General features: G+C 45.0%; 2 protein-coding genes and 1 long non-coding RNA gene across 6 annotated transcripts in view; 2 read left to right on the top strand and 1 right to left on the bottom strand.

Moving 5' to 3' along the window:
• LOC138250519 (mitochondrial ornithine transporter 1-like) overlaps positions 1 to 115,989 on the top strand; it is a 133,761-nt gene extending 17,772 nt beyond the window's left edge. Inside the window, exons 3-7 of the mRNA XM_069205476.1 lie at positions 31,927 to 32,185; positions 42,415 to 42,552; positions 60,269 to 60,441; positions 89,997 to 90,155; positions 111,330 to 115,989. Of these exons, the coding sequence (XP_069061577.1) occupies positions 31,927 to 32,185; positions 42,415 to 42,552; positions 60,269 to 60,441; positions 89,997 to 90,155; positions 111,330 to 111,457 (857 nt within the window). The 3' untranslated portion in view covers positions 111,458 to 115,989. The remainder of the gene's footprint in view (positions 1 to 31,926; positions 32,186 to 42,414; positions 42,553 to 60,268; positions 60,442 to 89,996; positions 90,156 to 111,329) is intronic.
• A 22,461-nt stretch (positions 115,990 to 138,450) lies between these two features.
• On the bottom strand, positions 138,451 to 214,687 carry LOC138250518 (uncharacterized). The gene is made up of 3 exons (XR_011194973.1): positions 214,101 to 214,687; positions 208,803 to 208,880; positions 138,451 to 139,222 (listed from the first exon to the last, which is right to left on the bottom strand). It is a non-coding gene; the product is annotated as an uncharacterized lncRNA (long non-coding RNA).
• A 217-nt stretch (positions 214,688 to 214,904) lies between these two features.
• Positions 214,905 to 287,150, top strand: LOC138250517 (mitochondrial ornithine transporter 1-like). 4 transcript variants are annotated; one of them, XM_069205474.1, is made up of 8 exons: positions 214,912 to 215,116; positions 220,893 to 220,984; positions 224,360 to 224,493; positions 239,737 to 239,995; positions 260,750 to 260,887; positions 275,898 to 276,070; positions 279,891 to 280,049; positions 286,451 to 287,150. In XM_069205474.1, the coding sequence occupies exons 3-8, from the start codon at positions 224,439 to 224,441 to the stop codon at positions 286,570 to 286,572; spliced, it is 906 nt and encodes a 301-aa protein (XP_069061575.1). In that variant the 5' UTR covers positions 214,912 to 215,116; positions 220,893 to 220,984; positions 224,360 to 224,438; the 3' UTR covers positions 286,573 to 287,150. The 4 variants fall into 4 exon arrangements, with proteins under 4 accessions (XP_069061573.1, XP_069061576.1, XP_069061575.1 ...); XM_069205472.1 differs by lacking the exon at positions 220,893 to 220,984 and having other exon boundaries at positions 214,905 to 215,116; positions 224,359 to 224,493; XM_069205473.1 differs by lacking the exon at positions 220,893 to 220,984 and having other exon boundaries at positions 224,362 to 224,493.
• The last annotated feature ends 1,208 nt before the right edge of the window (positions 287,151 to 288,358 follow it).

The following is a 288,358-nucleotide window of genomic DNA, read 5'->3' as shown; positions in this document are numbered from 1 at the left end:
TAATGTGGGCCAGACTAAGCCCCATCAGTTGACCTAATGTGAACTAAATAAGTGAGTTTCTGTCTTATCAGAATTGCATTTCAGCTGACACATGTGCATCCATTCGACTGCATATATAAACACAAGCTTAAAGGATCTCTCCACAGATGTTGGGTCATTCTTAAAAGAGAGAAGCAGCTGCGTATCATCAGCACAAGAGATGATTTTGCACTTGAATGATTAAACCATGATTCAACCAAATATAGCTTACTTTCAAAATTTTGTGAGTAAGCCATAACTTAGGCTGTAGTAAGTTATCCTTATAGAAAATCAAATGTGTGCAACAGGTCCCACAGCAGTAAAATACAAGATTTCGCATTAGTTAAACAAAAATACCAGTATTTATTGTGACTGGTTGAACATTTTAAAATCTGCAATTTTGTGATGAACTGATGCAGATTAATCGCATGTTTTTTCACCATCCACAACAGAGAAAAGAGAATTTGCTTAGATAAGTTGGTGGTCTCTTTTGCAGGTATTTTTTTCTTTTAAGGACAACCATTGTTGATTTTGCTATATCCCCTCCATGCATATTGTGCAGAATGTGTACACCTGGTAACAGTTCCTTAAAAGATTTAGCCCGTGCAACACGAACGATTGAATTCGCATTCTGCCTGCGCAGTGAGAAATAGCGAAGGTTAAGCACTGAAAGATGTCTGGGAGGTCGAATATCTCGGCAATCAGTTGGGTTGCAGGCACCAAGGAGCACTAAAACAATTAAAAACCGCCAATCGTGTTTGATTTCCTAAGGTTGCATCGTTCCAGAAAAGGAAGACAAAAGTTAATGTTTTCAGGATCACATGACGATGTTAGCTCAGGGATTGACTGGCTCGGGCTTTCTGTCACAAGGTGAGTTTTGCAACACAGGTAAACTTTGCTGGGCACAGTTTACCACCAATGTGCAATCAACTGGCGAGTAGGGTGGGTGAATGAAACTTTTAATCGGCAAAACGCCAAGCAAAACTCCATACACCAGAATTTAGGGAAATAACTTTAGTAAGCAGACCCTGAAGAACTATGACCCATTTGAGCACTTTATTGTATTTGTATTTTTATGAATATTTAATAATATTCAATAAATCACAATTTAAGAAATTATTAAACCTGCCGCAGACAGATTAGAAATTTTGTAAATCACATAAAACGATTTGAAACACAGAACCATTTCAGTTTTTGTTAAGTCTAAAGTTAGTCAAAGGCTTTTGGGGCTAGATGTATCAACAAACCATTTTGCGATTCTCTAATAGCGATTTTTAAGAAATCGCTATTTCTGAATCGCAAAATGGTATGTATCATATTTGCGATTCGGTAATAGCGATTTCTTAAAAATCGCCAATGCTATTACCGAATCGCAAATTGCAATACCGGCCCCATTCACACCTATGGGCCAGTAGGCCCATAGTTGCAATTTTTTGGCATTTCCCAAATTGCGAATTCCTAACTGGAATTCGCAAAATTGGGAAATGCAAAACCCAGTGTGCTGGGGGCCTATGGCCCCCTCTGCTGCACCCCAAGAATTTTTTTAAGGACATGGAAGGCGCACACATGCCAAAGGGGCATGTGCGTTACATGTCAATTTTAAAAATGCGTTTTTCATGCATTTTAAAAATTTGCACATGCTTACCACCAAGTTCAACTTGGTGGTAATAGCGATTCATTAATGCCCAATTCGCATTAAGGAAAAGCTTGATACATGTGGTTTAGAAATCGCAAATAAGGATTCCTTATTTGTGATTTCTTACTTAGAGAATCGCAATTTGCGATTCTCTAAACGGGCTCGCAATTTTAAGGAATCGCTATTTTAGCGATTCCTTAAAATTGCACAGAGAATGCCTTTCATACATACTGAAAGGCATTTTTGCATTTGCAAACGGCCGTTCGCACCGTTTGCGAATGCAAAAACGCTTGATATATCTAGCCCTTGATTACTAAAGTTAAATATGTAATATACTTAATTGAAGGATCTTTCAGCCAGTCATGTGATTCAGACATTGGCTTAATTCCCTATGAGTGGCAGCATTCTGTTCTTTCACAAGGAGGACATCCCCACACAAAGTATTTCCTTTCTGTTCCTGGGTCTGCTATGGCAATGTGTGCTTTCTGAGACCAAAAACATACTTTTGCCATTATCCAATGTTTCTGATTCTGATAATGGTGAAGGATTAGCAGCTAGCCCAAAAATCATGTTGTACTGTCATTAGGCAAAGCAAGCATTAACAAAGTCCATTGTCTGGCAGTCAGAGCTGGCCTGTTGCTTGCGCTTGTTTAGTAAAGCTGGTAGAAACTGTCCGCAGCAAAAGGCCATACCTAGCACTTGGTGATGTCTGCAAAAGAATTCCGAATGACAGGGCTTGTAATTTTTGCTTTAATTCATCAGATCAAAACCTGGCTCCACTGCTACAGTGATTAACTTTTGATGTAGAATGTGGATAGATTACCTTTTTAGATTATGAACACAGTCAGCCGTTAGACATGCTTCCTTAGGGGTTCCTTGTAAAACATACTTTGCAAGGACATAGGTCCTGATTTAGAGTTTTGCGGATGGGTTACTCCATCACAAATGTGACAGGTATCCTGTCCACTGTATTAGAAGTGTAGTTGGATTTAATGCGCTTGTAGTATGGTAGACAGGCTATCTGTCATGTTTGTGATGGAGTAATCCATTCCCAAACTCTAAATCAGGTTCTTAGACTGCAAAGTATAGACTGCCAACATTCTGGCTTTATGTAAATATTGCCCAATAAAATATTTCACCTAGATTTAATTTCTAAAATCAGCTACACTCACTTCCTACATATTTAAGGTCTGAGTTAATTTACTAGTCTAACTCTAGTGTTAACATTTTTAGAGGCAATCTCTTGACACTGAATTTAGGGAAATTTTAAAGAACGTTACATATATAAGGTAGAGATTCTGGCAATACATGTCTTGAAGTCAATGTTTTAGCAAAAATATATTTTTTCAATCTATGTTTTAACATGCTACCTCATCTGGTGGTATCTGGTTCTTAGTTCAACAAAAGCAGTGATGCTAAAGCAACAAAGAGAGAAAAGTAAGTGAGGCATTGGCAATGTCTGGGGCTTGGACAGTTACACATTGAAGTTGTGTTCCAAGGCTTACATACTTCACAAGTGTAGCCTAGAAAGGATATGTGTAAGCTTCAGACAGACAGGACAGGTGCAGTACACTGTGGAAAGCAGCAGAGGAAATTCCACTTTACAAAAAAGTATTACACTGGAGAATAGAATTTGGTGGTGCCGCAGGGAGAAGATGTCTCCAGTTTTATTCCTGTTGTTAATGTATTAGTGCAGGGTCATCTGAGAAAGATAGTGCAGGAGACCGTGGACAAGGATGTGTGGCTCAACATGGGTTAAAAAGGCATTGGGGCACGGAGGCAATGATAGATAGTGGCATTGCCATTTAGGTCAGGAAACACAGGTGTGAAGGTACAAGGGGAATAACAATTTATGGGGTGCTGGTGTGTGTGGTCTGAGTTCATAAGGATAGGGAGACAATAAACGAGGGGTGTATGAGATGGAGGCAAATTGATTTAAAGTGCCATGATTTTCCAGGAAAGTGTGGAACATAAAAATTGCAAGTCTATGTAGGGATGGGCTTGCTGCAGCAGTAGGGTGGTAGAAACACTTGAGATGCATATGCAGGATGTGGGGTGGTAGAATGTGGTGTGCGAAAGGAAACACGGGTCTGTATGGACTAGCAGCACCTGTGAGGCATAGGACCACAGGTGGAAGGACAGGCTGATAAAGCCACAGGAGGAGATGGATGAAGGTGGATGGGCTATCATAGGGGATGTTGGTTTGGGATTATGGGTGCAATGGCAGGGTATGGCAGACAGGAGGTACACTGGGTGAGGAGTGCTAGTTAATTAGAAGTTGGTTCACATAGTTTTAGATTCATGTGTGACCGCAAGACCATATACTTAAGTATTAATATGATACATTGTATTAGAGCTAACTGAAACTTTTCTGTAGTTGTACTCCACTACACTCTACTCTATGCCACTCCACAACACTCCACTCTATGAAACTGCACACCATGACAATTTATTTCACGCTATGCCCCTCCATTCCACGACACTCCACGGCACGCCAGTCCATGACACTCCAGTCTATGACACTCTACTCTACTCTTTGCCACTCTACTCCACTCTTTGCCACTCCACTCTACGACACTCCATTCTATGCCACTCTCCTCTACACTACTAAATTTTACCCATGCTGAACAGCAGCCATGTTGGTGTACAACATGGCTAAAATGCACTGGCAAAGCCAATAGCTCTTGCACAGGTGAGACCTATTGACTTGCCAATGCTTGTCTTCATTGTGTGCCCCGCCTCTGCTGAAGGCCAATGACTGTGAAGTGGACAATTCACAATGGCTAGCATTGTTTGATCAGGGGTCAATAAAGGAGATAAACTTTTTTTACCCAGAAACCTTTGTGTATAGTCAGAGGAGTGCCAAAGGTTCCCTATCCACAAAGAGATATATAAAGTAAGGTCTAAAACATGTATTTTAGTGCAGGTTTTATGCACACCAAGAAGATGCCTTTTTATTTGGAATTATGTAGAGCGCTTCTTCCCAAAGTGGGCCATCCTCATTTACAAATATAAGCATTTGCTTATGATATTATGTTGTTGGATCTTTCACCAAATGGTTATAGCAGTGGACTGACATAAGCATTAGATGTTTTTTATTTGAGCTGGATCGGCCTCATTCCTTCAGCTTGCGCATTATCTCATATGTTAAGAATTAGACAAGGAAGATGGACCAGTAGGTAATAATACACATTGGTTGACCAGCTCCTTCTTTGTAACTTAGATACTTCAGCGAGTGGGTAGGCTGGCTCCTCCTTTTTTTTAGGGGAAGGGGAATCAAGCTAGATAGAGGAAGTCATAATTCAATAGGATTTTCAAGAAGCGCGCTTGAATAGGCAAACAATTGTCACAAAATATTTATTCATACACTAAGGACTATGACGTAGTCGACCAGGACTAGGAGCAGTGACGATTAGAGTAAGTAGCAGCACCATGTTGTTTCCACTTTTAAAATGTAAACTGTAAAATTAAGTGTTAGACAAAACAACTTGCTATGTTTCTTATTAGTTTTCTTTCTGTTTTTTTTTTTTTACCGAGAGTTTTCCTGGGCTAAGCTTTTCTTTGTTACAGCAGAGTCCAAGAGATGTGTTTTATACCGCAATTCCTTCACTCTCCTGCAACTTTTTGTCTGCTGGTTAAAGCCGTTTATGTGACATGGATAAGTGACCAATATGACTCACTACGAGGTAGTAATCAGTAGAGATGTACCTCTTTCTTAGCTGCACAGGGCTCCCGGCTACCTTCTTGGATTGCAATGACTGCTCAGAAAGGACTAAAGCCAACCTGGATATTCCTTTTACAGCCAGGTAGAGGGGCATGACGACAGGAGCCAATCAAACTGGCTGCTCTCCCATCATTCATATCGGTACCTGTAATCAGACCAATCTGAAAGAAAGTGGTGGAGTAAGAACGGTTGAAGCAACCATGCACTCTTCTTGGCTGATCCTGCAGTCTTGAAGAGGGCAATGATGCTGTGGAGGGCTGCAAGCCCTGAGAGAAAGAAGTCCTGTGATGCTTCGCCCTGCGCAGTGGGAAGTTGCCCCCTGTTGCATAGATCTCCAAAATAGCTGTTCCCAGCTTTCACCAGTTTAGACCATCCCCAGTTAGCAGGGCACTAAGACTACTGCATAGTACCTGCATCAAACGACAAGATGTTCTGTATAAACCATTTACTCTTTTAGGCACATAACGTCATACTTTGCAGTTAAAAAAATACATCAATCTATTATTTTTTAAGGCTGCTGAATTTCATGAATCATTAGTTGATGAAACAGGAGGTTCAACATTCTTATTTGTTCAAACCGTGTTGCAGCACTGGTAGTTTCACCATGTCCTACAGTGATGACAAATTGCTTATGCAAATCAACTACGTTATTTGCATGTTTGAAGAATAACATGAAAGACGTTCACTAGCGGTTGATTTACTGAACTCTGTACTGAGAACACATGCCATAATATCTGTTTAAATAATTACAACAACACGATTTAAGTGTCCATTATCCAAACATGAATGCAAAAAAAGTGGAAACTTTGTTTTTTAATGGGTGGGCAATTAGTTCAGGGTTTCGAATATTTTTAATAAGGGCTAAACAGTTTTGATATGCAAAAAACGCCTACGTGCCTAGAGTCTCTGCTGATATTTTCAATTTATAAATCAAAATCATTTAATATAGACAGGTTCCTCCTTGAGGTTTAGGAATCAAAGTCTGCACTACGAGGTCACATATTTTGCCTCAGCAGAGACCAAAAAATCTGTATTGGTCAAAGTTAAACTTAAAAATCCTATCATCCTACATCATTACTCCAAGCTCCAGTCTTCCTCGTCCCATCCTTAGTTATAGACAGAATTAACTCAAGCTGAAGGCTGGAACGAAGGTACTGAATGATCAAATGAATCACAAGTTCTCATTTCCTTTCCACTATAGTAATCCCAACTCACTCCTTTAATCCAACCCCTCTTGAATACCAAGTCTACTAAAATTATTACTAGGGCCCATGTGCTTGAAGAAGAAGGAGGAGGTAGGGAAAAGGAGTGGGACGTGAAAGACTGGAACTTGGCGCAATGACATCCATTGTCCATCTTCCTTGCGCGATCCGTATTTATGGGAGACATAACGAAGCATCTCACAAACACAGGATACAGTGATGATGCTCAAAAGAATGCCTTACTTACTTATTCAAATCAAATCCCAAAATGTTATTGATTTTAATACTTTTGAACCAAAAGATTCATTACTATATTTTAACGCTTCGAAACTATAATGTAAAACAAAACTATTGGAATTTACTCTTGTTCGTGGCTCTTACAGATATCAGTCAAAGGACCACACCATGCTTCTGCCCATGACATCTCCATTCCCCTGGAGGATCTACCCTGACCCTGCCCAGGAACAGAAAGACCTTAACATTTAAATGCTTCAGAATTAGCGAGACAAACACACCTACTCAACGTGACAGTGGTTGTTTTCCCCCATCTCAGAACTGCCAAAAGATACACATAGGGTCTTTTTTGTTCTGTCTAAATAAATGCATAACGCTCAGCAATCATCAAAAATATAAAACAAACCTGAATCAACGTCGCCATCTGGATGAAAATCTGGCAGAGAGATATGGCACTAAGAATTGACTTCCTGTAATAAACCCTGGACGTGACTTAGGGCCAGATGTATCAAAATATTTTGCACTCGCAAATGGCGAAATCGGCCATTTGCGAGTGCAAAATCGTGGTCTGCAATTCAGCAAAGGCAGATCACAAAATGAAAATCGCAAAAATTGCGATTTTCTGCGTTGCGACCTGGATTTTGCGAATCGCAATTTGCGATTCGCAAAATCCAGGTCGCAAGGCAATTCTGCAAAAAATCTCAAACTGCGATTTTTCGCAGAATGGTATTTTGCACATGCAAAATACCATTGTCTGCAACCAGGTGGTAACCTGGTGCAAAATTTTAAAATGCAGTAAAACTGCATTTTAAATTTAATCTGTAAAGCACACGTGCCCTTTTGGCATGTGTGTACTTTACATGGTAAAAAACAAAAATTGGGGTGCAGGAGAGGGGGCCTTAGGCCCCCAGCACCCTGGCCTTTTGCATTTCCCAAATTGCGATTTCTGGTTCAGAAATCGCAATTTAGGAAATGCAAAAAATTTGCAGCTATGGCCCAACAGGCCCATAGCTGCGAATGGGGCCAGTATCGCAATTTGCGATTCGGTAATTGCATTTGCGATTTTTAAGAAATCGCAATTACCGAATCGCAAATGTGATACATGGCCCTTTGCGAGTCGGTAATTGCGATTTCTTAAAAATCGCAATTACCGAATCGCAATGGGCCAGAATCATACATCTGGCCCCTAGATTCTACCCTGTCAGGAAAAAAATCAAGATTGGGAAAACTAATCACAAAAGAATCAAACTCTTCTAGTATGCACACTGGTTTTATGGTGATTAAAACCCACCTTAGTTGAAAGCCAGAATAAAGGATCTGATTCTAGAGGTTCAAATCTGGCAATTTGTAAAGCCTTTAAAATTGTATGTAAATCCTATGGTGGAATAGAGCAATACATTACAGGAAATCTGTTATGAAAGTGTTAGAACTGGGGTTTCTGATTGTCAGAGTATGCACCCTTTACAAGCAGGAACCACTACTCTAGTCAGGGTAGGCTAGATACACAATTAGGAGCATATTTACAAGCCCCTTGCGCCGGCGTTGTGTCACTTTTTTGCCACACCTGCAGCACAATTTGCAGACCCATATCTACAAGGCCAACCAAAGCCACTTTGCATGGCTTTTCATGGCCTTGTAGATATGGTGTAAGGCAACGCTGCTCAAGTTGCTGTGTTGCCTTACACTGCATCAGGGGGCGTTCCTTGGGCGTTGTGGTGGGTTTTCCCACACCATACCCATGGATTTTGATGTATTCCCATATTTACAAGGAACTGTAAACCTGGGAATGCATCACAATCATTGTGCCGCCCCAGGGCAGACGCAATGAGAAGAAATATTTTTATTTCTCCTTGTTTTTCCTCTTTTTATGTGCACTGCATGCCTCAGCACACACAGAAAGAGGAGAACACCTCCCGGGATTATTTTTATGCAGGAAGGTGCCCCTTCCTGTACAAAAACAATCCTGCATGCGAAGCAGGCACCCGTGTACCATGGTGTAAGGGTGCCTGTGTTGGATCTAGGCAGAAAATTAGATGCCAGCGCAGAGGGAAAGGACAGAAATGCACAGTATCTTGTAAATACGGCGCATTTCTGCCCTTTCAAATTGGCGTAGGGTAGCGAAGCAAAAATACTTGTTGGATTGCACTATGCCATACCAATTCATTGTAAATATGCTCCTTATAGATAACCTGTGCTCACTCTCTGGTAGCTTGGCAGAGAGAAGTCAGGCATTGCCAAATAGCAATGTGTAAAGTATTTGTGCAATGCACACACACAATAACACAATGAAAACACCACAAAAATACTCCACACAGGGTTAGAAAAACAGAGTATACTTTTATGAGTAAAAGAAAAACAAAATTTCAAAATTCAAAACTTCTAAAATTCAGAGTCCTGTATTTTAGAAGAATAAATCAAAAGCAGTGCTTAGAAGTCAATGGTGCTTAGAAGTTACTTGAGGTCGCGCTAGACCGGGGTAAATCCAAAGTTCAGGCCAACCATGATGGAGGGCAGGTCGGTTACAGGACACACACAGGGAGTGCTGAGAAAATATCTTGGATGGAGGGTAGCATTGACGTTGAGGATCGGTGCGAAGGTGATGCATTGTTTCTGATCTGCGCTGCCAAGGGGTGTGTTGGCTTCGAGCTACGCAGTTGGCTATGCAATGTCCATGAGGTGCGCGTCGAACCCTATGTGATGAAGTTGTCGCGTTGAGCCTCGCAGCTGGCGATGTGAAGGTGACGTGCCGGGGATGGTGGTGATGTATCGATCTTGAGCCATATAGTCAGCTAAGGAATGTGCTCGTCCTCAGTGGGGATGCATTGGCATAGAGAAGGGATGCGGTGGTTCCATCTCATCCTCAATGGCAGCAGCAATGCATCGGCATCAAGACGGGATGCAGTAGTTACGATCAGCGCAACACAGGTGATGCGTCGGTTTCCAGGGTTTCCAGCACAGATACTCACTTCCAAGGGCCCGGGACTGGATTGGCACCACATGGCAGAGCAGGACGGCCAGCAGACCGAGTCCAAGTGATGGTTGCAGGCAGTCTTTGATGTCCCAGAGACTGCAAAAGAACAGGATGCATGCCTGCAAGCCCTTGAAGTCACTCTGGGTTCAGGTGAGAAGGGTCCAGTCTTTGTCCTCGGTAGGGCAGAGATCAGCAGGGCAGCTCATCAAAGCACAAAGCAGTCCATTCCAGGGCAACAGTCCAGCACAATGGCAATCCTTGTAGCACAGCAGTCCTTATTCCTAGCAGAATTCTTCACAGGTCCAATAGCATACTGATCAATTTCATTAAACCCAAATTACTGCCTGTGTCCCTTTTCGGATACCAACTTTCCAGATATTGGTATGCCTAGAATGATTCTTCACTTCTTCACATTTGGATTCTAGGTTGTCGGAAATGGATATGTTGTTGAGCATGCACGTCCAGAACTTGTGCTTCATTTCGCCATTTCAAGCTTCTTTCTGAGTGGAGAAGTTACTGATAGTGCAATTTTTTCTGATAAAGCATCAATTTTCTCATTGAATTGCTCAAGAGTCTCTATGTTGTTATCCTTGTGCTTGTCCTGCTGTTGGAGCTCAGCCAGGTGAAATGCCAGGAACTGGAATTGGGCCAAGCCCTGAAGTAGGAGCTCTCAGCAATTACAGTAGATACTTGAAGAAATAACTATTGTTCCACAGCTTAAGGGGGCTTGGCACCCACCTCTCCCACAACCGCAGCCCCCGGGGCGATAATGAGATTAAAGACAAGAGCACAAGCACAGAGCACTGCTACATCATTCACTTGGCAGCAGGTGGCAGGAAAGTAATGGAGTTCAAAGAGCGGCGTAAGTAGCGGGCTGACCCAGAACGTAAGCGGCAAGCCGCTCCTCAGCAGCTCTTGCAGTGGTCATCTACTTATAAACATATTTGCCCTCCAAAAGGCAGACTCCTAAGAGGCAACCATTTATCATTAGTTAATCACAGGCCTCAAAGACAGGGCTCCTTCAAATTAGAGATCTTTCTGATGCAGGGCTACAAGACGGTGGTGCCTTCCAACTTCTATAAATAAACAGAACCTGCTAAAGGAGGGCTTCTTTCAAAAAAGATTCTCTCAACTAAGCACAACCTCCTAAAGCAGGGCTCTGACACAGTGAATACTACACCTTAAAATATATACATAACCTTGCCAGCATAGGATTCTGCAGTAGAACTGCGTTAGTTTAAAGCAACCTAGGGCCAGATGTACGAAGCCGTTTGCATAGTGCAAACTGTGAAAATCGCAGTTTGCGCCATGCAAACGGCCCAACGCGATGCACATTCACAAATTGCGAGTCGGTACCGACTCGCAATTTGTGAATGCGACTCGCAAATAGGAAGGGGTGTTCCCTTCCTATTTGCGACTTGCATCGCAATTCAGAATTGCTTTGTGACCGCGAATGCGGTCGCAAAGCAACTCGCAGTTACCACCAGTGTCACACTGGTGGTAACTCATTCGCAAAAGGTAAGGGGTCCCCATGGGACCCCTTCCCCTTTGTGAATGTTGCCCAGAATGTTTTTTCAGAGCAGGCAGTGGTTCAATGGACCACTGCCTACACTGAAAAAACGAAACCAAATGGTTTCGGTATTTTTTTCATTTTGCAACTCGTTTTCCTTTAAGTAAAACGGGCTGCAAAATGAAAAAAAAAAACTGCTTTATTTAAAAAGCAGTCACAGACATGGAGGTCTGCTGACTTCAGCAGGCCACCATCCCTGTGAGTGCAGGGACTCGCTATGGGGTCGCAAAATGCGACCCACCTCATTAATATTGATGAGGTGGGTCTTTGCCAATCTCGGAGTTTGCTACATCTGGCCCTTAATGATATACATATAAGAAAATTAAAACAATGGTTTATATTCAAGAAGGGATGTCTCTGCAGGAGCCCGGAAACAAGTATGGTTGGAGGAGGCAATAGGGACAGGTAAGCAGGACTTGTCACTCATTAGCTGAATAAAGACTTTCTTTGCTGTCTTGTCCTTAAAGAATAACAGTCTGGGAGAGTCTGCACTCCTCTCATAAATAAAGAGTGGAGCGAAAAAGATAGACGTTCTGTATCCCCTTCATGTGAAAAATCACATGAAACTAACCACAACTGTTATAGGCAGTTATTCCAAAATTATCTCTTAAACACAAAACTCATGTCTGTTATGGTTCTCGCTCAAGGGAAAATGGCTTTTTAAATGTATATATTTAGTTGTCCATGTAAATAGTGCACCTGGACCTGTTAGTATGAGAATTCTTTGCATTACTACACAGGTAAATCGAAAGTAGAAGATTAAAACAAACTATGAGGAAGTATAAACCTAATCACACTTCATCTTTATAATCTGTGGTCATAAAATCAGTATGGATATAATCTGGGAATTGTCTGAAAAGGGGAGACGAGCTGCCTATGGAAGATTGCGAGTGGGGTCAGGCGCGGCTCGGGCGGGGGAGCGTCTACCCCTCACCAGCAGCAGCAGCTGCCAAACTTCTACAATAAATGGTTATTATCGTTTTTTTGTAGAAGAGGCAGGGTCACAGGATGTGACAAGCTCAGAGCACATGTATGTTTGGCTGGCGTGCCAAACATACATGCGCACTAAGCTCTGTCCAACCCAGCACTGTGTTGCTGGGTTGGAGTGATCAGGCAGATGCCCCCATTCTGCCTTGGAGTGCCCTTGCTGGGCGCTCCGACCAGTCCGAACGCTGCTGTCATGCTGCCAGCAGCATGACAGCAGTGGTCAGATTGGCCGCAGGGCAGGGTAGGAACCTGTGCCTGAGGCCTGCGGTGAAGGAAAGAGGAGCGGCACAGAGGTGGCAGCGGCAATTCAGGTATGTTTTTTTTAAATGTATTTTTCTTCCGCCCCTGCCCCGCCCCCGACACGTGCCGCGAGCCACTCCTGAGTGGGGTCAGTGATCGGGATTTGGAAGGCAGCGAGATCCAGGCTGTTATGGCTGCCCAGGAGAATAATTGTTTCTATGCTCAGGTTGCTCTGAATTTAGACAGCTCTAGGAAAAGGGTTTTCTGGTGCTTATGGCCCCTTGAACCACTGGAGATGCTGCAAATTTAGAACACATTGCATAACTCTGGATGTGCTTGGGAACCAGTGGAGGATTTGTGGTGAGGGGGTAATATGGTCTTGTCTGCCTCCAGAGTGCAGCCGAGATTAGAACAGATCTTTGTGGGGCAATAGATGTCTGTGGAGCTCTTGCTAGAGTGGCATTTCCCAAGTCAACCCTTGAGACAACTTTAGAATGGACTGTTTTTTTTAGATTATTTGTGGGATGAAGTGCGGAATGAGGTGCCGGATTTTTTCAAGGTATGCAAGTGCAACTTGTTGATGTGACAGATTAGCATGAGGTTTGAGTCCAGGATGATGTTTAGGGATTTGGCAGATGCTGTTATTGATGATGAAAAACCCTCCAATTGTAAAATGACAAGAGAATGGAGGGGGGTTGGAGAGCAGTAACTCCATGTCCCCTCCTGTTCTCTTAGCTTGTACCTCAGCCTTCATAAAATGCTGCAGCTTGACCACAACTTGAAAGCAGTCCTCCCCTCAAGGAGCAGATGCTTCAATGTAATGTCACTGCGTTTTCCAGGAATGCGGCACTTCCGGGCCATAAGCCTAGAAAGACTCATGGAGTCACAACCCTGAGCTCACCATAAATATGTTCCTGGTGGGGCAGCATCCATTCCTGAGACGAAGTGTGTTGTTCCATGCATTTGGTACAAATCAGTTTGTACCCTGATATGCTCTATTCATAGCAGAGGTTTTGTGCGTTGATATTTTATTGGCCCATTGAGAAAGTCCAACCAGCATCCCACTATATCTTTTCACTAAATAGAAAAGAATGTGTCTAACATCAGGCTCACAGAACACATCCAGCCATTTAATCCAACAGCGAATCAGGCAGACTATACAAGCCTTATATGCTATCTGTTACTTGACAGGTTCTGTTTGTACTCCTGTAACGCTCACTTCTACATGGCCTTCAGTGCCAAATCCCACAAGGTCAAACATTTATTTCGCTGAAAATCCCACATTCACCATCTGCATCGAAAGGCACGTACTGTCAGCCCACATCCCTGGAGCTCATTTCCGACCGAACTATCCTCGATCACCACAAGGGATCATACCATTACCTAATCCCACTGCCGCCAGAGAGTAAGGCCATCTGCTGCCAAAGATTAAAGCTGTGTGTCTGTTTCCATCGTAGATCTTGAGAGAAAAAGGACCCTGCTCACTCAATAGGGAACTATATTTTAGGTTAAGTTACGTTGTTTTGCTATATTTAATGTTATGTTGTTAGGCTATCCAGTTGTTTTATTTTTTCTTATACGTTATTCTGCATTATGGTGTTATGCAGTGTTTTGTTTTATTTTGTTATGCAGTACATTATGTTACAGTGCTTTATCTATGTTTTTATGTAGTACGTTATGTTAACATTCACCAGTAATGGCCTAGTATGTCTTTCTAACCAGTACATGTGATATTACCAGGGACTGCTCACCCTCTACTGGGGAAACAAATAGGTATTTACTTTTTTCCAGATAAATAGTGGAAGCACTGAAATGAGTTCAATAGTTTTGGGGTTAAAAAGGATGAGAAAGTCCTAACTTCAGGTGAATTTCTAATTTTCGAGTTGGTGAGCAAAAACGCTTGGGAAAATATGAAATGTCAGGAAAGTGAGAAAATGGTTTCAAATGCAGAAAATGCGGGCTTTTGCTACGAATGTGGTTATGAAATATGCAAAGAACTTTAAGTAATTTACTTTCCTAAATCAGCTAACGGTTGACTGAGGGCTGGGCCTAAGAAACACAAAGTGGAATATTCACAAAGTCAGTTTGGAATATGTAAAGTAATATCCCTGCAGGACCGTTTTACATGCCTTTTAGAGTTGGCGTTAAAATATATAATAAGGGAATAGTCCTAAAATATTAATTTACAATTACTACGAATAGAAAGGACTGTGCCCTCATTGCATTTTTACTAATAGGGAGTTAGACGTCTTGGCACTGATTCACAATCTCATGCAAGAGCATGTAAATGGGTACACCCGTAGCACGAATTCTCATACTCATAAATGCTTTTGTGAATCGGCTCTAATTGGTATGACAGAGGCCCTTTAGACTCTACTACAGAATGTAATCACCCTTTCCAAGCTCCAAATGAGAGGTTGACCTATTCTCAAGTAAGACGTTTGCATTATCAAAATGAGACAAAACCAGAGCTATTGGTTATGAGGAGGCCACTGCTAGCCCCCATTTAGAAAGGCTATCAGTGAACGCCACATTGGATACCACCATGACTTGTGTCTCTAAAGAGACCTCTTGCACAATCAGAGTTCCAAAAGTGGCTCTAAGTTATGGAACTTGACAAGCCATAGTGTATGTTTCCACTGTTGGGGATTCACACCCACTTTGGTCACCTCTGACTCAGTCGGGTTCATTTGTAACCCTTCCTTACTGCTGGCACTAGGAGTTTGATGACTGACTAGGGAGATGCACCACAAAGGTAGAGCAGCACCGGCATGGTCCTGTATCCTACAACCGAAACCCTCTGTCATGTCCATCACGGATATAAAGACGAAATTAAAAACCAAGGAGGAAAGCACTGACACAACTATGAAGTTCAGGTGACATGGCCACAGCTAAATGATGGGGAGCTGAGGTGGGGGGGAAATCATCTCACATTTGCACCACTATAGCACAAAGGCAAGACACCCAATTCATCCATCAACAGAAGGATTTTGGGTGGACCCTGTGGCACAAAGCAGCTGAAAGCGGTATGCAGGCTCTATACAGACCACACAGATAGTTAAATTGCACTGCATGTTTGCTCTTTGAGGCAAGCAACCTTTTTAAATATGATGTCAAGGGCCCTGAAGCATTTTTTGACAAGTGACCTGATTAGTCAAGCCGCCTGCAGCCTCAGGTGATGCAATAGGCCTAGCAATGTGACAATGTTGACATGACGTCTATCACTTTTTGTGGACCATCTCGGCCAGTAAGAAGCAGCGTGTGTGAAGGATGTTTTCCGACTGCTTCCAAAAGCGCTTTTTCAGCAAACGTAAGCAATAATCCTACGGCAAAGACACTAGCTGATACTTGAATACATTTCAAACAAGTATATAGTAAAAAGAACTCCACAGCCCCATAAAATGTGGGTTAATCATTAAACTGCAACATCAATAAAAATGTCCCAGAACACCATCTCCGTGGACTTTTGGAATTATCATGGCTGAGAAAAATGCTCAGTTGGCAAAGAAAGAAATTCTCTTGCAATGGTTGTTTACAACTTGATAAATGACATGGCCATCGAAACTACTACACGGATACGGAGTGTGTTTAGCCCCTCTTCAAAGCCTGGATTCAAAATAACACGTGCATATTATGAATTGTTGTTTTTTGGCACATTACCTCTTCATTTTTTCTCATTAGATTGTACAGCATATGCCTCATTTTGAACAGTAAACTTGGAGGTTCACTCAAATTAATTCCAGCATTCTGTGAATAAAGGCTAATGAGTTTTCTCCATGGGGGAAAATGCTTTCTCCATTGAGTTAAAAAAAAAGTTAGAAGGTATGTGTGAATATTTTGCATTACCAAATATAAGTCACACGTTTCCTAAAATTGTACACCTGGAAATTTGTCATTGTAGGAAGTTTTCAAGTTCTCCCTGCCGGGTAGGTCTTTTTATTTTAGGAGGCATCTGCTCATTCACCTCTAATCTACTCACGTAATTCATAACACTTTAATCATCATCATTCAATTTCTGTTTCAGTCTTATCACTGAACTTAATTTGCATAAAAACCTTGTTACTTCTCATTCACATCTAGCAAACAACAACTGTCTATTGTTACAACGCATATATCAGAGAGTTCAAATATGATGTGTCTGTCTTGATTCAATTAATATAATTAGGCCCGATTCACAAAGGCAAACTTAGATGTTTGGTCTAAACGTAGACCAAACGTCTAAGTTTGCGACTTTGGGAATTCACATTGGGCATTTATGAGTATTACCTTTACGTCTGCACTCAAGGCAATCCAGCCACCACATTATAACCTTGGCGGTCGGACTGCCTCAAGACTGCTGTTCCCGCCAGAAAGATGGGCTGACGGTGGTTGGATTCATGGTAAGCCATGACAGCGCGGAACTCAGCACCCTCATGCTGATCACGACTCCACTTTCTGCCAGCCTTTCCATGGCAGTCTCACTGCGATGGAAAGTCTGGTGGAAAGCCAGTGTCGGGGCCATAGGGGGTCCCCTGCACTGGCCACGACCATGTCGTGGGTAGTGCAGGGGCCCTCCTGCCCAGGGCCCTCCTGCCCAGCACCCTTGGAATGAGCACTCTCTGCTTTACAAACAATGAGCATTCTGAGGGTGCTGGTGTGCTACGGTATAGGCCGAGGCCAATACCATAGCACTGTTCCCACTGGTCAACCCCGAGGGAACGTCACAATACAATGTTCCTGCCGGTCACCCTGGCGGGAACATTGTAATACAACGTAGGGACGCCACTGGCAGGATGGCAGCATCCTCCTCGCGACATTGGCGGTCTCACGGTGGGCCTGCGAATGTCATAATGTGGCCCTAAGTCCCATTCTGAAATGGGAAAGGGAAAAGAATACACTCAGAATTGTTGCAGGCATAGGGAATGGAGTCTCGCTATGGGTAAAATTACTTTCCCCATGGAGTAAAAATCTTAGTAAGTCTGTATAAATATTTTTACATGAGAACATTTAATTCACAGATTTTGTAGGAATGTGATAATATGCTAGGCCAAAAACCCTGTGGTGCATATTTCAGATTTTTCTATAAGTCCAGCACTTGGGCAGTAATCAGGTTTTCCATTTAATTAAGCTATGTAAGACAGCATTGCAACATAGGAGCAGTAAGGCAATTAAAGACCTGCATGTGTGTGTCCAGAGGAGCAGAGGACACACCCAAAAAGTGTCCACGGTTGAAAGGCAAGAGGTATCCATGTTTCTGGTATATTTCAACAGTATTACTTCTATTGTGGAAAGACCCCAGATACTTTACATTTCCAGCATGTTTTGAATGTGCCAGATGATGATGGGAGTATATGGTTCCATGTGGACCAACTGAAGTTTTTCTATCTCAACCCTCAGGCTAACTTACAAGATGTCGTGGTGCAAACACCATGACAGAGGAAGACTGCTGTGACTCCGCTTGCAGGTGCCACAGCCCCTTACATCACAGTCCTTGGAAGATGTGACATTCAGAATGGAAAGAAACATCACCCACCAACATCAGAGGCAGTTGGAGGAGTCATGACCAAGGATCCCTTAGTTGATGTAAATGAATGACACACAAAGGCGGAAGCAGAAATAAGACACAACAAAAGAGGGAGACAGATTATCCTCATGTGCATTTTCACTAACCTAAAGCTGACTTGCCCTTGTGGATACCCAACAATGGCCATATATATTCTATCCTTGTCACTAGGGATGCACCCAATCTTGTACATGGAATAGTGCACAACATTGAGCACATTCAAAAATGGAACGTGATCTTGAATGTGCAGACCGAGGAAGCAGAACTTCACCTGAAAAGTCCACACCTCAATCTCATTAAGCTATATGCCATGTAGAAGGGTGAAAAAAGAGTAGAACCATCCGGGAAGACTAAAACCCAAAGAACCTGCATTAAAGTACAACAACAGACTGTCACCTCAAGGATTGGACCAAGAAAGACACTGAACCTCAGTGTCCAGGTGTGGAGTCATCTTAGTGATCGCTTATTTGCCTGGTCTCTGCCTTAGTCACACATGTGGAATCACACACTGGCCAGTCTGATGACACACCTGGTAATGGGACTGATGAGAAGCGTTCTGGTATGCACAAGAGAGGGCCTGGTTGTCCTCTTTTATAGAGGAGATTAGAAGAAAGCATAACTGGAGCTATGTTGGCACTCTCCAGCTCAGCCAGCTTGAGAATGGCTCTGTTGCGCATGAGCAGAGTAGGAAACTACAGCTGTATGGAGAGAAAGACTGGAGGATTTCATATGTATTGGACTCCCAATTGAGTCTTTGACAAGCAACTGAAATAGCAATTGCTAGCTGATGGTAGTGTAGCATTCCTGGGCATTTCAGATGAGATGAGGAACCTAGCAACAGGGCCCCAGATCAGTTGCAGTGCATTTAGAAAGGTCTCCTGGGATTTTTGAGAAGCACACTGATGTTTACCACTAGATGGCAGGATTGTACATAGGCAGAGTTACAATGATGCATGGGACCACCCATTTAATTCATTGGGGCCAGAGACCTATAAAGGGACATCTTTTGCCTTCCAGCTGACCCTTTTGTGGACCACCAATTCTGGACTCCAACGACCCTTGATTGTTTATGTCTGTTCTACTTCATTTGGAGGGCGGGTGCTTTACTTTTGATCCTTTCAGTAACACATTTTTGCAGTTTAATAATGGTCCACGTTAGACCCAGTTAATGAGAAAAAGATGATGGTTGGTATCCGCATGTAATAATAAAAACAGTAGAAAATAGATATGTGATGTCATAATATTGTTTCCCTTTTAGGAAATGCATAGTTTGGTATTTGTCCGCCAATATATGTCATATGAGTGGCATGCATATGAGTGTGACTTGAATGTCCATTATAGATGATTAAACAGTATTTTGCAAAGTGATGACTTGCAGATACTTGTGTGAGGCATGAGATGTGAGGTGCAAGGTTGATTGGTTCTGTGTGAATGATATGCATTTAACCAAGGCGGCTCTAGGGCGGTGCGACTGGTGTAGCTGCACCTGGCACTGACCTCAGAGAGCACCGTGTTTACAAACAACACAGGTTTAAAGTTTAAAAGGCACCTGCTGTAGAGTTTTTTGTGTGTCCAGCAGTTTTCAGGCAACAATAAAAAAGTCAAGATAACTTTGGTGATTAATGTTCCTAGAGGAGAGAGATGGAGTTTAGTCTAGTCGCAGTTTCCACTCATGATAAAATAGAGCACAGGGTTAATATGCCTGCTTCAAAGAATGTGTACCATGCAAATAACTGACCTGTACTTTATGTAGATAGTTCAGTGGGTTATTGCTTTTGTCATGGAGATCCTATCGTTACTTGAAGTTTATAAGTTACATTCCTAATATCGCACAGAGAGCTATAATCAAAAAGCTGCATGCAAACTGCTTGGCATTTGAGAACAATCTGTTTTCCCCCAGTCTTTCATTAGCCTAATGTTGCTAAAAAGGGTTCATTGAGTAGAAATACCTTCTTATTAGTAAAGTAACCGCTGTGTACGTTTGGTTTCTCCTGACCAAACACTCCTAAAATATACTTGCTGCTAGTAATAGAAATACACCTTGTATTCCTGGAATTCGCGGAGACGAAGGTTTTTAGAGGCACAAGGGTGCAAACAAAGATTGTCCACTGGGCGCCACCGGTGCCAAAGCTGGCCCTGCATTTCATCGAAGCTAAGCATACAATTGTTTTCAGCGTCGGCATGGGAGCCGATGCTACAGTTCACATCTAAATAGAGACGGAGTCAGGATTTATTGTGGCCACATCTCATGCACGAGGCAGATTGGGAAGACGGCCTTTGGGGCTGCTCTGGAACTCGTACAAATGATGGATGGGTGACTGACCCAGCAGATCCCATAGGTTTGCATGTTTGGTGCTGTAGTCATTGGTGTGTTTTACATATTTGAGCTGCCAAATGACTGGGCCTACAGAAGTTTAGTGGTTGAATGCAACACCTATGATGTATGTACGTTGCCAGACAGATGAGTTATTTAGATTCTGAGGTCTAATGATATTCGGGTATATAGTGATGTGTATATGGTATGGCAAATGGTGTGTGCATGAAGACGTGAACTTTTGAACACTTCCGGGGACTTTCCGGAGTTCCAGGGGAGAATGTGTAAAGCTATCTTCTCTACTGGACTTTCAGAGTATGCAGGTGTACTGTTTTTGCAGGCCCCTGACAGCCTCCATCAGGAAGCTCAGGGGGGAGCTCAAACAATTAAGCTCGATGGGTGGAAGAATGAAGTAATTAGGTGAGGCTAGGCTGAGGCCAAAGTAAGTGGCAGGTCTTGTATAGAGGTGATTAGTGGTACTCTTGCAGAGGAGTTGTTCCTATATCTTGAAACTTCCAGAATGGCAATCATGTTCAGGTTGCCTCAGATGGATACAGAGTGAGCAGTTCACATGAGTTGTCTCAGGGCAGGAAGGCAGGACCTTGGTATGTGGGGCTGGTGATAGAGCAGACCTTCCATTCATTGGGAGGATCAGGAGAGTGACCGCCTCCTGCGAAGACTGTCTGAAACCTTTGCTGACCTAGCACCTCGCCATTGTGGCACTACACTTCTAAGCCAGAATTCCTAGTACAATCCAGTTCTTAACATGCAAACGACCGGGGCCATGATACAGAAGAAAAGAAGAGTGAGAGGAAACCAGATTTAGTGACTTCTGGTCAAGACATAAGTGGGAGACGCACTGCTTGTCACTACTGATATGGCTACAAACCTTGTGGGATGAATTAGAGACCTCCCTACTCCCGCTTGCAAAAATTGTCCATTCTATCATCAGAGTAGGGGCTTTAGTGATCTCGTGGAGAATGGGCCTCACACAAGCGCTCTTGATCCTGTGCCCCCTCACTGCTGACTCTCTACCATCCAAAAGTAAGCCTAGGATTCTTCTGGCTTTTTTGAGTGTTTGAGCCAGGGAGGAAAAGGAGGTGAAGACCTGCAACTCAAGGGTAGGGTGGCAGTGGGGAGGAGACAAGGTGAACATAAAAAATAAAAAAGCACTTACCTTGCCTCTGTCTCTGCCGTCACGCTCGTGGCTCTAGGGTCTGTGCAGTTTCACCAGCCCGAATGTTAGACACAGCCGGGTTGGAGAAACCTAAGTGAGCACATGTGTTTGGCAGGCCTAAGGCGGCCAGCCAGACATGTGCACTTAGCTGTACTCTCCCCTCCTCCTCCTCCCACCTCCCAGCCCCGCCCCTCCCTGCACTGCTGGCTGTGCCTGAAGCAGAAAAATAAAACGATAGTAAACTATCATTTTATTTTTCTGCTTCTGGCTCAGCCAGCGGGGCGACGTTCCTTCACCATAGCGAAGAAGCCACCTGTGTATAAAACACCAGATTCTTGTGCAAATGCAGAGTCTTACTATGTCAGATTAAACCGTTTGAATGCGATAATATTTAGATTGCTGACATTAGGATACAGTTCACAACCACTAAGTAATTAAGCCAAGTGGCTTTGTTATATCACTAAATATTTATCAGATAACATGCTGCCCAAAAAGACACCTTGGCTAGAGTAAAATGTAGTGAAATAGCTGGAATTCCTTTAACTGATACAGAAAGAAGATAGGTATATAGATAGTTGCTGAAATGCCTCTAGGCTACAAGAATTTGGGACAGACCTTTCCATTCAACTCACTTAAATGAAACAAAAACATTCAGCTGCCACTAATATGCTACGGGGATGAATGTAGAACAACACAATATTAGGTTTACAAATGCACGCTATCAACTTTGCTTGCTTTGCTTTTACTTTAAATATTTAGGGCCTGATTTAGAACTCAGCAGACTGGTTACTCTGTCACACCAGTGACGGATGTCCCGTCCGCCGAAATTTAAATCCCATAGGATATAATTGGATTTAGATTTCGGCTGCTGGGATGTCCATCACCGCTGTGACAGAGTAACCTGTCCGCCACTTCTAAATCAGGCCCCTTAATGTGTGTTTGAGAAGTGTTCCTGTCTTTACATCAAAACAACTGTTTCTTGGAATGATGATTTTTTCTCATGTCCTTTAAAATAAAATCATCAGATTTGTCACATCTATGTAAAACAAAGACTATGAGCCTAATTTAGATCTTTGTCGGAGGGGAATACTCCGTCACAAACGTGATGGATATTCCATCCACCATAATACGATCCCGTTATATATCTAATGGAAATCGTAATTCAACGGATCGGATATCTGTCACTTTTATGACAGAGGACATGATTACGACCTTGGCAAATGGGATACTCCGTCACAAACGTGACGGATATCCCGTCTGCCGTTTTACAAGTTCCATAGGATATAATGGAACTTGTAATATGGTGGACAGGATATCCGTTACGTTTGTGACAGAGTATCCCATCCACCAAAGTCGTAATCAGGCCTAGAGCCTTCCATCAACTGAGATCTAAATCTGTACAAGCTCTCTAAAAATGCATCTTTCCATGCTTTTAGGAAATCAAGTGATTTACTTTTTCTGTGGGGTGCTGGTCTCTTTTCAGTATGTACTTATATGTACTCAGGTAAAATGCTGTCTCTGGCAATGCAGGACACTCCAATATCAACCAATGAACATCCTGTGGGCTGGCCAAAGATGTGATTTACACTGACCTTAAAGTCAAAGACTGAAGGGGCTGACCTAAAGCCTATTCTAGGTGGGCCAACTATGGATGAGCCAGAATGTGAATGAAACTTTGTGGAAATTGATAAAACATGGTGACCTTAAGCCCCTTTATGTATGTCTGTGTATTATTATGTATTAATTTCAAGAGATTTTGAGAGGAGAAAATGTGAGAAAGAAGAATTTAGATTTCTTAAAGATACAGAATATGTACATTTCCTAATAGAGAAGAAAAGGCCCAGTTGCAGACCACATATTGTACCAATTAGATATCTTAAAGTCTATGCCACAGGCTCTTCATACAGGTACTCCAAGAGGGAATCAAAAGAGTTTAAAGTAGGCGTATTATTTTGTGAAGGGTAAATATTTAAATAAGAGCCAATATCCTTACCATTCATCCTACAATCTTTGCCCACTGTGTAATCACTATTTCAGGCCTCCCTCTACACGAGACCACAGTGTAATAACTAATCCAGGCCTCTATCTACAAGAGACCGCAGGTCATTTTAATTAAGAAAACGTTCACCAGTTTGGATCTTGCTGTAGTCAAAACCGTTACTACACGGATGCCGTCCCCCTTGGACTCCGAAAATGGCCTGTATTTGGGACTGATCAGGTGCCTAGATAGCAGATTAAGGAGAGCCTGAATGGCAAGACTAGACTGCTACTCTCAGTAGGTCGGTATGAACCCATCAACTGAGCCATGTTCAGCAATGACTGAAAAAAAGCTGGTATTTATTTACAAATGAAATAAGATCCCATAATTCAAGAAGACAGTGGAGTAATAATACTACTCAAGCACAAAAATCTGCAAAAAGACACACTTTAGGGCATTTGTAAGGACTCTCACCCACATATTGTTTGTGGCTTGCTTCATCATCAGCTTTCTCACCTCCAATGATGGTACATCTGGATGGGCTCTACCTACCTGAGGGAGCTCTTAGTATTGCTAGGGATCAGTTGAGGACAAATAAAATCACCTAGGGTATAACCTAGTAGGTACTTAATTCAAGGGATCCCCTGGTAAGGTTAAAAATGGTACTCACTTTGGTTAGTGCTCCAGTGTCTCGGGTCTACTTGTAATGGCCTTGAATTGCCTTCAAGGTCATTCAGCCTTCATCAGGACCGAGAGGAACCTCATAATTGTTTCTGAAACCAGCTTGCAGTAAATAACAAAGGCACTGCACACACTCATGCACACCTACATACGTTCGTTCATTTCTTAAGATGCCAGGTTCACTGTCTGTGGAGCAGGGATGAATAGTATATGCTTAATTATACCATATATACGTGAAAACCACATCATGCCAGTGGAACACACTCAGGTGATAAAACTCTTGGTGTAGGCACTGAAAACATAAATATGTGATGTGGTAGAGCAGTGATATGCAAAACACACAGGATAACAAATAGTGAGGCAGTAATCATGAATATTTCATAATGATAAAGTCGAGGCCGAATAGGCTGTATATATTTTCACTCACAACTAACAGGGCTTATAATTGCCCCAGAGGGTGATGGAAGGACCGATTCTGTTGTCACATTCTGTAAGTAGAAATGAGAAAGATGTGTAGGTAATTATAAACAAGCATTTGCAATGCAGTGGGTCTCTCATTTGCTCACTTGGAGCTATTAGCGTTATAAACTCCTAACCGGACTTTTCTTGTCACATAACTTGAAAAACAAAAGTAAAACAGTTTCACATAAGTGAGTCGATTCACAGCGCCACAGCCGCCATGAGCATCAGCGATAAAGACAGACACAAAAGGAAAAAGAAGTTCGCTTGCAGTCAAACTTATCGCCAAAAGTACAATTAGCCATGTAACAGCGGTTATAGCCAAGGTGGTAACAAAACCTCCCCAAGAAGGGACAAACATAAACTATTACCAGTGTCATAAAAGTATGTTTGAACTGCAAGCCCACAAACGAGTGATAGTGATAGGCATGAGCTGGGCATTGTTAAAAGCCCAGATACATACCAACACTTCAGAAAAGTAGCGCATGCACGCTGCTATGCTCGACCAAAAAATGTTGATTGCATCCCGCCCCCAGTGCAGTAACCGGGGTTGGATGTCTTTAAAGAGAAAAAATAAGCCCCATGGGTTGACTTAGGCATCGGTCCTGGTATCACCACCCCAATTCATCAAGAATCAAGGTCTACTTCAGTGCCTACAGATGCTTCCGTGGCCACTTCATGTTGGAAAAATTTGTGCTTATGAAGACTGTGTAGCACTGGGCATCACAAAATGCGTAGCATATGACATCATTCGTGCACCGCTTGACACACATGTAGTAGCGACCAGCCCAAGCAGTTTATGTGGTGGGTCACCTCAATGTGCCTGTGATTTGAGTCATTTCTATGAAATACCTATATGTGTGGTTCCATAAAACATCTTGTAGCCTAATTTGTGCTGTTTCAAGGGAATAAAAAGGGTACAAGAGGACTGGGTCTGTAACACTGTGCGAAAGGAGTTCTATTTTTTGTAAAAATACTCTTAAACCTTGCTCTCAGCCGACTGAGCTCCAGAATATACACCTGGTATTATTAGATTTGTGAAAAAGTGGTCCTGGACTATCGAATTCCTTACTAATTGAAGTGCGAAAATGAGTTAAAGTGTAAGCAATGATGTCTCGAAATAGTAAACGCCAGACTACTCAAAGTTTATAGTTCGGTATGTCAAAACCCAAATACACGCCATTTCCAAAGTCCAAGGGAGGACGGCATTAGTTCAATTATGTTTTGACTAGATGAGCAAGATCTAGCATAGTGAAGATTGTCTTATCTAGAGTGACCTGTGGTTTCATGTAGAGGGTGACTGAATTAGGGGTTATCCTTTGTACACAGGTTGCAGGACGAATAATACATATTTTGACCACTTAGAAATATTTTCTTCAAAATGTTTTTGCAGTTATCCTTTTAGCTTCCCCGTACTTGTGACATAAATCCGGAACTTCAAAGGCCTTTTATTCTACTTAACGATCTATTGTATCTGCCATTCACCTGGATCAGAGCTGGGACAGCTGGGGACAAATCCATCACAGTTAAAGCTGAGAAGCCAGGAAGTAATGTTTGATTTCAACCTCTCATTAATAAAAACATTTGTAAATTGATCACATTTACACATATGACTGCTGCACAAGATCTTGCTTCTTCCCAGGCTGAAGACCCAGGACATGATTACAGCATACCCTCAAAATTGCAAATACAATAAGTGTTCCTCCCGTACGCAATTCCGAGTATCACATTTTAGCTTGTGGAATTACGAACAAATTTAGCATATATGTATTTATTACTTGGTTAATAAACCACTACTTTGGACTATGAATCTTCGGAATTTACTTCAGTATTTAGCAGTAAAAACACACGTGTTGTGAGCAGACCATGCCCAATGTTTAATCTTGTTTGGAGCGTGAATGGGAATTTGCACCCAAAATGGGATTTTCTCTGGTTTTTTTAATTAAAGGCATATTAGAGCTGTCCTGAGCACTCGTCAGTTATACTACTGCAATGGCACCTACATGTGGCTACAATAAAAGCTCATAAGTTAAAATGATCAACCAAAATTGCTAATTCTTAACTGAAACAAATGGTACTGCATCAACCCTGCTGTAAAGGTTCCACAATGCTTTAGGATCTTTGTTTGTACACCAAAGGCCAAATTTATCAAAGAGTTGCATGGCTCTTGCGCCTCGCAACGGGGCGCACGAGCGGTGCAACTCTTAAGTTAGACTTATCAATTCACAAAAGACCACCTTGCGTGGCTTGCATGGCTAGATAACTCTAGCGTAGCGCAAGGCACCTCAAATTGCTGCATTGTGTTACTCTGCTGTGGGAAGGTGTTCCACGGGTGGAATGTGGGCGTTCCCACACATCCACCCATGGATTTTGGCACATTTCCAGATTTATCATTACTGGTAGACCTAGGAATGCGTCAAAACCCTATGCCTCCCTTGGTGAGGCATAACAAGGAGATTTCTTTTTTTTCTGCAGCACACATAGAAGGTGGAAAATGCCTCAGAGGATTGTTTTTGTGCAGGAAGGTGTCCTTCCCACACAAAAATAATCCTGCTTACAACGCAGACACTCTTGCACCATGATGCAAGGATTATGCTTTGGTACGAGGCAGCACATTGTGTGCCAGGGTTGGAAAAGACAGGAATGCCCCATACTATGTTAAATAAGGCACATTGCTGCCCTTTCCCTATTACACAGAGCTGCGTGATTTTGTAATAAATATATCCCTAAATGTCCTGGAGCGAGGATCCAACATACATAGAGATGTGAGGCCTACATTCAAACAAAGTTCAAATCATCTGCTCAGCAATGTGTAAAAGAGTAAAACACGTTTGAGTCCCCTGGAAGAACTGGGCCTAAAGATATGCAATGGCTTCCTCCAGCTTTAAGAGCTTAACTAAGCCCCTTACTTTTCAAGAAGCTACTGAAAAAGAAACTTTTCATCTGAATAAATGAAGGAGAGCCATAGCAAGTGCAAGTATATATTCGAATCACTAGACTTTGGCTGTAGACAGCTGCACCATTATAGCCTATAAGCTGTTGAAATCTATCAATTTCGCCACAAATAATGACTCTCTTTCCAGATCACAAGCACTGAACAGGCAGTCAACCAATGGACGGAACAACACTAACCACAACATTGTGTGCTCACTTCCTACATAACCCTTCCACATACTCTTTCCTCCTCCATTTCCCTTTACTCATCCCAAGCCTTTGGGTTGAGTAAATTAAGGATATACTCCCAATTAACACTTCTGGATTTCTTTCCTCCTCCACCCCTCCATTACTCCAGTCAATCTAACTAACAAACTCTCATATCCGCGGCTCAAAATAACTCATAATAATACTAAAACTGTACTCATTATTTCCCGATACTAATCCATCACTAATTCTTGTTGGGTTCCAGAGTAGCGTGTTACTCACCGAAAAGCGCTTCGACGCCTCGTCAGGGGTAGTAAGCGCTATATAAATACGATTACAATACAATACAATACATGCATGCTGCTGAACAATACTAAAAAGTAGCATGTTGACTCTCTTTAAAACTCTGCAGTCTGCTAAAACAAGATTATGGCCAGGATGGCTAACTCTCCACAGTAGAAAAAACAAAAAAAACAGCATAGCTTGTGTAAAACGAGTGTGCTTTACCCATTCTGAATCTTATCATTCTTTTTCCCACTTGATGTGTGATGACTCTAGGCAGATTCAAAATGTCTATTATGGGGGTGATCTATCTATCTATCTATCTATCTATCTATCTATCTATCTATCTATCTATCTATCTATCTATCTATCTATCTTTATTTATTTTAATATTTATGTGTTTATTCATTCATAGTGTACAGCCACCTAACCCAAAAGGGAATTTAGGAGTGGCGTTGCTTGCCATTATAATAAACATAAATAAATATAACTTTAAAATAATGAAGCCGGGTGGCCATGAAATAGCTTTAAATTTGTTGAAGTAACAATACAATAGAAAAGAAAAAAAGAAAAACATGGAAAACGGAAACGGCAACCGTAAATAAGATGGCAATGCTTAAATGACGCCAGTGCACTGTAAAGCACTAAATATATCAGGAATGGCTTTTTGAAAAAACAGGATATTAAGGCCATTTGATAGTTCACTAAATAATGGGTTTGCTTAAATGTATTTGAATGGAATTCCACAAAACAGGATAAGAATGCAAAAGCAGAAAAAGTTTGTCAAGAAAGTTTACAGAGGTAGAATAAGGAATTGGAGGATGTCTCCACTTCTCTATGCTGTGGAACTTCCAGCGATGTGATGATTGCCGACCAAAATCACTTATTTTAAACAGGAAACTCAGAGGTGGCGGCTCCTCAGCAATGGCGAAGGAGCATCGCCCCACTGGTTAAGAGCCAGCAGCTGAAAAATAAAACAATATTTTACTATTGTTTTATTTTTCAGCTGCTGGCTAAGCCAGCGAGTGCAGGGAGGGGTGAAGCTGGGCCATGGATGGGGGAGGTGGAGTGGATGGCAGTTAAGTGCGCATGTCAGTTTGGCCGACGTCATAAGCTGGCCAAACTGACATGCTCACTTAGGTGTCTCCAACCCAGCTATGTTGCACAACCAGGTTGGAGAAACAGCACAGACACCAATGCACTGTCTGAGCGGCAGACCAAGCCGCTCAGACCAATCCTGGTGCTGCTCTCATGCCTAGGTATAGCATGAGAGCAGCACCATGATTGTGTGGGGGAGCTGGTGCTGGTGTCCCAGGGACTGCTGGGATACCATCAGGAGCAAGAAGAGGAGTGAGGCAGCAGGCAGGGGCAAGAGAGGTAAGGTTTTTTAAAAATTATTATTTCCCCTGTTCCACCCCTACCCCCCACCCCCCATTTGAGATTTGCAGCAGCTGCCAATGATCAGTGGTAAAACAAAAAAGAAGGCAGGAAACGTACACTCTTTGGATTAAATGTTCAGACGTAATAAATGTTATCTTGTAAAATAATGCAATATAGTTAACCAAGTACAGCTGTTAGCCACTATTCAGGAGGTGAGCTGGCTCAGAACATTAAACTGAATTAAAGTAAGTGTCATGTTGTTCTTTCCGAAGACCAGGTAGCCAGATATTGGCAGGATTCCTAAGGGGATCCCATTGTGAGGAGGCTGGCAACAATTTAGAAAGTTATTCCGTTTAAATACAACTTATGCAATGTAGCAAAACAAAATTGTTGAACCACAGTGGTCTGTTGACCAGGATTGGGTCGAATTTGCCCAGAAGGAATTTTGTTCTGGAAGCTTGGGAAAATCTACAGGTGATGCAGAGTCCTTCATAATCCACTCCAGTGCAGGGAGTACAAAGCAGTTAAGATGTGACCTCAGAGTAACGTAGGAGCAAGAGTTTGGCTGTGACTTTTTGCGTGGTGGCATCAAATGTAGGTGGGGAGACACAACAATAGCCAATTGGATTAGACTAGGAGTGTGAAGTGTTAGCACTTTTAAGGGAAAAGCTATGTAGCTCAAGATGCCCTTTAATATACACAGATTGAAGAAGTACAGAATTGAGTTGGTGTATCAGAGGGCGGCCTACATCTAGGTCGTCACCTATTTTTCTACAGTGTGGGATAGTATTGGTGTTGATTGAGGCCAGCTGGTTTGTTGGGAGTGCAAGAAAGTGGATGGGAAGAAGGCTTACATTAGATAGGTGGCTATAGATCTTGAGATTTTAGGTTTGTTCGAGTAGAGGTTCAGATATGTGCTAGTATATTCAATGAGTTACCTTACGCCACAGGCGTTCTATAAAAAATTTACAAATAGAGGCTGGGAAGTCTAGATTACGAAAGGCAACCTGATGCATTCACTTGGTCTCTTCATTGTTCCAGTGCAACGTCGGGTTATCAGAGAGTACAAGCTGTAATGAGCACTCTGGGCCAATGTAAAGTGAACGACTGATGAATGTCTTACATGGCAAAGTCCTGAAATTCCACAGAAAGTAACTTTGGCATTTGACACTGTTTGTTGTATTGGTTTTTTATTTGCAAAATGGAGAACATAAAGCAACATGGAAGCTATTTTAATCATTATTAAACTTCGTCACACCCTTAACTTCAGAACTAAAAATGCTCACACTATTGTTTGTGTTCATTTGATGGAAGTTGATTAAAACTGGATACAGAGATTCATCTGCCACAACTGGTCCACCATCGTGTGCCTACAGTTTGAAGGAGACACAGCTTACTCACAGAGAGATTTGTGTGTAATATCCTCAAGAAAGTACAAGCCTGATTCAGAGTTTGGCGGGTGGGTACTCAGTACAAAATGTGACGGAAATCCTGTGTGTCTTTTCACTAGTGCCACAGAATATAATGCACATGTAATAGGTTGGATGGGATGTCAATCACATTTGTGACTGGGCACTCGTCTGCCAAACTCTAAATCAGGCTCTCTGTGGCATATTTACTAGATTAGTGGCGCAGGGCAACACAGCGCAGCAAGTAACCTTGCTGTGCTGCCTCGCGCCACAGGGAAAGGGCAGGAATGCACTGTATTTATGGAATACGGTGCACTCCTGTCCACTCCCCCTGCGCTGGGGCTGTTTAAGCAGCCTAGCACAAATGCAGGCAGCCTTGCACCATGGTGCAAGGCTGCCTTCGTTGCATGTAGGATTGTTTTTGTGCAGAAAGGGGCACAAAAACACACAGACACAATCCATAGAGGCGTTTTCCCTCTTTCTATGTGTGCTGCACAATGCAGCATACACAGAAAAAGGGAAAAAAAGAAGAACAAATTATATTTCTTCTTGCTTCACCTCACCTGGGGAGGCATAAGATTTAATCGCACTCCCAGGTTTACAAGTCCTTGTAAATCTGGGAATGCATCAAAACCCATGGTTGTTGCGTGGGAAAATCCACCGAAATGCCCATGGATAGCCCCCTTGAGGCAGAGTAAGGCAACACAGCAACTTGTGCTGCTTTGACTTACTCCATATCTATGAGGCCATGAAAAGCCACTCAAAATGGCTTTCCGTAGCCTCATAAATATGGGTCTGCAATCTGTACTGCCGGAGTGTAAAAAAAGTGACACTATAGGGGCTCACAGGGCTTTCTAAATATGCCCCTAAATGTCTGGTGCCTAGAAGCCAAAGCGCTCTGCTTAAGTGTTTGTCTAAATGTCACAGTGTAAGACCCCTTTGATCTTCTGTTTGATTTACATGTATATTTTACCTCCACAGGTGGAACTGCATGCGTGTTGGTTGGGCAGCCTTTTGACACGGCCAAGGTGAAAATGCAGACTTTCCCCAACTTGTACAAAGGACTTACAGACTGCATGGTAAAGACATACACTCAGTTGGGGTTTCGAGGCTTTTACAAAGGAACAGCCCCAGCACTTTTGGCCAACATTGCTGAAAACTCTGTGCTTTTCATGAGTTACGGATTTTGCCAGAAGGTTGTAAGAGCAGCTCTTGGATTAAACCAAAATGCAATGTTAAGGTAAGTGTCTGAAGAATGTTGAAATGTGGCAATGGACACAGGGCATTCATTGGCTGATTGTTGTTTTAGACGTTGTGTATAGGGAGACATTTTGACTATGCTACTGTTGGTGTGATGGCTGAACATTATCAAAACATTAAGAGATTGTCCAGTGGAAAATTCTGTTTTAAGGGAAGTGGATTTTCAAAGGTCACCCTTGCTATGGTGGAGTTCATCATCTCTCCTGTATTGCAGAGCTCAACCTGCAGGGTGTTGTGTACTCTACATGACTGTTGTTGCCAGTGAACAAACAGAGGATATCCTTGCATCGACAAATGCTGCTGGTGGAACTGTGGCATGTATGTGCTGGCAATGGGCATGTAACTCAAATGTGGAGGCACATTGCTAGTACATGTGGGAAAGTCATTCTTTTACCCTGTTCACCCCCATTTTGTCTGACTCATACTGGTGGTAACTGACTCTGACTGTACCCTGGATTCTGCTAACCAGGCCCAGGGCCACTGCTCTGTTTAAAAAGGTAAATAGGCATAATTACAATTGGCAATGACAGACCACTGTAAGCCTCTAGTATATAATCCGGCAAGGGGGATTCAAACTACCTATAAGTTCCTAATATATAAAAGGACATGGAGGTTTAGAGGCTCAGTAGACTTTTTGCACTGGAATGTGCTCTGCTGTGTTGCTGTGCTGTCATGTGTAAAGGCAGCCCTGCTTTGCAAACATTCTTTAAAAAGTAAAAATGTATGCAAATTCAACTTTAGAATTAAAGGTACTTCCAAAGTAGCAATCCACCTTACTTTTACATTTAAATCACCTCTAGGGTCTCCCCTAGGTGCCCCAGGGGTGGAGTGCCATCTGACGTTAAGCAGGACATTAAAAAATATATTTTATATGCCCTGGTGAAGCAAAAACTGCCAATTTCCTTTTCCCCATTGTGGACACCTAAGGCATAAGGCACCGAGTGCAGCGCCACTTTCCTTGCACCCCTTAGCTCCTTCCTAAGACCACCATGTGTGTGCTGTATCTAAGATATGGTGCACCATGGTGGTAGTTAGGGAACAAGTGTCAAAATGTTTGACGCTAGTTCGGGGCTTTGCAGGATTAGCATAAAAAATGTTGATGCTAATACTGCAAAGCCCATTGAGGCCCATTGTAAACAATGGTGTGCCTCCTTTTAACGCCTGCTCGGAGCAGGCATTAAAGGTGCCAAAAAGAAATGACGCAAAGAAATCTCTAAGATTTCTTTGCATCATTTGTTTGCCCCCCCCCCTAACGGGAGAAAGCCCTGTTTGCATACATTATGCCTGGCACAGGCATAATGTAGTGCAAAGGGTTACAAAGTGGTGCAATGCATGCATTGCGCCACTTTGTAAATTTGGCATGGCGATTTTGGCCTTGTTGGGCCACATTAGCATAAAATATTATGCTAATGTGGTGCGAGGAGGTGCTAGGGACTCTTAAATCTGCCCCTTAGTTGAATAGGCTAACATTGGCATTTTTTATTTAAGTATCAATATTGCTAGGAAGGAGCTAGAAACATCAATCAATGACTCTAAAGCCTGGTAATGATAAATCCAACAACTTGTCACTGTTTAATTTATCATACCTAATACAGAAAATAAGTTATAAGACTTTCTTTTCAGTGAGCCAAAATCCAGCTTTCTAGCAGCTTCTCCTGATTGGTCAGCCTTAACAGGCTTAGCCAAACTGCTTTGATGAGGTTATGGGTGGCCTGCATAAAGCAGAGGTTATCTGATGTGGGGAGCTCTGCAGCTTCAGAGCACAGGCCAGAAAGGGGACAGGGTAAATCAAACTGGGCTTCAAAGAGGAGAGAATCCTCCATCTTGGATTTTTAAAGCGCACTGCTTTGTGGGACAAAAATATGCCACACTTTGGAGGAAGCTGTCATGCTTTTGGGTAGCACCCTGCATCTCATTGGATAGGGGTGCCCCCCTGCTTTTTCCCTCCAGACTATTTAATAAATATGTGAGAGCTGCATATCAACTCACATCTGCTGCCTGTAACTACAAGGAGAAGACAGTCTGTACTGCTTGAACCCTTGTCTGCACCCCAAAGACTGCTCTATGAAAGCCTGCTCCTGCTGCACACTCGGAACTACAGCCATTTTGCTTACAAAAGGATGAATGAGTGGACTCAATGAAACCAACAGGTAACAGAGCTTCCCTGCATCATCACCCACAAGAAGTACCCAGCATGGAGTGTGTCCAGTGGACTTTTAAGGATTTGGCCAGGTGCATTGTGGAAATTGTATTTCCACAATTCCAAGGACCATCTCAGAGCTTCTAGACCCTTGGATCTGTGTGTTGGACAATTTGAACCCTCAAAGGGAGCTTCAGCAAGAAGTTACAGATGTTTGGAGAAGATAGGAGCAACTTTTGGAAAACGTTCTATAAGTGGACTGACCCAACTCCGAGAGTCAAGCCGACTACTTTCAACTGTGACCTGGCCTGAATTTCAGGTTACTCCAGCAGAAAGCTCCAGCGCTCCAGACTTCCAGGATTTGACCAGGGCCTCCCATAAAAGGAATCCGACAATGGTGCATCAGAATCAGCTTGCTGGAGAGAACTGCACGACGTTGATAGAAAAATCCTACAGAAAGGTTTCTAAGTTTAAAGGTAAAGTTTTGACCGAGGCCACCAGATATCCCCGATATGTCTAGCAGCAGCTTTGACTCGCCATAAAGTAGCACAGAGGTTTAATATGCCTGCTGTAAAGAACAGAACTATATTTTATGTGGATAGCTGAGTGGATGACTAAAGCCAGCCTTTATAAGCTCTTTAAAACAAATTAATGTATGTGAAAGGGGGGCTATGGAGAGATGAGGGGCACCTTTGGCGGGTGGTAGTGAGGGAATCCGAGGAGGTGGTCATGGGGTGGGGAAGGAGCCAAAAAAGACTGTCGCACAGGGCACCACCAGTGCTCAAGCCGGCCCTGGAGAGGATAGTCCATCGATCCACTGATATCAGGGTGGATATTCTACTCTTTATATGAGGAACTCACTGCAAACCTTTCCTTGGATTTACCTCTGAAAGTTGCCATTAGCAAAAGTAGAATTTTTGGGGTTAGTAGAGCTGAATTTCCTATGTTTTCCTTAGCCTTGCCGTTGGTAGCAGAAGTATATCATATACAAAATTTTTATACAAATTTCACTTTCCTACCCTTCAGATGGTACGCAAGGAGAAACGTTTTAATTAAGTATTTGGGAAATTGAGACAATTTATAACACTCTCTCTCTCTAGATCACCAAACAATATAAAGTCTCAAGTACAACAGAGAAGTTATCAAGTGCCATCACCGCCATTTATGAAAGGCTGATTTTAGCTCAGCCAATCAAAATGCCTAGAATGATCAGGGAGATGTGCCCCCACTACCTGGGTTTTATCGGTAAACTATTGGAAGTGAGATCTAAACTTCAATAGTGAGGTCATAAGCATTTACTCTACTGCCCTGCCACCAGTCTGGACTGACTTGAAGTGCTAGATTTCCTAAGACTTGCACAGATATTTGTTACCTTACAAATGTAGGACATGAACTAATGCATAGTGGGCACCTGTCATCCGTCTGAATGGTGGAATAAATTATGTGTGCCACACTAATGGACTACTGCTCGCAGCTATTTTAATCCATATCTAATAAGCTCCTGCTTTCAAAAGATGAGGACTCTGGCAGTTGTGATATCCATGCAACCTATGTATCTGGCTTCACAATAGCTTTAACTGTGCCTTAAAGCATCTGTTACATCTTTCAGTTAACAGAAAACAAAGTTGAAGCTGCCATGCTAAAAACATTTGGCTCACACCTGCATTAAAACCCCTGAAACTAAATGTCCGTCAAGCAGAAAAAAATGGACATTACAGTATGGGCCAGATGCACTAAGTCCTTTTTTAGCGGTTCGAATTGGTATTTCAGGCTCTTAAGAAATGTAAAACAGCCTTTTCTGATGTATAAAGGCCTTTAGGAAATCACAAATTGCAATGTCTACCCTGTAGACATCGCAATTTGCGATCCCCAGAATAGGAAATTGCAAATAAGGATTACCTATTTGTGATTTCTATTCTAATGTACAAAGCGTTTACCAAATACGATTTAGACATTTAGAAAATGCAATTACCATCTACTTAAAGTCGATGGTAACCATGTGCAATTTAAAAAAGCACGCCAAATTGCAATAGAGCACGCTCATGCCTCGTGCTCTATGTGTGCTCTACACGTGCACACTATTTTTGGGATGCACCAAGGTGGACCGTTTGCCCATTGCCGTCCTCGGTTTTGCGTTTCCCAAATAGCGATTTCCTAATAAGAAATTGCTATTTGGGAAATGCAAAACAGGCTCATTGACACAAATGCAATGGTATTCCTTATTTGGGATTTCCTAATAGCGATTCCTACTTTGTAGGAATCGCTATTAGGAAATCGGTATCTCTGTATGTAGCATTTTGCATTTTGTAAATAGCGCTTTCTATGAAGTTGCTATTTAAGAAATGCAAAATTACATTTTAGTACATTTGGCCCTATGTGCCTAAAGGAAGCAAAATACAGTACACTAAATTAATGGCTAAGTACAAATATAAGATTCAGGAAGCAAAAGAACATGTTTTCCCAACAGATTAGCACTGTCCTAAACATGCATAAAGAGGTGTTCTGATTTGTGACTAAACTCCAGTGATGTTTTGTTTTTTAAAACATAGTTGGCACTCAAAATGCTGGGGCCTGAGTCCCTTAACATTGCAATAATGTCAGAATTGTTTCATGGCTGAATAAACATGGGGCCAGATATACAAAGTCAGTTTTCATTCCTTAAAGGTCCAAATTGCTAATTCAGGCCATTAAGAAATGCAAAATGGGCTTTTCTGATGTATTAAGCCATTTAGGGAATCTCAAATTACAAATTCTACTGAGTAGAAATCACAATTTGCGATCCTCAGACTAGAAAATCGCAAATATGGATTACCTATTTGTGATTCCTGTTTCTGTTCAGATGTACAAAGCATTTCCTAAATGTAAATTGAGCACTTAGGAAATGCAAATACCATCGACTTCAGGTCAATGGTAACCATGTGCAATTATAAAAAAGCACCCCAAAAAGCTTTTTAAATTGCAATAGAGCACACAAATGCCCTTTGGGCATATGTGCGCTCTACATGTGCACCACTATTATTATGATTATTATTATGATTATTATTATTACTGTTATTATTTTGGAGGGCTTTTTCCCATGGCCATCCTTGGTTTCGCATTTCCCAAAATTGATTTCCGATTAGGAAATCGATATTTGGGAAATGCAAACCTGCCCATTGTCACTTTCTTATCTGCGATTTCCTAATAGCGATTTCTACCTTGTAGGAATCGCTATTAGGAAATTGGTATCTTGGTACATTTCTATGAAGTTCTATTGAGGAAATTCAAAATTGCATTTCAGTACATCTGACACATGGTCAGGTTAATGTAAATCTAGTCTAAATTGCACAGGATCATTCTGTGATAAATTAAGTCTATGACTAACAGAAGAAAGTTCTCGCAAAGTACATTCCAATAATCTAAAAGCAAAATTACTTCAATGCCCAAACATAATGCTAAATGCCTATCATTAAGTATCAGGCAGCAAAAAAGTAATTTGCAAAGATGATAGAAGTGGATCTTCATCATTGCACTAGTCTGAAAAAACATTAATATCTGCATTCATTATTTTTAGCCTGAGCTGAGACAAATGGCAACTTCCCAGATAAAGGGTGTATATTGAAAAGTTATTTGGTTTCAACCAAAAAAGATAAACTCAGCTTTATAACTGGTAAACTGTTAGCATTCAATGCCATCCTGGTTTGTACTGCAGGCAGAAAACTATGCATCCCTGGGATAGCTAACCTGACAAGCGACACCTTAATAAAGTGCTGTGTACTGTTTGTTGAAAGCTGGTGCACAAAGCCCTGCCTAGGGCTAACCCAGACACTCTTGCACCATGGTGCAAGGGTGCTTGCATTGCAGGCAGGATTGTTTTTGTGCAAGAAGGCACACCCATGTAATGCCTCCATGGCAACTCGCACTGTCTTGTGTTACTCTACATTTACCAAGCTAGGTGGCCTTGTGTGGCTTTGTAAATATCATTCAAGGTTTTGTGTCGTCCTTGTGCCACTTTGCGTGACACAAGGGGGAAGCAAAGCCATGGTAAATATGGACCTTGGTGTCTCTCGTTTGCTGACTCCTTTGCCACTTTTCCCAATTACCTCTGAGTTTTCAAATCCTGCACACTGCTCTTACCCTGGCAAACATAAAGGGCTGCCCCAGGCGTATTGCAGAATTATTGAATTTTTCTTACTCTCTCCTTTTGAATTGCTCTCTACTTTTAGAGTTCCCTGCCTTGACCCACAGCCTTTCCAGGTCTCAGCCATTGATCTATGTAGTAATCTCAGGCTACCTAACTCCAGAGGTTGTGAAGTAGAAGCAGACAGCATATTTTCATATATTCTCTCTCTTTGTCTTGGAGACTCATGCCATTTCATCTTTATACTCAGGGTGGTGCAGGTATTTCCAGAGGAAAAAATGCAAGCTGGAACTAGATGTTCTTGAGGGAGTGTATAATGTGGTCAAATGTAAATTAACCAGTTATTAGGTAGTGGCACCATGGAATAAAGCCTTTAAAACGAGTAAGATTAGGGCTACTACCATAAATGTTTGAATGGACAGGAACCTATATAGTGGTATTGAAGGTGTGGATAGCGAATAGAATCTTGGTCTGGAATAGGATGCACAGTTGATACCAAGCCATTCAGCACATATTCTTTTAACACACTCTCTTAAAGAGGGGCAGGTCCTGCCTCTGGCTGTTTGCAGGCAAAGGAAAATGATTTGGGAGATGACCATTAGGCTGTACAGGAGTGCAGCTGAATAGAGGAGTGTATGTCTTTGTTAGTAATGAAACATTTCTGAGACTGAACCTGAGCGTTAGACTTCCTTTGGTTGTATTAGGTAAATCTTAGTGGGAAATCCATGCCATTAATAGAGAAATGTAAAAACTAGTGCTTGAAGTGATACACAAATATGCTTTAATGACTGCAAGTATATTAGGGTAATGTTTGGACTAAGGTTATCTGCTTCATCACAGTGCAGTTGCTTAGAAGTGCATTTTTAGAAGAGTCAAATGGCGCATCTTTTTAATCTCCATGTATTGCTTGGTGTGAACTACCATATTTCAGAGGACCATTATGCAGCTAGTAATTTTTATTATTAGATGATGCATAAACAGTTATTTTCCAGATCATGTTTTTCAGCAAAACCTGTCACATGGCCACTGTGCTTAGCCATATGACACTCCAACATTTCAACTTCCAGATTCATGTATTTGCAAGTTTATTTCTCATTTCTTTATTTTGAGACGTAGCAACATTCTCCACGATCCCGGTTCTTTAGTCAGTCTCATGATGCAAGGTTGATTCTAAGTTGACCAGGCAGATTCTCCTAGTCACAGCATGTGCTTTTATAAGTGTGTTGCCATGCTTGAGTGCTTCTTGCAAAATGGTTTGTTTAGAGGTCACTGCAAAATATAAACTATTAAACATCCCCTGGCACATTTCCCTCCCGAACTCCCCTCCGGAGCACAATGCAATGATAAAAAAAAGTTCCCGGCTTTAAGCATAGCATTTTACTTCCATTTTTAGGGTCGAGCCTGCGTTGGATGCGCTTGCGCATACGTTTCGCTAAGCGAGACGCTTTAGTAAGTAAAAAGGGCTCGGAGCCCTGTCCACGTCATGTCAGTGTTTGTCATCGGCTTGTGAGCTTGCCTGTTAGAATCTGCTTGATTTCATTAGTGGAAGGCATGCATACGTCATGCCTTTTCCGGTGGATAGCCCTCCTCGAGCGCATCGACCAAGTACAGAAAACATGCGAGGCTCACTGTTTTCTGTCGGCTCGTGGACTACTTTTTCTCTATTTTCCCAGCACGATCTCACTTGGCAGAAGTCGAGCACTTTACATAATATCGACCCTGTTTCACAGTTAATTGCACTTTTTCCAGTTAGTACATAAATGCACTTTTGCCAATAGGTTTCATTCCCAGTGAAAAGTCGGGTTAGGAGTTTACAACGCTATCAGCTCTAACACGAGCAAACGCGAGACCCGTTGCATTGCAAATGCTTGTTTAGCAATGATGTCAATTGACACCTCGTTAATGAAACTTCTGTGGAGTTGAGCTGCCTTTTAGCCGAGGCTTGTATTTTGCTGTTCACATCCTGTGCTTCTTATATCTGTCTGGAACGCTTCACAGGAGCTTGCGGGTGACTCTATCACTTCAGGACAGCAATCCAACCATCAGCACATGAGGACAAGGTCCTGCCTTTTTACCTTATTTTATCTTCTCTGTTCTGAGCTGATACTTTCCAATTCTGGTAGTCATCTACCCGTACGAGGGTACAGAAAGGTGGTCAAAGGAACAGGTGCTTAATTGTAGGATGGTACTGTAAAGAGACAAAAGAACAGGCATTGTGGGTAGGTGGACATGATGATGTTTTCTGAAAGGACAAAAACAATATACAAGGCTAACCAGGTAAAAACATTGACCTGGTTTCATCTACAATTGAGGAGGAACGGCTAAGCACATACGGAATAGAGCAACAGCGGAGCTGAGAAATGCATCTCTACAAAGCAGAAACCCAGCTAGGGAGGTGAAGTGCAGAAGAGGACAAGTGTGAACTTGTCCTTCGGGTCAGCAGCAAGGAAGGCACAAGCACAAGCAGCTAGGCAAAGGATTAGGAAGACAAATGTAAACCACCCTAGAAAGAGCCAGTCATCTTTCAATTTACAGAGAACAGCAAAATGAGCCAAACTTTTGGGAACCACCATCATTTAGAATGACCTTTCATAGACAATCTACCCAGTCTATGTGATATGATTCTTTATGCCTCCTATTGTATTCACAAGCAGATGCATCCTAAAACAGATCTTTTTGTTGCTTTCCATAACAGTTTGTCAGGCAGTGCATAGAAATCAGAATCTACCATCATCTGCAAAGGTGGTCCCCAAGTGCTTCCTTTAATGTGACCACCAGATTTGGTGACCGGGACGCACAGCACTCCCCTCTAACCCATTGCAATCAGGACAAACCCCTCAATTTGGGCTTTCTCAAAGGCAGGGATGTCAACCAAGTGCTCTCTGTGTAGAGCAGATCTTTTTGAAAAGAGACCAGATTATATCACATGCCACAGTGCTGCATAGTTATGATATCAAAAGATCATATTGTGTTCTAAATATCTTCTCAGAAAATCACCCCACTGGAGGTAATAATAGAAAAACTACATCTAATGGGAAGACAGTTTTGTAAACGATATTTAAGGCCTGATTTTACGTGCCGTTACTCAGATGCAGTAATTAACACATGCAATAAAATCTGACACAGAGGAGCCTGGGTTTTATTGGATGTGATAATTATCACCCATTCTGAATTTTAGGGGAAGTAAAATGCACATTTTGGTGTTTACCGCACCAACATTCTCATTGCCCAGTAAATACCAGGCCTTTTTCTCCTGTTAAATTCTGGCAGGTTTGACCTGATGAAATTTACCAGAGGGGATAAGTTTTATTCCACGCAATAATTACCAGATGTGACAAACTTTGCACCATTTATAGTTGAAATCTCTGTGCAATAGGTGCTTTCACAAAGTTTGCAATTTAACGAGCCATATGTAATCAGGTCCTATACTTATGTCAGACAATATTTCAATGTACGATAGTCAGACATACAAACGCTTTACAGGACTTCCCGGCTCTCAAAAATATTAGATTTATTGATGCCATCCATTGTAAGCTAGTGATTGCTGCCATGGAAGCCTTGCATCCAGCAAGAGCGGATCAGCAGGAGGGCAAAATATGTGTTAAACATTACAATCTATATGGCCTAGACCTGCATCAGTTATGGAGCTTAATCTCAGTAGGTAGCTTTGTATCCCATAATAATGTGAGTAAAGTGCTAACTGCCTGAAGAAAAAACAATTTTTATAGAGCATAGAAGATAGATCTTGGATTTTAGGTCATCCCAGGAGGCATTCTTGCATGAACACTGCCCAACGATACCTTTGATGCTTCATGTAATATTACTAGTATCTCAGTACTATACTACATTGATGTGTTTTATGATCTCTATTACAGCTGAAATTCACTTATCACTTTAAGCTCAATTTTACACAATGTTCAAATCCTCTTTAACATTCTTGTTGTTTCAGTGATCTGCAAAATGCTGCTGCAGGCTCTTTTGCTGCTGCCTTTGCCTCGCTTGCACTGTGTCCAACAGAATTGGTGAAGTGCCGTTTACAAGCTATGCATGAAATGCAAATATCTGGAAACATAGCAAAAGGACAAAAGTAAGTATAGTTAGCTCTATGCACGTACAATTGTCTGATAAAATTGTGGCACCATATTTTGGAAACTATGCAATTTATTGATATCTCTTTTCAATGTCAAGTGAGTATATATTATTGATCATTGAATTACCAAAACATCACAAATTGAGGAGGCATTTGAATACTTGATGGCATAGCTGAATGCAATGTCTGATAAAGGAGTCTCAATTTTCTTTTATGTTTGAAAACTTCAGTGATGTAACTTTAAAAAATCATATAACCATGACATAGTAAAATATAATCTTCTGAGCTATCAATGAAGCTGTTATTAAAGAAAAGAAATAGGAATAGAAATTGTTGTATTAGGATATGCAATAACACGATTAAGCTCAGTACAAAATCATCAATGCAGGCTTTAAAAGGGGTCATAGCTGGGAAAATATTAGAGAGGAAAATTAGGAGGCGGATGACAAGGGAAAAATAGCAGGCAAATTGAAGACATAGTAATATTCAATCAGGTTTGCAATATAAGGTCACTTCATAAATGTGCAAGCTTATCTTTTTATAGCTAATGACAAAGGTGTTACAAAAACTTTACCCAGTCTTAGATTATAATAGACACCGATCCACCATGCTTTAAAATTAACATTGGAAGCATTTTTCCAGTTCAGAGTTATTTGTTGAAATGCAATAGCAAGTAAGAGTCTAACTAAGTTTTGTTAAGGGAGGAAACTTCCCACAACTCAGCCAGGCTTTCAAAGACTATGTTAACAAGTGTAAAAGGAACATTGTTCTTTAATACTGCATATACATTTTTCCATACCAGTTATGAATAATCGTAAATATGTTGATATGGAAAGAGTACATGCAGGAAATAACTTTGAGCACAGTTAGTATTTCCATTACTAGAAACTTTGCTATAGATGTTGTGGTTAACAATGCTCTTTTATTAATACAAACAGCTACTGAGTGGTATTAGTAGCACAAGAAGATTTTCATAACTCAGTAGACCAACACACATAAAGATCTTTTTCCGGAAGAAGTAAAATTTGCGACTTAGACCTAGTAATAGCTTTGTAATTCATGTATCTATATAAAAAAAGCTTTAGGGTTGGAGAGTAGTATGCAGTTAATATTATTCTCTATTGTATCAGGAATAGTTTTCAAAGTGAGACTAAAATGAACTTCAGATATAGTTTCCACTAAACATTCATAATTCTTCTTAAAGTACCAGTGAAAATTCAATTTAGATTGAAAATCAGAGAAGGAAATAAAATATTGCTTTTCAAAAATATGATGAGCCCAAATTATTCTTTTGTTTTTCCAAAAAATGTTTTCTTATAATATGCAATGTATTTATTGTACCAAATTGAAGAATTAGTATGTTGTCTCAATGTTCAATTTCTGAGCAAAATTGTGGGGTAAGAGTTTTAATGTGTTTTTAAAAATTAGAAATAAAATACAAAGTGGTATTTTGAAAAAGAAAAAAACTCTTGAAAATAGAAAGGATCAATAACTAACCTTTCAATATAAACCTCCAATGGGAAATATTGGTTGTCTTCTTTTAATGGTCAATAAGATGATTGGTATAGACAAAAAAGTATTATGGTCTTGTTTACATGCTTTAATAAAGACAATTACAATCTTGATTTGTTCTTGTTATATACAAACAAGGAGAAAAGAAAATCAATCTTCTTGAGAAACGAGGTAGGAATTTTAACTGGTATCTTAGAGATAGTTAACCTAACTATAGGGGCTAGCATAATTTTAATTTATTTTAAGTGACCCACCCATTGCAAAAATAGAATATTCCATCTGGAGATCAAAGTCTTACATTTATGTACTATCTCAGTCTAGTTGTATCCCTAATTAAATTACTAAACCATACCCATAAATATTAAATTTTATCTGAGTTCCAAGAACAACCAGACAAAACAAACATTTGTTTTGTGCCGGACGTATTTGATGGGAGAATTTCAGATTTGTCCGGGTTGAATGTAGAACCTGATATAGCAAAGAAGAAAGTAACTTCTGAAAAGAAAGCTGGGAAATATGTCTCTAGGTGAAAAGGAAAATGCCATCCATATTAGTGTAGCATTTTAAATGTTTATCTCTGTAGCTAAAACCTGATATGCATGATTTGTTTTTTATTCTAGCAAGAAAGGGTTCTAATGATTAAAAAATAATTCAAAGATAATCCATTAACAAAAAACGGATGCTTCAGTGGAACCTTACAATAGAGATATCAAATTAATCATTTTGGGGCAGAATCCATGCCACTCCTGTGACTTAAATATAAATGTCCATTGCATTCTATCAAAAGCATGTTTGCCATCTAAAGTTATGGACACTAGTTTAGGATTATATGATTTATTAATCACATTAAAAAGGCTCTAGTATTATCTGGGGATAGTCTACCTTTTATGAAACCAGACTGCTCATGTTCTGTAATTTTAGATAGTAAAGGATTTACTCATAATGTCTGTATCTGAGCAAAAGTGTTATAGTCTATATTAACTAAGGACCAAGTGCTTTGCCTCCTTTTGATAATTTAATGCATTAGTTAATCATTAGTAATGGCCTTTTCTGTTGTCTTAAGATCCTCCTGAAATTAGAAGGGTTTAGAATATAATTGAAAGTATTTAAACATATTGTTTTCTGTGGGGTAAGTAGCAAAGCCCTATAATTGTTTATGAAACTGCAGATTCCTTTAAATATCTTGATCTTTATGAATTTGAGTGCCACCTTTATTTATTAGTGCCTCTATCTTAGCTTGTTCCTTTCTTATTTTATGATATTTCACTCATAATGCCCGTCTGTAACATCTAACGTAACACTTAGCAAATATGTTGACATAGTGTTTGTGGAATCCATATAAAACTACATTTTAGTTTTTAAAATGTCTGAAAAATCCTTAGATTTAGAGGAATACAATGGATGTTCTAGTTTCTTAGTGTTATCTAAAACAAGTTTAGAATCCTTTAGCAACTCTTTTTCTATTGGACACAAAATGTATTATGGAACCTCAAAATGCTGCTTTAAAACCATCCCTGCCATAATACTATAATATTTTTGGATATGCTCTGTATCTTTCAGAAAGTACAATATTTGTAATGTAATGTTCTGCATTATTTTCAATCTTATGATAGTAAGAACTGAATAATAAAAGTAATTCCAGACTTCCTGTCATGAATATGAATCAAACCATCCTCAGCAAATGTAGAGAAAACCTTTGTAATGTCCGGGTCAGTTAGAAGGGAGCTGTTAAACCACCATCCTCCAGCATTTTTATGAAAAGGAATACGATCTGACTCTGTAATGATTAAAGCATAATTTGAAATTAGAATAGATCCTTTCTGAAAATTGGCCAGATTTTGAGATAACTGTTTACTTACAAACATATGATCAATCCTAAACTGTGTGAAATTTGACACAGAGAAAAAAGTATACTCTTTCAGTCAGATCATGCAATGTCCAAGGGTCAACTACAGCAGACATAATTTCTAAAGATTTTCTGGCAATTGCACACCAAAGTTTGTGATCAGCTTGAGTAGAACCATAATCACAGCCAATGCTCTTCTGTTAGTTCACATAGCGGAGCTATAACACCATTCCTAACCCAATCTTTCAATCTGAGCACTGCAAGAACAACAATCATCTTACATTCTATGCCTTGGGCAGAATGTAAAGTCAAATTATATCTTTCTTAGGATTTGATAGATACCCACCTCAATCATGGGACAAATTAAATTCCTTGGTTGGATCAACGAATGACAATCATCTCTTTGTTATGCTGTGCAAGTTTCTCCAGCTCGTGCAGGGATTATTCTGATCTATATTCTGGTATATAATTTAATCCAAATTATAGCTTCATCATGTGCATATAAAGTACAAAGCTTTATTTTAGCAATGCAGCTCTTTATTTCTTTGTATGCTACACCCAGATGGCCAGGCCCTTGTTCGCCCTGTAGGAAAATGTTGTAGTTCTTCGGCCCACATCATACAGCGCCCTCTGCTTTATGTCAGAAGCCCTGACTGTTCAACTATCTTGGGGTGTTCTCATTCTTCAGTGTTTCATTTTGGCGAGCAACCTCCATAAATAAAAAATAGTCTTGCTGCGTCAGGATGTTTAAAAATATTTATGACAAACAGATATTAAATATGAAATTAATGGAAATCTATGCATGCACTGAACCGTCGGTTGCTACATTTATAAGATGCATATTACCTAAAGATTAAGGTCAAACACAGGTTTGGAGAGTTTTAAGGAAGGTACTTAAATATGTCATGTTTCAGTTATAAGCTTCATTGCTGTTTGAAGGAATAAGAATAGATTAATCTGTTAGCCATAAGCATCACTGCCAAAAAACGAAAAAATCACGAACATGCGAATAGTAGCAGAAGCAACATAGTTGACAAGAAGAATTCAAGAAGTAGATGGAAAATAGAACTGTAGAATCAACAACCTGTTTTACTAAATATAACCTATTGGGGGCAGTATTTACTCAAATGAGAAATCAGTTGCAGCTAGCAAACGTTGTTTTGGCAGTAACATACCAACTTTAGTCAGCACTTAATCACACGTTTTACTGATGATAATGCAGCTTCAACTGACTTGACGATACTCTGAAAGCATGAAAGTAGAGAGTGATACTACAAATTCTAGCAGCTGTACATTGCAACAAAGCAATTCAGCAACTGTAGAGAATATAGAGCGTGGCTGGTTTTTAGACGTGTAAAATACCCCAAAAGATGTGCAATGCTTTCACACAGTTATGCATCAAATCCACACAATAAATCTAAGGACCCGTCATCACATTGTATAATACAGGTACATCTGTGGCAGTGCAGATGTATGACTATATATTCCAAAGATGTACGACAGGGCACCTGATTCACTGAACCCTTAGGCTCAATGAGAGGTAGATTTATCATTTGCACACATTTTCCATCACACATGATTTGCAGTAACATGGGAAGACTCTGCATTGAAGAGACTACATATGAACACGTTTAGCAAAAATGGACAATTTGCAAGATGTTTTGTAACTTTTATATTTACATGGAAATATTGCTTAACCTTTCCCATAACGACGTGGGACGATGTGGGCATTTCCATATTGCCCTTCTCATGACACCCATGTCATTTAAGTGCACGTTTAGCAGAGCAGAACATGTGGAGAAGGCATTGAAAATGTTGTGAATACCCACAAACATACCACTAAATGGTGGTTTACCTCATTACCTCACGTCCCTCCCTCACCTTCCTTAATCCAATGAGGCTCCCTGCCTCCCGCTAGACCCCACCCTTCCCCTTAAATGCCCCCCCACCCCCACCACCTCCTGTTCTTATTTGTCTAGCCCCGCTAGACTTACCTTCTTCTTCCTCCACGGCGTGGCCTGGGGGACATCGGCTGCACTGTACTCGATGCACGGATTTCCTCGTGGTGAGTTCCCGGCGGTCGCGTCTTCTGGAGGCAGGCGTTGCTGCCTTGGAGACGCGTCCTGGGAGTCTGCTGACGAGGTCGGTCGGCTCTTTGCGGCTGGGGCTGAACTTCCGGATCTTCGGCTCGCAGGGACGAGCTGATGTGCCAGTTGTGTTTTTTTCTGTATTATTACGGTAGGATGGGCGTTCTGCCCGCGTTTTAGTACTTTTTGGCTAATTGTTGCCGCATTTTCATTTGCTGCTATTTTTTTTTAGGGGGGGGGGGCTTTCTCCATTATTTAAGGGGGACTGGGACCTCTGGCCTGCATTTCTTGTTGGCAGTATGTCTAAGGCTCCGGCAAAGCGACGACGGATTGTTTCCTCTTCCTCTTCTTCAGGGAAAGATAGGGAGGTTCCCCTCTCCACTCATGGGGGTCGCCAGGGAACAGGGGGGGCTCCTATGCCTCTCATGTCCAGAGAAGAGGTTCCGGACATGATTGAAGTGGCTGTGTCTCATGCTCTTCAAGCAGGTGCGGCCAGGCCTGGACGTTCTTCGACTGCCCGTCCTCCTGGGGCTGCAGAAGGGTCCTCTTCTTGTGATGATGATGACGCTCCTTCTACTTCTTCTGAGGGCAAATATGTCTCCAGGGAAGAGATGTGGGAGGTTATGTATCATGTTCGGGACAATTTAGGTTTTCCTGTTTTTCAACCTGTGGGGACGGATTCGCACTTGTTCCGTCAGTATTAGACGCCTTCGAGGTTTGCCATGCCTTTTCAGGGCCCTGTTAAGGATATGGTACTACAGGAGTGGAAGGATGTGGACAAGTCTCAGGTTCCAAGGTTCCTTCAGAAGCTATACTTGCTGGAAGGGGAAGATGTGTTGCCACCCTCAGTTCAACTGGATTCCATTTTGGCAACTCTGATTGGCAAGACGGTGTTCCTACTGATGCCACTGACCGTAAGGTGGATTCTGGTCTTACAAGGGCATTTGCGGCAGAGAATTTGGCCCTCAGAGCAGGTATTTTTTCTGCTTATTTGGCACAATCTTTGGTGCAGGATTTTGACAAGCTGGCGGTGGCTGTTCAGGAAGGTTCGGAGTGCTCGGAACTTCTGGCTGTTATGGAGCAGCAGGCCAGGTTGCTGGCGGACATGTCTTCTGATGTTGTCCGCACTTCGGCTCTGGCGTCGGGAGTTTGATTGGGGCTCGTAGGTCCCTCTGGTTGAGGATGTGGAAGGCGGATCCTGGGGAGAAATATGCTCTCCTGAGACTGCCTTGAGAAGGGCGCAGTTTATTTAGTGATCAGTTGCCTTCCATGCTTTCGAAGGCCTTGAAGGAGAGGAAACACACCTTGCCTTACAAAGGTGGTTCTTCTTCTGGCAAGGGTTGGCGGAAGCATTCGCGATCCTCTCTTAAAACGGATTCCAAATCTTTTTCTTTCAGGAAACGTCATTTTCAGCCCTGTTTTTCTCCTAAAAAGTCGGTTCCTACGGGTCGGAGAGGATTCAAGAAGGGGTCCTGACAATCATTGTGGGCCTGGCATAGGGCCGGTTGGGGGACGACTGAGGCACTTTCTTTCCGTTTGGCAGGAGAGTGTCAGCGATCGCTGGGTGCTGGACATTGTGGACAATGGCTACGCCATAGATTTCGAAGTTGTGCCTCCAGATTCCGGGGTGCGTCCCACTCCACTGCCTGCGGACAGGGCCCAGAGACAGACGTTGTTAGAGGGGGTCCGGGACTTGCTTCTCAAGGGGGCCATCTCCCAGGTTCCTGTGGGGTAGAGAGGTCTGGGCACTTATTCCGTCTAGTTTCTAGTTCCAAAGGTGTCAGGGGGTTTTCGTCCTGTCCTCAATGTAAAGGGGGTGAATTCCTGGATCAGGACTGTGCATTTCCGTATGCTTTCTATTCAGGCACTTTTTCCTCTGGTCAGTACAGAGGATTTCCTGGCATCTCTGGATCTGCAGGATGCTTACCTGCATGTTCCAGTGGATCTGTCTTCTCTGCGGTTCCTACGCTTTGCAGTGGGCCAGGACCATTTTCAGTTTTGTGTTCTACCATTTGGCCTCAAGTCCTCTTCCCGAATTTTCACCAAGGTGCTGGCCCCCCTGGTGGCTCTTCTACATTCCGAAGGGGTGTTTATACATCCTTATCTGGACGATATTCTAATCCAAGCGCCCTCTAAAGTGATGTTGCAGAGGCATGTGGCCCGGGTTCTGTCGGTCCTGCAAAACCACGTTTTTTTGGTCAACTGGGGGAAATCAGATTTGGTTCCTTCCCAGGATCTAGTTTTTCTCGGGCACAGTTTCTGACTCTTCAAGTCTTGGTGACTGTGTCGGAGAAGCGGTTAGTGGGCCTCCAGTCTCTGGTGGGGTCGATCTTGTCGCAGCCTGCTCCCAGAGCCCTTCAGTGTTTGCGCCTGCAGGGTCATTTGGCGTCGGTGATTTTTCTAGTGCCATGGGCACGGTTTCATCTTCTTTGCCTGGTAAACTGGTTCCTTGTTCATTGGTCTCCGGGGTCAAGTTCTCTTCGAGCGTGGATTCCGGTGTCGGGGTTTGTACGCAGGGAGTTGGGTTGGTGGCTGGTGCCAGCTCATCTTCATGTAGGGGTGTCTTTATCTCCTCCTCTCCCGGTGGTGGTGACGACTGATGCCAGCCTCTCAGGTTGGGGAGCCTGGATGGGGTCGGCTCAGGTCCAGGGGTTTTGGTCGCCTCTGGAAGCCAGACGTTCCTCGAATTGGCGGGAGTTGAAGGCGGTGCTTCTGGCTCTGCTTCATTTTCAGGACTCCCTGTAAGGTTTAGCGGTTCTTATTCGGACAGACAACTTGGTGACCAAAGCTTACGTGAACAGGCAAGGGGGGGACCAGGTCATGGGCTCTGTTCCGCATTGCAAGAAAGATTTTTGTTTGGGCACAGAAATGGGTTCTTTCCCTGCGTGCCACCCACATTCAGGGGGTGGTCAATGTTCGGGCAGATCTTCTGAGCAGGGTAATTCCTTCATCTCAGCTTTTCTCCCTCCGATGGTCTCTGTTTCGTCACCTGGTTCACCTGTGGGGTCTTCCGGTGGTGGATGTGTTTGCATCTCCAGAGAATGCGAAACTCAGCCGCTTTTTCTCCCAGTTTCGTTGTCCTCAGGCTTGAGCGGTGGACGGGATGTTGTGTCCTTGGCCTCAGGGTCTTTTGTACGCATTCCCGCCCTTCCAGTTGCTCCTTGCGTTTCTGGTGAGGGTACGTCTTCTGAAGGCCAGGGTTCTCTGGATCGCGCCCCATTGGCCGAGGGCAAATTGGTTTCCGTTGCTTCAGTTGATGGCTTTGGATCATGTGTGGACTCTTCCTCTCTGTCCGTCGCCTCTGGAGTTTCCTTGCCTCCCGATGGGGTCGTTGAGGTGGCCTGGAAGTTGAACGGGTTTGGGGGTTCCGATGGCTTTGAGTTCTACTTTACTGGCTTCCCGGCGGCGTTCCATTTTGATGACTTATGGTCGGCAGTGGGAAGTTTTTTCTTCTTGGTGTTTCGGGCATGGGTTAGATCCTACGTCTGCTTCTCTATTTGAGGTGATGCAATTTTTACAGGATGGAGCCCAGTTGGGTTTGTCTGTGGCTTCCCTGAGGGTGCAGTGGGCGGCGATTCAGGTTTTTAGGGGTCCATAGCGTAATCTGTCTGATGAGGGTCATTTGATGCCTCGGTTTTCCAAGGTCTTCTTAACTTGTTTCCTCGTCTGGTGCGGTCCTTTCTTTCATGGGATCTTTCGTTGGTGTTGGATGCTTTGACTATGTCTCCCTTTGAACCTCTGGGTTCCTGTGACCTGCGTCATCTTTCTTTGAAAACTTTTTTTCTGGTGGCCATTACTTCGGCCCGCCTTGGCCTGCTCCTTTCCTTTTTGTAAAGTTTTTCCGGATCGGGTGGTGCTTATCCCGGTTCCATAGTTTGTTCCCAAAGTGAATTCGTCTTTTCATGCTCGCCAGGAGGTTATCCTTCCTTCGTTTTGTCCAGAACCTTCCTCGGATGAGGAGGTTCGGTTGCATTCCTTAGATGTGTGACAGGCCTTGTTGGAGTATCTACAGGTGGTTGCTCCTTTCCGGAAAGGTGATTATCTATTTGTGAATTTCGGTCCGGCTCGGAAAGGGGATAAACCGTCCGCGGCTTCCTTGAGTCGGTGGGTTCACTCTCTGATTTTGATGGCTTATTTCACCCCAAGGGATTCAAGGCCGTTCTACCAGGGGTATGGCTGCTAGGGTGGTGGAGCTTCAGGGCGCTTCTGTGGTGGAAATTTGCAGGGCCTCTACTTGGGCCTCACTTTCGACCTTTGTTCGTCATTACAGACTGGCGGACTTGGGCAGTTTGGAGTCGGTATTGGGTCACCGTGTCTTGTCCTCTATGATGTAATAGGGGGGTGGTTTTCGGTGGCCTTTGTTGGTTGTGATTAAACTTGTTGCAACTCAGTGTGCGTCTCCTATTTTTTTTTTGCTATGTCTCATTGGTTTTAGGAAGGCGAGGGAGGGACCGGAGGTAATGCGTCCATTACTTACGTTGGCATTACTCCTAGTCCTACTCCCTCGCCTTCCTTTCCGTTCCCTCCGCCCTCCAAGTACGGGCCGCCTGAGTTGCTGCTTGGGCTTGTTTTTGTACAGGAGGTGGTGGGGGTGAGGGGGGGTTTAAGGGGAAGGGAGGGGTCTAGGGGGAGGCAGGGAGCCTCATTGGTTTAAGGAAGGTGAGGGAGTAGGACTAGGAGTAATGCCATTAACGCAAGTAATGGACGCATTTGCGTTGATGAGTGTGACTCCTGTAGGAAGACGCATTCCTTCCCTAGGTGACCCTAACAAACAAAAAAAATATGCATTATTTGAATTATTTTGACCATCCTTTCTCCATCCTGAAACTGCCACCTCAATGCCATTGACTGGTATATTGATAATGATTCACATGTGCACTCTCCAAGGGATTTCTAACTCAGAGAAAATGAATTAAAGTCCAGTGCAAGTGGAAACCTCAGGAACCAAAGAGAGCTTTGTTCCCACTGCATTATTTGAACGTTATTTTTTTGTCCCGTAGAGTTTAAACACTTGTTTGGCTACCAATAAGGGTCTCTCTGTCTCACATTACACACACATTATCACTTCATGACATAAGAGTGCATTCTATGAAGAGGCAGGGAAACGAGAAATGTATTATTCTAATAAAACAGCCACAAAAATTGGGAATTCTCTAAGAGGAAACAAGTTTGTTCATTATTTCCTCGAATGAAAAAACAGTAAAAGAGAAAGATTGGCATCATTAAGCAAAAAATAAAACACAAAATAAGGAAGCAGGCCAAGAAATAATCAGGACGATGCATTCCCTTGTGCCCAACTCTGCAAAAAAACAAAAGAGAAGGGCCACACTGCTCTAGTGAAGAAAGACAAAAAAGATAAGCGAAAAAGGGCACAGCTCTGCAAAGAGTAGCATTTTAAACTTACCTAGTACATGACCCAAAAGGCAAATACTAATCCAACAAAAAGGTGGAAAGAGAAGAGGATGACAGAGAAACATAGAATATATTTCTGTAATGCCTTAGCAGAAGTCATATATGACTCAATTGATTCGGATCTCAACAGAATTTCAATACTGATACAGTTGCAGAGTCTATATTACCTTAGAGATATAGGATCAATTGAGGTAGGTGTATTTGTTGCACCTTCTAAACAACCAATTGTTGAATGTATATGTTTCACACTTACTACACACTTTACCTGTAGGGAGCTCTGTTAGTTCATGCAAACATACAGAAAGGACATGTGATCACTGAATTTTCAGAATGTCCCTTCATCGTATGTCCCTTGATGTGTACATTGTCAGTGAGAGTAAGGGGCTGAATTATGTTGGTGGTGTGTGTACTCCATCACAACAGCAATGGAGTGCACATATCGCCAACATAATAGCCCATTTGCCCGTCTAATTTATAAGCAGGCAGACCTTAGCTTTGCCCACAGCGGTACTAGACCATTACTGCAATAGCTAAACCTTTCCAACGGCCTGACGGAGTAAGGGCAGTCAGAGAAATGGCTATATGTCTTCCCACCCAATCAGGATAGGCAGACGTACAGCCATTTGTTTACTGTCCTTCTCCATCAGGCAAATCCTGGAGGAGAGGGACAGTAAAATGCAAATAATGGTCTCCTCACCATGGAAGATGACTCCCATGGCAAGGGGATCATTACTTTGTTTATTTTCACAAAGAAAATCCTGTTTCGGGATTTTTGTTTTGAAAACTGAAAAGGAAAACTCTTTGGTGCAGGGCTGCGTCCTGCTGTCTCAGCCTTGTACCAAACAGGGACATGCATCAACAGGAACTGCTGTGACAATGGTTCCTGCCAATGCACTGTAAATGACCCCATGCTTGGGGTTCATTTATAAATTTGTCAGGCGGCCCTTCCACCATGGGGATGGAGTAATTCACTCCGCCCCATGGAGGAACGATGGGTGTCTGTCAAAATATATATCAGGTCCTAAGTCATCACCCATTGATGAGGCCGAAGATGGAGAAGAAAGAAATAACACTAGCAAGATTTAATAATGCTACAAAGGGGTCTAAAGATGAGGAAGTAGAAACAAACCAATAGTGCGTTTAGGGCCTTAAAGCTAAATATTACTCCCTAATCAAAGCAGTTGGGGGTGCTCCAATCAGAATCATTTCCTTTTAACTGGCTGGATAAGAAAATCCAAAGAAGGTCATGACTGACAGGCAACATTGATAAACTATTGTGTTCCGGGCGCTCGGATGTATTTCACAAATGATTTTACTGGACATGACTAATTAGAAGATCTCTGTGAACAGATACTGTTTAGATCTAAATGATTCAAGTTATTATACTTCAGATTTCTGATGATAGATGTGCTAAAAATGCACAATTATTGGGTTCAAGAAAAATATGAATTCAGTAGGCACTTTGGAAATACGAAGAAGAGACGTCGTGGAGTAAGCTGATACACCAGTAATAACAAATAAATGCAAGATTGCTTTGTCCAATGATTTGCAAGCTATTTAGTAAGTCATACCATCATGAAGCAGTGGATGAGGGTTTTTTTGTCATATCTTCAAAGCCACATGTATAATGATTCAAAATTAACCCAAAAGGTGTTTATTGTTTTACTCCGAATAGAAACATTTTAGATGATTGCATTGCTAAACCAAAGTACTGGTCAAGCAACCAATTGTCATTTATTCTCTATTTTACATTACACATAAAGTTTGTCAACGCTGCATAATTTAGGCCCACATATAAGAAGCATGTTTGTGGTTGTAAATGGCCGATTGGGCCGTTTCCGATTGCAAAATTGTTTTTAGGTATGTTCACAGCACAATTTTGGATTTGGTACAAACCTGTCTTTGTGATTCGGTATTTGGAAGGGGCGTGTTTAGGCCATCCTTTCCAAATACCGAATCTGAATGGAATGTATGAATGTTTTGCGACTGAATTACGGTTGCAAAACATTCATATTTTACCAATTCTTTAAAGGAGGTGGTAATCCATTCGTAAATGGGGAGGGATCCCCAAGGGAGCCCTTACCCTTCGAGAATGTAAAATAAACATTTTTAAGCGCAGGCAGTGGTCCAAGGGATCACTGCCTGCTCTTAGAAAATGAAACTTCAAAGTTTTACTTTTTTATTTTTAAACACATTCGGTTTTCCTTTATCAAAAAGCAATCACAGACATGGTGGTCTGCTGACCATCCCTGTGATGGCTGTAATGGCTGTGATTCTAATGGGTCGCAAATTGCAACCTACCTTATGAATATGCATGAGGTAGGTCTATTTGTTGACAACTAGAAATCACTAATACAACTAAAAATATTTTCACACATTAGGAATATTCGGAGAGAATCGCAATTAGTAAATCAGTATTCCTAATGTCAGTACATCTGGACCCTAATGACACAAAGTTTAAAAACTGAATTTATGAAATAAAAAATGAGAAATGAATGTGAATGAATGAAGAGTGAATAAAAAACGATTGAGTGAACATAGGGCAAATTTGAACGTGGTGAGTAATGTTAGCACATAACCTCTCATTTTGGATTGGGTAACAAGTAGGCAAAATAGAGTTCAAGGAATATTCTGTTGGCTGTCTGACTCACTATAGTTGATTTGAGAGGGATTGAGATGTCTGATGTCTATTTCAGAATTGTAAACAAAAAAAAAAAGTCTATGTGTGGTGACTTGTGAAGCAGTAGAAGTGAGCAGCTTGGTAGCAGTATTCCTTTATAAAAACACATTCTGTACAAAATTAACAAGACATTAGCTTAGTCATGGGAGCTGCCACCTTTACTCTGCCCACCCCAAATGTCACAAAAACAAAACAAATGCTGAGAATAAGAAAGTGCAGTTATCTTAAACTATGCACAGGTTGGACTGCATTGCCCAGTAAACTCCCAGGAATAGATTACCAAAATATCTCTCAATTGCTGTTTCATGCCTACCTAAAAAAAAGACAGCCAAGCCCATCAAAATTGTGTTGAGTAACCAAATGGGGCACCACAAGTGTGCAGAGCTCTTGCACTCTTGCATTAATTTCTCCCTTTGTTCATTGTGAAAGCTCTCAACTTCTCCACAGTGTATTTATTTAGGGTTCCTTAAAAATAAAGCGCTGCTCCTCCATGTACCTATTCTTAAAATGCATAAAGATAGCTATGCTGGTCTAAAACCAGAAAACTTATGAATCAACTGCAGAAAATACAAAGGGCCTGATTTAGAGTTTGGCGGATGGGATTACTCTGTCACAAACGTGACGGATATCCTGTCTCTGTATTACAATTATGTCATATCCTATGGAAATCACAATATGCCAGACGGGATATCCATCACGTTTGTGACTGAGTAATCTGTCGCCAAACCCTAAATCAGGCCCATAGTCTATTGATCTTCTGTAGGGGCACATACTGGGGTATTTACAGTTGAAAATGCAAGCTGGATCCCAGGGAAAAGCACTTTGCTCCCTTTCACGGGTCTCCTGGAAGACAAAAGCCCAGGACTGAACCCCGCCACCAAGCAAGCAACACTTAGTAGAACAGCCACCCACAGTAATGAACTAGATAGATGGATATGCCATGTCAGTGTCTGCACCCTAGTCATGTTATTGCTGCCATTCATTGGTTCTGGACCATAGCTCCACATTAGCGTCTGTCAAAAGAACTGGATTACATATTGTACATCTGTAGTGACTTCCCACAAAGGAACATTCACAGTGACGACAGGGTGCAGACAACAACAGTTCACACTGGCTAGTGTCCCCTTTATACATCATACCTTAAGCACCCCTGCCTTTTCCCCTTCCGAATATTGCAGGTTCAAATTTAGCATGCACACTTACAGTTTTCCATAACACCCTACAAATTCCACAAAGCAACATCTTCTGGCTAAGAGCCAATACTGGATACAGGATTCACACATAAATAGTTTGGCATAGAGAGCAGCAGTAAGGAATATCAACTTCCTCCCATAGGGGAACACACAGACCTCCACCTTCAGGCTGTCAATCTGTTTGCTGAGCCTCTGGACCATGCCTCACCCATGCACATCTTGGAAACACCAAAACTCCAAAGTAGAAGCCATTGTCATGTTTGTTGAAGCAAAAGTGAAACACTGCCTCCTGGAAAGGGATGTTGTGAGCCATGAGGAGGACTGCTCACAATCATACAAGACTGCTCAAATGGTGATAAAAATACAAAAGAATAAGTGTGAGGACACTTACAATATTTTGCAACCCTCACACTTGAAGTTCCTGAGTGTAGGATTCCTTACCATACTCCGATGAGGATCTTAAATATTCAATTTGCTTGTGCTTTGCTAAACTTGTTCACAAACAGATAGGGAGAGCCAATTGAAAGACTTGTTTATTTTGTCTGACGGTATAGGAAAGGCCTGTACGCCTCCTGGTAAAACTTCCAAGGACAAGCATTGGCCTGCTCACCTTTTGTATATGCGTGTGTTTGTAGTATTGTAATTGCAATTCAACATGCATTGGCAAAGCCAAAACATGAGTGAGCCTGGACCAGATAGCGTGTGGTGGCAGTAGTCGGAGCGGGTTATCAGGGGTACAATCCTGTGGAGACTGGAGGGAGCCTTGCCACTAAGCTCGGGGGGAAAAAGAGGCTGTGGTCAGGGAGCACAGTGAGAGGTTGTCACAGGGACGAAAGTCCCACGAAGCCTTACACGAAGTGCCATGGTTTTAAGGATAGCCCAACCCAGCCAATAGCAACTTTTAAAAATGCCAGCAGTAAAACGCTGTTCGGGGCTGCCCTAGATCACACCCTTTTGTTCTGTATGTATGTGTGTGTGAGTTTGTATTGGCAAAATGTGGTCTCTGAGAGACAACTGTCTGAATGGAAAAGTATAGGAAAAACAATCTTTATTTTACAAAAAACAGTAAAGTGGATGATTCATTAATCACATTTTAAATTGACAAGCAGAAAATATTGACAGTGCAAATAATACGAAATGAAAATTAAATATTGCTTTAATAATGATGGATTGAGTACAGAAATATTTTTAATATTCTGTATTTTCTGACAATGCTACTATGTGAAGGCAACACGATCTTTTTAAAAAATAAGCTTGTAGTTGTACTTATCAAATTATTGTTAATGTTTTTTTTCCAGTTTAAATTCACACTCATCCCTATTTCTGAGATACTGCAAACTAATTTCTTGCCATGCACATGAATCAGGCCTTCTAAGAATAAAATATGGGGGTGTAAGGAAAACACGAAGAGGTAGACATAGGACCTCGATGTGCTACGCTAATGTTGCCTTGTGAATAGGCCACCCCAGCATGCAAAGGACACACTAGGGTAAAGGCTCTGTGCTCAATAAGGTGCACTCCAATTCCTTCAACAATGTTAGCGATGCGGGAATTGAGAGCCACCTCTGCGCACAGCACTGAATGGAGTCATGGAGGCCTGAAGTGCCTCAACATATGCAAATGTTTGTGGGTTAGTTGTGTTATATTTGTGAACAGCCCAACATGAGCCCAAGGGCGATGTTATGAAAGTGTTGAGCCTTTTGATACCACCTCACACTAAGTAAGCCACAAAGCATCAGTAGGAATGCTATGCTGCCTTCCTAATTTATTCTGCAGAATTATGATAATGTTTTGCAGTGGTAGCAACGTGCCTTCAATTTGTGACTGCAGTGGGGCAGCACTATGTGAAATATCGACCAAAAGCTTCAGCAGGGCCTACTATGCACTCAGGGCCATATTTATACTTTTTGACGCAAAACTGCGCTAACGCAGTTTTGCGTCAAAAAAATTAGCGCCGGCTAACGCCATTCTGAAGCGCCATGCGGGCGCCGTATTTAATCAATGACGTTAGCCGGCATTAGCCGGCGTTAGCCGCCGGCGCTGCCTGGTGTGCGTGGAAAAAAATGACGTACACCAGGCAGCGCCGCCGTAGGGAGATATGGAGCTTGGGCGCCAAAAAATGGGGCAAGTCAGGCTGAGGCAAATTTTTTGCCTCAACCCGATTTGCGCCATTTTTTTCGACTCCCAACCCCCATAGAAATGACTCCTGTCTTAGCAAAGACAGGAGTCATGCCCCCTTGCCCAATGGCCATGCCCAGGGGACTTCTGTCCCCTGGGCATGGTCATTGGGCATAGTGGCATGTAGGGGGGCACAAATCAGGCCCCCCTATGCCACAATTTTTTTAACAAAAAATACTTACCGGAACTTACCTTAATGTCCCTGGGATGGGTCCCTCCAGCCTTGGGTGTCCTCCTGGGGTGGGCAAGGGTGACAGGGGGTGTCCCTGGGGGCATGGGAGGGCACCTCTGGGCTCCTTCCGAGCCTACAGGTCCCTTAACGCCTGCCTTGTCCAGGCACTATAAAAACGGCGCAAAAGCGGCCGTACGTCATTTTTTTTGACCCGCCCACTCCCGGGCGTTAATTTTGCCCGCGAGTGTAAATACGGCGCACATGCCTCGGAGTAAATTTTTTAGACGGGAACGCCTACCTTGCATATCATTAACGCAAAGTAGGTGTCCATGCAAAAAAATGACGCAAACTCCATGGACTTTGGCGCTAGACGCGTCTAACGCCAAAGTATAAATATGGAGTTAGTTTTGCGTCGGAATTGCGTAAAAAAAAACGACGCAGTTCCGGCGCAAACAGAGTATAAATATGCCCCTCAGTATCCCAGGAGTGAATTGTACTTTCCCTTGCCTTTATGTGTTCCTCTGTTATCATATTGCATGGCATGAAATAATGCAGACAAATGTACTAAGTATTAACAGATCAGATTGTGTAGGAGCATTTATTGTCCACTGAAACTTGTCTCTCTTTTGTCAGCACAGTGTGGTCGGTGGTGAAGAGCATTCTCCAAAAAGAGGGACCTTTGGGATTGTACCAAGGACTGACGAGCACTTTACTTAGAGAGGTGCCAGGATATTTTTTCTTCTTTGGAGGATATGAGCTAGGTCGCTCTTTTTTTGTATCAGAAGGGAAATCTAAAGATGAACTTGGTAAGTATATTTTATGATTTATTATTCTCGCCGTTTGGCTTTGCTAAATAAATCATTTAACATAGAATACATTCTGCAAAAGAAAGGAAGGTGCTGTTGAATTTAAAACACTGATATACTAGCATCTCCTGGAATTGAGAACGTTGATAATTCTGAATGTCAAATAGTTTGCCACACAGCGGGCGTGGCCTGGGAGGTCAATATGGCGGACGCTCTTTGATTGAGGTTCGTACTAATTCCTCGTAATCCTGTAATCACTGTAATCTGGCTGCTGCTGCACTGGTCACTGGCCTGGCCTGGACTGGAACGGAATTGTGCTCTGCGGCCCGGAAGAGGAAATTAACATCGTTCCTGGCCTTCGGATGTGGTTGGTGAACCCAAAAGGCGAGAGCCATGGCAGCCGGCCTGCAGTAGCAGGGGACCAGAAGGAGACAGTCGGCAGAGATCGCCACGACTGAGGGGCCCTTTTGTAGCTTGCAATCACACCGCACTACAGCAGCACTCCCCTGATAGATGGTGAGGACCCTGGGGGAAGGCCGCGATACTGGCTGCCGTGTTTCTGGAGGGTGGCACTGGGCATACTTAGGCCAAAATACAGAGCAGCCCAGCACATGGAATGCCGAGCGCCCGAGGAGAGTGACCTACCCACCTGGCTGCTAGTGAAGGTGGTCCTTCAGTCATGGGCTGCCCCCCTTTGGTTTGGGGCAGCCCGCGACGCTGGCGGGGCCTGGGCTACTTCTTCCACTCCCCCCCACCAGTCGGGGGACAGGACCGCTGAGTCATGCTCCAGGCAGGGACCTGCAGCTGCGGATCACTGGTGGCAGCCTAGATATCAGGGCTTATGATTACCTGGTTTTTGCCCGCAGATGCTAGGCTGCTGACAGGTGGGACGGGGTCTCCCCCTCACCCACATCGAAAACCCTCATGGCCTTCTTTTCCCCCCTTCCACATGAGAGACAGCTGAAGGGCATATTTTCTGATTACTACCTACTATTCCATGAACTGTTTGTGACCTAACACCCAGTGGTGTTTGGGGCCCTGGACTGCCTGCTGGTGCTGCCGTGGGCCCTCACCTGTTGAGAAGTTGGGGGGGGGGAACAAGCTTCAGTGTCTGCTTGAGACCAGAGGGCTGTACGTGCTGTGTACCAAGCAGTGTGCAACTGGGCCCCAGGCGCTACTCATTGACTCTTCCCCCATGGACAGGCTCAACTTGTCTCTCTAGCCCTTCTGGGAGGCCCCTATTTAAGCTCGAAGGACCCAGCCAAAGACTCTACTGAGGTCTCCTTGAGAGGTGTATACACTCTGTTGAGTCAGCGGACCCCCCGCCGGACCGCTTCACAAGGGCCCTCTCCTTCCAGCAAGAAACAGAACCAGCATTTTGGTCGGGCCTGTGCTCGATGAGGAGCTGAGCTGTGAGCTGCTGCAATGCCCCTCAAGTGGGGGTCTGCACAAGGGTTCTTGGGGCTGGACCCAGTCCCTGCTTGTGAATACCGTGCAGAGGAAATACTCCAAATCGGTGACAAGGGGGAGAGTCGCCATGGCTATAGACAAAGATCCTAAGTCTAAAGTCAAGGTAAGATACACTGCTATGAGAAAGCAGCTACATCTGCAATGGAGCCACCTGCCCGATCATGTTGGACAATGCAGCAGTACTGTTAGCAATCCAAGCCTTGCAGGAGGCCCTCGAGGGGAGGCTTGGAGAGGTACGATCGGAGGAATATCTCCTACAACAAGACCTAAGAAAGACATCCGAGAGGGTTACCACCACACAAACTAGGATTTTGGAGGGGGAAAATGTAACCCATGAATTATGACAGGAAGCCTCAGAAATACGTGCCTTGACAAAGGACCTACACCGGAGGATAGATAATGCAGAAAACCATACAAGAAAGAACAACCTGCACTTCGTGGGATTTGCAGAGAGGATTGAAGGGCCAAATATGGACGTTTTTTGACCAAATGGCTGAGAGCATCCCTTCCTCTGATCAGTTCTCTTCCTGCTTCATAATTGAACATGTACATAGTGTGGTGAACGCTAGACCACCTCCTGGAGCCCCTCAACGGCTCATAATAGCATGTTTTTTTAATTCCTTGGACAGGGATATAATACTGACAGAGATCCATCACACGAGAGATCCCGCTGCCCTGGGGATGACGAGTCCCCTCTCTGCCAACTTTTGCATGGCAGTCCCACTGCCATGCAAAAGCTGGTGGAGACGGGGTGCCAGGGGCCCCATGGACAGCCCTGTTGCTCTTTTCACTGCCCAAATTACGGGCAGTGAAAAGCGCTATGGGTGCTGTCGCACCTGACACATGGCAACAATGCCACCGGCTTGATTACGAGTCGGCATCAATGTTGTGAGTGTTCTGCTGGGCCGGCGGGCAGAAACGCTCTTTCTGTCAGCTGGCCCAGCAGAAAACTTATAATAGGGCCGGCGGGCAGAAAACTAGAGTGGCAGTTTTCTACCCTAAAGACTTTGAAAATGAGGCCCAAAGTGTGTAAATCATTCAAATATCACAAAACAATAATAAAATAAAACATAGTAAACAGTTCAAAAATCCAAAACCAATTTATAAGAAAGGAAATATTGTTAGCTTTAATTTGACACCGAAACAAAATTAGATAAGGGGAACGAGAGATTTGAATGTTTAAAGAATTAATGTTTTCTATCGTAAAAAAGCTAAAAGTGCAACTCGGGATATCTGGACGCCCCTCGACCGTGGCAAAGTCAAAGTTTAAGGCTTTTCTCAAAGATTTTCATCAGCAGGATGAAGTCACCAATCCAAGGCAACCTCCCTGGAGCCCTCTTCGGATACGCGTTGCAGTAGACCTTGGTGAAGAATTCTACCTTTGGACTCAGTCAATTTTTCAGGAGATAAATCTTCGTCTGTTCCAAAGCTGAATCTTAATCCGAAATCCCTGGAGCCCTCCTTGGATACGGTGTGCGGGAAGCCCCAGTCAACTTTTTACGTTCGGACTTTGTCACTTCTTTTGAGCCTTTTCCTTCTGACCGCAGTCGACCCTCCACAGCAAGCCGATTTTGATGCAAGGTCGCCAGATTACCTTTCCAGAAGCCCACGGTGAAATCCTGGAAGTCTGGGGCTCCGGAGCTTTTCAGCGGGACGAACCTGCAAGTCAGTCTGGGTCGCGGTTGAGGTAAGCCGGTTTGACTCACCACGGCGGGTCGGTCCCTTCATGGAGATTTTTGCCAAAAGTTCTCCAATCTTCTCCAAACTTCTGGATCTTCTTCCAGAAGGTCTTAGAAGGTTCTTTAGGAGTCCACAACTCACTCCAAGGTTCCAGAAGCTCTGAGTTGCTCTTTGAGAGCTAGGACTCCAACTCCCAGAATGCACATGGTGCAAATGCCAAAATGACCACTGGACAGTGATTGGCTGGTCAGTTCCTTCAGGATTTGATGCAGGGGACTCTAGTTACCTATGTTTCACCTGTAGCAAACAGGGAGTCCCTTCTTGAACCAGTTGAAGTCAGGCAAAGACCTCTTTGTAGTGAAGCCCAGGTATGCAGCTGGTGCAGTCCTTCAGAGTGCAGTGTCCAGGTGCAGGTCAGGGATCCAGCATGTCAGTCCTTCTTCTTCTTGTCTTGTTCCTGGTATGGATCTGAGGTGTGGGTGCATCTCTGCCAAATTTATCGGTGCCCCTGGGGTGAAAAGCAGGCCTGCCTTTAAAATGACCCTGTGCACCTCAGCAGTGCACATATGTGTGCACTACTTATGCTGGGGTCCCTAAACCTACATGCCATACCATATACTAGTGATGTATAGGTAGGTTGATACTGTCAATTATAATTAGCCTTGTTTGCATATCCACTTTACACAGAGCACTGGCCCTGGAACTGGTAAGCAGTACCCAGGGCACAGCCAAGAGTCAGTAGCTACCAGTATCTGTCCAAAAAGTTTGGGGGTGACCAGGGCAAAAAGGAGGACTTTCCTACAAAGGGGTTAGAGGGTTCCACATCACGTAGCCAGACGAACAGGAGGAAACAATATCTCTGTACACTGATGATATCCTCCTGTATGTCACTGAATCAGCACACACTATTCTGGCACTTTCCAGGTATTAGAAGATAGGGCCCACTCAGGCTATATGACTAATAGGGGCAAATCAGTACTGTATGCGCCCCACACTTTACAGGACCCGCTGCCATTGCCGCATGGGCTTCGGATGGCAGAAGATGGCTTCCAGTGTCTTGGGATATTTGTCACCTCAGGGAAAGAGCTGTGCACAGACTGCAAGGTGGGAATGGTCCTCATAGACGTCCAGACCGATGTGGAAAGTTGGAGGGGTCGGCCTCTCACCCGGCTATGTTTAAAATGATCACACTCCCCAAATTTTTATACAAGCTCCAAAATACTTACTACCCAGTCTCCCAGACACTATTCACTAAAATGAATAGAGAACTGAGGAGCCTGCTTTGGGACAGGAAACACCCAAGAATCTTGTTAAAAATACTCCAACGTAATCAATTAAATGGGGGTCCGGCACTCCCGGACATTGAGGGATACTACTGGGTGTCTCCTCTTATTAATATAAACAACTGGGTTTATGCCCCACAACATCACCCAACGTTCCATGTGGAACATGCGCTGTTAGCACACAGAACCCATTTACATCACCTCTTTTGTGGGGAGCTCCCTGATACTACCACCAGCTACAAGGGTTACACTGGAAGCATGGGGTAAGGCTTCAAAGGCGTTAGGATGGGACCACAAGATCACCAGAGAAACATCCCTGTGGAAAGGAACCTGGTTACAGCAATTCACAAAACGATGGGGCTTTGAACAATGGGATGCTATTGGTAGCTCCAAGGTGGCTGAAATCCTGGAACAGGGGGCATTATGCCCTTCTTCTCTATTCAAATGGAATATAACATGCACCCAGCCCAGTTTCTAAAATATGCAGAACTGATACATGCTTGGCAGAGATCAACATCGTTCCTGGCCTTCGGATGTGGTCGGTGAACCCAAAAGGCGAGAGCCATGGCAGCCGGCCTGCAGTAGCAGGGGACAAGAAGGAGACAGTCGGTGGAGATCGCCACGACTGAGGGGCCCTTTTGTAGCTTGCAATCACACCGCACCACAGCAGCGCTCCTCTGATATATGATGAGGACCCCGGGGGAAGACCGCTGTACGGGCTGCTGTGTGTCTGGAGGGTGGCGCTGGGCATACTTAGGCCAAAATACAGAGCAGCCCAGTACATGGAATGCTGAGCGCCCGAGGAGAGTGGCCTACCCACCTGGCTGCTAGTGAAGGTGGTTCCTTCAGTCATGGCCTGCCCCCCTTTGGTTTGGGGCAGCCCGCGACGCTGGTGGGGCCTGGGCTGCTTCTTCCACTCCCCCCCACCAGTCAGGGGAACAGGACCGCTGAGTCATCCTCCAGGCAGGGACCTGCAGCTGCGGATCACTGGCAGCAGCCTAGATATCAGGGATTATGATTACCTGGTTTTTGCCCGCAGATGCTGGGCTGCTGACAGGTGGGACGGGGTCTCCCCCTCACCCACATCGAAAACCCTCTTGGCCTTCTTTTCCCCCCCCTTCCACATGAGAGACAGCTGAAGGGCATATTTTCTGATTACTACCTACTATTCCATGAACTGTTTGTGACCTAACACCCAGTGGTGTTTGGGGCCCTGGACTGCCTGCTGGTGCTGCCGTGGGCCCTCACCTGTTGAGAAGTGGGGGGGGACAAGCTTCAGTGTCTGCTTGAGACCAGAGGGCTGTACTTGCTGTGTACCAAGCAGTGTGCAACTGGGCCCCAGGCGCTACTCATTGACTCTTCCCCCATGGACAGGCTCAACTTGTCTCTCTATCCCTTCTGGGAGGCCCCTATGTAAGCTCCAAGGACCCAGCCAAAGACTCTACTGAGGTCTTCTTGAGAGGTGTATACACTCCGTTGAGTCAGTGGACCCCCCGCCAGATCGCTTCACAAGGGCCCTCACCTTGCAGCAAGAAACAGAACCAGAATTTTGGTTAGGCCTGTGCTCGATGAGGAGCTGAGCTGTGAGCTGCTGCGATGCCCCTCAGGTGGGGGTCTGCACAAGGGTTCTTGGGGCTGGACCCAGTCCCTGCTTGTGAATACCGTGCCGAGGGAATACTCCAAATCGGTGACCAGGGGGAGAGTTGCCATGGCTATAGACAAAGATCCTAAGTATAAAGTCAAGGTAAGATACACTGCTGTGAGAAAGCAGCTAAATCTGCAATGGAGCCACCTGCCCGATCATGTTGGACAATGCAGCAGTACTGTTAGCAATCCAAGCCTTGCAGGAGGCCCTCGAGGGGAGGCTTGGAGAGGTACGATCGGAGGAATATCTCCTACAACAAGACCTAAGAAAGGCATCCGAGAGGGTTACCACCACAGAAACTAGGATTTTGGAGGGGGAAAATGTAACCTTTGAATTATGACAGGAAGCCTCAGAAATACGTGCCCTGACAAAGGACCTACACCGGTGGATAGATAATGCAGAAAACCATACAAGAAAGAACAACCTGCACTTCGTGGGATTTGCAGAGAGGATTGAAGGGCCAAATATGGACGCTTTTTGACCAAATGGTTGAGAGCATCCCTTCCTTCTGATCAGTTCTCTTCCTGCTTCATAATTGAACATGTACATAGTTTGGTGAACACTAGACCACCTCCTGGAGCCCCTCAACGGCCCATAATAGCACATTTTTTAAATTCCTTGGACAGGGATATGCTACTGACAATGATCCATCACCTGAGAGATCCCGATGCCCTGGGGATTACGAGTCCCCTCTCTGCCAACTTTTGCATGGCAGTCCCACTGCCATGCAAAAGCTGGTGGAGACGGGGTGCCAGGGGCCCCATGGACAGCCCTGTTGCTCTTTTCACTGCCCAAATTACGGGCAGTGAAAAGCGCGATGGGTGCTGTCGCACCTGACACATGGCAACATTGCCACCGGCTTGATTACGAGCCGGCATCAATGTTGTGAGTTTTCTGCTGGGCCGGCGGGCAGAAACGCTATTTCCGTCAGTTGGCCCAGCAGAAAACTTATAATAGTGCCGGCGGGCGGAAAACTAGAGTGGCAGTTTTCTACCCTAAAGACTTTGAAAATGAGGCCCAAAGTGTGTAAATCATTCAAATATCACAAAACAGTAATAAAATAAAACATAGGAAACAGTTCAAAAATCCACAACCAATTTATAAAGAAAGGAAATATTGTTAGCTTTAATTTGACACCGAAACAAAATCAGATAAGGGGAACCAGAGATATGAATTTTTAAAGAATTAATGTTTTCTATCGTGTAAAAGCTAAAAGTGCAACTCAGGATATCTGGTCGCCCCTCGACCGTGGCAAAGTCAAAGTTTAAGGCTTTTCTCAAAGATTTTCATCAGCAGGATGAAGTCACCAATCCAAGGCAACCTACCTGGAACTCTCTTCGGATACGCGTTGCAGTAGACCTTGGTGAAGAATTCTACCTTCGGACTCAGTCAATTTTTCAGGAGAGACATCTTCGTCTGTTCCAAAGCTGAATCTTAAACCGACATCCCTGGAGCCCTCCTCGGATACGGTGTGCGGGAAGCCCCAGTCAACTTTTTACGTTCGGACTTTGTCACTTTTTTTTAGCTTTTTCCTTCCGACCGCAGTCGACCCTCCACAGCAAGCCAATTTTGATGCAAGGTCATCAGATTAACTTTCCAGGAGCCCCAGGTGAAATCCTGGAAGTCTGGGACTCCGGAGCTTTTCAGCAGGACGAACCTGCAAGTCAGGCTGGGTCGTGGTTGAGGTAAGCCGACTTGACTCACCACGGCGGGTCGGTCCCTTCATGGATATTTTTGCCAAAAGTTCTCCAATCTTCTCCAAACTTCTGGATCTTCTTCCAGAAGGTCTTAGAATGTTCTTTAGGAGTCCACCACTCACCCCAAGGTTCCAGAAGCTCTGAGTTGCTCTTTAAGAGCTAGCACTCCAACTCCCAGAATGCACCTGGTGCAAGCTCCAAAATGACCACTGGACAGTGGTTGGCTGGTCAGTTCCTTCAGGATTTGATGCAGAGGACTCTGGTTCAAGAAGGGACTCCCTGTTTGCTACAGGTGAAAAATAGCTAACTAGTTGAAGTCAGGCAAAGACCTCTTTGTGGTGAAGCCCAAGTATGCAGCTGGTGCAGTCCTTCAGAGTGCAGTGTCCACGTGCAGGTCAGGGATCCAGCAGGTCAGTCCTTCTTCTTCTTGTCTTGTTCCTGGTATGGATCTGAGGTGTGGGTGCAGCTCTGCCAAATTTATCCGTGCCCCTGGGGTGAAAAGCAGGCCTGCCTTTAAAATGACCCTGGGCCCCTCAGCAGTGCACATATGTGTGCACTACTTATGCTGGGGTCCCTACACCTACATGCCCTACCATATACTAGTGATGTATAGGTAGGTTGATACTGTCAATTATAATTAGCCTTGTTTGCATATCCACTTTACACAGAGCACTGGCCCTGGAACTGTTAAGCAGTACCCAGGGCACAGCCAAGAGTCAGTAGCCACCAGTATCTGTCCAAAAAGTTTGGGGGTGACCAGAGCAAAAAGGAGGACTTTCCTACACAGGGGTTAGAGGGTTTCACATCACGTAGCCAGACGAACAGGAGGAAAAAATATCTCTGTACACTGATGATATCCTCCTGTATGTCACTGAATCAGCACACGCTATTCTGACACTTTTCCAGGTATTAGAAGATGGAGCCCACTCAGGCTATATGACTAATAGGTGCAAATCAGTACTGTACGCGCCCCACACTTTACAGGACCCGCTGCCATTACCGCATGGGCTTCGGATGGCCTAAGATGGCTTCCAGTGTCTTGGGAGATTTGTCACCTCAAGGAAAGAGCTGTGCACAGGCTGCAAGGTGGGAAGGGTCCTCATAGACGTCCAGACCGATGTGGAAAGATGGAGGGGTCTGCCTCTCACCGGACTATGTTTAAAATGATCACACTCCCCAAACTTTTATACAAGCTCCAAAATACTTACTACCCTGTCTCCCAGACACTATTCACTAAAATGAATAGAGATCTGAGGAGCCTGCTTTGGGACAGGAAACACCCAAGAATCTTGTTAAAAATACTCCGACGTAATCAATATAATGAGGGTCTGGCACTCCCGGACATTGAGGGATACTACTGGGTGTCTCCTCTTATTAATATAAACAACTGGGTTTATGCTCCACAATATCACCCAACGTTCCATCTGGAACATGCGCTGTTAGCACACAGAACCCATTTACATCACCTCTTTTGTGGGGTGCTCCCTGATACTACCACCAGCTACAAGGGTTACACTGGAAGCATGGGGTAAGGCTACAAAGGCGTTAGGATGGGACCACAAGATCACCAGAGAAACATCCCTGTGGAAAGGAACCTGGTTACAGCAATTCACAAAACGATGGGGCTTTGAACAATGGGATGCTATTGGTAGCTCCAAGGTGGCTGAAATCCTGGAACAGGGGGCATTATGCCCTTCTTCTCTATTTAAATGGAATATAACATGCACCCAGCCTAGTTTCTAAAATATGCAGAACTGATACATGCTTGGCAAGCTGAGGAGTTGCAAGGGGCAGCGTTACCTGAATTTACCTCACTAGAGGGATGTATACTAATGGACGAACCGGGAAGGGGAGCCATCTCCGCTATGAATAGAATGATTAACAATAATATGCTAGACAGCCTAGGCCAGCTGAGAGGTGGCAAAGGGACACAGGAGAACTCAAAGACATAGTTTGAGAGGCAGTACTGATGCACCCATGTGAAGTGGCCATTAAGTCACGTTTTCACCTGATACAGTTAAAAATTCTACACATTATGATCGCAGCAAACTACTTAAAAAGGAGAGGGTGCCATCTCCGCACTGACTGCAATGTAGGACAATCTTGGGGACATTTACGCACACAATCAGGAACTGTTCCCATATGGTCAATATTGGACTACAATTATTAAGGAGCTCTCTGCCATACTGGAAGTCACACTTTTGCCTGAACAGCAATTTATTTTGCTGCGGATCCCAAGTGATATAGATATTCCCTGTTTCAAACTTCTTGTTTGCTCTCTAGCTCTAGTGATTGCCACCAGAGATATAACCAGGCACTGGGGCACTCCAGAGGTGCCCTCCATACAGGAGTGGCAGTGGGGAATGGACTATTAAATGCCGGCGGAAAAGGTGACATATCAAAGAAGAGGCTGTTTCAGTTAGTTTCATAAGATATGAGGATAGTGGAGAACTCACTATGGGCTAGATTCAATGGCGGGAGACAATGCTACGACCCCCAGCCAGAGATAAGGGGAAATAAGACTGCTATGCCTTATGGATTGTGCACTATCTCCCATACATGTTGTGCCTGAGTATCCTAAGAAGATAAACAAGTGTTTCCACATAATGCCGACTGATGTATGCAATGATATCTGGACATTATTGCCTAAAATGAATGACCGTACTGTCTTTGTTGATGTTTGTCTTTATGTGAAAACTTCAATGAATATATATATTTTTTAAGTTTGTTATACTGCTGACACACTCTGCAAGACCCATTCCCACCAATTCCCATAGCTGAATTCCTCAGAAAAGCTATTGAGTAAAATACATACAGTGATTTGATATGAATTGAGGAATACCAAAGAAAGCAGAGAAAACTGTTACTGAAAGGCTCTATGAGAATCTACTGAAAGTAAGTCTATAATCAAATATGGATTGGCAATCCTTTGTAGAACATTTATCACTGATGACTTCTGATTCCTTAGAATCATGTCAATCAGAAGTTCATGATCAAATTGACCTCATACCTATTATTTAAGCCTGTTAGGAAAGTTACCTCGGGCAGCCATGAGCTTTACAGAAAAATGGAATGAAGAGAAAACAATAGCACACTTTAATTGGTGAAGGAAGGAGCAAAGGAGATCTAGTCCATTTCATATTGGTTTGCGTTTGTGTTAAAAGATCAGGAAATTATTCTGCCATATTTTGTGCAGGCTTTAACCATCTGAGATTGTGCAAGCAATTGTGCTGACGTCATATCAAGATATGTTGTGTAAAATGGCATATTTTAGGTATGAAATGTAATTTTAGATTAAAGCTATATAACAAGTTTGTCAGCCCACATACTCTAGAATTGATGTGCACATCTAATGTCACGACTCACGTGCTGCTTGCGCCTGGAATTTGCAGATCTGGTGGCGTGGATCTTCAATGTTCGACTTTGGCCCAAAAAGGGGCGACTCTTTCTGGTAGCCACGGTGCTGTAGGCAATGGAGACGCCAAGAACAGACCGTGCCCTTCAGAAAATAGCGCCAGAGGGAAAAAAACCCTTAGAAAAAGGGGAAAAACCTCCAAACAGGAAGATTCCTGGAAAAAACAAGAACAAACAAACAGGAATCCAAAAGGAGCAAAAGTCAGGAAACACAGAATGCTGAAATCCAGAACCAAAAGGTGAGGAAATCAGGAGCGAAGACACTAACTGAGCAGAAAGTGTTGCAGCGCAAAGAAAGAAGAAAACACAGCCCTTATATACTAAAAAACAGGAAGTGACCCACAGGAAGTAAAAGGACACCATCTTAGACAGGGAAACAACACATAGAACAGAATAGAACAGGAACCATAGAGAATAGGGAACAAGGAATGCTGGGAAAGAACAGGAATCTGGGAAGGGGGAAAAGACATAAAGAAAGGCACAACAAAAGACTGCAGAAAAGAAGAAAAAGAAGAAAAAAGGGAAAGAAACGAAAAAACAGGTAAGAGGGGTCATAGACCCCTAGTATAGTGGAAAGCAGAAGGTAGAACGAGGCCCCATGCAAGTCTGGGGCCTCGAAATGCGCAGGAGAGGCTGGGGGCGCGCCGCGTCCTAGCAACGCGGTGCGCGGCCCGAGCCGAACGCCCGGCTTGAGTCGAGCTCTCGGCTCGCGCCGCACCGCGCGGCGCGACAGTAGGTCCCCCTCCCGAAGGTCCAGGTTTGAGAGGAAATAAACCGTGAAAGCGTTGAATCAGGAGAGGTGCGTGAACGGAAGATGCATCTTCCCAAGAGCATTCACTGAGAGGATAACCCTTCCAATGAATCAGATACTGAAGGCGTTTGTGAAAAAGACGAGAGTCACAAATTTCCTGTACTTCATATTCAGGAACATCATCCACGAGTACAGGAGGTGGACAAGGAAACTGACGTGAGTAAGGGTCAGGCACATAAGGTTTAAGCTGAGAAACATGAAAGACCGGATGAATCTTCCATGTATGAGGTAAGTGAAGACGGACAGGATTGACCAACTGAAGAATACGGAAAGGCCCATAGTAACGAGGTGTGAACTTATTTTGAGAAAGACGCGAGGGTAAGAATTTGGAGGAGAGCCAGACTTTATCTTGCGGATGATAGTCTGGATTGGTTGCACGTCTCTTGTCTGCAGCCTTCTTCATATATCTCTTGGTATGTAACAAATTAGATCGAATTAGTCTATGGATTTGGAGAAGGCGTTTGGAGAAATAGGTAATAGCGGGTAGAGGAGAGTTGGATTGTGGAGAAGTAGGAAAAGAGGTAGGATGAAAACTATAAGAACAGAAAAAGGGAGTGACCTTGGAGGCACTATGGACTGAGTTATTGTAGGAAAATTCAGCTATAGAGAGGTAAGTGTTCCAGTTACTTTGGGTAGAATTGCAAAAGCATCGAAGATATTGCTCTAGTCCTTGGTTCAGACGCTCGGTCTGGCCGTTGGTCTGAGGATGGAACCCTGAAGACAGGGCTCTATTAATATTTAGTGTTTTACAAAAATGCCTCCAAAAACGGGAAATGTACTGAGGTCCTCTATCAGATATTATGGTATCTGGAAGTCCATGGTGACGGAAGATATGATCAATGAATATTTGACTTAGTTCTTGAGAAGTAGGTAGCCTTTTCAGGGCAGTGAAATGAGCCATCTTCGTGAAAGAATCCACAGTGACCATGATGACCCGGTTTCCTGCTGATGGTGGGAGTGAACACATAAAATCAGTAGAGATGGTATGCCATGGGGCCGGTGGAACAGGCAAAGGCTGTAGTAATCCTGCCGGTCTGGTATGGGGTATCTTGATTTGGGCACATATGGGACAGGCCTGAATGTATCTTTCCACATCCAGCTTCCAGGTAGGCCACCAGAAAAATCGTGAAAGAAGTTCTTGAGTGGCCTTGATGCCTCTATGACCAGCTACAGGTGAATCATGGCACATTTGTAATGCCTTTTCTTGCACCTTGTTAGTAGGGAGGAATATCAGGTTTTGATAATAAAAATATCCTTGTTTCTTATGTAATAATGGTCTTAGTTCTTCTATGTCGTGGTCCGATAGGTTGGCGTATTCCAGTTGTACTTCTTCCAGGAAAGACTGAGCCACTCCAATGATCTTACTGGGTTCCAGAAGATACTGAGATGAGGAATGAGTACACTCTGGATATCGGCGAGACAGAGCATCAGCCAGAATGTTTTGAGATCCAGGAATATATGTGATGAAAAATTCGTACTGACTGAAGAAAAAGGCCCAGCGGGCCTGACGACTATTCTGGCATACAAAATTTCGTAAACATTGTAGGTTACGGTGGTCTGTCCTCACCTCAAATGGTTCCTTGGAACCCATCAGAAACTGTCTCCACTCAAGGCAGGCTGATTTCAGAGCCAATAATTCCCTTTCCAGTACAGAATAGTGTTGTTCAGCTGTGGAAAGGATATGAGACAAGTAGAAAACAGGATGTTCAAGACCATCATCCTCTTGTCGTTGGAGTAAGACAGCTCCAATGGCTCTCTCAGAAGCATCAGTTACGACTATAAATTGTTTGGTGGTATCTGGATGTCTCAAGATGGGGGCTTGGGTGAAGGCTCTCTTTAATTCTTGAAAGGCTGCTTCAGCCGCCTCAGTCCAGACAAACCCTTTCTTTAAATTTTCCTTTTTTAAGGTGTGAGTTATGTGGCTAGTCAGTCTGGCAAAGTCTAGAATGAATTGTCGATAGAAGTTTGCTAACCCTAGGAAACATTGTGTTTCTTTTATGGAAGAAGGAGAAGGCCACTCTAGGATAGCTTGTACCTTTTCCTGATCCATAGCTATGCCGGTGGGACTTAAATGATAGCCCAGATATTTGACTTCCGTCATGTCGAACTCACATTTTTCTGGTTTGCAAAATAGTTGATGAGCACGAAGTCTTTGAAGAACTTGTTTCACATGGGAAGAATGGAGTTCAGGATTTCTAGAATAAATAAGAATATCATCTAGGTAGATCACGACTGTCTGATTCAGAAGGTCTGAAAACACTGAGTCCATAAATCTCTGGAAGATTGCGGGGGCGTTAGTGAGACCAAACGGCATAACCCTATATTCAAAATGGCCAAATGGAGTCCTGAAAGCTGTCTTCCATTCGTCGCCTTCTTTTATGCGTAAAAGGTGGTAAGCTCCTCGTAAATCTAATTTAGTAAAACGTTGAGCCCCTCTGATAGCTTCTAGTATGTCCCTGATGAGAGGCAAAGGATAACGATCTTTAATTGTTATTTTATTCAGACCTCGAAAATCCAGGCAAGGACGAAGATCCTTTGTCTTCTTGGGCACAAAAAAGAGAGGAGCCCCAGCCGGAGACGACGATGGGACAATAAGACCACTCTGTATATTTTCGTCCAGATACTCTTTTAGAACTTCCCTTTCGGGTTCCGTGAGGGAGTACATCCTCCCAAAAGGAACAATTGTGCCGGGTTCCAATGGAATAGCACAATCATATTCTCGATGTGGAGGTAGCACAGGTTTTGACGGTTTTTGGAAAACATCCTGAAACTCCAAATAGTGGTCTGGGACCCCTTGGACCGTATTAATGGACATACCAGTGACGCCTTCAGTATCTAAGGATCTTTTCGGAGACCAATACTTGTCGGAAGTAAAACAGTTCTCATGACAAAATTGCGAAGACAAAGACACTGTCCGGGTTACCCAATTTATATACGGGTTATGTCTGATGAACCACGGAATTCCAAGAATGATGGTATGGTTGGGGGACGTGATAAGATCGAAGGAAATGTGTTCTTGATGGTTTCCCACCTGTAGACTTAACATCAGGGTAGTGGTGTCTACAGGACCCGAGGATATCAAGGATCCATCCACGGTGTGTACCTGTTCGGGTACTTCTTTTGCTTGTGTAGGAACTTGGTGAGCAGCAGCCCACGTCTTGTCCATGTATATACCACTAGCACCACAATCTAGTAATGCCATAGTCTTTTCTTGACGACCGTCAGGAAGTTGTAACAGGACAGGAAAAATGAACAAGGCGGTTGTATTGTCATTAAAGGAGCTGATGGAAGGTATAGCTGTAGATCCCGTCCCCTCCCTTCTTACAGAGGACGGGAGGTGGCGTTTCCCGAAGGCCTGGGCGGACGTACAGGACAGGTACGAAGCATGTGACCAGCAGAACCACAGTACAGGCACAACCCTCTCTTGCGTCTGTCTTCTCGTTCACTAGCAGAGAGCGGACCTCGGGTAGTATCCACCTGCATGGGTTCCCCTTCGATGTCTCTAGCAGGAGTGCGAGGTTCCTCGGAACGCTGCAGGCAAGCTTGTGAGCTACTTGGCTGGGAAAACCCTCTACTCCTTTTCTTTTCCGATCTCCGTTCCTGAAGACGATATTCGATGGACAGTGCTTGATCCATCAGGCCACGAAGATCTTCCGCTCTGGTAGAATGTACTAGTTCATCCTTTATTTCTTCTTTGAGTCCTCTACGAAATAAAGTTACCAGAGTACGTTCCACCCAAGTGGTCTCTGCCGCCAGCTGACGAAAACGGGTTATATATTGCAGGACGTCTTGCGAGCCTTGTTGGATGTCACATAGGGCTTCTTCAGCAGAGGCTTCCAATCCAGGACGGCTAAACATCTGTTTGAAGCGACTCACAAAGGTGGAATAGTCCGACAATACAGGGTCGTTGGAGGACACCATCGGGGTTGCCCAGGCCAAGGCTGGACCGGATAAGGCACTGATAAGATAACCCACCTTGGTCCTGTCGTGGGAGAATTGGGTAGGTCGGAAGGCGAAGTACACTGTTAATGCATCCAGGAACTCGCGAAGCTTGGTTGGTTCACCAGAGAAACAAGGGGTAGAAGCGGAGATAGTTGGAACATCACTGGTGCGGAGAGCCAAAGCCTGTCGTAACGCAGCATTTTCATTGCGTAGTTGTTGCAATTCCTGAGCTTGTTGCTGAATCGTGGTCAAAAGAGATTGTTCCGGATCTGCAGCAGCCGCCACTGTGTCATCCATGGTGTTTGAGGACGTCGGAATGGTTAGGCGCTGCAATCTGTCACGACTCACGTGCTGCTTGCGCCTGGAATTTGCAGATCTGGTGGCGTGGATCTTCAATGTTCGACTTTGGCCCAAAAAGGGGCGACTCTTTCTGGTAGCCACGGTGCTGTAGGCAATGGAGACGCCAAGAACAGACCGTGCCCTTCAGAAAATAGCAAAAGTCAGGAAACACAGAATGCTGAAATCCAGAACCAAAAGGTGAGGAAATCAGGAGCGAAGACACTAACTGAGCAGAAAGTGTTGCAGCGCAAAGAAAGAAGAAAACACAGCCCTTATATACTAAAAAACAGGAAGTGACCCACAGGAAGTAAAAGGACACCATCTTAGACAGGGAAACAACACATAGAACAGAATAGAACAGGAACCATAAAGAATAGGGAACAAGGAATGCTGGGAAAGAACAGGAATCTGGGAAGGGGGAAAAGACATAAAGAAAGGCACAACAAAAGACTGCAGAAAAGAAGAAAAAGAAGAAAAAAGGGAAAGAAACGAAAAAACAGGTAAGAGGGGTCATAGACCCCTAGTATAGTGGAAAGCAGAAGGTAGAACGAGGCCCCATGCAAGTCTGGGGCCTCGAAATGCGCAGGAGAGGCTGGGGGCGCGCCGCGTCCTAGCAACGCGGTGCGCGGCCCGAGCCGAACGCCCGGCTTGAGTCGAGCTCTCGGCTCGCGCCGTACCGCGCGGCGCGACATCTGAAGCATACCAAGTTTCTTTAAGATTCATTGACCTGTCTTGCAGTGCTCAAAAGATTTTAAGTAGAAGACTCTCTGTTTTTCATATAATCATGAGACTATATCTACCTTGGCTAACAAAGTTGTTATTATCATGATGCAGTACTTGAAAAGGCTAGGCCAGTACCGTGGTACTCCCAAGCCTCATAAGCAAATTTTGCAAAGAATTTTAAAAAGGGATGTTTCTCTGGGGATAACACTGTTTTGCACTTAGAAACATGTTTCTTTATTTAACAAGCTAGAACCACCTGTTTCACTAATGAAATATCAAAAGCATTTAAATCACTAAAGGGTTGTACTTGAAAGACCTGTTCCTGGCAATCTTCTTGACCATTTAAGAGCAATGTCTTACCATAAGAACCATTATTTCATTGATAGAGTGACACTGATTTAGGAGAGTTCCAGTCATATTTGTGAATGTCCAGTTGTCTATATATTCTATTTAATCTTGGGAATAGTTTGACTTTGTAGTTATTTTTAGATAATTAAAGCAAATGTTCTACAATTCCAGTATTATAGAATCTAAGGGCCAGATGTAGGTAGGTCCGAGATTGCAACTCGGAAATTGCGAGTCTGTCAGACTCGCAATTTCCGAGTCGCAATCTCGGATGCAGAACGGTGTCTCAGACACCGTCTGCGACTCGCTATGGGGGCGCAAAGACCCACCTCATCAATATTAATGAGGTGGGTCGCATTTTGCGACCCCATAGCGAGTCCCTGCACTCACAGAGATGGTGGCCTGCTGAAGTCAGAAGACCTCCATGTCTGTGACTGCTTTTTAAATAAAGCAGTTTTTTTTTTCATTTTGCAGCCCGTTTTCCTTAAAGGAAAACGAGTTGCAAAATGAAAAAAAAAACGAAACCATTTGGTTTCGTTTTTTCAGAGTAGGCAGTGGTCCATAGGACCACTGCCTGCTCTGAAAAACCCTTTTTGGCAACATTCACAAAGGGGAAGGGGTCCCATGGGGACCCCTTCCCTTTTGCAAATGAGTTACCACCAGTGTGACACTGGTGGTAACTGCGAGTTGCTTTGCGAGCGCATTCGCGGTCATAAAGCAATTCTGAATTGCGATGTGAGACGCAAATAGGAACGGACCACCCCTTCCTATTTGCAAGTCGCATTCCCAAATTGCGAGTCGGTACCGACTCGCAATTTGGGAATGAGCATCGCGTTAGGCAGTTTGCATGGCGCAAACTGCGATTTTCGCAGTTTGCACAATGCAAACGGCTACCTACATCTGGCCCTACGTCCTTTATGAACCTATCATCTAAAACATGTCAACTTTTGTTTCAGCACCATATCATAAAATGGTACAAACTGCTCAGTGTCAGCTATTACTAATAATTTCAATTAAACCTTTGTTAACATCCTACAACTCTCATCGCTCCGTCCATGTCTTAGTCATCACACATGTAGATATTTGGAATTCAACATTGATTGGCTTTCCTAAATGTGATTTACTGTCACTGAAATGTGTTGTCCACTTTGTCTGACATGTAGTGCTTTCCTCTTATTTAGTTTCTAAGCACTAACATAACACAACAGAAATGCACTTCTGAGGTCAAAGAAGACTTTTATTGTTATTTTATTCTTCCCCAACCACAATGTTTATGAATGAATGACGAATTAGTAGCTTTCAAGTCCGCGTTAATCAAACAAAATATATCAGTTTGCAATATACACAGCAGGTTATATTTATAAGATATTGAATGCAAAGCAAAACAAATACTTCACCGTGTGGGAACTATTCACAGCTTCATCTTTCTAAGGTCTGCAAGCTGAGGACCCCTGTCAGCCGCGAGAAAGAGAGATTCATCTACCCACACGGGACTGCTGGCAGCCTGCGCCAAGCTCCAGCACGAGGTCCGGCAGATTCGAATCTGACTCTCTGCAGCCTGTTACATTCGTTACAAAGGTGTGCCCCCTCCTCTCAGACCTGGGAAACTGAGCAAGCCTTTTGGAGACTGGCCAGGTCTCCAAGACTACTCCTGTTCCCAAGCTCAAGGGAAGAGAAACAACGCCCATGTACTCTCTCTTATCAGGAGAGCAAAACATCTTGGTTCTCTGGTGCAAAAACACAGCTTGGAAAAATACAGCTTGGATTCTCAACTGCAATGTCTAACTCCACGTTAAAGGCAATGGGCAGCTAACCTAAATATCAAATGCAATGTCTAGTGTCATGTCAAAGCCAATAGGCATCTAAGCTGAATACAAAATGCAATGTCTTATATCATGTCAAAGCCCATAGGCAGCTGAGCTGAATACAAAATGCAATGTATAATATCATGTCAAAGCCAATAGGCAGCTGAGCTGAATACAAAATGCAATGTATAATATCATGTCAAAGCCAATAGGCAGCGGAGCTGAATATCATGTCAAAGCCAATAGGCAGTTAAGCTGAATATCATGTCAAAGCCAATAGGCAGTTAAGCTGAATACAAAATGCAATATATAATATCATGTCAAAGCCAATAGGCGGCTAGACTGGATACAGCATGTCAAAGCCAATAGGCAGAATACAGAATGTAATGGCTAATGCAATGTCAAAGCCCATAGGCGGCTCAACTGAATACAGAAAGTAATGGCTAATGCCATGTCAAAGCCAATAGGCACAATACAGAATGTAATGACTAATGCAATGTCAAAGCCCATAGGCGGCTAAACTGAATACAGAAAGTAATGGCTAATGCCATGTCAAAGCCAATAGGCGGCTCAACTGAACAAAACATACCATGTGCTACTGGTGAACATTGAGCAACTAATATGCGCAGTGGTGAAACACAAAGTCATTGGTCAAAACAAAACTTATCAAATGGCAGGACATGACACCTTATAGTAGAGCTTGAAAATTTAACTGAATTACCCCACATCTTTACTACTTGTATTGACTTCTTATTGAACATTGAACCCTATATTTGCTTTAACCTTATGGGTGTTTTTTTTTATTTATGCAGCAGTAAGCAGTTGTATTACTTTCACAAAAGATATTCAGTTAAAAATTGGATCCCTTTTTCCTCTGTATCTTGTGATTGTAGGGGCATAAAGACAGCCAGAATGTACTGGGTTCTTTGTGTAACCAGCAATTTCCTGGGTATAATAACAGTAGGATAAATCTGGTGGTTAGTTGACTTGCTGGAGAAATGTTTGCTCTGTCTAGTAACAGATTAGATTCATCATGAAATAACGTAGAGGATTACTGGGCCTGCTGCAGCGAGCCTGTAACCTTTTATAATATCAGATTTGCAGGGAGCTGTTTCCAAAGAAACACCAATATCACAAATACACATATGGTAAGTGTAGGAAGTTGGCTCTGTATGCACTATTTCAAAGTAAGGAATAGTATGCACAGAGTCCAAGGGTTCCCCTTAGAGGTAAGATAGTGGCAAAAAGAGATAATACTAATGTTCTATTTTGTGGTAGTGTGGTCGAGCAGTAGGCTTATCAAAGGAGTAGTGTTAAGCATTTGTTGTACATACACACAGGCAATAAATGAGGAACACACACTCAGAGACAAATCCAGCCAATAGGTTTTGTTATAGAAAAATATCTTTTCTTAGTTTATTTTAAGAACCACAGGTTCAAATTCTACATGTAATATCTCATTTGAAAGGTATTGCAGGTAAGTACTTTAGGAACTTGGAATCATTACATTAGCATGTATACTTTTTACATAAAACACAATAAGCTGTTTTAAAAGTGGACACAGTGCAATTTTCACAGTTCCTGGGGGAGGTAAGTTTTTGTTAGTTTTGTCAGGTAAGTAAATCACTTACAAGTCTCAGGTTTGGGTCCAAGGTAGCCCACCGTTGGGGGTTCAGAGCAACCCCAATGTTACCACACCAGCAGCTCAGGGCCGGTCAGGTGCAGAGGTCAAAGAGGTGCCCAAAACGCATAGGCTTCAATGGAGAGAAGGGGGTGTCCCGGTTTCGGTCTGCCAGCAGGTAAGTACCCGCGTCTTCGGAGGGCAGACCAGGGGGCTTTTGTAGGGCACCGGGGGGGACACAAGTCAGCACAAAAAGTACACCCTCAGCAGCGCGGGGGCGGCCGGGTGCAGTGTGCAAACAAGAGTTGGGTTCTCTGTAGATTTCAATGAGAGATCAAGGGATCTCTTCAGCGGTGCAGGCAGGCAAGGGGGGGGCTCCTCGGGGTAGCCACCACCTGGGCAAGGGAGAGGGCCTCCTGGGGGTCACTCCTGCACAGGAGTTCCGTTCCTTTAGGTGCTGGGGGCTGCGGGTGCAGGGTCTTTTCCAGCCGTCGGGAAATGGAGTTCAGGCAGTCGCGGTCAGGGGGAGCCTCGGGATTCCCTCTGCAGGCGTCGCTGTGGGGGCTCAGGGGGGACAACTTTGGTTACTCACGGTCTCGGAGTCGCCGGAGGGTCCTCCCTGAGGTGTTGGTTCTCCACCAGTCGAGTCGGGGTCGCCGGGTGCAGTGTTGCAAGTCTCACGCTTCTTGCGGGGAGTTGCAGGGGTCTTTAAATCTGCTCCTTGAAACAAAGTTGCAGTTCTTTTGGAGCAGTGCCGCTGTCCTCAGGAGTTTCTTGTCTTTCTTGAAGCAGGGCAGTCCTCAGAGGATTCAGAGGTCGCTGGTCCCTTGGAAAGCGTCGCTGGAGGAGGGTTCTTTGGAAGGCAGGAGACAGGCCGGTAGGACTGGGGCCAAAGCAGTTGGTGTCTTCTATTCTTCCTCTGCAGGGGTTTTTCAGCTCGGCAGTCTTCTTCTTCTTGTAGTTTCAGGAATCTAAATTCTTAGGTTCAGGGAAGCCCTTAAATACTAAATTTAAGGGCGTGTTTAGGTCTGGGGGGTTAGTAGCCAATGGCTACTAGCCCTGAGGGTGGGTACACCCTCTTTGTGCCTCCTCCCAAGGGGAGGGGGTCACATTCCTATCCCTATTGGGGGAATCCTCCTTCTACAAGATGGAGGATTTCTAAAAGTCAGAGTCACCTCAGCTCAGGACACCGTAGGGGCTGTCCTGACTGGCCAGTGACTCCTCCTTGTTATTCTCATTATTTCTCCTGGACTTGCCGCCAAAAGTGGGGGCTGTGTCCAGGGGGCGGGCATCTCCACTAGCTGGAGTGCCCTGGGGCATTGTAACACAAAGCTTGAGCCTTTGAAGCTCACTGCTAGGTGTTACAGTTCCTGCAGGGGGGAGGTGTGAAGCACCTCCACCCAGAGCAGGCTTTGTTTCTGTCCTCAGAGAGCACAAAGGCTCTCACCGCATGAGGTCAGACACTCGTCTCTCAGCAGCAGGCTGGCACAGACCAGTCAGTCCTGCACTGAACAATTGGGTAAAATACCTCTATCTCTAAGATGCCCTCTGTGTGCATTTTTTAATAAATCCAACACTGGCATCAGTGTGGGTTTATTATTCTGAGAAGTTTGTTACCAAACTTCCCAGTATTCAGTGTAGCCATTATGGAGCTGTGGAGTTCGTTTTTGACAGACTCCCAGACCATATACTCTTATGACTACCCTGCACTTACAATGTCTAAGATTTTGCTTAGACACTGTAGGGGCATAGTGCTCATGCACTGGTGCCCTCACCTATGGTATAGTGCACCCTGCCTTAGGGCTGTAAGGCCTACTAGAGGGGTGACTTATCTATACTGCATAGGCAGTGTGAGGTTGGCATGGCACCCTGAGGGGAGTGCCATGTCGACTTACTCGTTTTGTTCTCATCAGCACACACAAGCTGGCAAGCAGTGTGTCAGTGCTGAGTGAGGGGTCCCCAGGGTGGCATAAGATATGCTGCAGCCCTTAGAGACCTTCCCTGGCATCAGGGCCCTTGGTACCAGGGGTACCAGTTACAAGGGACTTACCTGGATGCCAGGGTGTGCCAATTGTGGAATCAAAAGTACATTTTAAGTGAAAGAACACTGGTGCTGGGGCCTGGTTAGCAGGGTCCCAGCACACTTCTCAGTCAAGTCAGCATCAGTATCAGGCAAAAAGTGGGGGGTAACTGCAACAGGGAGCCATTTCTTTACAGTAAGTTATTTTACATTTCAGTTTATTCTCAAGATTGTCTCCAATGTCAGAGAAATTCACATATAATAGAATCCATCAGAAATAACAATGTAATCATATTAACAATATTAACTCAGGACAACAACAAAAAAGCTTCTGATCATCAGTTGTCCTGCTCATCAAAGTTGCACGTTCTCACTCAACAGGTGTTTCGTGGTGACACATGTCGCTTCTTCAGGACTGAAATTTACAAGAACATTTATTTAGATCAATTTGTGAGTACACATGTTGTAAATCATCCAATAAATCACGTCGAGAGATAACAGCACTACCTGCACCAACTTTGGTGAAAAACCACAGCAACATTGAGTAAGTGCACTGCATATACCAGAATGTTAAGGGTTCAATTGTGCTGGGGTGAGAGGCAGTGTGCTCCCTCCCCCTTAAAACACTTGTTGTTGTTCAATACCACAAGAAGACTCACTAAAGAAGGTTGCCACAATATTTTTTAATCCTGCATACAATACAGCATTTACTGAAAAATTAGTATTGATTAACCCCATACATAAAGAACACTTTCCCAAACACAAGCTTAACTCCAAACATGTGTCTCTCTTGAATACCTTCTTATGTACAAATGTATGACTCAATATTGCTACTCTAATTTTAATTACTAATCACATAGGGCCGTATTTATACTTTTTGGGGCACAACTGCGCCAACGCAGTTGTGCGTCAAAAAATGTAACGCCGGCTAACGCTATTCCAAAGCGCCATGCGGGCGCCTTATTTATGGAATGACGTTAGCCGGCGGAGCTGACTGGTGTGCGTAAAAAAAAATGACTTACACCAGGCAGCGCCGGCGTAGGGGAAAATGGAGCTTGGGTGTCAAAAAATGGGGCAAGTCAGGCTGAGGCAAAATTTTGGCCTCAACCCGATTTGCGCCATTTTTTTTTACTCCCAACCCCCATTGAAATGACTCCTGTCTTAGCACAGACAGGAGTCATGCCCCCTTGCCCAATGGCTATGCCCAGGGGACTTATGTCCCCTGGGCATGGTATTGGGCATAGTGGCATGTAGGGGGGCACAAATCAGGCCCCCCTATGCCACAAAAAAAATATATATATATACTTACCTGAACTTACCTTAAGTTCCCTGGGATGGGTCCCTCCATCCTTGGGCGTCCTCCTGGGGTGGGCAAGGGTGGCAGGGGGTGTCCCTGGGGGCATGGGAGGGCACCTCTGGGCTCCTTCCGAGCCCACAGGTCCCTTAACGCCTGCCCTGACCAGGCGTTAAGAAATGACGCAAAAGCGGCTGGACGTCATTTTTTTGGACCCGCCCACTCCCGGGCGTCATTTTTGCCCGGGAGTGTAAATACGGCGCACATGCCTCGGAGTCATTTTTTTAGAAGGGAACGCCTACCTTGCATATCATTAACGCAAGGAAGGTGTCTACGCTAAAAAATGACGCAAACTCCAAGATCTTTGGCGCTAGACGGGTCTAACGCCAAAGTATAAATATGGAGTTAGTTTTGCGTCGGATTTGCGTCAAAATAAACGACGCAAACCCGGCGCAAACAGAGTATAAATATGCCCCATAGTGTCTATTTGCTATATGCCAATCCCTAATAAATGGTATGCCCCACATGTGCCCCCTTTTTACTTTTAAACAAACTACAAATGTGTATATAAACCAAATTTATAATTAGTGTCATCTATGTTTAGACATCTAAGATTAGCTCCTGATCACCAAAAGCTTATAATTATCCTTTCCTGTGACATCTGTTCTTAGAATGCCCAATTCCCAGTTTGGAGTAACTCTTTATTATCAGTTTCACAATGATTCAAATAGACAAATTACTACTTCCTTAGAAGCTTACCCACTCAGTCTCAGAGCTGTTACCTCAAATCGAATCTTCACGCCTTAATATTCTTCTAAGTCATATAGTCAAATCTTGGGGAGGTTTTATTCTAAATTAGGGCAGCAGAACAATATTGCCCAATTAATATCTCAACTAGTTCTTCCATAATATACCAATAGTCAGCATTTCCCTTTATTTATCTCATCTCAAATCTACTACTGTCTAACATTTTCATGGCATTTCAATTTCATTTGTCCTCTCGTTAAAAAAGATATTATAAAAATTGTTATAAAAATAATTGTTTCCTACACAGATTCTCACCCACATTGTTTCCTCCTCCCATTCTTACTGAGACGATTTTTCAAAGATAATGGTCAGACTCATTGATCCTTATCCTTTATATCTTAGATTCTTCACAGCAATTTGTTTACATCGGTATTTTTCCTTGAACATAGAAAAAAGTGGATTTCCCCACTCACCATTAACAACTTGTTTCAACGTACCGCATCATATCTAAAGTTACATGTAAGATTCTAAAATTCAAATATAAGTAATTCAAAATCTAAACAGTTGCTATAAGCATCTTATGTCAAAAAACATTCTTCATGCGTCCAGTCCCATTTCTCCTTATATTATTCTTATCTTAATTGCTTCCAAATAAATCATAGCACACTTTTTGAAGCCCTGACTTGTATGCATATTCCGCACTTTACACACCGTCCTGTCTGCATAGTTACATTTCTCATTTTATCTGTGACATTCCACACTATCAACCAATTGTTAACAAGCATCATGTCTGCTTTTAAGAACCCAGGCCGTCATGCATGAAATTCAGTTTTTGCATTTCTTAAATAGCTAATCCTAAGAAATATCTATTTAGGAAAAGGAATGTACAAAAATAGAGATTTCCTAATAGTAATTCCTACAGAGTAGGAATCACTACTAGGAAATCGCTATTAAGGAAATGCTTCACCATTCGTACCTATGGGCCTGAAGGCCCATAAGTTTGAATGGTTTTGCATTTCCAAATTTCCTAATAGAAAATCACAAATTAGGAGATGCAAAACCAAGGGTGCCTACGGGCCTACGGCCTTGCTTGATGCCCCTCCCCCCCCCCAAAAAAAATAAGTGCACATGTAAAGCGCACAAATGCCCTAGGGGCATGTGTGTGTTACATGGTACTTTAAAAAATGCATTTTGGGTGCATTTCTTAAAATTGCACATGGTTACCATCTACTTGGAATCGACGGTAATAGCAATTCCTACATTCCCATTTTGCATTTAGGAAATGCTTTGTACCTGTGCTTAGGAAATCGCAAATAGGAAATGCCTGTTTGTGATTTCCTATTTAGGGAATCTCTACTCGGTATAAATCACATTTTGAAATTCCCTATCTGCCTATGTACATATGGAAAGGAAATTTAGCATTTCTTAATGGACTGAAATTGCAATGCGGTCCGTTAAGAAATGCTAAATCCTTTCGTACATATGGCCCCTACAGTTTACCATACATATTGCATGCTAACCAAACCAACGCACTGCATCGCAGTGCTCCTCATTTTTATTTAACACCAATAATATACAACATTCATCCGAGTTTCAGTCCTTCTCCTACTATATTTGTGTAGCTCCTCACAAGCACCACATTGCTAAACAGCCTCATTGTCACGCATACTTTGTATTTATGAATACAGGTATATTAGCAATATTGGGTTAGATGTATCAACAAACCATTTTGAGATTCTCTAATAGCGATTTTTAAGAAATCTCTATTTCTGAATTGCAAAATGGTATGTATCATATTTGCGATTCGGTAATAGCGATTTCTTAAAAATCCTAAATGCTATTACCGAATCACAAATTGCGATACCGGCCCCATTCGCATCTATGGGCCTGTAGGCCCATATTTGTGAATTTTTCGCATTTCCCAAATTGCGAATTCCTAATTGGAATTCGCAAATTTGGGAAATGCAAAACCCAGGGTGCTGGGGGCCTATGGCCCCCTCTGCTGCACCCCAAGATTTTTTTTCAAGGACATGTAATGCGCACACATGACAAAGGGGCATGTGTGCGTTACATGTCAATTTTAAAAATGTATTTTTCATGCATTTTAAAAATTTGCACATGCTTACCACCAAGTTCAACTTGGTGGTAATAGCGATTCATTAATGCCCAATTCGCATTAAGGAAAAGCTTGATACATGTGGTTTAGAAATCGCAAATAAGGATTCCTTATTTGCGATTTCTTATTTAGAGAATCGCAATTTGCGATTCTGTAAACAGGCTCGCAATTTTAAGGCATCATTATTTTAGCGATTCTTTAAAATTGCACAGCGAATGCCTTTCATACATTCTGAAAGGCATTTTTGCATTCGCAAACGGCCATTCGCACCGTTTGCGAATGCAAAAACGCTTGATACATCTAGCCCATTGTTCTCTGCGAGAGACATAGACCCATAATCACTTTCCCCACTCGCAATATTCAAACATGTGGATGAGGATTCTGTCTGCTTCAAAACTACGGGTAGACTTTGTAACAAATATGAAACTAAACCAAGATAAGCTCGATCAATAAACACCACCTCTGCTTACATAACATTCTGAACCATTTGTAACCCATAATGCATGTCTGCTAAATTTGAACTTACCGTTTCTCCAGCGCGTTGACGTTTTTCCCGTCCTGCATCACAAAATCACCTTGTTTTGTCGTCCTGAGTTAATATTGTGAATATGATGACATTGTTATTTCTGTTGGAATCTTTTATATGTGAATTTCTCAAAGAAACTGCAAGACGTTTGCTGGATAGAAATATGGCTTTGGAGACGATCTTGAGAATAAATTGAAATGTAAAATGACTTACCATATGTCTATTTGTGATATTGGCGTTCCTTTTAAACATCTTCTTGCGAATCGGATTCTATAAAATGTTGCTACTGCTTTTACTACAGAGATTCTTGTGTCACCAGCAGATTACAAGGTACAATCCTTGTCATATAGCTCAGTGAAATATGAACCAGTATCAAGCAGCTACCACTTGCAACACCTTGCAACATTCAGTAAAACAACACTTTGCCTTTAGCCCCACAAAGGAGGGCCAGTGCATTATTATTGCAGAAACAAACAAATCTCTATTTTAATGGTCCAGAGTGTTTCACAAGACCAGCAAGAAGACACAGATGTCTAGTACACAGTTCTCATTAGCAGTGTAAGACAACAAACCTTCTACTCCTCTACAATCTTTGGAGTCTATCGGGGCAAAAGTCTCACAGACTGTTGGTAAGCTCAGTGTACACTTACCCTTGTAGCTGCTCTTCCTGCTGAACGGAAAAGGAACTTGGCTTAGAAACAAAAGATGGGATGTGTTTGTATTTTATTTAGACAGCTAAGTTACTGCTTTTGCTGCTGAGATCCTTGTGTTACCGTGAGCTCAAAAGTTATAATTCTTGTAATATAGCAATGCGAATTATGAACCTCCATCAAGCAGCTACATGCAAACTGCCAGGAGTGGGTGTAGGACCCTACTTGTTTGTTCACAATCTTCTGTTATTTTAAGGTTGTTAAATGGTTTATTTAGTGTAAGGAACATAATACCAGGTAATATCTTTGTTCTGGGTCATGAAAAATGCTCTGATCAATAGTTCCAATGATCCAAAAGAAAGGTGTCACCAACACATTGCAGCATTCTTTGATGGGGAAACAAAGATCATGCCCTGAGTGATCACCCCTACCAGTTCATCTATTATTATCCCTAGTGTCTTGTGGGCGTTCCAGGTGATTGCAGCCTATTGTGATCACCTTGCACTTTGTACGAGGTAAAGGGTTCTGCTGGTACGCTGAGAATCACAGAACAACATGTCTGTGGCATAATTCCCTATAAGTGCAGAGAATGGGGCTCTTTCTGCACCCTTTGCAGCTGAGGGGAAACCAGGAAGTGTTTTCTTGGTGCCGTTTCCTGCAACTGACGTCACTGAGTATCAGTGATATGGTTGAATTAGTATAAGAAAGTCATACCTCCTGAACGGGAGCAGAAGGCTTTTTCTCTCTGGTCTAGCGGGGTCTGGAGTGGTGGAGTCCCAGAGCTGCGCACGTGAATAGCTTTCCTGCTGCTACATGCTTGGGCGTGACTTCCATCCACAGTGCCTAGTGGTTTGTGCTCTAGATCAAGAGGTCATGACCACCTCACCCTAGAGGTTAATTTAATTTTGAAAGGAACAATAAGATATGGACCAAAACAGTATCATTGCTCCTGCACTATTACCACATGATCTACAGGGGAATCACTGCTAATCCCCTTTTAATACTGCAACCTGGAATCATCTATAGACCTGGTATAATTAATATCAGGTGGTGTGACTTTTAATCAAGTCTTTAGTATTTCCAATCATGTTGTAGATTCTCTTGCCTGACACAGATGCCTACAAGCCACTATATATATATCCATATATAATTCTACTTATTGTGTGGTTGAAGGTGAATTGCTTGCTAAAGGAAATATCAAAACATCCTAAACCATAGACCAGCTAGACCTTACAGTTTGTATTAATTTGCAAATTGTGAGCAGTACATTTCTATTTATGTATCTCTCTCTTTATCTACATTTTATGCAAGACAAAGTCGTGTTTGCATGCCTATTAAATTATGGCTACATGTGTCTTTGTATAGTAATTATATTAAACTATGGTCTGTATGCATAATGAAAAAACTTGTATTCCTTCTTTCGTCAGGCGTTTTACCCTTAGTGGTAAGTGGCGGCTTTGGCGGTGTTGCCCTGTGGCTTATTGTGTTTCCGGTGGACTGTATCAAGTCTAGGATCCAGGTCATGTCCATGTCGGGGAAGCAGACAGGTTTCATGAAGACATTTGCCAATGTTGTTAAAAATGAGGGTAAGTGGAGCAGCCATTCGAAAGAATAATTCTCACTGATCGCTTCTTGTAGGGGAAGTTCCAGCTAACACGTTTTCGGGCAATGAATGACCCGCAATATGAAATCCCTGCTCTTCCAGACATTTTATGTTTTCCAGTGCAGTTTCTGTAACTTTTTTTCAACTTTAGAGATGCGAGTCTTATGGCTTCACAGTACGTTTGTATCGAACTGAGCTGTGAGTCTTTCATCTCTCTTAGAATCATCATTTTTTTATTGTTGATACTATATCAGTACACATGAGCAAATTCAGAAGTACACCCAATTAGACCCAATCAAATGTATTCCACTGACAATATTCTCAGTTGTAATTTGAAAATCTATGATAACCTTTCTTGAAGTTAGGTGTTTTTATTTTCCCATAACATGCATTATATTTATTTATACTCAATTAACCCTGGATTTACTATTTCTCATAGAAATTTTTAAATTCCCTGTTTGAGCTCTTAATATTAATATATGATCTGTAACGTCTGTCGTCGACGCTGTGGATGATTTTACTGTAATCCAGCTGTGGCAGTCTAGACTGTAACATACATTTGAGTTTATCTCCTCACTCTTAAGATTCATACCAACGTTTAAAAAGTGCAAATTGGGTCTTTTTTACTGTAATGACAGTTAATAATGCCTTTATAATGGGGTTATTTAAGGGTGTTAGAGCAGGGGAATCATCATAAATATTCTCTCACTCTGCAAAATCGGGGGTTGCCCCATCTGATTAGGAGGTGGGTAAACCTCCCGGCATACAACAGCAGAGTTTCCACTGGCTGTCATCAGAAACATTTAACCAGTGGTCCATCTGCCACTTGTCACCAGCTGATGCAGATCAAGACTGTCCTGTTTAAGATGGGACTTCTGGTGTCCATTTTCACTGCCTGGGCCACCAACTGAATCGGCCCTGCCCAAGAAAAAACAGAAATATCACTTACGCAGTAACAGTAAACTCACTGAGATTGGTGCCATTTTTTGTTCCTCAGAAACACATTTCTACTTCTGGGTTTGTTTGTAAGAAGCAAGCATGATGCCTGATCTAGCCACAAGAATTTTTCACTGAAAGTGATCCAACTGTGTTGACAGGAAAACTTTTACTGAAAAAGCTCTGCTAACTTGGCAGACCATTCTTGTTTTGGCTGAAGGGCTTTAGCTGGGAAGGTGGAGGTGCATCAACTGCTGCTCAAGCACTTTGGCGGTTGCAAATAAGCCATTTGGGGGATTACATGGAGTTTGGCAGATGGTACTCCGTCATAAACACGGCTGATGTTCTGTTCATTGCATTATGAGTGCAATAGGCTATAAATGCTCTTCTAATATGGTAGTCAGGACACCCGTTACATTTCTGTTAAATAGAGAATAAAATTGTCAAAATTGAACTCTTTTGATTCTGTGGCAAAACCTTCATTCAAAAAAAATGCTGATGGTCCTCTGGTAATAAATCACTATTTCCCTTGCATTACTGGACAGTGAGTCTACAGCTATTGACCCTGTCACACACCCCTGGCTTGACCATTCTGACCCCTGGCATGACCCTTGCAACTCCAGGGTTCAGCTCTATCAAATACATAGATTAACTAGAGTAAGTAGGGCAATGTGCACTCTAATAGTTTAATAAAAAAATTACACAAGACTTCCTGTCAATGCATGTCATTATGGATAGTGTCTTACAAGTGCTTATAAATTAAAACATGTCAACAGTAAGGAATAATTTAAGCCAATAGCATGTTCAGTTTAAGGTGGCCAAGTCACAAAAAAGTAATACAACAACACTTTTCACATCGAAGTGTAATTTTACTACTTTTTGAAATTCACACATTCTGATTGGAATTCCCAGATACCTTGCAAATTCATTGGAAAATTATGTGATTTCCTTGTGTGTCATCCTTTCCTTGTCGCGGCGCGAGCCGAGCATCCGGCTCGGGCACGGCTTCGATCCGCAGCAGCAGGGCATGCCGCGCCCCTGCCATTCCCTACTTTACTCGAGGTCCGAAATTGGGCATGGGGCCTCGACAAGTTACGGGCGTGGCGCGCCCCCACTAGTTCCTGCCTCCCTCCACACACACCCTCTCTTACCTTATGTGCTCTTTTTCATGTTTCCTTTCTTCTTTCTACTTTCTTCGTTTCTCCCTGTATTTCTGCCCTTTTCTAGCTAACATGTTCTTTTCTTCTTCCCAGCATGGCTTCTTTCTCCCTGCATGCCATTGGAACCTTTCTTTAACATGGTGACTTTTCTGTAGGTTTCTATGCTGTATTCCCAAACCAATATGGTGTCTTTTTACTTCCTATTGGTCACTTCCTGTTTTTTGGGTATATAAGGTGTGTGATTCCTGTTTCTCCTTGTGCTGCAACACTTCCTTTGGGTGGTGATCTTCTCTCCTGTTTCTTCTTTGTCAGTTACATTTTTTCCTAGCCTGTTCCAGCTTTTTTTATTACTATTTGTGTCCTATTGTTCAGAATTATGTTTTACTTTTGTTTTTGTTTCAGGGAGTTACTGCTTAGAGGTCTTTTCCTTTTGGGTTTTTTCCCTCTGGGACTCCTTCTGGATGGCACGGACTGCTTTTGGCGTTCCCTCTGTCGGCAGCACCATGGCTACCAGAAAGGGTTGCCCCTACTTGGGTCAAGGCAGAACCTATAAGAATCAAGACCTCTCCGCAGTTCCAGTGGGCCACAGACATAGACAACGAGTAGTTCGTGACAGATTGCAGCGCCAAACGAACCAGACTTCTTCAGGCAGAATGGAAAATACTGCAATGGCAGCTGCAGAACCTAACCAGTCACTACTCTTAACTATTCAACAACAAGCCCTGGAATTGCAACAATTAGGAAATGAAAACCTGGCTTTACGACAAGCCCTGGCATTCCAAACTACAGATGTTCCCACCGTCTCTACTACTACACCTCAGTTTTCAGGAGAACCAAAAAGCTGCGAGAATTTCTTGATGCTTTGACTGTCTACTTTGCCTTTAGACTAACACAATTTGCGCAAGATAAAACGAAGGTGAGTTATCTCATCAGTGTCTTGTCTGGACCTGCCTTGGCGACTCCGTTAGTAGCCTCCAATGTCCGGGTGCTGTCTGATTATACAGCTTTTGTGAGAACATTTAAATAAATGTTTGAACGCCCAGGTTTGGAAGCATCAGCAGAAGAAGCGCTATGTGATAGTCAACAAGGCACTCAAGATGTTCTCCAATACATCACACGCTTCAGACAATTGGCAGCCGAGACAACATGGGTGGAACATACTCTGGTAACTCTTTTCGAGGTCTATGAGAAGACATAAAAGACAAATTAGTACATTCTGCCAGAATAGATGATCTACGAGGTTTGATGGATTTAGCACTCTCTATAGAATATCGTCTCCAAGAACGTCGTCTAGAAAAAAGAAAGAATCGTGGACCTTCTCAGTCAGCCAACCCACGTATCTTTGTACATCATCCTGAAGAACCTCGACCTGTATCAAGGGAGACAACAGAAGGAGAACCTATGCAGATAGATACTGCTTGTGATCCTCTCTCTACTAGCGAGCGTGAAGATAGACGGAGAAGAGGACTATGCCTATATTGTGGTGCAGCTGGCCATTTGCGCCGCACTTGTCCAGTTCGTTCTATGAAGATCTCGGGAAACGCCTCTTCCCGTCCTCTGTGAGAAGGGAGGGGACAGGATCTTCTGCGATACCTTCCATCAGTTCTTCCAAGGAAGATGCCACTGTTCTATTTCTGTTACCTGTTACCCTGCAATTACCTGATGGTCGTGAAGAAAGGACCCTGGCATTATTAGACTACGGAGCTTGTGGCGTTTATATGGATGTGACCTGGGCTAAGATACTACAGATTCCACAACTGCCAAAAGACGTTACAGAACAAGTGCATACTGTAGATGGATCCTTATTATCATCTGGTCCTGTCAACAATACCACTTCAATTCGAGGTCTACCCTTTGGAAAAAATCAGGAACATGTCTCTTTTGATTTGATCTCCTCTTCTAATCATACCCTAATCCTAGGGATACCATGGTTTATGAGACACAATCCATATATTAATTGGGAAACCAGAACCATTTCTCTGTCTTCTAAGTTTTGTCATGATCATTGCTACGCTTCTGACACCAACTGGTCCCCCAGAAAGATATTATCCTCAGAACCACCAAGTTTTCCAAGATACTCCCTATACTCCGTCCAAGGGGTACCAAGTCATTATCTGGAATTCATAGACATGTTCCAAAAACCATTGAAACCAGAACTACCTCCACACAGAGACTACAATTGTACCATTCTCCTGGAACCTGGAGCAGTTGTTCCTTTTGGAAGAATGTATTCTCTCACTGAACCTGAAAAACAGATACTCAAGGACTATCTTCAAGAAAATCTACAGAGTGGTCTTATTACACCATCTTCTTCTCATGCGGGGCCTCCCCTCTTCTTCGTACCTAAAAAGACGAAAGATCTTCGTCCCTGTATAGACTTTCGTGGATTAAATAAAATCACCATAAAAGATTGATACTCACTACCCCTCATCAAAGACATTTCGGAGGCTGTCAGAGAGGCACGGATGTTCACAAAATTAGACCTTTGTGGAGCATACCATCTCTTGCGAATTAAGGAGGGAGACGAGTGGAAAACTGCCTTTCAAACACCCTTTGGACATTACGAATATAAGGTAATGCCTTTTGGTTTAATGAATGCCCCATCAGTTTTTCAAAGATTTATGGATTCAATATTCTCCGACTTAATAAATCACATTGTGGTGATTTATTTGGATGATATCTTCATATTTTTGAGATGCCCTGAACTTCATCCTAAACACATGAAGCCAGTCTTAAACAGACTTAAGCAACATCAGCTTTACTGTAAGCCGGAGAAATGCGAATTAGATACGAACGAGGTGAAATATTTAGGCTATCACATTAATCAGATTGGTATCTCTATGGATCCGGAAAAAGTTCAGCCCATTCTAGAGTGGCCATCCCCTTCCTCAATCAAAGAAACTCAATGTTTCTTAGGGCTGGCCAATTTCTATCACCAATTCATCCTGGACTTTGCTAAACAGACTAGTCAAATCACTCAAACTCTCAAAAAAGAGTGTTTGCAAAACGGTTTCATCTGGACGGACATGGCTGAGACTGCTTTCCAAAACTTAAAATAGGCCTTCACCCAAGCGCCCATACTAAGACATCTGGACACCAATAAACAATTCATAGTTGTCACTGATGCCTCAGAAAGAGCTATTGGGCAGCATTATTACAACAACAGGACGACGATGGATTGGAACATCCGATCTTTTGTCTATCTCATGTGATCTCTGATTCTGAGCAAAATTATTCAGTAATGGAAAGATAACTTTTAGCTCTAAAAACAGCCTGTCAAGAGTGGAGACAATTTCTCCTGGGTTCAAAAGAACCTTTTGAAGTAAAAATGGACCATCGTAACCTGCAATGCTTATGCAATTTTCAGTGTCGACACAGTCGACAAGCTCGTTGGGCCTATTTCTTTAGTCAATACGATTTCTATATTACCTATATTCCAGGGTCTCAAAATATTTTGGCTGATGCCTTACCTCGACGTTATCCTGACAGTTCCAACACCCCTTCACAATATCTACTTGAACCAGACAAAATAATTGGTGTAGTCCAGTCATTTCTCGATGAAGTACAATCTGAATACTCAACCCTCTCAGCAATGTAGCTTTATCTTCTGGATTTCATCCCCAAACCAATGGGCAGACAGAACATGTAAATCAGGGACTTGAGCAATATCTTCGTTGTTTTTGTAACTCCACTCAGAGCAACTTGAGCACTTACCTTCCCATTGCGGAGTTTTTTTTACAAAAATACCGTCCATAGTGCCTCTAAAGGCACTCCTTTTTACTGCTCATATGGATTTCGTCCCACATCTTTTCCTGCCACTCCTAAGACCTCTTCTACACTTCCTGCTATCACCTCTTTTTCCCAGAGACTACATAGAATTCAACGGCTTATTCGATCTAATCTATTATTCACTAAAAGTCACATGAAAAGAATGGCCGATAAGAAACGATGTGGGTCTCCAGCTTATCAAGTCCAAGATAAAGTCTGGCTTTCTTCCAGATTTTTGCCTCTACGTCTTTCCCAAAATAAGTTCAATCCCCATTACTACGGACCCTTTTGTATTCTTCAGAAAATTAATTCTGTATCTTTCCGTCTCCGTTTACCTCAAACCTGGAAAATCCATACAGTATTTCATGTCTCTCAATTGAAACCTTATACACCTGATCCTTTTTCCCGACATTTCACATGTCCTCCTCCTCTGTTGGTGGGTAATGAGCCCAAATATGAAGTACAAGAAATATATGACTCTCGCATATTCTGGAACCATTTCCAATATCTTATTCATTGGAAAGGCTATCCTCTTAGTGAATGTTCTTGGGAAGATGCCTCGTCTGTTCGCGCCCCACTTTTGATCTGTCAGTTTTTTCGGCTGTTTCCGAACAAACCCAGGGCTCCGGAGGGGACCTACTGTCACGCTGTGAACCGTGAGCCACAGTGCGAGCTGAGCATTCAGCCCGCTCCCACTAGTTCCTGCCTCCCTCCACACACACCCTGATGTTTCCTTTCTTCTTTTCTTCTTTCTTCGTTTCTCCCTGTATTTATGCCTTTTTCTAGCTTCCATGTTCTTTTCTTCTTCCCAGCATGCCTCCTTTCTCCCTGCATGCCTTTGGAACCTTTTTTAACATGGTGACTTTTCTGTAGGTTTCTATGCTGTATTCCCAAACCAATATGGTGTCTTTTCACTTCCTGTTGGTCAATTCCTGTTTTTTGGGTATATAAGGTGTGTGATTCCTGTTTCTCTTTGCGCTGCAACACTTCCTTTGGGTGGTGATCTTCGCTCCTGTTTCTTCTTTGTCAGTTATATTTTTTCCTAGCCTGTTCCAGCTTTTTTCATTACTATTTTTGTCCTATTGTTCAGAATTACTTTTTACTTTTGTTTTTGTTGTAGAGAGTTCCTGCTTAGAAGTTTTTTCCCTTTTGGGTATTTTCCCCTCTGGGACTCCTTCTGGAGGGCACGGACTGCTTTTGGCGTTCCCTCCGTTGGCAGCACCGTGGCTACTCAAAAGGGTTGCCCCTACTTGGGTCAAGGCAGAACCTATAAGAATCAAGACCTCTCCGCAGTTCCAGTGGGCCACAGACATAGACAATGAGTAGTTCGTGACATTCCTACTGTACAGAATTCTCAGTGGGGGTAATGGATTTCCCTATGCAAAAGTAAAAAACAAATATTTTATTTTTAAGTGGGAAAAATATTTCCCTGTGGAGAAACCCCTACCAGACTAATAGTCTGAAAGAGGTGTTAATCCCTTAGCAGAATTGGTGTTCCTTGCCTGACCTGTTGTTTTACTTTTCACTAATGACCGAGCTGAAACACTCATGCACTCACAATTTCACTACGCAAGCTTCCTAAAAGGAGATTAGCATGGTGAAAGCACACATTTAAAAATGGTCACAGCAATGAAATGAAAACATACATAAATGATTCTCCACTGCAATATACACAGCAAAAATATGTATCTCTAATATAATGCAAAGTATGTAATGAATTAAAAAGTATGCATCATCATGAGGCAAGGGCAAAACTCCTTCATCTCTCTCCTATCAGCATCAAATCGCCAGATCCCAGAATCGATCGAGGAGAGAGAGATCAATTATCTTCATGGGAAGGATGACACACTCCAGCGTCCTAGATGCGCCAGAGATCTGCTCTGTCCCAAGTCCATCTGGTCTGGGCCTCTTGTACTTTAAACAAACAAGAGAGGAAAATTCCAGACTTCCCTCTCCCTGCAGAAGTTTAGTTATTCAAAAAATGCTGATTGCTTTCGGCTAGCTTTGAAAAGAACACGTTGGGATGTGGCCACAATCCCAAGGTGATAATCCAAAACAAGTCACTTCCCTGCCGTCTGAGTACATTCTTATCAGCCTATGCCCTTGGTAGGAAAAAAGACATGAAAACAAGAAGAAATGCACTTTCTACAACGTGGAAAATCACTTGCAGCTTTTAACGTGGCAAGGAAGCTAAGGCTAAGCTGAATACAAAATGGAGTCTGTAACTGGTGACCACTAATGTGACGGTAGACAGCTAAGCCAGGTGCAAAGTGGTGCAGCACGAAGTCAGTGTTCAAAACACACATACCACAACACCTGTGTCCCTTTAAAGCACTCTGAATGACAAATTTCAATTTAAACATGTAGCACTTGTGTGGTTGTACAAGAATGCCAGAGAGGGAAAGCTAAAACCTTAAAGGTTTGTTTTCAGATAATGAATCATACAGAAATCAAGTAATATAGCCAAAATCAATTAATCACAAAGTTCCCACAAAATAGACCAATCAGGATAAAAAAGTGTAAAACAGTTGCAAGTAAATACATTTTAAAAGTCCCCCATAATTTTGCAACATGGAGTTTCTCATGGTTGCCACCTGTACTACAATAAATATGGCTACAGTTTGTGTGATTCTGCTGGAACAGGTGGGGAAGACCTTGAACATGTACAATTCTACTAAAACAAACATTTTAATATTCTTGTTAAGGTTGTTGTCTTGCCTGTGAAAATACATTTAAACATTATTCTAGTGAGACAAGAAAATACAAGTTTGTCCAGGTGATATAGAACCTAGGCAGCTAAATGTTACAAACAAAATGGAGCATGAGGCCTACAATTGCTAATATAGCCAGATTTTTTTTTTCATTAGTGCAACATGTCTAATTTGCAGAAACAATTCTACACCCCATCAAATGTGACAATGATCAATTCCCCTTCCCACTATAAGAAATTTACTCCAACACTTGGCTGGAGTAAAAACTCACCCTTTCCAGGTCAGAAAGGGGAAAATAGCAGTTTGTAAAGCCCCATAAACGTATTAGTTTATGGGTGCTCCCAAACATCATGGTAACCATGCCTTTGAATGCCCAGGACAGACTTAAATTCAGCCTCTTGAGTGGGACTTATGGTTGTTGAAAGTACTCCGCACTCATGACAGAGATCATCATTATCATCACAAATTCATTTTGTTGTAAAAGTACAACATCCACATCAAGACATAAATTTAGGATAAACCCACACTTAAATATCTAAAAGGCCCCAAAGGGTACACAAAGATGATTGATGCATTACCATTCATAATATAAAATATATGACAAGAACAAGATATATACACATGTACATACTAAAATAATATTAAAATACATTTTAAAAATATAAATACCTAATATAGCACTGAAAAAGAACCAAATCGCTACCCATCTAACCAACACCGGGCAGCATAATGCTCAAGTGAAACCCTAGCCCTGGTCCAAGAGCAGAGAAGCAACCCCTTTTATTCTGAGTCTCCACATAGATACTAGGAACTGGGAGACAGCAAAGAATATTGGGTTTGCCGGATTTCTTCTAAGTATTCTAAGGGCAGTTCTAAAGTCCCTAACACCCAAGTTTCGACATATCAGGATAATCCAAGCCCTCCTATGAACCAGATATTGGGAGCAGAAAAACAAAATATACTCTAAGGATTTCTTGGTTTCAGGGGAGAATGGACAACTAATTTCCGACAAAGAAGCAGAGCACTGCCTCTGTGCCATAAAAGACCGAACCTCCAAGATCCCAATCTGGAACTTGATTTAAAATGCTCAAGCAGGCAGATGTTCAACAGCATCCGTATATTCCTCTAATAAGTAGGAGTCCTTAAATTCTGAAAATACTGAAGTCAAAGAACCCACCCTCTCTTGTCTATGTAACTCTTCATCTACATGTCTCCAGTACATTCCCTTTAGCATGGTCTTAGAAACCCTACATGCTGAAACAGGATTTACCCACAAGCTTCCACATCCAATCTCAATCAAACATGGTTTTATATATCCTAGCCATGGAACCCTGGCTGCCCAAGGGAGCCTTAAAATATAATCTAAGCCCAACCGAAAGTTCGCCAAATCTGGGGAGGACCAAATCCTCCTCCAATACAGTAGAGTTCAAAGTCTAACCTTGCAGGTGAGAGGTTGAATACCCAAATCTAAGCAGAGAGTGACAAGGGGGGTACTAGCCGGCATGTTGGCAAGGAGTTACAAAAAGTTATTCTCCATCAGTTTCAAGTCATTTACATTACCATGCCCCACAGCTTTCCACCATACGGTGTCCCACCAAATGCTTGCAAATTATAAATTTGTAACATAGGGTTCACTGGGTGAAAGCTGGAACCCTGGGCTGCCCTGAAGACACCACCAGTGGTATGCTCCAGTCTAAGCTTACACTTCTGAATCTGTGACTCACTGAGGGTGAACCCTAAATTTTCGAAGGTACAAAACTTCTCTGGTCGGACACCACTGGGTGAGACCAAATAGTTTAGCAGGGATTTAAAACCATATTCTTGGTTTTACTTAAGTTAATCTCCAAACCCCTCTTCTTGTTGAAGGTCCATAGGGGACTTTGATATCAGGTGTAATTTGTAAACAGGTGGGCCAGAACACACCCGCCTGCCAGGCTTGGGGCATCATGTTTACATTGTTGTATAAATGACACCAGTTCATTAATAAATAATAAGAATAGAGTAGGGGCTAGTATTCACCCCTACTTCTCACCCTGGGAGACTGGAATGGATTCAGTCAGCTCCACACCTAACCTGGGTGTAATTGTTTGTATGGAGCCTTCTAAAGATGTCAACAAGATAATTGGGCACACCCATATTAGTCAAGATTTCCCACAGGGCCTCTCTAGGGACAAGGTCAAATGCTGACCTAAGGTTGACACAAATTATATATAGCCTCCCCCCTCCCATTATGACATGTTTTCAATGTACTAGCTGAAGCTGGAAGACCTGATCAGTTGTACTAATCCCTGCACTAAACCCAGTTTGAAGCGGAGTGAGAACATCTGCTTGCTCCATCCAAGCTTGCAGTCGGCTCAGTAGAACACTACAAAAAAGCATCTGTGAGCTATCAATTAAACTGATGGGCTGATAATTAGCTGGAAGGGACTTTAAGCCCTTTTTATAAACTGTAACAACTTCGACCCCAGCCCATATGTTTGGCAAGGGCCCATTCAAAATACAATTAAAAAGCAGACAAAAACAAATCTCTTTCTCTGCCTTAAATAAGTCCCCTGGGACCTTATCCAGGCCAGGCGCTTTTCCTGGAGTAATCCACTTTATGGCCTTGATAACTTCACTTACAGAAATGGTACAAATGGTACAAATGTCAGACTGGCTAAGGGTTACAGCCCCGAGTTCTGTGGTTACACTAGATCCATTACTTCTGTAGTCGCCCATATAAAGGCCAGCAAAGTGCTCGACCCAGGCTCGACCCAGGCAGAAGCCATTATATGACTAGGTGGTGAGGCAGTTAATGATGAACTCTCAAAATCTGCCAAAATGAATAATGGTCATTCCCTGTCACTGCAAGAAGTAAAGCCTCTCAATGGGCTACTTCATAAGTTCCTTTAGCCTTCGCTGCTGTGGCCTTGTAAGAAGCCCTGGCTTCCTGAATATAGACTCTATTACCATTTTTGATAGTGGCTATAAGATTGAGGCTAGAAGCCCTGCAGACCTGGATATACAAACGTGGCTCATGGCCCCGTTTGGGGAGGGACCTAGGCTCATCAAAAAACATGTTTTTCAATAAGTAAAACAAGGCACTGTGAATGGCTATAAAAGATCCCATGAATCTCCTGGAAGAGAACTACCTCCCAAGGCAATGACTGCTTCAAGAGCAGCAGCAAGAATTTCATGCAAATACTGCTGCATGATGGGAGAGGAAGCAATTGTGACCCACTTTAGCCTGTGGCATTTGCTAGTTAACAAGAGCCTTCTGCCAAAAGGCTCCTGATCACATGGAGGAATAAGACAACCTACTGCAGAAAGTGAAAGAACAAAGGCATTGTGGTCCTGTCTTGCCTCTACACCACCTCCATATCAATAACTTTCCTCCACAACCTTATGATCACCTAGATGTAATCTATGTGAGTAATTCCTCCTGGCCAGTTGCAAGTTATCTTCCCATCCTTGTCTGAAACGGTCCTTCCGTTACAAGCTCTCAACACATTATTAACAGTAAGAGGGTTAATGTGCAGAGCAGCCACCAACCATTTTTTCATGAGATCAAGAACTAGAATAGGGACACCCCTTACTTCATTCTCCTCCCCAGAAAGAGAAACAGTGCCAATACCAAGGCGTTCATAATTGCAGTTAAAATCACTGGCCACAATCCTGTAAAAATCAACAGGTAGGATTGGGAGGTAGGTGCGGATTCTGTCAATAGCAACTAAACTACTCTTCCTACCTTCATGTCTACAACAGGCATTAATTATATATATTGTAACCCTATTGGGAAAGTGCAAAATTACACACCATATGTCTGGTGAACCAAGATCAGTGACCTTATAGGTGCATACCAGAGTGGTTTTCACCCATAACGCAAGTCCCCTTCTTCTCCCCACCCCCCGATGGCCTGCCCAGACAAAAAGATACAGCATGTAGATCAAAGCTAGCAAAGCCATGCTGGAAAGTTGGTGGGACAACCCAGGTTTCCTGGAACATACACGCTTCATGCTGATACACAAAGTCTCCCCACTCCAGACAAGCCAATTTGCTACTAATTCTGGCAAGATTAAAGGAGACTAGCTTAGTTGGGTGCCCCACTCCAGACTCTGAATCTCTAGTAGTGGAAGAACCAACGGGGCACTGCTACTGGAGAACAAGAACTGGGAGATGCACACATATACAACATATTGTCATGAGGGACACTAAGAGCACCTTAAGCAAAAATGAAGCCAGCATCAACTTGAGACACCAAAGAGGCACCCAGCCTATCTTCAATGTACTCTAGACTGGGCAAAGGGGATACCCTCTGCTAGACCAAAGGTTGCTTAATTCAATCATTAGCATTGAGATCAGGAAGGGACAAAAATCTGTTGGAGGTGGAGACGGGAAGGGCTCCCACATTTCTCCCTTCCCTGTCAAAGGACTTCCTTCATACTTCTTGGCCAGGCCTGTAAAAATAACCCAGTGAAACAAAGCTCGCATTAAGTTCAAGATTGCCTGCCCTATCACCAGTTCCGGCATTGTGCTAGCTCCGGAGACCTACAGTTTAAAACAACACAATCCCCCTTAGGAGACTTTACAGATTGCCCAATCCACCCAGTTCTCCTCACAAAAAGAATATTATACTCCAGAGAACCGAAAGCAGTATTCCTTGAAAGCCAATGCAGACTTTATTTTTCAACTCCCAATATGACTCCTTCTTGAGGAGAGAAATGGGTGGTACTCCCACCACAACCACCACATACGGGCTACATTCAGGTAGCAGATCTATGGGTGGGCCAGATTGCGAAGACGGAGCCTGGGGTAGGGGACTGTTGGCATAACTTGCTATTCCTTGGTTTAGCTACTCTTGATACTGGCAATGATTGGATTACAATGGAACCCATTGGAGCATTCTCAGGTGTGATATCCTGGGTTGAATTGCGGGGGCTCGAGGTAGAACTAGGACCATTGCTGGACTTAGCTTGAGCATGAATTGTGATCATATGGTAGAGGCAGACAATGATAAATGATAATCCTCTCCACAAGTGGTGCAATTGTAGAGGTCAATAAGCTTTTGACATGGTCCATGAGAGAATTCCACAATATACTTGGCCCTGGCCTGTGTTTTACCAATTGACTCAATTGCTCCATATCCTTGTCCTGCGGGCAAGTCCCAGCTGAAGACCTGGGACCAGCAGTGGAAGGTGCAGAAGCCTCCTGTTTTTCAGTAATACTAGGCACTGAATAGATTTTGTCTTCTGCCTTTTCCTTGCCGAGGGGCCACAAGGGCTAACAACCAAAACTGGGTCAAGGGCCTCATGGTCCGATTCTCTATTCTCCAACGCCTGGGAGGATGAGCTAGATAGTGCTGTAATAGTTGGGCTAAGACAAATACCAGGCTCCCCCTCTTGAAAGACAGCTGGGATGGTATCCAAGCTAGGTGGAACAAATATAGGACTCTCCCCATCTCTAGAGATAAACGTCTTTCAGCCAGCTCAATCTCTTTTGAGACTACACTTATGGCTCATACTAAGAAGGAATCTATGGTAGAAACAGCTTGAGGAACCATGGAAACTCCATTGTTTCCACCTGCCAGTTTCCGTTTTCCCATTATTAGACTCAGTTCTTATAGTCAGCAAAGGTAATATATTAACTTACAGAGGCAAAGCTGTGGGGATCGATTAGGGCCAAAAGAGGTGGCCCAGCCCTGCATCTTTCAGGCAATGATGGGCAAAAAAAGGCCCAGGCACGTCCTGCACTGAGGAAGCCCAATGCGCTTATGAGCGCTACAGCAGAGGTCCCGGAGCAGGTTGGGGGATGTAGTCCCAGCCAAGGCGATGGGGATGTGAAGGTAGGAGAGGCACAGGTAAACACACCCGCGCCTTGGGAGCCCAACTTGCTTATGAGCGCTATAGCAGAGGTCCCAGTGCAGGCTGGGAGATGTAGTCCCACACCATCCAAGGTGATGGCGATGTGAAGGTAGGAGAGGCACAGCCAAACACATCCACCCTGTGGGAGCCCAACGCACTAATGAACACTACAGCAGAAGCCCCAGTGCAGGCTGGGGGATGTAGTCCTACCCCAGCCAAGGCAATGGCGATGTGAAGGCAGGAGAAACACAAGCAAACACAGAGATCTCCAGACCTGTAAAATGACTTACATCTGCCAGAAAGGAAGGAAAGAAGGAAGAATCCAAACTAATTAAAGTCGGGTTATCCTACAGTCCTCACCAGAACGACCATTCCGGGGCATTTTTCACTTCTCTGGTGTGCTTTGCAGCAGTCACCTCTTTAGCTGATAGTAATCATATTCTCTCCGTGAGAACCTTTTCTACGTAAGGATCTTATCTTCTACTCAAACTAATTCTTTAGAATCATCAGGCTGCCCACTTTAAACAGGCATTAGTGAAGCCAATAGGCCAGACATAAATGGGTGAATGCACGCAAGCAGAAGAGTGTACAAACGTCCAATTTCTGTACTGCATTTCTGTGTCAGTTTCCTTTTGGTACACACAATGTCTGTGCAGCCTGTTTGGGAAATAAAAAATGCACAAACAATTGCGCACAAAGGCAGATTGTACAGACATGGCACAAAGTTTATGCCCTAATATTTATACTTGTATGCTTATGCATTAGTGTATTTAAGCAGAAACGAACGATACGGCAACGCCGAAGGATGAAGACAGCTTTCATGCTGTAACTGGGGTAGAAAAGTACTTGGAAGAAAATAAAAATATACAGGCTGCTAGGTCCTCATCCCCTCCAACCCATGGCCCCACACAGTATTTATAAGAATGTTGCATTCAGAAGAAGGTGTGTTTCACACAGTGCCTGCAATGCTTGCAAAAACACAAGTTGCATGAATCATTCATGCATGATTGAAATGCCACCAAAGAATTTGCAAGATACATTCCAAGAACAATTGCACCAGTATAAGGGTCTGTTAGCAGAGATAATGTCACCTTCTAAAAGTGGATTGCAACGTTTTTCTAAAAAAGTAAGTAAAAATGACCCATAGCAAAAATAAAATAAAAAAAATTAAATAAAATCTTAAATTGCCTCACCAACCTTAGCACTAAAGTTGTGCACATCTGCATACGCGAAATGCAGTCACTCACTCACAAGCAGTCACTCTGTCGATGCCTGAAGGGGGCTGACCCGTTGCCCCAGAGAAAGCAGGGATGACAACTAACCCGAACCCACAAGGTGAGATCAAGAGACTCGAAAGGAAGGCGAGGGAAGAAAGGGACATAAGGTGGAGTAAAGATTAGAGACCATTGGTTTTCAGCAGCCTTTGTATTCGACAGTGCTGGCAGTAGGATGTACTCCTGCTCTTGTTTAACCAACAAAGCATTTAATAAAGGCAACTGTGCCTTTCATCATACAGAGGTTAATGCAGACACCGTCATGTACATGCAATATAACAATTTAACCGAAATGCAACATTTCCAACATTGCATTGACAATAAAAAATACCCACACAGTCATTAAGAAGCAGTCCGTGACAGCGAAAACTGCAGCTATTTCATCTGCAACATAAAACTATTCACGGTGGATGCGTAAATATCAAAATGAATGCTGTAGAGTTAATGCTTGTAGTTCTAAATCATGCAACAAGGGGTTACTCCATCATGGAGGTTAGTGAAGTACAGATTGCTGACTCTCATTCTATTAATGTTTGGAGCCCTGCACCGTCTGTGCCAGTCAGAGTTAAAGGCGACAGGCGAAGAGAACTGCAGGCATAATGGCTGCCAATGAAGGGCGTGACTCTGTTTTTTAATAGGAGGTGCTACGTTGGCCTGTACCAGCACCAGAGCACTAGCATTCGACCTCCTACCTAAGCAACACAATTTAAAGACAAGCATTTGCAATGCAATAGGTCTCGCATATTTTGAACAAGTTGTCATCTTTTGACAACAGCGCCCACGAGCAAAAACAATAAAAACGAGTGGAAACTGAGAAAACTTAACAAAATAAAAGAAAGTTAGATTTACAAAATAAAACTTTGCAATTTTGTTTGTTCTGCTGGGCATGTTTTAGTCAGTCACAAGTCTTCTGTTTGCAGGGCACTGGAAGTTAAAGTGAACAAAATAGTACCTCAATCAAGTCGGGAGCAGTGGACGAGCACTACCTAAGATGACGTTAATTAGTGCTTGATCCCTGCTCCAAACAGAGGAACAGAAATGATGGCGGACGTACCTTGATGAATTATGAAGCTGCAAAGAATAGTGCCACGCGAACTAACAAATGGTGAGGGACAGGCGGGCTCCATGCCCTTTACTGAACACAACAGAGTCTCGCAAGCGAGACGCATGTGCTAGCGCATGCACTCGCAGGCTCGACTCTAATAAGAGTCATTGTGTGTGACCTTTTAGCTTTTCCTCCCACCTCCATTGTCACTGACATTTGTTTTGGCTTTATTCCACTGCGGTCCTCATTTACCGCTGGCTCCTAAAATAAGCTTACTTTACAAAAGAAACACCCGGTGTTTAGCTCACTGCTCACAAAAGCTACACTATGCCCTTTCTAATAGAACGTAGCTAATCCTAGCAGCAATGATGTGAAACTTGCTTATCCTTGCATTTCGAGTCTCTCTCTCTCTCTCCAGGGTCCCTCCCTGCCAGCACTCATGACATTGCACACAGGTCATTGCTTATCGCCTTTATTGGGGGCCATAAATCTTCTCAGGCTACTCTGCTATTGTTAACCTTATTAGAGTTTTGTTGAGATGTGAGGCAAGAAGGCTTGCAAGACTTTTCATCCTGCTAAAATACTTTTCCAGTCTTATTTTCTGATTTCTTTTCAGATGTTTACACAACTCAAGGTAGTGGAGTCAACTTCTTGTCTCTCCTCAAGGGCTTGTGATTTCTGATGTCAGTAGCCGCCAGTGGCCACCAAAACATGGCAGGAAAAGATGAAATTATGAGACAAAGTTGATCAATTTATGTAGCAAGAAAAGTCCATTTCTGAATTTACAATGTCAATACCTCTAAATGAAGAAAATGCAAGACCTATTGCATTTTAAATGCTTGTTCTCTTCCTCCGTCTTTTGCTTGCACTAAATGCCCGATGCAGAAAAATAAGTGCCGGGCCCCAAAAATAAGTGCCCCCCACCGGAAACCACTAGCTCAAATTATGCACTGGTTTTAATACAGACCAGTAAAGAAGCCGTGCTGAGGCCGCATTCTTTCCTTACAAATCGCATTCAGACACTCAACCACATCGTGGAGCTACGTGCTGCAAAATTAAGGTAGCTGGAAAGGTGTAGTTTGTTTATTTCGAGAAGAATTAAAGTGTAACTCTCCTTTTGAAATCTGAACAATTAACAGAAAACTCAGTCAAGGAAAAAAACATCCTTTTATCTGAATATCATGCAGTCTGTTTGAAAGTGTGAAGGCTGCAAGTGACAAAGGAAAAAAACACACAAAATGAAAAAGTTAAACTATTTAAAAGAGAGAAATGATGTATTCTTTCTTAAAAAGAAAGGGACGCATAGTCCCTTTAGACCCATAAGCCCCTGGCACTGAAGGTGACTACTTTATAGGCAGATATGCCTATTGTGCAGACATGGAATGCCACCGCTCACACACAGGAGAGTGAAAGGCTGAAGTGGGGCTAACCACAACCCTTGACTCTATGTCATGGGGGGTGGAAACAAAGAGTGAAGGACAGCTGAAAGAGACCAGTGGCTGAAGAGGGCTGACAAAAAGTCCCTACATTTATGTATAAAATGTTCTCCTAAAAACAAACGTCTTGTGTGACTAAAGATGTCTCACGGCCAAACTGAATAGAAAGAGTCAGCAACTGATTCACATACTTTTAATGTCAAACGTAATTGATACGTCTGTAAGATTTGCAGAGGCCTCAAATTTCAAGAACATAGGTGCCTACAATTGCTGTTATAAAAAGGGAGAAATAAGATACATATTATTTCTAAAAATATTTATGTTACTTATCTTGCTTTCCTAGTGATATTGAGTCTGATCACATTAAAGTGTATTTCATGAAGTCTAAATAGCTAACTTTCTGATTGTCTTTTAAGGCACTACCAAATATGTATTTACTGTTATTATATTGGAACACTGTTAAGGGTTACTCTCTCTGTTAAATCTGAAGCTCTCCACTGTAGCTAGGCCCTTACGCTAAATAAAAAAACATAAAACAAGACTCATTTTTTTACGGGCCAGTAAAATGAAACAACTTATCTTCACTCTGCAAGTTGGAAAAACCATTGCTTGTGCCTACATGACCGCATTGTTACCTGAGTGGTTGTAGCGGCTGCTATAATCATGTGTTTCTCACAAAACTACCATAACACTTGGGTGAGTGACTAGCTTTGGCGATCAAACCAATATGACTGGCAGACATGTGCACTGGATTGCCTGGAACCAAAATGGCCCATGATAGCGCTAGGCAAGATGACACAGTGCGTATGTCTGATGGTCATATTAAAACAGTTCAGAAAGCTGTGTTTTTGCTCTTCAGGCCTGTGTTTGGGATGAGAGAGCTTCTCTCATGACACCGGCATCACAAGAGTTGTTGATTGTAGAAGCACCAGGATGAGTGGTATAAGTGCATGGTGGTGATAAGGAACAGGGGAGCTGATTTAGATTTAGATCACAACATTGACGGATATCCTGTCTGCCAAAATATAAATGCCATTATTTCCTGTAGGATTTATATTTCAGTGGATGGGATATCCCTCACTGTTGTGATGGAGTAACCCATCCACCGAGATCTAAATCCGGCCCAGAGTTATGGGTGTGACGGCAATCTTAAAACCTCAGTAGTACAACTTTGCACTACATCAGAAAAATGCTTTGATGGAAACTACTTTTTGCTATTTGTCCCACACCTGTCTCAGAGGAGATACTCTGTGATGGCGGCCGGCGCTGCAATGACTGAAGAAGTCATTTGGGGGTGGGCACCCAAGGGAAAAATTGCAAATTGTTTTTACCATGTAATATGCACTTCACACAACATAAAAATGGTTTTCCTCACAGAGGCAATGCTAATGTTGACGTAGCCATCTGCGAAATGCCGTGGACTTGTCCAAATCCTAATGGATAGCTCAGTCAATGTATGAAGGAGGAATCACCCTTACAACCAATGGCTGAAGAGGGTTGGCCCAAAGAATGTTTCTTATTGTTGTATGTTATAATACATTGTGATCAATGGTGTATATTGTGAAGTGTGCATAATGGTGCGTCTTGTGGAGTATGTGTAGTGTTGACATTAGTTCTTTCCAGACAGCTAAAGCTCTGTGTAGCGACGCCTTAACCCGTCTGACTTGAGCAGGGGTAGACTAACTTAGGAGGGAAATGTCAGGAATGAGAGAGAAACGAACTTAGACAGAGAACGCTTAATTTAATTTAAGATAATTAATTCTTAAATACTGACGTGAGCCAAAGAAGTTGGACATGGCAATTAACAACTGTTAAGGCCCGGCAGCACATTAGTGTTCGGGCTGTTAGCAGCCCTTTCCAACATCATGTCCCTATGCATGAACTGTTCCGGTTCGCTTCATGTTCGTTGTCATATGTATTCAAATCAGGAAGGATTAGAGACCGGTTGACGCTGCCTTTGTAAACCTTCAAAACAACTGCGCCAGTTTCACTGCTCCATAGAGAGTGTTCATCATATTCACTGAAAGGGACATCGAGGCTCCTGGAATTATGTCGTAAAGGAGGGCTACATAATGTGACATTTTTTTAAAACATTATGAAGTAAGAATAGTTATGCTGAGTAATGTCGCACATTCAGTGGCAGTATTGTTTCCCTATTTTGTCATTTTAACACAATTTAATGCTGTCTAGAAAAATGTTCCACCTCATTAGTATCAGACCAATACCAATTTGTTAGCTGAACACAGCAAACGAAAGGTAATCAGAAAATTTTAAAGAGCTCCTGCTACTGCTCAGCACCTCATGTGGCACATCCAGTGCTTAATTTGTAAATAAAAAGGTGCCGGTGCCCAAAGCCCTCCTCTTAAACACGCGGCTGCTGTAATTAAATCTACCAGCACTGAATACTGAGGCGGCGTAATCCTGAAGCCATCTCGGGCCTCTTCAATCCATATGAAGCCACTCCCTGCCCCTTCAGCTCACTCTTGCAGCTTTTTACTTTCTCCCTTTGTGACGCTTTTTCGTTTTTCCCTTTATCCGTCTTTCCTATATGTGTATTTTGCTCGCAGCAAATGCTTGAGGCAGAAGAATAAGCCCCGGCCCTCAAAAATAAGTGCCGGTGCTCAGCACCAGAAACAACAAGCACAAATTAAGCACTGGGGCACATCTTTAGTAACTTTAGACCCATTTGCATTACAGGTTTTTGTTGAAATGTACAAATTATGCAGCAGGGCGGAAATATTGTGGCAAGTGCGTTAAATCCACAACTACGTGGAATATGCAGCCGCCACGGAATCGCCTGATTCCAGTGACTCTGACTACTTAGTCCAGCCAAATAGCTCTTGGTTTATCAGAGATGTGTCACACCCACTATTCAGTATCCGAATGTTTTGCACACTAGGACAGTAATAAGCGAACAATGTCTCAACATGCAATCTGAATAATTTTAAATCTTCAGGTTTTGAAGCTCTTCTGATTTATCTTCGCAGGTGTTTTCGCCTTATATTCTGGACTGAAGCCTACACTGATTCGTGCATTCCCAGCCAACGGGGCGCTATTTGTGGCCTATGAATACAGCAGAAAGTTGATGATGAAACACTTTAATCCCCAGGAATGACCGAAATACTTCCTTAGGAGACACAAGTTGTCCAACATGACTTCATAGCATTAGGACACAGGCAACTGACATATTATTGAGAACATTGGCATATGCGGTTAACCTCAAGATTGTGTTTTTCAGTGTTATTTTCTCATTGACATCGGGCATAGTTGTTTATGTCATTCCACCAGAAGGAACAAGATTCTAGTAGCAACCAATGTGCGGCGTGCACATCTGGGACGTGAAACCATCCCAGTGAAGAACATGCCACTTTCCATAGCCAACAACTATAAATATTGACTTTTTATCATGTATGTTCTACATGTTAGTATGTAATATCACTCAATATTACAGTCGTATTAAGAGCCCTCAAACCCCACTAAATCATTTGAAGGCGTTGTTTTACTTAGGTTGACATAAAAAAAAGCGTGCTTGCATTTTCAGGTTACAATTTAGAGAGTTATATGCAGTCGAGGTTCCTTCTAGTACCACATTCGGTTCAGAAAAGTCACGTTACTTCCTGGTATCATATCAAGTAGAGAAAAAAATACATTAGCCTAAAGAAACATAATCAGTGTAAAAATATTTTAAGGTACAGGATCTCTAATTAATGTAGGAAAACTTGCTTTATTTCAAAGAATGGTATTCTATATAAACTAATAAAAGATCGTTTTACATACTACATCCCCATAAACCATAGGTAAAGTCTCATTACGTCCTGAACTATATTCTCTACAGAACGTCTCATTACTTTCTGGAATGACATTCAGAATACAGCTAGTATTTCATGTACCCAACTTACATAAAGAAAATATCACTTTGCTACATGGAACCACATTTAGTTCATAAAAAGTTACTTTCCTCGGAGCATATTCAGTAAAGAAAGTCACATTACTTCCTGGAAACACATTCAGTGTACAAAATGTCATGACATCATAGATATGGTCAATATACATCCTGGCACCATCTTCAGAACACAAATAAATTACTTCCTTTCTTCAAATGACCTTCAGGTTAGAAAATCAACTCTACTTCAGGCAAACACTTGTAGTAGAGGTTGCCCTTTGCTTGCAGGTGTGACATTTGCACAGGAAAGACGCTTAACTTCATCATTCCACTTCAGTGACTTCCTGTACCAATGATACACACCCATCATTGTAGCGAATCTCGAAAATGCTGGTGAAATCAATGTTGTTTTGCTCCATTTTAATAGAGTCTGGTCCATTTTAATAGAATCTGCAACCCCCCACAGTTGGAGCAACTTATTATTCAATTTGCCTTCTGAAAGGCATTCTTTTACTGACTAGGTGCTTACATTAGGTGTTCTGGTACCTGAGAGTAAAACATTTTATTTTGTAGTAACTATATCATGAATGGTTGCAAACATGTTAATATTTCTGGTGGAGAACTATAGTTATCAAAACGTGTTTCATGTGTATCTCTTCGGAGACAAGCTCTCTGCCACGTATGTCTACGCAAAGGCTTAAAATTAATACTTATTAATAAAAAGGGACAATTCACCTATTTATTTTACCTCTCCCCACCCCCTATTGGGAAGTTTCCATATTTGTAACATTTAGCCTAGTTCCTTGAGACCCAATTTCAATGCAGCTAATTCAGAAAAGCCAAGAAAGGAAAAGCTAATGTAATCAATGGACTTTTGACGCACAGACGATGTTCAGTATCCTTCCAACATTCGCATGAGGCAAGTGTCTCAGACTAGGCCTTCAATTATTTTCTCTACTTTTCAACTTCTGTTTAGCTATCACACTGTTAAACGAGAAAGAAGCATGGGTGTCACCAGTGGCTTAGCGTGGGGGGGAGCAGGGGGGGCCGGCTGCACGGGGCGCAACATCTTGGAAGAGACTAAATCCACGGGTTAGGGGGCGCAAATTACTTGCCTTGCCCCGGGTTAGGGGGCGCAAATTACTTGCCTTGCCCCGGGTGCTGACAACTCACGCTACGCCACTGGGTGTCACAACTGGTGGCACAAAGCCATTGCCTCTTAAACCAGAACAGCAGTCTATGTGGGAAGAGGTGGGTTGTTCTCACTGATGGATTGTGTCACCAGTCTCTACCTGTGTTAGTGGCAGAACAGCTGCTAATGCCAACGCTTACACCTGTGTTCTTTTCTATTAACTCCGGGTTTGCATATGGATAGTACAACACTGAGAGATCCATGTTATAGTGAATGTGTATCTGTCCTGTGCAGCCGAAACAACTTATTAACAGTAACATCCTAAAAGGTATATACTTCTAGCATTAGCAGTTGGACAACTAGTTCTCCACTAGAGGGCACAACGTAAGCTGGATGTTGTAATCCCTTGCAGCACCCCCCCTTAGCACCTTCTTTGTTAGTCTACTCTATCCCTCAAGATAGGATAGACATTATTTCCGAGCTCCATGTTTGGAAGCATGCCTGCCCTTTTTATTCATGACAGCTAACAGTCTTGAACAATTAGATGGTGCCAGATACTGACACATGGGCCCTGAATGAAGTTTTTATCCCAGGCCCCCTCAAATGATTCTGACATTCTTTCTACTTGGCTAAACACAAATAACTTATCAGTTGTAGCCTTTTCAAACTACACAGTGTTGTCCAGGCTTTGAAGAGAAACCTCAAATTTACCTAAAAAGTTTAGAGTCCCTTTTCTTTCATATTAAAACTAACGGGCATATGTATGAGCCCCTAGCACCACCAGAGTGTCACTTTCTGTGACGCTCCGGTGGTGCTATGTCCTGCGCCGTATTTACCAGGTGACATTGAGCCACTTTTTGTGGCTTAACGCCACCTTGTAAATACGACCCTTTCACACACACACATCCCTTTGCGTTGAAGGGGTGTAGAATGGGTGCTGCTGTGGGCGTGCAACAGCAACACCCATTGCATTTTGATGCTGTTTCAGATTTACGAGTTTTCGTAAACCTGAGGCAGCGGCAAAATCTAACGCCACCCCATGGGTGGCGTTAGCAAGGCGCAACAAGGAGGAATACTTTTATTCCTCCTTGTTTTTTGCTTTTTCTATGTGTGCTGCATTCTGCAGCACGCATAGAAAGAGCAAAATGGCAGACATGATTGTTTATGTGCGGGAACGTGTCCCTTCCTGCACATAAACAATCATTTCAAAATGACACTTTGGCACTTCTGTGTGTGCTGCATTCTGCAGCACACACAGAAGTGCCAAATCGCCATTAGTGATTGTTTATGTGCATGAACGGACACCTTATCACACATAAACAATCAAGCCCCTACTCGCAGACATTCTTGCACGATGGTGCAAGGATGCCTGCGTTGGCAGCTAAATTTAGCACCAGCGCAAGGGACAACACAGGGGTGCACTGTATTCAATTAAATATGGTGCATCCTGCATTGTGAAAATGACGGAGCGCGGTGATGCCAATTTTGGCGCATCGTCGCGCTCCATCATTTTCCTTTAAACATGGGCCTAATCTTGTGAACATTTTATGATGTTCTAGTGAAACTATGTCAGAGCCATTCAATGGGGCATGAATTTATTAAAGGTCTTGTCGCACTGCAGGTGCCCTAAGAACAGACATTCATATGGACACATTTTATAAAATACAGTCTCGTTATTTTATAATTCATTTTTAAAGGGTGTTGCTTTGGTGAGCTCTGTTTGAGCAATAGGATTGGCCTCAGGGAAACTCAGTGATTACACAATGTTCTGCAAATAAGCACGTGAATGAACAAGCACACAGCTTGCTGACTTCAGAGGGAGACATTGACAACATGTGATAAAGGAATAAGGAGTTACTTGATGTAATTATATATTTTTCCAATTGGCTTTGTTCAAAAGTACCTGTGCTGGAATGCTTGATCACTAAACAAGCATTAACAATTCCAATAGTTCTGGCTTTAAAGGAATGTTGTACGGTAAAGTGAAGCATTACAAGTAAATAGCATGGGAATGGATATGTATTTATGTGGAAGCAAAGAACTGTAGAGTAATATTGGTTAAGGATAAAAGAACAGGTGACAGTTGAACTTTCAAACCAGACCTAAACATCCATTGTAGATTAATGACTGGCCAATTCCCATCTGTGCTATTGTCACAGAAAGACAAACATCATAAATCATCTAGATATATAATACTATTTAATGGCTTTACAATTTCATCTGTGCCTCTAAATGTTCAAGCTCAGGCAGCCGGATACATAAACAAAATAATCACAGTTGCATTGAGGGTAAGCACTTTTTTTTTGTGGGAGCGCACAGCTTCTGTCCAATCAAAACACGTACTCCTAGCTTCCAACATGTGGGTGGAATTAAAGCACCTCTCTATTTTTTTCTCACATAATTGTTTGGCAACAGCTGCACTGTCAAGCCAGAGCGTAAAAATGATGCATGAAGCTGTAGTGCAGACATGCAGCTGGGAAGACCAGCATGTGGAACTTGCCTTGCTGTGAAGTGATGTTCAATAACAGTGCCTAATAAAATGCACGTTCAGAGAGAAACATGTTATGCTACTGATGACGTTGACCATACATGTTGTCATATATATGTTTTGAATAAATATGAATTTGGCCATTTGTATATTTATTTTGAGGTTTGATGGCAATGGTTCAATGAATAAATGGGCGAGCGAGGGTGTTACTCAGAGGTGAAATAGTCATTTCATAGTGTGAACTCACACTGTTTGCTTGTTTCAATTCAGATGGCTTGTTCTGACCTTTTGACCTTGAGTTGCTAGCCCCTTACATCTTTCATGCTCCTCCTTTACGCTTCGTGGTGTGACACTTCATTATGCTTTAAATGACTCTTTTAGCATCTCAATTTAAAATCTCCTTTGTCATATTTAATTTACTATCCTATAGCTTTTATTTCCGTACCAAGTTCAGAGTCAGAACTCCTGGCCCCACATAATTGTCAAAGGATAAGCTCTACCTAGGTGATCGAAATGGTGCTGAAGTCTTCCAACCCAGGAGCATAACAAAGGCCCACATAGCCTCCGCGTTGCGTGGGAGCCCTGGACTCTAGGGGGGCTCCTCAGCACAGCATCTGCCTGTGTGAATCCGGAGGGGCCTCCTTCCACGGTCTCTGCAGGGGGGCCCCTTCCAGTTTCGTACGCCACCGTTCCAACCCCTCACAACATCAAATTCAACTAAGGAGAAACGCTAGCTCTATCCTAGTCCGTTTTAGGTTTGAGCGCAAAGTGCTCCGTCCCTGTTGTTATCTCTCTACGGGCTTTTAACCACGCCCATGGCAAGGCCATCAGTTTGTTTGGTTCATGGGCTTGTCTTGTAAAATTAGCTTGATTTAATTAGTGAGAGGCATGCATACATCATGCCTTTTCCAGTGTTTAGCCCTCCTCGAGCGCACTGGCCAAATACTGAAAACATACAAGGCTTCATGTTTTCCATATGGACTCTGCACTATTTTTTCTCTTTATTTCGTAGGTAGCGCGATCTAGCTGGGCAATAGTCGAGTGCTTTGCATGACATTGACCATGTTACATAGATAATTGTACTTTTGCCGGTTACATGGATAATTGCACTTTTGCCGGTAACATGGATAATTGCACTTTTGCTGCTGCGTTTCACAGCGAGTGAACTTCTGTTTGTTTTGTGCTCATGGCGTCCATCGGCTCGTTTATGTGAAACTGTTTTACTTTTCAGTTTATATGGCAAGAAAAGTCTGGTTAGGAGTTTACAACGCTAATAGCTTTAACTCAAGTAAACGCAAGACCCATTGCATTGCAAATGCTTGTGAAATAGATTCTATCCAAGTTCCATTGTTTTATAAGCCTCTAGTCTGCTGAGTAAAAACTAAACAATTTAAGATGTTTACCTTTAGATGACGATGGTGCCCCTCAGGAAGGCGCTTTAGATGAGGATGGTGCCCCACAGGAAGGTGCTGTGCTGTATTCAGTTCAGAGGTCCTTTTTCTCGCAGTGGAGGAAGTGGTTTAAAACATGTTCTTCAGTGTAGCGCATTATAAACAGAAAATGTTTGAGCATTATTCACACGCAAATGCAGTGAACATATCAGACCGAGGACCCAGCACTCAGCGTGCGTGAGCACAAAGGGTTGTATGTCACCACCTAAAATACAACGGGGTCCATATACCGCTACATAGAATCAACCACATTGAAATGAGCCCCTCTGAGATTACCACTGCAGGGATTACCACTCCTGAGGTTGCTATTATTGTGATTATTACCTCTGAGATTACCAGTCCAAAGATTACCTCTGATGAAATTACCACTGCAATGATTACCACTGCCGAGAATACCACTACTGTGATTACTATCTCTGAGATTACCACTGCAGGGATTACCACTGCTGAATTACCACTACTGTGAATTCTTCCTCTGAGAGTACCACTGCGGGGATTACCACTGCTGAGATTACCACTGCTCTGATTACTACCTCGGAGATTGCCCCTGCAGAAATTACCACTGCCGAGAGTACCTCTACTGTGATTACTACCTCTGAGATTACCACTGCAGGGATTACCACTGCTGAATTACCATTACTGTGATTACTACCTCTGAGAGTACCACTGCAGGGATTACCACTGCTGACATTACCACTACTGTGATTACTAACTCTGAGATTACCACTGCTGATATTACCACTACTGTGATTACTACCTTTGAGTTTACTACTGCAGGGATTACCACTGCTGAGATTACCACTACTATTATTACCACTACTGTGATTACTACCTCTGAGATTACCACTGCAGGGATTACCACTGCTGAATTACCACTACTGTGATTACTACCTCGGAGAGTACCACTGCAGGGATTACCCCTGCTGACATTACCACTACTGTGATTACTAACTCTGAGATTACCACTGCTGATATTACCACTACTGTGATTACTACCTTTGAGTTTACTACTGCAGGGATTTCCACTGTTGAGATTATCACTTCTGAGGTTACCACTACATTGAGTAAAATAGATTCAAGAGTAAGTGTACTAACCCTATGCTAATCTACACCTTAAAATGAAACCTTACTTTATAACTACCCACCACCCTATCCTTATGGCTATACAGTACCCTCTCCTTAACCCAGTGGTTACATTGGCCCGGGGGGGTGCCAGTGGGCCCACCAGTACATATTTTGGAGGACCAGGACCCTTCCACTCTGTCCCATGGTGGTCCTATTGGTTCTTACAATGCATGGGCCTGCCCTTTCCAATAGTCCAACCCAGGCCCAGGCATAGACATAACTGTAGCATTCTCAAGTGGCAGGGACACCAAGCGCTTTATTTTCCAACATCCATTCGTATGTTAAACCATTCTGTGTCCAGGAAAAGACACACTTTCATTTTCATAAAATAATATTTTGTACCCTGTAACAAGTCCAGCATTTCAGGTTTTCTATTGAGTATTTCCCTGTTCTTTGTCCATGTACTCAGGCATACTATCAGTTTTAGGTGGACCAGCCCCTTTGATATGTAAGTAGATTCTGCTTTGTTTCACTCTTTGCCTTTTTGCTCGGTAGAACACAAAAAATGGGCCCGCATGTTCTAGACCTGCTTCTGCTTCATGAAGGGTGTTTGGGAAAAGGCAGCTGCATTTACTTCTTCACTTTCTGTCTCTCTGCAGTTCTAAATTGCCGTGTACCTCCCTCACTCACTCTAACTCACATTCTCTCAATTACTGATCCTCACTGCCACTCAGGGGCGTAGCTTCAGGGGGTGTATTTGGGATGTTACACCTCCACTAATAAATGTATACTGTATTCTTATGAATTGTTGGATACAGGTGCTTTCAGTTTGGTATGGTGTGCTATCTGTTGGGTCTCACCTGGGATTTATGCATGCACATACTGACAAAGCACACACACTCTCTCTCATCTCTGTTTTGAAAGCCCCAAAAATGTGAATTATTTGACAAAATATTATGTTCCTCTTATTTATTAATCATACCAATCTGTACTGCTCTCTCTTTCCACTGCTGCTTAAGCCACTCTCATGCGATCTGCTTGTCATATGATGTATTTTAACAATATATGCCAGCCAGTGGCGGCTCCTGTTGGGGCAAAACTGCAGGGTGGTGGCACAACAACATAAAGGAATTTTTTTAAAAAGAAACTCTCCTCCACTGCAGCCTTGCTGCCCTTCTGGCTCCCGCTCTACTCTCTGCAGGCACAGGCTCCGAGCCTGCCCAGCGACCAATCCTGATGCTGCTCTCGCAAAAGAGCAGTGTTAGGATTGGCCGGCGTGCCCTGGCTTGGTGCTCCGAGGTGGAGTGGGAGCCTCTGCCTGCTCTCTCCAACCCAGCAACACAGTGCCAAGTTGGACAGAGCCCAGTGTGCATATGTGTTTGGCCAGCCCGTGACAGCCAGCCAAACACACATGCGCACTGAGGGGAGTGCTGTGCACTCCACCTCCTCCCCTGTCATCGCCCATGGCCCCGCCCCCTGAAAAATAAAAACGATAATAAACACTGTTTATTATTATTTTTATTTTTTCATTTTTCAGCTCCTGTTGCTGGTGGTGGTGGGGGGGGGAGGTGACAGTCCTCCGCCATAGTGGAGGAGCAGCACCTGATGCCTGCATGATTTTTCAGAAATCTGAAGCTCACCCCCCAGTCTTACAGACCAAGCTACACCCTGCTCCCACTCACTATTGATCACACATAAACATACTCATACTCACTGGTTCTCATTCTCACTTACATACACTCTTACAGGCACTCAACCTTTCACAATTAGTAACCCTGGGCCCTGGTGCAGCTGCATCTACTGCACTATTGCTAGGTACACCCTCTGACTTACTTCCACTCCATCTCACAGTCCTAATTACTCACTCCTTCTAACCAGATCGAAAACACATACATACATGAACACAGAAACATTTTCTTTTACTTAACTTGCTTCTTTTGCATCAGAGCAGGAATCTGATGCTGGATATTGGAACCAGCAAGCCATAATACCCAACAAGGAGTCAGCCAAGGCAGAAAGGATAGGTTTGAAAAGAAGAAAACCCACCTAAATCCCCCTCCCACCTTCTTGATAGGACTGGAAGCAGAGCTCTAACGGAAGCTGGGACAGAGCTGGGGATCCTGCCCCTGCTGCGGTGTGTGGCTTCTCATTGGCCTCAGAGATGCACTGATATGCGCCCTGACAGCCACATTTTAGCAGTTGTACTGTGCTTCCTGAGGCAAGCGCAGTATACCTACTAAATAAAATGGATTGTGCCTGTGTGAGGGGACCGTAGATGAACTACGCACCTCAAACATCCAATCCAAAAACCCATCTACAGAGTATTGTGTTTTAACAGCGCTCTGTAGCTGGATCGTGCCTTAGCCCCCTCTTCCTCCTCCTCCTGTCATTGGGGGCCTGGTGCACTGGCAGTGCTCTCCGAAAACACAAAAGTCGTGTTTTCATGAATACTGCTAAATTAAGCAATGCACAGTGTCCGAACTCGGAGGCAAGGTGCGGAATGTAGGGCCAAACAGAAGACCAGGGAGGTGCGCCCTGGAGTTCCTGGCAGGAACCTGCGACTGAGTGTTTCTGAACTTTATTCTTGCGACTGAGGGATAAACTGAATTGTAGGAGGGTACACTGAGAACAATAGCTATTGCTCTTACACTTTTGTGATCCATTTGTACTGTTTTAAGAATGCACTTCCGTATACAAGTTGTGTCTCATTCCAAGTGCACACTGTCAGCATGTGTGCTAATTATCTGTGTGTGTCCCTTAGCAACAAACACTGCCTCCATCTGTGTTGTAGTTGGTGATTGAGTGCATATGCAGTGAGGGCATACAAGTGTATATAAACTTAATGTACACCGAGGTTAAGGTCGTGGTGGCAGTCTGCAACTTGGATTTGATATTTATGCATAATTTAGTAGACATACTGCTTATTTTGATTGCTTGGTGCCAGAGGGCACTTGCTAGTATAGCTGCAGTTTCATAAATTTTGTGAATACATTACATCCTCACTGTGGGAAAATCATCCTATGGTAGCACTACTGCTGTCAGGGCCTGAACATTTAAGACCAGTATAACAGTTATATTCTTTGATCCTGGAAGCTCTGTGTGAGTAGAAACACTCCAGTGTGAGCCTTGGAATATATCTAGTTCTGCTGTCAAAGCACTTGTTTGTGAGATTAATATAACTTTTGATTTCTCAACCCTCCCCCTTCCAGTGATTCTTGGAATCTGCATGAATGGGAAGGATGGGAAATGAAATGTATACATACATTTGATAAACGATCGGCCATGTGAAACTGCATAATGAAATTATGTTATTATCTGTCTGAACCACATATTGCCCTTTAGTGAATTTTTATGGACATTTTACCACAAATCCTGCTGTGTTGCCACTATATTTTAAAGACCTCTTGGGGAGGGAAAGTCATGCTTAGCACACAACACAAAATTATTAGAATGTTTCAATAGCGCACATATAGAAACTCTGGATTTTCAGTCAATCTATGTAAAAAAATTATGCTGTCAAATTCAACATTTTTAGGGTCGAGCGTAAAGCGCTCTGTCCCTGGTATAACCTCTCTTTGGCTTTTAACCCCACCCATGTCAAGCCCATCAGTATGGTTGGTTCGTGGCCTGGCCTTTTAAAATTAGCTTGATTTAATTAGTGAAAGGCATGCATACCTCATACCTTTTCCGGTGTTTAGCCCACCTCGAGCGCACCAGCCAACTACTGAAAACATGTGAGGCCCCATGTTTTCCATTTGGTTTCTGCACTATTTTTTCTCTTTATTTCATAGGCAGAAGTAGAGCGCTTTGCATGACATTGACACTGTTACATGGATATGTGCAATATTGCCGGTTACATGGATAATTGCACTTTTGCCAATACGCTTCACTGCAAGCAAACTTCTGTTTCCTTTTGTGTGTTTGCTTTGGGCTCATGGCGGCAGTTGGCTCGCTTATGTGAAACTGTTTTACTTTTCAGTTCATGTGGCATGAAAAGTCCAGTTAGGAGTTTACACCGCTAATAGCTTTAACTGAAGTAAACGAGAGACCCATTGCATTGTAAATGCTTGTTTGTGGTGTGCTGCTGCTGTAGGAGTTATGAAAAAAGGAAGCTCCTTCCACTAACTCTGAGCTGCTACCTGCCTGGCTGGGTCCTGAGATGCTGGCTGTTGGAGTACTGCTTCATGCAGATGTTGGGATCGCTGATGCAGGCAGAGCTCAGACAATTAATTATTTTTATGCAACGAGTGACCTCCACCCAACTAGAGAAAGAGTGTAAAAAAATGACTGTATTTTGGGAGAGCCTTCTGCCACAGTTTTTTGCCTCCATGGGTGGAGATGCAGAAGATTGTGGCTTCTAAGAGATAAAAAAAACACAACACGATTCTCCCTGGAGAAAACTCCCATATCACAAATGCTTCTGTTAAGTAGATGGAATGGCAGGCAGACGTGGACCGACCCCTGGGAATGATTAGGGAGGGCTATGGTTGTGTAAAGGATTTTAAGCTTAGATCACCATATGGACAGATGCCACCCCAGTAGTATTTAAGCTGAGGAACCTGGTAGTGGCTCTGAGTGAGACCGCTGTGGAATAACCAAAATATTTGAAGGATGCATGCAGAGATTAGCCCATTGGGACAACCTACTTACTGGCGCCCAATGGTGCGCATTGTGTGCAAGGTTTCAGGCCAGGTTTGGCTCTACACAGGCAAGGGGAACGTAAACAAAGAAAGTGGTTACAGACAGATATCCATTGCCACATATAGAAGAGTTAGGGATTTTTCTGGCTCTTTGAGGTCTGAGTTGCAGAAGTGGTCTTAAAGAGATTTGTGCATGCCAAGACGTGGTTCTGGTTTCTGCTCAGCTATTCCAATGTGTGAATGTAACTGACAGCAACACTGTTTACAATTTGAGGTATTTCCAGAAAGTAAGGTTACAAACGGGTATGGTGGCATAAAGCAGGGACAGGAGCATCAATATGACTGTTCCTTTTGCTGCACTACTTAAAACCTTACCACAAGGAGCTGACTTGTGACTTTATTTCGGGGGCACGTACCAGCCCCACATCACCAGACCCCTGTGTTAGAATATAGTGCAGGAGGCTGCCGGGCTAGGATTTAGTGCTGTAGTGCTCTTAGTGCTGTAGTACTCTTCCTACCTGGAGGTGAAGGATACACTGAATAGCTGAAGGCTGGATGGTGGTAAGTTCATGTTCCTCTCTATTTTCCTTTTTCAGGCAAGGCGGGACTCAGTACTTGTTTTAGATCCGGTTCCCACATGTTACTAAGATGTATGTGACCTCCTTGCCTACATGGTTGGGATGGGTATTGGTCCTAGTGTGTCTACTGTGTTAGGGACCAATTACTTTTCTGGTAGAATTAGAAAGGAACTAGGAGGCAATTGTGGGAAATGTAATTGATGATGCTCACACTGCCCCACTGCAAACCACAAAACTCAAATGAGGGAGTAGAGTACTTTGTTGCAGAGAAGGAAGAAGAGAAAAGATGATGCCATAAGATAAGGTTCCCCTTGAGATCACACAAAGCTTTAACAAAAATCCTGTCTTTCTCTGCCATACTCTCTCTTACTTACATACTAAACTACTGGCCCTCCTGCAAAGCACTGCCATCCGGAAAGGAAAAAGGTATTGGGGAAACATAAAAGTTCGAGAAGAGTTTTAGTTGATTTCAATTCAAAGGACCACAGTGCCCACTTTGCATCTTCCATTCCAAATAACTTGCGGACCAAAATCAGATGCTTAGCCCAATATTGCCTAACATGAAAAATCCAAAGTCAGCTATTTAAAACCCATCACTGTGGACCCCATGCCTGCAGTAGATACACTTCAAAGCTATAATAGAAATCAGGAGGCTACCATAGGACCTGCTGGAAGTACCAGGCAACAGAAACAAAAACAAACCAGCCATAGTCCTGCTCCAATTGGAAGAGTCTAGCCTGAACTGACTGGCCACATCTCTTTGAACAGGATCCTGAGCAACCACATACCAGTTTCAGGCTTGTTGTGGCTCATCAAACATATGCAGTTGAGAATGTATCCAATTATATAACATACACAGGGCTTATCTCACCCCTGATTAAATCAACCATTATTACAACCAAACTGATGCTGCTTGTCCTGGCTGTCATCAGCTAGATGTGGACATACTCCATATGCTACGGGCTTGCCCTCACTTACATAGCTACTGGCTGGTTGTTACAACTCATTTATCCATAAGCACAGGGCGCTCAGATCTCCACAAATAGGAGACATGCCATATGGGTCTCCTTCGTAGACACATGAAATATAGAGCCACCTCCCTTTTTTCTAGAGTTATGGTTTTTAGTAGCCTAACACCTCATCACCCTTAGGTAAAAGTTACCTGAACTCAGTGGTGGCTACCGCCAATCAAAAGTGGTGGGGTGGGGGGAGATGATGGGGTGCTGGAGTGTGTACTGGGGGGGGGGGTGTACAAATAAAAATAAAAAAACTCTCCTGCTGCTGCTGCTCCTCATCCCATTGCCAACCGCTCCCTCTGCTCCGGCAGTCAACACAAAAGCACAGGCTCCCAATCCAGAGGTGGCTCTCATGCTATACCAAGCATAAGAGCAGTGACAAGATTGGCCTGAGCGGGTTGGTCTGATGCTGGCTCAGGCACAGGGAGCCTGTGCCATTTCTCCACCCTGCTGGGCACTGCAAAATCCACCAGAAAATGTGCCCACCACTCCTCCTCCCTATGGCCTGGCCCCACCTCATCCTAGACTTCATAGTTGTCAGAGAGACAGCAACAAAGAAAATGATATTAATTTTTTTAAATATAATTCAATATCATTTTATTTGTCACTGCCTAACGCTACTCTGCTATAACGGAGAAGCCGCCCCTGCCTGAACCCCACCATTGGCAGTCTGGATACACTCAATGTTCAACTGGGCGCAAGCAGAGAACGTTGCCCTGCACAGAGAAGATAACCTTGGACTACGTAAATATCCCATATCTAGCTCCAGTACACCATTCTGAACGAGGGATGTCACTGACCATGTCATGAGTGATGTAATATGTGAGGTTATAAGTAGTGCATTGAAGGGTATAAGTTATAGTTAGCTTAGGTAACTATACCTGCTGAATTTCAATGGCTTTGTATGAGTGAAATGTAAGCCTAATTATAATGTCCCTGTAATATTTGTTTTTTTTTCTGTGAATTTCAAAGGTTTTTTAAATTCTATTTCCTAACTATAAGGCCCGTAACCTTTGTTTTTTTCATTGAATATATATATATATATATATAAATATATATATATATATACACACATATACATATATATGTGTGTGTGTATATATATATATATATATATATATACACTTGTTCACCTTTTATTTTGACTAAAATGTACAGGGAGTGCAGAATTATTAGGCAAATGAGTATTTTGACCACATCATCCTCTTTATGCATGTTGTCTTACTCCAAGCTGAATAGGCTCGAAAGCCTACTACCAATTAAGCATATTAGGTGATGTGCATCTCTGTAATGAGAAGGGGTGTGGTCTAATGACATCAACACCCTATATCAGGTGTGCATAATTATTAGGCAACTTCCTTTCCTTTGGCAAAATGGGTCAAAAGAAGGACTTGACAGGCTCAGAAAAGTCAAAAATAGTGAGATATCTTGCAGAGGGATGCAGCACTCTTAAAATTGCAAAGCTTCTGAAGCGTGATCATCGAACAATCAAGCGTTTCATTCAAAATAGTCAACAGGGTCGCAAGAAGCGTGTGGAAAAACCAAGGCGCAAAATAACTGCCCATGAACTGAGAAAAGTCAAGCGTGCAGCTGCCACGATGCCACTTGCCACCAGTTTGGCCATATTTCAGAGCTGCAACATCACTGGAGTGCCCAAAAGCACAAGGTGTGCAATACTCAGAGACATGGCCAAGGTAAGAAAGGCTGAAAGACGACCACCACTGAACAAGACACACAAGCTGAAACGTCAAGACTGGGCCAAGAAATATCTCAAGACTGATTTTTCTAAGGTTTTATGGACTGATGAAATGAGAGTGAGTCTTGATGGGCCAGATGGATGGGCCCATGGCTGGATTGGTAAAGGGCAGAGAGCTCCAGTCCGACTCAGACGCCAGCAAGGTGGAGGTGGAGTACTGGTTTGGGCTGGTATCATCAAAGATAAGCTTGTGGGGCCTTAGTGATTGTTTATGTGCAGGAACGGACACCTTATCACACATAAACAATCAAGCCCCTACTCGCAGACATTCTTGCACGATGGTGCAAGGATGCCTGCGTTGGCAGCTAAATTTAGCACCAGCGCAAGGGACAACACAGGGGTGCACTGTATTCAATTAAATATGGTGCATCCTGCATTGTGAAAATGACGGAGCGTGGTGATGCCAATTTTGGCGCATCGTCGCGCTCCATCATTTTCCTTTAAACATGGGCCTAATCTTGTGAACATTTTATGATGTTCTAGTGAAACTATGTCAGAGCCATTCAATGGGGCATGAATTTATTAAAGGTCTTGTCGCACTGCAGGTGCCCTAAGAACAGACATTCATATGGACACATTTTATAAAATACAGTCTCGTTATTTTATAATTCATTTTTAAAGGGTGTTGCTTTGGTGAGCTCTGTTTGAGCAATAGGATTGGCCTCAGGGAAACTCAGTGATTACACAATGTTCTGCAAATAAGCACGTGAATGAACAAGCACACAGCTTGCTGACTTCAGAGGGAGACATTGACAACATGTGATAAAGGAATAAGGAGTTACTTGATGTAATTATATATTTTTCCAATTGGCTTTGTTCAAAAGTACCTGTGCTGGAATGCTTGATCACTAAACAAGCATTAACAATTCCAATAGTTCTGGCTTTAAAGGAATGTTGTACGGTAAAGTGAAGCATTACAAGTAAATAGCATGGGAATGGATATGTATTTATGTGGAAGCAAAGAACTGTAGAGTAATATTGGTTAAGGATAAAAGAACAGGTGACAGTTGAACTTTCAAACCAGACCTAAACATCCATTGTAGATTAATGACTGGCCAATTCCCATCTGTGCTATTGTCACAGAAAGACAAACATCATAAATCATCTAGATATATAATACTATTTAATGGCTTTACAATTTCATCTGTGCCTCTAAATGTTCAAGCTCAGGCAGCCGGATACATAAACAAAATAATCACAGTTGCATTGAGGGTAAGCACTTTTTTTTTGTGGGAGCGCACAGCTTCTGTCCAATCAAAACACGTACTCCTAGCTTCCAACATGTGGGTGGAATTAAAGCACCTCTCTATTTTTTTCTCACATAATTGTTTGGCAACAGCTGCATTGTCAAGCCAGAGCGTAAAAATGATGCATGAAGCTGTAGTGCAGACATGCAGCTGGGAAGACCAGCATGTGGAACTTGCCTTGCTGTGAAGTGATGTTCAATAACAGTGCCTAATAAAATGCACGTTCAGAGAGAAACATGTTATGCTACTGATGACGTTGACCATACATGTTGTCATATATATGTTTTGAATAAATATGAATTTGGCCATTTGTATATTTATTTTGAGGTTTGATGGCAATGGTTCAATGAATAAATGGGCGAGCGAGGGTGTTACTCAGAGGTGAAATAGTCATTTCATAGTGTGAACTCACACTGTTTGCTTGTTTCAATTCAGATGGCTTGTTCTGACCTTTTGACCTTGAGTTGCTAGCCCCTTACATCTTTCATGCTCCTCCTTTACGCTTCGTGGTGTGACACTTCATTATGCTTTAAATGACTCTTTTAGCATCTCAATTTAAAATCTCCTTTGTCATATTTAATTTACTATCCTATAGCTTTTATTTCCGTACCAAGTTCAGAGTCAGAACTCCTGGCCCCACATAATTGTCAAAGGATAAGCTCTACCTAGGTGATCGAAATGGTGCTGAAGTCTTCCAACCCAGGAGCATAACAAAGGCCCACATAGCCTCCGCGTTGCGTGGGAGCCCTGGACTCTAGGGGGGCTCCTCAGCACAGCATCTGCCTGTGTGAGTCCGGAGGGGCCTCCTTCCACGGTCTCTGCAGGGGGGCCCCTTCCAGTTTCGTTACACCACCGTTCCAACCCCTCACAACATCAAATTCAACTAAGGAGAAACGCTAGCTCTATCCTAGTCCGTTTTAGGTTTGAGCGCAAAGTGCTCCGTCCCTGTTGTTATCTCTCTACGGGCTTTTAACCACGCCCATGGCAAGCCCATCAGTTTGTTTGGTTCATGGGCTTGTCTTTTAAAATTAGCTTGATTTAATTAGTGAGAGGCATGCATACATCATGCCTTTTCCAGTGTTTAGCCCTCCTCGAGCGCACTGGCCAAATACTGAAAACATACAAGGCTTCATGTTTTCCATATGGACTCTGCACTATTTTTTCTCTTTATTTCGTAGGTAGCGCGATCTAGCTGGGCAATAGTCGAGTGCTTTGCATGACATTGACCATGTTACATAGATAATTGTACTTTTGCCGGTTACATGGATAATTGCACTTTTGCCGGTAACATGGATAATTGCACTTTTGCTGCTGCGTTTCACAGCGAGTGAACTTCTGTTTGTTTTGCGCTCATGGCGTCCATCGGCTCGTTTATGTGAAACTGTTTTACTTTTCAGTTTATATGGCAAGAAAAGTCTGGTTAGGAGTTTACAACGCTAATAGCTTTAACTCAAGTAAACGCAAGACCCATTGCATTGCAAATGCTTGTGAAATAGATTCTATCCAAGTTCCATTGTTTTATAAGCCTCTAGTCTGCTGAGTAAAAACTAAACAATTTAAGATGTTTACCTTTAGATGACGATGGTGCCCCTCAGGAAGGCGCTTTAGATGAGGATGGTGCCCCACAGGAAGGTGCTGTGCTGTATTCAGTTCAGAGGTCCTTTTTCTCGCAGTGGAGGAAGTGGTTTAAAACATGTTCTTCAGTGTAGCGCATTATAAACAGAAAATGTTTGAGCATTATTCACACGCAAATGCAGTGAACATATCAGACCGAGGACCCAGCACTCAGCGTGCGTGAGCACAAAGGGTTGTATGTCACCACCTAAAATACAACGGGGTCCATATACCGCTACATAGAATCAACCACATTGAAATGAGCCCCTCTGAGATTACCACTGCAGGGATTACCACTCCTGAGGTTGCTATTATTGTGATTATTACCTCTGAGATTACCAGTCCAAAGATTATCTCTGATGAAATTACCACCTTTGAAATTACCACTGCAATGATTACCACTGCCGAGAATACCACTACTGTGATTACTATCTCTGAGATTACCACTGCAGGGATTACCACTGCTGAATTACCACTACTGTGAATTCTTCCTCTGAGAGTACCACTGCGGGGATTACCACTGCTGAGATTACCACTGCTCTGATTACTACCTCGGAGATTGCCCCTGCAGAAATTACCACTGCCGAGAGTACCTCTACTGTGATTACTACCTCTGAGATTACCACTGCAGGGATTACCACTGCTGAATTACCATTACTGTGATTACTACCTCTGAGAGTACCACTGCAGGGATTACCACTGCTGACATTACCACTACTGTGATTACTAACTCTGAGATTACCACTGCTGATATTACCACTACTGTGATTACTACCTTTGAGTTTACTACTGCAGGGATTACCACTGCTGAGATTACCACTACTATTATTACCACTACTGTGATTACTACCTCTGAGATGACCACTGCAGGGATTACCACTGCTGAATTACCACTACTGTGATTACTACCTCGGAGAGTACCACTGCAGGGATTACCCCTGCTGACATTACCACTACTGTGATTACTAACTCTGAGATTACCACTGCTGATATTACCACTACTGTGATTACTACCTTTGAGTTTACTACTGCAGGGATTTCCACTGTTGAGATTATCACTTCTGAGGTTACCACTACATTGAGTAAAATAGATTCAAGAGTAAGTGTATTGACCCTATGCTAATCTACACCTTAAAATGAAACCTTACTTTATAACTACCCACCACCCTATCCTTATGGCTATACAGTACCCTCTCCTTAACCCAGTGGTTACATTGGCCCGGGGGGGTGCCAGTGGGCCCACCAGTACATATTTTGGAGGACCAGGACCCTTCCACTCTGTCCCATGGTGGTCCTATTGGTTCTTACAATGCATGGGCCTGCCCTTTCCAATAGTCCAACCCAGGCCCAGGCCCAGGCATAGACATAACTGTAGCATTCTCAAGTGGCAGGGACACCAAGCGCTTTATTTTCCAACATCCATTCGTATGTTAAACCATTCTGTGTCCAGGAAAAGACACACTTTCATTTTCATAAAATAATATTTTGTACCCTGTAACAAGTCCAGCATTTCAGGTTTTCTATTGAGTATTTCCCTGTTCTTTGTCCATGTACTCAGGCATGCTATCAGTTTTAGGTGGACCAGCCCCTTTGATATGTAAGTAGATTCTGCTTTGTTTCACTCTTTGCCTTTTTGCTCGGTAGAACACAAAAAATGGGCCCGCATGTTCTAGACCTGCTTCTGCTTCATGAAGGGTGTTTGGGAAAAGGCAGCTGCATTTACTTCTTCACTTTCTGTCTCTCTGCAGTTCTAAATTGCCGTGTACCTCCCTCACTCACTCTAACTCACATTCTCTCAATTACTGATCCTCACTGCCACTCAGGGGCGTAGCTTCAGGGGGTGTATTTGGGATGTTACACCTCCACTAATAAATGTATATTCTTATGAATTGTTGGATACAGGTGCTTTCAGTTTGGTATGGTGTGCTATCTGTTGGGTCTCACCTGGGATTTATGCATGCACATACTGACAAAGCACACACACTCTCTCTCATCTCTGTTTTGAAAGCCCCAAAAATGTGAATTATTTGACAAAATATTATGTTCCTCTTATTTATTAATCATACCAATCTGTACTGCTCTCTCTTTCCACTGCTGCTTAAGCCACTCTCATGCGATCTGCTTGTCATATGATGTATTTTAACAATATATGCCAGCCAGTGGCGGCTCCTGTTGGGGCAAAACTGCGGGGTGGTGGCACAACAACATAAAGGAATTTTTTAAAAAAGAAACTCTCCTCCACTGCAGCCTTGCTGCCCTTCTGGCTCCCGCTCTACTCTCTGCAGGCACAGGCTCCGAGCCTGCCCAGCGACCAATCCTGATGCTGCTCTCGCAAAAGAGCAGTGTTAGGATTGGCCGGCGTGCCCTGGCTTGGTGCTCCGAGGTGGAGTGGGAGCCTCTGCCTGCTCTCTCCAACCCAGCAACACAGTGCCAAGTTGGACAGAGCCCAGTGTGCATATGTGTTTGGCCAGCCCGTGACAGCCAGCCAAACACACATGCGCACTGAGGGGAGTGCTGTGCACTCCACCTCCTCCCCTGTCATCGCCCATGGCCCCGCCCCCTGAAAAATAAAAACGATAATAAACACTGTTTATTATTATTTTTATTTTTTCATTTTTCAGCTCCTGTTGCTGGTGGTGGTGGGGGGGGGGAGGTGACAGTCCTCCGCCATAGTGGAGGAGCAGCACCTGATGCCTGCATGATTTTTCAGAAATCTGAAGCTCACCCCCCAGTCTTACAGACCAAGCTACACCCCTGCTCCCACTCACTATTGATCACACATAAACATACTCATACTCACTGGTTCTCATTCTCACTTACATACACTCTTACAGGCACTCAACCTTTCACACTTAGTAACCCTGGGCCCTGGTGCAGCTGCATCTACTGCACTATTGCTAGGTACACCCTCTGACTTACTTCCACTCCATCTCACAGTCCTAATTACTCACTCCTTCTAATGTACTAATTCTCCTACACTCACTCCTTTGTACTCACTTCCACTTATTCTGATTCTCACTCACTTTCACTCTCATTGACACTCAATTGCATTCACTTTCAATCACTCATGACCAGACTCGAAAACACATACATACATGAACACAGAAACATTTTCTTTTACTTAACTTGCTTCTTTTGCATCAGAGCAGGAATCTGATGCTGGATATTGGAACCAGCAAGCCATAATACCCAACAAGGAGTCAGCCAAGGCAGCAAGGATAGGTTTGAAAAGAAGAAAACCCACCTAAATCCCCCTCCCACCTTCTTGATAGGACTGGAAGCAGAGCTCTAACGGAAGCTGGGACAGAGCTGGGGATCCTGCCCCTGCTGCGGTGTGTGGCTTCTCATTGGCCTCAGAGATGCACTGATATGCGCCCTGACAGCCACATTTTAGCAGTTGTACTGTGCTTCCTGAGGCAAGCGCAGTATACCTACTAAATAAAATGGATTGTGCCTGTGTGAGGGGACCGTAGATGAACTACGCACCTCAAACATCCAATCCAAAAACCCATCTACAGAGTATTGTGTTTTAACAGCGCTCTGTAGCTGGATCGTGCCTTAGCCCCCTCTTCCTCCTCCTCCTGTCATTGGGGGCCTGGTGCACTGGCAGTGCTCTCCGAAAACACAAAAGTCGTGTTTTCATGAATACTGCTAAATTAAGCAATGCACAGTGTCCGAACTCGGAGGCAAGGTGCGGAATGTAGGGCCAAACAGAAGACCAGGGAGGTGCGCCCTGGAGTTCCTGGCAGGAACCTGCGACTGAGTGTTTCTGAACTTTATTCTTGCGACTGATGGATAAACTGAATTGTAGGAGGGTACACTGAGAACAATAGCTATTGCTCTTACACTTTTGTGATCCATTTGTACTGTTTTAAGAATGCACTTCCGTATACAAGTTGTGTCTCATTCCAAGTGCACACTGTCAGCATGTGTGCTAATTATCTGTGTGTGTCCCTTAGCAACAAACACTGCCTCCATCTGTGTTGTAGTTGGTGATTGAGTGCATATGCAGTGAGGGCATACAAGTGTATATAAACTTAATGTACACCGAGGTTAAGGTCGTGGTGGCAGTCTGCAACTTGGATTTGATATTTATGCATAATTTAGTAGACATACTGCTTATTTTGATTGCTTGGTGCCAGAGGGCACTTGCTAGTATAGCTGCAGTTTCATAAATTTTGTGAATACATTACATCCTCACTGTGGGAAAATCATCCTATGGTAGCACTACTGCTGTCAGGGCCTGAACATTTAAGACCAGTATAACAGTTATTCTTTGATCCTGGAAGCTCTGTGTGAGTAGAAACACTCCAGTGTGAGCCTTGGAATATATCTAGTTCTGCTGTCAAAGCACTTGTTTGTGAGATTAATATAACTTTTGATTTCTCAACCCTCCCCCTTCCAGTGATTCTTGGAATCTGCATGAATGGGAAGGATGGGAAATGAAATGTATTTGATTATGCATTTGATAAACGATCGGCCATGTGAAACTGCATAATGAAATTATGTTATTATCTGTCTGAACCACATATTGCCCTTTAGTGAATTTTTATGGACATTTTACCACAAATCCTGCTGTGTTGCCACTATATTTTAAAGACCTCTTGGGGAGGGAAAGTCATGCTTAGCACACAACACAAAATGATTAGAATGTTTCAATAGCGCACATATAGAAACTCTGGATTTTCAGTCAATCTATGTAAAAAAATTATGCTGTCAAATTCAACATTTTTAGGGTCGAGCGTAAAGCGCTCTGTCCCTGGTATAACCTCTCTTTGGCTTTTAACCCCACCCATGTCAAGCCCATCAGTATGGTTGGTTCGTGGCCTGGCCTTTTAAAATTAGCTTGATTTAATTAGTGAAAGGCATGCATACCTCATACCTTTTCCGGTGTTTAGCCCACCTCGAGCGCACCAGCCAACTACTGAAAACATGTGAGGCCCCATGTTTTCCATTTGGTTTCTGCACTATTTTTTCTCTTTATTTCATAGGCAGAAGTAGAGCGCTTTGCATGACATTGACACTGTTACATGGATATGTGCAATATTGCCGGTTACATGGATAATTGCACTTTTGCCAATACGCTTCACTGCAAGCAAACTTCTGTTTCCTTTTGTGTGTTTGCTTTGGGCTCATGGCGGCAGTTGGCTCGCTTATGTGAAACTGTTTTACTTTTCAGTTCATGTGGCATGAAAAGTCCAGTTAGGAGTTTACACCGCTAATAGCTTTAACTGAAGTAAACGAGAGACCCATTGCATTGTAAATGCTTGTTTGTGGTGTGCTGCTGCTGTAGGAGTTATGAAAAAAGGAAGCTCCTTCCACTAACTCTGAGCTGCTACCTGCCTGGCTGGGTCCAGAGATGCTGGCTGTTGGAGTACTGCTTCATGCAGATGTTGGGATCGCTGATGCAGGCAGAGCTCAGACAATTAATTATTTTTATGCAACGAGTGACCTCCACCCAACTAGAGAAAGAGTGTAAAAAAATGACTGTATTTTGGGAGAGCCTTCTGCCACAGTTTTTTGCCTCCATGGGTGGAGATGCAGAAGATTGTGGCTTCTAAGAGATAAAAAAAACACAACACGATTCTCCCTGGAGAAAACTCCCATATCACAAATGCTTCTGTTAAGTAGATGGAATGGCAGGCAGACGTGGACCGACCCCTGGGAATGATTAGGGAGGGCTATGGTTGTGTAAAGGATTTTAAGCTTAGATCACCATATGGACAGATGCCACCCCAGTAGTATTTAAGCTGAGGAACCTGGTAGTGGCTCTGAGTGAGACCGCTGTGGAATAACCAAAATATTTGAAGGATGCATGCAGAGATTAGCCCATTGGGACAACCTACTTACTGGCGCCCAATGGTGCGCATTGTGTGCAAGGTTTCAGGCCAGGTTTGGCTCTACACAGGCAAGGGGAACGTAAACAAAGAAAGTGGTTACAGACAGATATCAATTGCCACATATAGAAGAGTTAGGGATTTTTCTGGCTCTTTGAGGACTGAGTTGCAGAAGTGGTCTTAAAGAGATTTGTGCATGCCAAGACGTGGTTCTGGTTTCTGCTCAGCTATTCCAATGTGTGAATGTAACTGACAGCAACACTGTTTACAATTTGAGGTATTTCCAGAAAGTAAGGTTACAAACGGGTATGGTGGCATAAAGCAGGGACAGGAGCATCAATATGACTGTTCCTTTTGCTGCACTACTTAAAACCTTACCACAAGGAGCTGACCTGTGACTTTATTTCGGGGGCACGTACCAGCCCCACATCACCAGACCCCTGTGTTAGAATATAGTGCAGGAGGCTGCCGGGCTAGGATTTAGTGCTGTAGTGCTCTTAGTGCTGTAGTACTCTTCCTACCTGGAGGTGAAGGATACACTGAATAGCTGAAGGCTGGATGGTGGTAAGTTCATGTTCCTCTCTATTTTCCTTTTTCAGGCAAGGCGGGACTCAGTACTTGTTTTAGATCCGGTTCCCACATGTTACTAAGATGTATGTGACCTCCTTGCCTACATGGTTGGGATGGGTATTGGTCCTAGTGTGTCTACTGTGTTAGGGACCAATTACTTTTCTGGTAGAATTAGAAAGGAACTAGGAGGCAATTGTGGGAAATGTAATTGATGATGCTCACACTGCCCCACTGCAAACCACAAAACTCAAATGAGGGAGTAGAGTACTTTGTTGCAGAGAAGGAAGAAGAGAAAAGATGATGCCATAAGATAAGGTTCCCCTTGAGATCACACAAAGCTTTAACAAAAATCCTGCCTTTCTCTGCCATACTCTCTCTTACTTACATACTAAACTACTGGCCCTCCTGCAAAGCACTGCCATCCGGAAAGGAAAAAGGTATTGGGGAAACATAAAAGTTCGAGAAGAGTTTTAGTTGATTTCAATTCAAAGGACCACAGTGCCCACTTTGCATCTTCCATTCCAAATAACTTGCGGACCAAAATCAGATGCTTAGCCCAATATTGCCTAACATGAAAAATCCAAAGTCAGCTATTTAAAACCCATCACTGTGGACCCCATGCCTGCAGTAGATACACTTCAAAGCTATAATAGAAATCAGGAGGCTACCATAGGACCTGCTGGAAGTACCAGGCAACAGAAACAAAAACAAACCAGCCATAGTCCTGCTCCAATTGGAAGAGTCTAGCCTGAACTGACTGGCCACATCTCTTTGAACAGGATCCTGAGCAACCACATACCAGTTTCAGGCTTGTTGTGGCTCATCCAACATATGCAGTTGAGAATGTATCCAATTATATAACATACACAGGGCTTATCTCACCCCTGATTAAATCAACCATTATTACAACCAAACTGATGCTGCTTGTCCTGGCTGTCATCAGCTAGATGTGGACATACTCCATATGCTACGGGCTTGCCCTCACTTACATAGCTACTGGCTGGTTGTTACAACTCATTTATCCATAAGCACAGGGCGCTCAGATCTCCACAAATAGGAGACATGCCATATGGGTCTCCTTCGTAGACACATGAAATATAGAGCCACCTCCCTTTTTTCTAGAGTTATGGTTTTTAGTAGCCTAACACCTCATCACCCTTAGGTAAAAGTTACCTGAACTCAGTGGTGGCTACCGCCAATCAAAAGTGGTGGGGTGGGGGGAGATGATGGGGTGCTGGAGTGTGTACTGGGGGGGGGGGGTGTACAAATAAAAATAAAAAAACTCTCCTGCTGCTGCTTCTGCTGCTCCTCATCCCATTGCCAACCGCTCCCTCTGCTCCGGCAGTCAACACAAAAGCACAGGCTCCCAATCCAGATGTGGCTCTCATGCTATACCAAGCATAAGAGCAGTGAAAAGATTGGCCTGAGCGGGTTGGTCTGATGCTGGCTCAGGCACAGGGAGCCTGTGCCATTTCTCCACCCTGCTGGGCACTGCAAAATCCACCAGAAAATGTGCCCACCACTCCTCCTCCCTATGGCCTGGCCCCACCTCATCCTAGACTTCATAGTTGTCAGAGAGACAGCAACAAAGAAAATGATATTAATTTTTTAAAATATAATTCAATATCATTTTATTTGTCACTGCCTAACGCTACTCTGCTATAACGGAGAAGCCGCCCCTGCCTGAACCCCACCATTGGCAGTCTGGATACACTCAATGTTCAACTGGGCGCAAGCAGAGAGCGTTGCCCTGCACAGAGAAGATAACCTTGGACTACGTAAATATCCCATATCTAGCCCCAGTACACCATTCTGAACGAGGGATGTCACTGACCATGTCATGAGTGATGTAATATGTGAGGTTATAAGTAGTGCATTGAAGGGTATAAGTTATAGTTAGCTTAGGTAACTATACCTGCTGAATTTCAATGGCTTTGTACGAGTGAAATGTAAGCCTAATTATAATGTCCCTGTAATATTTGTTTTTTTTTCTTTGAATTTCAAAGGTTTTTTAAATTCTATTTCCTAACTATAAGGCCCCGTAACCTTTGTTTTTTTCATTGAATATATATATATATATATAAATATATATATATATATATATATATACACACATATACATATATATGTGTGTGTGTATATATATATATATATATATATATATATATATACACTTGTTCACCTTTTATTTTGACTAAAATGTACTGTATATAGTGCTAACCAAAGCATATTCACTACCATAACCTACTGAACAATCCGGAAAAGAGGTCTTACACAAATGGATATGTGACCCCAAGCACTCAATGGTCAGCTAATTGTCAAACACTGACCCTATATACCTCACCTCCAAGACCCTGTAAGTGGCTCTCTGTTTGAGGTCTGGGCACTAAAAGGGAAAATCACTGAGTGAGGATCCTTCAATCAGCAGAACTTCAGACATTCCTCCACACAACTGCAACTAGTTTTGTGCTTCTTCTAACAGAGCACCTTCGTCAGGCACTGCAACACTACATTCCCCAGGTTATTGTGGAAGTGCGCCAGAAACTGGTAACGTTGGCTGACAACAGACACTGCAGTTTTCACCACTGTAGGAAACTGAGTTTCTGAGGGGGGTGTGTGAAACCCCACTCAACAGCAACCACAGTTTCTGTTAGGGTGAAGTTACAAGCAACTCCAAATTAACCTGTGTTTAACCCTAGCTTGGCACAAAGCAATCAGGCTTAACTTAGAGGCAATGCATAAAGTTTTATACAGGACTTCAAACAGTAATAAAGTGAGGACATAACACAAAGCAAATTCTAAGTAAAATTGAATATATTTTTGACACAAAAACAACAAAAAAGCAAACAGTAGAACCAGAGATATGCAGTTTTAAAGATTTAAGTAAAAATTGTGTCTAAAAGCACAAAGCCCCAAATGTGGTTATCTGGTTGTGCTGGCCCAGGACAAAGTCACATGTTCAGGCTGACCACGAAGGGGTATGGGCTGGATACAGGCACCATGTTACACCTACTGAAAAAGTACCTTAAATCCACGTTGCCAGCATTGCAAGAGCCTGTGTTGAGTATGCACCGCGCAGCGTTTGTTCCGCAGAAGCTGCAGGCTGAGATATACAGTCTTGTCTCAGAGATGTGTCCTGCAGAGATGGTTTAGATGTGGAGCTGCATAGAGATGCATTGCGTTGTGTCAGTTCTGTTCAAAAGACCAGCTGGGTTGGCAGAGCACCTTCAGGCCCACTACCAAGAGTCCAGGACTGGGGGGAGACCACTTGGACGGGTAAGACTTACAACAGGCTGAATCTAGGTGCTGGGTTCAAGGTGGTAGGAGCTTTTCTGTCCCTGAGGCTCTGAACAGGAGGCCAGCCAACTAACACTTGGAGTCACTCTGGTAGCACTGGGTTCAAGATGCAGATCAAGTCCTTTCCACTCAGGCAGCAGGGCAATAGGACATTAAGTAGCAAGGCAGCAGAGTAGCACTTGTACTTGCAAAAGAGCAGCACAGCAGTCCATTTTCTGAAGCTTTCTCAGGTCCAGGTGTGTATAGAAGAGTTCAACACATTTCGCATACATGCTGTCAGTGTTGCAATAATGAAAAATACGGCAACTGTGAAAATAAAATAAAAACACCTGTCAATGTGCTAAGATACCCATAACTGTGCAACTAAAATGAAAAGAAAATACCACAAGTAATATAAACATTGGCAGAAGGGCTAAACTTTGTCATTATTATATTTAAAAGTCTTGAGGAAGAGGGTTTTCCCTTGAAACACTGTGTTTTGGATCTGGATTGAATCAAGGAATCTGCTAAAGAAATTACAATCCATAGCCTATTGTGTTTTGGGGAAAATAAGAAAATAGGCGAAATGGTCCAATGACAAACAGGAAAGAACAGGAATAAGAATAGAATCCTTAACCTCTTAAGTGCGGGCGTCGGCCACTGGCCGACGCCCACACATCCTCCCTGGTGCGGGTCACGACCAGTGGCCGAAACCAGGAAGGGCATTAATAAATCCTCGGGTGCGTCGCACCCGAGGATTTATTTTTTATTTTTTTTTCCCCCCGGGAGACACGGAAGCTACCGTGTCTCCCCCCGCCCCCCACCCGCCCCTTTGTGACGTCAGCGCGCCGCGAGGCGCGCTGACGTTGCAAAGGTGTTTTCCCCATGAAAGCAGGAAGCAGCCTTGCGGCCGCTTCCTGCTTTCATGGGGAAAACTGCCTTTTTCACGTTCGGGAAGGCCTCGTAAGAAAGGGGAGAGTCTCCCCTTTCTTACGAGGCCTTCCTGAAAGTGTTTCCTGGCCCCCGGTCGCAGCTGTGCTGCGATCGGGGGCCAGGAAACACTTTCAGGTTTCCTGGCTCCCCCGATCGCAGCACAGCTGCGATCGGGGGGGTCAGGAAACATTTTGAAAAGGCCTCGTAAGAAAGGGGAGACTCCCCTTTCTTATGAGGCCTTCTGAAACGGTTTCCTGGCCCCCGATCGCAGCACAGCTGCGATCGGGGGCCAGGAAACCCCACTAGACACCAGGGATTTCACTTTTGGGGGGCGGCCCCCCCCGGAAAATGGGCCACCCCCGCCATAATTTTCTTAAAAAAAAAAAAAGTAGGTGCCCCCTGGGGGGGGGGGGGGGGGCGCGATCGTGCCCCCCCCCCAGGGGATTTTTTTTTTTTTCAAAAAAAAAAATACAAAAAAAAAAAAGAAATGACAGGGGGTCGCCCGTAAAAAAAAAAATATGTATATATCTATATATATATATCTATGTAGATAGATATATCTAGGTACATGGATATATCTATAGATATATCTATGTAGATATATATTTATATATATATATATATATAGGTAGATCTGTATCAAAGAGATTTATAAAGCGCGCTACTCACCTGTGAGGGTCTCAAGGCGCTGGGGGGGGGACGGGGGGGAGGGAAAGGGGCTAGGAGATTCACTGTTCAAAAAGCCAGGTTTTGAGGCCCTTCCTGAAAAGAAGTAGGTTTTGGGTCTTGCGAATGTGGGTTGTGAGTGCGTTCCATGTTTTGGGTGCAATGTAGGAGAAGGATCTGCCCCCGGTGGTGGTGTGTTTGATGTGGGGGTCAGAGGCAAGAGAGAGGTCAGCTGAACGGACGTTTCGTGTGGGGGTGTGGAAGGTGACTCTCGTTGAGGTAGGCAGGGCCTGTGTTGTGGAGTGATTTGTGTGTGAGGATGAGGATCTTGAAGGTGATCCTTTTGTCAATGGGGAGCCAGTGGAGGGATTTGAGGTGGGGAGAGATGTGTTTGTGTCAGTGGAGGTCGAGGATGAGTCGTGCTGCTGAGTTCTGGATGCGTGTAGTTTGCACTTGAGTTTTAGAGTGGTGCCGGCGTAGAGGGCGTTTCTGTAATCAAGCCTGCTGCTGATGAGTGCGTGAGTGACAGTTTTTCTGGTCTCTGTGGGGATCCATTTGAATGTTTTTCAGTATACGGAGTTTGTTGAAGCATGAGGAGGTAAGAGCGTTGATTTGTTGGGTCATAGAGAGGGAGGAGTCTAGGATGATGCTGAGGTTGCGTGCGTAGTTGGCGGGGGTGGGTGCAGGGCCTAGCGTGGTGGGCCACCATGGGGGGTCCCAGGTTTTTTTGGTGAGGGCCAAAGAGGATTATTTCAGTTTTGCTTGAGTTGAGTTTCAGGTGGTTGGCTGTCATATATACATCACTTTTATCAATATGTGTGTGGTTTCCCTGGGGGGAAAAGGGTCCGACTTGTCTAGTGGCAGTTTTAGTGCCATAAAGAAGCGCAGAAGGTTTATATGCCTACTGCAAAGAGCACATCTGTATTTTATGTAAATAGCTGAGTACATTAGTAAAGTCTATGGAGAGATGAAGGGCACTTTTGCTGGGTGGTAATGAGGGAATCCGAGGAGGAGGGAGTGGGAGCACCAATAATGATTGTTGGACTGGGCGCAGGAGGTGCTAAAGACTGTGACGAATGGTATGTGACAAGGTGTTTTTTGAGTGTCTTGAAAGTACGTGCTGATTGAGGGAAGAAGCGCAGGTAAGGTGGCCTCTACTGTTGCACGTATCTCACACACACCATCGATTTTGTGACTGTCTACGTAGGCTAGTGTTTTAAAGCAACAGTTTAGCCAATAGCAGAGATGGCATCTTGATGGATGACTGCTGCCTGCACTTGGGTTATAGAGGACCGCTCTGACATAGGATCAGAGACTGAGACATCAGATACTGAGACAGCATCTGATGGATAGGACAATGGCGCAGACTCTGGGAGTGATTTTTCAGTCAGAGGAGTCCCATTCGAAAACTCCTCTTCCAGTACATTATGAGGGAGGTGATGAGGACAGTCCTGCTGTCCCTTCGCAAGCTGTTCGTGCAACTGGGTAATAGTGGGTTAGGCCAACCCAGAGAGCAGGTGAATGCGGCGGCAAGCAGAGAGAGAGTGCTCTCTTGGGAGCTCACCAATTTAGTTCAGCCCCAAATTCCACCACCCAAATCATATTGTGGAGACATCAAAATTGTCTATGGCAAAACAAACTGGTTTTGTAAGGCAGGCACCTGTGTTTTTGGTCCTGGATTCGGCGGCCATATAGAGAAACACACTAAACCCAAACATTTCTGGAAACTAGACATTCGGGGGAGTCCACAGAGTTGTGACTTGTGTGGATTCCCCAAAGTTTTCTTACCCAGAATACCCTGCAAAGCTGAAATGTTGAAAAAAAACTCTATTTTTCTCGCATTTCTGTCACACAAACTACAGGAATATGCTGGGATCCACAACATTCCTACCACCCAGGGACTCCTCACCTGTCCTGATAAAAACACTACCCCACTTGAGTGCCTACACCTAGTGCCTGTGTCAGGAATGGATCACCCCAGGGTCAACAGCTGCCTCACGTAAGGACCAACATTGACCGTTGTGTGATCTATTCCTGTCGCAGGCACCAGGCCTAACCACACAAGTGAGGTATCATATTTATCGGGAGACTTGGGGGAACGCTGGGTGGAAGGAAATTTGTGGCTCCCCTCAGATTCCAGAACTTTCTGTCACCGAAATGTGTGGAAAACGTGGTATTTTAGCCACATTTTGAGGTTTGCAAAGGATTCTGGGTAACAGAACCTGGTCCGAGCCCCACAAGTCACCTCATCTTGGATTCCCCTGGGTTTCTAGTTTTCAAAAATGTGCTGGTTTGCTAGGTTTCCCTAGGTGCCGGCTGAGCTAGAGGCCAAAATCCACAGGTAGGCACTGTTTTCTCTGAAAAAATTTGATGTGTCCACGTTCTGTTTTGGGGCATTTCCTGTCGCGGGCGCTAGGCCTACCCACACAAGTGAGGTATCATTTTTATCGGAAGACTTAGGGGAACGCCGGGTGGAAGGAAATTTGTGGCTCCTCTCAGATTCCAGAACTTTCTGTCACCGAAATGTGAGGAAAACTTGTTTTTTTGGCCACTTTTTGAGGTTTGCAAAGGATTCTGGGTAACAGAAGCTGGTCCGAGCCCCGCAAGTCACCCCTCCTTGGATTCCCCTAGGTCTCTAGTTTTCAGAAATGCACAGGTTTGGTAGGTTTCCCTATGTGCCGGCTGAGCTAGAGGCCAAAATCTACAGGTAGGCACTTCTCAAAAAACACCTCTGTTTTCTTCCAAAAATTTTGATGTGTCCACGTTGCGCTTTGGGGCGTTTCCTGTCGCGGGCGCTAGGCCTACCCACACAAGTGAGGTATCATTTTTATCGGGAGACTTGGGGGAACGCCGGGTGGAAGGAAATTTGTGGCTCCTCTCAGATTCCAGAACTTTCTGTTACCGAAATGTGAGGAAAACTTGTTTTTTTAGCCACTTTTTGAGGTTTGCAAAGGATTCTGGGTAACAGAACCTGGTCCGAGCCCCGCGAGTCACCCCTCCTTGGATTGCCCTAGGTTTCTAGTTTTCAGAAATGCACAGGTTTGGTAGGTTTCCCTAGGTGCCGGCTGAGCTAGAGGCCAAAATCTACAGGTAGGCACTTCTCAAAAAACACCTCTGTTTTCTTCCAAAAATTTTGATGTGTCCACGTTGCGCTTTGGGGCGTTTCCTGTCACGGGCGCTAGGCCTACCCACACAAGTGAGGTATCATTTTTATCGGGAGACTTGGGGGAACGCCGGGTGGAAGGAAATTTGTGGCTCCTCTCAGATTCCAGAACTTTCTGTCACCGAAATGTGAGGAAAACTTTTTTTTTTAGCCACTTTTTGAGGTTTGCAAAGGATTCTGGGTAACAGAACCTGGTCCGAGCCCCGCGAGTCACCCCTCCTTGGATTGCCCTAGGTTTCTAGTTTTCAGAAATGCACAGGTTTGGTAGGTTTCCCTAGGTGCCGGCTGAGCTAGAGGCCAAAATCTACAGGTAGGCACTTCTCAAAAAACACCTCTGTTTTCTTCCAAAAATTTTGATGTGTCCACGTTGCGCTTTGGGGCGTTTCCTGTCGCGGGCGCTAGGCCTACCCACACAAGTGAGGTATCATTTTTATCGGGAGACTTGGGGGAACGCCGGGTGGAAGGAAATTTGTGGCTCCTCTCAGATTCCAGAACTTTCTGTCACCGAAATGTGAGGAAAACTTGTTTTTTTAGCCACTTTTTGAGGTTTGCAAAGGATTCTGGGTAACAGAACCTGGTCCGAGCCCCGCGAGTCACCCCTCCTTGGATTGCCCTAGGTCTCTAGTTTTCAGAAATGCACAGGTTTGGTAGGTTTCCCTAGGTGCCGGCTGAGCTAGAGGCCAAAATCTACAGGTAGGCACTTCTCAAAAAACACCTCTGTTTTCTTCCAAAAATGTTGATGTGTCCACGTTGCGCTTTGGGGCGTTTCCTGTCGCGGGCGCTAGGCCTACCCACACAAGTGAGGTATCATTGTTATCGGGAGACTTGGGGGAACGCCGGGTGGAAGGAAATTTGTGGCTCCTCTCAGATTCCAGAACTTTCTGTCACCGAAATGTGAGGAAAACTTGTTTTTTTAGCCACTTTTTGAGGTTTGCAAAGGATTCTGGGTAACAGAACCTGGTCCGAGCCCCGCAAGTCACCCCTCCTTGGATTCCCCTAGGTCTCTAGTTTTCAGAAATGCACAGGTTTGGTAGGTTTCCCTATGTGCCGGCTGAGCTAGAGGCCAAAATCTACAGGTAGGCACTTTGGAAAAAACAGCTGTGTTTTCTATAAAAAAAATAGGATGTGTCCATGTTGTGTTTTGGGGCATTTCCTGTCGCGGGCAATAGGCCTACCCACACAAGTGAGGTATCATTTTTATCGGGAGACTTGGGGGAACACAGAATAGCAAAACAAGTGTTATTGCCCCTTATCTTTCTCTACATTTTTTCCTTCCAAATATAAGAGAGTGTGTAAAAAAGACGTCTATTTGAGAAATGCCCTGCAATTCACATGCTAGTATGGGCACCTCGGAATTCAGCGATGTGCAAATAACCACTGCTCCTCAAAACCTTATCTTGATCCCATTTTGGAAATGCAAAGGTTTTCTTGATACCTCTTTTTCACTCTTCATATTTCAGCAAATGAATTGCTGTATACCCAGTATAGAATGAAAACCAACTGCAGGGTGCAGCTCATTTATTGGCTCTGGGTACCTAGGGTTCTTGATGAACCTACAAGCCCTTTATATCCCCGCAACCAGAAGAGTCCAGCAGACAAAACGGTATATTGCTTTCAGAAATCTGACATCGCAGGAAAAAGTTACAGAGTAAAACATAAAGAAAAATGGCTGTTGTTTTCAGCTCAATTTCAATATTTTTTTATTTCAGCTGTTATTTTCTGTAGGAAAACCTTGTAGGATCTACACAAATGACCCCTTGCTGAATTCAGAATTTTGTCTAGTTTTCAGAAATGTTTAGCATTCCGGGATCCAGCATTGGTTTCACACCCATTCCTGTCACTAACTGGAAGGAGGCTGAAAGCACCAAATATAGTAGAAATGGGGTATGTCCCAGTAAAATGCCAAATTTGTGTTGAAAAATTTGGTTTTCTGATTCAAGTCTGCCCGTTCCTGAAAGGTGGGAAGATAGTGATTTCAGCACCAGAAACCCTTTGTTGATGGCATTTTCAGGGAAAAAACCACAAGCCTTCTTCGGCAGCCCTTTTTTCCCATTTTTTTGGAAAAAACTAAATTTTCACTGTATTTTGGCTATTTTCTTGGTCTCCTCCAGGGGAAACCACCAACTCTGGGTACCATTAGAATCCCTAGGATGTTGGAAAAAAAGGACGCAAATTTGGCGTGGTTAGCTTATGTGGACAAAAAGTTATGAAGCCCTAAGCGCGAACTACCCCAAATAGCCAAAAAAGGGCTCAGCACTGGGGGGGGGAAAGGCCCAGCAGCTAAGGGGTTAATAACCTCGTGCTACTGAGGTCCCACACTGCAGCATGCAAACAACTCACCTTATCAGCCAAAGCCAAGTACTATGCAAACACCATCAATGAAGCCAATAGAAGCAGAACATTCTTCAGAACAATCAAGCACATTATAAACGTACTGCCTGATTCTCCTATTCCACTTTCTATAGACAAATACAATGACATTAACCACTTCTTGAATGAAAATATACAGAAGATTGAACAGCACCCCAATATTACAAAACCTGTTCATCTTCTGACACCATCTTCTCTATGCTGTATCCCACAAGGGTCATTTTTAAACCTGTCTCTAAAAGACCTTGATGTTGTCATCAACTTCCTCAAAGCAACCAATGAAAATCTTATCTCAATCTCATTTTTCGTCAAAGCCCTGTCTGTGGAAGCTCTTTAACCTAACTCACAATGATCAATCCCTCCCTCATTTAAGGCATCTTGCCAGACGTTGTCATTGGAGGCCAGATTCCCACTCCCCAAGAAACTCACACTATACCCTGCTGACCTCGTCAACTATCGGCCTATAGCTTAGATACCCTTAATCCACATGTTCATTGAAAAAGCTGCCATGAAGAACTTCAAGGTCACTTCAATGCCAACCATATCCTGTAGGACTATCAATCTATCCTCAGATTGCACTGCAGCCCAAGGACAACTGCTTTACAAATCACAGACAACACCCTCTTGGCGACAGATGAAGTTGACTCTTGGCTCTTAATATTACTGTACCTCTCTGCTGCTTTTGACAACATCAATCACCCATCCTTCATATTCACACTCTGATTTCTCAAAAGGGATTCACTCGAAATGTCCTTCACTCATTCTCCATTTACTTATCCAACTAACACCAGTTTGCTTACATGGACACCTCCAGGGTATAGAAGATCCTGGTGCCCTGTTAAGTTTCTCAGGGACCCATCTTGTTCCCCCCTCCTTTTCATTCTCATCATGGAATCCCTTAGGGCTCAACTAACAGATAACTTCACAATGTACCAATAAGCTGACAACCCACAATAGTATTTGAAAGTCTCCTCCCCTCCAGATACCCAGGCCCTCATTACGACATTGGCAGTTTTCGGGCAAGACCACCATGCAAAATGCCGCCACTGTACCACCACTGGTGGCGGTACAGCGACTGCCATATTATGAATCACAAAGGACAAACCGCCCAAATACAGCCACAAAACCAACACCACCAGACCGTTTGACGGTGAAATGCTGACTGATCTACCGCTGGCCCCGCCATGCAAACCCCATTCCGACCACCCTATTATGAGTCATTGGTCAGCACAGCGGCACATGCACGGTGGTAAACCGACGGCAGTCTGTACGGCTGCAGTAAAAAAACACACCACCAATAGTAGCCAACACCCCCATTGGACAGTTCGAATACCCAACACCTGAAACACATACACACACCACTCACACCTGCTCGCGGCACCATATAACACCCCACCCACACACCAACAATCCTGTGCGATTACCACAACCAGCCAGGGAGACACGAGCCATGAAACACACCCCATACACAACAAACACCTGCACATTGCACACTTTGCACAATTCACCACCACCACAACCCACCAGCACCCACAACCAGACACCACCAATCACCATGCACTGCACCCTACCCACACAGAACACACCCCCCAACATGTCACGCCAGAAGCATCCACAGTTCACAGACAATGAGTTGCGGGTCACAGTGGTCGAGATTGTCAGAGCTGAGCCACAACTGATGAGAGTCCAGGTCCAGCAAACATGATTGGCCAGGAAAACAGACTTATGGCAGAGGATCGTCGACAGGGTCACTTCAGTCAGAACCTATCCATGCACAAGGGAGGATATCATGAAGAGGTGGGGGACTTCAGGGGGAAAGTCCGTTCCGTGGCGTCCAGGCACAGGATTGCACTGAACAAGACTGGAGGTGGGCCCCCACCTCTACCCCTTGACTTAAATCCTGGGAGGAGAAGGTCTTGGACAACATACATACGGAGGGACTTACTGGAATTGACAGAGGGCTAGACACTGGTCAGGCAGCAATACCCCCGAAGGCAACAACCACTCCTAACCAGCATGCCTACCCAGCACCCACCAATCGCCTATCCACCCCATCCAACACTACTGCAACCCCCAATCACCCCACACCCCTCCCCTGCATGCCAAATCACCCCTCTCCCACCATAGCCACACACACCCCCAATGCACAGATAACAATCACAATGTGAAGGATAACAACTCCCACAATGCATCACACCCACACAGCTAAAATTCACTGTACCACTTTACAGTGGGACACCTGCATGGACAACCATATCACAGCCCACACCTACTGTTTGCTATGATTGCCTCGCAACACATGGCAATGACAGCAATGCCAACCACCATCCACAACCCACAATGGCACATAGAAACCATGGCACAGTCCCCATAACCAAATCAATGTCTGCAGTGCTGCAGCTGTCATTGCCATCACTCGGAAGCAAATGAAGCGACTGCATGAACCACACCATGAAAATGACAACTATATATCCGCATACAAACTCTCCCTCTTTCCATCCACAGGTAACCCTGCCACTGCCACCCAGCAGAGGTTGCCAGGCTCAGACAGCCGTCCCCGTGATGAAGGCCCCAGTGGATGTATGGATGGGGACTAGTTGCCTGGGCCATCTGGGGTGACTGGTCAGTCCACTCCCAGCAGCCCCACTCTGGACATTCCGGACTCCCCATCCCATGTGGCTACAGCCAGTTCTCCTCCGCAAACCTGTGCCCCAGGGACCTCTCAATCAGAAGTGTGCCCCACAGTACAATGGCCAGAGTCAAGGGCACACACCCTAGACAATGAAGGGCCTGGTGCTACTGGGAGTGGGCACACGGTGCCAGGGGCACAGGCACAGGGGGCTAGTGGCAGTGGGAGGGGATCCGTGGCCCAAAAGACGGGGCAGACACAACAACTGGCTGCCCAGGATGCCCTCACCCAGATCCTAGTTGCATACCACCAAACCCAGGACACCATGAGACAGATCCTTGCCACTGTGAAGGAGAGCCAGAGGCTGCAGAGTGAATACCATCAGGAGGCTATGCAGCAGTGGCAGACCCACAATACCACCATGGCCTCCATGGCAGGGGTACTGAAGGAACTCACCACCATTCTGTGCGAGTCCATCTCCCACCAGCAGGCCCCTTCCATTAGCCACAACACTTCTGATCCCTCCACGTCAGCGACAGCTAGTGGAATGGAGGCCCTGCCACAGGACCCACAGGACACCAGCACCCCTACCACTGTAGCCAACGAGCCTCCACGCAAGTGAGGACAACCAGACATCCTGCCGGAATTGATGCCAAGGCCAAGACCACCACCAGGTAGTGACCCTCTCCTGAACCTTCTTCCTTGTGTGTCACTGAGGCACCCTGTTGTCTCTCCACTGTCATGTACTCCCATGGCCACCATACTGGACCTCGACTACCCACAGCTGGCCCAAGTACTCTGTTGAGCCCACCCGCCATGACCACACTCATCACCCTTTGTACCTGTACATCCCAAATAAACACCATTGACCACAATTACTGCCTATGTCTTTATTGTCATGAGCAAGAAAGATACAGCCATTACGTGTGCAACAGTTAACCCAATGTCCTAGCAATGTATGTGTGAGTAACAGAGGGGGAGCGATATGTAGCAAGGATTACAGTGGAGCAGGCAGTGGCTGGAGAGATGGGTCAAGGGAGGCAACAGGTGATGCAGGGATCAGAGTGCACCCCAACAATGTTGTGAAAGTAGAACAAGGCAGGGACATCAATCACTATAGGCATGACATATGCCAAATCAACATACATGCACTATATGTACAGGAAGCCAAGGTAGGGAGGGCAAGTCAAGTCCAAAAACATATGGTGATAACAAACCCACATTCACAATACACCTCCCATATGGTCCCTCCCTCACAGCAAACAGAGCCACATGTTAGGCAGTTCATAATGCCACGAACAATAACGCTGCCTCACAAAGTCGAATCCCAGTACAGGATACAATACAGACGAAACCACCTAGTGTAGCACACATATTGTACTGGATCTGGCAGTTCAGGAAACAATGGTTCTGCACATAGATGTCACAAGTGCAGTAACACAACAGCAAGATGTGAATAGCACTGACCTGTGCACATGAACAACCCAATTCATGGCCACAGGTACCCCCCAAACCACCCAGAGTCAGAGCTCCAATATCGCCAGTTATCACAGCCAGCAGGTGGTAGCATGTTACAAGGCAGACAGTGGAACTGGACATATACCATACATATGGCACATACCTGTATCTCAGTGGAAGTATTGTCATAGTAGCTCTGCTCTAGAGTCAGCTACATCCTCATCATCTTCCTCATCATCGCTCCCCATGTACCATTCTTCAGCCACTGGCACAGCTGCCACCTCGTCTGCATCCAGCAATGGGATGTGACGTCTCAGGGCCAGATTGTGTAGCATGCAGCAAGCAACAATTATCTTCACACTTTCTGTGGTGTGTAGAGTAGGGCACCTCCAGAGATGTGCAGACACAGGAATCTGGCCATCAGCAGGCCAATGATCAGCTCAATCACCAATCTTGTACTACCGTTGGCCTCATTGTACCTGTTTTCAGCAGCTGTAGTCGGATTCCTCACGGCTGTCAGTAGCCAGGGAAAGTTGGGATAGCCAGAGTCACCTGTGTGCACAGAGGTAAGAGCCATGTCAGGACCAGGAGGGTGTAGTGTAGGTTGTGAAGTGTGTTGAGAGCACATATGTGAGGATCCATATCGATGAGGCAGGCCCAGTCCCTCTGTAGTGGTGCCTTCTTGTGTGAGGCGGTGCTGTTCCACAGAATGTAGAGTCATGCACAGACCCAGGGAAACTGGTTGGCACTTGTGTGATATATTGGTCAGCCAGACACACCACTTGCACATTGGTGGAACAGAAGTTTTTACAGTTCCTATACACTTGTTCACTCCTCCTGGATGGCACCAGGACAATATGGGTGCCATCTATGGCCCCTATCACATGAGGGACATGTGCCAGATCGTAGAAGGCAGCTTTCACAGGGAGCAAATCAACACGATGTAGGAATCTGATGTAGCTGGCCATATGTTGTAGCAGGGCACAAAGGACGTCTTTTAGGATGTTGCTGAACATGGGCTGTGACATCTCTGGGCCAAACCCATTGCCATATGGAAGGACCCTGAGTCAAGGAAGTGGAGGACTGACAACACCTGTACTATGGGAGGGATAGCATTGGGATATCGAATGGCAGGCAATAGTTCAAGTTCCAACTGGGTCACCAGATCCATGACAGTTGAGATGATAGGTCTGTATGACATGTCTCTCCTCCAAGGTGGGATGGTCAACTAGAGGCGTGTACACCGGAGCATTCCTCATCCTCAACCTTCCACCGTACCTGCAAATGAGAGGGAGTAGAAATCATGATGTGCAGCATTGACTGTGTGGATGCTTATCAGCTGTGCACAGGTCACCATGTGTCACTCATGACGCACCTTAAATGCACCCTGAATACACGTTGCACATGTAAAATGGCAGCAGCCTGTTCTGCATGCACTGGACAGATTGAAGTGTGCTCATCACGCCGGCGTAACACATCATGGCGGTAGGAGGTCTGAACCATCGTGAAACTCCTCATTGGTTAACAAGGTTGACTATGGGAGACAGGAGCCAATGGTGATTGATGGTGATGTCCGCGTGCGGCCATGACCACCCTTTCATGTGCGCATGCTCACTTTACTACTGGCAGTCGTGCACATAAGACCTCCACTGTGTGTGCTGCTGTGTTCTGACCCTGGTAGCCAAGATGCCACATCCTGCAGGAGATGGGGCCCCAGCCTTCCCCCAGGAGAAATTGGAGAAGCTTGTGGAGGGGGTTTTACCCCTGTATGGGCAGTTGTATGGGGCACCAGAGCAGCAGGTGAGGCCAATGTGATTGTCCTGTCTTTGAGTGGTGTGTATGGGGGCCTTGGGACGAGTCAGTGTGACTGGAGAATGGACGTGGGTGAAGACTCTGAGCCTACATGGATTGATGACGTCAGTGTGGTTGTGAGATGTGTGCTGTCCACTGCTGTCACTGTGATGACACTCTACACTAATTTGTCCTTCTGTCTGTGTCACCCATGCAGGTCAACGCCCATCAGATGAAGGGGATATGGCGTTCCATTGGCAAACAAGTGCAGACCCTGGGGGTCCATGCCTGGCAGAGCACCCACTGCAGAAAGAGGTGGGAGGACTGAGATGCTTGGCCCAGAAGACCGCAGAGGCCCAACTGGGGATGTCCTCCCAACATGGGAGGGGTGCCTGTCGGACCTTGACCCCCTTGATAGCCCGTATTTTGGTGGTGGCCTACCCTCAGGTGGATGGGCGCTTGAGGGCAGCACAGCAGCCATGAGGGGGTGAGTACAAACCATCACTTACGATGTGTGTTGCCACTGTGACTCTGGGTGTGCACTATTGGGAAGCTGTGGCGTGGGTACTAGATGGATTCATGTCCACTATAGGTATTAGCCAGCTGGGCAGGATGCGCATCATGGATGTGTGGAGGTGCAGCTAGCTCCAATGTGGTATATGTATTGTCACCTACTACCAAAACGTGCTCGGCAGCATATGGCACCAGGATCATAGCATCTCTTGTGTCAGGCCATTGTAATCAGTTGATGCCAACCACTGTGCCAGGGGTGACTGTTGAGTCCTCAATCTGCTGCCAGGTACTGGATGTGTAGTGAAGTAGGGTGGGCCAAGATGTCACTGTGCAATTTGACAATGGCCTTGTTGGCATGCCAACTAGCCATGCAGGATTCTGTTGGTTCTGTAGTCCAGGAATTGCGTGTCTCTACGGGAATGTGAAGAGGGCAAGTCCTGGGCAGGTGTGGCTGGTATGCCTTTCATCATGTACACGATTGCATCTGTATCTGCGTCAGCAGTATACATGTGTATTGCTGTGGTTTCCCCCATGGTGTTTTATTGTTGTAGCATGTGTAGGTGAGGGCATGGCGTGTCATGGCATGGCATCAGAAGATGTTGTATTTACTCTGTGTGACTGTTGTGCTGGCATTGAACGAATGCACCCTGTCTCTCTCTCTCTCTCTCTCTCACCTTCCCTCCTGCTCCTCCTCTGTCTTTGGGTGCATCAGCATCATCTGCAAAGGAGAAGGGGCACCGGCGGAGATGCTGCAGCCCACGGGACCCAGGAGGCTGATATCAGCAGAGGGTGAGTGGAGTACCATGGAGGAGACAAGACTGATGACATCATCTTCAGATTCCTCCTTCGATGGATGCTCCATGGCGGTGGCGGACCCATCTGGGACCATCCCAGTACCGTCCTTGTCCACCAACCCCCTTACCAGCACCGCCCTACCTGTAGCTTCCCACCCAGTTGCCCGTGCCCACTCACCCAGATGGGTGGGCATCTCCTTTGCCGCAGGCACCTCTGCCCTGCCCCAGTCAGCCCTGCTGCCCTCAATGAGGAGGCTATTGACCTCCTGAGGTCCATGTCGGTGGGGCAGACAACCATCGTAAATGCCATCCAGATGCAGCAGACCTATGCGTTCCTTGAAGGCATTCACGGTGCCCTGTCTGGCCTGCAGAGATCGTTTCAGGCTCTGGCCTCCTTCTTGGTGGCAGCCAGTGTCCCTTCTTCTTCTGCCCCCCCTCCAGCTACCTGTTCCCAAACCACATCCCTCTCCCCTCACCCATTCAAGGTACACTTACCGAACCACATGCATCCACACCAACGGACACGGTACACAAGGACAGACACAAGCACCGCAAACCCCACCACTGCCATGCACACATACAACATTCAGATGCAGACATGCCAACATCCACTCCTTTCACTGACTCCTCCACCACCTCCCCCTCACAGTCACAACACCACTCACACCTGCAGTCAGCACCTCATCAGTCCCAGATCCTGCCACGTGTGCCCTTGCTTGTCACCACAATATCAGACCTTCATACGTGCACCCCATACACTACATGCGCACACACCAGGACAATCAACACCCCCACATGCAGCACATCCACCCTACCTGCAGACACCACCCCAACATTCACTCACACATCCGCCTGCCATCTCCCTGCATCTCCTCAACCTCTCCTCCCAGTACATCTAAACGCCCACACTCACCCACCCAACACTCACTCAGCACCACATGGCACACACCCACGCACCTGCACCTAAGGCACCTCCACGTACACACCTGTCAACCATACCCTCTCCCTCCACTCCCAAACGTCCTTCCCACAACCTACCTTGTGCCCCTAAGAAACGTTTCCTGACAGAGTTTACCCTATCCCCCACCACTGGCCCAGTCCCTGTTCCCCCCATGCGCCCTGCTACCCTTCCCAGACCCCCTGCCTTCCACCTCCCAGGCCTTCACTGGTCATCACTATGTCCCTCCCCCACCTAAGACATCCACCCACAGACAGTCCACAGTTACCCCTCCCACAGCCAAGGCCAAGCCCACTTCCTCCACTTCCAGGGCCAGGCCCAAACCACCACCACCCACCCCCGGCTAAACCACCACCGTCCAGGTACAAGTCTAAGGACCCCCCTCCAAACCCAACCCAAGGGACCCCCCCCTTCTAAGCCCAAACCAAAGAACCTCCCCCTTCTAAGCCCAACCCAAAGAACCTCCCCTCCAGGCCCAAGCCACCCCCCCTATCCCTGAGGTACCTGAATGCCCCATTAATGCCCCTGCCCTGTGAAGGCCAGCACTTTGCAGCCAGGAGTCAAGTTGGGGCCTCATTCTGTGCCCTGTGTTGTTGGGGAACAGTGAACTATTTTGGACAGGCCTTTGGGCCTCATTGTACATAGTTTTATTGGTTTTAAGTTATTTATTATATGGGGGCGTGGCCAAGATGGCGGCCGCTCAGAAACGAGCTCCGTACGGGGCCTGAAATTATCCTGTACAATCACACGTAAGAGGAGCCTTGCATACAAAGGAGGCCCCTCTCGAAATCGGGGACCGACGAGGGACAAGCTGCTGGTGTCAGTGGAGGCGAAAAATGAGGTATTTATTCTCACATGGCACGTGATGGCGGCCCAACTAGTGCAATAGCCGCCCCTGCAGGAAAGCTCCAATCGGACTTTTGCCGGCGGCTACACTGCCAATCTACCTGCGGTGTGAACAAAGAATATCTATGTAAACGCAACGACGCGAGTGCGACCCAGCGCCCTAGTGCCGGGAGGAAGCCCTCCACAGCCTCGGACCTTTGACGTGGCCTGGAACACAGCGGTAAGTGCATCGCGCATGCTGCGGAGCGGTCCGCTCCACTGAATCTTTTAAATAAAGAAGCTGCTTGCATTCCCCCTCATCCCCCACTTCTGTGGCACACCAGGACCCATTGAATCCCTGGCCCTGCATAACACGTGCGGACTGAGCTGTGGCCCACGGACGTTGAAAGCGGTATATTAAGAATGCAGTAACCAGTGCCAAACGAACTGCCTAGGAAACACCATAAAGACCAAGCCCAGCACTTGGCAATTCCGGGCGCCGCCAACATGCAACGTTCAGATATCGCCAGGGGTTCCTCGATCCGATCCACTCCCCTAGGTTCTGAACGACACAAGGACACCTATGGAGCCTCACATAACTCTCACTTCCCGCTGCCGACGGTACAATGGGACACAGACTCTTGGTTGTTACGTTGCAGCCCTACCTTAGCAACATCTCTTGAAAAAGTTGAAAACCCAGTAACCAATGCCCAACGAACTACCAAAACAACATCATAAAGTCTAAATCTGGCACTTTTCAATACTGGGCACCGTCAACGTGCAACATTCAGATATCGCCTAGTGTTCCTTGATCTACTCTGCTAGGCTCTAAATGACACAAGGGCACAACTAAGGTGCCTCAAACAATTATCAGTCCCTGCACCACAGATATTAAGCAGTGTTGCAACGTGACCACTACTTGCAGTAAACCAACAACAACGAAGACATAGCGCGCAAATACAAATCTCCCGCCCACCGCCACCATGAGGAAATCACGACCCAACAAAACCATCAACGAAACTAAGGCCACAACTGACAGCGACCTTCCAGAACCGCTGTCACAAGTTGAACAGTTTCGCCAATTGGAAAATACATTACAGCGTCACTCGGAAAAATTTGAGTCAATCCTACATGCAATACTAGACACTAAAACTTCATTAGAAACCAAGATTGACACAGTCACATTGGAAGTCAATCTACTAAGAACTGATCATCGTAAACTCACAGAATGAGTCACTCAGATGGAAGCAATTACTCAAACAGTACAACCAACCTTCCAATCGCTACAAACGCAGGTAGCAACCATGCAAGAAGACCTCAATGTACTTCATCGCAGGGCGGAAGATGCAGAAGGACGCTCGAGACATAACAACATCAGATTCATCGGATTCCCTGAACGATCGGAACAACCCAACGCAGAAGCATTCCTGAAAAAATGGCCCAAATCCACTGTATTTCATGAAAATGTACCATCTCTGTTCTCCATTGAAAGGGCTCACCGAATACCATGCAGACCACCTAAGGCAGGTAACCCTCCACGCCCTCTCATAGCTCGCCTTCTGAACTTTCGTGATCTGATTTTACAATTATTCCGCACCAAAAGGCCTTAGCGCTTCGAAAATGCAACAATAACAGCATTCCCAGATTACACAATGGAAGTGCAGCGTAAAAGGGGATCATTCATGACGGTCAAACAACGCCTCCGCACTCTACAAATGAAATACGCCCTTTTATATCCAGCAAAACTTAAAGTCATAGACCAAGAGACCACACACATCTTTCAAACACCTGAAGATGTGTGGACATGGCTTCACACAAAGGGCCTGGTGACAGCTACAGAAGACGAGAAGGAGGCGGACACTTGGATTACTCCAAGAACGAAACGCCATCGCAGAAAAACCAACTAAAACCCGTCCAAACCAAGAACAAGTGGCAGCATAGCGGGACCAAGCAGTAGCGGCAGCCATACGCTGCTGCAAAAACCCCTTTGATATCCTCCGATCGGAATCCACACAAATATCAGGATCAGATTCTGGTTCAGAGATTTCTGAGACTAGCAGCAATAAAGCCCCACATATCATGCCTGGCTCAGTAGATGACATTATTTGATAGACAATAACAGGCCACACAAACAACGAAACCCGTCACTCTCAAGACAATCCATCATAGAATACCTGGACAGCCCCGCAGACACCACCTATATGGATCCTTTCTCCCTACTGCATCAATTATCAAAGGCCCTGGAACGGGGTAGACTCTCTTGAAAGCCGGGTACCAACCCCCCAAGATGTACCTTTGGACACGTTGTTCATTGCGACATAGAGACACAAGTTTCCTGTTACTAGTTAACATATATTGGGCGGCACAATATATAGGTGCGGCCCGGAAGGGATTGTTTTCAAGGTTAAAGTTTTTTTCCTCTTAATTTTATACATGTGTCACCATGCTCCCTGCTATGCAATGTCTTACACCTTCGTAGCCCGAAATATTGGGCCATATCCCAGCAGTTGCCCAACCAAATGCTTGCTACAGAAAGTGAAATGTACAAATGTGCTATACTGTTTGTAGCTTTTTGCATAAGAACTAAGGAATGATGTCTTATACACAACGACCGACCCAAGCCCAACAGTATAGAATAATGACCTGGAATGTTAGAGGTATAGCAACATACACTAAACGATACAAAATATACTCATATCTCAAACGTCACAAGGTACATATTGCACTACTCCAAGAAATGCATCTTACAAAGGCCGAATTGTCGAAAGCACATTCTCGCTGGCTTGGTCAACTATATGGCACTGTTACTTCAGCATTTGCCAAAGGTGTCCTAATATGGATAGCCCCCGGAGTCCCCTTTGCCCTCACCTCCCAGACAATAGATAAAGAAGGCAGATTTGTGATATTAGAGGGAGATTTAGATGGCGCACCTATCAACATAGCAGCTATTTATGCCCCAAATAATAAACAGATCCCCTTTCTAGACTTCCTCACACCAGCCCTGTTCTACGATCCACTTGCACCTACGATCTGGGGTGGTGACTTCAATTGCATAATGGACCCACAACTAGACCGATCCCATCCCCCAATATCCTCTGCCCTCGGTCTGAGGAATACTTGCCATCTTCATACCTGGAGTGCAAACATGGGATTAGTTGATGTATGACGTTTAAAACATCCCCAGAAACGACAATAGACATTTTATTTAACACCACCAATAATGGTCCTTTTTTAGAGCACGCAGAATATCTGGTGAAAACACACTCAGATCACAATCCGCTGACAGCACTTATGTCTTGGGGCACACCACGACCCGCCATACCTAGCTGGCGCCTGCAAACAGAGGCCTTATTAGACCCTCCATTTTGTGACTCACTGGCAAACGCTACCCGCCAATATTTTTCAACAAACGCCAACACAACTCCCACCCGTGCAGCAGAATGGGAAGCACATAAAGTGGTTGTTCATGGGCATTGTATGACCAGTCCCTGGGGGTTTAAACAACAATTAATTAGGGACCTCACCAAGATTGAACATGACTTACGGCGGGCAGAAATGCACGCTGCGGAACCCTCTGGGACCCCCACACAATTGCACCAATTAAGACGACGCAGGCATGAAGCAGAGTCCACCTTAAGTCATTACGACTATCGCACACGAATGGCCTTACAACATGCACAGGGTGATCGCTCGGGTAAGGTACTTGCCTGGCTCCTCCGAGAAGCAAACCATAGAACACCAGCAATGGCCATCATGTTGCCGGATGGACGTATGGCCACGACACAACTCGCAATAAACGACGCCTTTAGCATTTACTACCAACATCTTTATGAGCGTCCTACTGATTTAAATATGGAAAGAACATGGGTTTTTTAAGAGGAATACATCTCCCTAAATTGAACGATACACAACGCAATGCCATAGAAGATCCCATACAATTAGATGAAATTTCGGCCTCGGCCTCGGTCCAGCAAATGGCACGCGGTAAAACTCCTGCCATTGATGGCTAGCCCATTGAGTACTACGCCACGTATCCAACCACTCTCTATCCACGATTGCTAGAGGTGTACCAAGAAGCATTTCAACAGGGTACGCTCTATTTGGGAGGCCCTGATCGTGGTGCTACCTAAACCAGGGCGAGATACAACAGATGTAAAATCGTACCGCCCCTTATCGCTACTCAACTTAGACTGCAAGATTCTGGGTAAAATACTTGCCAACCGCCTACTTCCTATAATGCACTCATTGGCACACCACGATCAATCAGGCTTCATTCCAAACCGCACCACATTTATAAATATCAGACACCTCCTACATTTAATACATAGTACACCGACCGAAGACATGCACCACGTAGCGGTCTCTCTAGATATAGAGAAGGCCTTTGATACACTAGGGTGGGACTTCCTATTTGCCTGTCTGGAACAGATGGGATTTGGTCCTTGCCTATTACGCTGGATCAAGACGCTACACGGAGAGCCACTAGCAAGAGTAAAAACAGGCGGGGTAATATCTAATTGTTTTAATATACAACGCGGCACGCGGCAGGGCTGCCCCCTATCGCCGTTACTATTTGCATTAGCAATGGAACCCTTGGCATGCTACCTTCGTTCCAAAGCTGAAACCTGGGGCATATGGGACTCTCACAGATTCCACGTGGTGTCATTGTACGCGGACGATGCCCTGGTATACCTCAGAGATGTACATTCCACGCTTCCTGAACTCGAACATGCACTATCACAATTCGGCAGGGCATCAGGACTCCAGGTTAACTGGCCCAAGTCATGTGTCTTTCCTTTAGTATAATATCCTCCCCGGGGGCGTGGCCGCGCGATCGAAGATGGCGCATGCATAAGTTAGGAGCTCCTGAGGGGCCTGCAAATAATCCTGTTTAATCTACACCTGTCACGGTTTTCAATGGTCTTACCGTCGAAGCTGAGAGGCGTAGGGGAACGATCCTTGTTCCGGTAGGTTCTGCTCTGGCCGAGGTAGGGGCGACCCCTTCCAGTAGCCACGGTGCTGTTTGGTATGAGCAAACCACTACAGTCCGTGCCCTCCAGAAGGAGTCCCAGAGGAAAAACCCCAGTAGGGTAAAAAACCTCCACAGGAACTCCCTGAAATGAAAGGAGGACACCAGGGCGTTAAGATCGAGGATCAGGAAGACTGGAAAACAAGGCAGGACAGGAACAGACAGGATTCGCAGGAGGAGATCAATCGGAGCGTGACTACCACCAAGGAGTGTTGCAACACAATGGACAAGTAGTTGAGATCCCTTTATATACCCTTAGACAGGAAGTAGAAAACAGGAAGTAGAAATACCACCATCTTGGATTGGGGAAAAGAAAACAATGGTGAATCAGTTATGTGCGTCTAACAATGCATGCTGGGCAGAGAGGAAGTGGTCAGCATGCTGGGAAGAAAAGGGGCAAGTATAAAGTGCACCATGTGTAAGGGTTCGGTTTAGTTCTCAGGATATCGGTAAGTGGTAGGCAGGTGATGTATAGGCAAGCAAGAAACGGTAAAGCGCATCATGCGCTGTAAGCGGCCATGCCGCGGCTGCCTTTATGGTAAAATTTATAATAAGGGAGGCGGCGGGTGCCGCGACCCTTAAACCGGCTCCTTGGAGCCTCCCTGGTTCTCGCCTGAGCCGCGGCATCCCCCGCGACCCAAGCGTCAACCGCGGTGTTTACAGCAACTCGAACGCTGGCCGCGGCGCTCCCCTGCGACCCGGGCGTCGGCCGCGGCGAGATTGACGTGCCGCGGCAACCTGAGCCCGCGGCCGCAGCGAGCGCCGCATGCGCACCGTGGCATAACAGTATGCCCCCCCCGAGCCCCGGGTTTGTGAGGGAAGAGCCGAAAAAAGCGGCGGATCAAAAGAGGAGCATGAACTGAAGAGGCATCCTCCCAGGAACACTCACTCATAGGGTATCCCTTCCAATGAATAAGATATTGGAGGCGCCCATGGAAAAAGCGAGAGTCACAGACCTCCTGAACTTCGTACTCAGGCACATTGTCAACCAACAGAGGAGGGGGACAGGGCAACTGCCTATGAAAAAGATCAGGACGGTAAGGTTTCAATTGCGAGACATGAAATACCGGGTGGATCTTCCATGTCCGAGGTAGGCGAAGACGCACAGACACTGGGTTGATTCTTTTGAGAATTAGAAAGGGACCATAAAAGCGGGGTTTGAATTTGTTTTGGGTGAGTCGGAGAGGTAGGAATCTAGAGGAGAGCCAGACCTTATCATGGACCTGATATAGAGGAGCCGCACAGCGTCTCCTATCTGCTATCTTCTTCATGCGGAACTTGGAGGACACAAGGTTGGAATGGATAATTCGTTGTATACCCCGTAGCTGTCGAACGTAGGAGGAGATGGCTGGAAGATTGGAGTTGTCTCTCAGGGGAGTTGGGAAGGCCCTGGGATGGAAACCGTAAGAGCCATAGAAAGGAGAGACCTTAGAGGCACTGTGTAGAGAGTTGTTATAAGAGAATTCTGCAAGCGGTAAGTAGGGAGCCCAATTACTTTGTGTAGCGTTACAGAAGCTACGTAAGTACTGTTCAAGACCCTGATTGAGTCGTTCCGTTTGTCCATTGGTTTGTGGGTGGAACCCGGATGATAAGGCAACCTGGATCCCCAAGGTCTTGCAGAATTGATTCCAGAATCGGGAGATATATTGAGGACCCCTGTCTGATATAATAATTTGGGGTAACCCATGTAGCCTGAAGATCTCTTGAGTAAAGATCTGACTTAACTCCTTTGCCGTTGGTAACTTTCTCAAGGCCGTGAAGTGGGCGATCTTGGTGAAGGAGTCCACAGTTACCATTATGACGTGGTTTTCCATTGAGGAAGGTAATGCGCACATAAAATCGGTGGATATGGTATGCCATGGGCCTGGGGGAACAGGTAATGGGCGAAGTAACCCCACAGGTCTGGTTCGGGGTGTCTTGGCTTGAGCACACGTAGGACAGGATAACACATATGCCTCAGTGTCAGCCTTGAGAGTTGGCCACCAGAAAGAGCGAAGCAAAAGATCTTGAGTGGCTTTCATTCCTCGATGACCTGCGATAGGGGAATCATGGCACATGCGTAAAGCTTCGATTTGCACTGCTTTCGTGGGTAAAAACAGGGCCTTATCACGATAATAATAGTCATGATCTGTGTGCAGCTGCGGACGTACCTTTTTTAGTTCTGTTTCGTGTAGACAGGCATATTCGGACTTGACTTGATCTAAAAAAGTCTGTGCTACCCCTATGATTTTGTTGTTGTCAAATAAGTTTTGAACCGCGGAATCACCGCACCCAGGGTAACGTCGGGACAGGGCATCCGCTAGGATGTTCTGAGAACCAGGGATGTAGGTGATATAGAAGTCATATTGGCTGAAGAAGAAGGCCCATCGAGCCTGCCGGCTATTTTGGCACTGAAAATTTCTTAAGCACTGTAGATTTCTGTCATCGGTCCGGGCTTCAAAGGGTTCCTTTGATCCCATCAAGAAGTGTCTCCATTCGGTGCACACGACTTTTAAGGCGAGTAATTCGCGTTCTAGCACGGAATAGTTTCGCTCAGAATCAGATAGAGTGTGTGATAGATAAAATACAGGGTGTTCTAGGTCATCATCGTCTTGTTTTTGTAACAGGGCAGCCCCAATGGCTCTTTCTGAGGCGTCTGTGACAACAATGAATTGTTTGCTGGTGTCTGGGTGTCGAAGAATAGGGGCTTGAATAAAGGCTTTCTTTAAGTCCTGAAAGGCTGACTCAGCGCCTGGTGTCCAACAAAACCCTTTCTTTAGATGTTCCATTTTGAGGGTTTGAGTAATGAAACTGGTTCTCTGGGCAAAGTCTGCTATGAACTGTCGGTAGAAGTTGGCTAGCCCCAGAAAACATTGAGGGGGTCATTCTGACCTCGGCGGTAAAATGCCCTTACCGCCGGTCATAAGACCGCCATAACACCGCCGCGGCCGCGGTCAACCGCCACGGTCATTCTGACCCACAACGGCCAAACCTCCAAAAATCCGTCCTCCACTGCAGCCCGCCACATCTGCGGGCAGCGATAAACTGGAGATGACCAAATCTCCACCGTCACGCCAACAGAAATACGCCCATGCCATTACGACCCACGAATCCACACGGCGGTCATTCAAACGCGGTATTCCATTGGCGCTACACACCACCGCGGTCAGAATACACACACATCACCAAAACACAGCCACATTGGACAATTTGAAATACACACACCTGATACACATACACACACCACTCCCACACAATCAACCAACTATAAAACACACACCCACATCACCCACAAACCCCTGCGACCATAATTACTGAGAGAAGGAGAGAGAGACACAGCAGACAATCCATAGCAAGACACACTGAGGCACACTACACCATCACACACACCACATAGTAGCACAAAGCACCACTCACCAACATACTCCTCATCACATACACCACCCCACACCTCACCCACACCACCCCATGGCACCCCAAAGGCACCCACGCTTTTCGGACCAAGAACTCCGGGTCATGGTGGAGGAAATCCTAAGAGTGGAACCCCAGCTCTTAGGCTCGCAGGTGCAGCACACCAGTATAGCCAGGAAGGCCTAGCTATGGCAGCGGATCGTGGACAGGGTCAACGCGGTGGGACAGCATCCCAGGAATAGGGAGGACATCCGCAAAAGATGGAACGACCTACGGGGGAAGGTCCGATCGATGGTCTCCAGGCACAACATCGCGGTCCAGAAGACTGGCGGCGGACCCCCACCCACCCCTCCCGAATTTACATCGTGGGAGCAAGAGGTCTTGACCATCCTGCATCCTCAGGACCTCGCTGGAGTAGCCAGAGGAATGGACTCTGGTAAGTCCCATCTCAACTACTATATCCCCCCCACCCCACCAGCATGCCAACCCACACCCCCACCCTCACCCCCAACCCCCCAGCACACATCCTCCCTGACAATGTCTCACCAGCACAACCCACCCATCCCAACACCAACTCCTGCATGCCAACACAAATCATGGGCACCCATCACCTAAGCATGACCACTGCACTAACCCCCATCCCCCACTAACTACCCTCACAACACCTCCCTCAAGGGAATGCCTGCACTGGGGGACAAGGGCACCCATAACACGCACGCTATTGCACACACAGAAACAATAACCAAACTCTCTTACCCCATGCAGGACCCGAACGACAACACACCAGCCAGGAGGGTCCAGAAGTGTCCATCCCACCACCGGAACAGGCCCACACTGAGGATAGCAGCTCTGTCGACAGTGAACCTGATGACCAGCCCGGACCATCGGGGACCTCTGGGCAGTCGGTTCCCCTCAGGCAGCCACAGGCCACACCAGACCCGACCCCCTCTGCCAACACCAGCACAGCTCCCACCCAGCGGGCCCATGCCTCTGTCTCTAGGACAGCTCAATCAGCGGTGTGTCTGCCACTACAGGGCACCCAGGCTAACCCAACACCCCAACAACAACAGGGACCTGGGGGCAGTGGTAGCGGGCACACCGTCCAGGGGACAGAGGCCGGGGGAAACCGGGCAGCTCGGAGGGCTGCTGTGCGACAGGGGGGGGAGGAGAGGCCCAGGGAACCCACTCTCCAAGAGGCCCTCACCACCATCATGGGGGCCTACCACCACTCCCAAGAGACGATGGCGACGGTACTGGCCAGGTTCACGGAGATCCAGGCACAGCAGGAGGAACGCTACATGGGGTTCAGGGAGGAGCTGAGAATCATCGGGACCGCAATGGGGACCATCGTCCTGGCCCTCAACAGGATAGAAGACGCGTTGCGGGACCATGTGGCACCACACAGGGCCCCTGTCACTAGCCCGGACCAGGAACAGCCTACCACCTCCGCCGGCGCTAGTGGACAGGAGGCCCCAACACCACGGCAGGCCACCAGAACCCCACCTCCTGCTGAAGAACAACCACCCCGTAAGAGGAGCCTGAGATCCAAAAAAAAGACAGAGTAGGATGTCAAGACCCCCGCCAGCAGGACATACCCCCTGAACTCTTCCCACTGTCCCACATTGCCACCCTGTCCAACCATGAACTGCCTCTGCTCCATCCTTCCACAGGCAAAAGGACAATGCACCTGTGAGACTGAGAACTGGACTCTGCCATGGACATTACTCCACCCCCACCCATCACCCTTATAATCACATGTACCAATATCTAGCCCTGTAAATAAATCACATATTGCACACAAATCAGTTTGGAGTCATGCTGTATTATTAGCAAATGTATTACATATTACTGTTCAATATCTGTTCTGTCAATTAGTGATGACAACATACCAATGTCAATACGATGTAGTTCATGGGCAAACCAAGCAGAAGTCAGGCACTGCGTCATACAGCACTGAGAAGGGAAGGGAAAATAAAAAAATACCCAAAAATATCTGGTGGGAGCTACAGAAAGTACAGATGCAGGAGGCTAGAAGCAATTGGGAAATGGCGTGGGTGATTCTTACCTGGGTGTTACTGGAAATACTGTTGTATCACTCTGTCCCTATTGTCTGTGTCGTCCTCTGAGTCTTCCTCCTCTTCACTCTCCACAGGCTCCACGGCTTCTACAACACCACCATCTGGACCATCCTCCTGCAGGAAAGGCACCTGGCGTCGCAAAGCCAGGTTGTGAAGCATACAGCACGCCACAATGATATGGCACACCTTCTTTGGTGAGTACATTAGGGATCCACCTGTCATATGCAGGCACCTAAACCTGGCCTTCAGGAGGCCAAAGGTTCGCTCAATCACCCTCCTAGTACGCCCATGGGCCTCATTGTAGCGTTCCTCTGCCCTTGTCCGGGGATTCCTCACTGGGGTCAGTAGCCACGGCAGGTTGGGGTAACCAGAGTCACCTATTAGCCACACACGTTGTCTCTGTAGCTGCTCCATCACATAGGGGATGCTGCTATTTCGCATCACATACGCGTCATGCACTGACCCTGGGAACTTGGCATTTACATCGGAGATGTACTGGTCAGCCAAACAGACCACCTGGACATTCATCGAATGATCATTTTTTCTGTTTCGGTACACCTGCTCATCGTCTTTTGGGGGTACCAAAGCCACATGGGTCCCATCAATGGCACCAATGATGTTGGGGATATGTCCAAGGGCATAGAAATCACCCTTCACTGTAGGCAAGTCACCCTCCTCGGGGAAAATGATGTAGCTCCGCATGAGTTTCATCAGGGCAGACAACACTCTGCTCAAAATCTTAGAAAACATAGGCTGAGACATTCCAGATGACATGGCCACTGTGGTCTGGAATGACCCACTGGCCAAAAAATGGAGGACTGACAAAACCTGCACCAGAGGGGGAATCCCTGTGGGTTGGCGGATGGGGGACATCAGGGCTGGCTCCAGCTGGGCACACAGTTTATGGATAGTGGCACGGTCAAGTCTGTATCGAAGTATTATATGGCGTTCTTCCATTGTCGACAGGTCCACCAGCGGTCGGTACACGCGAGGATTCCTCCTTCTCATCGCAAGTCCCAGCGGACGGTGCCTAGGAAGGACAACATGGAGCACAGAGTCAGCCAAACCACAGGTACGTACAGACAGCTTGCACAGTTAAAGAATGGCAATGGGTTGAAAGGCGTGTATGTGTGGCAATGCAAGGCCTAGGCCTGTGTGTCGCAGTCAAAATTAAGCCATGTAGGCCCTTGAAATGGCGGCTGCCTGACCTGTGAAGTGGGACAATGGGATGTGAGGTCAATGCGCTGGCGGGGCACACCGTGGCGGTAGGCGGTCGAAGACCGCGGCGCAAAGCCGCATTGGTTAACATTGAAGCCTATGGGTTTCAGGAGCCAATTACGAAGTGCGCCGGCGGTCGCGGTACGCAACGCCGCGGTACGCACCGCCGCGGGCGTGACCGCCATTTTCTATCTGCTTAATCACTTGAGACCTGATCATCCACAGGAGAGGACCTATACTGCAAGTGCTGCTGTGACCTCGGTCTGGAAGATACAATGGCTGCTGCGACTGGGGAAAGGGCCCCTGCCTTCACGTCTGAAGAGTTGGAGAAGCTCGTGGATGGGGTCCTCCCCCAGTATGCGCTACTCTACGGTCCTCCAGACCAACAAGTGAGTACACCGGGTGCACATGGAATGGGCTATGCCTGTGTGGATTGGGGTGGATGTAAGTTTGTGGGGTGGGGGGCGAATGAGGAGTGCAACGCCCGACAGATGAGAGCATGTGCCATATGGCAAAGTGGGTGGGGGGGGCCAATTACATCTAACATGCAGGTCATTGATGATTTCCTCCTTTCCACCCTGTACATGTCAAATAGGTCAGCGCCCATCAGAAGATCGAGATTTGGCGTGCCATCGCCAAGGAAGTCTGGAACTTGGGGGTCCACAACAGACGGGGCACCCACTGCCGCAAGAGGTGGGAGGACATCCGCCGCGGAACAAGGAAGACCGCAGAAACACTGCTGGGGATGGCCTCCCAACCTAGGAGGGGTGCCAGTCGCACCATGACCCCCCTGATGTCCCGGATCCTGGCGGTGGCCTACCCTGAATTGGATGGGCGCTTTAAGACATCACAGCAGACACAAGGGGGTGAGTATCAGCACATTCTCCTATCTTTCTGCGCAGTGGAGGCGTCTGGGTGGGGGAGGAGGGCTGTGGGTGACATTAGGCCAGGGCGCTTTCTGTAGTGTAGTCCTCTCCCTTAGGCATGGCCCTGTGCCCCCGGCCCCCACCTCGGTAGGGTGACAAGTACAGAAATTGAAGGTCCAGCATCTCCCATGTGCGCGTTTGACGTCTCTTGGCCTGTTGTCTTAGTCAGTAGTACTGAGTAGTGTACCCCGAATGCGCGGCTTAGTGCATTAGGCACCTGTGTATTTCCTCTCCGCCAACGGTGTTGACATTGCATGCACTCAACCTGGTCTTCTTTTTTCTCCCCCCACCCTTTCTCTTCATCTTCTTGTGCATGTGTGCATTAGCATCATCAGGCGGAGGAGATTTGGCATCGGAGCACGAGGGAGCTGCAGGACACAAGGCCCCGGTGGGCCCAGGAACAGACACCGAGGGCACCAGTGATCCGGAGGGCGAGGGGAGCACCACGACGGGGACCGCTGGTGAGAGCAGTGAAAGCGACACGTCCTCGGATGGGAGCTCCCTAGGGGTGGCGGCAACATCCGTGCCCCCCGCCTCTACAGGTACAGCCGCCACCCAGTGCACCAGCCCCGCCCTCCCAGCAGCCCCTCAGTCTTCGCTCCGTGCCGGTTCGCCCAGGAAGGCGCGCGTCTCCTTCGCCCCAGGCACCTCAGCCCCTGCCCCTGTTGCCCCTGCTGCCCTCAGTGCGGAGCTCATTGACCTGGTAAGGACGCTCATTGTTGGGCAGACGACCCTTTTGAATGCCATCCAGGGTGTGCAAAGGGAGGTGCAACAGAGCAATGCGTACCTGGAGGGCATTCATTCGGGTCAGGCTGCCCATCAACGAGCGTTCACTGCTCTGGCCTCAGCACTGACGGCAGCCATTGTCCCTGTTTCCAGCCTCCCTCTTCTTACTGCCTCCAGCCTTTCTCTGTCTCCTGTTCCTCAGCCTATCCCATCCACACCATCAGACCAGCCTGCACACACCTCAACACCCAAGAGCAGCTCATCCAAACACAAGCACCACAGATCCCACAAACACTCACCCAAGCAACACCCAGATGCAGACATGCCAACAGCCACTGCCACACTGTATCCCCCTCCTCCTCGTCTCCCTCCTCCCTCCCTGTGACGTCTACACTCACACCTGCATGCACCCCAACATCAGCCAGTGCTTCCATCACCACCTCACCCTCCAGGACAGTCCACACTCGTGCAGTCACCACCCCCACTGCCATTTACACGTCCCCTGTGTCCTCTCCCACTGTGTCTGTCACCCCCTCTTCCAAGACACACAAACGCAGGCAGACACCCACCCAACAGCCATCCACCTCACGACAGCCTACAGTACCAGCACCTTCACCCAATGGCAGCACACCTGACTCTCCTACAACCACCTCCTCTACCTCCACTTCCATCTCCACTTCTCCTACCCTTTACCTTGGCCCTAAAAAACTTTTCCTGGCTAACCTTAACCTCTTTCCCCCCGATGAGCTCCCCCATCCATCTTCAAAGAGTCCCAAGAGCACCGCAGCCACCACCAGCCCAGCTTCGGGTGTCACTGTTGTGCCTGGGTTCTGGAGCCCACCCTTTGCCAGCAGTGACACATCGATCAGCAGCAAGGACACGTCCACCCCGCCCCCCCCGGCAAGAGGACCCGCAAAAACAAGGGCCGCCGTGCGAGGACCGACAGGGCTGCCCCCAAGGAGCAATGTGCGGCCACTTCACCACCCACACCATCTAGGGGAGGCAAGGGCCCGAGAGCCCCATCAAAGGAGCAGAAGGGCAGCAGGAGCGCGGAGAAGGTGGACCCCACATGCCACATCCCAGCTGGGAAGGAGGACACTAAGGAGGCCAGGAGTCCGTCCCCGAAGGGTCCAGAAACGTCACGGTCCGAGGGCGACTGAGCAGGGAGTCCAGGCCAGGTCTGGCTCCCTTGACCTGCTGGATGAGCATCGCTGAACAGGGCCCGCGGTGCAGAAGAGCACCGCTGAACAGGGCCCCGCCGTGGAGAAGAGCACCGCTGAACAGGGCCCGCGGTGCAGAAGAGCACCGCTGAACAGGGCCCGCGGTGCAGAAGAGCACCGCTGAACAGGGCCCGCCGTGGAGATAGGCACCGCTGAACAGGGCCCCGCCGTGGAGAAGAGCACCGCTGAACAGGGCCCGCGGTGCAGAAGAGCACCGCTGAACAGGGCCCCGCCGTGGAGAAGAGCACCGCTGAACAGGGCCCGTGGTGCAGGAGAGCACCGCTGAACAGGGCCCCGCCGTGGAGAAGAGCACTGCTGAACAGGGCCCGCGGTGCAGAAGAGCACCGCTGAACAGGGCCCGCGGTGCAGAAGAGCACCGCTGAACAGGGCCCGCGGTGGAGATAGGCACCGCTGAACAGGGCCCGCCGTGGAGAAGAGCACCGCTGAACAGGGCCCGCGGTGCAGAAGAGCACCGCTGAACAGGGCCCCGCCGTGGAGAAGAGCACCGCTGAACAGGGCCCGCAGTGCAGAAGAGCACAGCTGAACAGGGCCCCGCCGTGGAGATAGGCACCGCTGAACAGGGCCCCGCCGTGGAGAAGAGCACCGCTGAACAGGGCCCGCGGTGCAGAAGAGCACCGCTGAACAGGGCCCGCCGTGGAGATAGGCACCGCTGAACAGGGCCCCGCCGTGGAGAAGAGCACCGCTGAACAGGGCCCGCGGTGCAGAAGAGCACCGCTGAACAGGGCCCCGCCGTCTCAAGCACCGCTCCGCTCGGCACCGCCGTCTCAAGCACCGCTCCGCTGGGCCCTTCCTCTCAAGCACCGCTCCGCTGGGCACCGCCGTCTCAAGCACCGCTCCGCTGGGCCCTTCCTCTCAAGCACCGCTCCACTGGGCCCTTCCTCTCAAGCACCGCTCCGCTGGGCACCGCCGTCTCAAGCACCGCTCCGCTGGGCACCGCCGTCTCAAGCACCGCTCCGCTGGGCCCTTCCTCTCAAGCACCGCTCCGCTGGGCACCGCCGTCTCAAGCACCGCTCTGCTGGGCCCTTCCTCTGAAGCACCGCTCCGCTGGGCACCGCCGTCTCAAGCACCGCTCCGCTGGGCACCGGCGTCTCAAGCACCGCTCCGCTGGGCCCTTCCTCTCAAGCACCGCTCCGCTGGGCCCTTCCTCTCAAGCACCGCTCCGCTGGGCACCGCCGTCTCAAGCACCGCTCCGCTGGGCCCTTCCTCTGAAGCACCGCTCCGCTGGGCCCTTCCTCTCAAGCACCGCTCCGCTGGGCACCGCCATCTCAAGCACCGCTCCGCTGGGCACCGCCGTCTCAAGCACCGCTCCGCTGGGCCCTTCCTCTCAAGCACCGCTCCACTGGGCACCGCCGTCTCAAGCACCGCTCCGCTGGGCCCTTCCTCTCAAGCACCGCTCCGCTGGGCCCTTCCTCTCAAGCACCGCTCCGCTGGGCCCTTCCTCTCAAGCACCGCTCCGCTGGGCACGCCGTCTTAAGCACCGCTCCGCTGGGCACCGCCGTCTCAAGCACCGCTCTGCTGGGCACCGCCGTCTCAAGCACCGTTTATGGTTCACTGTGCCCACCATGCCTCCTCCTTGACCAGTGGAGACTGTCATCCACCTGATGGACTGTGGCTTTGCACTCCCCAGGATGGTCCAGTGGGCAGCCCACCCACTGTAGAGACATTGAGAGACTGTGGCTTTGCACTCCCCAGGATGGTCCAGTGGGCAGCCCACCCACTGTAGAGACATTGAGAGACTGTGGCTTTGCACTCCCCAGGATGGTCCAGTGGGCATGGTGGCTCCTCGTGGATCTGGCGTCGTGGACTCATGTGGCTGTGGTGCCCCCCCCTTCCCTTCCCCCTGAGGTGCCTGTAGTTTTTACATCTGATGCCCCTGCAGTGTTCTCTCCAAAGGACTCAGGTCTCCTGTGTGGGCTTTGCCCTTATTTCTCAAGACTTTGGCCCACGGACATGCTGAATTCGTAGGATGTGCAGGACTTGGTACTTCAGTTATACACTGATGTGTATGTCATTAGTTTTGTTGTGAATATCTTTCATGGTTGTACGATAATTTTCTGGAGCTTTTTGGTACATAAATATTTATTCCAAATATGATTATGTCCTAGCATTTTTCAGGGGTGTTTGGGTGGTGTGACTGTGACTTGGTGCTCTGCATTGGTGAGTACATAGTTGGGGGGGGAGCGGGGGGTCGCATATGTGTGTGCCCGTAACCTTTCGTCCTCCCCCTCCCGTGTGTCGTAGGTGCAGTACTCACCGTTGTCGTCTGCGCCGGACTTCGTACTCGTGGTAGATGAGAAGGTAGACGAGAGCAGGTAGGATGTTTAATTCGGGTTCCATGCTGTCCTCTTTCCTCCTGGAGTGCGTAGTGGTGAGCGTTTTCCCGTCCGTAGTCTGTTTCCGCCGTGTTTTTATCGGCGGTGCTCCCGCCCCGGAAAAGGTGGCGTATTGGTGAGTTGTAATAGTGTGGGCGGTACATTGTCTGCCGCCTGTCTGTTGGCGGTGACCGCCGCGCTGTTTGTTTGTACCGCCGTGGCGGTCGGAGTGTTAAGGTGGCTGTCTGTGTTGGCGGTTCCCGCCAGGCTCAGAATCCCATTTTTTTTACCGCCAGCCTGTTGGCGGGTTGGCCGCCGCTTTAACACCGACCGCCAGGGTTAGAATCACCCCCTGAGTCTCCTTGATGGAAGAAGGAGATGGCCAATTCAATATAGCCTGCACTTTGTCTGAGTCCATGGCAACTCCGGTCTGGTTTATACAGTATCCCAGGTATTTTACTTCTATCTGATCAAACTCGCATTTTTCAGGCTTACAGAACAAATGATGTCGTCGGAGTCTCTCTAAGACTTGGCGAACGTGCTTGGAATGTTCCTCTGGATGAACCGAATAGATTAGGATATCGTCAAGATACACCACCACTGTTTGTTGCAAAAGATCTGAAAATATAGAATCCATGAATCTTTGAAAGATGGACGGGGCAATAGTGAGTCCGAATGGCATTACTCTATATTCGTAGTGACCAAAAGGTGTTCTAAAGGCGGTCTTCCACTCATCACCTTCTCTGATTCGTAGTAGATGATAAGCTCCTCGGAGGTCCAACTTGGTGAACCTCTTGGCTCCTCTGACTGCTTCTAAGATGTCCTTTATGAGGGGTAACGGATACCGGTCTTTAATAGTGATCCTGTTTAACCCTCTGAAATCAATACAGGGACGCAAATCTTTGGTTTTCTTTGGTACAAAGAAAAGAGGAGCCCCGGCGGGTGAAGAGGAGGGAGTTATCAACCCACTTTGTAGATTCTCATCTAGGTACTCTTTCAAAATTTGTTTCTCTGGTTCTGTGAGAGAGTACATCCGCCCAAAAGGAACTACTGTGTCTGGTTCTAAAGGAATGGCACAGTCGTATTCTCTGTGGGGTGGCAGTTCAGGCCTTTCTGGCTTCTGGAATACATCGATATAGTCCTGATAATGTCTGGGAACTCCCTGTAGGACATTAATGGATCCTCCCACCTGAGAAGGTGCTGTTGAGAGACTTTTTGGGGACCAATAATCCCCGGCCGGATAGCAGTGGTGTTGACAAAAATGGGAGGATAACGAAATGGTTTTCGTTTCCCAGTTGATGTAAGGATTGTGCAGTACAAGCCATTGAATCCCCAGGATCATGACGTGGTGTGGTGATGAAATTAAGTCAAACGAGAGAATCTCCTGGTGTTTTCCAAACTGTAAACAGAAGGTAGGGGTGGTATATTTTACAGGTCCAGAGGCCAAGAGTGACCCATCAACGGTATGCACCTGTTCTGGTACTTCTTTGGGTATTTGTGTTATCTGTCGTTCTTTGGCCCAGGTTTCATCTAAATAGAGGCCACTGGCTCCGCAGTCCAATAAGGCCAAAGTTCTTTCTTCCCGGCCATCAGTTAAATGGAGGGTAACTGGTAAGAGAAAAAGAGCAGTTCCTTCCTCCCTGGAAGAGCAAATAGAAGGTATATCACGATATCCCGTCCTCACCCTTCTTACTGAGGACGGGAGTTGGCGTTTCCCAAGGGCTTGGTTGGACGAATGGGGCAAGCGCGAATTAGGTGACCAGCTGCACCACAATATAGACAAAGCCCCTTCCTTCGTCTATGTTCCCTTTCACTGGCGGATAAAGGACCGCGAGCTGTGTCAATTTGCATGGGCTCTTCCTCGGTATTCCCTTTGGATTCAGGACGGACTTCCTCGGTACGATGGGCGAAGGGACGAGATGGTACTGAGTGAGAAGGCAAACGACTCTTCTTTTTCTCCATTCTTCGTTCATTCAACCGATATTCTATCGTTAGTGCCTGGTCCATCAATCCTTTGAGGTTTTCTATTCTGGCAGAATGCACTAGTTCATCCTTGATGTCTTCTCTGAGACCTCTACGGAAGAGTGTCACCAAGGTACGTTCCACCCAGGTTGTTTCTGCTGCTAATTGTCTGAAACGGGTGATGTATTGTAATACATCTTGACTCCCTTGTTGGACTTCGCAAAGAGCCTCTTCTGCTGACGCCTCGAGTCCAGGGCGTTCAAACATCTGTTTAAAAGTAGTGATAAAGGTGGAATAATTAGATAGACAGGGATCGTTTCTGGTTACTAGAGGTGTGGCCCAAGCCAAGGCTGGCCCTGATAAGGCACTAATCAAATACCCCACCTTGGTCTTATCTTGTACAAATTGCGAGGGGCGAAAGGCAAAGTACACCGTCAAGGCGTCCAGGAATTCTTTTAATGTGGTGGGATCCCCGGAAAATCGAGGTGTAGAGGCGGCTACTGCAGGGACATCTGTGGTCCTGGAGGCAAAGGCTTGTCGATAAACAGTATTCTCAGTACGTAATTGCTGGAGTTCTTGAGCCTGTTGTTGTAGCGTCGCCAGTAGGTCCTGGTTAGTAGGTTCCGTGTTTGCCACTGGGTCATCCATAGTACCGGACTGCAACTGGAATTTTTGGCGTTGCAATCTGTCACGGTTTTCAATGGTCTTACCGTCGAAGCTGAGAGGCGTAGGGGAACGATCCTTGTTCCGGTAGGTTCTGCTCTGGCCGAGGTAGGGGCGACCCCTTCCAGTAGCCACGGTGCTGTTTGGTATGAGCAAACCACTACAGTCCGTGCCCTCCAGAAGGAGTCCCAGAGGAAAAACCCCAGTAGGGTAAAAAACCTCCACAGGAACTCCCTGAAATGAAAGGAGGACACCAGGGCGTTAAGATCGAGGATCAGGAAGACTGGAAAACAAGGCAGGACAGGAACAGACAGGATTCGCAGGAGGAGATCAATCGGAGCGTGACTACCACCAAGGAGTGTTGCAACGCAATGGACAAGTAGTTGAGATCCCTTTATATACCCTTAGACAGGAAGTAGAAAACAGGAAGTAGAAATACCACCATCTTGGATTGGGGAAAAGAAAACAATGGTGAATCAGTTATGTGCGTCTAACAATGCATGCTGGGCAGAGAGGAAGTGGTCAGCATGCTGGGAAGAAAAGGGGCAAGTATAAAGTGCACCATGTGTAAGGGTTCGGTTTCGTTCTCAGGATATCGGTAAGTGGTAGGCAGGTGATGTATAGGCAAGCAAGAAACGGTAAAGCGCATCATGCGCTGTAAGCGGCCATGCCGCGTCTGCCTTTATGGTAAAATTTATAATAAGGGAGGCGGCGGGTGCCGCGACCCTTAAACCGGCTCCTTGGAGCCTCCCTGGTTCTCGCCTGAGCCGCGGCATCCCCCGCGACCCAAGAGTCAACCGCGGTGTTTACCACAACTCGAACGCTGGCCGCGGCGCTCCCCGCAACCCGGGCGTCGGCCGCGGCGAGATTGACGTGCCGCGCCGCGGCAACCTGAGCCCGCGGCCGCGGCGAGCGCCGCGGTGCGCGCCGCAGTGCGCGCCGCGGCATAACAACACCCAGCCCTGGGGCAAACCGCAATCACGGAGCGGGAGAGCTGTGGAGGACACTGCAAAACCATGGAGCCCGAACGGGGCGAGGCTGAGAGGCTCTGGTGAAGGTTGGGGAACTTCGGAGCTGTCTGCTCGGCGGGCCCTGTGCAGCCGGGGACCCGAGTGTGAGCACGAGGCCGGCGGAGAGAGGCCCGGCGGCACACGAGGAACAGGAGAGACCGGGAGCGGAGCAGCTTAGCAGGTGATGGCACCGGGGCTAGAGGGCGCTTACTGGGTCGAAGGTGTACTGAGGGCGTGCCGCGGAGACACGAAGCGGGACCCGACTTGGACTCGAAGGGCGGGCCCCAAAGAAACACAGCAGCAAGGAGGCGGGCGGAGCCGGTGGGCCCCGATCGCCGGACGATCGGCACCTACGCCTGGTGTTGGAGCAGAGAGGACACGGGGTCTGACCCTCTGGACACATAAGAACCTCTCGGGCTGCACCGAGGAACAGGAGGAGATGGCGGAGGCCCGGAATCGGCGTCCCGGAGTAGGGTGAGTGCTTCATGTGACTCTCCTGGCACTGGAGGACCCTTGGACTCCAGCGGGCCCCACTGGAACACACCTGCGCCCCCAAAGATCAGTACCCTGAAGGGGGCCCTTAAATAAATAAATAAATAATAAACAGAGAGAGAGGAGCCCCGGCGGGCAGCAGCGGAACCTGGGCCGAGGGGCCTTCCGGCCTCGAACGGTGATGAGTAAAGAGGCACCGACCGCCTGTGGGATCCCGGCAGGCTTGGTATGATAAGCTGGTGCCGGGGGTCGCCCGGAGGCGGAGAGCGAGGGGGGAGACCAACCGGAAACCAGCGAGATCCTAGAACGAAGGGCTCGGTCCAACCTGAGTAGAGCCGGAAGGGAGGAATCGTGCAGGAGACCGAATTAAAAGTAGACCTATCGCCCAAATCTGGGTGGTGGACCTCCCCGGGTGCCAGATGTCCCCCAAGAATCACCATAAAGGTAAAATAATGGACAATATGACACCCGCTGAACACAAGGAGAGAGAGCCACTGGACCCTCCCCAACTCAGAGTACAGGACACCTTAGATAAGATCCTAGGTGCAATAGAGGACACTAAAACTACTCTACAATGCAGTATCAACCAGGTCGCAGTTGAAGTCGGCCTGCTAAGGGCGGACCACCACAAGTTAGTGGATAGAGTAAAAGACACGGAGAATACCTTGGCTGAAATTGCACCGCAACAAAAAGACCTAAAAGGTGAGGTGATGTGTCTAACAGATAGGGTTGCACGCCTAGAGCAAAGAGCAGAGGACGCGGAAGGCAGAAGCCGCAGAAACAACGTGCGAGTGGTGGGGCTGCCGGAGGGGGCCGTAGGAGCGAACATGATGAAGTTTCTAGAGGAATGGTTGCGTACTGCTGTGGCCCCGGAGGGCCTGACCCCTTTCTACACCCTGGAGCGGGCGCACCGGGTGCCCTCGAGGCCTTTGGCGCCGGGTCGTCCTCCGCGTGTGGTGATCGCCAGACTCCTGCACTATAGAGACAGGAATATTCTTCTACAAAGAGCCAGAGAAGCGGGCCCTTTCAAAGTTGCGACCCGGGAGGTGACACTATTCCCCGACTTCACACTGGACGTTCAACCCAAGCAAGCCTCATTCTTGACAGTCAAGAGGGCCTTGAGAGGGGAAGGAATCCAATACTCGCTCCTTTTCCCGGCAAAACTAAAGGTGACCATGGACGGTAAGACCACATTTTTTCAAACACCCGAGGAGGCATGGGACTGGCTGGAGGCCCAAGGGACCCAAATGGTGCAACATGCAAATGGGGGAATGGGGGCAGTGGAGTGCGCCAGGGCTCGGGAAGACGGCGAACCAGGAACCGACCCCGCTTAGCACCAACCCAGTCGCAAAAGGAAATGGGGAAAAAGGCGGCACTAGAGGCTGCTGCCTCCATGAGCAGGGAGGAGTCGCCCCCCAGGGACTCAGGCGGAGAGTCGGATGGCACGGTGATGTCCTCGGTGGACGGGTCGAGCTGCTCGGTGCAGGCACCAAGGTTGACCCCTCAGACAGCGGATGAGCTTGGGTAATCGAAAATGCAGCGCAGCCCTGAGGTGGAGATGGGCAGCGATCTGGTGGCCCCTCCGGGCATGGTCCCCCCCACCAGAGTCTCGTCCATTCCGAAAGTCTTGCGAGAACTAGAGTTGACTGTTTGACTGAGTTGCACAGTTGCACAATATTTTGGGCAGCCTTCTGTTTAGGGGGCACCCTGGGGAAGGGGAGTTGGGGGTCCACGATTGTTAGTTTTGATGGCGCTCTGCAGTAGGTGGGTTGTTAGGATTAGACATACAGTCAGACGCAGAAGGTCTCAGGCCATTGGGGTGGGCCAAGAAGGAAATGGTCCGAATGTCTCTCCGATATGGCAGAGTATAATCTGCTAACATGGAATGTGCGGGGATGGGAACACCAAACAAAAGACACAAAATTCTGTCCTACCTAAAAAGGAGGGGTATTCAAGTAGCGTTACTACAAGAGACCCACTTAGCAAAAGGGGAAGCAGAAAAGATAAGGCGAAGATGGAGGGGTCAGTTGTACGCCACAGAGTATTCAGCATACTCTAGGGGGGGCGCTGATATGGGTACGTGCTGGGGTTCCCCTTGCAGTAGAATCTACCAATATTGACCAAGAAGGCAGATATGTGGTTTTAGAAGGAAGGTTACACGGTGTGCTGATTACCCTGAGTTGCATTTATGCCCCCAATCAGGACCAGATCCCCTTTATGACACGGCTGTCAGGTCAACTCACGAGTCAGCGGGGGGAGGCCTCTTGATAGGGGGAGACTTTAATAGCGTGTTAGATATAGAACTGGACCGCTCTACCCCACCACTCTCTGGGGCAATGACAAGCAGAGTAGCCCAAAAGCTTAGAGAATGGCTAGATGCATGGGAATTATTGGACATATGGCGTGAGCAACACCCTGCCGAAAAAGATTATTCATACCACTCAGGACTCCATAGGGTGCACACCAGAATTGACAGAGTCAACTGATCCCCTGCATCAGCAACACTGATGCAGGGGATGGTCCACTCTGAATACCTGGGATGCACGCTCTCTGACCATAATCCTCTACTACTGACTTGGAGAGTGAAGGAGGTTAGGCCCCCCATCCCGATGTGGCGATTGGCCCCTGGAGCCTTAGAGGACCAGGTGTACAGGGATGACCTTCGTCTCTTCCTGGCTGACCATATTAAAATTAATGAGGGATTCACTGACTCTAGATCCATTGAGTGGGAGACCCTTACAGTGACAACCAGGGGATACTGCATGGGACAGACGACGGGGGTGAGACGAATGCTAGAACGGGAACTGACCAGGCTTGAGAAGGAAATACATGAGGGGGAACAGAGACAGGGAACAGGCGAGCAGGAAAGGGAAAAGTATGCCCAGGCACGGAGAGCCCACTCCCAGGTTGAATAACAACTTAGATGCCATAATGTGCAAAACTATATGGCCTCATTACACTCTGAGGAGGGGAGATCAGGCAGAATGCTGGCGTGGCTGGTAAGACCTGGGGGGGAAGGAGAGCCTATCACCAAGGTGATAACCATAGATGGAGAGGGAAGACATAGTCCGAATGCCATAAATGACGCCTTCAAGGAATACTATGCTCATTTATAAAGGAAACCCGGGGAGCTCGAAGATTCTACTCTTGGGGCGTATCTGCAACAACTCCCATTGTCAACGCTGACAAATGAGGAGCAGGAGGGGCTGGGGGCAGCAGTGACAGTAGATGAGATAAGGAATGCCATATCGCAACTAGCACCCGGGAAGACACCGGGGACGGACGGCTTGCCTATGGATTTCTATAAGAAATACGAAACCTTACTGGCCCCCAGACTGGCGGAGGTGTACTCTGAGGCATTGAGCCTCAGAGTACACCTGCCACCGGCCACACTGAGGGAAGCACTGGTGGTCCCACTGCCCAAATCCAAAGCTAGAGAGACATCTGTTGCTAACTTTCGCCCCTTGTCAATGTTGAACAATGATTTTAAAATATTTAGCAAAATCATGGCCAATCGGTTGCTTGGCCACATGCCCAAGCTGATACACGAGGATCAGAACGGGTTTGTCCTGCACTGGAGCACATCCCTTAACTTGAGACGGCTATTTGCCATCCTACATATGCCCAGGGAAGCGAAACCTTTGACTGGGGTACTACTCGCCGTGGACTTCGAAAAAGCCTTCGACTCAGGTGGGAATACCTGAGGACAGTGATGAGAAAGATGGGGTTGGGAGAGGGTTGGGTAAAATGGGTGGACTTGCTATATGCGCCCCCCCTGGCCAGAGTGAGGACAGGCAAGACGGTATCCGACACCTACCCAATTCACAGGGGCACTAGGCAGGGTTGCCCTCTATCGCCACTATTATTCGCACTGGCCATCGAGCCGCTGGCAGCCCAACTACGAAGGGATGGCAAGGGTAAAGGGATACAATGGGGACAATCGGAGCACATCGTTTCCCTTTATGCAGATGATATTCTTATCTACCTCAGGGACGGAGAGACAGGACTCCCCTGGGCTCTGGATGCCCTAGAGCATTTTGGGTCCTTATCAGGACTGCGTCTCAATAGAGGCAAAACATATGTTTTCCCCATGCTAGTGGGATGCGACCGGCCCGCTTCGTGCCCCGAGGACGTAGGCTGGGCACCGAGGACATTTAAATTTAAGTACCTGGGAATACAGGTGTTCCATGAGGTGGGGGACCTCCGTGATGGCAATCTTGGGAGGGCACTCCGCTCCCTACGTGCCTCAGTAAAGTTCTGGCGCTCCCTGAGGTTAACCATAATGGCCAGAGTTGCACTGTCCAAAATGATAGTCCTGCCCCGGTTACTTTACTATTTTGCGAATCTGACGCTGCTGGTCACTTCGGCGCGGTTTTGCGAACTTAAAACGCTGATCAGGGAGCTTATATGGGACGAAGGCCGTAGACGCACAGCACTTTCGACTCTTTGTAGGCCGACACATCTGGGGGGCCTGGGAGTCCCTGACTTTGAGTTTTATTATTTAGCATCACAATTGCAGTGGATCGCGACGTGGCTGGGAGGAAAGGGACAATTGGATGATGCACTGCTCAAGGAGAGATTGGAATGGAACGAATCATTGCGCGGATGGTAAATATGAAAGGGACCAAGCAGGAGGACAGTATGATGACGAGAGTAGCGGCAGCATGTTGGAATAAAAGTATGAGAAGAGTAGGGGTAGGACAGCCATACTCCCCGGAGCTCCCACTCTCTGTACTAAGGGAAGGAGTAGATGAGAGGAACCTGGTGGGCCTGGGCCTTGGACCCTGGAAGAAAGCAGGAGTTGGGACAGTTGGGGCGCTGTTCCAAGAGGGGGTGCTGAGGTCTTTTTCGGATTTAAGAGAAATGGGAGTCCCAAGGGGACAGTTTCTCCAGTATAGGAAACTAACACATACCCTTAGAGAACACTGGGGAACGATTAATGCAGAACCTCCCACCCACAGAGTACTACACTTACTACTAACGTCCGGTGGGGAATCTCACTTAATTGCTAGAATCTACAGGTTCCAAAATGAGGAATCACTGGATGCACTGCAGCCCCGGAGAGAACAGTGGGAAAAGACAGTGAGCAGGGAATTAACAGATGCGGAGTGGGGCAGGGCACTAGCATATCCTCGGACGGTATCCAGAAACACCCGGCTGAGGTATATACAGTACAACTATATGCATAGAACATACCTCACCCCACACAGATTGACACAAATTTATGGGGGAACCCCCAAGACATGCCTTAGGTGTGGAAACGTAAGCGCAGACTTCGATCATATGGTGTGGAACTGCCCAGAGCTCCAGAGGGGCTGGGCTGCGGTGCTCGCCGACTTGGCACGAGTGATGGAGGTGGAGATTGGGCTGTCCCCAGTGACATGCTTACTGGGTTTGAGGGCGGGTACCCCTCTAGGGAGAGTGAGGGGCCGCTTTCTAGACCTGGCACTTGTTCTCTATAGGAGGCGAATCCGATGGGCTGGAAATCCCCCAGCTGCCCATCAGCGAGTGAATGGAGGCGGGACGTGTCAAGATGGGCCTGAGCAGAACTGCAAGTGCTGAAAAGTGAGGAGGCAAGGGGCATGCGCCAAACCCCAATTGCCCTGGCATGGGAAGAAATACTCCTGAGATGGGATAGTCAGACTAAGGAAGGGGGGGTGGCAGTGGAAGCCCAGAGTGACTAGTAGGGCAGGGCGCAAGGCAGTGGGGCAGGCTGGAGAATCCAAGAGAGAAGGAGCGGAGAGAGGGAGACTAGGACCATCTGGGGCGGGTGGTGAAGGTGACAGGAAGGCTGAGCCCCATGAGACAGGACATGGATGTTCTCACCCCCAAAGCACATCTATCTCAGATTGAGGAGACAGGGACAATAATCAGAGGAAGGTACTGGCTCGGCCTCAGTTGAATGAAAGAGGGGAAAATAAAAGAACAAGGAAACAATGAGTAACACCCACCACGGCTGTGAATGTAGCCTGTTTGCGATAGCGCCATCAAGCTAAAATAATAAGTCGTTTTAGAGAAGTCTGCTATACGGACACACGGGTACTCCAGGTTAAAGTCGACCACAGGACAGGGATGAACTCCTAAGCCACTGAAAAAACCTACGCACATTGCATCCTTAAGGATATTAAACACGCCTAGGGTAAAAAGAAATGTAATGGGAGTATTAGAGAATGCAGGAATATGTTGTATGTTCAACGATCAATTATATGTACTGGATGGAAACCTGTTGATGTCACCAATAATATTGCGGATGTAATGCAGTGAAAGTTAATAAAGATATATATATTTTTTTAAATAGTATTATATCCTCCCACTGCGCGCCTTGCTGCGAACAACACACAATAACAGTGGCAATACGACACCTTCAAATACCTAGGGCTATATATATATCACACGACCAAAAATCTTCTAGATGGCAACCTAACCAAAGCGCTATCGTCTGCCCGCACATCCCTCAATTTTTGGAAGTCGCTACCTTTATCACCAATGAGCAGAATAGCGATATCTAAAATGTTAATTCTACCCCGGTTGCTATATTATTTCTCGGCATTGCCTGTTGTGGTACCGCGTGCCTTTTTCAAAATGCTAAATAGTTTATTACTAGACTTAATATGGGGAGATAAACACCACAGAGTGGCACTATCTGTACACCAGAGACCGCTCCAAGATGGGGGTCTAGGTGCTCCACACTTTGAGTCTTACTACGCAGCAGCACAGCTACAACGGCCAACCACGTGGTTGACTTCTCCACTACACCCTGAGACACGTGAACTGAAAGGCTATCTGGGTTCCACATCATTATTCACGTGATTATCTAGAAACAGGAAAGGTGACTCCACTATAACCCCACTGCTAAAAACGGCACATACCTCCTGGCATCGTTATCTATGTCTCAAAAAATCACCTACTCCATACTCACCGACAATAACACTATGGGATATACCTGGAATATAACAAAATATACCAACCCAGACACAAACACTATGGACAGATAAGGGGGTCACACGAATGGAACACCTCTTTTCCTACGGTGCACTTAAATCATTCCAGGATATGATATCTGAATACAAAATGACACCAGGTCAGTTTATTACCTACCACACCATAACACAAAGTATACGTCACATATGGGGCCCAGAAAACACCGAACCACCTACCTCTCTGGTCGTACATGCTATACTCTCTGCAATGACAACTAAACGCATCATCTCCTCTCTATACACAACACTTCGGGCACATACCGATACCCCACTACAAACAACACATGAAAGATGGAATAAAGTACTACCAAACCCACTGACAACAACAGAATGGAATCTGGCGCTGCGCTCAGTAAAGGAGATCTCTTGTAATGCCAGATTTAGATTCATCCACTTTAACTATATACATCAAGCCTATTTAAACCCCCAAAGATTAAATCATATGTACCCAACACACGAACCCGCCTTCCCGAGATGCGCTACATCCCCAGTGGGATTTTACCACATGGTATGGGACTGCCTGAGTTTACAAACTATTTGGCATGCAATTACTGCAATAATCTCTGAAATAACAGATTTTATGTTACCTACGACGCCATCCCTCTGCCTGTTAAATATTCGAACCAAAACAACAAAAAAAGACAAATACCTCCACAAGTTCATTGATTTAGCACTTGTACTATTTAAGCGCAGGATAGCCATGACATGGAAATCCCAAACACCCCCATCAACAACTCAGTGGTTGAAAGACCTTTTGTTGTGGTCCAAAGCAGAGGCTCACCATCTGCAGTGGCTCCAGACGAAGGGCATAGCAAGCTCGGGGGCAGAATATTGGGAATCACTAGTTCTGAAGGTGGAAGCAAAAAATGACCTACGCCCTCCATAAATGGAGCACCCTCCACTGGAGGTAGCACAGGACTACTATACAGTCACAAACTCACCCTATATACTCACATGCACACCCAGGTAACAGAACGCCAACGGGAATGAGTCAGACTTACAACACTTACCACTCACACTGCGAAATAGAACTTGATATATTTCAGGCATAACATGACAACATAAGTTACAACATAAGCATGGTGACAGTTAAATATTTATATTTTTTCTTCCTCCCTTTTTCTTTACAACTTAGTTATTGAATATATATCATTAATTTTCATTCTTCTATTCAGCAAAACAGTGTTTGGTTTTGTTAATACAAAAAAATAAAACGTATGTTCATATACTCAACAAACTGCATATCAAGGAGGAAATGTACCATGGTAACAGGTGAAACTTTTGGACTCCTCTATAAACTGATTTGATTGTTAAAACACAAAATACACCTGGACAAGAAGAAATGACGTAACACTATACTGTTCTGTATCACTTGAATCTAAATATGTGAAAATCAATAAAGAAATATACAAAAAAATACAATGCAAAAAAAAAAACAAGTTCTTTATTATATCTGCACCATTGGTGTTGATGGAGACAACCTTGTCCTGGCTTTCCTTCCATGTGTGTGTTGTAGTTACACGATTTGGCATGTGTGTGTTGGTATGGGTGTTTGTGTGTGTATGTGTGTGTGCATGGCTTGCCGTGCCATGTGTGTGTGTTGTGTGTGTGCACTAATGTCTTTCTCTCCAGTGTTTGCTAGGCTGCTGTACTTACTGTTGGTGTCTTGGTAGGCGTCGCTGGTCCTGGAAGTCAATGGCCAGCAGTAACATTAGGAAGACTTGCAATTTGCGTGCCATGGCGCCTATGAACATGCCTGTGTTCCTGAAGGTGAGTGCTCCCTTTTATGTTGTACGTTTCCGCCATGCTTTTTGTGTCGGTGAGACCACCCCGGAAATCGTGGCGGTGTGCAGTCTCATAATACAGATGTGGAAAACTGCCTGACTGCTAGTCTGGAGCTGCGTGCCGCCGGCTGCGCCAATCCGTCCACACTGGCGGTTCGGATGGAAACCTGACTGTGTTCTGCAGTTGCCTTCCACCGACTCGTAATATGGCAGTCTTAACTGCTGGGTCCACGGCTGTCCGACCACCACCTTCACTGCGTAATCGTAATGAGGGCCCCAATGTCTGAAACACTGCTTGCATCTCATCCACCCATAGATGGTTAGCACATTCCCGGCGCTTAATCCTACCAAATCAGACTTCCTGCTATTCACCAAGAACAAGAAACAACAATTAGTCCAAAACTGCCTCAATTACATAAACCGGGATGAATTTGAACCACAACTCTCACCCTATGGTAAGTCACTCAGATTCACCATGGACACTGATCTCACCCTTACAGGACATATCACCAAGAAAGTCTGGAGGTAGCGCGCTCAACTAGAGAAGGTGAAACCATTCATCCTGGAAACTGACTTCTAAACTGCTGTTCAGACCCTTGTACTCTCCCCTTTCATAATGGCAATTCACTGCTTCACGGCCTTGCAGAATCCACACTAGCCCTCCCTTGTGGGCTTCCTGCCTGCTGCATCACACCTCATTAAGGACCTGAAGAAATACAGTCACATCAGTCCCACCCTATTGGAATTTCACTCACTCCTCTTGTTGGCTCCCACCTTCTTCAAATCCAGCTACATCCTCTACCAAGCCATCACAAGTGGCACTCCTGCCGATGTAGCTGACAAGGTCATCGGTCTCCGATGGTTCTTTGCATGCCCACAGCCAAAATAACATTAGCTAGGATACGAAGAAGTGAAAAAAAGTAAAGGCAACATGTCTTCTCCATCTAAGCACCCAGGATCTTGACAACATCACTAGATCCATCGGGACTGTCCCACCGCCACTCCAATTTTGGAAATAGCTAAAGGCACACCTCTTTACAGACTCCCACACGATGATGCAGTAACAGTCCCTTTTCGCTTTTAGAAAGCCTCTTCCCCTCATCAATCACAAGTTGACTTTGCCTTTGATCCTGTGCAGCTTTCTGTTGCCTTTCTGAACGTTCACGCTGTATAAAAAACATATAGAAACATACACCTGTACCACAATACCTATTTCTTTGTGGTTAAAGTAACACAGCCAGATCAACGACAACTGTCCCAGATAAGTTTAGGTAAGACTTCTAAATGTGTCGGTAAATGGCAATTTTTATGAACACCTGCCCTTTGACTCTTCAGACATTACTATGGAATATGAGATCTGGACTAGAACAATCAGCGAACTATGGGCCAGATGTAGCAAGGTCCGAATTTGCGATTCGGAAATTGCGAGTTGGTGCGACTTGGAATTTCCGAATCACAAATTCGGATGCAGAACGGTGTCTCAGACACCGTATGCGACTCGCTATGGGGTCGCAAAGACCCACCTCATTAATATTAATGAGGTGGGTCGCATTTTGCGACCCCATAGCGAGTCCCTGCACTCACAGGGATGGTGGCCTGCTGAAGACAGCAGACCTCCATGTCTGTGACTGCTTTTTAAATAAAGCAGTTTTTTGGAGGTTTTTTTGCAGCCCGTTTTCCTTAAAGGAAAACGAGTTGCAAAATAAAAAAAATAACAAAACCATTTGGTTTCGGTTTTTCTGAGTAGGCAGTGGTCCATTGGACCACTGCCTGCTCTGAAAAACCCTTTTTGGCAACATTCACAAAGGGGAACGGGTCCCATGGGGACGCCTTACCTTTTGCGAATGGGTTACCACCAGTGTAACACTGGTGGTAACTGCGAATTGCTTTGGGACCGCATTCGCGGTCCCAAAGCAATTTAGCATAGCGATGCAAGTCGCAAATAGGAAGGGGACACCCCTTCCTATTTGCGAGTCGCATTCACAATTTGCGAGTCGGTACCGACTCGCAAATTGTGAATGAGCATCGCAATCGGCATTTTGCATGGCGCAAACTGCGATTTTCGGAGTTTGCACCATGCAAAATTTTGCTACATCTGGCCCTATCTGTTATTCACAGGTTTCGTTAGATTGTTTAAAATGCAGTAAAACTCACTGCCAAATTCTGGTTTTACTCTTCAGTGATAAGTCAAAAGAAGAAAGGACTGAATTGATAAATACAGCCATAACCATTTTCGCCATTTCCTTGAACTATGGGGGTCATTACAACATTGGCGGTAAAAGCCGCTTACCACTGTGCAGAAGACCACCAATACACCGCCGCAGCCGCGGAATTCCACCACAGCTATTATGACCCACATCTCGGAATCCACCGAAATTCAGACACCCACACAAGTCCGCCACACCAAAGGTCAGTGATAAACTGGCGAAAACAGATCCTACACCGTCACGCCAACAGAAATACGCCCATGCTATGACGACCCACGAATCCACGCAGCGGTCTTTCAACCCCGGTATTCCATTGGCGGTACACACCACTGCGCTCAAAATACACACACATCTCCAAAACACCGCCACATTGGACAACTCAAAAAACACACACCTAATACACATACAAACACCACTTCCACACACCCAACACAATATAAAACACACACCCACATCACCCACAAACCCCTACGACCAAAAATTTGAGACGAAGGCGACAGAGAGAGATCACAGCAGTAGACAACCCCACCACACAGAGGCACACAACACCATCACCCACACAACATCCACGCACAAAACACCCCACACCACTACACATCACCACGCTCATCACCACATACACCACCCCACACATCACCTACACCACCCCATGGCACGCCAAAGACATCCCAGGTTTTCAGAGGAGGAGCTCAGGGTTATGGTGGAGGAAATCGTACGGGTAGAGCCACAGCTATTCGGATCACAGGTGCAGCACACCTCTATAGCTAGGAAGATGGAGCTATGGCGAATAATCGTGGACAGGGTCAACGCAGTGGGACAGCACCCAAGAAATCGGGAGGACATCAGGAAGAGGTGGAACGACCTACGGGGGAAGGTGCATTCAGTAGTCTCCAGGCACAACATCGCGATTCAGCAGACTGGCGGCGGACCCCCACCTCCTCCCCCACAACTAACAACATGGGAGGAGCAGGTCTTGACCATTGTGCATCCTGAGGGCCTCGGAGGAGTCGGTGGAGGAATGGACACTGGTAAGTCAAATCTTAACTATCATATCCCCCACCCTACCTGCATGCTATCACACACCCCCACCCTCACCCCCTCCCCTATCACTCCAACTCCTCACTAATGTACTAATAACACAAACCACCCATCCCAACACCAAGCCCTGCATGACACAACAAAGCATGGACACCCAGCACTAAAGCATGCCCACTGCACATACCCATAACAACCCCTAACCATCATCACACAAGCCCCCACACAGGGATGCTAGCACTGGGGTACACACTCACCCACCCATTGCACACCATGACACACACAGATGCAATAATCATGCCTTTATACCCCTGCAGGACCACTACGTAGCGTCACCAGACAGGAGGGTCCAGACATCTCTACCCCACCCACAGAAGAGGCCCACAGTGATGACAGCAGCTCTGGCCAAATGGATCCAGATGACCAGCCCGGACCATCGTGGGCCTCGGGACAGTCCGTTCCCCTCGCACAGGCACAGCCCAACACTGACCTTCCACCCTATGGTAACACCAGCACAGCACCCACCCAGCGGGCCCATACCTCCGTACCCAGGACACGTCAATCAGCTGTGTGTCCACCACTACAGGGATCCCAGGATAACCCACCACCCCAACAACAACAGGGACCTGCGGGAAGTGGTAGTGGGCACACGGTCCAGGGGACGGAGGCACAGGAACACAGAGGAACTGGGAGGGCTGCTGTGCGACAGGGGGCGGACAGGCCTAGGGAACCCACTCTCCACGAGGCCCTCTCCTCCATCATGGGAGCATACCACCACTCCCAGGAGACGATGGCTATGGTCCTGGCCAAGTTTCAGGAGACCCAGCGCCTGCAGGAGGAACAGTATTTGGGGTTCAGGGAGGAGCTCAGAACCATCAGCTCCGCCCTGGGCACCATTGTAGGGGTGCTGAAGGACATACAGAAGACCATGAGGGACACCTTGGCACTCCAAGGGGCCCTGACACTAGCCTGGATGATGAACTGCCCACCACTTCCGCCGGCGCTAGTGGACAGGACGCCCGCCAATGGACCACCACACCAGCACCCCACCCCCTGCAGACAAAGAACCACCCCGCAAGCGGTCCCTGAGATCCAGGAACAGGACAGAGCAAGATGGCAAGACCCCCGCCAGGAAATGAGACCACCCTGATTGTCATCCCACTGTCCCACTTTGTTACCCTGTCCATATTGGAACTGCCCCAGCTCCATTTCCTATGCCCATATGGGAGGTGCACCTGTGAGACTAATAGACTGGACTCTGCCATGGACATTCCTCCACCATCACCCCTCACCATTTTGCCACCCCCTCCAATAATTAGCACTTCAATAAACACCCTTGAACCACAAAACAATCTGGAGTCAGTCTGATTTTGAAAATGTGTATTATCTATGACAATGACAAAATCCGTTCGAAAATGTAATGTCAACATACCTATGTCAAACATCACAAGCCCATGAAGGATGCAAGCAGATGACACACGTTGGTAACCACACCTGTGAAACCGTAATGGAAATGTACAACTCAGTTAGCAAATACTGCTTCAAATTGACAGACAGGATAGAGGTAGAAGTGTGAAAGTAAATGTACTAGTAAAAAAAAATTCTCACCAGTGTGTCACTGGAAATATTGCTGTATGACAGAGTCCCTGTTGTCAATGTCTTCTTCCTCTGCTTCCTTCTCATCACTGTCCACAGGCTCCACAGCTGCCACAACACCTCATCTGGACCATCCTCCTGCAGAAAAGGCACCTGGCGTCGTATAGCAAGATTGTGAAGCATAGAGCAGGCGATGATGATCTGGCACACCTTCCTTGGTGAGGAGAATAGGGACCACCTGTCATATGCAGGCACCTGAACCTGGCCTTCAGGAGGCCGAAGGTGCGTTCGATCACCCTCCTAGTCCGCCCATGGGCCTCATTGTAGCGTTCCTCTGCCCTGGTCCTGGGATTCCTCACTGGGGTCAATAGACATAACAGGTTGGGGTAACCAGAGTCCCCTAATAAACACACCCGGTGCCTCTGGAGTTGACCCATCACATAAGGGATGCTGCTGTTCCGCAGGATGTAGGCGTCATGCACTGAGCCAGGGAACATAGCATTTACCTGCGAGATGTACTGGTCTGCCAAACATACCATCTGTACATTCATCGAATGATAACTCTTCTGGTTCCTGTACACCTGTTCACTCCTGTGGGTGGGGTCCAAAGCCACATGGGTTCCATCAATGGCACCTATGATGTTAGGGATATGTCCCAGGGCATAGAAGTCACCTTTAACTGTAGCCAAATCCTCCACCTGAGGGAAAACGATGTAGCTCTTCATGTGTTTCAGCAGGGCAGACAACACTCTGGACAACACGTTGGAAAACATAGGCTGGGACATCCCTGATGCCATGGCCACTGTTGTTTGAAATGACCCACTTGCTAGGAAATGGAGCACTGATAGCACCTGCACTTGAGGGGGGATTCCTGTGGGATGGCGGATTGGTGACATAAGGTCTGGCTCCAACTGGGTACACAGTTCCTGGATTGTGGCACGGTCAAACCTGTAGGTGATGATTAAATGTCACTCCTCCATTGTCAACAGGTCCACCAGCGGTCGGTACACCGGAGGATTCCGCCATCTCCTCACATGTCCCAGCTGACGGTGCCTAGGAAGGACAACAGCGACCACAGAGTCAACCAATTCTGAGGTATGTACCCACAGCTACACAGAACATGACACAAAATGCAAAATTCTTCCTGTATGTGTGTTGAGTCCAGGCCTAGGTATGTGTGACGCAGTTGTAAATGAAGCCATGTGGGCCGCTGAAATGGCGGATGCCTGACCTCTAAAGTGGGACAATGGGATGTGAGGTAACTGCGCTGGCGTTGTACACAGTCGCGGTAGGCGGTCGTAGACCACGGCGCAATGCTGCATTGGTTAACATTGGACCCTATGGGTCTCAGGAGCCAATGATGAAGTGCGCCGGCGGTGATGATAGACAGGAGGGTGGGCATCACCTTCGCCCCAGACACCTCAGCCCCTGCCCCTGTCACCCCTGCTGCCCTCAGTGAGGAGGCCATTGACCTCCTCAGGTCACTCACTGTTGGGCAGTCTACCATTGTGAATGCCATCCAGGGTGTAGAAAGGGAGTTGCAACACACTAATGCATTCCTGGAGGGCATTCATTCTGGTCAGGCTGCCCATCATCGAACCCTGCAATCTCTGGCCTCAGCACTGATGGCAGCCATTGTCCCTGTGTCTAGCCTCCCCCCTCCAACTTCCTCCACCCAGAGCCAATCCCCTGTACCTCTGCCTATCCCAAGCACACCATCAGACCAGCATGCACACACGTCAACACACAAGGGAAGCTCTGGCAAACATAGGCACCACACATCCCAGAGGCACTCACACACGCATCACCCACATACAGACACAGCAATATCCACTGCCTCCACTGTGTCCCCCTCCTCATCGTCTCCCTCCTCCCTCCCAGTGTCGTCTACACTCTCACCTGCATGCACTACCATTACAGCCACTAGGACTCACACCAGAACACCGAGCACCACACCCCGCTCACCACCCCACTACCATTTACACGTCCCCTGTGTCCTCTCCCAGTGTGTCTGTGATGCCCCCTCCCAAAGTACACAAACGCGGGCACACTCACACCCAACATCCATCCACCTCACGACAGCCTCCAGAACATGCACCTGCACCCAAAGCATCAAACGTTACACCTCCTACAACCACCTCCTCTTACTCCACTCCCAGACCACCTCCAGCTCCCCGTCCCAGAGTTCGTCAGAAACCTTTCCTGAGCAACCTTGACCTCTGTCCCACCCCCCCCCTCCAATTCATAAGTCCCGTACCAGCACCTCAGCCAAAAAACGTCCGGTACCAGTGGTGCCTGTTAGAGGTATGTGGAGTGCACCGGGCACCAGGGCAGCCAGTGTGACACAGAGCCAAAGCACTGCCAGTCCACCCCCTGTGAAGCACCAGAAGTTGGACAGTGCCCGACGGGAGAGGGTGAAGACTCCTGCCGGCAAAGCCGCTCACAAGGGTCCCGGGGGGAGTGTCGAGTCTGCTGTGACTCCTCCCAAGGTGGGGAAGGGGCAGAAGAAGTCTCCAAAGTCTGGGAAGAGCAGCACGGCGGAGAAGGCCGCCATCCTCCCCGCTGCCCAGGACGCCACCGCCAGCCCCATCGTCACTGGTCCGGAGACCACTGCCAGAGCCAGTGCCCAGGAGGGCAGCACAATCGTCATTGGTCAGGAGACCACCGCCAGAGTCAGTGCCCAAGGGCAGCACAATCATCACTGGTACGGGGACCACCGCCAGAGTCAGTGCCCAGGAGGGCCCCGGCAGCCTCAGCCCCGCTGGGCAATGAGGGACCGCCATGGCACACACCGCTGCACAGGTCAGAGTCAGCAAAGTCAAGCCCCGCTGAACAGGGGAAGCACCACCATGGCAAGCACCGCTGAACAGGACAAGCACCGCTAAACAGGGCAAAGACCGCCATGGCAAGCACCGCTGAACAGGGCAAGCACCGCTGAACAGGGCAAAGACCGCCATGGCAAGCACCGCTGAACAGGGCAAGCACCGCCAACTCAAGCATCGTTTGCCCATGTGCGGCAGGGGCAGTGACGGAACTCGGACCGTCACGGGGAGCGTGATGCACTCTGGGCACCAGTCCCCCTCCAGAGCCAGTGGAGAACAGCATCCACTACCTGAGTCCTAAACAGGATGAAGCACTCTGGGCACCAGTCCCCCTCCGAGACCAGTGGAGAACAGCATCCACTACCTGAGTCCTTAACAGGATGAAGCACTCTGGGCACCAGTCCCCCTCCAGAACCAGTGGAGACTGTTATCCAGTTGAGAGACTGTGGCTTTGCATTCCCCAGGATGGTACAGTGGGCACCCCACCCACTGAAAAGACTTGTGAGACTGTGGCTTTGCACTCCCAAGGATAGAGCAGTGGGCAAACCACCCACTGAAAAGACTTGTGAGACTGTGGCTTTGCACTCCCCAGGATAGAGCAGTGGGCAAACCACCCACTGCAAAGACTTGTGAGACTGTGGCTTTGCACTCCCCAGGATGGTCCAGTGGGCAAACCACCCACTGCAAAAACTTGTGAGACTGTGGCTTTGCACTCCCCAGGATAGAGCAGTGGGCAAACCACCCACTGCAAAGACTTGTGAGACTGTGGCTTTGCACTCCCCAGGATAGAGCAGTGGGAAAATCACCCACTGCAAAGACTTGTGAGACTGTGGCTTTGCACTCCCCAGGATAGAGCAGTGGGCAAACCACCCACTGCAAAGACTTGTGAGACTGTGGCTTTGCACTCCCCAGGATGGTCCAGTGGGCAAACCACCCACTGCAAAGACTTGTGAGACTGTGGCTTTGCACTCCTCAGGATAGAGCAGTGGGCAATCCACTCACTGCAAAGACTTGTGAGACCGTGGCTTTGCACTCCCCAGGATAAAGCAGTGGACAAACCACCCACTGAAAAGACTTGTGAGACTGTGGCTTTGCACTCCCCAGAATGGTAAAGTGGGCAAACCACCCACTGCAAAGACCTGTGAGACTGTGGCTTTGCACTCCCCAGGATACATCAATGGGCATGGAGCCCCGTCGTGGATCTGGCGTGGTGCTGTCATCCGGCTGAGGTGCCCCCCCTTCCCTTCCCCCTGAGGTGCCTGTTGTATTTCTAGGACCGTAGAGTAGCGTGTACTAGGGGAGGACCCCGTCCACGAGCTTCTCCAACTCCTGTGCAGTGAAGGCAGGGGCCCTTTCCCCAGACGCACGTGCCATTGTCTCTTCCAGACCGAGGTGACAGCAGCAATTGCAGTGTAGGTCCTCTCCTGTCGAAGATCAGGTATCGAGTGATTGAACAGATAGAAAATGGCGGTCACATCCGCGGCGGTGACGTCTGCGGCGGTGACGTCTGCAGCGGTGCGTATCATCACCGCCGGCGCACTTCGTCATTGGCTCCTGGGACCCATAGGGTCCAATGTTAACCAATGCAGCATTGCGCCGCGGTCTACGACCGCCTACCGCGACGGTGTACAACGCCAGCGCAGTTACCTCACTTCCCATTGTCCCACTTTAGAGGTCAGGCATCCGCCATTTCAGGGGCCCACATGGCTTCATTTACAACTGCGTCACACATACCTAGGCCTGGACTCAACACACATACAGGAAGAATTTTGTATTTTGTGTCGTGTTCTGCGTAGCTGTGTGTACATACCTCAGAATTGGTTGACTCTGTGGTCGCTGTTGTCCTTCCTAGGCACCGTCAGCTGGGACATGTGAGGAGATGGCGGAATCCTCCGGTGTACTGACCGCTGGTGGACCTGTTGACAATGGAGGAGCGACATTTAATCATCACCTACAGGTTTGACCGTGCCACAATCCAGGAATTGTGTACCCAGTTGAAGCCAGACCTTATGTTGTCGCGTGGGCTCTCATTATCCTAAATGAGACTACTGGATTTCTAGGCAGCAGGATCGTTCACAGTGTGGGGGACTGAGTCTGACCCACTTGGAAGGACCTCTGTCACCCTAAACCCGGTTTTGCTCCGGCTAACTAGCAGTGCCTCATTTCTCCAAAAGGGAAGAGATGATTGGGCAGCCGAGCGCATAACATCTTTGGAACTTCTTAGGGAAGTTGTAGTCACTCAGATCCAAACCAACTCTCTCATTTACAGTATGATCTCATATACAAATGACAAAGGCAGTATAAGTTTTATATAATGTTTTAATAAAACGTCTGCATTTTAGATAATAAGGCGTGAGCCGCAATAACCAGAACCATACAACACAGTAGGATTGAAATAGTCACGAGGAGAGTGAAACATAAGAACAATGCTATCATGGTGTTTAACGATTTCTACTCTCCCGCAGCTAGTTCTATTTCGAGCACAGCATGTTAAGCTTCTAACTTGCCTTTCTGAATCCCTTGGGAGACATCAGCCCTCATACCTGAGCAAAGGCCTGTGATCTGGTTCAGCATCTGCAACGAGGCAGTCGGCGTCTAGTCGTGGTTCCCTGGTCGGAATCTCCCTCTAACGTGTATTGGGACAAGGAAGTGTTTTTATAACTAACATGTCAGCGTGATCACAAAATGTCCCTACGCAGGAATGCCAAAGACTAAACTCCTACCACGTCTATCGGCAATGTACCAGACTGTATCCTTGACTGAAGCACAGAGTGAACAAGAATGTGTTATTGAGAACTCCAGTGCTGAAGTAGACTAAACAGTGTGATGAAACATAAAACAAGACCGTAGAACTGGCTATTTGAAAAATAACAGTACGAAGCCGCATTTAGAGCAAAGTGCACAGAGGCTCTAAACTAGGAGCAAAGGAATAAAATACATCCAGGGCAAAATGCACAAAGGCCTGAAGCTAATGCGCAAAGGATACGTAAAACTGACCACACTACACCCTCCCCTTGTCGGTAGCAAGTGGTTCTAATAATATAAAAGTATGCCCCAGAAATAAACAAGACATAAAAATATACATTTCGACAAGGTCAGAGGACAACAAAGTCATAAATTTGGAAAGCATGTGACGATAAAGCCAAATTCAATATAATGTCAATTTTTCTTTTATGGAAAAAAAATCCAATTGTCAGACAGAAGCAATAGAAAGCAGGAGTTCCTCCACCTCGATATATGTCAATATCGGAAGATCCACGCCAAAAAGTACCATGGAGCAGGTGTGTTCCAAAGCCCCAAAACCATTCAGGGAGGCACCCCGTGCAGGGCCTATGAATGAGACAATACCATCTTCCTCCAGGAAGGGAATCTCATAAACTGCCTCACGAAGCAAACGCAACCGTAGTGCACAAGTCTGGGAATGAGCCCTAATCGGGAACATCAACAGATCAGCATCGACCACTGGGGGGCGCTGCAGTGAGAGACAAAGAGCCAGTGCATGTTCAAACGAGCACCAGAGGCACCGAAACACGGGTTGCACACAATCCAAAACCGGCCGGAATGTCAGAGACCAGTCACACTCCAATTGTCCCAGGAGTGTTGCTCCAAAATGCTGCATCATGCGTTCACGACACAGCTGTGCTGACGGGAGAGCCAATATGGGATCTCGTCGCGGCGGGACAGCCATTGTGGAAGAACAGCAGCAACAGCAAAACCCCAGCCAATAAAGCCAAAGTAATCGGGAAACCCCCAAAAATGCTTCCGAAAATAGAGTGAATAGCCAAAGGTATTAAACCGAATATGGAAGAGAAGGTGTGAGCAAAACCAACACCAACGGTTTTGAAAAAATTTGCAATTACAGCAGTGCTGGATGCATTAAATATACATCCCACGAGTTCACCAAAGTGACTCGGAAAGTTAGTATTCAAAAGGGACTGTATTTCCGCTGATGACCTTGCCACCTGAAATGCGTAGGTCTCGCTAGCAGATGTAAGGGCCACATGCTTTTGAAACAATAGAGCCTTTATTCGACTCAACTTGTCGAAATTTACCTTGGAAGTAGCAATATGAGGCCAGATGTCTGCTACCTCCCTAATTTGAGTGGGGGGAAACAACACATTCCCGCAGCACGTAACGGCCTTGGTGACAACGACCACGTAAACTATTCCGGCACGCAGGCCACAACAGGGTTCACTGTTAAGAAGGACGTAACTGCCGTTTGAAAGCACCTGGAAAGTGTTTTTAATTACTGGGACTGGAACTCCCTTCAGATAACAAGCTAAGTTAGCAATTGAGGCATTACATGCCCCGTGCAAGGACAGCTGTTTACAAACCATGGAATGGCTGACAGAAGTTTCGCATTCGCTACCGCTAAGAAAAACCTCCCTCAAACCATTAATACATCTGTATCGAAAGGGAAGCTCCCACACCTCGTGTATGTAACTGTCTCCCAACCATTCATATCAACCCACCGGATTGTGCTTTAAACAAGAAGTAAATTGCAGAGTGGAGATAGGCAGATTAATAACCCCATGAATCAACCACTCAGCTGCCGGAATCTCAGCAACCGTAAAAGGCAGTTTCTCCAATTTTTCAATATTTAACATAACATATGTTGCTTCCTTTTTAGCCATCAGCTGTTGTTGACGAGTCAAATTAAAGGAAATAAAAATCTCCCTGGCACGAATGTGCTGCCATGGAACGCGACCTGCCTTCAAGGTCTGTAGAGTCCAACCCAGCTGCATGATGGACCGAGTCTGACTCTGCCCATGATATAAAGAAGACATATCTGATTTAATAATGTCTATAGCAGAGGAAACGATGTTGTCAATTGTATAAACACGGTCTGAAAGGGTATGCATCCCATTATCCACAACTGACAAAGCCTGTATCAAATTTTCCTGATCATTTTGTCTCAAACGGACCGCTGCCTCTTGTTGTGAAAGCTTCCAAATCTCATTATATACTTCATATAAAAAACACTTCTTCCGCGGAATTCGTGGTCCTGACAAAAAATCTTGTAAGTCAGTATCATTAGACAGTAACGTGAGATGTGACTTAAATGCATCCAGCGTGTATGATTTCAACCATTGCTGACAAAGCTTCCCCACGCTGTATGTAGTAATGATATCAGCATGTTCTGGTGATATGTAGCGAGGGTCTGCCCTACTAGTCCTGAACCCCCCTGAAGAGGTCACAAAACGCTGATGACACCCATTAGTGTCTATGGGCCATAATAACCACCCGCCCGGATGTATCAATGAAGTGTTAAGCGTACCATTCTGGACCCAGTGTGTAAGCTCACTAAATGTGGCATTAACATATCGCTGCCAATTGTTCAATTTGGAAGGGACAGGAATACCAGGCAAATTCAAATTTCCAATCGTTGCTAAGCCCAAACAACTAGTCTGTTGCACAGTGTCATTGAGGAAAATCATTTGGACAGGAATAATACATGCCCTAAATAAAGTGTCCCTGCCTCACATTTGCCAATTTTTCGTTCCCCAGACACTTTTCAAGTCAACAGTCTTGGACCAATATTCATACCCCTCAACCGAAAGTTTAGATACAAACAAATTTGAATACAGTAATTTAGTATCGGTCAACAACATTTGCTTATTAGCATACGGAGTAACTTTAAAATAGTAAGACTTAGCATTCCATTGAGTATGCCCATAAAAATATGCAAATTTATCATAATACGTTTTAGAACTCCCCTGTGGAGGAGTCGGGCAATGTTCCCATTGCACCTATTCAAATATCGACTTAGGGCTACTCACTTTATGAATAAAGTGGTGTCCATAATAATTGTAGCAAAACATGTCACCATGATTATCTCTAAATAGGTAAGCATCTTCATCGTTGTAGACAGTATAATATTGCAATTCTGTCAGCATAGAATCTACTGTCTTCACATCCCAATCATCTGAAACAATGCCTGGTATAACGATATCATTCATCGATAACTTGAGAACATACGGTATTTGAATCAATTCAGTGGGACCATATATATCAAACATCACTTTATCCCACACAATCCCATCCGGAATCGGTACTGCAGAAATGTTCACATTGGACAAATCTCTTCGAACCATATGAGACGAAAAATGTGGTTTTAACACCGTCTCCACGTGCTCAATGTCAGATCGTTCAGGAAGAAAATGACCATGTATTACCAAAAAAAAAGTAACCACAAATCCCAACCACAAGAAAACAGTCATTACAGCCATAAAAAGCCGCAATTAGTTCCAACGAAAAACAAAATATGTGTCTTTAAGCCAACACAGCAGCTTACGTGGACCTTCTGATCGAAGATAGTGAGGACGAGGAGTCTGACACGGCACCATCAGTGTCGTTGAAGCAGCCAGAGGCAGTTCTTGCAAAAGGTGCAACCGTGAACAAAGAAGCAGCCTTGGCACGCTATAAACCACATGTTCAGAAATATCAGTAGAACGTACAGCAACTTGATCAAAAGATTCCAAATTAATCGTCGTCTGTGGAACAATCGCAAGATCAGCTTCCACCCTCCCCAAGCTCGGAGAGGAAATAGCGTCGGTGCAAATCACCTGCAGCGGGACTTCTTCCCCAGTAGTGAGAGGGATTCCGGAACTACTGGATGTCCCTCTTGGTCTGCTGTGCAGAATCGGCCACATGTTGTAACTTGACATTATCAATGGAAACAAAGCGATTTCCTTTGGCCCCGTGCAGCGGTGGTAAAATTACAGTTCTCGTGCCGCTAACCCCTAACACAGCGACTGGTGCTCGATAAGAAGGACCAAATTCTTTCTTTACCGTGACCTTTTCACGCACAAGATCCCCAATCCTGGGTATCCAACCAGTAGGCGTTACTGGCTCATCCTTAATTCCTGTGGAGGCAGCACTCGCAGAAGAGTTACCTTCACTGAAGTGTTGTAAATCCTGCAAAACAGTGACATGATCATTTATGTCAAAGGGCGTATCTGCCGTCTCCACACCAGGACCATCTAGATCAGGAACATACATTTGTGTTCCAAACAGGCACTCATATGAAGTACGAACCCCCAGGGACCTTCTAGGCAAGTTATTAAGTGCTCTCTGTACTCCATAAAGGTGGGCTAGCCAACTACGACCCGTACCTATAACTCTGGCCGTTAAGGATTGCTTTAAATCACGATTTAAATGCTCCACTACAGAATTTTCCTCGGGATGAAATGGAGACGAGAACTGTAGTTGGACCCCCAACGAAGCCATGGTGTCTCTGAATGCCTTAGAGGCAAAAGCAGGGCCCTGGTCCGAATGAAAAGCCACAACTGCAAATGTATCGACAAAGATGCGCAAATCTTTAATAACAGTCCGAGCATCAGCCGAGCGCTGTGGCCAGACCCACACAAATCTGGAGTACGAATCTACAGCAACCAATATATATTTGTATGCACTATCTGGCGTCAGTGGACCACAATGATCCAAGTACACACACTGTAAAGGTTTATTTGAAATCAGAAGGGGCGTCTGCTGCGGGCGTCTAGCCGTCAAAGCTTTAATTTGTTGACAGACGTCACAACAAAGGACATACTGCTTTGTCTCTTTATAGAGACTAGGCCACCAGTAACGAGCCTGTAAAAGTGAAATCGTGGCAGCCACACCAGCATGTGCAGATGCCGCCCCCTCATGTGCTGCAGATATTAATCGAGGTCTCTCAAATTTATTGGGCACTTCACGTACACCAACGCCAGGGATTTTAACTACAGCGTTTAGCATACCACCCATGCAGTAACTATATTTAGAAGGGAATCCTTTAGGAAATGGCGTGCCATCAGCCGTAGCTTTTATGGCAGCCGAAATCTCTGTGACTGGTTTGGAACTCAAACGAGTTACTGCGGCCACAGTGGCAACTGCCACTGCCGATTTAGCAGCTTCATCAGCCAAAGTATTTCCAGCAACGTGTATTCCAACGCGCTGGTGTCCAAGTGTATGTACAACATGGACCTTAGGAAGCGTTTCCCTCAGATTCGCAACCTTCCCCCACAGCAATTTGTGTTTAATGGTGTTGCCCTTAGAATCTCTGAACCCATTCAACCGCCAGTAGTGCAAATATTCATTGAAAGATTGAACACAGTAGTAGGAGTCGCAGACCAGCAATGTTAGTATCGCCGGATCCGCGTGTTCCAAAGCTAACAATAGAGCTTTGAGCTGAGCCAACTGTGCCGTACAATCCCCCAAGGTTGATTTCCCCATCGTCCCCTTGTGGCCGCTTCCTGCTCCGATGGGGAAAACGGCCTTCCCCACGTTCGGGAAGGCCTCCTAAGAAAGGGGAGAGTCTTCCCTTTCTTACGAGGCCTTCCTGAAAGTGTTTCCTTCTTTCAGGTTTCCTTCTTTCAGGTTTCCTGCGATCGGGGGCCAGGAAACAGTTTCAGGAAGGCCTCGTAAGAAAGGGGAGAGTCACCCCTTTCTTACGAGGCCTTCTGAAAGCACAGCAGCGATCGGGGGCCAAGAAACACCACTAGACGCCAGGGATTTCACTCGGGGGGTTGGCCCCCTCGGAAAACGGGCCGGCCCCCCTCCCGGGGCATATTTTGTTTTTTTTAAAGGTAGGTGCCCCCTTGGGGGGGACGCGATCGCGCACCCCCCAGGGGCAACCTTTTTTTTTTTTTTTTTTTAAATTAAAAAAATAAATAAATGGACATGGGGTCGCCCGTGGGCAGGGCGACCCCCTGTGGGGGCAATATTTTTTTTAGTTGTTGTAGGGTTTCCCTGGGGGCCATTTTGGTTATTTATATATATATATTTATATATAGATTTGCCACCAGTTGTCTTGCAGTTGCAGCTTGCGTCTTCAAAGAAATGCACATACTTCAACTGACGCTTTTCAACTGTAGCTTTTAGGCAGCAATAAAAAAGTCAAGTATGTATTGTGATTATGTTTCTGCTACAAAAGGGTCAGACTTGTCTAGTGGCAGTTTTAGTGCTATAAAGAAGCGCAGAAGGTTTATATGCCTACTGCAAAGAGCAAATCTGTATTTTATGTAAATAGCTGAGTACATTAGTAAAGTCAGCCATTACCTGCGCTATAATACAAATGAAATGTATGTGCGGGGTGGAGGGCGGCTATGGAGAGATGAAGGGCACTTTTGCTGGGTGGTAATGAGGGAATCTGAAGAGGAGGGAGTGGGAGCACCAATAATGATTGTTGGACTGGGCGCAGGAGGTGCTAAAGACTGTGACGAATGGTATGTGACAAGGTGTTTTTTGAGTGTCTTGAAAGAACGTGCTGATTCAGGGAAGAAGCACAGGTAAGGTGGCCTCTACTGTTGCACGTATCTCACACACACCATCGATTTTGTGACTGTCTACGTAGGCTAGTATTTTAGAGCAACAGTTTAGCCAATAGCAGAGATGGCATCTTGATTGATGACTGCTGCCGGCACTCGGGTTATAGAGGACAGCTCTGACATAGGATCAGAGACTGAGACATCAGATACTGAGACAGCATCTGAGGGATAGGACAATGGCGCAGACTCTGGGAGTGATTTTTCAGTCGGAGGAGTCCCATTCGATAACTCCTCTTCCAGTACATTATGAGGGAGGTGATGAGGACAGTCCTGCTGTCCCTTCGCAAGCAGTCTGTGCAACTGGGTAATAGTGGGTTAGCCCAACCCAGAGAGCAGGTGAATGCCGCGGCAAGCAGAGAGAGAGAGAGAGAGAGTGCTGTCTTGGGAGCTCCCCAATTTAGTTCAGCCCCAAATTCCACCGCCCAAACCGTATTGTGGAGACATCAAAATTATCTATCGCAAAACAAACTGGTTTTGTAAGGCAGGCACCTGTGTTTTTGGTCCTGGGTTCGGCGGCCATATAGAGAAACACACTAAAACCAAACATTTCTGGAAACTAGACATTCGGGGGAGTCCACAGAGGTGTGACTTGTGTGGATTCCCCAAAGTTTTCTTACCCAGAATATCATGCAAAGCTGAAATGTTGAATAAAAACTCTATTTTTCTCGCATTTCTGTCACACAAACTACAGGAATATGCTGGGATCCACAAAATTCCTTCCACCTCACATCCAGGATTCCTCACCTTTCCTGATAAAAACACTACCCCACTTGAGTGCCTACACCTAGTGCCTGTGTCAGAAATGGATCACCCCAGGGTCACCAGCTGCCTCATGTAAGGATCAACATTGACCGTTGTGTGATCTATTCCTGTTGCGGGCACCAGGCCTACCCACACAAGTGAGGTACCATTTTTATCGGGAGACTTGGGGGAATGCTGGGTGGAAGGAAATTTGTGGTTCCTCTCAGATTCCAGAACTTTCTGTCACCGAAATGAGAGGAAAAAGTGTTTTTTTGGCCCAATTTTGATGTTTGCAAAGGATTCTGGGTAACAGAACCTGGTCAGAGCCTCACAAGTCACCCCATCTTGGATTCCCCTGGGTTTCTAGTTTTCAAAAATGCACTGGTTTGCTAGGTTTCCCCAGGTGCCGGCTGAGCTAGAGGCCAAAATCCACAGGTAGGCACTGTTTTCTATGAAAACATTTGATGTGTCCACGTTATGTTTTGGGGCATTCCCTGTCGCGGGCGCTAGGCCTACCCACACAAGTGAGGTATCATTTTTATTGGGAGACTTGGGGGAACGCTGGGTGGAAGGAAATTTGTGGCTCCTCTCAGATTCCAGAACTTTCTGTCACTGAAATGTGAGGAAAATTTGTTTTTTTAGCCACGTTTTGAGGTTTGCAAAGGATTCTGGGTAACAGAACCTGATCAGAGCCCCACAAGTCACCCCATCTTGGATTCCCCTAGGTCTCTAGTTTTAGAAAATGCACAGGTTTGGTAGGTTTCCCTATGTGCCGGCTGAGCTAGAGGCCAAAATCTACAGGTAGGCACTTTGCAAAAAACAGCTCTGTTTTCTGTCAAAAAATGGGATGTGTCCACGTTGTGTTTTGGGGCATTTCCTGTCGCGGGCGCTAGGCCTACCCACACAAGTGAGGTATCATTGGTATCGGGAGACTTGGGGGAACACTGGGTGGAAGGAAATTTGTGGCTCCTCTCAGATTCCAGAACTTTCTGTCACTGAAATGTGAGGAAAACGTGTTTTTTTAGCCACGTTTTGAGGTTTGCAAAGGATTCTGGGTAACAGAACCTGGTCAGAGCCCCACAAGTCACCCCATCTTGGATTTCCCTAGGTCTCTAGTTTTCAAAAATGCACAGGTTTGGTAGGTTTCCCTATGTGCCGGCTGAGCTAGAGGCCAAAATCTACAGGTAGGCAATTTGCAAAAAACAGCTCTGTTTTCTGTCAAAAACTGTGATGTGTCCACGTTGTGTTTTGGGGCATTTCCTGTCACGGGCGCTAGGCCTACCCACACAAGTGAGGTATAATTTTTATCGGGAGACTTGGGGGAACGCTGGGTGGAAGGAAATTTGTGGCTCCTCTCAGATTCCAGAACTTTCTGTCACCGAAATTAGAGGAAACGTGTTTTTTTAGCCAGATTTTGAGGTTTGCAAAGGATTCTGGGTAACAGAACCTGGTCAGAGCCCCACACGTCACCCCATCTTGGATTCCCCTAGGTCTCTAGTTTTCAAAAATGCACAGGGTTGGTAGGTTTCCCTAGGTGCCGGCTGAGCTAGAGGCCAAAATCCACAGCTAGGCACGTTGCAAAAAACAGCTCTGTTTTCTGTCAAAAAAATGGGATGTGTCCATGTTGTTTTTTGGGGCATTTCCTGTCGCGGGCGCTAGGCCTACCCACACAAGTGAGGTATCATTTTTATTGTGAGACTTGGGGGAACATTGAATAGCAAAACAAGTGTTATTGCCCCTTATCTTTCTCTACATTTTTTCCTACCAAATATAAGAGAGTGTGTAAAAAAGACGTCTATTTGAGAAATGCCCTGCAATTCACATGCTAGTATGGGCACCCCGGAATTCAGAGATGTGCAAATAACCACTGCTCCTCAAAACCTTATCTTGAGCCCATTTTGGAAATGCAAAGGTTTTTGTGATACCTATTTTCTCTCTTCATATTTCAGCAAATGAATTGCTGTATACCCAGTATAGAATGAAAACCAACTGCAGGGTGCAGCTCATTTATTGGCTCCGGGTACCTAGGGTTCTTGATGAACCTACAAGCCCTTTATATCCCCGCAACCAGAAGAGTCCAGCAGACACAACGGTATATTGCTTTAAAAAATCTGACATCGCAAGAAAAAGTTACAGAGTAAAACATAAAGAAAAATGGCTGTTGTTTTCAGCTCAATTTCAATATTTTTTTTATTTCAGCTGTTATTTTCTGTAGGAAAACCTTGTAGGATCTACAAAAATGACCCCTTGCTGAATTCAGAATTTTGTCTAGTTTTAAGAAATGTTTAGCTTTCCAGCATCCAGCATTGGTTTTACACCCATTCCTGTCACTAACTGGAAGGAGTCTGAAAGCACCAAAAATAGTAAAAATGGGGTATGTCCCAGTAAAACGCCTAATTTGTGTTGATAAATGTGGTTTTCTGATTCAAGTCTGCCCGTTCCTGAAAGGTAGGAAGATGGTGATTTCAGCACCAGAAACGCTTTGTTGATGGCATTTTCAGGGAAAAAAACACAAGCCTTCTTCAGCAGCCCTTTTTTCCCATTTTTTTTAAAAAAAACGAAATTTTCACTGTATTTTGGCTAATTTCTTGGTCTCCTCCAGGGGAAACCACAAACTCTGGATACCATTAGAATCCCTAGGATGTTGGAAAAATAGGACGCAAATTTGGTGTGGATAGGTTATGTGGACAAAAAGTTATGAAGGCCTAAGCGCGAACTACCCCAAATAGCCAAAAAAGGGCTCAGCACTGGGGGGGAAAAAGGCCCAGCAGCTAAGAGGTTAAGGTCAGGGCTCTAGTAGATGTCAGCCCACTCCTTGTCCCACTAAATTTAGTCCAGTGGTTTCAGTGTCATTCCCCAGTTACTCTCCAGAGTTTTCCCCTCTGACTCCTTTTGGAAGTTCAGTCACAAGAGTCTATGGAGTAGCAGTACCAATCGCAGTATGTCCCCTGGGGCCCCAAAGCACAGGTTATGGCTTACCCACTTCGGCAGTATGGCACTCTTCAGCAGCGCAGCAAAGTCCTGCTCTGGATGGGCAAAGATGGGCTGCACGTGGTCACAAGCAGCAGCACCCAGCAGGCGCAGGCACTCTCCTTGGAGCCATACTGCCGGCTGGTTCTAACCATCGGGGTTGTTCCCGCTCAGTGATCACACAGTAAGTCATACTTCCCTTTGCGAGGGGGGAAAGGCTGATCTCCTTGCCCGGATGGGGCTCTGGAGATGTCCATTGATCCTCGGTCCTCCTTCGGTGCAGCTCACTTAAGGTGGGTTGGATCCGGCTTGGTCACAGCAGTATCTTCTTGGTCCCAGGCGATAACCCAGACCCTCTCCTTAGCATGTCGGCAGCCCCTCCTGGCATACTGGGTCACTGCCACGGCACTCACAAGTCCGGTCGCACTGACCTAGCATTAATGTTTATGGTTGCTCCCTCTCTGGCAAGAGAGGCCACGCACCACAAGGTCATGCAGGTTTGGTGATCTCCGCACAATCCTCACTCCTGGACTTAGCCCATGGTGGCCCTTCCTGGCACATGAGGTCACCGAAACAATCCAGCATTTGGGTTACGGCCCGATCTGTGCATTCCTCATACCTCTCAAGGGAAGTTCAAATGATAGGACTCTCCCCCCCGGACCTTGCTCCTTCCAACACTTTCCTCCTCCTCACAGGAAACACTGGTCTAGGCAAGCAGGCAGGTACTTGTGCTTCAGGTTCCAGGGCAGGTGTTCTTAATTTCACTAGGTGATGTCCCCTCATTGAGCAAGGGGACTAGCAGGCCTGGGACCCCAGTCCTGGTCACAGCCCATCCGGCTCCTAAGCAGATGACAAAGTTTTGGGGCTCAAACTCCCCTACTTATAGTCACAAAATGTTATTTATTGTCGGAGTCTCTAAAGTTTTATGTTGGTATTCTGCTTCTTTGAAATGGACATCTTTCCCCGTTCTTCTTCCTTCTGAAGGATTTCTGTCACAGCACACAGGAATCTAAAGCTGATTAACCCACAACAAGATTCATGGGAGTGATCAGAGTTCACACCAGGATGACTGCCACAGTGATATGTGCATCCAAAGATTAATCCAGGGCTCCCAGCCCTGTTCTTTATCATTCCCTTATCAGCCCTATCTCTTTTTTACTGAGATGTGTCCAGGCCCCTTCCTAGTGATCTAGCATTGAATCAAAGAGCCCTTTGGGATGCACAGAGAGACCCTGGGTCTCCATCCTCTAGTGCATGTCCAGCTAAAAGGAATACAGCAATTCACAACTGTCTGGGGGCATTTCTCCACTCCACATGTCTGGGCTTTCCAAAATGGAACCCAAGGTCCTCCATGTAATGTACCAGTGCAAGCACACTTGCACTCAGTGTACATTCACAGTCCAAAAACTGCACAGCACTGTTATCCTCATGTACAATGCCACCACAAGCATAACTACATGCAGCAAATGCATTCAGTCTGCACATGTTGTTTAGTACTGCAGCATTTCTGTGTTGTACCAGTGTGTGTTATTTTAAAAACACACATTGCCAGCATACACATTTACCATGCGTGCACTGTACCACACTTCACACCTTGTGTAGTGTACTTCTTGTGAGCACACATGCACTCAGGACTTCTCCATCACACACACCCTTCTATATCTGATGTAGGCCAGGGGTGAATTAAGCACATACCAGTGGAACTTTTAAAAAGGGTGGTGAACCTATAGGACTCATGCCAGAGAAACAGGGTAAAAATGTCCTGTTCACTACTACTGATCAATACACTGTATGCCTCTAGCACAGTGCTTGTGCTGCTTAACTCCTGGTGAAGGCAGTACCATTCCACCACTATAAGGGCAGCACTTTGGGCATCCCTCCCGGTCCAACAAGACTGCAATCCATGAGACAGGCCTATGTCACGGCACACATGCACGATTCGTGTTTGTCTATGACAAAAAAATCAGCATTAGGGATCGAGACAACACTGCAGTTGGGCACTCAGGGCAGGGGTACATGCTGCTTAACATTTCAGTCCCAATGAACACACTACGGTCCATTCTATCATCAATGACCATCCTCCCACAATCTAGGGACACCAAATGAGCACAGTGTAATGCATGCTTGCGAACTTGTCTATAGTGTAGGGACACTAACCAACTGCATTGCGTCATGGAGATTGTAATCCACTACACTGCCTCCAGGGAGCACTAAGCCACCACACTCTACCAGGGACTTTAACATATCAAACTGCAGTGCATCCTAGGGTCAGGATGTCACAACAATGTACTGCTCCATGACCCACCACCTTTCTTTGCATCCTGTGGGCAATAATCCAACGTGCAGCACTGTATCGTAGGGACAGCAACACACAACAGTGCAAGGCCTGAGGGAAGCCCATGAATACACTTCAAAACACCATAAACATTCTTTAAGCTGGTACCTCTGCTCTAAGTCACGAAATATAAAGAGGTATTGGTAATAAACTAGGGACCCAGGTGGTTGCCCCTTTTCTGCATTATCAGAACTTACAGAGACTGGACAGTGACCTCTTAATATTTGTGTTCTATATGTGTGTACTTTTCATGTAGCATACACACAACCAGTGCATTAACCTAACCATAATAGAATAAAGTTCAGTACAGAGTACAGGGGAAGGACACAAAGGATGGAAAAGCAAGAGCAGCTTGCTACTTAGTGGGTGCATGGTTAAGCTTCTTGTAGCATCTTGCTGGCTGAGTGGGTATGGGAGGGTTAGTTGCATGCAGCTGATATGTTTCTTGAAGATTCAGCTCTTCAGCTCCATCCAGAAGGTGGCACGGTGTTGCCAGATCTGTGTGACACTGGAATTCTAGATCCGGGATGTGAAAAAGAAGCAAAGCCTGTCACCTGATCTTATCTTTCTTGCATTTCTTGTTCTCAAGACTGTTGATGTAATTGATGGAAATATTGCACAAGACCAGAGATGTTGATTTTGCTACCAAGTAGGGTCACATGTTGAATGTTGCAAATCTGAATTTAATATACCACACCTTGAACATGATACAACAGGCAGGTGGAGTTGATGGGATTCCTTCAGTGTGAGGTTGATCCAGCCCTACTTTCTTAGGTCCATACATCAAGTTGTTTAGGGAGGATGATTGGGTAACCACCTGACGTCATGCTGTAGACACAATTTCCAGCCATGGACTTTTGTTTGCAGTATTATTTTGCTACAGTTTAACCAATTAGATTAGTACACCTGAAAGCAATGATTTGTAGGCAAAACGTTGAGCACCAGAAATACTTTTGATGAAGACCTAAAGAGAAGCACTCACCCTAGAGCAGGGGTTCCCAACCTGTGGTCTGGGGACTGCTGGGGTTCCGCACAGCCTCATCAGGGGGTCCATAACTGCCTAGAAAATTAAATATGATTAATAGATTAATAAAGTGTATAAAAATAAAGTGGCTAAATATAAAATTGAAAATTTCAAAACCTACTGTAAATATCAAGGAATTTGAAATTGGAGGGTAAAAGTTAAATTAGTATTTTCAGACTGATTTGTGGGAATCACGTGGAAACCACATGGGAATCACAGGTGCGTCAAACAGAACATAGGGGGTCATTCCAAGTTTGGCGGGCGGCGGTTGCCGCCCGCCATACTTCCCCCGTCAAAAGACCGCTCCGCGGTCAGAAGACCGCGGGGCCATTTCGACTTTCCCGCTGGGCTGGCGGGCGCCCGCCAAGGGAGCGCCCGCAGGCCCAGCGGGAAAGGCACTGCAACACAGGAGCCGGCTCCGAATGGAGCCGGCGGTGTTGCAGGGGTGCGACGGGTGCAGTTGCACCCGTCGCGATTTTCACTGTCTGCTATGCAGACAGTGAAAATCATGCTGGGGCCCTGTTGGGGGGCCCCTGCACTGCCCATGCCAGTGGCATGGGCAGTGCAGGGGCCCCCAAGGGCCCCACGACACCCGTTCCCGCCATCCTGTTCCTGGCAGGAAAAACCGCCAGAAACAGGCTGGCGGGAAGGGGGTCGGAATCCCCATGGCGGCGCTGCTTGCAGCACCGCCATGGAGGATTCTCCCAGCCGGGGGAAATCCGGCGGGAAACCGCCGGACCCGGCTGGGCGACCGCGGCTTTACAGCCGCGGTCGGAATACAAAATGAAGCTCCGACAGCCTGTTGGCGGTGCTTCCGTGTCATCCACCCTGGCGGTCGATGACCGCCAGGGTTGGAATGACCCCCATAGTCTGGGCAATGTGTGTCTTCAATTGAATTTAGAAAAGCTCCAACATTCCTATTGAAATTAAATGTTTTTTTATAGTTGTTTGCAAATTAAATAAAAAATGTTATCATTTGTGTATGTGTTCGATGAATGCTTGTTTCTGTGTTTTTTATGTATTGTTTTGCGTTTCAAATGATCAACAATGTTTAGGTGGAGGTTCCCGGCTTCCAGTAATGACTCAGTGGGGGGTACCAGGATTACAATAATGATTGCGTGGGGATCCTGCGGTTCGAGTAATGATAAAGTGGGGTCCCCAGGAGTCAAAAGATTGGGAACCACTGCCCTAAAGAACCCTCCTTTGCAGTGTTATGTGGGTATCTCAAATGACTGACTGTACTGATCACCTGCACACTTCCCAATGAAACTACTTGGTGCGCTGGAAGTAACCCAGCAATACATGTAAAAATCTTTATCAAAGGGCAGGATGATTTAGTCATACAGTTTTAGATATTGGTTTTTTTTTTAATCTGTTTGTTTCGTTTTGTATATTTTCAATTCCTTACAAGCATCATGGGGTTTCAAATATGCTGAGAAAGTTTTTAAAAATCCTCATATTAGGGTAAAAATGGGAGTCTCCTGCTAACGTCGTTGTTGGCAACGGCATGCATGAGATTACACCTTAAAATATCATGCACTAAGCTGCTGCAAATGCTTGAGATGTATGCCTAAAGGGACTTTTAGAGAGGTACGTATCAACTCTGCAAACAAACATCCAAGATACAATGCTTTCAGTATTTGTATTCTCTGCTTCAGCTGTATGATTCAGATACAAAGGCTTGCAATTGCAGTCTCTGAGGCACAGGGGGGCTCTCAACCTTCCAGAAGAACACTCTGCCATTGAGGAGGTCCCCATTCAGCTCAACGTCAAGGAATACGTGAGTTAAGAGAAAGTCAGGGGCCCTTCTTCACATTCTGCAGGGGGGTCCCATAATTTTGTGTTACGCCATTGTTGAGGTATATGTGGGAATGTTTGCAAAACTCAACAAAAACTCACCAACAAGCATTGGCAAAGGCAGTAGGTCTGAAGTTGGCCACCAGCTTTTTGCCAATCCTTGTTTTGTTTTGTCATGGTTTTTGTAAAACTTTATTGTTCAGGATGCTGCTGGCCTTGCATCTAATCTGAAAAAAATATTGCCTAAAAACAAAAATGTTTTTGGTTTAAAGAAAGAAAGAAAGAAATGAAGGAATGAATTAAGGCAGCAAAGGAAGAAAGGCAGGCAAAAAAGAAGGAAGAAGGTCAAACAGGCAGGTGGTGAAAAAAGGAAGGAAGGCAGAAAAGGAAGTACAGAAGAAATGTAAAAAAGTAAGGAGGGAAAGGAAATTATGAAAGCAAAAAAGGCCCCAGGAAGAAGGGATGAAAGATAAAAGGAAATCAGTTACAAATGCAAGGGAGAAGAAAATTATGGTACAAATCAAGAAAGATGGAACGAACAAAATAAGGGGAAAAAAAGAAGAGAATTCAAAAAAGGAAAGGAAGAAGGAAAGAAGACAAAAAAGAAAGAAGGATAGAGGAAAGGTAAAATGCCAAGAAAGAAGGAAAAAAGAATAAATGAGGGAAAGAAAAAGGGAAGAATAAAAGGAAAACACAAGGCAAAAAAATAAAAGTGGAAAGAGGCAAGAAGGAAGGAAGGAAGGAAAGAAAGAAAGAAAGAAAGAAAGAAAGAAAGAAAGAAAGAAAGAAAGAAAGAAAGAAAGAAGGGAAAGTAAAAAGGAAATGAGACAAGAAGAAGGAAAGAAAGATGAGTCGAGAAAAGAAAGAAGGAAAGAAGGCAAAAGAGAAAGAAAGAAGGCATAAAAGACAGAAACAAGGAAAGAAGGCAAAGAAAGAAAAAAGGGAAAGACTAAAAAGAAGGCAAGAAACAAAAGAAGGAAGGAAACAAAGAAGGAAATGAAAGAAAAAATGAAAGCATTGAAAAAAAAAGGAAAGTAGTCAAAAAGAGAAAAGGCAAGAAAAAAGGAAAAGAGGCAAAAAAAAAAAACCTTTGCAATGCAATGGGTGTCACATTTGCTCGACTTAGAGCTATTAGCATTGTAAATTCCTAACTGGACTTTTCTTGCCACATAAATTGAAAACAAAAAGTAAAACAGTTGACAGAAGCAAGCTGATTCAAAGTGACATGGCAGCCGTGAGCGCGAGAGTTATTGGCTCCCTGCGTGAATGTCTAGAAAGGATCGCTGCTGGGATGAAAGGCAAACCAAAACCGTAGGAGGGGCCATCACACACTGTAACAGGAGGAGCAGCCATCACATGCTCTAAAAGGAGGAGAGGCCATCACATGCTGTAACAGGAGGAGGGGGCATCACATAAGTGTGACGTAATGTGATGGCCAACAGAAATGTTCACTTAGTGAAATCACCTTGGAGAGAACTCAGCACACAAAAGAGTGACATTTCACAAAATACACCAATAAAAATGAAGCATTTAAAACAAGCACAACAAAGAATGAATAGCATGAGACCACAGAGTGATACAACAGGCCATATCGCTTGAGCATCCGACCCTAAAAAATTGCATGAACGTGCATTCGTCAGAAGCATATTTTTAATTACTTTGTTAAAAATTCAGCAATTTAAAACACATGAATCACCCCACCACATCTTGTTTTGTGCTGTAGCAAGCTTCTTTAATCTTACAATAAGTGATGAACGCCAGTTTTAAGAGTGATGAAAACCTTGTCACCCTCTATTCTTCTTTAATATGCGCAAGTTCATCTCAGTCTCCATTTGTTGTTTCTCAATTTAATTTAGCTGCGATAATATCAGTGGAACGGTGTACGAGTTACATATCGACAAGGTGGCACATTCATGGAACTGACAGCCATCTGGGAGGCAGTAGCAAATCATTTAAATAGAAATCAAATGACCTTAAATACCCAGTGAAGCACCTATTAGGTGTTTATTTTACTGGGCACGTGTCTTGGGTTTCACGTGGGTACATATGATATTGCTATTATAAACTCAGTACAGCACATTTTTCCTATAAGTGATTCGCCATGTTTGACGCTCCTTACCAAGCAGGTCCATAACTCTGTGAAGTGTGACCAGCACTTCAAACTCGGCTCCTCTTCACACCTAGTGCTGTTTACACAAGTGCCACGACCTCCCCTCTCCCCACTTTAAATTGAGCCTATCAAGCTGGGAACTAGCAACATCCTTCTTTCAAGGGAGGTAACAGCACACATTCATAATTAGCCCTTCAATATATCAGAATGTATGCTCACAAGATTAGCCCTCTGACTGCAGGGATATCATGAACACTCAACAGACACGCATTTGCAAAGCAAAGTGTCTCTCATTTGCTCGAGTTAGAGCTATTTGCATTGTAAACTATTAAGGCCCCACTCCCTGCAGAACTTTAGTACCTTCAAACAAGGAGCGGGCATGGGTGGAAATAGGGACAGAGAAAAAATTGCAAATAGATAATTTTAAAAAAACTAGTGCGATCGCGCTGTGTAAAACCTTGAATTTGACAAGGAGTGCTAGGATAATAGAAGTAAAATGGTAGTCATTAAAAGTGCTTGATTACTGCCAAGCGAGATCGCGCTGCCTATGAAATAAAAATAAAAAGTAGTCCAGAAACCATAAGGAAAACAAGGAGCCTCGTATGTTTTCAGTAGTTGGCCGGTGCGCTCGAGGAGGGCTAAACACCAGAAAAAGCATGACGTATGTATGTCTTTCACTAATGAAATCAAGTGAATTTTATGAGGCAAGCCCAGGAACCAATGAAAGTGATGGCCGTGACATGGGCGTGCGATTACAACAGGGACCAGAGCGCCTGTGAGCCAAACCCTAAAAAAGGATAAAAACAAGGAAGGAGTAAAGAAGAAAATAAAATAGAAAGAAGGCAAAAAGGAAAGAAAAACAGTAAAGAAGGCAAAAAAGAAAAAAGGAATCAAAGAAAGAAAGGAGGAGAAAGACAGAAAGAAAAGGGGAATAAGTCAAAAAAGAAAAGAAAGAAGGACAGCAGGGAAGAAAGAATGAAAGAAGCCAAAAAAAATGAAAAATTAAAGAACAAAAGAAAGAAGGAAAGAAAAAGTAAAGCAGGCAAAAAGAGAGAAAGACTAAAAGAAAGAAGGCAAGAAAGTAAGTGAACAAAAGACAGAAAGAGAGAATGAAAGGAAGAAACCAAAAAAAAAGCTAAAGAAAGAACTAAAGAAAAAGGGAACTACGTCAAGAAAGAAGGAAAGAAAGAAGACAATAAAAAGAATGCAACAATGAAAGAAGGGAAGAAATGAAGAAGTAAAACAGGCAAAAAAGAAAGAAATTCAAAAGTGTCCTGCTATCGCACCAGGTAATAACACTAAAGTAATAATAAAGTAAAAGCAAAAACACTGGTACTGAAAGGAATTACCTTGAGTGGAAATCCACCTTGTGAAAGAGCAAACTGCAGTCACTCAAAGTTAACCAGTGCCTTACGTAGGCTTATTGCCCCAGGCAGTACTGGGCAGAAATGCAGCCCTTCCAAGTGTCATGCATCTCTCCTTGGAATAGCGCATTTCCGGACATTTTCACGCAATGGCTGATATTCTTGTTCCGGTTTCTCACTTTGCTAGGTAACCTCCGAGTAGTGTTTATCAAAGGCCACAAGGTGGCGCTGGTGTGTAACAGAAGGTATAGGATCATGATGTATTACTAATTTTTTTAAGGTTCCGTCGTCTTCATTGCTAGATTTTGTCTGTAAGAAAGCGTCACTCATAGTCCTCGAAATGTTTCTCATAATTACACTGAAATTATGAAAACGTCACACATAGCAATCTCAAACCTTGGTAGCTAGGGAAACAAAATGTGAATGACACAACAGAAAAATGGGGGAAGAAATTTGGCTGTAAGCCCCAATAAGTAAGTATATTATACATATTATTTTAGTAAAATCTAAAGGCCTTAGCTAACCCCAGAACTAATAGCTAGGCACTTCATTCTACCTCTTTCTCGCCTTCACACTGCACCAGTCTACAACGAAAACTAGTCTTACTGTTTGTTACTGCTTGTTTTACTGGTATCGTTTTCTCTATTTCCATTGCAAGTGCAAGTTCAGCAGAATGCAAAGCAAAAATAAGACTGGCTAGGCTAGGGCAGCTGTGAGCAAGAATTCCGTGCGAAAATTCCTCTCTCTTGTGACCAATAAAGTTATTGGACAAAAAAAAGAGAGCGCTGTCTTCCGCCTCTCGTGGTGTGAGGATGTGTATAGAACTGCTCCACCGGAGCAGCAGCCTATGGCAGGCTGCAGGTTGCTTATGTAGGAAGTGCACCCTTCAGCGCTGAGTGAGGAGGAGGAGGTCGGGGGTGGTTAGCATGAGCAGAGTTTCTTATCGCAGCGAGCATTCCAGCCCCGGCCGAGGCGGAAGTATTCTGCGGTGCTGGCAGCAGGTACCCTGCAACCGATCGATTAGAGCCTGTATGTGAGTGTGCGCGTGCGAAGGTCACGGCTAGGCTGATTGCATCAGTGTGTGGTGACGACGCCCTCAACTTCATTCATTCGCGCCCTCTTCTGTCTACTCGCACTTGGACTTGAACTGAGTTCCCAATCGGAGGAGAGACAACACCCATGCATAAAACGTGTGATTTGCATGACTTAATTTTATTATTATTTCCCTTACGCAATGACCTCCTGTCTAATGCACTCCGCTAGGGCAGATGATTTGGAACCCATGACTTAAAAAAAAGACAAAAGCAGCTTAAAGGTGTGTTTTATTTATGACTGACATTCCGCCAAGCGGCAACCCGCTCGTCCGATCCTGGCAATGCACAGCTCTTGACTGAAGGGTGCCCTGGTTGTTTGTGGGCTTCCCCCACGGGATATAAGCACCTCTTATTTTTACTGGCATGATTATACAGGTCCCTCTTAAATCTGGCGACCGGCTAATCCTGCCTGGCTGATGTAACCGCTTATCCAAGAGGGAGGGGTCTGCTCACCCAGCAAAGCAGCCCCAGTGCATTTTTTGAATGACTTTCACATTTGTCATATGTGATATTATTTAAAAAAATCTTTTCAGACCAAACACTTTTCTGACCTTTCCAGACCTGAACTATGTGCTATTTTAAAATATTACTGACGCAGCAAATGTTTTAAAATGGAAGAGCGTTTTCTTCAATTTGCATTGATATAGTGATTAATAAATCCGACTGGACAGGTTGTGCTTGCTCGGAAGGGTGTTAGATTTTTTGGTTACTGTATGTAGGAAATGCTTTGCTGACATGCATAGTGTCTAGACTTGTACTCTTTATCTGCAGCTGTGCTTAAGTGTGTAGTGGAGTGAGGGCACTTCAGCTTCATATTAGTTTTGTATATTAAAACGCTGTATGAGCCGTGCCTGGTGGCTCAGTGCACTGAGGGCTCAGTGCACTGATGCATCCACCTGTCTTTGACCTCATGGTCACAGATTTGAATCATGGTTATTGAACTCAGCCTTTCATCCGTCTAAGGATGATAAAATGAGTACCATCGAGTTGGGTAACAATGAACATCTGTTATTTCACTACCAAGATATCCTTCTCGGTGAACTTGCACTGTACAAGTGAACGTGTTGTGTGGGCTTCAAGGGTGGCGTTACTGTTGTGCATGCTATTGAATGGTTCCACTGACTAAGGGCCAGATGTAGCAAAGGGTTTTACCCATTCTGTGTCTATGGGAAAATGTGTTCGTACATATGGCCCTAAGTGCGCTAATGTAGCGCACAAATATCCATAGGGTCACCAGACACTGATGACCTAAGCTGCCTCAGAAAAGATATGCCCTCAGCAGGGGTTGGAAGGCAAATAAAGTAAAGTGAGAGATACTTGTTCATGGGATATTATCTGCCATCCTTGTTGGGGGAATAGGTTCTGGTTCTTGGGTGGGTATGGTCTTCAGTCATCTGATGGTGATAGAGTCCTAGTGTGGCAATGCCAACAGATTTGACTTGAACAATGACAGGAGTTTGATATCTTTAAAATATTCTAGAAATACCAGGGCCAGTATTAAAATGAGTGGGTGCCATTTCAACACTATTCACAACTGCAACTAAAAGACATTTCCCCCTTCCCAGAACAGTGCTGAGGTATTTTAAAGGATTCTTAAGGACCATCAATATTTCGTCCACAACAGCTCCCAACATGCCAAAGTTGTGGGCATCCCTTAAAAGAAGAAATGCTGTCCAAAGTAGAACTTTCCATTAAGAATCATTTGACTGACTTGGTGAACATCTAGGCTCCCATTCCTAGAGCCACAGTAATCCCGATTCTGTTGCAAAGGGGAGTGTGCGCCAGAATCAAGATTGCAGTTTGAGCATAACAACGCACTGACCGTTTTGTTTCCCAAATACAATTTATAATAAGTATTGACAAAACCACCAGGTCTGGCATTGGCAAGCTTGTGCATTTTGTATTGCATGCATGTACCACAAACATAGAAAAAAATGAAATTATGCCACTATATACTTGAAATAAAAATGTGATTTAAAAAAAATCCTCTAGCATGGCTTTGTTATTAGTAATGTCTGTGGAGCCATTAATTTTATTTTTATTAACTGGGAAGGAGGCAGGACTAAATTACCTCTCATCTAAGCACTCAACACTCGGACAGCTACAGTTTTACTTGATACATTGTAACAACAAATTTAACAGGCATCACTCGCTAGATAAATATTACATTCACTATCACTGCTCAGTGGAGGAGGGCACCTACGTTATTGCCCTTCTTCCGTGCCCACAGTAATGTGGGATTACACTGTGCACTTTAAAATACATCATCAGTGAATGTGTAGATTGTTCCACGCGTGGTGGGCAGTTGTACAATCTTTGAATGTACAGTAACACATCCAAATAATTGGTAACAGTTTTTAACAGGAAAATATCTGCTCAAACAGTTTCCTGGAATGCTGCTTGCAGCACTAGGATTTTCCGCATTTTGCAACAAGAAGGAATTCCTTAGGTTTTTAAAAGTTCAAGTTTAGGAAACAATTAGGAATCCTTATAGCATTTTAAATGTTTCATGCAGAATTGTCTGCATGCCCAAACAACTGAAATTATGCGAAGCTGCAAATTTCGAGCTCATATAATGGCCAGTTTAACTCTTTATGCGGGTAAGTCATTGCCTGGCTCCTTTGCCCAGGTGCTGACTTGGCGGTGTGGGTCGCAGCACAATGGCACATTATAATATGGATCACAGCCCCAACGGCTTCCTCTTTCCAGTTGAAGGCTACAGTGTGGCAGAGGGTTCGAGCTCCATTATTTCTTCTTTGTGTGAAATAAGGGCCTTAATCATTTCATCGGTGCATGTGCACACCACCAGAGAGGCTCTGTCCACTGAAGCAGAAAACAAGCCTTCTGTTTGCGGGGCACTGGAATTTAGAAAAAAAATAGTATCTCGATCACGTTGAGCGCAGTGGACGGGCACTAATTAAGTTGAAATCAATTAGTGCTTGATCCATGCTCCACACAGAGGAACAGAAATGATGCCAGACATGCCTTGACGAATTACGAGGCTGTAAAGAAGAGTTCCACGCAAACCAACAAATGGTGAGTGTCAGGCGGGCTCCAAGCTGAACAACAACAGTGTCTCGCATTTGAGACACATGCACAAGCGCATGCACTCACAGGCTCGACCCTAAACATGAAGATTGAAGATGAAAGTGCTGGCATGTTTTCAGGGGCTGTTAAAGAGAGGGCGTAGACACCAAAAAGGTCTGGGGCTACATAGAAGGGCTGATGGATTTCCTTCAACCTGGGTTTATTACAACATAGAAATTTGGGGGCTTGAAAAAAATCCACAGTACTGAGGCGTACGGTTGCATTGTCAATGGTTATGCCCTACAAATTGCCCCCTTATTTTCACAATAATTACTGCAGTGTACCATAATTCATTCCACATATTGAGTTACATTTGCTGGTAATGTAAATGCCCAGTTACGTGATATATATTTTAGTCAATATGATGGGAGACACCTTTCCTGCAGACAGAAAGGTATGTTGAAGCTATACGTAGAATTATAGATGGGTGACAGTGAATTGCAAGGATGTTTTTCACTGAGGGGTTCTGAGTGACGTCAAAAAGGCAGCAAGAGAAAAGCTTGAGTTATCTGTGATGTCACTCAGAACCCTGAGGTGAAAAACATTCCAGTAATTCACTTTTTACCCATTTTACCCATTTATAATTTTATTTTCAGTATGCCCCCCAAAATCATCTGCCCCTGCCTTCAACTACTGGGCAGTGGCAGAGGACAATGAGAGAACTATACATAACATGCACTCTGGTCCCTGAAGCAAATGTGAAAAATAAAAATCTTACGTGCTATCCTTAACCGAAACCCTCTCCCTTCCCAACCCTGCAGCTGTGCTTTCTGGTTTTCAGTCAAATCAGACAAGCAGAGCTGCGTTCACAGGCTCCCAGAGAGCCCTGTCAGGCCTGGAAGGCCTTTATGAAACCACAACAGTTGATAATCAGTTTTGTTATCAACTGTTATAATGTCATAGGAAGGAGTTATGACTTTCAGAAGCTGGAATAAACGACGATAGAAGCTCTCTATGAGAGCCATACGTAACAATTAGTTGTACAACACCTGAAATCTGCATAAGTTATTAACACTCATTCATGCTCGGCTACACTACAGATTCCATGGTATACAACATTACGCTTTTCTTCATTACGTTGCTCTGCACTTAACTATATCACAGTATCATACATGTGTACTCTTTTAACTTCACCATACTAGGCTTGGATTTATCCTAATCCACTGCTTGACAATTTTACATCTATTTACCTTTCTACTTTACATTAAACATATATGTCAGTCTATCACACCAGTATCTCTTTCACTTCTGGTCATTAATCAGTCTGGTTATTTTAGACTCAAGTAGGTGAGATTGGCTGCCGCTAATTGTCTGCATATATAGACGTTAATGCCTGTGCCATTATCAAGCTGGGACATGGGTCACACTAGAGAAGGATATTCATGTTAAAGAGAAGCAGGTATTCTGGGAATATACATCCACCTGGAGCTGATAGCAATTGTAAATATGTTCTGCAGGCACCACACAACATTAGAGGAAGAAAACCCCAAAGGATCTCTTAGACAAGGAACTTGAGTTTATGATAGCCAAATGAGAGAAAGTTTACTACATCCTTGTGGATGACGATAGAGTTACAGGGAATGTGGGATGGAGGTGTTTCTTCGAGAGGGAAGCCCATCAGCAGCTACTCTGCCTGAGCTTAAGTGTACTCAGTAACAAGAGCAGAGACACCAAGGAGAAATGGTGAGGAAGTAAGAGCTATTGCGGGCGGAGAATGTATGAAAACACGGCAAAGATATTTGAGAAAATGGCACAAAACAGCTGGTACAACTTTATGTTTGAGGAAACTCTAGTTCAAACTGTAGCTGAGAGAATTAGCTTATTGAAATAATTATGATTTAGGATAGTACGAAACGGTACCATACTTAGCAGCCCAACACAAAGATTGATTCCTGGTCCAGCTCCTACAGAAATATTTTGTCACTTAAGTAGTAGTAATAAATGCATAGCAAAGTGAGAGCTTAGGGAACTTCAATGTACTATCGAGCCATTTTTTAAAGACCATTAGGTCCACCTATATGTTTGAGGGTGTGTCTGGAGTAAATTACATTAATGACAACAACTCATGGATTTGAATTCTGTACACCATTTCTAGATAGTAATTTATTACTCTTTAGACACCTGCAGTTTGAATCGGCTATGTCGGTCATTTATTTCTCATGGTGTCTTTTGGGTTCTGATAACACATGTTGTATACTATTTACTTGAGATTCCTGGCAGGAATGCATTTCTTAATTTTTAAGTGAGAAATGTAGGTGCAGTTTCATTATATATTTTACACATAATGCAGGCAACTAAACAAGATGTGATTCATTAAGGGGAGCTAGTGCGACTAGCATAAGTGATTAGAGACCGAGTCAAATCTCTTAAGTTGCAGACTGCCCTTTCCAAATTGTGTTGTGCTTTTTGTAAACGGGAGGTGTTTTTCTAGGTTAAGCCAATATCTTCACAATTACAGTATGCAATGCAAAATTGAACAAAGGCATCTTCCACCATTATCTTGTGGATGCATGAATGGAAAGGAAAGACTCTCCTAAGGGTATGATCTGGTATTAACATCTTTAATTACATTTTTTGTTTGTTTTTCCGTATTCAGCTCAACATTTAGAGTGATGCCAAGGCCTCTTGCAAAGGAAAAAGGCAGTCAGTAGTCACCCATGGCAGAAGGCGAAAATGATGCTTGGCAGCTATTTATGTGGTTAAACATCAGCAGGATATCCTCCTTGGATGGGTTTAATTTAACATAGTTACTCATGCAAAACCGATTTTTTTTCAACTTAATAAATAGACCTGCGGAATGGTTCTGTCCCTCATCATCCAGATTGACTAAGAGCTGGTGATCATCCGCATAAAAATAGGTGATCACAAGTAGCATGACCTGTGGTTGCGCCTAAGTATTAAAAAGTAGAGGGGAAATGTTTGGCCCCTCGGGATCACCCTAGCATAAATGAGTAGATGCCAAGGTGAAAGTGCCTCATTAAACGTCTTTTGTCCTATAGACTTAAAATACTATATATGTTGAAGTACCGTCTCTTAAATTTTAAGACTGCTGAGGCATTCTTGGAGACTTTTGTGAACAAACATGTCAGTTGCAGTGGACAGGTCCAGGAGTATCGCTACTCCTGAATTACCCCTGTCCCCCATCATTCTCAAGCTGTCCACTGCAGAGGTGATCACTGGTTCTGCCCCAAAGGCTGGTCTGGGCACTGCTTTGGAACTGTCAGAAATTTATTTTTCCTCTAAAAGGCTTGTAACTGTGAGGTAAACACCCTTCAAGTTGTTTGCATGTTGTCTAAAAAGGCAGTAAGGATATACGTTGAAAACTGGCTGGGTCTCTTGGGTGAAGTGATTTGTTTTTTTCCAAAAGTAATTTTAATATCAGAAAAATTATGGCCTTTTTCAAATCTTGAGGGACCGTGCCTGATTTGAAGGAAGTGTTGATAATGCACATGACCTCTAATGCAATAGGAAGGCAAAGTTTCATTAGGCTTCCAGTGCATTACTGGACATGAGCAGTCTTTGGCAATTCTCTTCTGTAACTAGACCAAAGGTAGAAGGTCTTTGGTTACTGAGGTCTTCTCCAATATCAGAAGTATTCGTTTTGGATTTGAGATCTTCCCTTATCTCCTCACTTTTTCATGGTTGCAGATGAATTCTGGCTTATTAAATATTAGTGTGCCAGCCTTTAGAAGACTAGAAGGTTTAGAAGGTTCAGCCTGTGTCATTTTTGATTGAACATACCCACCTAGTTGAGAATTCTGCTCAACGGCACGTCTCAGTAGAAAGACTTTAAAATTAACAGAGCACCAGGAAGATCCTCGGGCCAGGCTAGAGGTCACTTGGAAATTAACCAAAGCAGTTGTGGCAATAACATATTATCTACAGGACGCAGATACTTGTCCCAGCATTATAGTCACAAAGAGCAACAGTTGTGTTCAGGCTTCTGTCACATTCTGTACTCCTAATCGAAACTGTTTTTTAATTAAATAACTTTGACCATCACTGTAAGTTCAATTTCACTTATGACTACAGCTCAGTGTCATGGGATCTTTTAACCTTTATTTTTGAGAATATGAAATATGTACTTAATAAAAGTATATTTTAAAGAAATTCACTTTCGTTTCCATGGGAAGAAACTGTGTTTCCCATATGCTTTTTCTACACATTTCCCAAAGTCCTTGTAAAATTTACCCTCTCGCTAACATAATCCTAACCACTTTGAAATAGGAAAGAAAACTTTGAGGTGTATGCCATGGGACAGCAAGGAGTTAAGGCCTGGAGAAAATATGTGTGCCTTGAAAGACAGATCTGTGGGATGCTGTGTATTGTGAAGGAGTTTTTCTGTTGCAAGATAAGAGGTCTCGAATCAGTGTATGAAGAACCAGAGAATGGCACTGCTAGTTTAGTGGATGGTGGCTCAATATAACAAAGCAAATAATGGGCAGCAGGTTAATAATAGCTGCATTCCTATTCATTGTCATGTACTAGGACATGAATGTGAAGTACCTCTAGCTATACATGTGGGAAAGAGCCCGGTGAAAGCAAGAGGTGTCATATGACTTAGGTGTGACTGGTGACCTCGGCTGTCAGATGGGGCCTGGGACAGCTTCTTGTAAGTAACTTCATTTTCACAGTCAGTGTTGCATTACTGTTTTCTGGTACTTGGAGCCAGTGGGTATTTCAGGCTGTCTCCTTTGTCCTCAATACCTCTTCTCCCGAGGAAAGCTCTTTCAAGTACGCTGCCAGAGGTAACAAGCATTTGCAATGCAATGGGTCTTGTGTTTGCTCGAGTTAGAGCTATTAGCGTTGTAAATTCCTAACTGGACTTTTCTTGCCACATAAATTGAAAATGTAAAGTAAAACAGTTGACATAAGCAAGTCAATTGCTCGACCTAAAAAGGGACAGGCATTCCATTTCATAATAGCACTGCCTAAAGGGGAGAGGGCTCCACGGTTATATTATCGGAAGAAGAGAGGGCTCCAAGGCCATGTTGTCTAAAGGAGAGAGCGATGCCTTGTTGTTACTGGCCTGAAGCAATTGTGATCCCATCTCTGTAGGTTTACCTTTCATTCTAACTCTTCAGGCATGCCCAGTTGTCTATAACATTTGCATTTTCACATTGTAATTTTGCAATTTGCTTTTGTTTTACTGTTTTCATAGCCATGTTTTGGGTCACTTGGTTTAAAGGGTCGAGTGTCATCCAAAATTTAAATATTAAAACAATATTTTACATTCGTACAAGTCTTTATTGCAACAGATAGATGTAATAATAGGAGGCAATTCCAAGTTAGATAGACCTTTTGATCTTTATCCCTCTCAGGAATCGTGTATGTTCCCAGGCTCTTTGCTCTCTTCCTTCACCCTTCAATCACCCTCCTATGCTGGTCGTCTCTCTCTTACTTCTCTTGTCCATTCAACCATACTCTCTCATCCACAGTTTGCTTGATTTTATTCTGCTCTTCTTGTGTCTGCTCTCGCAATACTGTGAAGCAGAGTGTCTGTGTGTGTGTGTGCTTCTGCACTCCAATGATGGTCTGTGATGGCTTAAGAAATATTGCATATTAGGGCACAAAACCTTTGCTTGTCTCACATCTTGCAATGCCATGTGCTTTAATGTGTAGAAGTATCTCCGTACCCCTATCTTAAATTCCTAAATGGTGGTTCATAAAGAATTTGAGCACCCCAACATGTTTTATAGTAGTTATCAACTGAGCAGAGAAATGGAAGGAAACCCCTAGAGGACCAACTGTGTGACCCCATAAATAATAGTGCTCCTAAAAAGCACTACTCAAATGTGTAATACCGAAGACAGATTCTGAAGCCAAAACTTAGAAAATAATGCTGTGGATTTATTAAAGTTCTTTCAGAAATTGCAGTTTAATGGGGTGATTGACATATATTATAATTGAAACATTTATAAATCCATGAGGCTATTTTCTTATTACAGGCCCCAGAACCTGCCTCCGTATTATGTGTTTTCTGGTAGTGTTTATTTCCGATGAGAAGCAAAGATGACCATTGAATAATGTTAGCTAATAATAAACCCTTTCTTTCACTACAGCAGATGTGGTGATGGAGCCAGGACTGCGCCTGCTGTGACAGAAGGACATGTCTGTATAAGAAGACTGGAAGGCATGAACCATGGGACCAAATCCTGTCATCCAAGCTGCTATCGACCTTACTGCAGGGGCTGCAGGTACTATGAGATCAGATGCAAGCCAATAATTCTTTGCTGTGGGAGTTTTTTGTAGATTATTAAACTGGCTTGTTTTGCTCGCCCTTAGACTACTGCATATGTGGCCATCCACGTCATAAATTATGTATAAACTATCCATCTATTTTCAGCCTGCTTCCACTTGTTTTGTTCTCTCCTGGATGCCTTCAGCTACTTTAGTCTTTGATGAAGAAGCAAGTAGTGATTAAGCTCTAAAGTCAAACTAGTCTTTTTTTTTTTTTTAATGTCCCTTTATTTTAAGCCTATAGCGGCTTTCTGCTGATTACTTTGTGTGCCTGCGTTACATTAGTGTCTTTTGATGAATATGTTATGTTAGGGACCTTGGACAGTCTTGCAATGGGAGGCTGCTGACAAACCTGTCACTGCATATGCTTTTTATTCTAAAAACATTGTGACTTATTGGCAAGCGCTAATGGCACATTTGACCTTAGGGAATTCCAGCCGCTGTGCAAGTGTCATGAAAGTTAAATGAACACGCATACGTTAAATTTAACGCATGACCAAAGGGCTGATATGTAGCCACATTACCAAGAATAGCTTAGTATTCTTTTTAGTTACTAGATTTATTAACTTTGTGAGGACTCCATCCCAACTGAGTGAAAGACTGCAGCCTCTCTGTTCCTTTTTCATCAATCAAATTCCTGCAATACTCCAAAGAATTGACAACAGAAAACCCTACAGAAAGGCCGCACTTTCCTTTAATATAGAGTGTAGACACAGTTGCTCAGTACATCCTAAACATGTCCGTTGTCCAACATGTATTATGGGGCAAGAAACTTGCACCATCAAACTATAATCAAAAGGAAGAATGGAGCACACTATTATTGATTTACTTCCAATAATAATTGAAACCCTGAGTTCTTTGATTCTATTTAAACTTCAATAGACAACCATGGTACAGTTCAAATACATAATAAATTCTACATATTGGCTACACTATTTGAAATTCACATTTAATACAAACAGAAACACATCTATACAAATAAAACTAATAATCAAAAATGACAACAGAAAATTAAAGAAATAAATGTCACAAGTTTGACACAACTCGTCTGTAAAGTCCATATCATTGAACTCCAGAGACTTAAAAGTCAAAAGACACCCAAGTCCAAATAGTCCGTGACAAGGGTGTACATTATCCCATATGTTGACTTGAAGCAATGCAGTTTCTTAGTGTCCAATGTGAAACAATTTGCTGCAAAGTTTTTGCGGTTTCGGCACGAGAAGACGCTTTTCCCTAATGGGATTGCCCACGCTAAGGTTAGAAAATTACGTTTCATTGTGAATTCTTCCACTGGAAATGAAATAAGTACAGATGTGGAGCACCACAGTACCCGACTGGACAAACAGATTTTGAAAAGTTTATACCAAATGCGAAGGGACGAGCCTTGAGAAAGTCCCTTTAGGGACGAAACACGTGTCGGCTGAATTTGGTTCGGATTCTGCAGCGAATTGTTTCAAATTGGACACTAAGAAACTGCATTGCTTCAAGTCAACATATGGGACAATGTACACCCTTGTCACGGACTATTTGGACTTGGGTGTCTTTTGACTTTTAAGTATAAGTATATGATTATAATACTCCAAAGAAGCAAGGGGAGGAATTACAGCTGCATGTCAAATGAAAACATTGGATGAGCAGTCACCACCATGGATGATGCTTCATGGGTGATCGTGTTGGTCTGTCTCTCTTTTAAACTCTGAGGAGAGAATGTCATGCATTCACGTTCTGTGTACTGTTAACATATGAACTCCAGTACCTTTCCACTTAGCTCTAGCAGTCATTTATAAAGGGTTCCTAAGTTATTATTTGCCACAGTAGTGGTCAGCTTGGCTTGTCGTGGTTTTAGTGCTTATTTGTTGTTTTTACTTTAAGCCCGACGGATTGGCGCTTACAGAAGTTCTGGTTGCAAAGCACCCAGAAGTTCCAAGTGATTATCCTAAATATTTTGAAATTTAAAGCAGAGGTATTACGCTGTGATTATCAGGTGTGGTCTTCCTCTTAAATGACAGCCTTGGAGTGTGAGTGCAAAGACTTATAGGGAGTGAATGTCAGTAGTTTCCTGGACCTGTAGGGTGGCTGTGTCTCCCGAGCTGACTGAAAACAGGGATTTTTGCAGCAGGTAGTAACTCCTTCCATCACAGAGGTGTCAGAACTCTAATAAAAGTGAAGCATGACTTGTCTGTATGGTAGTAGAGCAAGGGGGTGGCAGACCATCAATGTTTTCCTAGCGAGAGGACCTAAAGGTGAGAACAGATCTTCCCCAATCATGTTGAGGACACTGTGATGCAGTGCGGCCATAAGAGGGGTTTCACTGAAGCATTCATCCCTCTAAAAGAGTACCTCTGATATGGACAGTGGTAAAAGGAGCTAACAACCGACAAGTGTACATGTTGTTATATTTGTAGGGAAATTGGAGAATACAGAGGCTGATGACCAAATGATCTAACTGGACGCAGGGTAACTTTTTTGGACTGTGCATTGATGAGCTCTCAATGTGATTGTCTGTATTGCTAGCGGCCCTAAAGATTGAAGTAACCATCTAGCTAATAGCATTAATGCAGACCTCCAGTAGGCGGCATCCCCACCCCAGTCAAGCACTTGCAATAGTGGGTGAATGTGAAGCATCATGGCTGCAGTCATAGCATGTTGAGCCAGAAAGAAGTTACCAACAGTATTCAAAATATTATGCTGCTGATTTTCATTATTAATAAACATATTTGTTTCCTAAAGGTATGTGCCTTTATTGCATAAATGGTTGATTCCTCCTGCTTGGCAGGAGGCAGGGCTACACCCAAGAGGGAAGTACCACCAAAGCAAATCTCATAAGTGATGCTTTGCTTATAGACCGATGGTATGAGATATGCATATGATCCTCCCCAATCGAATTAGGCACCACCCTTACACAAAGTCCTGATGAATCCCAATTTGGTGTTAATGAATCACCACTTTGTGGACAAACGCGGTTAGTAGTGTTTGCAGGAACTACGGGTGGAACACTCTGAGACATGCTGACATAAAATTACTGAAAGCCACTGTGTGGTCCAGCTTTGCACTTGGATACATTAGTGTGGTGGCAGAAAGCTCCTGTTCAAGGAATACTTTGTATCCTTCTGTCTGGCAGTTCTTCTCAATGACTGAGTATGTTTACAAATATTGGTGCAAGAGCCCTCAAACCAGACCCCAAGTGGCAAGCATCAAAACTTAAATTGAGGCAAACCAACATGGTGTTTTTACCTGAGGACCCAGGTGAGTCCTACCATATCAGAGGGGGGGGGAGGGATCACTCCCACATGGTCCTGGTGCCCTGACATTACACCTACCTCTGAATTAACAATGAATCTACATCTTCAACAGGAACAAATACATTTCTACAATTAGTCGAGGCAGACACCCTTGCTTTCCAGATGTGGTGGTGACTACTGAACGAGGTGCCTTTCCATAATGCTTCTCTGTATTCAGCCCAGTTTCAAGAGGCACAGGTGTTGGGTTGAGTCTCTTATGTCTGAGTCTGATGGCTCTGAAAAACGAAGTATTCATTTGAAATGGGACACATCTCTCTCTGGCAATGGATTTTCCAGTCTGCGATGCTGTGAGCCTTTGTCTTTTTCTCTCTAGTACTCGTAGGGGCTCTTTATCAATGGAGATGTCAGTTTTTCTTTGTTGTTTTTGTCGAATGAGCACCCAGTCTCCTCTAACAATGGCACTCTCTCGAGCTTGTCACCGTTTGTCTGCATAGATCATCTACTTTTAGTGTTCATCAGTGGCTTGGAGCTTCTGTACGTCCACTCGCCTTTCAGCAGTTTTCTGAGGAATTTTGGTCCGGATCACTCAACCGAATATGAGGGTGGTGGGAGTCTCACCGGTCATGGAGTGAGGTGGTTGAGTGCTAGGCTGTCAGGCCCTGGCATAGTCCATGATTCAAGTCAATTCCTTCTTCTGACGCTCTCTCAATCGTTTTCTTGACAGTGTGCATGAATCTTTCAGCGACACCATTGGCTTGAGGCCATAACAGTGTGATTTGTTGGTGTATTACACACATACGGGTCAGGAAAGTTTGAAATTCCTTACTGGTGAACAGAGAGCCACTGTTAGACTTATTTGAGGAATGCTCTACATTGTAAAAAAGTCATCCAACATTTTTACAACCTTTTTGTGGCCTGTGGACAAGATGCTTTTGACTAGTGGACAGTGAGAATGTTTGTCATTGAGGGCGTTCAGGTGTTGTCCATCGGCTAGGGGTCTGAAGAAGTCAATGGCAACTCTCTCCCAGGCTTGAGCAAGGAGATTTGACATTATCAGATGATGTGTAGTAAGCTCCTTCTCACCTCTCTTGTCTTGTCTAGCCTTGGAAACCTCTCTCTCTCCCTCTCCCTCTCCCTCTCCCTCTCCCTCTCCCTCTCCAGGAGTCAGTGCCTTTCTTGGCTTATGAATGCATTCAATTCTTGGTGGAGTCTTGGCCTTGGGATTCCCGAAGATGTTCAGCAGAGCCTGGTGATCTTGGCTGCTATGTGTGGTCCTGGATGCCTTTCAAGCTGTATAGCGCAATTCAGTTGATGCATGTCAATGTAGATGCGTACCTCTGTCTTATTGTCTCTTTTAGGCACTATGACTGTGGGTGAAATTCATGGGGTGGGTCCAATAGAGTGCTCTGTAATGTCACGTTGTAGGAGTGTAAGTTACTTTTCTATAGTGATTTGTGTATGAAATGCAATTCGAAGATGCTTGTGGGCTAATGGGCAAATGTCATCATGTATGTGTAGTCTCACTTTGACACCTTTCAGTTTTCCCAATCTGTGAAAAAACAATGGGACTTGGTGTGCTGTGTCAGACTCTATGATGATAGTTAAAGGAGGTGAGCCCCATGTCAGCTGCCATTGTCAAACTGAGAAGACATGTACTGGACATTGTTCCCTTTGGGCCGTACATTGTTGCTTGAGCTGATTTTTCTTAGTGTCCCACCATCATCATAAAGGATCCTTGGCTTTGCAGGGGCTGAGGACACTGCAGGTTCTAGACTTACCATGGTCTGTTGCATCAGGGACTACCTCAAACCCTGTTGCATGAACAAGTGACTGACTTCATTTCCACTTTCTGTTACACTTTGTAACACTGAGACACACTTTGTTTTGGTCTTGTCAAGTCAGACTTTGCATACCCAACTAGCCTTTAAAACGTCACCTGTTGTGAGGAAACACGTGTTGGCTGTGATTGTGGAATGATACTCATCTTATTACCTTGATGTCCATATCTACAAATACAAAGGAACCTACTACAATCAAACTCATCTGGATGACTTGTTGATTACAGACTTATTTGGAGTGCTGCGCTGTCTTTGAAAAATATATGTATGGTGTTTTTTTAACACTATATTATGCTTTTGGGCAGTGGAGCTTAACACCGTGCTCCTCCCTACTTTGGACTTCCTTCAACAGGAACTGTCATTGATTGTACTTCTATAACGCTGCAGAAGTGCACCCATCTATCCACCACTACCCATACCTTTTATTGTATGTCCTTTTTCTTGTCAGGTTGGCCTTTCTTCTGACAGGCTCAACACACAGCTTTGAAATGGTTCTCTCTGCTAGCCGGTAGTTGAAAAGGCACCAGCACTGTGCGATGGCAGAGTTCCACATGAGCAACCCATGTGACACCAGATAGGCAGTTGAAGATGCACCGTCAGTGTGCTGTGTGATAGGAGAGCCAGCATGTGCGCACGTCCACTCGGGATTCAATGTGGTGGTATGCAGAGCTGCACAGAGGGAACGGAGCCAGCTGCCTTGTGAGCTTCCACTGCACACATGCTCCACCCAGGCTGCTTTGAAGAGCTAATGCGACGGCCACTAATGCCGCGAGGGGAAGAATTGGAGGCAGGGGTGGTTGCCTCTTGTCACCAGTTGTCATGTCCCCACAGTCACTAGTGCCCGTTAATGACTCATGACACACAAACATGTGAAACCACCATCTTTCTTCTGTACGGCTCATCATTTCTTCTTCATCTAGCCCCTGACCCCACCACATAATTTCCCTTTTCTCCCTGATGGCCAGAAATGATGGCCCAGCTTAGTCCTACCATATTGGAGGGTGGAACCATTCCCACAGTGTCCTAATGCCAAGACACTGCACCAGGTACAGGCAGAGTGTCCTAATGCCAAGACACTGCACCAGGTACAGGCAGAGTGTCCTAGTGCCAAAACACTGCACCAGGTACAGGCAGAGTGTCCTAGTGCCAAAGCACTGCACCAGGTACAGGGCAATTAAGAGGGTGGTGAAAATAGAGTACTGAAGAGGTTTGATAACAGTACCAGTATATGAAAGTGCTATGGCTGCTGGCGAAAGTAAACAGCAGCATGGTCGACAGACTGGGTGATGCAGACCATGATAGCGTATGGTACCTAGACCATAGATGGGAGGAGCGATAAGTGAACAGAAAGTGACATACACTGAATAAGTGATTATTGGGGCCTGAGGCACCTCAGGTCACTGAGGGTATCTTAGGTACAGAAAGTGATTTGTTTTTTGTGCTATGCAGAAATGTTGATAGATGCCAATAATTAATCCATAACCATGACCAAGGATACTGGTGAGATGATTTTTTTAAAGTATTCTAACTCTGCATAGGAAACTAAGTCACACAGAAAGTTCAAAAGTGGAAGAAAGTGAGTTAAACTAGGGACCCTATGACTGTTGACAATGGTACATCAGCATCTAGTTTGTCCTTTCATAAAAAGTATGCAACGTAATTTAGAGGATCTTAGGTGAATGGTCCTATGGATGACTTAAGAGGAGATGGAGGCTGGTCAGAAAACAATTGTCATTAAAAAGGGTGATAAAGGGAGAAGTGAATACTCTTTGCAAACTAAAGAGCATTGAGACCTCAGGATGGAACACACATTTATATGGCAGATGTGCAGTAGCTAACAAATAGTTTCACATAAAAATAAATGGCAATGTGGGAAAGGGACAGAAATTATAATTATATAGTGGCAGAAGCATTGCCTCAGAGGAAATTTGTTTTAGGAACCTTCAAGTTAAACTGGGTACAATAGGTGTTAGGTGCCCCCACCTGTCCCAGGGCTTGCAGAGTGGCCAGTTGAGCTGGAAATAAGTGTGAGTCCAAGATGATTCAAGCAGAGTTCCGAAGTCCAACAGGTTCTAAAAGAAGGGTACCAATGGGCATGGACTAACAAAGTTGGGTTGAGGTGCTTAGTGGCCTGGGTAGAGTCAGTATGATTACATATTAAAATATATTAAAAACGTTTGGACTACTGCAGCTCATATGACATTGAGGCTGGGATTAATCCTGTTATTTTCCTCTAAGAAACATAATATTTTTTTATAACATATTTTATTGAGTGATAAGGAATAAAACAAAACAAGGCACACCATGGTATACCAGCAGCATTAGTCAAGACACTCCATGCGTGTGTGATGCATTGATTCATCCAGAACCTAAGTAGTCAGTGTGGTTAGGCCAAGCCCGTAGTATTTCACCATTTGCACCAGGTTTTGGCGTGTTTCTGCGGGCAGCCACTGGCCGACTATATGGGCTCCTCTTTCTGAGCGCACCAATCCAATCCTTTTTGCCATTCTACCAGTTTCAGGGGAAGCAGGCTCTTCCATTTACCTGCAGTGTCTCTCTTCGCCACTAATGGACTGTACCTATTAGTGTCCTCTACCCCTGAATGCGTCCCAGGCCCTCCAGGACTCCTGGCAGTGGAACTTTGGGTATCAGAGTGATCGATCTCCTCAGGACCTGAAAAGGGTGACTCCAATCCGGCGCCAAAAGCCCTCAATCACAGGACACTGCCAGACCACTTGAAAGGCGTACACATCCAGACAGTCTCATTGTGGGCTGGCAGGGCTTGTGACCCCACCCACGTGTCATAGGCATCGGGGTATAAGTTACGTAGTGTGGAGATGAACCAGCTAGAGGTGCAAAGATATGGCTAGTTCTCGATGGGCCATGCCAGTGTCCTGCCAGTCAGTGTGTGCCTGAGTGGTCCAAGGTGATCAATGGTGTTCAGCACCAGCATACAATAGATTTGGAATATCCCTCCATTTCCAATGCTTTTTATAAGAAGCTTGGCTTCCAAGGGGTTAGGCTTCGGAAGATCCACAAACACAGTCCTCATTCAGGAAGGCTTGTCTGATCTGTAGATGTTTGTGGAGTTAGGTCTTCAAAAGCGGTAAGTGAGACTGCAGGTCCTAGAAGGAGCATAAGTGGCTGAGCAGTCAAACTTCTTCCAGGGTTCTGATTCCAATCTTGCCCAATTTGGCAACACCATCTGGTTGCACCGTTTATCAGAGATAGCAACCATGCCAGAGGAGGTCTTTAGAGTCCACCTGCTCTTCCATCTGGTGGAGCACAATACCACTCATCAGTTCAGGAACATCCTTCTAGTGACGTCCGGCAGGTGGGTACCAAGTGTCTCAAGACATGAGTCCCATCAATTTGTCAATGCCCAATAATGGGAGTTTTGCACGGTATGCCAGGTTGTTCCAACTGCACGTAGCCAGTCATTCATGATGAGGATCTGTCCCGCACAGAAGCACAATTGCAAATCGGCCATTACCATTCCTTCGTCGTATACTAAGAATCTGAATTTAGCCATATCAACACGGGCAGATCTACTAGCCCAGAGGAAGGAGCGGATCACAGTGCTAAGGCAGTAAACCAATTATTTGGAGTCATTAGTAGGAAGTTCTGAAGGGTGTAGAGAAAGCGTGGAATACCATCAAGACAGAGGCCCTCATTACGACCTCTGCGGTCTTCTTCGAAGACCGCCGAGGAACCGCTGTGCTGAAGACCGCCAGTGCAGGCGGTTTTCCGCGCAGCGTATTATGACTGCTGGCAGCCCATGGAGAGCCGCCAGCAGCCATACTGGCGGTCGGCGGGGAAGTGGAGGTTGCTCCACCGCCCTGTTATCAGAACACTGCCCCCTGAATCACGTCCCATGATTCGGTGTGGCGGTGTTCTGGTGACGGGGAGCTGGCGGTGGAGCAGCCCCCATGGATCCCGTCCCCTCCCGGAGGATCAACGGACAAGGTAAGTTGATTGTCTGTTAGGGGAGCGGGGGGGTGTTGTGTGTTGTGTGCGTGCATGGGGGTGTGAGTATGTAGAGGGGGTGTGAGTGCGTGTATGCATGCAGGGGGTGTTGTGTGTTTGAAAATGTGTGCGTGTCTGTCTGTTTGTATGTCTGTGAGTACGTGTGCATGGATGTCTGTACGTATGTGTGCGTGTATGACTGCGTGTGTGTCTGTTGGTATGTTTGTTGGTATGTGTGCAGGTATGTGTAATGGCGGTGTCTGAATGCATGTAGGGTGGGGGTGTGTTTCAATGTTGGGGGTAGGGGTGGGGAGGGGGGTCCTGCCACCTTTGGAGGGTGCCAGGGGGGTGGGGGTGTGGGGGGAGGACTCGGGGTGGGGATGGAGGTGGGGGAGACCCCTATCAGTGCCAGGGAAGGAATTCCCTGGCACTGATAGTGCCTACTGTCATGGATTTCATGGCGGTTCCAAACCACCCGAAATCCATGGCGGTACGCAGGGTCGTGATACCGCCGGCGGTCTGGTGACGGCCGCCGGGCTTGAGACCAAAGTCTCCAGCCCAGCGGTCGTCACCGCCCTGGCGGTCGGAGTGGAGAAATTCCATTTTTTTTTCTGCTGGCCTGTTGGCGTTATTACTGCCACTTCTCACCCGTCCGCCAGGGTCATAATGAGGGCCAGAGTCTTGATCCAGGATATTAAGTTGTAGAGGTGTCCACCGTGTGAGGTATTTTTTTCATCTTAGTAAGAAGCAGGTTTGAGGTTTAAGTTCCATGTGGGATCGGGTTTGAGCAACAGTGAAGCCCTGATACTGGAAGCTAAGGCATTGGATTGGAATAGAGCCCTTCCATGATATGTATTTGGAGTCACTCATATGGGAACCAGGAGGGATTTGCATTTGTTCAGTCAAAGGCCTGAGGTCTTCTCATATGTCCAGGAGACGGAGACATCTAGGCCCAGAGAGATGGAAGTTGGTTAAGAACACATTGTCTGCATAAAGCACAATTTTGTTTTCAGCACCATCATCCCAGCGTACCGACCTAGAGGTTCAATCACCAGCACAAATGGAAACAGGGACGGCCTTGTTGTGCTCCTCTCAGGGTGGGGAAGGGTTCAGAGAGGACCCGGTTCACCCAAATACACTCTGACAGATGAGAGTAAAGGAGCCCTACATAATTGCCAAATCACAGGACAAAGCCCATACACTCTAGAACCATTTTGAGGAAGGACCAGCCAATCAAGTCAAACGCCTTTTCAAAGTCTAGTAATAGTAGGGCACATGGGTCTCAGAGTTCTTGGACATTGGACAGCATGGCATGTGCCCACCTGATACAGTGGCGAGTCCCCCGGCATGAAACCACACTGGTCCGGATTGATAAGTGTGGTGGTAACCTAGCCAAGACCAGCACCCAGGAGTTTTGTGAAGATTTTTTGTTCTGTGTTTATTAGATTGATAGGATGATACGTCACACACTCCAGTTTGGGCGGCCCAACTTGGGAGTGACGTCGATGGTCGCAGAGTCAATTTCAGTGGGAAAGGCTCCGGTAGCAAGCGCTTCCTTTTATAGAGCAAGTAGGTGGACAGTAAGGGCAGCACAATATTTTCAGTAGTATTCAGGGAGAAAACTATCAGGTCTGGGCATGTAGATGAGGAGTAAGGGTGGTATGGTATTTGAGGTAGTATTCAGCAGAAAACCATCGGGTCCGGGCATTTTTCCAAGGTACAGTTGCAGGTTTGCCTCATCTATTTCCTCAGTAGTGACACCAGGTTCAAGGGCCTTTCTCAAGGCCCTGGGCAACCATCAAAGCGGGACTTCTATCATCAGTGGTTCATTTTGTTCGCCTGGCTAACATGGGTGATGGACATTGAGCTCCCAGTGGTAGGCTGCAGTCTCTGCAGCTATCTCTGGCGAGGTACGTACTGTGTGACCCGTGAGATCTTTAATCGCTGAGACCACTCTGGAGACCAGGTCATTGGAGGTCTTTCTGTTTGTGTCATGGTATTTGCAGCCCCGTCAAGCTGTGGCCCATCAGCACTGTCAAGCTTCATCTAGGGCCACTTATCGCAAGGAGTCTGCTGCAGAAGCTGCCTGAGTCCTTCCTTAGTGCCCGTCTCTCCATCTGAAGATTTTGGGCCTCCTGGGTCACAATGCTTTGTTGTTTAATTTTTCTCCTGTTGTCTGATGTAGGATTTCACTATACCTTTTATGGTGGCCTTCCCCGCTGCCCAGCATGTGGCGGGAGAGGCAATGGAGCACTGGTTACTGCAAAAATATGCCTGAAACTCATTGAATAGAAAATTCATGAATTGGAGGTCCACGAGGGGCCATTCCTTAAGACCCCAGATGAATCTGGGGCCAGTGTGTGGTGGGCTAAAATGGCGGAAAGTGGGTGAGTGGTCTGATATGCCTCGTGGAAGGGTGATGGTAGTCGTGACCTGGAGAGAATTCGCTGCAGGGAGCTGCAGAAGATCAATACAGGAAAGCGTTTTATGGGCCATGGACGTATGAGTGTGTTACATGACTCTGGAGTCACCTCCAATTATAGTTGTACCCTAAAGAAAGGATGGCAGTTTCAAGCTCTTTGAGGGTTGGAAGGGCCAGCTGAGAGATGGGGACATAGACACTGAGAAAGTTACACTGCCACCCCTCCAGGGGACCCTCTATATCCACAAATAGGCCCAGGGGGGTCTATGTTACAAGTAGTCACTTTCAGGGGAAAACTCTTGTGAAGGAGTATGTCCATCCCTCTGGGGTCTCTTTTGTAATGGAAATGATAGACCCTCTCATATCCGAATTGATGGAGGAGGAGGCACATGGAGCCTAGTAGGTGGGTTTCCTGAAGCATGAGGATTGAGGTTAAGGGGCGCTCGGCATAGCGCAATACAGCAGTCCTTTTAACACGATTGAGGAATTCTTTCACATTTTAGGACATCAAGGTAAAGGCCACAATGAGGGGTATGTGACTTTGGCAGGACAAGAGAAGCCCGGCTGGTGTGTCTTATGTGGTTGGATGTCGAGGCCAGGCACATGGCGTTGTGCCCAGGGGTCAGTGTACAGTGTTTTGGGCAATGTAGTGCGTCTTGTGCCTGCTGGAAAAAGGAAACAATGATCAACCAGTAAATCATCCCTTCCCCCAACAACCCCCGCTGCATACTTCCACCTCAGAAGCATCTGTCACCCCCAGCACCCCCATCAAGTAAACCATAAATATAAAAAAAAAACATGCAGTAGAAATAATCTCCCCCTGTTTGAGGATCAGTTGACGGATTAGCCACACGTTATAAAACCATAGTGTCTAGCGAGGCTCTCGCATCTTTTCTCCAAGGGGGTCCACATCAGTGATGTCTCCAGATTGAGCGGGCTCTGGGCTGCGCCACTACACCTGTGATTTCCCAAACCTCGCGCCCCCACCGCCCTTCGGCTGCTACTCTGCACATGGGGATTAGTTCGGGACCAGAGGAATTCCGTGAGTCGGAACACAGTCTTCTACCTCACTGGGGTCTGGACAGGCATTTGGATCAGAGCCCCTGAGTCGCCGAGGATGGTCTGGGCGGCCGGGCAATAAATGTATTATTAATAACAATAATAGTAGTAGTAGTAGTATTGTTGTTGTTGTTATATATTATGACATTGTTATTAAATAAAAATTGTTGCGCCCAGACAGGGACTGTGTTCCAAATTAGATTAAAAAATGCACTGTCCGAAGTGTGGATTGAACTCGAACTCACAGTGGGCTAAGCACTGCATTGAGAGGCAGACCTGAGGTTTTGAAAACACTGGTCTGTTTTTCAATGCACAGGGACCGTCAGCAAGTTGAGGATGCAAGGAACCCTCTGCAAGTGGGCTCTTCTTCCTATATGGTACACAATCAGTATGCCTCCTGACGGTTGGTTTTTCCACCCCCCCAGCCACATCTGCTAAATGGTGTGGGTTCAAGTGCAATGGCACTTTCTCATTTGAAGGATACCACAACCTCGTGCACATGAGAAAGCATCCAATTGGGATTGCACAGGCGCAAGATGTGCATCTGAGAGATCCATGTAAGCGAAGGGATGCATACATTACTACTACCTCTTGTGCAACACCAAAGTGCCTTGGTGGAGGAAATAGAAAAGGAACCCAAATTCCCGTTTGGCCTCCTGAGCTCTCACTGTAAGACGGCACCCGATGTCTATCAGTGCATGATGGAAATCCCTGGGCAGTAGATGCAGGCAGGAAGCACACAGAGAGACGTACTGTGTACTAGCCCCTGCCAGCAACAGTTGTTGCTTCTGAGCCCCACACCTACCTGGTATTTTGGCCTAAAGGTTTTTTGAAGTTTGGGGATTGTTGGCTTGTGGGCAGGGTGTGTTTTTAAGTGAAAATGCTGGGATAAGAAGGTCTTTTAGGAACGGAGGTATTTTAGCTGGAAAGAACAGAATTAGAAAAGCCAAACTTTAGATCTTCTAGCCTGACTAAAACATGTATTAGGATGGAACTCTACCTTCTATGGGTATTCTCCACATGTGAGCAGAATCTCTTGGAAAGGTTTAGAATGAGTATAGTTTGCTTTATGTTACCTTACCAAAGGGTTGGGCCTTTTCCAAAACTCTTCAGATCTGTACTTGTGATGGGAAATCCAAGCAGACTTGTATGCAACTTCTGCGGTTTAGTAATTTTTATAAAAAACCTCGATTACTCTACTTGTCATTTCTATTAGTATCTATCTGGGGAAGTGCTGTAAATATAAGACATTTGGGATGAAGGGATGATTTTAAATGCATTTTTAAAACGTTATCATCTCACAATGACTGTTGTTTTTTATGATTATTGTAATTGAAATAACTATAATTTGACTAAATGATTCATTGAGTGAGAATGTTCTTAGAACAAACATTAAGTTGATAGCCCTTGTGTTTTAAAAAAAAATCCAATTATATTTACCAAAGAGGGTTGTTGAAAGCAAAGCGTTAAAAGAAAAGAAAGTGAAAGAGAAGTTTTGCCCCCCTGACCTGGGAAGAGAAGTCAGCAACTGGAACTTGCTGTGAGGAAAGCAGATTATGGGTGACCTTGACACTTGTTTGAGTGTTGGTCGATTGAAGATGGTCTGTCCAGCCTGAGGGTTTCTTAAAGAAGAAGAAAAGAAGAGAAAGAAAGAAGAGGACCGTGAAGCCAAAAAAATGTGTTTAGCTGAATGTGGTGGACACTGGTATAGTTGTGAATATATATAGAACATTCATCTAGTCATCTTGGTTTGTAAGGTATTGAGGCTAAGGTAGCCCTGCCGAGTGTCACGCATCTCGCGTTAGAATAACTAGTTTCCGGTCATTTTTCCTCATTACCGCAATGCCTGAGATTGTCATGCAAGTCCTGAAGTAAAACCTTCCTGTTCCAGTTTCTCACTTTGCTAGGTAAGCTCTGAGTAGTGTTTACTAAAGGCCACAAAGTGGCGCTGGTGTACAACGTGAGGTACAGGATTCTCAATATATTACGATATTTATATCGTTCCCTCATCTTCATCGCTTGATTTTGCTTGCAAGAAAGTGTCACTCATAGTCGTTGAAATGTCACTCATAATAAACAGAAATTATGAAAATGTCACACATAGAAATCTGAAACCTTGAAAGCTATGCTAAAGACGATTGAGTATAAGCCTGGTGTGTTCCTCTAGTGAATGATCCCTTTTCACTACTCATTGACTGTCTTTGTGTTACTTCCTATCCCAAAGTTGTGTTATATTTTGTCTACACAAAATATTATTTACGAAATTTCATGTCATGATGTGACACTGTGTGAATATTCAGAGACCTAATCATTCTTGTATGTAATGCTTATGTCATGCTATGGTGAGTGTTAGTTGCCTGAAAGCTATGAGGAAACTACATTAAAGTGATATAAAATGAAAATTGTATTATTAGCTGGAGAAGTCCTCTCTTGCTGAAGAGAAATTCACAATAAAAGCTAAATACACTTTGCAACAAAAATACTGAGGATTCATAGCTGGGGAATTGAAGGTGGTTGATATTCAGAATGGGAATACAGGTCCCAGAATTGTTTTTTATTTTCAATTTAGATTTAGAATTTACCCAATATATTTTGTTAAGGAAAACTGAAAAATAACCAATCCGGGGCTATTATTTTAAAATGCTTATAACTCATTATATGCTTTCTGCACAGCTGGAACAGCATGTGTGCTAGCAGGACAGCCCTTCGACACAGCAAAGGTGAAGATGCAGACGTTCCCCAACATGTACAAGGGACTAATGGACTGCGCTTTGAAAACCTACAGGCAAGGGGGTCTTCGAAGCTTCTACATGGGAACCAGCCCTGCACTAATGGCCAACATTGCAGAGAACTCTGTGCTTTTCATGTGTTATGGCTTTTGTCGCCAAGTTGTAAGGACCATCGGGGGATTGGACAAGAATGTAATGCTGAGGTGAGGAATTTAAGGTTTGTGCTTTTTTCACTTCTTAGTGGGGCTCGAGAGGGTGTAGATACACTACTGTAAGTAAACAATGTGAGGGTTGGAAACACACAGTGCATCCTAATCCTTCCTCCCCTTACATTCTATGAGCCACATATTCCTAAGCTCCCAAAGGGTAAGCAAAGGAGCAGTAAAGCAGTATGATGTGTGCCATACCTGTGGGTGTGATTTTAGTGTTCATTGATTTTCTTTTCAGTCCTTGTTATATATGGTCATTATACAGTGAGACACTCAACCCTAGCTTTTATGTACCAGCTTACATGTCATTAGATTCCACCTGACATTTGTCAAACGTTGATATTCCTAATGGCATTTCCAGAATAGTGCGACTAGACAATTGTGTTACCTAAAGATTGTGCAAGCAATTCTGTGTCAGCATTATCAAAAAGAAAATACGTTAATGTTGCTTTCTCTTTTTTTTCCTTTCACTCTGGTTGCAGAGAATGCAGTAATATTAATTTTAGCCTGATACTTTGCTGTAAAGTTTGGAATTTACTTCCATTTTTGACACATTGCCTGCTTGCATACAATGTACTTTCATCTTAGAATACTTTGAAGAGTAATCTAATGTCCTCAATTAATTTCAGGTCCACACATGCCATTTGTCAGGTGCTAAAAACTCTCAGTTTCAATAGTTTGTATTCCTCAAGTCTTCAGTTTGGATGCATACTCTCTATTCTCCTATCCCCAAGCAATGATTTCTGCTCCTGACAGTGAACACATTAAAAAATGGCAGAAAGTGCAGCATGGAACATTGAAGACAATTGTTTCTCTCTAGCCATTTGAATCCATTGTTGTGCCTTAACCTTTTAGGACAACAATGCCTCATTTACCCCGCTGATCTTTTTGCAAATCTTGCATCTTTGCTTTCAGGTCTCTACACTGTATCCTCTTCTCATGAAGGGTATTGCATGTCCTGGGTTTAGAGCTAATGTTTGCTGCATTTCCTTTTCTGAGTATGGTTCCAAGAAAGAGAACTGGTTTGACCTTCATAAGTCTAGCCACAAAAGGTGGAAATAGTCACTATGGCCCAAACCTGAGATATTGCTGGGGTTTCTTTCCCTCCAGGGCTGGATATTGTATGGACTACCTTTGTGAGTTAAAAAAGGATGAGAGGTGGTGTCCAGTTATAACTATATGGAATATGATAGTTTACTATTGGAAAGAGTCACCGTCATTGTGAAAGGACCTCTGTGACATGAGTGCATAAGGAAGTGCTAAACGCCATGTTAAATGTTAAGGTAAATATGAAAACTAAAGTATAGAGAATGCTGAATATAACTATAACTAATCTTTAAAATACTATAAACACTGGGTAATACTCGTCGCAATTTGAGAGATGAGCCCTGACCGAGTTGGGTGAAGCATTGCATTCCTTGCTTTTCTAGAGCACATGAAAGAAATTATGAAATGATTTCCTCTTGTATTACAGAAAAGAACACATTCTCCAAAGACTTGTTATCATTATCACTCACGACGGTTCTTGTTCATGACTGTTTCGGCTCTCTTCGTACTGTGGACATCTGCTTCATATCTCTCCGTGCTAAAGGTGCAGAGTTGAAGCGATGAGGATGATTTGTCTTGAGTCTTAGAGCAGTCTGCACCGGACAATCGGAATACAAGGGCATCACGTTCTGTGTTCCTAGCCTTGAACACAGTGTACAGATTGCGTGGTAGCAACTCTTGCTTGATATACGTTGCATGTACAATGTCTTCCTAGTGCATTATCGTGTAGGTGTAAAAACATGTAAAAAGTCACCAGCAGAAAAAAGATGTCAAGCTAAAATGTGCATTCTAAAATGGAGACTCGGCTCTGGCCCTAACGCGCTTCACCCCACTGACGCCCACTCCTCATGAACGCAATGCACTACTTCTTTGACCTCAGTCACACTGCCCTTTTTAGGGTCGAACCTGCGTTGCATGCGCTCGCGCATGCGTATCGCAGCGAGACGCTTTAGTATATAGAAAAGGGCTCGGAGCCCTGTCAACTTCACGTCAGTGTTTTTTATTGGCTCATGGGCTTGCCTAATAAAATCTGCTTGCTTTCTTTAGTCGAAGGCACGCATACGTCATGCCTTTTCCGGTGGCTAGCCCTCCTGGAGCGCAGCGACCAAGTACAGAAAACATGCGAGGCTCGCTGTTTTCTGTCCGGCTCGTGGACTTCTTTTTCTCTAATTTACGAGCGCGATCTCGCTTGGCAGAAGTCAAGCGCTTTACATAGTTAATTTCACTTTTTCGGGTTACATACATAAATGCCCTTTTGCCCGATAGGTGAAAAGTCGGGTTAGGAGTTTACAGCGCGATCAGCTCTAACATGGGCAAACGCGACACCCGTTGCATTGTAAATGCTTGTTATTGTGTGCAAGGAGGACATCCTTCTCTCAGTCCCACTCTCCAGTAACTACTTATTTAGGTTGGGATCAATGAACTACCCCTCGATAACTCACTCCTCCTGGACCATTCCAAAAAATAAAAGTGCTCTATCTCTCATGTACCTGTGTTGCTAAATATACTGGAGAAAACTGCCACAATTCAACTGCATTTTCTTTTTTAAAATAAGTGATAATATTCAGTAATTGACAGTCGAGGCAGAGAAACTGCTTTACTCCATGTCCAAAAAGGCACACCACATATCCTTGATGAAGACTCATCAGCATGCTTTGCTCAGGTTGGAATAAAGGCTGATTCTTGTAGGTTTCAAACAGTAGAAGTAGGGTGTGCATGTGACCCCCTCCTACTCAGACTCCGGTCATGTGAAGTGCTCTGAAAGGCTCTTGCTTGTTTCCAGCTACTTTCAATATGTACGTAGCCTGTACACCATATGCTGTTTGAGTTTGTAGTGTTTCATAACTAAATCGATGGTTATATTGAAACTTTATTCCTTCCCAAAGCATCATGTTGCCTTCATTTCGACGATATTTTAACCACCCACCAATGGATGAATAGTAAATGAATAACCCTCAGTGAATCAAACGTAGAGCAGCAGCCTTTCAGCTCCCAGTTCATTTTTGATTATCAGGCGGCAGTGTATTTGTCAAACTATTATCATTGTATGAAAACACAATTAGCTCCTTTTGGATGAGAAGTAAGAAAAAACAAATGTAACATCATAACAACTGGTTCCTCGGTCATAAACTTCTAATGACTACAGAATTTTGCTGTAAAGAGCAGTGCCCGGTATTCCAATGAAAGACGATATTTCCTTAGGACATTGAAAAATCCTCTTCTGCAACTAGAAGGACATGAATAAGAACTGCCCTCTCTGCACACTGATGTATAGTGCACATTTCGTGCTTGAATGAGTAAATTAACAAGAAATTCCTCAATACCTTACTGAGGCCGTGCATGAGGCATGTGCACTTGCTTCCTGTGTCCTTGGGCACTTTGGTCTGATAGAACAGGCTGCAGATGCTTGTACACCTGCAGAGGACCGGTATTTTAAAACAGCAGGTCTCCCTTTCACAAATGTGCTGTTCCTAATGCAGGTGCAAGTCCACTCTTGCATCGGTAATAGCACAGTCACTGTAATTGTGTGCACTGTCTTTGTGCACGGTACACTGTAGCACAGACAGGGACAATGCACTTTTTTTTTTATATAACATGGGTCACGGTGGTTTCCAGATTTTAAGTGAACCACCTTATCAATACTGCTTTATGTACAGTCAGCAATGCTCTTGTAGAACGCTTCTGATTTAATATGTAATTGTTGCTGCTAAATAAAACATTTCTCAGAGAGCATGAACGTTCTCCAGAGTGAATGTGTGTATCAGTGTAAAACTGGACATGATCCTTCAAAATTATCTTGAAAACTATGGGTGTTTGGCTCAGGCTGAAAAGACTCTGATTCCTTATTTACCGGTACAAGATCCTGCTGATGGGGAAGAATAAGCAATATCTAATAGTGTTTGTGGCAGTCACTGCCAAAGTTCTGGAAAACATGCTATTTGTAATCAATCTGCCAAAACCCATTCTTAATTCTACAGAGATGAGATGCTAGTTTCCCTGGGATTCAAGACTCTGACAGTATCTGTGTCTTTCTGCCAAGCCAGTGAAGCTCACAAAACAGGGGGTATATTGTATGTTGAAATAGAATCTCACACCAGTCATTTAGACGGGGTGCCTCCTTGCATGAGTTTTTGATGGACAGTTGCTTGAGCAAAGATCAAGCAACATATTTTTATAAATGCCGTTGATTTTCTGATTCAATCTTTTGGCAACCTCAGTTTACTGGACGGAGTTTGGGTTGATTCCTTACTAATGATGGGAAGAATATCTATGGTGTGGACCGTCAACCATCTGGGTGGATGCCGCTCAGTAGTCTTATCCCAACTCATACTCCACTTGCCTTGAATTTCAGGTCAACGTGGTTTTAAAGACATGAAAGAGATTCTAGTATTGACAAATTGATCTTGTGAAATCTTGCGCAATGAACCTTTTTGTCGACAAGTTGAACACTCAACACCTGAAGTTTTACAGTTGACCAGATCCACTGGCATTGGCTAGGGACTCCTTTCTTCAAGACTGCAGTTGAGGTTGACATTATGCTTTTCACCTTCTAATCTTAATTTTGAGGACCCTTCCATAGATAGCATGTCAGGAGGCCTCGGGTGGAGGTTGTAATTCAGTTTTGATATTCATTCTTGGTTCCTTTTCCTGCTTTTTCTATTGCTAGGACATCATCATCTATTACTGGCCATCTATTAATTCATATCATTCCCAGAAGGCCAGGAACCGGCCTTCAAATTCTGGGAACCCTGCCAGTTTCTTGACCACGTGCAGTCATTTTAACTGAGGTTGAGGTCATTAGTCATTTCTGGACTCCAACTTATGCTTATGCTTTCAGGGTGGTGATTGTGAGATAGTTATTGTAGTGGACAGAGCCTAGACAGAGTCTGAATTAACTTCTAAGCTCTTTGAGAGATCTCACGAATTTTCTATTTTCGTTGTTTCTGGAAGGAAGTATCAACGCCTTTCAAGTTTAAATGTGGAAATTTCGCAATATTCCGGAGAAAACAAGTTATTTCCATGTTGTTTCTCTTAACCAGGTGCAAAACTCGGAGACAGTAGATAATGGCACACTGCAGCGGTATCTACTGCTTGCAGTATTGCTCCTGAAATACGTGGTTCTCAGAGAGCTCCCTTGTGTTTGTGCTATTTGTTTTTTAAATTACTTGAAAAATGTATTGTTTGAGCCTAGACGACTTTTATTTACACGTGATCTATAGAACATACTTTCCTGTACCCCAGCAAGAGAGTGACTAGGGTCAAGTTACCAAAACCCTTCACTTTTGAATTAGAGAGAAGAAAAGTAAATATAGGGCCTGATTACAACTTTGGAGGACGGTGTTAATCCGTCCCAAATGTGACGGATATACCACCTACCGTATTACGAGTCCATTATATCCTATGGAACTCGTAATATGGTAGGTGGTATATCCGTCACATTTGGGATGGATTAACACCGTCCTCCAAAGTTGTAATCAGGCCCATAATGTTAAAAGCGTTATCACCAGCTGATCAGAAGAAGCTGTCTGAAATTTGAAGATATTGTACATTTTGCAAGAAAAATTCGCAGATGCCTCTGTGTTCTTAATTTTTATAGCAAACGTTTTCTAGGATAAACTATCAATTCTGAACGGCAGTCATTTTTTGCCAGCAACTGCCCAATAGTTTGGACATTTTTATGACAGTGCCCAGTGGCGGTTTGATGTTTCAAATCTTTCTGAATGGACCAGCCCATTCCTTCCAAAGAATACATCCTTGTGGGATGTGGACACTGTCCTTTATTGGATCAAACTCATCTACATATTCCCTCCCTACCATTGTTTGAAATTTTTGTACTTGAGCTTTTCTAATGAAACTGTTAGCCTTCTGAGGATATTCTAAATTGGCAACTTTGGAATAATTTCACATGGGTATTTTAGAGGGAGAACTTCAGTTTGAACTAATCGAAAGGACTATAAAATCTTTATATACTTTATAATAAACTTTAACTCCATTGTTGTGTGTTGTGAATGTATTGTGTACCTTGATTAGACTTTAAATCTCAGACATTTTAAAGTTCAAACTAATTTATGTTTCACCAAACTGTTGTTGACGCCAACTTCTTTGGCTAGTTGGTTAACAAAAGCATTTTGTAGTAGCTTTGATAAATGCTTGACTTTTTGTACCTATTTATTTGGGACACACTGCCCATATCATGCTGTAGAGATGATGATGACGATGATGTTGAAAAAGGGATAAATGAGGCTACACCTCCAGCATCCTGTTGGGTTTAGCCTGCTTCATTTTCCGATTTTGGTGAGAGGATAACTTAGCACTGAATTTGCACATTGTTCAAGTATCGATTGATAACTTCCCTGTCTCTCTTTATTCTCCCACTGCCTTCTGGCTACAGTCTGAAGCTCTGGGGTATCTCTGACCAGGCCCAAGGGGACGTTGATCTGATTACTGTTTTTGTGCTGCCAACACCTTGTATTGTGTGGTGGGACAGGAATGTGTATATTTTTGCTGTTTATTCAAATTGTTGCCCTTGTCACTATTCGCAGTATTGTTTGCTTTGCCAGTTTTGTTTATAATACTCATTTCAGAATGTATTGAAGGTCCCTGTGAGGAGTTCAGACCTGGAGAAGAGAAGCAACAGGGCACATCGGCGAAGGGAGAGTTGTTGGAAACAACTTGAAAGGTAGACAAACAGGACACCAAACAGAAGGGAGAGAGAGAGAACATTATTGAGAAGTTAGAGAAGAAGGCCACCACACAATGAGGAGAAATGCATGATCAGATTGCAACTCTTTTCTTTGAACTTGCCAGATGGATACTAACTGGATACGCTGTGAGGTGAAGCAGCTGGGACCATGTGTTATCAGGGCAGGAGGCATTACAGAGCGCTCCATCCCAGGGAACGCTTGGATCCCTATACACAAAGATGGCCCTATACAAGTAGCTGGTGGAGTGGTCGTAAAGTTCAGACTTTACAGGAAGGAAGGTTACAGGTAAGATGGGAGTTCTTGGAAGGGAAATACCCCCAATAAAGGTTGAATGATTGAGCACCACAAAACAGGAGGTCAGGGCCAGTTCATTACTGGATGTTATGTGGGAGGACGTGCATAAGTAGAAGGTTGCTGAAGTCACCTAAGCAAGGTGAACGAGGGAATGTCCAAGAAGGCAGAATGGACTAAAAAGGTGAAAGAAACGGTCATTATGGGACAAGCTGAGAAGTGAGATGACAGATGCTCCACCCCTTTCTTTTTCTAGTCTACTGGAAAATATTAAGAGATGAAATATGTGTGATTCTTAGCAGAAAAGCATGATGGCTTTATGTTGGATCACTTTTTGTTTTTTTTGTTCCTGCAGAGGGATTTCCAGGAGGACACACAGAGGCTTTATTTGGACTCTTTTCATAAGTGTCAAGTGAAAGACCTCGAAAACATCTGAAAGTCTCAAAGCAAAAGAATACAAACTTCTGTTTTGTGATTATGGATAAACAATTTAATTTGACTATTTGAGCAATAAATATTATCAGCTTCTCGTACAGACTTGGGCCCTCATTATGAACTAGGCGGTCTGGGCCGCCATGCCGGCGGTGGCAGGATATCCCACCATCTGGCATGGCGGCCCAGGCTGCCACATACTGAAGACCATTCCTCCCACTATTTCACAATGCCCAAGGACCTGACATGCCCTGTAGGCTGGCATACCCATGCATTTGTCACTCGTTTCCTGCCTTGCTTATTGTAATAAACAAATTAAAATTCCCCTCTGCCCTGCAACACTGAAACTCTGGCTTCCATAGGACAGATTGTCTGGGACATAAACCTAGAGAACAAGCAGTAGTTTGCAGATGTTTTCTACTAGTTCTTCGGATTATGCCATCCTTTTTGGTTACTATTGCTTCCTCGTGATGAGCCTTTGACAATTTACAATGTTTACCTTCCTGTTGCTTATAAATCAAGGGACCTAGTTGTCAGAATTGTCCTCGTATTGTTTCAGCCACTATCACCTTTTGTTTAATAATTTGTATTCGGTTTCTTGTGGAAAAGATACAAAAACAATAACAAACAAGCACTAAGAAAGCCCATAAGTCTCTGCTCTAAAAGTCTGAGCTATTTGTTTTGACAATACATTTTGCCAGGTGCATGCCAACACAAGCATCAAGGCACACATGCATGCGTGGTTGACAATCTTGAAATTGTGTTTCTACTATAGAAAACCATTTTTAGCTGGCTGCCATTCTACCCACATGCATTGTGAGGAATGCATGCCTCATGACTCGTGCGTTGTGACACATGCATGCACATCGTGATGACGTATGGTGGCCATTTTCAATTTACCTTCCTAACATAGTGGAAAGCCATGTCAGAACACTAAACTAAAGGTTAGAAACATGAACCACGAGAATGTGAGTGCCCCAACAGCACAATGCATTTGCTAGATTCTTGTAAAATAAAGATGCCCTGTGCTGCAAGTTAGTTCGCTCCGTCTTCGAGGACCAGAATATAGGGACATCACCTGAAGTGACTAGCAATTATATAGTATGCAACAGTTTAGATGAAGGACTTTGGGCCAATGGAAAGGGATGAGTTCTATCGAGTCAGATACCTAAAAGTTGACAACTGTCGCTTACACTGGTTTGTGAACCAATATGGACTCATTGTAGACATAGGGCATGTGGTCACTTCAGAAAAATAAATGTGTCTATCAGTAAGTTGGAGCAATTGACAGATCAGATCAAAGCATCTTTATTTGGTTTAAAACCACAAAAAACAATATAGCATTAAACTACATTAAAATAAAAACAATCAATACAATACAATATGTGCAAAATATAAATGTGCAAATACATATTAAAAGCCTAAAAATCACCATGTGATACACACGTGCATGTTAACACTCACATATAAACTACTACAAAGTGACGTGCAAACATAAGGAAAATAAAATAACAACTATTTCCCTAAAAAACTTCTTAACCTTATTGCTGCAGAGATAGATTTGTAAAGCATCAAACACACATATTCAGACTGGAAAAGCTGGGGTTACAAAAAGACAGGCTTCTCAACAGGGCTAATAAAAAACCCCTTCTAGGTACTGTGTATAAAGTGCAAAAGAATACAAAGTGTAGCATGGAGTGTGCAATACACAAATCACATGAACAAGGTTTAAGTGCGGAGTCAGAGTAAACAATACTTGAGTAAGATACTAAAAAGTGAGCAGTGTTAAACCTAAGTCTCATGAAGTAAAACCTTTGGTGGGACTATAATGGGAACTGAAGATATGGTTCAATGCTGTCCATAGTCACTAAAGGAAGATACCCCTCCACCCTCCTTAGTCCTTTCATTGAGGCCTCTCTGCATAATTTGAATAAATTGAGAAGATCACGTTTCAGCTGTCTTCTTGGAACTATGGGCCGGCATGCAAAAGGCCGAACGTGATGCACAACCTCATCCACCAATTTGAGAATGCAACTCGCAAATAGGAAGGGGTGTTCCCTTCCTATTTGCGACTGCATCGCCATGCTGAGTTGCTTTGTGACCGCGAATGCGGTCGCAAACCAACTCGCAGTTACCATCCACTTGAAGTGGGTGGTAACTCATTCGCAAAACTTCCCCTTTGTGAATGCCGAAAAAAATGTTTTTTCAGAGCAGGCAGTGGTCCTATTGACCACTGCCTACTTTGAAAAAACGAAACCAAATGGTTTCGGAAGCTTTTCTTTTTGCAACTTGTTTTCCTTTAAGGAAAACGGGCTGCAAAAAGAAAAAAAAACTGCTTTATTAAAAAAGCAGCCACAGACATGGAGGTCTGCTGTCTCCAGCAGGCCACCATCCCTGTGAGTGCAGAGACTCACTATGGGGTCGCAATTTGCGACCCACCTCATTAATATTAATGAGGTGGGTCTTTGCGACCCCATAGCGAGTCGCAGAAGGTGTCTGAGACACCTTTCTGCATGCAGTTTTGCGAGTTGCAAATTGCAAGTCGGTATGATTCGCAATTTGCAAGTCGCAAAATTTTACTTACCTACATCTGGCCCTATGTTCTGGGGACAGTCAAAACAAGCTGGTCTTCCCAGTGAGACAAGATGTTCCTTCACGAAACCTAGCCTTGGGATTCTTCTTACATAATCTCGGGACAAACAGTCCTATATTATCGCACGATTAAGAGAGGTCTCTTGTTTGAACCAAACAGAATGCCACAGCATAATCAGAGCAAGTCTGACACGATCTTCCAAGGAGAAGATACCTAACTCCATCTGACATAAATGGCCTGGAAGGCTATTAGGGACAGACAAGAATCGTCTCAAGGAAACATTTTCTTTCTTTTGTAGATTCGAAGTATCCCCATAGCACCACACACAAGCCCCTTAGATTACAGTGGACAGTCAGCGCAGCTCATAAATAGCGATCGTGGCATCCAGCGGTTTAGAGCCCAACTTCCCCGAGAATTTAAAGAGTGCCTCAATAGTTTGTTCAAACTGTAATCTTCTGACCTTGGTAAGCTGGGATCACTTACTTTTGTGATCAAAAAGAACACCTAATTACGTAAAGGTCTGGACTTCAGTACATTTTTCCTCATAGATATAATATGGCATCAGACCAAGAAGTGCATTCCCTATAACCATCACATGGGACTTGGCCGAGTTGGTCCTTAAGCCCATGTCATCCATAAAAGAAATACATTTATTTAACAGTTTTTGAAGACCAATGCCTGTCCTTGACATTAAAACACAATCATCTGCATGTAGCAGAGCAGGTAACTTCTTAGTGCCCACCCTAGGAGTATATGCTTAACCATCTTTCAACCAGCAGTCTCACTCGATAATATAGAGGCAGAATGAAAATTGAGCCAATATACAACCTTGCCTCACACAGCAGGGTCAGTGCACTCCCCTCCCGCACCCTATCTAATGCAGCCAGTTACATCCTCATGTAACTTTGCCAGATAGTGAACCAAGGCCTTGTCTACGCCCAGCATTTTATTCCAAAACTTACCCCTATTTACACAGTCAAATGCTGAAGTGAGGTCCATGAAGGCAAGATAGAGACTGCCCTTCTTGACTTTCTTGCCCATGGTATATTTACTGAAACCCAAATGAAGATTAAGGCATTGGTCAGTAGTACCCAGGCCTTTTCTGAAGCAATATTGCACTTCATAAAAACAACCTTTCTCAGCCACCCAAGATTCCAGCCAACACAACAGAATCCTTCACACGATCTTATTTGTTGAATCAATTAATGAAATGGGGTGAAAGCACCGAGGGTCTGTGCTGTTGCCTTTTTAAAATATCAGTACTTTATAGAGGTGGACCATGATTCGAGGTGGGCGGGGTGGGGGTGGGGGTTGTGCGCGCCTGTGACAATTTCAGAACTGAACACATTTGTCAATATCGGAGTCCACAATTCAAGATTACCAATAAAAAAGGTCAACAGGGACTGAATCAGGGCCTGGTGCCTTATTTCTTGCACTCTGCTGCAATGCACAAATAACCTCATCTAGCGTAGGACGCACTAGCTTAGCAATCACCTGAGAGTGATCAAGCTGGGGACCGTGGAAAAAACTATTGCCAACAGAGTCACTCCCATAGACCTCAGAAAAATGCTCCACCCATTTTGACGGGGGATGATATCAATGGGCATATTAAGAGTTTCAAAAAAATAAAGGGCATTATCAGTTTTCCAGGAAAGCCAGGGGTCATTCCTCTTAGTCGCTTTGTGTAATCGTTCCAATGCTTCTCTCCTAATCTGATCTTTTCTCTGGGTAATTGCTTGCTTATAGTTCACCCTGAATATTCTTGCAGTCCCCCGTCCCCAGGCACTTGCTTCAAGGCAGAGATAAGATGTTTATGGGCCTTTGAGCACCTAGGGGGTTATTACAACTTTGGAGGAGGTGTTAATCCGTCCCAAAAGTGACGGTAAAGTGACGGATATACCACCAGCCGTATTACGAGTTCCATAGGATATAATGGACTCATAATACGGCTGGTGGTATATCCGTCACTTTACCGTCACTTTTGGACGGATTAACACCTCCTCCAAAGTTGTAATAACCCCCCTAGTGTCAAACCACCTCTGTGGCTTGGACTCTTATTTATTCCCTTCAATGGTCAAAAGGCCCAAAACACTATCAAATATTCCTGCAAATGCCTGCAGGACAAGCTTGGGGTCTGATTCAGAATCAATGCACACACTAAACTCTGCCCTATTTCTCTCTGTTCAAACTCTCTGGGTAGCCTCAGCATCTAGTCTTGCCCATTTATGCAGTATCCACTTATTCCGATGAAAAGCTATCGTGCAAACACTAGGGTCATTGCCCTGTTTCTCATTACCTAAATCAAGGGGAAGAGCATATAATGATTGCTCAGGCAGTTATGCATTGTGGAGAAATATGACGCCTTAAGCCTATACTGGAGTGGTAATACAAAAATCAATTGGGCTACCCTTGCCTCTGCCAAAATAAGCAATCTCTCCAATAATGATCAGCACTACAAAATCAATTGCAATACAAAAATAATTCTTATTCAAGATAGAGTTAAGAATGTCTCCACATGGGATATTCTCAACATGCTTATAATCCACTGTATCACTGCATATCCGCCCACATACGACATTCTTGGAAATGGAACACAATCTGCAATTAAAGAACCCATCCCCCAAGCCACATTAGGTTCACAACTAATCTTACTAAGCTACTACTCACAAGAGGCCATTATATCTGGCTTGGTAGAAACGAAATTAAGGTGATAAAAATTAATAACCATGAGCTTAACCAGAAACAGACCAATCTGAAAATAGGGTAAATAATGATATGTTTTGAATGCTGTCCACCCCAAAGAGATTGAGAGGCCCCCTTTGTGACCCCACTCTGGAGGACATGGCTGGTGTATCTATTGATGAAAACCCATTTACTAACGCAGCCTCCCAAGTCCAAGTCTCCTGTAAACATACAGTGCTATATTCCTTTGTAGTATGAATCCATCCAACTTTATCTCATTTGCTAGAGAGCCCAGCCACATTCCAAAACATACAATTAATTGTGGGGCTAAGGGCTGTAGAGTTTAGAACAACCCCAGACCTAGAAACTACATGGGTATTTACAGCAGAGTCAGCAAACAATTATCAGACTTTGGTGAGGTGGTCACTCTTGTGGGCAGACTTTCTTCATCAATAACCAGCAGGGACTTTATCAACCTATCATCATCATCAGTTAGACAGTAACTTAGATAAAGCTTGTGGGAAGTTGAATCGCCAGCTAAATTCTCTCCCTCAGTAATGGGATTTGCAGTGGTCTCTTCTGACCCCCTAGAATATTACAAAGTCTCTGCTGGTAAACCTGCATTACAGAGTCAGTGGGAGAGAACCGGTTGCATGTTGGAATTTCAAAAAGGCTACAAGCATGTGAATCCATGACAAATGACTTAAATATACTGGGGCCAGTCGGTTTGTAAAAGTACTCCAATGGAAAAGCATTGATAGAGCCACACAGGGGGTGGTTTACGGACAACCTTTCCAACAGGGTCCTGACCAACTATTCATCTCTAAAATTAATTACTATACAGTCACTCTGTTCTTTTCTTTGGAGAAGGGCCAACCCAGTAAACTCAATGCGGAGAAATTATATTACTGGCTATAGTCTCACAATTGTAAACATCCATTGAACTTGGTAGGACACTTTTTGAGATTGCATAGGAACCATAGCCATGACGTTCCTCCTGATGTTCCCTTGATTAATCAGAGTTTTTAATGAGGTGTCCGTACCTCTGAGACCATCAAACGGGTTCAAACAATGTAGACAACACAACCTCAAAAGCAGCTGTAAAGGAGGCAAACATTGAATCTTCCCCACCACATCCAGATCACGGGCATCTAGTAGAATTTTTTACTATATCACGCACTTCACCTTTTTTTTTTTTTTAATTCGCCAGTCTTTTAGAACAGGTAACCGTTTTCCACCCAAGTTTTTTAGCTTTTTTAGAAGGGGGAGTATTCAATAGACTGTTTTGCTCAGTCTGACTAGCTGGTATGAATTGCGAATTTGACATTAAAGACACATGGATTAGAAACTGAAGTGACGTCTTTGTAGTTAAACTGGATGACTGTGTGCCACTTGCATCAATGGCTCTCGGTATTTTAGAAACTGCTTTTTTGATAGGCCCCTATTGCTCCTCCACACTCCTTGATCTCTCTATTATTAGCCCCTATGGCGTTGGTTAGAAAGTTAGTAATAGTTGCAGATAAAGGGCGTTCTTTGGTGGACGGCATTATAGATTTCCTTTTCCCCATTTATTATTACCTTACTGGAAGCACTGACAGAGCTCAAAAGGGCAGGCAGATAATGGGGCCTACTGGAGTGGGCCAGCCCAGCCTCGACCGGCCACGGACAGGTGCAGATGGGCCATTGCCTGAGCACGAACCGCATATGTCCTGCACAGCGGGTGTGCAATCATGCTTTTAGCACATCAGGCTACCCCCTGCTGGCATCACAGGCATGATGTAGTCTGGTGGATGGAGTCCCACCCTAGCTGGTAGCTCCAAAATGTCCAGCGCAGCGGGTGTGCAGTTGCGCATCAGGGGGTAAAGCCAAAAGTCCCACACAGCAGGTGGGTAATTGTGCTATTAGCATATCAGGTGGCCCTTCCCCACAAGCATCACAGGCAAGATATAGCCTGGGGGATGTAGTCCCGCCCCAGCCAGTAGCTTCAGAAAGTCCAGTGAGCGGGTATGCACTCACACTTTTAGCACATCAGGCGGCACCCCGCAGGTGTCACAGGCAAGATGTAGGCTGGGGATAAAGTACCACCTCAGCCGGTAGCTCCAAAAAGCCCAGCGCAGTGGGTTTGCAATCACTCTTTTAGCATGTCAGGCGGCCTCTCACAAGCGTCACAAGCAAGATATAGGCTGGGGTATGTAGTACACCCCTGCCAGTAGCTCCAAAAATAATTGACAATTCACTTTTCTCACTACCACTGAACTATTTACTAATTGCTAGCATGTAACTCTATGAAATACGGAAGCAGTAAACGAAGCGACTGACCTGTAGGAGATGTTTGCATTTAGTCCACCCAACGGCACGAACATTAAAACGTGCACAATGGTCTAAATGTAGAGTCTAAAGGAAGGGGTTTAGTACTGTAGGATCACCCCTTTAGAGTAATGGGATTAGGGAAAACAGTTTGTCCTTTAGAGTGGGTAACCCCTAACCCATCAAACAAATGACGTCAGGATAGTACAGGGTTGAAATGTATTTAAGCTTTGAAATCTAATGGTTTCTCCCAATTCAACGATGACAGTCAAATTAATTGACAGTGATTATTGTTAGCATTTATTATTTTCATATAGGTGTGTCTTGTGTTCTTTTCACATGTTCAAAGTATAACACAGCCAACACATGTTTCGACCCCATCTGGCAAGCAAGCCTGGGGCTTTCTCAAGGCGGAGAGGACATAATAGTGACCCATTGTGTAGTCAATATCAAGATAACCATCAAACAAATATAAAGAACCCATTGCAAGGACAGTAGTTGTCAATACAAGAAAAAAGAAAGAGAGTGAAAAAAGGGTCGAGAAGAGAAAGGAAAACCCCCTGTAGGATTGGAATAAAACATATTGTAGCACATCAGTAAACCCATAATACATGAAAGAATGTAAAGTGTAATAGCCCAACAGTGATGAAAACATATTCAGTTCCCAGTCCATGTAGTTTGTATAACATATTCATGTTCGTATTACAATATATACCAAATGTCCCATGTGAGGTTACGCAAGATTGCAAGGAAATTATACCATAGGACTATAATAAGTGAAAATATGCAAAATGTTGTAAATGACCATGAGGAAAACATATCAAGTATCCAGCACATATATGTAGTATGTCAAAGCCATGTTCGTTTTGAAATACAGACCAATTGTCCAATGTCAAGTTGTGCAAAATTGCAAAGAGATAGACATTCCAATAAAAATTCATTTATATCACAAAATATATAATGCATCACAGGCAAAGTGTTACCATAAAATTACGAACGATGCGAAACCCGACATATTAGAATACATACAATATCGAGGGTGGTCCCACAGCATACAGTTAGATAGGTACAATGGTATCGAGGTCGCCAGACCATCAGCTCGTAGTTGGTAACAGGAGAAAAGAAAAGTAACACTTAGGTTAATTAACTTGCCCCTAAGTGCAGTCATGTGGTCAAAGCAGTGGAGAAAAGGAAAAAAACATAGGGATACTGTGACAAAGTAATAGCTTTTAGCACATCAGGCGCCGCCTCCCTCTTTCCTCCCCCTCAAGGGTCACATGCAAGATGTAGGCTGGGGGATGTCGTCTCACCACAGCCGGTAGCTCCAAAAAGTCCAGTGCAGCAGGCATGCACTTGCGCTTTTAGCACATCAGGCAGCACCTTGCAGGTGTCACCGGCAAGATGTACACTGGGGATGAAGTACCACCCCAGCCGGTAGCTCCTTGTTAATGAATGTGTGTCATTGCAATCAGCCAGAGTGTAAGCTTCTCATTATTAATGACATTGCAGTATGACCTGTTGACTTGGGTTTTGGATGAGAACTACTGGACACTTAGCCTGCCGCTTGCCTATGGCTTCCAGTTCCTGCTTGTTCCAGACTGATCCAGTAACACCGCAGCTGCCTGGGTTTTCACGCCGGGGTTTTCCCAACCGGGTTTTTCCACTCACTGTTCTTCCCACCAAAAGACACCCGCCCGACCGAAGACCTGCTTAATGCAGGCCACAGCCCGAGTACGCAGCGGGCTCGCTGCTGGCACGCCATAGGCAAGCCAGTCTGCCCTCATCTGCACCACTGGTCTTTCCTCCACCCAAAGATACACCATTGCAAAGTTACACCCTCAGCCCCAGATGCCGCAACAAACACTGCCACCGCGCCAACCCACGCTCCCGGTTAGGATCTTTCACCTGCACCCACTGCCACTTCACCGGTCACTGCACACACACAAGCCCACCGACCAGCGCCACCCCGAACACCACAGACACCACCTGAACAAAAACACCAACTTGCATGTGTCCTTCTCAACACTCGCTCACTATGCAAGCATTCCACCGTATGATGGGACTTCATTGTGACCCTCACACCCGACATTGTCTTCGTCACTGAGACCTGGATCACCCTCACATCCGCTCCAGACATTGCCACAGCGATCCCCGGCAGATAGAAAATCATTCACCAGGACCGCACCAACAAGCCGGGAGGAGGAACAGGCATCATCCACAAAGAGACCATACAGTGCACCACCACCGACAATACCACCACCCCCATGGAACATCTGAACTTCAAGCTACAGGGATGACAAAACAACCATCAGAGGCACCCTAGCATACCAACCCTCCGACCCCCAGGCCTGTGCTCCAACTTCAGCAACAGCATCACAAATTTCCTTGTGCCCCTAGCCTTATACTCCAAGGACTACATTTTCCTCCGCAACCTAATTTTCCACATCGACGACCCCAACAACAACACTGCACTCCTCCTCAACAGTATGAGCAGCCTCAGATTGACTCAGATGGTTCAAAACCTTGCACACCGCAGGACACACCCTGGCCCCCATTTTCACCACCAGCAACCGCGTAAAATACAGCCATGTCACAACTTGCATGGACTAATCACTCCATCATCCACTCCAGCCTCTCCAGCTCCCGCACCTCCACCCCCAAGTCGACCAGCACCCCCCATCAGAGGTAGAACAAAATCTCAGAGACCAGCTTGGCAGACACCTTCTGCACATCCAACCCTGCTACCGCCACCAACCTCGAACAGGAAGTGAAAATCTTTAGCGCTGGGATCACCAATTGCGCCAATAGCATTGTCCATATCAAGAGCAACAAACAGAGAAAATCTTCCAAAAAGGCCAGCTGGTACACCCAAGAACTCAAAACAGTGAAAAGAGATGGCAAACAGCTGGAGAGGAGATGGTGCACCAGCAAGGATGCCTCCGACAGAACAGCCTTCAAGACCTCTCTCGATTCTACCACCACCTGCTGAGGGTAACAAAGAAGACGGCCCTTGCCGCATGCATCGAAACCAGCTCCAGCAGGGGGCCTCCACAGACCCCAGCAACCCAACCACAAAACTTTTTAACATTGTTAAGGAATTCTCCAACCTGACTGCCAACAAAAATAAATCACACCCTCACAGAAGCTGTGCGATAACGTCACCCTCTTCTTCCACAACAAGATTGCAACCATATACAGAAACTTCAATCCCCACCCAACACCTACAGACTTTTTCAACAGATAGGCCACCACCATAACCGACACAAATCACACACTGACCACCTGGAACATTTTCTCCAACCAGGACATCACCTCTATCATATAATCAGGAGCTCCCACAGACCCTTGCCTGCGCCACATCTTCAACCTTAAAAACCAAAGGATCGGCCAGGAATTCACCACCCTTCTAAACACCTCTATCATCACCGCAACATTTCCTGACACCTGGAAGCACGCCAAAGTCAGACCACTACTCAAAAACCCTCCACAGACCCCAGCAACCCAGAAACTATTGGCCAATCTCCATGCTCCCATTCCCAGCAAAGATACTTAGAAAGATAATCGTCAAGCAACTCATGACATACCTGGAGCAGAACCAGCTTCTCAACACCTCCCAATCCAGCTTCTGCAGCAGTCACAGCACTGAAACTACCCTGATCCAGCTTCTGCAGCAGTCACAGCACTGAAACTACCCTGATCGCAGCCACTGACGTCATCTGAATCCTCCTCGGCTGAGGAGAAACAGCAGCTTTGATCCTCCTCAACCTCTCAGCAACCTTCAAACCATATCCCACCACATGCTGATTGAAATACTCCACCACGTCGGCATCCAATGAGACACACTCCGATGGATCACTTCCTTCCTCACCAGAAGAACCCAGAGGATCCACCTCCCACCTTTCACCTCTGAACCCAAAGAGATCACCTACATTGTCGCCCAGGGCTCATCCCTCCGCCCCATGCTCTTCAACGTATATATGACCCTGCTGGCCAACATCGTCACATCCCAAGGTCTGAACATAATTTCCTACGCATATGACACCCAACTCATCCTCTCACTCACCGACAACCCCTCCACCACCATAACCAACTTCCACAGATGCATGACAAGCGTTGCTGACTGGATGAAGAACAGCTGCTTGCAGCTGAACACAGACAAGATGGAAGTACTGATCTGTGGCAACAGCAGCAAAACATGGAATATTTCCTGGTGGCCATTAGCCCTAGGACCCACACCGAAACCTCAGAATCATCACTGACAACAAGCTCACCATTAAATCACAGATAAACGCAGTCTTCTCCACCTGCTTCCTCACTTTGCGCATACAATGTAAGATCATCAAGTGGCTACCCCTACACACGAGAGGCACCGTGGCACAGGGCCTCATCACCAGCTGAGTGGACTACAGCAACACCTTTTACTTAGGAATCACCACACACCTCGTACAGAGACTTCAGACCATACAGAATGCCACAGCCAGACTCATCCTCTACCTTTCCCGATGAGCCCACATCACACCCCATCTCAGGCAACTCCACTGGCTCCCCGTACAGAAGAGATGCCAGTTCAAGCTGCTGACTCATGCACTCAAGTGTGTACACAACCAAGGGCCCAAATATATTAACCACTGTCTGAACTTCAACCAACCATTGAGAAGACTACACTCTGGCTCCCTTTCATTTGTCTATACTCCCCGCATCTACCGAAGCAGAAGTGGAAGAGGCTTCTTCTCTCGCATAGCAGCAAAAATCTGGAACAGCCTCCCCATGCACTTCTGCACCATCACCTCACTTCCGGAATTCCGAATGGCCCTCAAGACCTGGTGTTCAAATAAGCCTCCAGGACCTGCACGCAGCTGGATATTGGATCGGGTGATTAGCTGCACTTTATAAAACCTAACCTATTGATTGACTCATTCGGGTCTCTTGATAAGTTACAGACACCCTGATCCGTATTGCTAAGAGTGCTATAATGGTCAAGTTAATGATGCTTGCAGGGTACATTATTTTTTGGAATGACTGTTTCAAATCCAGTCACACACTTTTCGAAGGATGAGAGAATGTGAATCTATGAAAGATACCAAGTTCAAACTAACTTTTACATATAAGTAACTATCTAGTACTCTGTAGAAAGATGCCTTACTATTTATTAAAGTGGCTAGAGCCGATATACAATCTAAGATAACATTAACTGCACACAGCAGTTTCACAATTGGATGTGAAATATTGTTTCTTGGTTTTTCTGTGTCCAGGCATAGCACAATGTCTCATGACACCTTTTTTTTGCTGTTAATCAAGCTATGTTTACTCGAGTAGGAGTTGTAATGTCCTTAGTCATGACGTGGCCTCACTACTGAGCTGTACATCACCCAACTAACATGGTCCTTAGCCAGGGCTCTTTGTACAGGAAAAATAAGACATTTTAGATGTGTTCATGGTGGTTCATGGGACCTTTTGGATAAATCTGCGATCAAGTTAAAACGTCCCACATCATTGAACAGTGAGACGCTCCCAATTTTACTATTTGACTTTTTGTAACACTATTGTTGAGTCCTTCTAGAGTAAACATAGTGTCATTTTGAATGAGTATTGTCAGAAAAGCCACGTGCTTGAAAAGATGCTCACTGTGCAATTCTGTAGGAATCTGAGGCTGCAAATGAGTATAAAATATCCTCCCTGTTTGTGTTTCAGTGACTTGCAAAATGCAGCGGCGGGCTCCGTTGCTTCTGTCTTCTCCTCGATAGTTCTGTGTCCCACAGAGCTCGTCAAATGTCGCCTGCAGGCAATGCACGAAATGCAGATATCTGGGAAGATAGCACAAGGACAAAAGTAAGTACCACAAACACTGACTGCAAGAGTCCCTGCCCGTGAACTCTCATGCAACGTGCTGCTTTGAGTTTCTCTATGATGACTTCTGTTGCTGAGCAGTTATAAAATAATGCAACGTTTTCTTTGCTAGTGTTATAGTATTTGTGTCGCAATTGTGAACAGAAATTGGTATAACCTACTAGGGAAGAAATTAACCTATAGACAAGCACTATCTGATCTGTTATTTAGAACGTTACAGTGATACCGGTGTGCTCCAAGGTGTTCGTTCCCCCTTAGGAAGCCCAAAAGCTGATTTAATATTTGCATTTACGAAGAACTGAATAAGAAGCTGAGAAGAGGCATACACATATTTAAAAATAAGACTCAGAGGTACTGACGTTATCTCACGGGCCCCCTGTACCTTATAGAGAATGTTTGGGAATCAGATGTCCCCGTTTTTCCTGATGCGATCCTCTTATGGTTTTTGACTCAGGTCTCTGTAAATCTAAAAGTCAACACTTAAGAGACGGGATAGAGAGTGTATTTTTATTGTGTAACCTATAACGTTTTGCATTTGTGTTGTGGACCCTTTGAGACACTGACTACCTACGAAGAATGTGAATTTTAGAACCATTCAAGCGGTGGAAGTTTTCTTGCATCCACGCATGGGATGACCTATATCAATTTAGTTATGATTTTGACCAGTTCATTTTTAAGTCGGAAGTGAACAGGTGTTACTCATGCACATTTTCTATTTCAAGTGGAGTTGATCAGATACACACAGACCTGCCAATTTGATGACCAACTCGGCCGTGTGAGGAGGGAGCATGGCCTTGGAGGGGGTGGGACTTTATGCCAAGAACTTCCCAAGACGGCTGCTGCCCCCGCCCCCTGCCCTCATCGACCTCCTCCTTCCACCAAACAAAATACAAACATAAGGTTGTAGAGGCTATTGGTGATGTCCTGGGATGTTTTTACACCCCTTAATAGACATTGCTCGCTTGCAGCCTCAAACAACGAGCTGGAAAATCACTCTGCAGTGGTACCCAGCTCGCCTTGCCGGCCTTTATGCGATTTTGGCTACTCACCAGGTGACCGTCTGAAGGGAGTTGAAATCATGTGACGCACTGTAGTGCCGTGTGAATTAGCTGTTCTGTGCACATGTATGTGCTTTAATTATGGGAGAGCAAGTGCAGATCTGGTAGGAAATCGTGATTGCAACAGACACGTACACTCCCATTTACACGTGGGTCATTGACCGTTTAAGATGACTCAGGTAGGCCCTTGTATGTCTTCAGTTTTCTAAGCGGTATTATGCGGTCAGCATTGCCATTCATTGTAGATGGTCTACGTTTGATCATTTATACTGCTTTCTGCTTACCTACAATCAAGGGGTCTTCTCTGTTGCCCTAAATGGTGTAACCAGTACTTCTGTTTTGACTGATGCCGCATTGATCTTTATGTAGGATGTAATTCCTTTTACAATGGATGTAGATGAAGTGAGGTTCCATTCAGATAGCATCTCAACAAGTGCACAGCTGAAAATTAAGTGTTTGTAGTGATATTTCTCAACCTACTTTCTTCCTCCTTTGACATTCGCCTGGAACCACCAATCGCCTTGTTTTCTAGAGTGGAACCTGCTTAGTAGCAGACTTGAGTTCATGAACAGACCCCGTCCCATGCTTTGGCCTTATCCTCTTGCCTTCTCTGCCATACCACTTAAGCCTCCTTTTCACTGTTGAATGGATTGGATGCACATTGCCTGCCCTCTTTGATCAACCGTGTTCTGTCCTCTGCTTTTTTTGCTGGGGATTTTTCTTGCTTTTAGGTTTCTATGTAGCATTTCTTTTGTGTGGGTTTAAAGAGAATATGACTGGCTTGCCAAAGATACATGTAATTGATCCTCAAACAGACACTGCATTATGTGTCAAGTATGTCTAACTCATGCAACTCATAGTGCAGTATTCGCCTCCTTAACAAAGGACACAGTTAATGCCCTCTTGCTTTAGAATGACTTCTTTCAATCTGGGGTATTAACTAGTTTTAGAACTATCTAAAAAAATCAATGGTGACTAAACACTGTTATTTTTTTGCGTGTATCTTTAAATATATACACAAGCTTGCACAACTGGGGGCGTTTTGTGCTCTCGAATTATGTCCGCCGGTGTGAAGGGATCTGTGGATTTTAATTTAGAATCTTTTGCACATACATTAACTTAAAATACCTCCCAGTTAGTGTATGTTTTGTTGACAACAAAGCTCAGAAACACAGGCCACTAATTGTCTTTTATTTAGAATTGATGTACATGCTCAATACGCCAAAAAGAAGTGCAGCCTGTGGCAGAATTCAAGGCAAGCATGATAGAATGTTATGCAGGCTCAAGATAAGCCTCCCAAATGAGAAGTATGTATGACTGACTTGAAGTTGAAAAACTTGCATTGCCAGTACAGAAAAAGGAACTGGGGGATAGCTGTGAGAGTGTGCTCATGGGCTGATATCAAGAGTCAATAGAAGCAAGGTGCCTGATCTAGTGGTGAGGTTGGCACAACGTTTGCTAGCTAGTCCATTTGATGTCATGTTAAACTGTCACACTCACTCATCTTAGCCGGACAATAAAACCCTTCAAGTTTGACTATTTTTGTTTTTTAACTATGTAGAGTTGATACGGGGAGTTATGTCAAGCTTAATCCTACATTTTAATTCTGGGAAAATTAGAACTGGTGTGAGCTTTTAAGCTTCTCCTGTGGTTTCACCTTGATTTTGGCCATACATATTTAGGATACTTTTGAGCCTTTGAAACATGATAACATACACTATGTTATTTTTAGAAGTAAACAAAAGGTGATGGATGGAATGCTTCAATTAATCTCAGCCACTCGTAATTACTCAGACTGCATCCTAGTCCATCATTATTTTGCACACCATGCCACCTCAGTTTGGACCTAGCCATATATAAACCAGTGAGAACAGTCAAGTTTTGTAAGGAAATGCCTCCTTGGCATGGTTACCCCCTGATCTTTTGCCTTTGCTGATGCCAAGTTATGATTTGAAAGTGTGCTGAGGCCTGCTAACCAGGCCCCAGCACCAGTGTTCTTTCCCTAACCTGTACTTTTGTTTCCACAATTGGCACATCCTGGCATCCAGGTAATTCCCTTGTAACTGGTACCCCTGGTACCAAGGGCCCTGATGCCAGGGAAGGTCGCTAAGGACTGTAGCATATCATGCCACCCTGGGGACCCCTCACTCAGCACAGACACACTGCTTGCCAGCTTGTGTGTGCTGGTGGGGATAAAATGACTAAGTCGACATGGCACTCCCCTCAGGGTGCCATGCCAACCTCACACTGCCTATGGCATAGATAAGTCACCCCTCTAGTAGGCCTTACAGCACTAAGGCAGGGTGCACTATACCATAGGTGAGGGCATAAGTGCATGAGCACTATGCCCCTACAGTGTCTGAGCAAAACCTTAGACATTGTAAGTGCAGGGTAGCCATAAGAGTATATGGTCTGGGAGTCTGTCATGCACGAACTCCACAGCACCATAATGGCTACACTGAAAACTGTGAAGTTTGGTATCAAACTTCTCAGCACAATAAATGCACACTGATGTCCGCCGGTGTGAAGGGATCTGTGGATTTTAATTTAGAATCTTTTGCACATACATTAACTTAAAATACCTCCCAGTTAGTGTATGTTTTGTTGACAACAAAGCTCAGAAACACAGGCCACTAATTGTCTTTTATTTAGAATTGATGTACATGCTCAATACGCCAAAAAGAAGTGCAGCCTGTGGCAGAATTCAAGGCAAGCATGATAGAATGTTATGCAGGCTCAAGATAAGCCTCCCAAATGAGAAGTATGTATGACTGACTTGAAGTTGAAAAACTTGCATTGCCGGTACAGAAAAAGGAACTGGGGGATAGCTGTGAGGGTATCAAACTTCTCAGCACAATAAATGCACACTGATGCCAGTGTACATTTTATTGTAACATACACCCCAGAGGGCATCTTAGAGATGCCCCCTGAAACCTTAACCGACTACCAGTGTGGGCTGACTAGTTTTAGCAGCCTGCCACACACCAGGCATGTTGCTGGCCACATGGGGAGAGTGCCTTTGTCACTCTGTGGCTAATAACAAAGCCTGTACTGGGTGGAGGTGCTTCTCACCTCCCCCTGCAGGCACTGTAACACCTGGCGGTGAGCCTCAAAGGCTCACCCCCTTTGTTACAACACCCCAGGGCACTCCAGCTAGTGGAGTTGCCCGCCCCCTCTGGCCATGGCCCCACTTTTGGCAGCAAGGCCGGAGGAGATGATGAGAAAAACAAGGAGGAGTCACTGGCCAGTCAGGACAGCCCCTAAGGTGTCCTGAGCTGAGGTGACTCTGACTTTTAGAAATCTTCCATCTTGCAGATGGAGGATTCCCCCAATAGGATTAGGAATGTGCCCCTCTCCCCTCAGTGAGGAGGCACAAAGAGGGTGTAGCCACCCTCAGGGCTAGTAGCCATTGGCTACTAACCCCCCAGACCTAAACACACCCCTAAATCGAGTATTTAGGGGCTCCCAGAACCCAGCAAGATAGATTCCTGCAACCTAAGACGAAGAAGGACTGCTGAGCTGAAAAACCTGCAGAGAAGACGGAGACACCAACTGCTTTGGCCCCAACTCTACCGGCATGTCTCCCCACTTCAAAAGAACTGCTCCAGCAACGCGTTCCACAGGGTCCAGCGACCTCTGAAACCTCAGAGGACTACCCTGCATCTAAAAGCACAAAGAACTCCTGAGGACAGCGGCTCTGCTCCAAGAAAGAAGCATCTTTGCAACAAAGAAGCAACTTTGAAAGAACACACGTTTCCCGCCGGAAGCGTGAGACTTTGCACTCTGCACCCGACGCCCCCGGCTCGACTTGTGGAGAACAAACACTACAAGGAGGACTCCCCGGCAACTGCGAGCCTGGGAGTAGCCAGAGTTGACCCCCCCTGAGCCCCCACAGCGACGCCTGCAGAGGGAATCCAGAGGCTCCCCCTGACCGCGACTGCCTGCTTCAAAGACCCGACGCCTGGTAAGGACAGTGCACCCGCAGCCCCCAGGACCTGAAGGATCCGACCTCCAGTGCAGGAGCAACCCCCAGGTGGCCCTCTCCCTTGCCCAGGTGGTGGCTACCCCGAGGACCCCCCCCCCCCTTGCCTGCCTGCATCGCTGAAGAGACCCCTAGGTCTCCCATTGGATTACATTGCAAACCCGACGCCTGTTTGCACACTGCACCCGGCCGCCCCATGCCGCTGAGGGTGTAATTTTTGTGCTGACTTGTGTCGCCCCCCTGGTGCCCTACAAAACCCCCCTGGTGTGCCCTCCGAAGACGCGGGTACTTACCTGCTGGCAGACTGGAACCGGGGCACCCCCTTCTCCATTGAAGCCTACGTGTTTTGGGCACCACTTTGACCTCTGCACCTGACCGGCCCTGAGCTGCTGGTGTGGTAACTTTGGGGTTGCTTTGAACCCCCAACGGTGGGCTACCTTGGACCCAACTTTGAACCCTGTAGGTGGTTTACTTACCTGCAAAACTAACAAATACTTACCTCCCCCAGGAACTGTTGAAAATTGCAGTAAGTGTCTAGTTTTAAAATAGCTTATTGCCATTTGTGTGAAAACTGTAGATGCTATTTTGCTAATTCAAAGTTCCTAAGTGAAATACCTTTCATTTAAAGTATTGTTTGTAAATCTTGAACCTGTGGTTCTTAAAATAAACTTAAGAAAATATATTTTTCTATATAAAAACCTATTGGCCTGGAATTGTCTTTGAGTGTGTGTTCCTCATTTATTGCCTGTGTGTGTACAACAAATGCTTAACACTACCCTCTGATAAGCCTACTGCTTGACCACACTACCACAAAATAGAGCATTAGAATTATCTCTTTTTGCCACTATCTTACCTCTAAGGGGAACCCTTGGACTCTGTGCATGCTATTTCTTACTTTGAAATAGTACATACAGAGACAACTTCCTACATTGGTGGATCAGCGGTGGGGTACAAGACTTTGCATTTGCTGGACTACTCAGCCAATACCTGATCACATGACTAAATTCCAAAATTTGTCATTAGAAACTGATTTTTGAAATTTTAGCTATTTTTCTAAATTTGTTAAAGTCCTGCTAGGGCCTTGTGTTAGTCCCTGTTAGCATTTCTTTTAGAGTTTAAAAGTTTTGTAAAAGTTTGAAATAAGTTCTAGAGATAGTTTTAGATTCCTAAAATGTATTCCAACTTTTAGAAACATAATGTCTAATGCAGAAGAGATTGTGATGGAACTCAACCTCACGCCTTACCTGCATCTTAGGATGTCAGAGTTAAGGTCTCTCTGCAAAACCAAAAAGATTAAAACTGGTTCAAACCCTACCAAAGTACAGCTCCAGGAGCTTTTGGCAGAGTTTGCTAAGAACAACCCCTCTGAGGATACCTTCCCAGAGGGGGAAGCTAGTGATGTGGAGGATTTCCCACCCCCACTCCTAGTTAGGGAGAACAGGGTCCCTTAAACCCTGTTTCCACAAGTGATAGTCAGAGATGCTGCTCCTCTCACAGGAGAGTCCAGCAACTCTGGAAGCATTGAGGGCAGCCTCAATGAAGAGGACCTCCTGCTAGCCAGGATAGCCAAAAGATTGGCTTTGGAGAGACAGCTCCTAGCCATAGAAAGGGAAAGACAAGAGATGGCTTTTGGTCCCATCAATGGTGGCAGCAACATAAATAGGGTCAGAGATTCTCCTGACATGTTGAAAATCCCAAAAGGGATTGTAACTAAATATGAAGATGGTGATGACATCACCAAATGGTTCACAGCTTTTGAGAGGGCTTGTGCAACCAGAAAAGTAAACAGATCTCACTGGGGTGCTCTCTTTGGGAAATGTTCACTGGAAAGTGTAGGGATAGACTCCTCACACTCTCTGGAAAAGATGCAGAATCCTATGACCTCATGAAGGCTACCCTGATTGAGGCTTTGGATTCTCCACTGAGGGCTATAGAATTAGGTTCAGAGGGGCTCAAAAATCCTCGAGCGAGACCCGGGTTGATTTTGTTGACTGCTCAGTAAAAACACTGGATGGTTGGATTCAAGGGAGTGGTGTAAATGATTATGATGGGCTGTACAATTTATTTGTGAAAGAACACCTGTTAAGTAATTGTCTCAATGATAAACTGCATCAGCATCTGGTAGACCTAGGACCAATTTCTCCCCAAGAATTGGGAAAGAAGGCGTACCATTGGGTCAAGACTAGGATGACCAAGACTTCCACAGGGGGTGACCAAAAGAAAGGGGTCACAAAGACTCCCCAGGGGAAGAGTGTTGAGACATCCAAGGGAAAAAGTAAAGAGTCTTGTATAGGGCCCCAAAAACCTGCTCAGGAGGGAGGGTCCAGAGCCTCTTCACAATCCAATTTTGGGTACAAGGGTAAAAACTTTGATCCCAAAAAGGCCTGGTGTCGTAGCTGTAATCAGCAAGGACACCAAACTGGAGACAAGGCCTGTCCCAAGAAAGGTTCCACTTCTAACTCTACTCCAGCTAACACTGGAATGGCCAGTCTCCAAGTGGGATCAACAGTGCGTCCAGAGCAAATCAGGGTTCACACTGAAGCTACATTAGTCTCTGAGGGCGGGGTGGATTTAGCCACACTGGCTGCCTGTCCCCTAATATGCAAGAATACAGGCAGCAACTCTTAATTAATTGGACAAGTGTAGAAGGCCTGAGGGATACAGGTGCCAGTGTCACCATGGTGACAGAGAAACTGGTTTCCCCTGGTCAATACCTGGCTGGACAAACTTATCCAGTCACCAACGCTGACAATCAGACTAAAGTACATCCCATGGCTATGGTAACCTTAGAGTGGGGAGGGGTCAATGGCCTGAAACAGGTGGTGGTCTCCTCAAATATCCCTGTAGACTGTTTGCTTGGAAATGACCTAAAGTCCTCAGCAGGGGCTGAGGTAAAACTCAAAACCCATGCAGCCATGCTGGGTATCCCTGAATTGGTGTGTGTCAAGACAAGGGCACAGTGCAAGGCTCAGGGTGAAAAAGTGGTGTTGGAGCCTGGAAAAAGGGCCCAACCCTCCAAGAGAAAAGGAATGAAAACTGGGGAACCAGTTTCAACACAACAAGAAAAAGAGAACCTCTCTTCCCAGGAAGAAGTTCTGCCCTCTGAGGGAACTGAGCCCATGGAGTTAGAACCTTATCAGGTTGAGCTCCTAGGCCCAGGGAGACCCTCAAGGGAACAATTGCGTAAGGGGCAAGAAACCTGTCCCTCTCTTGAAGGCCTTAGGCAGCAAGCTGCTGAAGAGTCCAAAGGAAAAATAACAGGAACACATAGAGTCTATTGGGAAGATGGAGTCCTTTACACTGAGGCAAGAGATCCCAAACCTGGTGCCACTGGGAGAGTGGTAGTGCCTCAGGAGTTTAGGGAGTTCATTCTGACCTTAGCTCATGATATTCCTCTTGCTGGGCATTTGGGACAGACCAAGACGTGGGAGAGATTAGTCAGCCACTTCTATTGGCCCAACATGTCCCAGAAGGTCAAGGAGTTTTGTGTCTCCTGTGCCACCTGTCAAGCCAGTGGTAAGACAGGTGGACACCCAAAGGCCCCCCTCATTCCACTTCCAGTGGTGGGGGTCCCCTTTGAAAGAGTGGGTGTGGACATAGTGGGTCCACTTGAACCTCCCACAGCCTCAGGGAACCAATACATACTAGTAATAGTGGATCATGCTACTAGATACCCTGAAGCAATTCCCCTTAGGTCGACTACTGCCCCTGCAGTAGCCAAAGCACTCATTGGTATTTTTACCAGAGTAGGATTTCCTAAGGAGGTGGTGTCTGACAGAGGTACCAACTTCATGTCAGCATACCTGAAACATATGTGAAATGAGTGTGGGGTGACTTACAAATTCACCACACCAGACCATCCACAAACCAATGGTCTTGTAGAAAGATTTAACAAGACATTGAAAGGCATGATCATGGGGCTCCCTGAAAAACTCAAAAGGAGATGGGATGTCCTCTTGCCATGTCTGCTTTTCGCCTACAGAGAGGTGCCTCAGAAGGGAGTAGGGTTCTCCCCCTTTGAACTTCTGTTTGGCCATCCTGTAAGGGGACCACTAGCTCTTGTAAAAGAAGGCTGGGAGAGACCTCTTCATGAGTCTAAACAAGATATAGTGGACTATGAACTAGGCCTACGTTCAAGGATGGCAGAGTATATGGAAAAGGCAAGTAAAAACCTTGAGGCCAGCCAACAACTCCAGAAGTTGTGGTATGAACAAAAGGCTGCTATGGTTGAGTTTCAGCCAGGGCAGAAAGTCTGGGTTCTGGAGCCTGTGGCTCCCAGGGCACTTCAGGACAAATGGAGTGGCCCTTACCCAGTGCTAGAGAGGAAGAGTCAGGTCCCCTACCTGGTAGACCTAGGCACTAGCAGGACCCCCAAAAGGGTGATCCATGTGAACCGCCTCAAACTCTTCCATGACAGGGCAGATGTGAATCTGTTGATGGTAACAGATGAGGACCAGTAAGCTGAGAGTGAACCTCTCCCTGATCTCCTCACCACAGACCCTAAAGATGGTTCAGTTGATGGAGTGATCTATTCAGACACCCTCTCTGGCCAACAGCAATCTGACTGTAGGAAGGTCCTGCAACAGTTTGCTGAGCTCTTTTCCCTAACCCCTGGTCAGACACACCTGTGTACCCATGATGTGGACACATGAGACAGCATGCATGTCAAAAACAACATTTTCAGACAGTCTGACCAAGTTAAGGAAAGCATCCAGGTGGAAGTCCACAAGATGCTGGAATTGGGAGTCATTGAGCACTCTGACAGCCCCTGGGCTAGCCCAGTGGTCTTAGTCCCCAAACATCACACCAAAGATGGAAAGAGAGAGATGAGGTTCTGTGTGGACTACAGAGGACTTAATTCTGTCACCAAGACAGATGCCCATCCCATTCCAAGGGCAGATGGATTGATTGATTGATAAGCTAGGTGCTGCCAGATACTTAAGTACCTTTGACTTGACAGCAGGGTACTGGCAAATCAAAATGGCACCAGGAGCAAAAGAAAAGACAGCATTCTCCATACCTGATGGGCATTATCAGTTCACTGTTATGCCTTTTGGTTTAAAGAATGCCCCTGCCACCTTCCAAAGGTTGGTGAATCAAGTCCTTGCTGGCTTGGAGTCCTTTAGTGCAGCTTATCTCGACGATATTGCTGTCTTTACTCCAGCTGGCAGGATCACCTGGTCCTCCTGAAGAAGGTTTTGAAGGCTCTGCAAGCAGCAGGCCTCTCTATCAAGGCATCCAAATGTCAGATAGGGCAGGGAACTGTGGTTCACTTGGGAAACCTTGTAGGTGGAGGCCAAGTTCAGCCACTCCAGCCTAAGATCCAGACTATTCTGGACCGGGCAGCTCCAAAAACCCAGACTCAAGTCAGGGCATTCCTTGGCTTGACTGGGTACTACAGGAGGTTTGTGAAGGGATATGGATTCATAGTGACACCCCTCACAGAACTTACCTCCAAGAAAATGCCTAAGAAGGTTAACTGGACTGTAGAAAGCCAACAGGCCTTTGACACCCTGAAACAAGCAATGTGCACAGCACCAGTTTTCAAAGCTCCAGATTACTCCAAGCAGTTCATTGTGCAGACTGATGCCTCTGAACATGGGATAGGGGCAGTTTTGTCCCAAACAAATGATGATGGCCTTGACCAGCCTGTTGCTTTCATTAGCAGGAGGTTACTCCCCAGGGAGCAGCGTTGGAGTGCCATTGAGAGGGAGGCCTTTGCTGTGGTTTGGTCCCTGAAGAAGCTGAGACCATAGCTCTTTGGTACTCACTTTGTAGTTCAGACTGACCACAGACCTCTCAGATGGCTAATGCAAATGAAAAGTGAAAATCCAAAACTGTTGAGGTGGTGCATCTCCCTACAGGTAATGGACTTTATAGAAGAGCACAGACCTGGGACTGCCCATGCCAATGCAGATGGACTTTCCAGGTTCTTCCACTTAGAAAATGAAGACTCTCCTGGGAAAGGTTAGTCTCATCCTCTTTCGTTTGGGGGTGGGGGGAGGGTGTTGTGTAAGGAAATGCCTCCTTGGCATGGTTACCCCCTGACTTTTTGCCTTTGCTGATGCCAAGTTATGATTTGAAAGTGTGCTGAGGCCTGCTAACCAGGCCCCAGCACCAGTGTTCTTTCCCTAACCTGTACTTTTGTTTCCACAATTGGCACACCCTGGCATCCAGGTAAGTCCCTTGTAACTGGTACTCCTGGTACCAAGGGCCCTGATGCCAGGTAAGGTCTCTAAGGGCTGCAGCATATCTTATGCCACCCTGGGGACCCCTCACTCAGCACAGACACACTGCTTCCCAGCTTGTGTGTGCTGGTGGGGATAAAATGACTAAGTCGACATGGCACTCCCCTCAGGGTGCCATGCCAACCTCACACTGCCTATGGCATAGATAAGTCACCCCTCTAGTAGGCCTTACAGCCCTAAGGCAGGGTGCACTATACCATAGGTGAGGGCATAAGTGCATGACCACTATGCCCCTACAGTGTCTAAGCAAAACCTTAGACATTGTAAGTGCAGGATAGCCATAAGAGTATATGGTCTGGGAGTCTGTCATGCACGAACTCCACAGCACCATAATGGCTACACTGAAAACTGTAACACAGCACAATAAATGCACACTGATGCCAGTGTACATTTTATTGTAACATACACCCCAGAAGGCATCTTAGAGATGCCCCCTGAAACCTTAACCGACTACCAGTGTGGGCTGACTAGTTTTAACAGCCTTCCACACACCAGACATGTTGCTGGCCACATGGGGAGAGTGCCTTTGTCACTCTGTGGCTAGTAACAAAGCCTGTACTGGGTGGAGGTGCTTCTCACCTCCCTCTGCAGGCACTGTAACACCTGGCGGTGAGCCTCAAAGGCTCACCCCCTTTGTTACAGCACCCCAGAGCACTCTAGCTAGTGGAGTTGCCCGCCCCCTCCGGCCACGGACCCACTTTTGGCGGCAAGGCCAGAGGAGATAATGAGAAAAACAAGGAGGAGTCACTGGCCAGTCAGGACAGCCCCTAAGTGCCCCCCTTCCCTCAGGGAGGAGGCACAAAGAGGGTGTAGCCACCCTCAGGGCTAGTAGCCATTGGCTACTAACCCCCCAGACCTAAACACACCCCTAAATCGAGTATTTAGGGGCTCCCAGAACCCAGCAAGATAGATTCCTGCAACCTAAGACGAAGAAGGACTGCTGAGCTGAAAAACCTGCAGAGAAGACGGAGACACCAACTGCTTTGGCCCCAGCTCTACCGGCCTGTCTCCCCACTTCAAAAGAACTGCTCCAGCGATGCGTTCCACAGGGTCCAGCGACCTCTGAAGCCTCAGAGGACTACCCTGCATCTAAAAGGACCAAGAACTCCCGAGGACAGCGGCTCTGCTCCAAGAAAGAAGCATCTTTGCAACAAAGAAGCAACTTTGAAAGAACACACGTTTCCCGCCGGAAGCGTGAGACTTTGCACTCTGCACCCGACGCCCCCGGCTCGACTTGTGGAGAACAAACACTATAGGGAGAACTCCCCGGCGACTGCGAGCCCGTGAGTAGCCAGAGTTGACCCCCCTGAGCCCCCACAGCGACGCCTGCAGAGGGAATCCAGACTGCCTGCTTCAAAGACCCGACGCCTGGTAAGGGTAGTGCACCCGCAGCCCCCAGGACCTGAAGGATCCGACCTCCAATGCAGGAGCGACCCCCAGGTGGCCCTCTTCCTTGCCCAGGTGGTGGCTACCCCAAGGAGCCCCCCCCCCCTTGCCTGCCTGCATCGCTGAAGAGACCCCTAGGTCTCCCATTGGATTACATTGCAAACCCGACACCTGTTTGCACACTGCACCCGGCCGCCCCCGTGCCGCTGAGGGTGTACTTTTTGTGCTGACTTGTGCCCCCTCCCCCCCAGTGCCCTACAAACCTCCCCTGGTATGCCCTCTGAAGACGCGGGTACTTACCTGCTGGCAGACTGGTACCGGGGCACCCCCTTCTCCATTGAAGACTATGTGTTTTGGGCACCACTTTGACCTCTGCACCTGGCCGGCCCTGAGCTGCTGGTGTGGTAACTTTGGGGTTGCTCTGAACCCCCAACGGTGGGCTACCTTGGACCCAACTTTGAACCCTGTATGTGGTTTACTTACCTGCAAAACTAACAAATACTTACCTGAAAATTGCACTGTCTAGTTTTAAAATAGCTTATTGCCATTTGTGTGAAAACTGTAGATGCTATTTTGCTAATTCAAAGTTCCTAAAGTACCTTTCATTTAAAGTATTGTTTGTAAATCTTGAACCTGTGGTTCTTAAAATAAACTAAGAAAATATATTTTTCTATATAAAAACCTATTGGCCTGGAATTGACTTTGAGTGTGTGTTTCTCATGTATTGCCTGTGTGTGTGTACAACAAATGCTTAACACTACCCTCTGATAAGCCTACTGCTCGACCACACTACCACAAAATAGACCATTAGAATTATATCTTTTTGCCACTATCTTACCTCTAAGGGGAACCCTTGGACTCTGTGCATGCTATTTCTTACTTTGAAATAGTACATACAGGGCCAACTTCCTACAAGTGTGAACTGGGACAAAAGCAACCTAAGGTCGGTTTTGCTCTGATTAAGGATTATCAGCAAGGTATAACTTGGTTCCACTGTGCAAGGGACCCATATCTGAGCATATCCGTCCCACTTAGGGTGACAAAGTGATATATAACAAAGTAATGGATGGATTGCTTTAATTAATTAAGTCACTGGTAACTACCCGGGCTGCATCCCAGTCCATCATTATTATGCATACCATGCCACCTCAGTATGGATCAAGCAAACCAGTCTTCACCCTGCTTCAATGGGAATAGTCCAGCCAGAACTGCTAAGCAGTTTGTGCTGAACCGTTCCTACTAGAGAAGGACCATGGCTGACCTGCATATAATTAAATCCAATCTGAGGTGGCATGGTGGGCAAAAAAATAAATGGGTTAGAATACTTCCAGAGCTAGTGGTTAGACTTATTGAAGGCATCCTTTCATCACCTTTTGTATGTTTGATGTAACACACAAAGTAGCAAGGTCATGCCCAGCCGTGGGTCCATTGCCCACTGTGCCACTGGAACCAGGCTACACCCAACTGAAGAGCCCTGATCAGGGCAAAACTGTTCTCAGGTTGCTTGTATTCTGGTTTAGAGAGGACCTGGCTTAGCATTCAGACTGGACTGCTCCCACTGGAGAAGAACTAAAACTGATTTGCATATGACTGGGTCTAATCTGAGGTGATATGCAAGAGAACGATGTGTTGGATTGTTGCCCCTAGCGATTGCCAGTGGTTAGACTTATTGGAAGCATCCTCCCATCATTTTGTGTATTTTATGTTTTTTCCAGGACAGCAAGCTCGATTCTCAGTTTGCTTAAATCACAGAAAAATAATCCACAACCGGCCCACCAACATGCCTAAAAAGTGTAATTTTCATTTTTGACTGGGTATCAGGTACACATGAGAACTTGAGTATTGTGGTGTGTAAGTTGTTGAGACATTTTTATTTATTTTATTTTGAGATTTCGAATAAAGGTAACTTTTGCATGCCTGTTGTGGATAAGACCCTGGTGTCTCCTTTTATTTGCGTAACCTGTCAACTGGTAGCCATGTAAATTTGTCAGTTTGGTAACCAAGTCTTTTGGGCTCAAAGTTTATATGGACAAGTCCTGTATGTAGAAAAGACAAAAACAGAGACTGCAACATAGAATATGAGCCAAAGCTGGCGCAAATGTGTCTTGAGCAATAATAGCCTCTCTGCTCCTCTTTTTAGACAACAAACATTGTCCAATGTGGAAATGGAACAGTGCAAAAACGACAATTTATAATAAGTAAAAATCTTTAATTTTCAGCATGATAATTGCTTTTTAAAACAATATTGAGGGAATTTGAGCAACAGTTTAGGGACATGAAACATATTTTGGGTTGATGGTTTTCTTCCCCTTTGTCAGTACAGTGTGGTCAGTGGTGAAAGTTATTGTTCACAGTGAAGGACTGTTGGGGTTTTACCAGGGACTGTCGAGCACTTTATTCAGAGAGATGCCAGGATACTTTTTCTTCTTCGGGGGATATGAACTGAGTCGCTCTTTCTTCGCCACAGGATTGAAATCTAAAGATGAACTTGGTGAGTTTAAGCCATTTTTTATGATACAAATATTTACATTTCTGTCTGCTACTAAAATATGTACTCATTTATTCAAAGTAATCCGTTGGCTACAAAGCTGTGTTTTATAAATGTCCAAATGTAAATGTGCTATTACATGTGCAGCGCCTGGTACTATTATTCCTCCTATTTCTTATGTCTACCAGCCGTTATTAGATCCAGGTTTACGGGTTCTGCAGTCGACAATGTAGCTTCTATTTTTTACTCTTCTCGGGAGATTTTTGCGCTTTCAGAGCTTTGAATCAATTTCAAAGAAACCTGGCACACTATATGTTCCTTTGCTAAATGCAGAAATCGATTTGTGATTGTGCCCATGGATTAAGGCCTTTTTTCAGTTTCTAAACAAATAATTTTTTAATGATCATTGAAAATTCTGTATTTCCATATTCTGGAAGCTGAAATTGGCTTGAGAAAGGGGGGGCCGCATGGCCTCAATCCCCCCTCAGTAATGGGCCAGGCCACAGTGGATGGGGTCCCTGCGGCCAAAATTAGCCCGGACAGGGAGCTATGCGGGCCAAATCCCCCCCAACCCACCCCATTTTTAATTGGCCAGCCCCAGGTGACTGTGTCCCCGGGACCAATATGGCCGCGTGGAGGTGAGCTGTGTGAGCCTTCCCCAGTTATAAAGGTACAGGGCCCTAGGGAATGTAGTCCTCTGGGCCAAAAATAAGTCTGGGGGGGGGTGCTGTGTGCCCCCTCTCCCAATTAGAATATGGCTGAGTCATGGGGTGCCCAGGGCCGAAATTGGTCCAAAATGAAGGGTTGCACTCCCCCTCCAAACTTGTCTGTATGTGGGGGTTGGCTGCAGGGCCTGGCCACAGACCGTTCCTTGCGGCCAACCCCCTGCCACATAAGGTCAAAGGCCAAGCACAGCGCATGGTTCGGTGCCTGTCAGGCGTTTGTAGCAAGGCCTGGCTGCACGGCGTACACAGTGTTGGGGTTAGGTGCCTGACCGAAGGCCTAGTACAATAGGGGTTGGATTAACATAAGGTAATTAACTATTACTTAACCTTAAAAAAACCTAGATATTCACTGAAAAAAAGGTTACGGGGACGTTATAGTTAGGTTCATATTGTAGATGCACAAAACCATGCTTAATGGTAATTAAGCAGTTGTAGATCTACTTATCTGAAGAAACTATAACTCATGTTGTGAAGTAACTTTAGGCCACAAGTTATAGTTTTCTAACATAAGTATAACTGCTGAATTTCGATCCTCTTAGTTGGTCCAATTACAGACCAATTTCGCTTCTACCACCCTTAAGTGTGCGGACTCATCACCCTAAGCCGTATGCTGTGGGGGGCAGAAGCAAAACACGATTACATAACACTGGTGCGACAGCTATAACTGTCTAGACACCTAAAAAAGAAGGGTGGACAGTGGATGGTTGTTGTTAAACCTATCTTAAGCAGGACCACCAGAAGTGCACTTAGCAGCGCTATTTTTAGTGGGAACTGTCGAAAGCGATCAGTTCATCTCGTCAGACGTGGATCCACTATACCAGAGCTCTAAAACAGTCATTTTGGAAGCATGGCCCAGTATACATACTGCAGGTGTCACAGGAACTGTAACCCAGTGAGGCTGGGCGTGTGGTAGTGTGGGCTATGTTTATTCCCAACACAGATAATTCTCCTAGGAGATACAAACTTGACAATGGAAGGATGTAAATGTGGCGAAAGCAACAACATGTTGCCAAGCTGTTTACAAAGAATAACGGGCCTTTTTCACGCTGTGCCACCCTCTTCGCGTCTCCCATGCTTCCTGCTCTGTACGGAAAGTCAAGAAAAGGGAGTATTAAGGGACTGGCTTGAAAGGCAAAACATTATGATGTTCAATTTAGTTAAAAGTGAAGAAATACCTTTCATTAGGTTCCATTAGCAGGAAATATTCAGAATTAATGGTGCTCTGATGCTCATTCTAATGATAATTGCTGGGACAGTGTGGCTGCTGCAGACCAAGCAAGCATTGGCCAGACGAGCGCGGTTCTATCACAGCGAGATATTCAGGAGAGAGCAAGCATGAAGAGACACAGAGGGCTGTAGTTGTAAAGAAGTCCCACAAGCAGCTCATTGCAAACGTTGGAGTGGAGGTGGAAGGATAGGGCAAACCTCAAATAGTATTAGCTGAGACATGCGCGATGCCAAGAGAAATGGACGGAGAACTGGAACTGAAGAACTGGGATAGAAATATGTGATCGCGAATATGTAGTAACATAGTTTTGATGCAAAGAATTGGAAATGAAGGAGAGACAGTAGATGAGGAGGGTGCAGTCCTATAACATTATAAAATGATGCAGTGTTAAACTGTATATGTATAACTACCTCATGCTACGATTACTGTAATAAGAGTACGATTGTACTGCTTACCTACCAAAAATACCAATAAAGATAGTTGAAAAAAAAGAGAAAATGTCAGGCGGTAAGACTGGCCGTAGAATACCAGCGGTTGAAAGGGATGAGTGTATATTGTTAGTAGTTGGTCTGTTCGACACTGCACTGCCAAAACCCGGATGTAGCAAGGTTAAACTACAATATACAATTGATGACCTTCTCAATTTTCAGTGTTAACTAATGTTATTCTCTGTTATGTCCATCTGAAATAAAGACCTGGTACCTTAAACTTGCAATGAGTAGAATTTAAGAGAGGCAAATATCAAACAACTTGGTTATCTGCCAGAATTTCTTACTGTCCCACTCAAGTAAATTTGTTTTATTATAGCCCTCAATGATGGTGGACAGTACTTTTCTAGCATCACTGAATATCTAAAAATCTGTTACTCATGTAATGTAGCTAATAGAGCCACATTTTTACTTTTTACTTTTTTATTCCTGCCCCAGCTTACATTTGTTCCTTGTTTATTTCTTTCATCCCTTTGTTTCTTTTTTTTCTTCCACAGTTCCTCTTCTTCCTTCTTTACCATCCTAACTCTCCTTTTCCTTCCTCCCTCCCTTCACTTCTTACCTTAATACCACAACTCTACAATTTTTAGTTCCATATGTCGCCTGCTGCTCCATGCATCCTTGCTTTCTACTTTTCGTTCTTTTTCTCTTCTCATCCCTTGCTTTCTGACCATTTGTGCAGTACTCAAAATAGAAGTTTAGAAGAGTAGGTATCCCATACTATCTGTGTGCTGCTGAGAAGTGCCAGCACTTTATATTAAAGTAGTGCATCTCCGCTGAAAAGTGTTGATCTTATTATTTTCACATTTAAGAGGTGCAGCTACATAATATTTGCCCATTAAAGCACTGCCTCCTTTCACACTGCTGCCATCACTCCTTTTTCCTGAAGTCACCCACACAGCAGACCTGCATCCCAGGCTTTCTGCCGACAGTGTGCATGAATGGTGACCCTTTTACCTCTGTGACAAGTTGACACCTTATTCTTTGTAAATGGTTACCTCCTCATGGTAAACAATCCATGTCCTTGGAAAAGCAGTGGCAAATCATTTGTACATTCCCATGCGAGTAACAAGGGGGTAAGGAACTCTCTTAGTGACCCCATTCCCTTACGACTCACAAGGGTTTGCCATGTGTGCATTGCAATTTATTTTGGCAATTACTTTTGTGTACCAGGCCCCTTAATACCAGGCAAGGACCCTCGTAGTTCCAACCACTTCCCACTTCTACCTTGCTTCTCCTACAGAATGTGTGCTTCAGCTAGTTTGTGTGATCAGCTGTTTTTTTTCTTTGTTTTTTTTTTAAGAGTCCCACGAAACCAAGCCAATCTGTGACTCAACAATAGTGGTCTGTACCCTCTGTGCAAATGTTTATTATTTCCATAGGTCCTCTTCCATTAATGCTAAGTGGCGGGTTTGGCGGTGCTGCCCTGTGGCTTGCTGTGTATCCCATAGACTGCGTGAAGTCTAGAATCCAGGTTTTGTCCATGGCTGGGAAACAAGCAGGCTTCATGAAAACATTTGCAAGCATTGTGAGGCATGAAGGTAAGACGTTTAAATGTACACTGTCCACAGCTTTGTATATATTGTTTAGATGAGCTGTTAGCTCACTTCCCTATACCACCCTGCAGCTGAGGCCATCTATTATTAGATTCACTGACTTTCCAAGCCAGTAATCTTCTTTCTTCGACCTATATCTTACATCTGGGCCCCAACTCCATCCGCTGTACTGAACATGTGTTTCAGAATGCTTCTATTCATTACAATTATGTCCAGTGCTTAATCTATAGAAAGAATTAAGTGTCAGGGCTCTCATCAGCTTACACCACCCACTGCCCCTGACAGCGCTGCCTATGACACTACCAACACCACTACTGTCACACTCCCATAAGGGTGACAATTTAAACTGTTCCAGGCCCTAAAGATATAAGTATGGGTTTGGAGGCAGGTATCAGTAATTTTGAATGTATAATGAAATAATAAACTGCTGTGGTTATGCTCATCTCTAAATTGGACAAACAGCACCACCATGTGGCAGACTGTCACAAACGCTGGTGCTGACAGTTACGTAACTGTGCCGAGCACCGGTAACCACTGGCTCAAATTTAGCACTGATTATGTCATAGCAGTGAGCAACAAACCTTGCTTTCCACTCCTGTGGGAGTAGCAAAGCTCTGTACTGGACTAGGAGCCTGTCTAGTTTAGCCCATATTGATTTCTTTGTTTAAAATACCACAATTCAAAAAGTCTGTTAACAATAGTGGGTGGGTTTAGAACCCACATAACATTGTAAATGGAACTGTAAATACAGAGGTTATGTTTCACCTGAGAGTTCTAGGTGAAACTACAGGTCCATTTCATGTCAGTCAGAACCCATTGTTGTTAACAGCTACCCATGTGTAGGTGATCCACTGGAAAAAGCCATTATGAACAGTTTTTTCAGGTTTACATTTGTTCATGGCTGTGACATCACATCCATAAGAAATGGCTACTTTAGCTTCACAGCACTGGGAAGCGGCACAATGGCAGATTTGCTCATCTTCCTGTGGACCCCTCCTGTGGAATAGGGAATGCCGATCCACAATTGTCTTGCCTTTAATTGCATAACCCTGCTTTCCTCAGAACCAAGGTAAATGATGGATAGATGAGCCACATCATGACATTGCCACCTGCTGTTTCCCCTAACATCTTTAGTTTGTGAAAGCCAGTGAGAAACAGTCTCTACAGTTCTCTTGGAAGTAGCTCTGCTTGACGTTGCTAAAATATTGACTTCTCTGTCCTCTCTTGTAAATACCGGGAGCAGTGCACTCGGTTAGATAAGCCTGAATGAGGTGGAAGAGGGCAACAGTACACCGGGCAATATTTATAGGTTTGAGCAGGTAAACAGGAGGGAATGCCTCAGGAATATGAGTGTGGGGCAGAGGGTTGCACCACAGGTATTTTTTGAAAGCCTCTTGTTTTTCAGAATATTAACAGATTTTATTGCATATAAAATGATTATGTCCCACCTTTGTGTCTTCTTTAGCCATTATATATTTTTTGGCTAGGTGAGTTTTACTTCCATTTTCCGTTTGCTTTGTATTAATTGTAGATTTAGTATAACATTTAAGAATGAACTAATTGTTTGAAGCAGTTAATCCAACATGCATAATATACTACATTGTTTGCCCTAGTAATTGTTTATGTTAATATTACATTGTTCAGGCGCTGTGTGAAAATATATTTTTGCATACACATCTCTGTGGCATTGAATTTATGTCTTGCTCCTTATGTGTTTAGTTTTTTAAGGTATCACCTATCAACAGCTTTTGCTGTCTGTTGGCAAAATACTTGTTGGTTGCATTATAGACTTCCAGTGGGCATTTTCTGTAGAACATGATAGGTGCCTTTCCTCCCTATGCTGTTTGTCTAGCCCAAGGAGCATTTCATTGTCACTACGTATTAATTGGATGAGTGTAACCTTCCACCACTGACGTGACTTTGCACTGCAGTGTATTAGTGACAGCTTTGTCTCCCTCTCACTGTTACTTCCCGCTTTTTTCATTTAAAAAAAAAAAAAATAGCGTCTGCTGGCACCTTCTTACCACGAGTCCGCCAACTCTCTATACCTTTTATAAAATGATTCCTAGGTGCCATCCTGCATGCAGATGCACACTTAGTAGCCATCTTAGAATGATTTTTCTTCAAGCAGAAGAAACACTATTCCAACATGGCCCCTATAAATGTGTGAGCATACAAAGTGGCTATCTTGGAGTGATTTTTCTTAAATTGGAAGAAAAATAATTTCAGGATCGCCAGTGCACTTGTATGTGGATGCACAGCAACAATGTTCGAATTGTTTTTCTTTTGCATTATTAAACAGAATCACTCCAAGATGGCTGCTGCTCATGAAGAGCCATCTCGGTAAAAAAAGAAAAAACACTGACCAAGCCTCTAGGTCTGTGCCTTGATGTCACACGTGAGATCCATCATCTTTGTCAGTGCTTGTTTCTTTGCTTCCACTGGCTGGCTGTAAATATTGTAGCATTGTGCTTATTTGACATATGTGAAAGTGGTTTGAGCAAAATTTATATTTTCTGGTTATGGCTCTATGTGACTATTGTAGCTAACATATTTTTACTTGTGAAATTGCGTGGCGTTTTATTGGCTGCATGTTTCCCTTACCCTCTCCACTTCTTAAGACTTTATTAAAGAACGTGCTGTGAAAGCAAACTGTAAAATATGCTTTGTCGTGAGGCACTTTGAATATCGCAACAACTTGTATAGTATAAATATTTGTTTAAGGTAACATTAGGAAGCATAAACGGACAAAATCTTTCAAGTTGTGGTTTATTTCCATAAAGGCTATTGCATGCCAATGGCAGAATGCATTTAAAGTAATGGTGTTAAGGAAGTACTTTGAGATATGTGTATAGTGACCAATACATAAGTTACAATCTGTTTAAGGAGTAATACCTTAAAAGCAAATGGATATGGGAAGTGTGGCCTACGGCAGGGAGCAGATCCGACACCAAGTACATATGTTGATTCTATGACTCGCACTGTTTTCAAACTAATTTGTTGAATTTAATGTATTTACATTTTCCACAATGAATTGCTTTTATACATATTTTTAAAAAATGCAATGGATTAATGAAAGAGTTGAAACACATAATATAGATTTGGGGTCAAAATATGATAAAAGCATGCTGTACTCTATGAACAATCTTTCCTGGTGTCTTATTTTGGCTACCACGCAACATTATGGGGGTTATTACAACTTTGGAGGAGGTGTTAATCCGTCCCAAAAGTGACGGTAAAGTGACGGATATACCACCAGCCGTATTACGAGTTCCATAGGATATAATGGACTCATAATACGGCTGGTGGTATATCTGTCACTTTACCGTCACTTTTGGGACGGATTACCACCTCCTCCAAAGTTGTAATAACCCCCTATATGTTGTTTTACATGTACAGGTCTCCAGATAAAACAGTTAAGGCTGGTATTCCTTGGTAATGAAGCATGACCGTTATGCCACATTACATTACTAGGTATAAATTACTTAAAGTGAGTTCTTCAAAACTTGTGACGTCTGGAAAGACATTTTCAGCGTGCTGGGATTTGTGGCTCTGATTCAAACCTCTTTTTATTGTGCTGACAATAGTGAAGAGTATGGTGGTTGCCAGTTGGAAACACTAGACCACATCGTCTTTCGAACATTAGCCGGAAGAACTTATACACTATATTGCATTGAAGAAATTGCCATTTAAGATAAAGGATGTCTAACTATATTGAATGGCAACAGCTTTAAACTGAGAGGAGGAGTATGCATGAAAATTAATGATTTACGCAGATTCCCGTGTGTGGTCCTTTGAATTGTTGTGAATCGCCAGAATGTCGGGAGTCTAGGCAAACTTCAGTTGTATATCTACACTGTATCTGACTTGCAGCTTTGTGTTTTTGAACCTGGTCCTGAATCTGTTTGAAATATCTAGGAGAAGAACAAAGGAGGCTTCACTCTTGGCTGTGATCGCGTATTAGTTTTAAGTTCCATTGTCCAACAGCTTTCACTTTGGTAATGGCAATCCTTTGCTCATGCCATCGTCACTATACATTAGGTTGTAGATTGCATGATTCATAAAAAAAATACTACTATAACCTATTATACATGCATAAAGGCACACTGTCTTTCTGGACCCCACTTAAAAGTTGGTTTCTGTCTGTGATTACTGTCCATATACTAATAGCCATGCTAAGGCTAGATAGCACAAAAATAGATCAAAGACTGAACATGTATTTACTTCCAGGTATATTTATAAAGAGCTTAAACCCATTGCTATCCCAAACCATGGAAGAGGAAATAAATTTAGTAATAGGATAGATAACTAATTAGGGAAAGGGAAGAAGGGTTGTATGTGGAAACAAATGATTTCATCCATTGATGGAGCAGTTTGATAGCATGTACGCTTATCACTTTCATTGATTTATGGACTATTTAAATAAATAGAGGTTTTGAGATTATTAACTTGTAAATAAAAAAAAAATGTATATGTGAAAACTAAAAAGGGACAGTGCAAGCATAATACATCCCCTCACATATGCGTTTAATGGTCCATGTCATTTTACGTACCTGTATCATGGTGAGTAGGTGACAAGTGATTGCTGTAACACAGTTGTTTATATGTGTGTCTGCAGCTTAGCTATTTTAGAAACACAAAGCAGCATGCTCTGAGTGCGGCAAAAGACCATGGGACTGAAGTGGTCCGTGGACTGGAGGAAAGCATCCATTGGCAATAGGTAGGTGCCTTGTGTGGATGGCACATGGAGCCAGAAGGTTGCCACCCCCAGTTTAAATGTGCTTTTGGTATTGCCTACACTTGGCAAATGTGGAAAGAATTCTAAAAGAACAGGAGTCTACGGCTAATAAAAGTAATCAGAGGCAAGATAACTGGTATACTTGGAGACTGTTGCTGATGGGTAATGGCTCAAAGTTTTAAAGAAGTGAGTGATTGCAGAAAAGATCCGAATAGAAAAGGAGACTACTTCTCATAAATTTTAGCAGAGGCACATGTGGAGACTGTTTCTGAAGAGTCAGACTCCTGGCCGCCATAGATGGAACTTTCTTTGAGTATGGTTCAGCAGACTGACCATGATCCGCAATGTAATACTCCGAACATTGGTTACATGATCTAAATGTTTGTGTCATGCATTGAGAGAAACACCACTGTGACTGTAGTAATGGAACGTGCAAGCCTTTTCTGTAGTGCAGTTGTTATCTTATGATAAGATGCATGGGACAATTTTACCACCTCGCGTAGAACTACATGTTAGCTGCATTTAAAGATGAAAATGTGTATATCGCTATATTAAACATTAATCATGATACATAAACAAAATGTGCTCTGGGAATCTCTTTTTAGAGGAGTATTTTGGGACCTCTTTTTGCCAGGCTTGGTATAGAGTTATTGCATATTAATATAATGTAGCATCACTTGTGTGATGGGTGAGCAGGCAAGGACACCTTAAGTGTAGTCATTTAATGTTCTTGTTAGTTTTGTCTTCTTCTTAAAGGAAGGGCATATCAATAGCTTGTTGTTTTTCAGTTCTCAGGCTATGTGGGCAGTGGTTTCAAGGTCCTATAGGTCCAGAAAAACAGACGGTCCTGTATTATTTTTAAGGTGTAGATGCCCTGTTTCCAGTATGGATAGCCTAATTAGGGAGACATTAGATCATCAGACGATTGAGCTTCTGGAGAAATGGTGGATTCATGGAGGCAGGTTCATGAAGAACCAGTAGGTTGAGGGGGATAAGAGAATCATCCTCAACCGGAGTGATGGAGAAAGCCTAATGGTTCCAGAATGTCGCATATTTACAAAGAAAGTAGGGATATGTTGATTTGGGATATGCTTTAAATACTGGTGTTGAAAAACAGAGGGACGTTTGAGATGTATGTAAAAGACAAATAAAGGCTCAGAAGCTCATTCAGAGTCTGGTGGGTGAACCACCAGTCTGCCCTCGTGGCATACTAGTAGGCAGGATGATGAAACTGCTGTTACAGTATCTGTGTTCCAGAAATGTAGATCCAAACAGAGGGTACATTTCCACCGCCCACATGAAACGTGTCCTTGGTGTGCTGGAAATTATCAAAATGCACATAAATTACATTCTAGTGTGGACATCCTGTTAACCTTCCTCCTCATAAGCAGGTCCTCAGTGTTACAGGTTTTAAATTCCTAGATATGAAAAGTGTCACTCCAGGTATATGCATGAGAGGATGATGGTGAGGTACTGTTGAAACACATTTTATAGATTAGCTTTTGAATGTGGTTTGGGGGGGGGAAAGGTTGTTTGTCCATTATTGGCAGTCATGCCACATGGCCACTGTGTTTTATTTTTTTGCAATTTTCAATCAATTGTATAGCGCGCTATACCAACATGGACTAATGACTGTTTCATTTTGCAGGAATCTCTGCCCTTTATTCTGGATTGAAGCCTACAATGATACGAGCATTCCCAGCTAATGGAGCATTGTTTTTGGCCTACGAATATAGTCGGAAGATAATGATGAACCACTTTGATACTTGAAGGGCCTTTTTGTCACTGCAGAGACCAGCTGAGAAGTGACAGCCAATGCTGGATTAAAATTTGTACCACAAAACTGCCACAATATACATTTACACTGGGGAATATGTTTAGCTTTTAAACTATATGGATTTTATGAAAGTTGTTACATTTTGTTTTTTAAATATTTTAAGTGAACTGTTAAAATGTAACTATATATAACTATTCCATTCTCCATACTGTATAATCATTTGAATCCCTCGAATGGACTGAGGATTGTGAAAATGGGCTTACGGATCCTTTAAAAATACACATTTTTACCTAGTTTTTCCTTCACAGTTATTGGTAACCCATTAGTGTATCCTTCCATGACAAAAAAAATAATGTTCACCTTCGTTGTTCTGCAAGTAGCAAGGGATATCTCTCCTTAACCTTTCTGAGTGAGGATGTGTGGTTCCATTTCATGGAACTCACACTATTAACTTAATTTCTTTATAGATTCTTTAAGCTCATTCCCTTCCGATCACGGAGCTAAAACGTATTGTTTAGAAGAGTTTAGTAATTGTTTCTGTAGTTAAAATAAAATCCTCTTATTTAAAAAATATACTTTAACGTGTTCATTGTTAAAATAAATATTTTTACATGTTTACATTATATTAAACGGAGCATTATAATTTTAACATAAGTTTTGCAAGCTATGCAAACGTTAAAAATTGCCATCTATTTTGTGCGGGGCCATGTTTGACAGTGGCAGTTTATTTTAAACTTATTCAGGATCTAGTCTGAGTTTGTTTTGTAACCTCAATTTTTTAGAAGGAAGTACTTGAAGATTGTCTTGAGCATGTACTGTGTGTATATTACCCCTAAAAGGAATATCTAATGGAAAACCATCTCAATATATGATTCAGGTCAGATGAACTAGATTTGCAAAAGTAGATAATCGTCTTGAAAGAGTTAAGAGAGTTTTGAGTAATTGCTCCTGGTTGTAGCAGTCGTCAAAAACTCCTTCATTGATATATTGCACGATCTTGCTGCTAAAAGTTGTGTTCTTACGGGAGAATTTTTAATAATGGTGGTGATATAAAGTACTCCTGATAGCTTTATAAAATTGTAGCATGAACAGAAACATTTGCAGTTTGAACTGTAGCAGTCATTGTAGAATGTCTCACCAAATGCAGGATACAACATCAATTATTTTTTAAACTTGCAACTACCATATGAGTTATGATTACTATTTGATTCTCTTCAGAAATCATACTGCCACTAAGCGAAACGCTGCAATTTGAATCAACTACTCCTGATGCATTTACATTTCTTACTGAGTGCAGAGTTTAAGGCCAGAGCAATACTTTTCAGACAGCCTTAAAACAAACTTACTATTTATGTTTCATGAAATATTTTAGGTTTACAAATGCAGTGCTATTTAGCCCTTGAAAATGAACTTTGTCTTTTATAAGTTGCATAAGGTATCTAGTCCATCTGGCACATAAGCATTAAAATGCTTTCCACACCTTTAATCAGTATACTTCAAAATAGATGAAGGAAAATGTTACCCAGAAAGCATCTGTTAGTGGAATGCTGTGCTGTAGATTCACATGCTGTGCATAATCCTGCCACCTAATGTTGGGCCTGGATGTTTGCAAGTCGTTTTTCTTTGAAGAAAGTATTTCAAGGCACAAGGTACTGTGACTCCTCCTCTTGCTGATAATGCACATGGATAGTAACTTGATTACTTTTTCCACACAGCAGATGAGGATGGAACGTGAAGTAAAACTATGTATAGACAGATGTCCATGCAAAGAAAGAGGAA

Source organism: Pleurodeles waltl, chromosome 8 (assembly GCF_031143425.1).
Source record: "Pleurodeles waltl isolate 20211129_DDA chromosome 8, aPleWal1.hap1.20221129, whole genome shotgun sequence".
NCBI lineage: Eukaryota > Metazoa > Chordata > Amphibia > Caudata > Salamandridae > Pleurodeles > Pleurodeles waltl.
The sequence above is the reverse complement of the archived record's forward strand: the minus strand, read 5'-3'. Positions and strand labels throughout refer to the sequence as shown.

Coding starts and splice junctions, on each gene's coding strand:
- LOC138250517 (XM_069205472.1), top strand. CDS start 224,439: ATGGGACCAAATCCTGTCATCCAAGCTGCTATCGACCTTACTGCAGGG. Junction 224,494..239,736: donor CCTTACTGCAGGGGCTGCAG/GTACTATGAGAT, acceptor CTTTCTGCACAG/CTGGAACAGCATGTGTGCTA. Junction 276,071..279,890: donor GAAATCTAAAGATGAACTTG/GTGAGTTTAAGC, acceptor TTATTTCCATAG/GTCCTCTTCCATTAATGCTA.